Consider the following 225,999-nt stretch of genomic DNA (forward strand, 5'->3'; position numbering starts at 1 on the left):
GTATGATCTGCATCCCTGGAAAATACCATTATATACCAAGGAAATTTCTTCTCATAGTATGAATTCCATGTGAAATACTGCAGTGGTGAAATTCATTTTCACCGTGTTTTACTGTTCACTGGTGTTTTATTCACTCTTCCAGCCTCACTGTAGTCAAGTTAATGATGGTGAGTGCTTCTATATCATTTGCACCTTGAACAGCAAAAAAAATTAAGTCCACTAGATACTAGAAACAGTGGATCTTAATAGCAGACTTGGTCAAAATATGTTAGGTTTTGCTATCTATCATCCAACCCATTTTTAGCACTAGAGTACAAAGAACTGCAAAAATAATAAGGAAATAAATGTATATACTCAAACCCCCAGACAAGCAAAAAAACACAGTCAGGGAAATGGGGTTTAAAACAGAAACACTGTACAGTATGGTCCTAGATTTCGAGTAACAGCAGGGTTTAAATATTAGAAGGTCCTCCAATTTTATTTTTCAGAGTGGTTAACAGCCTTTAATTTTCAAAGGTTAGGAAATTAGAACTGAATTGAATTTATGTTCACAGTGTTTTTCCATATGATTCTTTATAATCCTGGACTTGTGCAAACCATTTGGCACTGTCCTACATGATTTTCTTGTCTCTAAACTGGAGAGACGTGGATTTGATTGGTGGACCACTCAGTGGACGGTTTCACTGACACAGCTCTCAAGAGTCGCAGTCAACGGCTCTATGTCCAAGGTGAAACCGGTGATGAGCGGAGTTTCTTAAGGGGTGGGTTTGAGACTGGCATTTTTAACGTCTCTGACATGGACAGTGGGATGGATTGACGTTTGCTGATGAGACAAAGCTGTGTGGTGCAGTCGGCATGCTGGAGAGAAGGGATGTCATTCAGAGGGATCTGGACAAGACAGAGAAGAGGGCTCGTGTGAAATTCATGAGGTTCAACAAGGACAAGCGCAAGGTGGACTTAATGGTATACAGCCAATTGGTTCACAGACAGTAAGAAGTTGAATGAGATAAAGCTTCCAGTGGTTCAGGAAAGACACATTAGAGATTGGAAAACCTGAAAGCAGAGCTCTGACTTCCTACATGAATTCCAGGGATGCCCTGGAAAGCTCTTCATTTGATTCCATAGCCTAGATGTCACTCCACTTCAAAAATTTTTTTACTTTATCATAAAATCTAAGGCAAGAGACAAACCCACTTTCAAAGCAATTCCCAGTTCAGTTCTTCTTTTAGAGGTGGTGCCACTAGGCAAACAGGAGCTATGGATAAAGCCAAAGTAAACAATAAATAAGCCCTACAAAGAGAAAAACAACTCCTTCCTCAAAAAAAAAAAGGAACATATCACTTGACAATGTTAATTATTTGCAAATTACAGACCACTGAGATATGTATATCCAGACTGAAATTCTCTAAATAAAATATAAAGACACCAGACATTCAATGACTTACATCTAGAGAGCTACTGAGACAACTTAAAATACCCTTAAATGAGTTGAGCTGTTAAATTGCAGGATCTGTATTTGGCACACAAATCTAAGCATCCAGTCTAGCCCACATGGATACTTATTGCAAAATCCTGTCTAATAACTTTGTCCTTTTTTTTTCTGCATTGGAAAATAAGAGTCTGAGAGATTAGACATTGGTTCTGTGTATTAAGATGCTCTAGACTAGTTTTATAAGGACTGGAAAATTTAGTTTCCTTTTTCTGTGGAATTACCTACGGATACCAGAGAAGTATTCGTGTTCTACAACCTTGCTACAGAATGAATGGATCTGCCCAAAGATAATGTACATCAGCTATTTTAATCCATGTCTTAAGTCATGTAGAGAAGGTTGGTTTAAACAATAAAGAAGATCAAGTCTGGCAGGGATACACAAGAATGTTAGAGTTGACAAAAAATCATACAGACTGAAATGGCTTCTCTACAACTGTAACTATAAACATACCGTGAGGCACTCTAAGAAGATAGTATTGTTAATCAGAGAAATCCATCAATCATTTGCGACATGTTCCTAAAACAATGCAGCATTTGAAAAATAGAATATTAGGAATTATTATAGAAATAATTGAGAAGAAAAGAAAAAGTCTAGTAAATTCGTGCTGAACACTGCATATAGTTTTGGTCACTTCATCTTGAAAATAACAGGAAAGGGTAGAGGAAAGAATGACAGAGATGATGGAAGATAGGAAATGATTTCCTAAGAGCTTTGGAATAGGTTCCTGACAAGGAAATACTGAATAAATCACGATACTTTGGTTGAAAGGATACAACTGAGAGAGGATAAAAATTACTCTACCCAACAGATTGGCAATAGAAAATGGAAACACCATTTAAGATCACAAAAGTTTGGCCCTGCCTTTGCTCATTCCTTTCCTTGTGCCTTTATTGTGCTGGAGGAAAGCCTTGATTTGTCCTTGAGGGTCATATGTGTCCAGGCAAGGAATCCATTGAGCAGGTTCTCCTTATAAGAACCTTACAACAACAGTCAATGCCTTTGACAACAGGCTGAACCTTTAACAGGAGGGACATTGAGTTAAAACCAGGTGCCAGGCTGTGCACCAATGGGTAAGGCTTTATAGGGGCTTGGCCAGGCTCACCACATCCCCAGATCATAGCTGCGTTTCTTCCACCATGGTCTCACCAGAATGACCCTTGGCTTTAGACCATGCTCATTTTATAAGTCCTGAAAGAGTTTTTCCAGAGTAATGGTATTTGTTCTGCCTCACCATTGTCTTCCTGATGTAGAAATAAAATCCAAGTGCAGTTCCTTAGCTCTGGTTAGTATCAGTTTCCATTCTGAAGACCAGTATTACAAAAAAAAGCTGCAAAATCTTAGTTTTGGAGAAAAGCAAGGTGGCACTGTTCCTTCTGATTCCCTAAAGTTTGCTCGGTTATTCTGGGACTTAAAGAGCTTTTGCAATCCTGCTGCAGAAGCAAAACACAAACACACAGGATAAATAGAACAAATCTAGCCAGCTTTATTCAACTCCTTCAGGTGTTAAAATTTCAAGTATTTATAAAACATGTAAGAGAAGTTTATACAATTTCCATATGTACAATAAAAGCGTGTAAGATATGTATGCAGATATCATTAAAATTGCCTCTTTGACTAAATAGTGACAGTAAGACCAAGAGCTATTTAATGAGGATTTGCTGCATGCAAACTGGACATAGGAATGCATAAACAAATGTCAGATGCATCATTAATGCCATGGTAATTTTTTTCCTCTTTCTTAAGTTCCTGAATATATGAAGCCCATTTAAGTCTTAAGAAACTTCCTATATTATTGTCAGTCACAAACTTGACATCTTGCTCAGAATAAACCCATCAAACTAGCATGTTTCTCTTTGTTGGAAAGATTCTCTGTATTAGCAGGAGATTTATACTACCAGATGACATTTATACCTTCCCTGCTTCTCTATCCTAATTTGAAACATTACTTTTGAAGGTTGAACAGAGGTAATAGATTGAGAGCAGCTTATTAACTGGCATAACACAAAAGAACCAAGATTAGAAATGAGATAAAAATGTTGCAAGAACACAAAAATAGTATACATGAAGTCATTGACTTCCTGAGGCTCCTTACACCTTGATGTCACTCCCTTTTAACTGTCTTGGTTTGTCTGCAACCACCACTATATCCCATAAAAATATACTTGTACATTTAATAGAAAAAAACTGTGCTACATTCTGAGGGCTTTATGTAAAAAAATCCATCCAAATCTCATCTTGAAACTCTGCAAAGAATCACTTCTCCTGGATGAGGTATCTGAATTATGACTATAAGATTACAAGGTTCTCCAATATGTACAATTATATTCTGCCTTCCTCTAGGCATGTTTGGTATTCAAAGTTACCTCATTGCTTTGTTATCTTGTGAGAAAGCAAGAAAAACTGATTATAAATTTATACACATACATATACCCACACACAAACTTATCATTGGTGTGTATATATATATATATATATATATATATATACCTCCATGTTATTATCTGGTGTTCACTCATTTGTAGTACAGCTGTCATACTTCATTATTTCTTAAATTCAAAACAGAGTAAATTATTATTCTTTTGTTCTGATCTGCATATTTCTTTGCATTTATTCTATATGAATGTATTACACTGCACTGTTGTTATTATTTATTATTTTATTTAAATTTCCCAATTATTTTGGATCTGTGAATTTACTTAAGAGATAAAAATGGGCGGGGGGTGTTCTAAATACACTATTGCCTTGTTCCCAGCATATGCAGTAATTTCTTGTGTTTTTAAATGCCTCACTTGATTTCCTTTGTCCACTTCAGAAAAGCCACTCTTATATACAGCAGGCTCACGTGTGGATTCCTCACAGTTATTTTTAGGATTCGTTTGTACTAAAACTTATACCATTCTCTGGAGGTGTCTGTCTTTCTACACTGATTAAATTGCAAGGCTGTGTGATTAAGCTTCTAATTTAGGCATCTCAATGCTGGGTTTAGGCACAGGCTGTTCTCTAGGGTCCTGGCTACATCACCTGCATATCTGGCATCATGAAGAAAAGCATTTCCCTTCTTACAAAAAATCCTCACCACACAGTGAGAAAGTGACAATTTGTTAAGTCCTTAGCCAGGAGAATAGCAAAATTCAGCAATGCCTGCACTTCATGAGAAGACTTTGGCCACTTTGAGTGGATATCTCAAATCAGTTGCCAGTGATTTTCTAAGTCCCAGATCAGCATCTCAACACAACTTGAGTTCAGCTGGTAAAACTCTACACATGTGAAGAGTGAACATGTACAAAGCCCACCACGTAACGCAAGGTTCACCTTCAGGATTTATGAGTCAAGAGGATGCTGTTGTCAGTACTGCGAGGAGTTAGTCTCTGTTCCTGTTCACTTCTTTCATCCTAGATCTTGATATAAGAGCCACCCATCATTTTTTTCTCAGTTTATTGTTTATAATTGAAATTTGTCATGTATTTTCATACTGAGGTTCATACCTGACTGTCAACTATCACAGAACTTTGTAATTCAGATAGGGATGGAGAACTTTAAATCTTTTCCTGTTTCAAACATGAAAATTAAAACGTTTCTGTCCCCTTGACTCTTAACCATTCATTCATCAAATCATAGATTTTTTTAGGTTGGAAAAGACCTCTTAGATTATTGAGTCTAACCATTAACCCAGCACTGCCAAGTCGTCCACTAAACAATGTCCTTAAGTGTCACATCTACAATCTTTTAAACATCTCCAAGGATGGTGACTCAATCATTTCCTTGGGCAGACTGTTCCAGTGCTTGACAACACGCTTCTATGAAGACATTTTTCCTAATATCCAATCTGAAGTGCCCCTGTAGCAACTTGAGGCTGTTCCCTCTTGTTCTATTGCTTGTTACCTGAACAATAAGGTCTCTCCTGAGCCTCCTTTTTTCTCCTCAGATGCTTCTCATAAGATTTGTGCTCTAGACCCTTCACCAGCTTCGTTGCCTTTCTCTGGACACGCTCCAGCACTTCAATGTCTTTCTTGTAGTGAGGGGCCCAGAACTGAACACAGAATTCAAGGTGCAGTCTCCCAGCTCAGGGGGTGGCTGGGTACTGAGAGAACAACTGGGTTAACTGTTAAAGACTGAGGGAAAGAAGACCTTAAGTAACTCAGCCTTTTCATCATCTTTGACACTATGTTTCCCCCCACATCTGAAAAAGGATGGAGGGTCTCCTTAACCATCAATTTGTTGCTAATGTATTTTTAGAAACATTTCTTACTGTGTTTTACAGCAGTAGCCAGATTAAGTTCTAGTTTCGCTTTTCTCCCTGCGTAACTTCACAACATCCTTGAAGACCTCATGAGTTGTTACCCCTTCTTCCAGGGGTCATAAACTCACCTTTTTTCTCTGAGTTCCAGACAAAGCTCTCTGGTGAGCCAGGTCAATCTTCTTCCCTGCTGGCTCATCTTTCAGCACATGTGTATGTCCTGCTCCTGTGCTTTTAAGATTTCATTCCTGAAGAATGTCTGATTTTCCTGGATTCCTTTTCTTTCAGGACTGCCTCCTGACTCTGTCAAACAGACTCCTAAGCTGGCCATGCCTGCCCTTCAGAAGTCCAAAGTGTCATTTCTGCTGGTGCCTCTCCTTACTTCCCTGAGAACTGAAAATTATCATTTTGATGACCTCCAACATCACCCACCAGTCCTTCTCTGTTCACAAACAGCAGGTCCATCAGAGTGTCTTCCCTAGTTGACTTCCTCACTAGTTGTGTCAGGAAGTTATCTTTCACACACTCCAGGAACCTCCTAGACTGCTTTCTCTCTGCTGTGTCGTATTTCCAGCAGACATTGGTAAGTTGAAGTTCCCCACAAGAACAAGGGCTAGCAATGGTGAGACTTCTCCCAGCTGCATATGGAATATTTTCTCTACCTCTACATCCTGGTTGGGTGGTCTCTAACAGACTCCCACCATGGTATCTGCCCTGTTGGCCCTCTCCCTGGTTCTTGCCCATAAACACACAACCCTATCATCACTGTCACAGTGGACTCCCATGGAATCCCTTCCTGGAGGTGCATCTCATCAGGTCCCACAGACTAGGTTCCTTTGATGATCTCAAACTTGATCTTCTCCTACAATGGGAGGTTCTTCATTCTCCCACTCCCTGAGTTTGTCTTCTGTGACTCAGGTGGTGTGGCTGGAGCATTTGCTGGTGAAGACTGAGGCAAAAATATTGACTAACTCAGCCTTCTCTATGTCCCAGGTAACCAGTTCTCCTGTTTCCTTACGGAGAGGGCTCAAATTTTCCCTAGTCATCTTTTTATCATTGATGTACCTATAGAAGCTCTTCTTTTTGTCTTTAACATCCCCAGCCAGAATTAATTCTATCACAGTTTTAGCTTTCCCAACCTGATCCCTGGCTGCCCAGACAATATCTCTGTATTCCTCCCAGGCAGCCTGTCCTTGCTTCCATCCTCTGTAGACTTCCTTTTAGTGTTTGAGTCTGTCCAGGAGCTTCTTGTTCATCCATGCAAATCTCCTAGTGCTTTTGTCTGAATTTCTCTTTTTTGGGATGCATCACTCCTGAGTTTGGAGGAGGTGATCCTTGAATACTAACCAGATTTCTTGGACCCCTCTTCCCTCCAGGGCTTTATCCCATGCTCTACCAACCAGATGCCTGAAGAGGCCAAAGTCTGCATGTAAGTGAAAATGTGGCCAATATATGGTTCTGCTCTGATTTCTATTTTTAAGAATATGAATCCAGGAGATAAGATGTCCTTTGGAGAGGAAGGCAATATTTTTCTTTCAAGTGGTTTTCTTTAATATATCTTTGGTGTGTGGGATGGGGTTGTGCTGTAACTATTACACAGTAAGAAACGAATAGAGAAAGTGCATGAAATAAGCAGAGAAAATAAACATCAGTCATATCAGTCTGATCTACTTCAGTATTAGAGGTCCACAGAAATGAGGGCCTTGGGAAAGTAAATATGTGGATTTCTCTGACAGAAAGAACAGTTGCAAACTGTAACAAATACTATAAGAAAAAAATGCTACACATGGTGAATTCGAATGAATCACACAACAGTACATGGACAGCATTTTCATAGCCATGAAAGGCATTTTTCTTAATACAGTACCTTGCTGACTCCTTTAAACACTGTTATTATTTCTGCAACTCAAAGCTACAAAAACCTAGCACAAACTGAAAATAGCTGTATCATTCTCCTCCCTCACCAAAGCTTAAAGTTATCTAAATTTGGATAATCTTTAGATTTACACTGTGTTAGATTACAGAATATTTTGAAAACCAAAGCCTTAGGAGAAAACAATGGCTGTGAAGCTAAAAAAGGCTTGAAATAATAAACCCAGCTCCTGCTGGAACACAGAGATTCAGCACTGCAACAGTGTGAAAGCAAATCAAATAATCAGTTTGGAGTACCAGCAGATCAGGACTCCCCAGCAGCTGTCTTTTCAGTTTCTCAATGGAGACCAACAGATGGAAAAAAGCTGAAGAGAGCAGGCTTGCTTTCTCTGCCCACTGAATTATTTCATTCTTGTGCCTTTTTGTCTATCTATAGCTTATAGCTCTATTTACCCAAAATGATTTCAGCTTTCTGTGAAACAGAAGCTTGGAGGAAGAACAGAAGGTCATATATTCATGCTGATACAGCCACTTCTTGTCTTGCCACATACTCCATTTATTTACTACTGACTAGCTCAACCTTCCTCCCCAAGCCCAGCGAAGCCAAATGGGACCTAGATTTCTTCTTTTCAATTTTACCCTGTAGCAGGGTAACAAAATTATAAAAACTGCCCAATTTTGTAACCTTTCTGTAGTGAAATCTGCCCTATCTTAACCAAAAATTGTCATGGTCTTTCACTCACTCAACCATATGAAGGAGGTGATGATGGCACAGGTTTCTAGACATACGAAATAATTTTCAGTCAAGTGCACAGTCAGAAAGGCATGAGAGGGGGAGCAAGGCAGGCTATTTATAATTACAGAAGAAGCTTCACAATAGCAAATCAGCTAAGCCCTGGTTTATTTTCCAAAGCAACTTGGCTCTGTTAGAGATTAATTTTCTCAGCAGGACTTTTGGCAATGTTGTTATAGCCTGCTGAGACACTCTAGACTGCCAAAATCCACACTAGCAAGGATCTCCAGTATAGCGCCATTTCTAGGTCAAGTTGGTTCTGAGATAAGATTTTTATAGAAAATATCACAAGGCATTTCAAAAAATGAAACACCTACATTTTTTTAGATGCCCTTCTCTGTAAAATAGACATTGTCCAATTATGTGAAAAGTTTCTCAGAAAAAAATGTAGATCTAGCTACAGCTCCACTCTACCTGCCAACTTTATATGGAACATACTTTAAAAAAAGAAAAAAAAAAGGGGGGGATAATCATTTGTTGATCAGATAGGGATGAAGCAGCCAGAATTAGACTTACAAAAGAAAGTAATTCATATTTTATCTTTGGACTTACTGTACAGCATCTGTAGTTTCAACTGCTCTCATTTTGCAGGAAGGCAAGGAGTAGAAAAATATGCAAAAGACTGGGCTGGAGATAAGGTGAAGAAGGCCATGGACACATGTCTCTGACTTTCTGGAGCACCCAGGGGAAATGCAGATAACTAGTTTGGTGGCCTTTTGCCACAGTCAGTGTCCTCTGCTTCTCAGAGTGGCTGGATGAACTAAGGCACATATTTAAGATATTTTCCCAATTGCTTTCAAACTGTAATTGACCTTTAGACAGGTCATCTCTCTTACTGACTTCTTCCACAAAGAAGCAGTGTCTATTTTTATTTCCAATCACAATGGTTTAGTGTTTTTAAATGGTTTTGAGAGGATACAGTCTTTAAGTTGGCAATCTGCTTTTGTTATTGTGATCTTTTTGTTTCTAATGAAACCCGTTAGCTGTCTGGACTGAAAGAACAACTGAGTTTGGGGTAAACCTTGTTAACAATACTTGCGCTGGGAAATATTAGGCTGCTTTAGTCAGCATCAGCATTTTATTTCAGAAATTCTGTTACACAATCTGTCAGATTATATTCATTGTTTGAGGTTTTTCAGGAAGAAGCACTCAAATTAGACTTAGAAATATTGCAAAGCATTGAGATATGCTAGGGAGAAATCCAGAAAAAAAGACCCCACTTGAAAAGAGGGCTCAGAGACTTCAGGTGTGTTATATGGGCTGGTGGTAACCACCTGCCCAACCAGCACGTGAACAGGTCTAGCTTAGTCAGGGTCTGTTCTGGCTGCCATTTAGATCCAAGGGGGCTCTATGGGGAGGCTTTGGCACCCAAATAGCTTGAGTTGGCTCCAGTAGCTTCATGGTTTCACACATGCTGGGTCTCAGCTGCCTGATAACTGGGGAGACCCACAGAGTACCACTCATTTCTTTTCCAGTACTACACCCATTGCCAACAAGGAACCCATCAAGGACACATATATTTATTTTCAGCTCAGGGAGTGTCTGGAAAGAAGTATGAGGTTATATCTGGGATAAATGCAGGTAGGGCACATCAGGACACAGTGACAAAGGAAATTTAAATTGTGAAAAAACTCAATACCTCCTATCTCAAGGGCTAGGATTCAATTTCCCATGCACACCATACCTACTCCCCCAGTGAATTCACTCAAGAAGTCTCTGACTAGAAATCTGCTTCTCTAAGTTACAAGATTATAGAATCATAGAATCATAGAGACTGGAGGAGATCTTAAAGATAATCTAGTTCCAATCCCACTAGACCAAGTTGCTCAATGCCTTATCCAACCTGGCCTTGGATGGGGTATCCACAACCTTCCTGGGCAACCTGTTCCAGCACCTCACCATTCTCACAATAAAGAATTTCTTCCTAAAGCTCTTTCTGCTTGCATAATTGAGGTGTTCATCCACTGCAGGAGACTGGTCTGTGACTGGTCTGTCATCTACAGAAACTATGAACAGCTCTTTTCCTTACCCTGAAGGGATAGACACTGAGCTCCAGACGATGAGGGCAGGCTCCTCAAAGTTTGAACAGACGTCCCAAGTTTGGCCACAGCCTTTTTGTATTGTAGCTGGGTACCAGCTGCTTGAACAGTGTGTCAAAGATGAGAAAATTCTGCAACCCTTGAACTCTTGCCAGTAAGAGGGGGCAGAGTTGATATAAGTGATGCTGGAGAGGGGATGCAGACAAGCTGGGGGAGAAGTGTGGGTAGAGAAACCAATGTTGGTGAGACATGAAAAGTCCATGAAACACCAAGATGGAATTTTTTTCTGCAAAGCTTTGCACTCAGCTGAAGCAAGCTGGAGATGAATGGCTGTGTCTAAAGAAGTGGAGACCAGAGCAAAAACCAGGAAACTTGTAGTGTTCCCTTCAAGGAAAGAAGGCTTTTTAAGGTTTATGCCTAATTCCACTGCTAGAATAGCATTCAGGCTTCCCAGAAGGAAGAGAAAGGAAATTGAAGAATTCAAGCTGTAGTGTAATGAAATGCGCTTTCCACCCACTTAGATTTAAGATTGTGATTCAGTACTGCATTTATGTAGTTTCTGGAATGGAAGGGCATTTTGATGCATCTAAATCAGATTTCTGAGCCAGCGGTAGCAGATGGACCTCAAGAAAAAAAACACACAGTCAGAGAGCTAAAATAAGGAGATATTTTTTCCCACCTCTATTTCAGTGATGGTCACCCTCTGTCATTGCCAATTCTAACTAAACTATTAATCTCTTTAAAAAATGCAACACATGGGAGATAAAAATATCAAGAGCAGCAGTTAACTAATTTTTTAACTTCGATCTCTTTTGCACAATTTGCAGCATCTATATCATCTATCTGACACTTTGACACACAGATATTTTACTGGCAATACAGGAAACCAACCATTAAAGGCTATTTCATGAACATTATTATAAAAGATTACATTAAGAGTCATAATTAGAAACTGATGGCAGCCATACTTGATAATGAATTCAATTTTAAGGAAAAACCGTAACAGACTGTGAATTTGTATAGTTTTATTTTATCATTAATTGGCTTTATGAAAATACAGTTCTAAAATAAAATATGCCTATGAGGCATTGGAAAATCTTTTATACATAACAACCTTAATAGACAAAAGTTTCTTCCACCTTAGAAGTTGCACAGCCATCCTGCAAATTTTGCTTAATGTTTCCCTATCAAAGCAGCATTTGCTTTTCTCATTCCTGCATTGAGGAGTTCTGTACTCTCCCTTGCTATTTAGGAAAAAGCAACAAACAAACACATAAAAAAACAACCAACAAACCAAACAAAAAAAGCCACAAAACCCCCACTAAGTTCCAGGACAGCATGACTTATTTGATTTGGACAATCCAGTGCTCACCCAAAGTATTCAGTTTAATGTGATGGAGATAAATCATCCCAACATAATGCCAAACACTGCCTGTGGTTCCAAGCAGAGGAATAACTATTCCTTTCCAAGTCTAGCCTAGGTGGTGATATTAATAACAAGTAAATTTAGACCAGCATGTAAAGCAGAAAAGTTCAGTCATCAAGAGGCAAACCAGAATATCTTATAAATTAGGAAGAGATATGCACTGACTTAACATTTTTTGTTTCTGAGACTTCCAGTTACAGAAATTGTCGTAGTTAAATACGTCATTACCATTTCATTCAGTGCTTAAGATAAAATGTGGCCAAAAGCATCCATCTGTTCATCTTTAGCACCCACCCAGACAGAATCTATAGTGCCAGTTTCTGCTCAGAAGTACACTGAGGTAAACCAATAAGAACTACTTTGACAGTAATGTATTCACTTCAGGTTTAATATAGCATAAAATTTGTTTGGCAGCTCTCAGAAAGACTAGAAAATCTCCTGGAGCCCTACCTAATATTTCTTCTGAAAAAATCTCCCTAAAGACCCACCTAACACTTCTGGAAAAAATAACATGCCTCATCTAGAGCAGTGTTTAGGTCACTGTTTCACAGATCAGTGTAAATACTCTGTCCACTGTTTAACAGCTGGGCAATCTGCTTTAAGGCATCATAAGTTAGAAAAGCATCATACAATGCCACAGCCTATTGAATATGTAGAAAAAAAACCCCAAAGAACAGACTTTCTTTAATATCAGGTTCTCTAATTAGAAAATAAGATATCTGTGGGATACTGTAGGAAGTTTTGAATGTTTTTCTTCAAACACCCAGTCTCACCCTGCATGAAGCAAGGATACAGAGGGTTAAAGTCACATCAGTCTTGAAATCAATCCACCTTGTGACTCAACCAGCATCATAAGCACACTGAAACCCCACATCAGACTTGCACTACACATCAGATTTCATCAAGAAGAAATGCTTAAGAAAACCTGTTTTCACCCATCTTCAGAGAATATCTGCTACATTCCTCCATATTGGCAGATAATGCTTCACTAAACTTGCCTGGACAATTTGAAAGAATGGAGTATTTTCCTGCGCAAATGCTAAGGACAATATTTTGCCTGCCCATCTCCACCTTTTTTTCCCAAAATTCTGTAAAGCCCCTTTAGTCTCATTTCAAAGATGGTCCAGCCTGTACCCAGTAATGTAACATGCAGTTCTGTTGTTAATTTGAACAGAAAGGTAAGGAATGATATTACAACACAGTGAAAAAAAAAATAATCCAAACTTGTCCCTCCCTAATTTACAATTTTCTACAAGAACACAAAAGCAAGACATCAAAAGATGATGTGCTGTCTATGTGGCAGGGTGTGGAAAGCTCTATACCTCTTATGTTCAGTGGAGACCACAAGTGAAATAATGTCTAGAGACAAGTGATCATGTGATCTGTGATCATTTGCACTCTCCAGAAAAGTGAAGGTCTACAGAACTCCACAGAAGCTATACATGAAATGAATATCAAAAATTGATTGATATTAAGTTTGGAAGAACCACCTGTTACTTGATAGCTTCAGAAATCTACTTTGAAACCCACTCCAATTGATTCAAATTTTATTAAACTCTCTTCAGCTTGAATATTAGAAGCACGCTCACCATTTACTAATGAAACTATGACCAATGGAAATGTACGTCATGATCCAGTGTAATAAGTTAGGTTAAAATGGCACTGGAATTGGCTAACAAGGTACTTTGATTCTTCATACCTAGAGGCAAAATGGAAGACATCTTCTTTATCCTTACGTTTCCAGCTCCAGTTATTTAGGCTAGTTAGGATAATGAAATAGCTGCTAAAAAAGTTTGAAAATAAGCCATTGACACTACTCTATAAAAAACAGAAAGGTGGCCTTATAGAGAAGTGGAATGGATGGAAAGGGAGCTGGGAGCACTTTCTCCTTTGCTTCCTCTTTTACTGTTTCTGGGGCAAGCTATGTACCTGCCCAGAGCCAAGCAGCCAGTGCGCTTCCAGGACCTGCCACGGGCAATGACTACTTCACAGACTCAGTTTAACTGCTGCCTTACTTCAGATGCCCTTCTTTATTCCTCTCCCTTTGGATGTACAGCAGACCTGGGATGTGGTGCTGGTGAGAATTTCATTCAGATGTAACAGCCTGCTTAGGAATTGAGCATAATGTTCCTCACCGCATTCCTTGAAGTGGGGGTATGAATTTAGCTGTATGACTTTGTTGGCACTAGTGGAGTCATGCAGCAATATCTGGCACAAATGAGTTTGTCTACACATTCCCATGGCTGACATTCACTAATAAGATTGTGTCCAGAGAAATACGGATTATCCTGTTCTATTATGATTCTCCCATATAGTGGGTAACATAATATTTGTCTAGATTTCTGTCCATTTTCACCTTTGTCTTTGCTCAGACAGTAAAGCTACATTGACAGATCAAAAACTGCATCCTCATGCACAAATAGTTTTCAAAAAAATTTATGTTTTGCAGTTCCATCTGTTTTCAAACAAATTTACCAGTTCTTGCGAGGGCTAAAATCAGTTAGCCATTTAGCATTTACAGCAAGGAAGAAGTTCCTTTCTTGCCTGGTTACCAACTCCCATTTTGACCTGTAATCAATAGATGAAGAACTATTTGGTGCCCTGGACAGACCTTGCAGAAAACCCTCCTGATGCATCTGCAAACTCAGTATGCCAAAGAGCACCAGTGTTGATGGTAGCTTGTTAAAGTTTAGAAAGAGTTCTTAGAAACTCATCTTGCTTACCCCACAGACTTGCTGGGAATAACACCATATGCCATGACATGAGACACTATTTCTTCTGCCTATTTAACCCAGCACTAGGTTAAAGCAACCTGGGCTATGTACCGCAGTCCCATAGTACATTACAGTAACTATTACAGTACTCACATACCACAGTACATTACAAGATGTGTTGTGGCTATATTTAGGTCCCAGATTGTGAGGACAATTCTCTGTAGGTGGAATTGAAAGACTGATTTGCTGAAGGTATTAAAAATATCATCGGAGAGGTTGGATGAAAAAAAGAAATGCTGTTGGATGCAGCTTGGAGCTAAGTGAAAAACCTTTAGGCAAGCTTTTCTCTGTGCTGTATTTTATATTATTTTTTTTTTAAATAGCCAAAACAATATAATATACCCAAACCATAACAGGGACTGCTATAAAGCAGTCTAATAGTACCTAAATATAACTAGCAATATAAATATTAGATTGAGAATGTGATGGTAGCAACATCATCATTAATACTAATACTAATGATGGAATATCTACCTTAGCAAAAGCTTTGACCTATTTAACATTAAAAGTCAAAATCTCATGGCAATGATGCAAACATACAGTAAGTTAGCTACAGGCAAAATTAATGGATCAAGTTACTGGAAGAAAGTAAAATCTGATGAGTCCTGTAAAAAGGGTGAGGGTGAGTGCCTGCAAGGCCTGTCATAAGAATAACACTGGAGAGTCTGAGAACTGTCACCTAAAAGCTCAAGGGGTCATTTGCAAGCTTTAAGTAATGTCAGACAGGAGAAAAACAAGCTGCTCATTATTTCTGCTGCTCACACAGAGGCAAAAAAGACCCCAAGATGAGACAACCCTGGTCGGTCAAAATTTGAACTAAAACAATCCACTGCTTCTTTTTACATCTGAGTAGAGAGGACTGTTGTACATATTCAGAACACAGTGGGAATGCCATATGAGGTATCTCACTTCCCTGTCCACAGAGGATTTGATTCAGTAAAATTATTGAACAAGTACCACGGGATAACCATGGTGTAAATCTGTTCTTCTCTGTTTGAAACAAACATGACCATGGTAATAAATAAGTCACAGCTGAAGAGAGGGAGAAAAAATGAACCTTGTCTTACCACACTTGAGAAATTCAGAAGTTAGTGTGTGTGTGTGTGTGTGTGTGTCCCCCGTTTAAGCTTACCCTCCTCGAGAGTCCCTGGAAGCAGGTGGGCATTTCTGAAGAATGATTCATTCTTCTAAAATAATTTTCTTGGATAGAAAAGATGATTCACCACCTGAAGATAGCTAGAGAGCACATGGAAGTAGTTTAGATTAGATCCCTCATCTATTAGTGCTGAAAGTTAGGTAAAATGAATCTCTAATACAGTAACTACCTGATATTTCTCAGAATCCAGAAATACAAAAATAAAGAAAAAAAATTACAAAAGAAGATGCATGAATTTGCCTCATTCTGCTAGAATTACATTGCCTTTGAAAAGCTGACAAATAGTTACAGCTTATTCTTGACAGAATTCAAAGCAAATGCCATTAAAAGACATGTACCAAACTGGTAAATGCAGTAACAAAGTAACATGTTACTGTTTCTGTTATTTCTCACTTTGCTATTACAGAAGGAAGACACAAAGTGATGTTCAGGAAACCATAATGAATCCCATTGTTACTTTCCAAATACAAACCTGTTAAAGCAATGTGCATTTCACTGTAAGACATAAAAAACCCACACAAAATCATGCTGATCCAAGACATTCACACCAAAAACATTAAGAGACATCCAGCCTGTTTCCTGTAAAGCCCATCAGCCTATAATAACAAGAAAAAAAGTACAAATTCAATTCACTGCTTTGTCAAACTAATGTTTCAGAGTGGTAGAACTGGATATACTTCCTGCAGGTTGCACAATGGTGGATGCTTCCCAGCTCCTAATCCCTACTGGAGATAGAGTGCCTTTTTTTATAAAATATCTGAGGGTATAATATACAGTAACTGGGAGTAATAGTCCATTATTCTCAAAAGGAACCATCCTCTGTATTAGTTTCACATGAGGATAGCAATATATGCCTCCAGTGTCTTCAGCTGGAAGAGGTTTCAGTCCACATGGCCATGCAACTCTTTTTGTGGGACAGGTGTGAACGAACTGCCAGCAAGAGACTTCCGCAGTCCTTGTGCTATACTAGTCCTGTGGCAAGGAAAGATCAGAGAAGTGAAAAAGTCATGCATGTGTTATTTTTAATACTCCCTTGGAACAGAATAATCCCAATTTCTGGTAAACACTTTTAAGATAATTCCTCAGGTGCAGGAGCATATTAGGAAACAGTAAGAAACTCTGGGCAATAGCGTGTTCTGACAGGCACATTTAGGAAAAGGCTTCTTTTTCCAGAGGTGTAAGCACATTACTGCCTAAGCCATACTTGCACCTCCTCTACATTTTTTATGAATGATTGCATTACTAGTATTGAATGAAAGGGTCAGGAAAGCAATAAAACCCTAGAGTTTATGCACATGCACACACTTGCTTTGAGTCAAGTAAACCAAAGTTTTCTATTGTGCTCTGAGCTCAGCAGGGTATCTTATCATTTGAGGCACAGTTCACACAGAAGGCTATGATTAAATATCCCTGACTGGAAACAAGTTAAATTAAAATACCACTGGCTTGGATAAGTTAATTGGAAAATATGTCAAAATGTGATTTCTCAAGATTTGCTTGCTAAGAAATTTTTATGAGGTCTGGATAAGAAAAGCAACATATAGGTCATCAGTGCATTACAAACACAAGGGTTTGTTGTTCTACAGGAGACATTATACTTCCATGTCTGAAATATTTACCCAGGTTTACATTTTCAGTATGCTTGGTTTTTCTCCCTCTGTCCAGGGTAGCCCTCAATTAGAAAACTGGCTCTAGGGGCTCAAAGAGCAGTGCCTGTATCATGATATTATATGATAGTGATTGATATTATATAATGATTAAGACTCTTCACCATCCACCCCAAAATAACTTGAGTTTTGCAAGCAAGATCATTTAAAAATGGTTCCTCGGGCAAGATGTAAATTTTCCAGCACCACGAATGACAGCTTTGTTGTTTTCCACTCCAACAGGGAAGAAGGCCAGTACAAAGGACTATAGTCATCTCATTATTTTTACACACTGAAAGGCAGTAAGAAATGCATAGCAGCAGAGCCTTCCCTTTTCTGCTGTTGTTGTATATATCTTTGAAGACCAATTATATGGATGCAAAACAATAACAAATGCATGACTTTTTCATATGATATAGAGATTTGTGGGGGTAGGTCTGTAAGCATAAATGACAGCGATGACAACAACATGTAAGCACACATACACACATCTCAAATCCCTCCCAAAAGTACACTCATCCAAAAAAATACTTAGTTCGGGAGAGTGTCATACCTTTAATACTGGTGTCTGCATAAGTCCAGAAAAGTAAGACCTACTGCAGAAACATAACCTGGAATTTTTCATCCCAAATTATTATTTAGAATAATATTAATTACTCCACCAGTATCAGAACTAAGGAATCTTGGTTTCCTAGTTTACAGATTAAACATATATATGCACCTTCTCCCACAACAGCCACATATTTCTCTTCATTCAACTTATCTTTGTTCCTTATATTTTGGGATATAACAAAGTGTTCTGAAGCCACTACAAACAATAACTGCTCTAACATCAAATTTTAAAGTAGTGCTGGTATTAAAATTTTTAAAAACCAGTAATTTTCTGAAGATTTATGACTCAAATCCCTAAAATAAGAGTTCCAGATATGCAATTGACCTATGGCAACACTGTAAAATCCCAACTGCTGCAAGACTGAAAACAATACTTACTGTAATCAATTACCCAGACTTCCTGCAACTTATTTATTCCAAACCCTTACTTAAATGATTTACAGCTTACAACATAAAATGAAGATATAGTTAAAGAAGAGAACATATTTCTAACTGCACATTCATTTTTAAGAAGCCTTTCAGTCACTTGATACATGTAATAGGAGCAGATCCAACAGAGATGGGTGATGTTTAAACTGAGCTGTGAAGTTCTTACATAGCTCTGGGTGGGAGAGATATGAGGGGTTCAGATTCCTAGGCATGATGTCCCTGACTGTTTTTACTTCATTTACTCTCAGAGAAGTCCTAAGGAAACTGATTATTAAAAAAAATGGGCCCCATCTAAAAGCTAAATCCCTTTAAACTGGGTAAGCTTTAACACTCAGAATCAGTCATCTAGAAAAAAAATCCATCATACAAAATGTATCTACAAGATACAGAATGCTCTGGAAAAGGTATGAACCATTTTAGTTCTGAACCGAGCATAGACCTGAAGTTGAACATAACCCTTATCTGCAGTTCCAGATCAGTCCAATTCTATTTTCAATTTATTTATCTGTTTGAGTATTGAGATAGTGCTTCACGGTGGCGTCATCATTCTCACCTGATAGGGCATCCTCCAGAACAATCAGCAAAACAGGAGCAGCAGATTATTCCTGGGGACAGCACTAGACTGTTTTAAGGTGCTCACTACATAGCACTACGGTACTCGTAAGTCCAAAACCAGTTACTAGGTGCAATTGCTACAGGTGCTTTGTCTACAAGAGGAGAGAAGTGAATTCAAGTCCTTGTTTAATGAACAAATTGTTTTATTAAAGTCCGGGGTTCTTGAGGAAAAGAGAGGGCATTACTGTAGTAGCTCTGTAGGCAAGAGTTGCATCAAATGCTTGGAAAACTGGCAGGGCTTTGGTGTGACTCAAGTACCTACATTGTAGCAAGATGAGGACATGGCTGCTCCCAGGCATGCCCAAAGAACTGACCTCATGTAGCTTCTAAGTGTAGACACCTGCTGACCCTCCAGGGACAGGGAAGCATCTAAACAGATTATGTTTACTTCTTCATTTCTTTAAAAATCAGTGTCTCTTGTGCCTCACTTCTCATTTTATAAAACTTTGGATAATAATTAATATTTCTTTTATAGTGATAAAAACAAACCCAACCATGTTAAAAAGAAACTGTGAACATAATGATCAGAGCTAAAAAATATCTGGATTTCTGTGCTAAAATTATTTTGGACATTCTATTCTTATCTTTGGGAATTTGACATACATGACAAGAATTTTTTTAACTCAAATATTTAGAAGCTTTTATTTATTTCCAGATGGTATGTATCCTACCTATCCTACACATACCATGATTTAGTGAGTTATATGACATCAAGTTGTATGACATCAATATTGATATAATACTGATATCCTACACATACCATGATTTAGTGAGTTATATGACATCAAGTTGTATGACATCAATATTGATATAATACTGATATTTTTATTATTGTAAAGTTTATGAAATCCATTGAAAAAATATTGAAACTCATGTCATGCAAATTCTATGCTAGAAAACCACACCACTCAAACAGTTACCCAAACCAAACACAAAAAAGAATGGACAAGACCAAAGGAGCTTACTCAAACACTTAAAAGATTATTGGAAGTACTTGTGGGGTTTTGCTTTTTCCCACTTTATCCTCTATCATTTGTATCTTGCATTTAGCAAAGCTGGTGGATAAAGACAAAGAGGACAGAATTAAATCTCTGTCCTCAAAAAGTTGAATATACAGATGACGATTTTACTTAAGCAAAGCACAAATATTTATTTCTACTCCAACAAAAGCTGCATAAAAGGTGACATCATCTTTTGTTACTCAAGAAAGCACTCCTGTATTTCATTTCACTCTCTCCTCACAACTGGAATAACTATTCTTCTTTTAATATGGCTAAGATATATTTCAGATGATTGCTTTTCTCAGAAGAATTGTGTATGCTGAAACATATTTGGGACTGGTTTTTTCCCCCTTGGCCATGCTCTGCTCTATCTCTATGTTTGAGTAGAGGCTGAACCTTGCTTTACTTTCACTGTAGATGGTTCATGTTGATCTTTTGCTCCCAAGGGAGTTTTCCCATTGGTCGAACAACAGCTTTCGAGGAAGGAGACTCCAAAACAGGCCCTGGACATGGTAATATTTGTGGCCCCTGTGTCTGGGGATAATATTTCATCATTCTTTGCACGGTGTTTTGTTTTACTTTTTGACCATACTGCAGTTTCAGCCCCTCAGGAGACACTCTGCAGAATCTGTTGCTTAGTAATAGTAACCTTCATGGAAATTAGCTTGAACTTCAAAAGAACAAAACATCTTTCATTAGTCACAGGTTTTCAGATAATGAATTCCTCTGAGAAAGTTTATTAGAAAAGCAAGCTTTCCAGAATCAAGTGCCTCCAATGTTGACCCAAGATGAATGTCCCTCTTGAAAGGGCCATTTCTTTGTGCCCCTTAAATTATGTTTGAGATTGTTTCTATCAATAGTTAGGCTCACCTTGACAGTGGCACTAATGAAGTGAAGTTTTATGTAAGAGGAATCAGCCTCTCAAACAGAATAAAGCCAGAAAAAATTACTGCAGTCATATAGTCTGGCCTCCTGTGTAATACAAAACACATGAATTAATTACTGTGCTAACAAAAGCACTTCTTAAAAAAATTATCTCAAATATAAAATGCTTTTAGAAATTTTATTTTTCCTTGAAGACCTGCTTTAGTTAAAAGTACTCCTGTTGTGTGATAAAGAGGAGGTGATAAGGACCAGAGGGGTACCAGAATTGCTGTAGATTCCTATTGGGAGGGTCAGAGGCAAAGACCTGCATCTGGTGCCCTCTGAGTGGAGAAAGCCAGCCACTGCTGTGGGCTGTCTCAGGTCATCCAGGCAACAGAAAAGCAGCTGCTCAGTAGAAATGCTTAACAGGACTGAGACCTTCCTGCTAAAGTTCTGGCTTCCATCCCCCACTGCACCTACCTGAAATCCTACATTTCCATTTCATGTGGAGAAAGGCAAGGATCCAACTACAAAGAACTCATCTCCTTTAAAACACAGTCACATGGAGGACTATTCTCAGAATAATGGCTAGCATGTGCTGCTAAGGAGGCAAAGGGAGGTCTGATTGCCTCTCCCACCACTTACCTAGGAGGCACAGTACATTGCAAGAAGCAGTAAAAGCTTTGTGGAGACAGAATGCATGGCACAGGAATGAATGAGATACTGGTGTCTGGAGACCAGGACACATAAAGCCTCAGCTTCCACCTACATTTATAAGATTGCGACTGCATTTCACATCAGGTAATCCCTGAAGAAAAACTGAAATCAGCTGGGCAGTTTGGGCTGTCTTCAAGCATTCTGACTTGCCCAAATTAGTAGGCACCAAAGTCAGGACCCCTCAAGTGTGTTCCTAGGCTTCCTTCTTACTTTAAATTTAGTCTTATAAATTTTGCATTGCTCCCTCTATCTAGTCTAACAAAACAGATAGGAGAGCAGCTCAGCCTTGATGCCTTCTGCATTTCTAAATTTGACATAACAGAAATGGAATAATTACCAGAACTTAAAAATCATGCTAGAAGGCTGGGTGATTTTAGAACAGACTCTATACAGTCTTTTCTACACTGGAACATGAAAAATCAAAGACCAAGTAATTAAAGGTACAAGGTACAATACATTCTAGTTTAACAATGCCAAATCTCAGTGTAAGTTTTCTCACATAGAGGCAAAGTGCTCTAATTCCTTCAGACAATTTGGAGACCAAACTGAGCCCAATATAATTTTGCAGGAGAAAATCCACACCATGGTCAAAAGAGCAGGAATTTCACACCTCATCTACAAAGAAGCACTGAAGGAAGTGAATCAAGTTTTAAGATGCACAGTCTTCTGTCCAGCACAGTTATCATCAGAAATCAAAAAAAGTGTCTAGGGCTTTTTGGGGCTATTTCTCTCACTCCTTTCGGAAGGTAACCTGCCAGAAGAGCTCCTAAAAACCTGAAAACATCCACTCATCTCCACTGACTGCAAAGGAGCCTCAAGTGATTGGTGGAGCTGTCTATGCTATAGATAGCTGAAATATCCACAGATGTATCTCATCATGGATGTCTCCTGCATATATGCAGACGTGTTGCAGCACTGATGGCAAGGAACAGTGCCATGCCCATCTCAAACTAGAATTTACAAAACAGGCTTTACATTATCTATGCCACATGCCATAAGCATTTTCAGAGCTCAGTCAATAGCTAAGGCTGCAAAAACCCCCATAAATGAACCCAGACGTCCTGGTAGACCACTCCCCTAACCTCATAACTCAGTAGTGAAAATATTTAGGAAGGAGATATGATTTCAGTTGTTCTCAGGATCCCAGAGGATTTTAAACAGTCTCTCCTCAATGCTTTAATCAGTGGATTGTTACCTAATCTGAGGTAAGAACAGAAAGAGGACCCTCTCCCACCCTGTAAAAGTTGTTTCGCCTTCAACAGAATAATTAAATATTCAGCAGAAGTGAGACATGCGTGTCTGGGGTAGTTACTGCACGTAACCAGGGGAGAACCTGGCTTCCCCTGCTGCTCTCCTGACAGCCTAACTGCAAAACTCTACACCACCTTGCATCAAACGGCGGCTGATGTACAGCCTCTCACCTTCTTCCCATCTCCTCTGGAACAGCACACAGGCTGATAAATGACAGCTTCAAATCTTCTCCAGTGAGGAAGGGAAGGAAATCCAAGTTTAGGGAATCAAATCCAGAATTACTATTCTCATACTTAAAGTGTCAATTAAGAAGCAGATGATAGAAGAGATGTCATTTCATCTCTCTTCCTTTAAAAGGAATTACTTTTACAGGAAAAGGCAGCACTGACACTCCAAAGAACAGCAGGGCTTAAACTACAGCCCTGAGATTTTCACGTAAGCTCCAGTGGCTCCCTCTTGCCATCTGGGGTGTTCAGGCAGTACCCTCAGCCACCAAACTCTCCCCTCTGTCTTTGACACAGAGCCCAGACCCAGTAAATTAAAAGAAGCTATTGTTAAACTTATATCAGCTGTGATTACATCCCCTCTGGAGATCAGACAAACTGACTTTTGGAGGAATTGTCATTTATTTCACTAGACCTTCTCCTTCAACAGACAGGGCAGTGTTGGTGGAATTCCTACTCATGTTGGTGAACAGGCTTAATTTTATTTCAGGTCTACCACAGAGATTTGGATTGCAGTAATCTATTTAAGGCAGAGCACCAATTATACAAGGAGTATGTCTCATTATTGCTGTGTTCTGTGCCCACACACCAGCAAAGATGGTTATCTAGACAGGATAATAATATAAACCAGGAACATGCTCTTCTTTGGTATTTATGAATACTATGTTACTTATCAGCAGTACTGTTAGTGATTCGGTATCAAGCTGCATTCACTGTAGGTAGAACACAACCCAACAGTTTGCGCATAAATATCCATAAATAAATTTTAAAAACTCTCTCTGTAAGGGGCACTTAAGAAGTCCCATTACAACTCACATTTTCATCTACCCTGCAGTGCAGTCACTGACTTAATGCTGTTTTCCCCCTCATATCTGAGCAGAGTTGTGGTTGTCTCCATGAATGCCATTTTTCTTTGAGAGCAAGCTATAGGACCTTTTGTTATGGTGGAGGGTCACTAGCAGATTCTGTGCCCAGAGCCACAGAGACAGAGAAACAAGTCAGCTAAGGGATTCTTATTCAGTCATGAATTGGCTATAGAGAGATGTAGCTTGGGCTCCAAAAGATGAGTGTGGAATAAAACCTGTAACACTACGGGGGACAAAACAAGAATCCTGCACTGGCAGGATTGCTATATATTGCACATATATTTGCACTAGAGGCAAATATATGTGCTCCTGTTCAGTCCAACCTGAACTCAAGGCAGGGGAGAGTGGAGAGGAGAGAGGTTTGCTGGCTGCACAGCTTCTCCAGGCACCTCCACCTCCTCCTGCCGCCACCGTACCTGTTGCAACACAGCAGTGCAGAAGGCGCTACCTCAGGGAGGTCGGGGGGACCAGAAAAGGACAAGAGAGAAAAAAGTGGTTGTTGCAGAGGTACAGTTCTCACCATCAGGCATGTGGGCAGCTGAGAAAGGCCATTTCCAAGCAACCAGAAATACCCATTCCCTCTCAGGAATTCTTTAGTGACATGTCTTTGACTTTAGCATTTAGAGAAATTGCTCCAGCAGAATTTCTGTTAAATCATTAGCAAGCTGAAAGATTTTCCCAAAACAGCCAAGAGCCTGAACATTTTTCACTCTACTAATATGGAGAATAATCTGTCACATACAAACATGCAGCACTTGAATCATAAAGGTCATTATCTTGTGTTGATATGAATCATGCCATGCAGTACCGCTGCCTGGTTTATTTATTGTAGAATAAGATGATCTTAATTACTCAGTCCAAACTAAAAGGTAGTACACCCAGTTCAGGCAGTATTTTAGGAAAATTATATTCTTTTTAGGTATTCTCTCTCTTGCTGGATACTATTTCAGTTGGTTTAGGTACTATTTTCAATTGTTTTGACATGTCTCTACCCCCGTGCCTTAGAAAAGAGCACTCTAAATGCTTTACATGAGAAACATTTTGGCTTAAACAAAACCACTTAAATCAGGCAATCTTTGTTATTTAATATACAGATAAAATAAATTGTTTGAGACTATGAAGTTGGGCATTAAATCCAAGAAACCTGTGAATGTACAAACATAGAGTCAATTCTGAAGATTTTTGCTACCTTTTTGGAGAATGTTTATTTTCTCTCTTTTTTTTTTTGTTTATTTTCTCAAGTGTTTTCACAGGTGTAATATGCACAGAAAAGACAATGCCACTTCTTTTAAAACAGTAATTCAAGGTTTCTCCACATCAGAAAAGGACTACTTCTCAAAAAAACCCAAAAAGATCAAGCCAGTTCATACTGGCTCCTGGAAAATTGGACTTAAGATATTCCTCACCATTCTAACCACAACAAACTTGTGCTCTGAATTTTTAGTTTTCACACAAAAATAAATTAAAATCTCTTTCAAGGAGGGCATTGTTGAATGATTTGAGAATTAGAAATCTCAAAAGGTCGCAGAAAAATCATTGAAATCTTACAGTTTTTTATGCATATGCTCAAAATAAAATATGAAAGCATTAAGCATACAAGTGAAAAAAAATAGTAACAGAAAGCAATAAGAGGCAAAACAATTTTCTCTATATACAGAAATATTTTACACAAATAACACGAAATGACAAAAATACACAACTTTGAGTACAAAAGAATCATTTCATCAATAGATTTATACAATTGAGAACTCTGTAAGCAGCATGCTTTGACAGAATGAATTAAACTGCAACATAATTCAAAATACATTCATTTAAATCCTCCATACTAAAGATGTCTGAAAATGTAACATGAGGGAATACAGATTAGCAATGACTCATTTCTGGAGAGGAAGAAAATTATAATTCCCACATAGAGTCAACAAGGATCTATTTGAGTTTTTAAAATCCTTGGTCTTGGTCAAGCCCACTAAAATGCCTCAATAGCCCAAATTCTGCCAACATGTTTACGTTTTGACATTACAAATGTTAGCATGGTTATGCAGGATCCTTGGCAGGATCACAGGCAGCAAGACTGAGCAGTTTAGAGGTCTTCAACTTGGTTCTAGGACTTCAGCTGCAATTATCAAGGCACTGCTCTACAGATGTATATTAGACACAATAGCTCAAATAGACCTGTAAACACATAATTACCCTGGGGATACTTCTAAACCACCTTGATTCTTGAACACCCTTTTGTTCAGGTATGCTCTCATCACCTCAGAAAACCTAGTGTGAATACTGTATCACTGTGTAAATTACCTCTGAATACGGCCAGCAATTTGGGTTTCTTTTCTCTAAGGATCAGCAGATGCAGCTCTGAGAAGAAACCTTGTTACAGTCAGTGTAAGCAAACACTTAATTATCAAAACAAATTAACTGTCTTTGATGTTTGCAATTTCCACTTCACAGTCAGTACTTATCGCAAATTGAGAAATCCCCACAAAATGTTTTCCCCTCCTCCTTCAAGAAAGTAATTTCACTAACTTTCCTGTATTACTCATCTTCTTCTCTTCTTGAATTATTATGTTTTACAACACTCATTCAAATCTCTTACGTTGTAATGCTGGAAGACAGCAAAAATACCTATTCCTGCCATTTAGACAGTGTATGCTCTCTATTACTTTAAGCACAGTTTTGCTGCTTTCAGAGAAAAACAGGCATGACAGCTCTGAAATGGAAAATCCATACTAACCAGGTCATAAACTTCTGCTATCAATGTAAATGTAATTGAAAAATAAAAGCTTTACTGCAAAGACACACTAAAACACTCTCTTTTATAGTGGAAGTCTTTTACTGTCTGTCATTTCAATCAGAAAAATCCATACCATCATCAGTGAAGTTGACAAGGAAAGGAAAGCATGGACATCAATAACCTCACCGCTGCTGGGCAACACGTAACTTTACATGTAACCCACAACCTCACAGCCTCAGCTAGCAGCTTTTTTCAAAAAATGAAATTACTAAATTCAAAATTGTTCCTTTTATACTTTTAAAATTTAAATACTGCCAACACTTTTAGCAATAGCTGTCAATGAGAAGAACAGCGATAACTTAAATTAGTTCTTCATTGAAGAAGAATTCACATTGGGGTGTGAATGTTTTGTTATCCTCAGGAAGCAAGCAGTCTCTGGACATCCACACAGAACAAGGCATTTTCTTCATGCAAACATGTACTGGGTAGATAGACAGAAGTAGAAAGAGAGATGGAAGCAAGAGAAGCCCAAATTCTAGCTCTGGTTGTTAGGTTTGTTGTACATCAGTGCCCCTGTTCTCAGTCATGGGCTCAAAAAGCTCACTGCAAGGACACACAAATTTTACAGGCATTTTTCCCCAGCCTCAGAGCAAAAACCTCTGAGCTTCAAAGCCCAAATCTAAATCTTAATTTTGCTTATCTCACAATATTTATTTAGCTGATTGAAAAAAAAAATAATCTGAGTCTGGTTTGCCATCATTAAGGAAAATCTTTGCCATTCTGCTTTCCAGGCAGGTATCAAGACAGCCTGACATTAATCAGAAAGGTAGTTTGGCATTTCAGGGAGAGAAGCTGATGCCTAATAGATGAGAACAGCAGAATAAACCCTTGAGGCAGCAGCGACTACAGAGACAAAGAGGCAATGAAAAAAAATCAATGTAAAGTAGTATCAGAGGGAAAAGGGGAATTTAACTTACATTCCCAGCAAATTCTGCTGGCTGACTGTTATAAAGGGTAATGGCTGAAAGAGGGTAGATTTAGATAAGATACAGGAATAACTTCTTCCCTGTGAGGGAGGTGAGGCACTGGAACAGGTTGCCCAAAGAAGCTGTGGATGCTCCATCCCTGGAAGTGTTCAAGGTCAGGAAGGATGGGGTTTTGAGCAAGCTGATTAGTGGAAGGCGTCTGTACTCATGGCAGTGGAGTTGGAGCTAGATGATCTTTATGATCCCTTCAAAACCAAGCCATTCTATGATTCTGTGATTGTCTATTTATGGTTTTGGTCCAATACTTAAATTGTAAAACAAGCAAGTTGAGGATTTTTTCTTCCCCTGTAATTACTATGTAGACTAAATCCTAACCTCAGCTATGGGTTATTTGCCATCTCTTTTCTGGATTACCCTACTATTTCTAATTCTATCCCAACAAATGCCTGACAGCATGATTTCAATAGTGTAGAGCATACCCAGCCTTATATGAGCTCTGAGCAGAAACATCATTACAAAAACACAGTATAAATTGCAGGCCCAAAAATCACTATTTCAGATAGGTTTTCAGGCATATCATCAGGTTTGAGTAGCTTGTAACAGCCTCAAGTAATAACTACAGTCACCCTTTACCTCATAATAATTTTCACATGAACACTATTTTATTAAATCTTGTGTTAGCCTAAACCTCAGGTCATGGAATTTTTGTTGCTCTCTTTCCCTTCCATTCCTTTGTTTTCTCCTTTTAACTCCTCTGATAACTGAGCAGTTAGTTACTTTTGACCAATTGTTAAAAAACCAGCAAATTTATGACTGTACATGTAGCTATACCAACATAAATTGCCCTCCTACAACTTACATGGGTCTTTCATTGAAATTCACCAACATAACAAATTATAACAGCAATAATAATACACCTTCAATACAGAATAAAATATTCCAATGAACAAATTATATAGTAAATTTTTTAAAGTGCACAAAAATATTAATGGAAATATTAAAAAAAAGTTTTCTAATGTTATAATGAAAACTTCTGAAATATTGTTAAATTAAATAGAAGTAATCTAATGAGACTTTTTGGATCTATTATATTGGCAGACAGCAGCAACATTTTTCAGAAAAATTACACCAACTAAATACACCATATCTTAGCAGCATAAAAAGTCCCTACAATTAGATTGCAGGCCTAGTAAGCATAAACCTGACAAAATGTTACAAATGTAGTTTTCATTTAAAAGAATGGATTTCCATGGAATCCCAGAGGTAACATTTGTTATTTTGTTTACATTGTATTCTGGTAGTAAACCTAACAATAACCAATCACTTTCCCTCCCTCTATCTTCCCAAAATTGCACGGAGTAGTGGAAAACTAAATCAAGTTACGGCCATACTGAAAAAACCATATGAAACAAAACAAAATTCGACCTAAAGCCGGAAAACAATCCCAAAATACAACAATCATTGTCAAAGAGCCACAGTTTCAAACCACCGACCGGTGCTCCCCACACACATAGATGGCACTGGGTCGAATGCGCCGCCTTGTATGGCCAGGTAGCTGTGGCAGAAACTTGAAGAATTTGGGCATCAAGTCCAAGCATGCATCATGAAACTTCTTAATCCTCCAGTAGTAAATCAGTGGGTTCAGTGCAGACTTGAGGTAGCAGAGCCAAAGGAGCCAAGTGCTTATCTCAAAAAAGTTGTGCTTGTAGTAGAAGTGGCTGTTGAACGTGGCAATAAGGCTGTAAGTGGTGAATGGTGCCCAACAGACTATGAAGACAAGGAATAAAATCAAGATGGTTGTGAAGGCACGAGTTTTAAAGCTCATATCAATATTCATCTGAAAAGGTCTCTGTAAGCTCATGAGACCAAGTTTGCTGGCCTGGCTGAGACATATGCTATCAGGGTGGCTATGGATACGAACTGCATTGTGGCGGACGGTGTTGAGTATGCCCATAAAAGAATACAGCATTACCAGGAAGGGAATAAAAAAAGAAATTAGCAAGATAACTATCACATAGGCTCGGTAACCTGGGCTCGTAGAGTAGCCAAAAACACACTGAGGTGCTCTCGAGGGTATCTGCAGGTTAGGATTCCCTACTGATAACGGAAAAGCAACAACAAAGGATGCTGCCCAGGAAATCACAATGAGAATCTTTGCACGGTAAGGGTTCAGTTTATCTTGCCTCTGAACTATGATAAGAAATCGGTCAATACTAATAATGAGAAGAATGGCTACCCCCTCTATGACAAAAAGCCAAAAGAACATGGCAGAAACTCTGCAAAATATATCCCCAAAAATCCACTGAGTGGTAATGATTGTTATAAGAGCAAACGGCATATTCAGCACTGCCAGCAGCAGGTCTGCAAAAGCCAGGCTTGCTAAGAGGATGTTAATTGCAGATCGCATAGCTGCCTTCTGGTAGACCATGAGGCAGACAACAAAGTTTCCAAGGAAAGAAACCAATAGGATAAATATCATAGCAGCAGAAAGAATGATCTGGAGTGGCAAACTCAAGCTCCTGAAAACTTCTTGCGATGGCAGGATAGCTGTAGTGTTTACCAGAAAAGTACTTCTCTCAGTGGTGAGCACAACACCTGAACTATATCTCAACGGCTGTGTTGTGCCACTGTGAAGCAAGAACTGGGGAGTGGTAAAATTCGTATAGGCATTTTCATAGACAATAAAAGTAGCATTTGAGGTCCCAGAGTGGGCCAGTGTCAACATTGCTGAGAAAACCATTGCTTCAGGAGAAATGAAAGCAGAAACAAAAGTCTTCAAGGCATTTCATCTTGTTCAGGCAGTATTTTTAACTGATCGTTTAACAATCAAAGTTCAATGTCTGAAAGCATCAAAGTTCTTAAGTTCATGTCAGTATTTCCATCTGAAAAATAAGAAAGAAACGTAAAGAAACAAAGTAAAACTCTGAAACCAATGGGAACCAAATGATTGTTCACCTTTCCTTAATGAAAAAAGCACCTTTAATATATGTTTACACTTCAGGTTGACACAATTTACTTAAGCACCAGACACAGAAGTCTCCTACTATTTGGCCTTTCTCTCCTGTTCCTGTAGTGCTGCTGATACCATGCAATACTCGCAACTCACCAAGTTTTTTTCCCTACTTATCATAACCAAGGTTGGAAAACTTTTGTGTTTGAAAACAAACTTTACTGATTAAGAGTGAATAAATCAAGTAAGTATCTTTACTTAAATCTCATAATTTTTAAACTAACTTCATTATTTTGGTTTGGAATTGCCTACAGATGGAAACTTTAATGACATTTTTAAATAGCTTAAATAGTCTCAGTATCGCCTATCTGCCTCTTTGGGAAGCACTAAAAAGCCTACCTATCCAAGTTACTGTACATAATACAGAATTCTTGGTTCTGTGTCAGTCATCCACATTAGATGTCTCAGGAAAAACATGCAAAACATTCTAACCTATTACTAATTATCAAGTAACTTATCCACAGGATAAAAGTATTTCTCAATTTGTTGCATTTAGAGACTGACTCATATCAAGATGTAGGAAACTATCTCTTCTTTGCTCACTACAACTCTTCCCATGGCAGCAAGTTTTCCTGCTTTTGCTGGTCTAGGCATGTCTTTGTTAATTCGACTTGGTATCCCAAATAATTTAACTGTGTACACCCTCTTTTTCTCTGTAGATCTAATCCTTAGACTTCTCAACTCTCTCCCTTGCCATTATACAGTCATGGAATAGTTTGGGTTGGAAGGGACTGTAAAGGTCATACAGTTCCAACCCCACTGCCACCTTTCACTAGGTTTTACCAGGTTGCTCAGAGCCCTGTCCAACATGGCCTTAAACACTGCTAAGGATGGGGCATCCACAACTTCTCTGGGCAACATGTTCCAGTCCCTCACCACCCTCACAGTAAAGAATTTCTTTCTAGTATCTAGCCTAATTCTCCCTCACTTCAGCTCAATGCCACTGCCCCTTGCCCTATCACTACATACCCTTGGAAAAAATCCCTCTCCAGCCTTCTTGCAGGTCCCTTTTAGGTACTGACACAATGCAACATTTCTTTTTATAGTTTACATGTGTTGTCTCATATTTACTATCTTTACATGTATTGTATTAGTATTGTATTATTACATGTACTTACATGTACACATTCTCATAAATAAAATACAAAGATTTGAGAGTTATCTCCCCTTTTCAGTGCTAGCTCCTCCCCTCTATCTTGGACTATTAAAGACTATTAAAGACTCTCAGAGCACATTGGCATCTGATCAAGCTGGAAACCAGATGGATTCTATGCCCTTTTAAAAAACAGATCACTACAGACAGAAACAGAAAGTGGGATTCACCTCATTCATTCGGGATGACTGCAACAGTCCCTTCTGGCTGTTTTCATGTTTATAATCAGAAAAGGGATAGAGCCATCTTCAGAGGGCATCTCCTCCATCTCTGCACACAGTGACAAGCTTGTGCTGCTAACACAAACAGCTTATGTTTGGTAGCACAAATCCTGCCCGCGGTATTTAAGCAGGTTCTGCTTGGTATCAACGTTGGGCAAAAGTGAAGGGAGGAAGGAATTTTTTTATGAATTTACACAAGGACCACATGCTTCGTGTTGGATCAAAAGTTTACCTTTCACTGGATAATACTTCACTGGCAAAAAAAATAATGGTTAGCTTAATTTATTAACAATTAAAGTAGAGTAATGAGAAAATAAAACTAAGTCTTAAAAACACCTTCACCCCACTCCTCCCTTCTTCCTGGGCTTAACGTTGTGCCTAATTTGCTCTATCTCCTCCCCACCAGCAACGCAGAGAGACAGGGAATAGGGGTTGCAGTCAGTTCATCACATGTTTACTCTGCTGCTCCTTCCTCCACAAGGGGAAGACTCCTCACATTCTTCCCTTGCCCCAGTATGGGGTCCCTCCCACGGGAGACAGTCCTCCATGGACTTCTCCAACATGAGTCTTTCCTACAGGCTGCAGTTTTTCTTTGAACCACTCCAGCATGGGTCCCTTCCACAGGGTGCAGTCCTTCAGGAACAGGCTGCTCCAGCATGGGTCACCCCCAGGGTCACAAGTCCTGCCAGTAAACCTCCTCCAGCATAGGTTCCTCCCTCCAAAGGGTCACAGGTCCTTCCAGGAGCCTGCTCTAGGCTTCCCATGGGGTCACAGCCTCCACCTTCGCTGGCCCGCGGTCCTCCTGGAGCTGAAGGTGGAAATCTGCTCCACTGTGGACCTCCATGGGCTGCAGGGGCACAGCTGCCTCACCATGGCCTTCATCACGGGCTGTAGGGGAATCTCTGCTCTGGTGCCTGGGGTACATCCTCCCTTCTGCAGAGCTCTCTTACATATTCTCACTCCTCTCTCCAGCTGTAATTTGCTTCTGCACAGTAACTTTTTCTCCATTCTTAAATCTGTTACCCCAGAGGCACTTCCACCATCACTGATGGGCTTGGCCTTGGCCACTGGTGGGTCCGTCTTCGCACCAACTGACGTTGGTTCTACTGGTCACAGAGGAAGCTTCTCACAGAAGCCAACCCTGTAGCCCCACTGCTACCAAAAGCTTGTCACACAATAGAGAGTCATACAAATTCCACTTCCTAGAGGTTTGACTGCTTGAATGGGAGGGAATGACATAATTTTCTATTTTATCCTATTATATTTCAAAGACTGTAAAACTCAGCAAAAGTATACTAGCTATGTATATTGACATTTTTGCAAAAATGAAAAATTCCATTAACTTTATTCTAGATTTTTTCCCCCATTATTTCTCTTTAATTTTATTTTTACACTAACTCTTTTAGAGAAAGCCTCAATACTAATTACAAGCTAAAGCATCTATATTAGCCGAAATTATTCTTTCTTTGGTCTTTATAAACTTTTCCTTTACTAGTCTTCTTTAATATATTTTTTAGAATAAAGTATGGAACCAACAGTGAAAAGGTTAACAGAACTTTCCAGAATAAGTAAGAAATATTTTAGCAATGAACAAGAAAATCTCACCCAAAGTTCCACTGAGGTTTATGACTCCACAAGACAAGAACACTGAAGAGGAAAGGAAGCTGTAGCATTCTGCAGGGACTGCAAAAGAGAATAAATTCAACAAATCATTTTGGATTTAAAATCTTGGAGCAAGAAAATTAGATCCCCTGGGCAGTATCTTTTAAAGCTCTGTAAGTAATAAGCCAGCAAAGGTAACTTTTGCATTTCTGATTGGCTTTGACAAGGTCTCTCCAACAGGGCTCTAAAAGAAACTAATCTGCCATTAGATACATGTAAAACCCTCCTATAGACAATAATCAGTTTCAAACAGGAAACAAAAGAAGGAGCAGTTAGTTTTGCAGAGAAAAAAGGTCACCAGAATGATCCTACAAAGAAAATCTATACTAGGGTCCAAGCTCATCAACCTGCAGAAGAGAAGAGCGAAATGCAAAACTATGACATTTGCTGATGATGAACATGAACTGTTTTTCAGGGCAATATAATAAAAACTAAGATCAACTATAAAAAGGCATACAGGATTTCTTGAGGAGTAGTGGCAAGCTACTAGTCTGCCCAATAAAATTCAGTGCTAGAGATAAAGCTATGCCTGGACTGCAAAAAAGTTATCTGCACAGTAACAGGTGCTAAACCAATAATTACTACCCAGAAGAAAAACAATCTTCAAATTTTCATAGTCTGGCCTATGAAAACATCAGCCAAGTGCTCAGAATTGTTAGCAAAGACACTGAGAAGAAAACCGGGAGGTAGCTATATATATAGTGTATTCAGATATGGTACCTGCTACAGTACATATCCATGGCACCTTCTTATCTTCAGTACTATGTTCAATTCTGCACCACCCGATCTCTATTCAAAGGTGACTAGAAAAAGGTATCATAAGAGGTCTACAGAGTTATTAGTGGCACAGGGAAAGTGAATGATTGCTGTCTTTCATAACATAAGAATACGAAAAGTCAAAGGAATCACAAAAACACAGATTAGTTGAGGTTGGAAGGTACCTCTGGAGGTCATCTTGTCCAACCTCTCTGCTCAAGCAGGACCACCTAGAGTCAGTCATCCAGGACCATGTCTAGGTGGCTTTTGAGTATCTCCAAGGATAGACTCCACAACCTCTCTGAGGGATCTGTCCCAGTGCTCACTCACTCTGAGAGTGGAAAAAAAATTGCTTCCTGATGTTTCAGCTTCTGCCCATTGCCTCTGGCCCTGTCACTAGGCATGACTGAAAAGAGCCTGGCACTGTCCTCTTTGCACTTTCCCTTCAGGTATATATATATATATATATATATATACACACATTGATAAGATCCCCCTGAGCCTTCTCTGCTCCAGGCTGAACAGTCCCAGCTCTCTCAGCCTTTCCTCACAGAAGGGATGCTCCAGTCTCTTCATCATCTTTGTAGCCCTTCACTCTATTCTCTCCAGTATGTCCGTGTCTCTGAGGAGCCCAGATCTGGAAATTATTATTTCACAATTAATTGTGAAAACATTTGCCACAGGATGTTGTGGATGCCATAGAGCTTCTGTGGATTAAGAAGGCAATTTAGGACATATTTCACATGATCTTTATATAGATGTCCATGTCAGGAAGAAGTGAATCACCCATCTCCCTCTGCTGACAGCAAAGGGTACATGGCCATCTGATTTGAATACAGACTTTTGAGCACATACATATGCAGTTACTGGACTAACTTTAAATATACACAACAGAATTTGCTTACTTAGGTTAAGTTTACATCCTTTATGCCACATAACTTTATACTCTGAAGTATGAAGTTCAGCAGAGGCTTAGATGGTAACACGTATCATAAAAGCTTTAAAGAGGAAAAAAATCAAACAAAAACCAACCAAACAATTCTAATATTCCACAGTAAAGGACCAAAGTTTTAGAAAATACTGCTTTATCATAAATTTTCCTTCTAAACAGAAGGAACCAGACAAGGGGAGCAGGAGCAAAGATGTTCTGCACCCTTAATTCAGTCAGAAAGATTGCGCTACTCCACATTTCTCAAGACAAGGAGCATCCAGATTATAGGACAAAGGACTCACAGACATCTATAGCCTATTCCTAACAAACCCAGGAAAAGTGTCTAAGAAAAGTAATCTCACATATGCTCTCTCACCATCCCAGCTCACTGTGCAAATAGCTACCTCCTATTTTGTGCTTCCTCCCCTCAGTGTGATGTTTGTATGTTTTCCTGTGTGGCATTAACAGAAGGAGAATGACCTCATGCAAGCTGCTGCCTGGACCAGCCAACTGCTTAAAGTAGAAATGAGTGGAGGCCATTTGGCTGTTGCATAAGTCATCAGCCGTATCTTTTCAAGGACGAAAGAGTGAGCACTGATCAACTCTTGCAAAGAAGACACCTAACCTAGTAAGAGGACTGCAGGCTTTGGATCCAACATAAAAAGTAACTGTTGAGTGTTGCTCCTGTGCTCACTGCTTCCTGATGATTTCCAGGCAACACTCTTCTCTGTACTCTGTTTAATCACTCTGAGGTATGAAATCTTTCTGTGCAGTGCATACTGAGTCCGCATGTTCAGATGTGATTTGGATTTACACTTATCTAACCTGCAGGCAATGCTCTTTCTCAGCTATCATCCTTCATAAAAGTGACTGACAATTTAGCCAGTAATTTCAAGAGGATCCCTTCTATTGCAGTCATAAGTCCTTTTTCTTTTCCTCTACTTAAAGGGCTTCTACCATGAGCATCTACATGATTATTAAACGTGTTCCCCCATCCTTCTTCCTACCCTTCCAACTTCCCCAAAATTATGTAAAGATAGAAATATAAGATGAAAGGAACCACTAAGATAACTTCACAGCAATTCTATATCAGTTCTCTCTCGCTCTTTGAGAAAGACAGATCCTGCCATTTCAAAGCCACAGTCATTCCTGAATGGTAATCACATAGCTTGTAAAAGACAACCATGCTTTGATAGTTTAAATGGGTAAGGCTATTGATGGTCAAGTGCTCAAGCAAGAGGCAGAGAGATACCCTTTTGTCACAGCATTCTCACTTTTGGAACATGTGCTCTCACAGGTTCTTTTCAGATGCAAAAGAGGTTCATACAATCACTGTTTTCAATTTCAGTGCTAAAATTTACTGTGTATGCACATATTCTCTCAAGCAAGGTTCTCGTTCATATGCAACTTTCTTTTTATGGAACATAATAGACACAATTATTTCAATAAAGTACATACTTAAAGCTAAATAACACACAAATTCCATTCATCAAATATAATTATTGCTAGAACTATGGCATCTGTTTTTAACAGCTTTAGAAGCTAAAAGGTTTCTGTTCAAAATTCGGATAGCATGCTCAACTGGAAATAAAACATTATATCTTATATGCAAAGGCAACATCAGTCAAAATCAGTAGCAGGAAACCTAACAGTGCCATAACAGGTTTAATGCAGATCAGAACACAGCTGCCAAAATGTTCAATGATTTAATATATTTGTCTGCTAAAAGCATATTTTCAATACTGATCAGCATCAAGATTTGGTCTAGCACACAAAAACACCATTCTTATTCAGAAACTTGAAGCTAGCAATGCCTGGTACAGTGATCCTATTTCTTGGGGATGTTTTAAGATTACAAATGGGAAGCTTCTGCATGTTTTATAGCTACTATTAATGGTTTTATTTTAAAGGCAAACTTTGGCAAAAATTATTTTTGTAACATAAAATCAATTTAAAAAGCAAAGTATTTCTAGGGGGAAAACAATAACAACAAGCATGAAGGCCATGGGCTTATTTTGTTTTCAAAACAATTTATATGCCAACAGAAAATACTCGAGTATGTGCTCTCTGACACCCTGTTATTACACAAAGCAGCCCAGGACATACACCCCTCTCAATATGAAACAAGCATTGTTTCCTGTGCAATTAAGTAGAGGCAGGAACACATTGCAATGGAATCCTTTCTGCTAAAGCCAGTGCAAAGAATGAGTCAGAGCACAAATCAGCAGGGACAATGTTCTTACCTAAAAGGAACCAGCAGTTTTCAGTTTTAATACATATTTACATATCCTAAATTGAAACTAATCAACTCCACTGCATGAGTAGGTGACCCATAAAACTATTCACAAGAGGCATTACTTTAATTTAGGAAATTGTCCTTTTTTCCACTCTATAAACACTACTGTAGCAATTGTGGGAAAACAGTCACCTCTGCTTTGGGTCATTTAGTACAACTAATTGCCCTCTTGAGGGTATTTCCTTCTGTCCTTAATTCAGAGAGCCATTAACTGTCAAGAAATGTCAGCCATGGGAATCATTATTACTATTGCAAACCACAAATATGCAAAATGTAAAGAATAATCCTATTTTCTTAGCTCTCAGGAAAACTCATGTTCTCAAGTTGTAGATCATGTGAAAGGACTTACGCAGTTCTAGGTTCATTTCTTGTACTGTCATATCTCCCCGCCTTCTAACTTTCCCACTAGCTCAACGGTCATATAACTAATATTCATGATGAAGAGCTAATTAAATACTGTAGTACCTAGAACAACAGTAAACATTGAAAACATTACTGAAAATATACTATTTTAATTCATAGTCTCCTTCTAGTTATTAACACACAGCTAACAAACTGGAAGTTTCTTAAATGCTTGGCTTCCTAAATTTTAAGTGGACTATACATACAATCACTATATGTCAGTGTAGCAAAAAAAAACCAAACCAAACCAAAAACCAATGAACAAAACAAAATGCATACCAATCCAGACAGGCTCCCACGAAGAGCAGGAATCATAAGTCATCTTGTGCTGTTGTGTTCAACAAAGTATTCCCTTCCCAAATAACCTGCCAAAAAAATAAAGTAAGTAAAATGTGACATATTTACTCTCAAGGCAGGACAAGATCAGGATAGCAAAATTTTCCCTGTAAAAAAACTTTATTTTTATTGGGAAAAGTAGAATACACTGTGTCTCCTAACAAAAGACAGATCATAAGAATCTCACCATTTAATACTAACATTTGCCAGGACTGGAGTAACATGTTGTTTTAGGTCTCATTCAGACACATTTATTTCATTTGTAGACAAGCACACAGCTGTTAGCTGTTGTAAGTCTTATTGGATCTATGAAAATACATGCTTGGCCTTAACCATCAGGGCTCTGATCTCGATATCCCCAAAGACTCTCAAAAAAATGACATTTAAATCTACGAGGTATTACTGAGCATCATAGAGATGATGAATAAATTTTGCCCAAATGGCAAAGATATTAGCATAACAGTATCAGAAAAACAATGAGCAAGAAAACAGGTCTAGAGGGGAAGAATAAGCCATGAAAGTTTCAGTGCAGGATCTCAGCACTTCCTTTACATGCACTTGTACCAATCATCATCACACCTTAGGTAGTTAAAATTATTTCTGTAAACTGGGCCTAACACAGCTAAAAAGTTGCACATTCTATCATGGCATACCTGTTCTTAACTAAGAAAGTCGATTTTCAATGTAGCTTTTACTGATATTCTTAGAAGGAAGCCATAAAATTTCAGTGAGCCTTGAAAGCTGAGTTTATGTCACACTAATAGACTTGGGTGATCTAATTAGTTTATAAATATTATTTATATATAAAAATCAAGAGAACAAAGATATGGGCCACACACACTTTCACACGCTATTTTTTAAAAGGCTACATAAGTTTTAAATTCTGTCAGAATAAGCTTTAGGAACATCTCTTAAGTCACCTCCACACTGGAGCAAAAGATGTCAGGATCCTTCAAGAACAAGTTTCTAAATAAAAGCTGTACACAGAGCTTGAAGGACAAACCAACGAATGAGTTCACATGGCAATAAGAACAAACCGTACTTGAAGACCACCCAGAACGTACTGGCGCCTACAGTCACTCAAGCGCTGAGTTTCTGTATCTGCAACCAGCTTAACACGGACTTTAAACACCCAAAACATAAGACCTGATTTACCAGATTTATGTCTGCTGAGAAATCTGCCTTCTGCAAAAAAACCACATTATCTAGCCACAAGGGAAGTCAGTGTCTGAAAGGTTTTTATGATAATCTATTAATACAAGTTGTTTTCCATTAGCATACAAATTTAATCTTTACATTTATTCTACAGAACAAAGAAGGAAGGAAAAATACAAGTCTCAGATTTAGCTATGTATAAAAGAGATAAAATGTAGCCATTGGATTATTATAGACTTTCACCATTTGGTTTGTTCCCTCTTTAGTGAGATAAGTAATATGAACTGCTAACCTTCCCTCTTTCTGAAGTGTCAAAGAAGCGAACAGGTTTGCAAGCAGGCAGAAAACTGCCAGGAGCCTGGACAGATTAAATACAGCAACAACCTGTAAGATCTTCCCACCATACAAGCATATTCTCTGACATAAGAGCCATTTCTTTTCTCAAGTGATCATAGAAAGTACCACAGAAAATATTCCCAACTCTCATTAAAATGAAAGTATCTTTAAAATCAATTTAGAAAAGCATCCAAAACATCGCTATAAACTACAAAGTTCTTCCACTTCGAGCCTCCAAGAAGGAAAAAAATAAAAGTACTTTTTCAAAGTAAATCTGGAAAATTTTACTAAATTTGAGTACCTTGCAGAGATTGCTCTTAACTGGACAGGATTGCTTTAGGTAGTTTTCTGTTGGCAATAGGTTAACACTGTTTCATAACAGCATTCCTTTTTTCCCCTCCATTATAAATGATTAGTCATGTCTTTTTTGTAAGAACAGAGGGGAAAAGCTCTGTAACCCTTCATGAAATTGGAATGTGAGGATTCCTGTTTCTGCAAAGAGCTCTACTTGTGGAATTACAGCCTTGATGATATCAGCATTTAGACCTGGCAGAGCTTCTGTAAGGGTAGTCCTGACCTTTTCCTCATTCATTCACTCATCCCTGAACCCAGCTCCCCACTCCCAAAGCTTGACTAAAATAGACTCTGACAAGCAAATTTAAAAGTTTCACTTTTCTGTCCTGAAGCTGTGAGATGCTGGGGTACACAGATTAAGGCATAAATTGTAGATTTAGCTTCTGCATAGTAAGAGGTATTTTAATTCAAGACAGTGCTGTACCATAAGCAAGAAGGGTGCAAAACTTGTTCTTACTGATGAACACAGAGAAATTTAGATCTTGTTAGATCTATTTCGATTCCCCAAACCACAAGCTGTCATTTCCAAAGAACTGAAATAGCAGAAGTCACAGGGATCTTAAACACCACTAAATTTAAAAATGTTTCCCACAAGCATTCAGATTATATTATAGACTTAGCGACAGGCTAGAGAAGGTCTTAAAAATATTATGAAATTGCTTTTCAAATGAGTAATAACTTTTGTTACGTACTTTACTGGCAGCTCTCTACATCTATTTGCACCTTGTCTATGGTTATATTTTATCAAGTTTCCCTAACATTTTCTTGGGATATTAAAATAAAATCATGAGCAAAAATGAAGTGAAATAAAGAAAGCTGTCTTTATTCATAACAACAGTCAATCTATCGGAAGATAATAGGCAAGTTAAAAAATCTGCTTCAAGTTAGAAAGCTTTACCAGAGTTGTCCTATGACTATTTCGGCTTTTCCACTACAGAAACTTCTCCAGTATGCTCTCTCAATGAAAGACTGAACTCTATGAAAACGTTTCACCTTCATATAACATAAGGTAAAGAGGTTATCCATAAAGGTTCCTTGAATTACATCATTCTTACTTCCTCTGTAGTGCCCCAGTGTACGCAACATACACTATTGCACTGCTTTCTGCTAAAAACAGGAAAAGATGAATTTTCTTATTTTTCAGTGGTTTTGACAACAGCTGTTAACACACAGTCTTCTTTTGTAAGCCAGGGCTTACAAAATTTACCTTACAAAAATGGCAACACCATCATCAACAGAATTTTACTTTGATGGAATTTAAGCTCTCTCCCATAAAAATGTACCTGTTTCTTGAAACAAGATTATTTTAACAAAAAGGAATGTTAATGGAAAAGTGATTAGAATGACCACATTTGTACTTTCTTCACACAGTGTGCTGCACACAAGTTCCTGGGATTTTGTTTAGTTCCAGAGCAAAGCAATCAGCCTTGCTTCTAGTTTTCCCACAGGGATTCCGCTCATGCTACAGCTAAATCTGTGCCTGCCCAAGAGTCTTGCTGCTGCAATACAGATGTTATGGATCTTACTTCTTGTCACTTGGCTCACAGAGAGGAGGTGTTGGTATAAAGTTAAATGAGGTGACTGTATTTCAGCAACAGGAACACTGCTGATCGGAGCATCCTGTTCTGAGGGTACTAAAAGGCTGCAACCATAAGATTTAGCTGAGAACTAAACAAATATTTACTTTATATGCATATTTATGTATTTATATTACACACTTTTCTTCTTATACATATACATACACGCGATTCTTTTCAATACTTATTACCATCTCTATTCAGCCAAACACAAACATAAAATGCTTAATGCAACAAAATAATATAAGTTATTTGTGTTCCTTTGATTTTTTCCCCCCAGAATTAGCCTACACTTTGCTGTTAGTCTAAATGAGTCTGCTAAAAATCAGTACATGTTACAATAGTAACTTATTTTTCATATCATAGAAACAGAGAATAAATAAACTATCTAATTCTTAATAGTTCTCCATATAATTTTTTTTTTAAAAGCTTCAGAATTATTTTTGGTTCATGTCAGCCAACTGGAATAACACTTTCAAGATAGCAACTATTTTGGAGAAACAATCCTAGTTATAAATCTATTCACACTAGATATTAAAAGACAGTTAGATTAAGAGTTCCCATCTGGACAACTCTCAGTGTGAGACAACATATTACAAACATTGTTTTAAGGATTCTGTATCAGGATTCTACTGAAGGTGTCAAGACTTAAAATACAAATATAGTTTTCCTGCCTTTCTCTGGGATTAATTTAAAGTTAAGCATTTTTGTCTAATCTTCTGATTATTTTCTCTCTATTTCAATCAATCCCACTTTCCTTCTTCAGATGTAATAATAGTCAAGTTTCTAGTAGCAGCTGCTTTAAACTCGTAGAGCGGTTAAAAATAAGTTATATAGATTTTTTTCCTATCAAATCACTATTATCTTTTCCATTGACAATCCAGTTGAATTTAACATATATCTACAAAATCTCTCCAACAAAAGTCAAAACTGTTTATATATGATTATTTTGTTTACACAAAAAGAGTCACTCTAACAAGACCTGTTCCACATCTGGCTACAGTACAGTTCATTTACATTAGTTCCCTCAAAATATTTTTCATTCAGGTTCAACCAATATTCCACCAATAGCCACAATTAATTTTTAAGAACATTTTCATCTGGCTCACTATCTTCTTCCTACCATCCCTCTCTATGGGCACTTTGCAGCAATAGTTAACCTGATCCACAGCATGTTCTTTATTGCCAGCTCTCTTATGGGTCCAAGAGCTCCTTCCACCACACAACGAACACACTGTTTGTCACAAGAGAGAGACTTTCAGGAAAGATTCAAGGCATCCTTGGGGAACAAACAGTCACCATGACAAACTTGCTCAATCCCAAAGTCCCTCAGCAAAGGGACAATGAAAGAGAAAAAGTCATCCTTCACATACTATGAAGTTATAGTCTGTTCCTGGCTACTGTTCCAGTGAAAAAACAGTGGCAGATTCAGATCCATATGTATACTCACATAAATACAGTAACTCCAGTCATTTGACAAACATGAAGGGAAAAGTTATAGTGCACTTAAAGCCATCTCCACAATGACCTCTGTTGGCTACCTGGCTGAAAAGACCAGAAGCAGTTCTCTCAAATGTACTCCAAATAACGGTTTAAACACATTGAGGAGGTTTAACACTGATGGAAAAATGACTTATTTTCCAGAATGTGTTTTACTGAAAACAGTTTCATTTCAATTCAGAAACCATAGAAGGGAAATTCTACTGACCACCTGCACACACTTGAAAACCTTCCTTAGCCTTCGATTTCATATTTAGCTCACAGACTATCTTTGCTTGGCAAGTTCTTACCACTTTCAATCTTACCAAGAGCTTTCTACATGTCCTTTTTCTTACAGAAGAAGCTAAGGTAAGTTTCTGAAGCTCTACAGACTCAACCATCACCTGTTCTCCTCCCAGCTCACTATTCCTTTTCTTCTTAAGCAAACTCAGACTGTGAAACGCTCAGTCCATGTCAGTCTTGTTTTGAGTAGTTATGCCTCACAAATAATAAAAAATCTGAAAAAAGCTATAACCACTTGCCCATATGCTTGAATTTACACCCTTGTATGCATGGCATACAACTTCAGAACAGCAGAGCAGACTCTTGTGTTAGGTTTTTGTGTTGCCCTTCACTATCTATCTATCTGCTATCACCAGGGTTTTTTTGGAAGTGGGTGCAACTCTAAGTATATTGCATTTAGATAGTCTAGTCATTCCTTTTCTCTTAAAACCACAACTCACACCATGCTGAGAACATGGGTACCACTACCTTCTCTAGCATTTCAGTTTCCAAGTCCATCAACCTGCAAAGGGATTTTAACTGCATGAACATAAGGCACTTGAAGTAGAGCAGCAATGCCAAATAAGCACTTTACTTCTCACATTGCAGACACTGGTAAGTGGAGGATTCACATCTTATTTATATGCTTTTTAAGGTCTGAGGTCTGCAGGTATTTCAGGTTATGTAGAACTTTTCCTGCCTTCTCCTTGTCCAGTCAGTCCATCTTATCAACTGGAACAGTTGCTGTCTGTCCTGTGGGCTCAGTGTACTTAAGTCTTTATCCCTATTAGCCACATGCTTAGTTAGAATGGCTCAGATATGCCCGTCTCAATGGTAAGAAGAAGAAAAACCTCTGCTGTATCAGTCAATAACCCTGGTTTGGAAACCTGACACATTTTCAGCAAAAGCACTAGGAAAAAAGAGCCAAGGTCTCTTCTTGGGCAAACCAAGTATTGAAACCACAATTCAGTTCCCTAGCTCTGAGCAACTTCGTATATGTATATCCAATAGGTATAACACAGATGTTAAACACTTTATACATGAAGTTAAAAATCTGTAACTCCACCAGATCCATAGTAGTCCTATCCTTTCTAAAGAACTTTGAAGAATTTCAGTTCACTTCCTCATCCCAGTTTTTCAGCAGGACCATATTGCTGCCAGGTCTTTGTTATGTTGTCATCTATCCACTGGTCAGTCGTCTAAATGATTATTTTTGGATCTGTTTTACTGTACAGCTTTTGTCCATTTCCTAATTTCAATAGCAAATTTTTGTTCAGTGACCCACACACTAGGTGGTCTGAGTGGGAAGTTAAGGTACCTTTTGTAAATACTAACAAAACAATAAAAAATTAATGAACTGTAAAATACAGGAAATTAACTTCTCATCACATCATCTATCTACCCACCTAAATGAGTTTAAAATACCAGCTTCAAGCAGTCTGATGTTCTAGGGACATTCAGTTGCCATTTCATTTATAGTCTGTTTCCTTAGCAACACTATAATCCATCTGGTTGCAGAAAGCTAAATTCCCAAACCATATCCTCTCATACACCGGAAATAGGCTCAAAAACATTTATATTTTAAACAGCATACAGTCATCATGATTAGTGAGCGTATAAATGAATCTGGAAAGGCAATAATGTTCTTAAAACACACACACAAACTTCCCTGCTCTAGTTTGAATAAGAGGTTCCTGTACTGAGAATATCTTCCACCAAGAATTTCAGAAATATTTCTCTCATCTTTGTTTCACTGTGCCCAGCTGAAGGAGCCTTCAGAACTGCACATGGTCAATCAGTTCTCTTAAGGTTTTTCTAAGAGAAGCAATTTAAAAGACCTGGGATGCAATGCTACTAACAGCAGCCAAAGAAAGCCTGATGAGAGCTAATAACGTTACAAAGTAGAGCCACTTGTCTTAAAAATACTTACTCCTCAACTTTTTGCATCTAAACTATAAATAACATCTATACAAACTAAACTAAAAATCCAATCCCAAACAGCAACATTTAAACATCAAGAGTGTAAAAATCCCCAAATCAAAATATTCAGGAAAGCTAGCTCAAGACCTGGAGGATAACTGAGCCATTTTAGTGACAAACCTGCATAGCTTTACCTGACTCTACTGTACAGTAGTGGCCCACAAGTCCATATTGCTCTGACCTGCTGACAGCAACTGAAGACAGATTTGAGCAGGCTGAACTGGGTAGGCCTTTGGGCAACGTCTGGCAACTTTAGTTAAAGTGCTCATAAATACGAAGCCCCAGCCTCAGGTCTTAGGTAAGTCTGTTTCCTTATCAGCATCTGTTTTTACACACACCATACCCCTCCCTATTTTCTTCCTACTAGGGCTGAGACTGATCTCACCTAATTTCAACACAGCTTTGAAGTAACCACATAAGCTTACTCAGTAGTCAGACAGAATATGCATTTCTGGAAAGCAAATTCAACTAAACCATTTCATGTATTTATTTTATTTTTCTTGTTTCTTAACAGTACTATACATTAATACCCTTATGTATCTACATTTGCCTCATAATCTGACTCAGACGTATGTCTCTACATTTCACAGTTCTGTAGTTTCAGAAAACAGAAATTGCCCTGTCAACAGCTGACACCAGCCTACCCCAGGAGTGATTCACCAGTGCCCCCCTCTTTGGAGTTAAGATGTTGGGATCCTCAGTGTGCTCTGGAGCTTGCCAAGCTTGTCAGGAGCCCACAACAAAACACCACAACGGTATCAAGATCACCCATCTGTCTCATCATTTCAGAAGTGTGAAATTTTGGAAGACCACCAAAGCAACTGGTCAGCCTCTGATTCGATGCCTAACTCACACTCATTTATACTGGCATCAAGAAACGAAGAACCTGACTATTTATTGAAATAGCTGCATATTCAAGAACAGAGACAAACTTTCAAAACAGCGCAGAAAACAGAGAGAATATTCCAGGGCTGTTACATTTTCAGCCTTGTCGATAATATATCGAAGTATATCTCTCTATTGGCAGTGTACAGTGGAGATGCTTTTTCAAGTCTATTATTTGCAGTGGACTTGAAAATACACATTTAATCCAGTTTATTTGGATCTAGCAGTTCAACAGTTGAAGTGCTATTACTTGAGATTTCATGCTTTGATTTGATATCTCAAGAAAAGATGAATGTAGTTGGAAATTGCCTTCTTATCAAAATGAAGGGAATGGGGAGGCAAAACAACTTCAGTCAGCAAATGCACTCAACCCCATCCATATTCCTGTAATAAATGCAAGGGAAATTTCTTATAGTAGCTGCAGATGTCCCAATATCAGTAATGCATAATTCAACTTCTCCCTGTTATAAATATTCTCAACATGTCTTTATGAGTCATTATTAAATATTGCCAAATTTCTTTTAAATGTCACCTCCTTATCATAAATGATACAGTTGGAGCTTCAGCAGACATGCTGAATGAATTCAGTAGTCTGACGGATGGAATCAGCTTTTCTCCACTCTACCAACTCATGAACCCTTCACACCAGAAATAAGACAAGTGGTGGGAGACCCCACTGTGATTCAGTTGATTTTGCTTCAAAAAGAAACAGGTAGTTCCTCTCCAGGTCACAAATTCTACCCAGAGAACTCAATATAAGCATATGAAGGTCTGGGGTACTAGTGTGCATGAGCGCACTGTTGAGAGAATGGAAATGCAAATACAGCACACATATTCCTTCAATGTTTCATAACATGTCTTTGGTTAAATGTGGGAAGTTTGGATTTTTATTTGGACATTTACTTTGGTTCTTAAAATCACTTTGGTAATAAGATGAAGCACAGGTAATTTGTATATAAATGCAATTTGAAAACATTATCTGCACTTTGGAGTTTAGATGTGCAAAAGCATCTACACATATAGCTAGTGACATCAAAATATCATGTGTATATTACATTCAATACTCCTAAACATATCCACAAGTCTCATGTAAGTCTCAAGAAAAAGGTCTAGAGAAATTGAGAAGTGACAACTGACAGAAGAGCGGAAATCAAAATGATCAAGTAATAAAAGACTTGTTGGAGTATTATCTACTGAAGAACTTAATCAACATATAATGTGTTTTCAAATTACTTTTCAAGTCTGACAAAAAAAAGTCACCTTTATTTTTCACAAGATATCAGTCTCTTTTCTATCATTATACACAATGAACCTTGTACAATCCTTTGAAAGGGATAATTGTGTGAATTATGCTACTGATGCAGAAGATTTGTAGCAGTAACCACTTCCAAGCAGTGTCAGGTTTTGAAGTTCTAAAACATCTTTAGAAAGACAGGATTATTATTTTGCAATTTGCATTAAAAATACATGCTTTTTCTTCTGCTTTGTTGCAAAGGTTTCCCCTGTTGCTCAAAGCAACCCAAACTGAACACCTCTTGTTCGTGAACATTTTTCTATCACTTTTTTCCCTTTTTCTGTTTTTAAAATGAGAATATAACTTGCACAAGACAATAAGGTAATGAAGATAATTTAAATGTTCCTTAAGAACTGAGATATAATAGATATGAACACCACCACAGAAGAAACATACATGGAAGTTTAATTATTAAGCATTCAGAATAGGTTGTAAATAAGACATGTGATCATATATTGAACAATGACAAGAAAAAAAAAGGACTGAAAAGGTGCTCATTAAGGATTAACCTTGCCTAAACGTGGCTGTCCTAAAAGCTGGATAGCAAGGCTAAAAGAGCCATTGAGACTCTCATGATACAAAGCAGAAAGACACTGAGCAAGTAATACAGCCACATGTATCATAAACCACCTTATGGACAGGCTTATTTTCTCCACTGACTGTGCCTGAAAGGCTAGTTGAGACCATCTCAGTGCCACCACAGTACTCTGCAGATCATTTCTAACAGAGCCCTGAAAGTAGCCTATAGTCAGGGGGTTTAAATTTGCTATGCAGGGGTCCATACACCTAACAAGGCTGAAAAAAAAATCACAATCACAGGACAAGATAGCTGGCTTTCAGAAGCTCAGCTTGAAGACTTAGATTTACCTCCTAAACCAACAGCATCCCTTCACTGCACGTAATGAGGCAGTCACCTGATGGAAGATACAATGCATGATCATCTGGGAGAAAGAAAGGAGAAATTTCAAATATCACACCTGTTTCAAAAAGCAAGGCTAGCAAAAGATTTTCATTTTGCCCACAGAAACAAAAAAGTAATTAAACTGATTTGATCAGCCTGCTATTGAATAAGGTGTGCAAACCTGACTGGAAGAGGATAGGTTTTTACATGCTTGGCAAAAGCTATCTATATTCATGACAGAGAGTGTGTTATTAAGCATCTGAAAAATATTTTTTGCTTTTCATGAGCACAAGGATCTGACTCTTCTTGGAGGTTCACAACAAAGGACAAGAGAAAACACACACAGGCTACGGTATGGGTCACTTCAGTTCGGCCTTAGGAAAAAAGCTTCATAGTGACAGTGGTCAAACACCAGAATAGGTTACTCACAGAGGCTGTGGAATCTCCATCTTCTGTGATATTCAAAACCCAAGTGGACATGATCCTGAGCAACCTCATCTAACTTTCAATCAGGCTCAGCAATGAGCCAAGTGGTGGCCTACACAACCTCCTGAGGCCTCTTCCACTCTCAATTATTCTGTAGTTCTATGCTCCAGCCTCAGTCCACTTAGGCTATAACAGTGATTATTTCCTCAAGAAAGCCTGTAAAATCTAAGCATAGGATCTGAAAGCCTGTTTCCCCTTTGCTTTCTTGACCTGATCTGCTTGGTCAGCTGACCTGACCCATGCAACTAGAGGGTTGCACGCTAGATTAGGATAAAATATTCTAACAGGCCAACAGAAGTGACTAGCAACTACAAATTATATATTACATCAACAAAAAAAAGGATCTGGCAGAAAAATGTAGGCAGCAGCTGGGCAACAAGATGGCCCAGAAGAAACAGGTCAGTAAAATATTGCAGGGAAAACAACAGTAAAGTCACCAGACAGCATTGCCCTGTGGACAACAGAATGGAAACAAAGCATTAAAGCTTCACCATCCTCCTTAAGTCAGTGACATCATATTACATAAAAATTATGAGGTAATGTGGGTTATTTCATAATCCATGTTTAAAGTATACTATTTCCCTTTGTTGTCAATCCACCTATTGATCACGATCTACTGCTACAGCTTGCACAGTTACAGCCTGAGTTGGCATTTCGAGAGTTCTAAATCTGCTAAAGACATAAGAAGTGATCAAAGATACCCCAGAAAAAAATACACCTTTTGCTTCTATCTGTTTTAGGGGTTAGAAAAAAAGCACTGAGGAAATTATATACATAAAAACTATGTTAAAAAATTAATGCTATCATGGTTCAAAAGTCAAGTTCTGAAGCCTTGAGAAGTAGCAGTTATAGAACTGAAATTAAACACTAAGATATAGCCTTTAACTATGTGACTAAATACTACTTATCCACACAGAATCCAGCTTCCTTTAGAAAGTGTATTAGTCATCAAGATAAGCAAGTGTCCAAAACCTTGCTTTCTCAACAATTGTTCTCTGTCACTATGTCATACCTAATCAACACAATTCAAGCCTTGCTTTAGTAACTCCCAGGAGGAGAAAAAATCAAGGAAGAGATGCAAAAATCATAACCATTCTTTAATTTTGGTTGCCTGATTTGAGATGCAAAGTGCTCTGAAAAAAACCTGGTCCCAGACAGTATAAAGCACAGTTCCCAAAGGCCACATCATCATCACTTCAAAGCTTTAAATTTCCAAACACTTCTGGGCTTACGTGGTCTTAATAGTATTCTTTTAAACACGGTTTGTGTATAATAAACATCTAGATTGATGTAAATTAGGTTACAGTTATGCAAGAGATTTCTCAAAGTGCCATTCAGACCAGTGGAACTCCTCAGACACTGACAATGTGTCACCTTGCTGAATCAGTGCTTTTACACATGAAAAAAAAACGGATAGCTCAACTTTCTCCTAAAGCACGCACTGAAATGTCTCAATATTAAGAACTGTATTTTACAAGGTTTCATTCATATGAAATCAACTGGAATTTCACTGAGCCAGCTGCCAGTTTGGGAAAGCACTTTAGAACATTTACCCAATCCCATTACGTATGTAAGGTTTACATAAGTATCTAAGTGTTATTCTCAACTGGAAATGAGATGGTTAAACAATTACCCTATTTAAGTTCAAACTGTACTACTAGCTAGGTTAGCAAAATAAAGGCTGCCAGCAAATAACAGAGATAAGAAGTACACCATTCTATTGAAGTACTTTATATGTCTATGAGAAGCACTGCAACCTGATAGAACAATTTGCAATCTGAGACTCTACTTCTGGATCCTACAACTATGCTTCCTCAGATAATAGTTACACTTCCTCTTGCCTCACTTTCCTCATTTGTAACAATGAAGTCTGACACCCTTTAGAGCATTGAAAAAATCCTCAACATTTGCTCTGCCTAACTTGCTCCTTGTAACACATTAGGAAAGTAGCAAACCACCATGTGACTGCATTCACATCTAGCCATCACGATTGCTTATGGACACGCAATGCCCTGGGAACACATTTCCAGACAAGCAGAACAAGTCACATAAGCCTTTCCCTGATCTTGTTTACCTCTCCTTTACTGAGAAGTGGGAAAGCCACCACGCGTTCACCTACTCCCTCTTCACCCACGTGTACAAGTGGAGATGAAAGGAAGAAAGCTCTGCCAGTTCTAAGCAGCTGACCATGAAAAGCAGCATTTTATAGTGTCAGAGATCCTCAATGAATGGAAATTAAATCACTATGATTGAGTACAGAGTTAAGGAAGGCTACCTGCAGATAGACTATGTTACAGATAGACTATGTCCACACTAGTAAATCAAGCAGTGCCAGGAATTATTCCCAGGAAACAGAATTCCCTCAGTCACAGACTGCTGAACTGTCAGACTGGCACAGCATTCTTCTAACGCAGGGCAGCTACAGGTCTCCCATGCAATTTTGAGGTATGGTTTTGGATTTAACACAGGCCAGGTGCCAGTCACAATCACTAGCTTGTACTCAGCTATCCCATTCTGGAAGGCAGGAGAGTTTAGCAGCATTGACAAGGGCCAATCCACAAGAGTTGGCTTCAGAACCAGAAAACAGCCTTGGGTGCATTTAATTAGCTGCAGAGAAGTGGTCATAGCCTCTCCAGGCTTCATCTCCTATTATTCCTAGAGGAATATTTTAAAAGTGGCAAATGCAACGATGAAGCATATAAGCATTGCCTGATCAGCACCACCTGACAAAAGTCACCTACGCACTGTAGCACAGAAGAAGAAAATTAGAAATTAGTAGAGCTCATCTTAGCTTCTTCCTGTTTCCTCTGAGTAGGCAGACTTCGCATATGATCTACTAATTTCCACAGTCTCATTTATTTTCTCAGTTTAAAAAAAGACAAAATTTACACATTTAGAATACATTCTGACACTAAGGCTACCCTCTACATGAATAATGTAGAATAGCGTAAGAGGCTGTGCTTCTGAGAGCTGATCATTTGGCAGTAAATATTTCAAATTACGGTTATTTAGAAATTATTTTTCTTCTAATTATTAGTCATTACCAAATTTGCTTCTGTAGACCAAAAATGTAATTACTGGTGAGTCTATTATGTTATCCTGGAGCTACAGCAATTTTGGTAAATATGTTTTCACAATAGAGAACTGTGCAAAAAAACAATAGTAAAAACACATTTGACAACTGACAATACACAGCTATTCCATGTTATTAATCTTGAAACAAATCTTAAGTTTTTTTACATTTTCATCTATCTAGAAACGGTCTAGTTAAAACTGCCCTTTTTATAATCTGATGCCTCTGACACCTTTGCTCTAATGTTAGAATGTGTAAGATGTCCCACAGAAAATGCATTACGCAAAACCCTTTTGCCACTGCTTAAGCATTCATGGTTTCAGTAAGGACAAACAATTTCATTTAACAGCCCTCTTGGGCATGGATCTAACTTGCTCTGACCATTTAAAATATGTATGTTACCTGTAAATCTTTACGTAAATCAACCGTTTTCTTGGAAAAGTGTTTTTATTGATTTACAAGGAAAACTTCATTATATGCTTTGGGTTTTATATATACATACATATATATATACATACATACATACATATATATATATATATATAGTAGGCTGCACTGTATTATCTGACTTTTACAAAGCAAGTATGAGGAAAACCATGCAGCATACCCAAATAAAAATGACATACTCGTCTAAGTAGATGAAAAATCATCAAAACCAAGCGAGGCACTTCTATTTTTTTCCAGGAGCCACACGCACACCGTACTGACACCGGCAGGTTCAGGAGTTGTGCACAAGCAGGAGCCTAAAGAAGCAGGTGACAGCAAGAAGCCAGCCCCACCCCGTGCCCCTGACCAGCGGCCCGGAGGGCCGGTCCAGGAGAGCCGAGGGGAGCCAGGCCACCTCCCGGGGACGGAACCCCGGCGGAAGCGCGGCCCCCGCACGCCGCCTCCGCGCCGGCACCACCGCCGACGGCGGAGCGGGAGGAGAAGGAAACCCCCCACGGGCGGCCCGACGGGCCACGGGACGCGGCCGAGAGCGCCCACCTGGGGCTGGCAGCGCTCCCGTCCTCGCTGCCCGCCCGCGGCTCCGGCGGCTCCACTGGGAGAGGGGGCGCCCGGCTCCGCGGTGCCCACGCAGCCTCCTCGGGGCGCCGGCCCCCGAACCGTCCTAGCCCACGGATACGGATCCTCGGGGCTGGAGCGGCTTCCTGGCCGCGGGATCCCGGCTGGGGCGAACCGGCATAACCGTGCGGCGCTCCCGGCGCAACTCTCTCCCCACTCCTGCCGCCCGTCCCGCCGGCCCCGCGGAGCTGCTCCCGCTGCTGCCCGGCAGCGCTCCTCGCCCCGGCTCGGCTCACCTCACGGCGCGGCCGATGCCCTGCGGAGCCCGGCGCAGCACAAGCGCGGCCTGAACCCATCCCTCCGGGAAGTTTCCTGCCATCGCAGCAGCTGGGGAAAACAAAAGCTTCAGAGCCGGGAGCGGGAGAAGGAGGAGGAAAGGAAGCGCCAGCGGAGAAGTGAGAGGCATTGCTCGCCCGCCGCGCCGCTGCCCTCGGCTGCCGACTCCCGCGGAGGGCAGCCCGCTCAGCGCCGCCTCCCCATTGGCTTCGGCGGCGCCTCTGCTGCCCGAGCAGCGCCGCGGAAACGCCGGACTGAGGAGCAGGCAGGCGAGCCAGCGCCTCTCTCCCCTGCCTGCCTCCGCCCGTCCCTGCCCGGCGCCAGCAGCTCTCCCCGCACCGCCCGTCCCGCCGCCGCAGCGCCGCCGAGCCCCGCCCGCGCCGCGGCTCCGCCTCCCGGGGGCGCGCGCACGCTCGGGCCGAGCGGGTCCCACCGCCCCCGGTGCCCGTGGGCGCTCCCGGTGGAGCGGCCCCGCCGACCCTCCGCTCCGCACCAGCGGGCAGCTCGGGCTGGGCTGAGCCGCTCCGCAAGGCCGCCCCTTCCAATGCTCACCGCCCAGCGCCAGCACGCTGTTCCTGTAAAGTTGGAGGCGTGTCTTTAAAAACTGAGGTAAAAGATGCTGAAAAGCAGGATTAACAAATGCAGAGGAGCTCCAAGCTTCCTGCCGGGCAGGGACATAAATATGTTATGTGCTTGGTGGTACTGCAGTCCTTGTGTACATAAAGGGAAAATCAGTATATCTCTAAGAGTCACTTTATCACAGAGAGTTGTGCTAGATGATTTTTAAGGACTAGCTTTCACAAGCCTTTATGTCACAGCTAACTTGGTAAGGAGGAAGGTTTGCCAGACAGGATATAGTTAGCAACGTTAAGGTCGCACAGTATGTGGCATTGGCAGCCCTATCGCTTCCGAACTGGGATAGAGTGACTGCTGATGCTGAGAAGTGCAAGGCCATAAATTGTAGTTTCAAGCCAAAGTCTGCATGGTTCTGGGAAGCTTTTGGTGGTTTTCAGTAGTTCTTTCAGTAATTATGTATTATTGACAAGACTCACTATATCATAACAAATAGCTGTACAAGGATGTAAACTGATATGAAAACTCTGTATTGTATTACAAAACTTGATGTCTAAAACAAGGAAGAGTCTTTCAGAATCCCTTTTCCTATTCAAAGTGCATTTGCCTGATTGCCAGCTAACAAGTCTCTACATCAGATCACAACTGCTCACAGTGAACTCAGACCATGAAAGAAGAGAATGAGGAAGCTTCTCATTGTCCCAAATGGATCTCTTAAGCATGCAGCTGATGGGATGCCAGCAGAATGCTAGCAGCTACATCCAATCAAAGCACTGATACTGCTTTGATTTTTGAGAAGTTCAGGTCTTGATTGAGTTCAGCAGCCACAAGGCTGAGAACTGCAAAGCCAATACAGAGAAAAAGCAATTCTTTATGACAGCTTTAAAAAATTCTTTACTGAGTAAAATTATTTCTTTATTCCTACATCTTGTGTAACAAGTGAGTGTGAGCACTTTTTTGCTTGTAAGTTCCCATCAGAGAAAAATTGCTGTTAAGTTCTGCTGCTCATTTGGAATGCATAAGGAAAAGAACCTGTGGACCTTATTTGTTTTGTGGGACACACTCTGAACTCCTCCCATCTGAAACAGGCATAACTAACCAGTGAGAACCTGCTCCACTGGAGCTTCTGACTTGTTTTGCTGTGGTTGGATAAAGTTTTTCAAGGCTTTTTCTAGCATAGGGGAGGCATGATATATTGATTCAATTTGAAAATTCTCAGATATTATCACTGCACTCCATCTTGTGGAAGAGGCAACAATGTGTTTTTAAATGATCCTGTTGTGGTTTGTTTGAGTAATTAAACCTAACAATGTTTGGTTCTTACTGCCAAAGCAAGCAACTACATATAGCAGTGGTTACAAGAAGTTGTTTAATTCTCAGTCTGCCTAATTGTACCCAATGGATTTGTGTAAATGTCCCTTGGTTTAGGTATGAGCTTCACATCTCCTCTTCCTTTGTTTTTGGAAGGAGCTTTAGGAAAGCATTTGGAGAGTCTAATTTGAAAAGAGAAACTAAAGCAGAAAAGAATCTGCTTTCTAGGTGACGTTGCCGAGGAGCACCCAGATTTGTGAGAGATTTGGGGATGATGATCTGTGGGGATGTGTGGCTGGGGTGAAGACTCTGCCAAGCAGGACTGCGTAGGGAGCTGACTGGTTAGGCTTTTGGTTTGTGTGGGTTTGCTGGGTTTTTGTTACCCCTATATGACTCACAATAATCTAGTTGTATCTGGACACTATTGAGGATTACTATCTGTCTTACCAATAAAAAAGAAACAAATGATGAGGTTCTCTCTGTCCTTCTGAAACTGCCTTTCATGGTTTGTGACCTTTTTCTCCTTGATGTTCAGTGCTGCTTTGGGAAATCAAAATAGATGTTGAGGCAACAGCTATGAACCATAGCAAGGGCATAGTCATATGTGTTTGTGTCTGGACAGGTTCAGAGAAAATTGAGAAACTTATCTGGATTCACTGCTATGGAAGGGTTAACCTTATAATAGTTACCCAGGACAAGCTTGAAGATAAAGCCATTTAACCTTAACGAATAACTTAAAATACAAAGGGCTACTTATTCCAGCTGTTCCTTGCATGGGAAAAAAAAGATTTTCTCCAGAAAAGACTGTAGAAAAGCTTAGTCATTCAGACCCAAAGAAACAGGGAAAAACAGGAAGAAGTTAGGAAGAAATTCTTTTGTGCAAATGAGGATCTTCCGAATTACCTCACCCCAGAAGTAGATTTCACAGGGAGACTAAATTTAATTAGCAGCCATAAACTGTGATTTTCTTTTTCTCTTTTTTTTCCCAGAATTCTCCTCTCTCTTGCAGTAGCAGAAAAGTATGCACCTCTATCTGTTGTGGTGTGGAACAGCAGTGCTGAATGAAGCACTGGCCTTTTCTGTTTCATTTACCAGGGAGAGCCCTGGACAACTTGCTGATTGCTGGTATGTCTTACTGCTCCAAACTGTGCTAAGTCTGGTAAAGTAGAAATTATCTAAGTAATGCCTCAGTGCAAACAAGGCCTTGAAGGTGGAATGTCTCTTTCTGTCTACTATTCTAACATTGGTCTCATTAGTTCCTGATGTAATAGTAAAGGCAGGGAATCATCACTGACTACTGTATTTGTTAGCCTTTTCCAGATTCTTTGGTCATCTTCCTAGAGCAATGAGTCATCACTTCATCACTGCACTGATTACATTAAATTGTTATTATTATTACAGTATAAGTAACATAATGCTTATGTTAATTCACTTTGTGTGGAACTGTCAGAATTCCTGAAACAGTCCTCAATTGAAAGCATCCTACATGAACATTTTGGCATTACTTACACTCTTCCTAATTATTCTATTCATATTTATTATATTTAATTCTGTTCAGTGATGGTTTTTGACATAGTATGCGAAAACTCAGAGCAAATGGTCAGACCGTTTTGTGAAACCATTAGTCTCATTTGAAGGGAAATCAGGACATAACATGACTGCTCTTTCTCTTAAAGAGGCCAAAGAGTAATGTTGGGGCAGACTTGAAATGGAAGAAAAATGAAGAGTCTGCTTTTTAAAACCATTAAACACAGATGATAAAATGACGCAGTTAGGGTTTTGGTGGGGTTTTTTTCTAACAGTAGCAAGAAAATATGCAGATGAACAGAACAAATGTCAGATGTTGAAAGATTTTATATTTGCACTTATTTTATTAAGCAGTTAGTTATATACAATCCCAATAGAGTCTTGAGTTTCAAGGCTGGCTCTGAACTCTGTGCCCTGGAGAAAAGAAAGATTTTAAAATGTAGTTTCTGGTATATCCGACATAAAAAAACACCCTTATCATCTTTTTTGCTTGTTTTTGATTTGTAATAGAGTGAATTTGAAGATATGAAAAACCACAGCATAGTGTAACAATGAAGGAACAGTACCAAGATCTGACCTTGGTGCATTTATTCAGGTGCTTGAAGTTACACAAGTCTTTTGCTCTGTTTACCACAGTAACTAGTGTGAGGTAAGAAAGACTGGGTGAGTTAAGGACCAGAGTGAAAAAACAGGCTGCTATTTTGAAACAGAAATTTATGACACTGATCTGAACATTTGTACAGAAGGCTGGTGAATTGGAGCTGAGTTTGAAATGTAGCATGAAAATGCTTTCACACCTTTCTCTAGAAAAATAAAATCCTCTAGAGCCATGTTTGCAGTGCAGCAAATATCAACTAGTCATTTGGTCACAGCTTCAGTTCTTTGTTTTCTATCCTGTTTTCATTCTGAGGGTAAGAGAGAAAAAGAAATCATGTCAGCAAAATTTGTGCCATTGCCAAACAAATATGAGATAATTTAATATATAATTTCAGGTATTGGCGCGCGTTCAGTCTCTCTTATCCTCTTTTGGCCATCTGACTGCTATTGAAGTAATATGTCTTTTATTTCTCATAGCAAAGATGAAAAGATGGTCAACAAACCTCATAAATTCACCTGCCTCTCAAAGGCCATTTGCTGCTTCAGTTGCTACTGTTTGCCTTTGAAGCAAGATAAACGAGCTCTACTGCATCTCTGCACCATTCACATCAATACGAAAAAAATGTTTGGGGAAAATTCAGCATTCAGTTTCCAGTCTATAAGACCCTGAAGTGTCTGGGTCTTCAGGAATTATAATCATTTAGGAAGCTTGTGGAAGTGGAGGACATGGCACAGAGTTGTCTCCAATGTGATATTTTGCTCCTAAAGCTCAGTTCTGAGAACCATGTATCTTCAACCCATGTCCCAGTTTTATGAAATGGAGGAGACTTCTAACACTTGTCTTCATTTGGACTCTCACGTAATAGAACCAACCAACCTCCCCTTGTAGTTAACATGCTGGACATTTCCTGGTATTTCTGATCTTGGCAGGGAGACTATGTCCAGTATTACTGAAATTGATACACTCTTTTTAATATGACATTTGTTTCATTTTGTTCTGTAATCCGGGAACCAGGGGCAAAAAAATCTTGATGCATAGGTTTCCTAGAGAGGAACAATAAACTTCTTCCCCCACTCTCTGCCCTTCCCTCCTCCCAGTTTAATGTTTCTTGTGCTTCCATGCAGAGACGGTAATAAAAGAAGTGTAGTCTTGCCCCTTCCCAATCCCAGCTGTGCCTGGTTTTGGAATTTCGCTATTCTGTCACATTCAGCTTCACATCTACTCCAGTTACTTGATACAATTTTCAGTAGAATCTTTGTGGTACATATTGGTATCTTTGTTTTCAAAATTATTTTTACTGATAACATAGAAATTAAAATTAAGTCTTTATTTTTCAGCAAATGCTTTGGGATCCTTACATTATAGTCTAGTGAAACTAGCCAGAATGGCTTTTCAATGTCTTAATGCAGGAAATTATCTACAGTGCATCATCTGAACATATCCAGTGTTTTGTGCAACTACACTCTCTAAGAAGAGGATAACACAACAGGACTTCTGCCACAAGCACCTTTCTTTTGTGATGTCACAAATTTGGTAAGGCAAAATCTAATTCTGTGCATCATGTTAGAACTGTAGCCATTCATTAATCAGCAAATATGACTTCTAATAGATGCTGTAAATCAAGATGGACAACATAGATGGTATTTATTAGAAAATTACAAAGAGTCCCTAAAATAATACAGGTTTCTGAACTGCTAACCAATGACAAATGCTTCACAGATCCTCCAATTAAATAAAAACAATGGTGAAAAACTCATCATTAAAAGAGAGCATTACCTTAGGTAAGGTAAACCATTTACCTTACCGAGATATATCTGTGTTGGAATCCCCTTCTATGAATGAACAATTAACTTCAGCAAAGAATGCACATGAAATAATGAGTTTAAAACAAAATTTTCTGTTCAGTCAATTTAATAAGAATATAAAAATTTTAGTGGTGTTGCACATAATTTTCAGTTCTCTCTTTAAAAAGGTTACTACCCTATTTTAACTACACCTGAGATTAGGTAAGTTTTTGAATTCTTTTTAAGTACCCTTTGTCCTAAATATTCCTTACTATTTTTAGAACAGCACTAGTAACTTAACAGTGACTTTCACCTGTGGAGGCCTTTACAATTCACACTCCTCAGAGAGAATGAAGATGTCTAAGAACATTCATGAACATGGGAAATGCCCCACTGGGTTGGACTGTGGATCTTTTTTTTGTCTCAGGCAGGGGTAAGAGACCCTGGTGCACATCAGGTATTTTGTGTGTACATCAAATGAGGAGGGTGCCATCTCTCCTCCAGAAATGCTCATTGAACTTCTAGCTGCACTTTTTCCTCTGAACTTTTTATTTATACACTCCCTAACCAAGGCCCTTTCCAGTTGCAGGGTCTCCTCATCAACGGCTTCCAGGCCCTGCCCGTGTTGGTTGTTAACATCACCAAAAGAAGTAAGCTTGATGGGGGGATCCTGGTGACAGTGGGACCTGTGTCCTTTCATTCCATCATCCTTCCACACCTCCAGGCAGAGCATCACTGGGCAGCATCCCCCTGCTCCTTGGTTAACCTTCGAGAAGCGACGGGTGATGTCAGGGCTTCTCTGCTTCATGCCCTCCTCCAGTTCCCTATCTGTGTATTTCCAGTTCTGTAACTCTTCCTTTTCTATCATTTGTTGTTCATTGCTGTTCAATTTTTTCTCCTTGTTTTCATTACCTATAGCCCTCTCCCTCCCTAGGGGGCCTTCAAGGTTTTGCTAATACATACCTAAACAGAAAAACAAATAGAAACAGCAGCAGTAGGAGAAACTATTCATAGAGTGCACACAAGCTTGGCCACCTTCTTCAAACCATGTTCTTTGTACTCCCGTAGCTTCCATGGCTCTTATGAAGATAAATCGTTGCTTAGTCCTTTCACTATCCATTTTTTGGATTTTTTGTATGTGAACTTATCCAATTCTTGTCTGAACCTACTGTTGGGATCTGCTGCCACAACCTCTTTCAGCAGCAAGTCTAAAAATACACTAGCCACTGTTTAAATTAATGTGTTATTTTTATCTGTTTTAATTTAATTCCACCAAATAAGCCAAAATTGTAATGTGGTGAAAAATGGTTCTATATTCATCTTTTCAGCCACCTCTGTGATTTCATAAACAAGTCTTGCCACAGCGCTCTCCTAGTTGATAATTTTTTAGTCTGATCTCGTAAGACAGCCGCTACCTTTAATCCCTTTAATAATTGCAATTGTTTGCTATGTATCTTCCCTAACTTTTATCAGGTCCTATTCCAGATACTAAGACCAAAACTGTAGAGCATTCAAAATGTGGATACAATAGAGTTGCATTAGAGTTAAGGCAAAATGATGCTTTCTCACTACCATTTCAGATTATGCCAAACACTGGGTTTTGCCTCTTGTTTGACAAACTCATGCAGGGATTTCAGAGAATTTCAGTCTCAAGAACTTTAACATTTCTGAGCTGTGTCTGGTCATTAGATCTGGAAGTGCTTTGTGACAATTTGTGTGCTTCAGAGAAAGCTAATTAAATACTGTTGTAATATTTTAGAAGCAATGTTAACCAGAATTTCATTCTGAATCCCATAAACGATTACTTTTTACCATTTTTCATATCATCCATGAATATGTCTATTGGTCCCAGTGCTGTAGGTCTTCCAAAGGAACAGCTCTACTTGGAGTGAAGTGGAATTCTAGTTTAAATAAGCTCAAATGTATCTTTGGTATAAGGCAGACAAGGTGAAAACACTGTAGATCTTAGCTAGGAAGACAGCAGAGAGAGCAAATTGGAATTATTTTTGGATCAGTACCTGAGTCCTATGATAGAAAAGCCAGCTGCTTCTTCTGTGGTTGGTGATCTCCATGCTGAGCGTAGAAGAAGGAGGGGAATGAGTGCTCCTTAAACATCATTGAAATTTTCATAGGTTTTTGGTTTTTTTCTTGATTTCTAAATTTTCAATGCCCGAATACCAAAAGTGAACAATTAAAGGTTTTTATCAGAGACTTTATGACTTTGAGCTGTTTGTGTGTGTGTATGTGTGCAGACATCCCGTATATGATGCACTCTTTGACTTGAAGGCCTTGCACTCAAACAAGCAGGTACTGGGTGAGGAAAGAAATTTGGTCTTATCCATTTTACATAGAGGCGTAATGGCTATCTAGCAATCAGACATTTTGCATATTACATTTTGCTTAGCACATTAGTTCTTACCTATTCAATATCCACATGAAACAGTAATGTATGACACCTGTAAAGGCAATTGCAGAAACAGACAGCAGGCTATTCTTTTATAAGGTTCTTTGCTGGTTTAGTTTTGTATTTTAAAAATCCAGATATTTTAAATTCATTTTATAGCAAATAAAAGAAGGTGCTACCTGTTGTTTTTTTTTAGGGGGGAATGTTGTAAAATATCCAAAGAATAAGTAAAATGTCCATTTAAAAATGAAGAATTTCACACCATTCTATTCTTACGAATGCTGATTACTGGGGAGGAAAGGGTTGTTAATGTGAAATCTCTGTGTCCTTTTAGAGCAACTCTGTTATTAAAAGGAGACATGTTTGAAGAGTGAACCTTTTGCTAATGATGAGCATCCCCTTTCCATTTTGCCTTCAAACGGAAGATGTTTTGTTTTGTTTTGTTTTTTTTTTTTAAGGAAGGAGGTGGTTACAGCAAAGTTGTGCTTTAACTGAAAAATTTGATAAAGTCATCCTTTTTTTCAATTTCAGATCATGTTTACTGAAGCATGTTTCTCCTGATTGCTCTATATAAAGTCCTTTCTAATGTTATGATTGATGCCTCTAAATACACAGGCAGTGAGATGGCAATCACCAAGAAGGGAGAAAAGACATGAATAAATTTAGAGTTGAAATTCAGAATGTTTCTAATCATCAGAAGAATCGGGTTCTGGAACAGTTTTTCAACAGAAATCATGGTGGGATTAACTCTTTTCTGTACAAGATGACATCTGTGATTTCCAACTCTGCCAATTTAATCAGAAGACTGTAACACAGCCTGGAGTCTTTATTTCTTGTGCAGAACAAAGAAAAAAGAAAAAAGTCTGAATTGCCCAGTCTGGGCATCCTACTGTCTATGTGGGGACATAGCTACAGCTCTGTTCTAGGGATTAAAAGGAGAAAAAACACATTCTGCTCTGCTGCACCTTGCCTGTGCAGGCAGTGAGCTGTTACTGAGCTGTGGAGTTATGTTAAATAACTTTCGTGAAAGCATCTGTGGAAGTTTTAGACATGACTGCTTTTCTGCTGCAGGGCACTGTCATCAGAGCTGAGCTGGTAGAAATGCTCATACAAGTGTTTCTTATTTTCTTCAGCAAAAGGTCAGCCAAGATTAGCTCCAGATATGTTAAACAATAGGTTAAATGACGCCAGCTGACTTTGTGCAGAAGCAGATTAGGAGTGCCCACAAAGGCCATTCCCCAACTGAGCTCTAGAGGCAAATGAACTCAGGAAGCAAAACCAACAGCTTCTGCCATTTCTTTGGTGACTGACACAGCTCAGGGGCTGTATCTATGCAACCGGTTATTTCTGCTGCAGTCTGAATTATAGTCTCCATACAGTGAGGACCTTTGAAGTATCAGGCTTGTAACATTTCTGGACAAGTTGAAAACACTTTGTTTCCAGATTTATGCATTCTCAGATGTTTTCCTGTGGTGCACTAGGAAATGCCTGATGGAAGGAAAAATCAATGGACAAGACGGACTTGTGCTTGCTTTCATGCTGCCTTGATGCCCCTTTCTTCTTGGCCTGTTTGGATGGCTCTGTTCCACACCGCTGGGCCTTGCAAGTGCTGAAATGCTGGTGAGTGGGTGTTTGACACCTTGACTAATGAACATCTCATTTGAGTCACTCACAAAGCTACCACAGAGCTTTAGCATGGCACTCACACTGGCACATTTTAGACCAGTGTCTTCTTTCTAAGGGTGATCAGTAGGTGCTTACAGGAGCAGTGTAAAAAACATGTACCAAATCCCATGTACTCTGCTTTCCAGCCGTGAGTGACTTATGGACTTCCTAAATCACTTGTTCTTCCTAGGTGTTACATCCCAAATGCTGTGTTTGACAACTACACATTAACTTGTACTTCAGCATTGCTTTTTGGGGTGGCTTTTTTACTTCTTTTTTAATCTACTTATATTTCTAACCTCCATAACATCTCAATGAGTTCCACAATTTAATTATACATTAAAAAAAGAACTGACTGGCTTGCAGGACCTAAAGTGCACTGTAGCTACACATTCCTCAAAGCCTATTTGCCATTTTAGTGCCCTTGTTGCAAAGTTCCAGCCTACAGGGACACATACAGAAGCTAGAAATGGAAAAGATCTATTATATCATAGTGTTAGCTCCAGCCTTAATAGAAAATGTTTCAGTCACAGCTTGACATGATAACATCAGTGTACTTTAAAGATACAGCAGGTCTCCGAACAGTCTGCAGGGTTTGAAAACAAAATGACTTCTACAGCCCCCAGGGTGTTTTTCCTCGACAGAATGAGCAGGACAGGATTCATGCTAGAGCTACTGTGAACATCTCTTATGGAATAGGTGCTATTTTGAGTAGGCTTGTCGTTTTCCTGGGAATTTTAGTTCTAGAGGTATTTCCTATCCTTCAACAATTGCTAGACTAAAACTGTGTGCATTTCCTTTTATTTGTAATACAGAGATGACCTCGTTGTATTAATAAGGCACGGTTTGTAAGTATCTTCATGGGGAATACAGTTGGTTTTCCATATCGTAAACACTGTTTAAAGAAGAGGCATCAAATGGTTGAAAATTTACCATAAACAGTCAGTCCAAAAGTAGAGCTCAGTCTTAAACATGAAGGTCATCTTCTAAGGATTATACAGGATTGTCTCTCACTTGAAATTTTTTGATCAATAGTGAGTTTGTTCTTTTTTCCCCAAAACTTCTTCTCTATTTCAAAGAAATAGGAAATTAAGGAAGCATTTACATCACTTTATTTTAGATCACATTAAAGCATCACAGTGGTCATGTCTAAGATTATATAAAGTGTGAAATAAGAAAAAAGGAAGAACTCGGAATAAGCATAAACTGTTGAAAAACACAATTTGGAATAATTCAAAAGAAATAAAGATCAGTTAGTTTAAACAAAAACCCTTTTGGTTATCTACCAAGGGCTTTTCCTAACAAACAACACCACCACCACCACCACTGCAGATTTATGTAATTCTTTTTATTTAGTGGCAATTGAAAGTGGTGTACAGATGATATAAGGGAATATTTCATGCATCTTTAAAAAGCAATCTCTTCCTGAGTAGAAAAATTCTAACTATTCTCTGTAAACAGTAGTATAGTGTATGTTGGAGTAGCAGGATTGGTTTCTCAATATCTCTGTAGTTCTGTCTATAGGCAAAATATATGAGCTACTGTCTGTTTTCCTCTTTTCAAAAAATGATAACAAACAAATGCTGAAGAAAATGCCTAACTGTATGCTAGAAAACCTTCCTCTAAACCAGTCCTTAATATCTGATTAAGATAGCATGGATTTTACATTAAACTAGCTTTTTTTTTGTTCTGAAAGAGAAAAAACATATTACCTTTTTTTTTTACTCAAGAAGTTTTAAATCCTCCAGCCCTGCTAGTAGATGCAAAGTTTTATTTCTGTCTTTTATAAATGGAAATGTCTAAACCTTATGATTGTAGAAAAAAATATTATAAATCTGCATCAAAGGATCAGTAATTGTAAATCAAATAAACCCTAAAAACCCCATACTTCTTTTAAAATTCCTTGATGCTTGAGGGCAGTAATATGATTCTTGGCAACTGGGACAAAAGACTTTTCTGTGCTTGGGACTGATAATATTGTAATTCCTACCTCTTTGTAGCCATTTGTTGTAATGATATATAACTTAGATTGTGTTTTAGCCTCACTCTGCATTCCAACAAACTCATACAGATTAGGTGACTCCAAAGTGAAGATATTATTTATTTTCAAAGGTATGTCCTTTTTCCCAAAGTGCCCTCAATGCATAGGAACATTCAGTGGTATGCTGAACAAGGACACCAAGCTCTTATAACAGATGAAATTTTGTAAAATTCAGTAATTCATCACATCACCTGCCTGAGTCTATTTTACCTAAATAGAGTTGAAATGTCATACACATTTTAATTAGCACACTATATACTATTGGTAGGTTTTAAATCAGGTACAGGTTTATAATAGCTGAGAGTATATGTAGCAAGAACAAATTGCCAGTTTGTACTTGGCTGAACACAAAATTAGCAAAATTTGGTGCAGGGCAGTTACGTAAAAGACTTCAGTTCTATTGACCCAGATCTCAAAGCTCACCTTAGGCTTTTTATAGGAGTTTTAACCATTATAAGTGGCTATGATTTATATACATTTCTAACTGAAGCAGGCTTTCCAGACTGCACATCCATGGAGTCCACCTATGAGGCATATGGGGACTGTGGAACGAATAAGATGCAAGCAGCATTGGCTTTGGGGAACAAATGGATTCTTAGTGAACCACTAGCATCACCTCAGTAAGTTTTGGAAGTCTGTTCAAAGCTGCCCTTCTCTGTCCCCACTGAGAATTCGCACAATTAAAAGTAGCAGAGCGGTTTTATTCAATATTCCTTTTCCTTTTTTTTTTATATGATACTCAACATTAATTTTCACTGTAATTCTGTTCCAGGTGTTTGTGCTCTACAAAAGGTTTTTGTTTCCAAGTACATGTTCTGCTACAGTAATTATCCATCCTGCACTGTAATTTGAGCCTGAAAGTTGATTTATTCTCCATGTGCTCTTTGTAGAATTAAATGTGTCACCTTTGTAACTGACTTACATCTGACAACGCTGATCTAAACAGTTGCAGAAATGTCTCATTGCCTTCACAGTTACGAGCCCAATTAACTTGTCAACATTTTCCAGTAGTTATTTACTACAGATTTACCACATTTCTAATCAGCTACAGAAGTGGGAGAAAGAAAGACAATTAGTGTAGGGAGTGTCTTTCCTTGCAGTTTTCTAGTAACAAGTGTAACTGGACCCTCATTTCACAAGTATTTTAGGATATGTAGGAGTTGGAAACGGTGATGCGTCATAAAATCACAGAGAGGGTTGTTCGCTGAATGTGATCTGACTCCAAAGCATACTGAAATTAGTTTTTGTACTAATAATTTTTTCATCTACAGACACATTTAAAAATGAGATTACCCCATCTGTCTTAGCATACTTCATATGCCATTTCATATGCAGTTTGCTTCCTAAAGACCAGCTTCTGCTGTCTCTGTTCCTCATATGCTGAGAACACCACAGCTGCATGGAGAAGGTGAAAATTCAGAACAAAATGAGAACATTGGCCATTTGTTCTGATAGCATTAATCCCTTTCATAATTTGCTTCTTTGTGTGTATGCGGTATCACCCAAACTAAATTTCTCCTAGGGAAGTATCACAGTGAAAGTTGTGTGATTTAAATATAGCCAGAGACAGCAAGGTGCCTTGGTAAGGGCAGGTCACTGTGCATTGCACTTTCTGGAGTTGCTGAAAGGTGCAAAGATTAGAAGCTGACACCTTCACAATAAACACTGTCTTCAAAACACCTTAATTCTTTTATGAGACTACAAGCAACTACTCTCTTTGAGAGGGCACTGCCCTCACACTTTTTCTTCAGCATGGCCTTCTGGCAGTGTGGCAGGAGGCAGTGGCTTTGGTGGTGGCTGCTGGAGGTTCCCAGCAGCCTTTTCCAGGCCTTCATGCCCATCATCACCTGCTAGTGACATGACAGTACCATGGTGGTGGTGGTGCTGGGTGGAATTGTACAATCCATTCTCTGTCAGGGTACATCATAACCTGCCATGTTTAAAAGGTTCAGCACTCTTTGACAAAAGGTTTCCCTGTGAATGTGTTTAGTATCAAACCTTGCTGGGGTGAGAGGAGATGCTTTTAGGTCTGGGAAAATACGTATTGTGTTCAAAAATGAAATCATGATGATCTGTCCTTAGTTCAAGTTGTAATTCTGGTTTTAAGATACCCAAAGGATATAGGTAATGAATATAAAACTTAAGTTGTTTCTTTTCCAAGAGGGTGCTCTGGCTGAATGGAAACCATGGTAAGTAGGGTGGCATATGCTGGTACCTTGCTCTTGAGTGATAAAAATGCACACAGAGTAGGTTTTGTTCTTAGTAACAAGGCCTAATCAACTGAGTTTTCAAATAGCTCCCTCCAGCCCTCCATTGCAACTGCCATGCTTGTCCCATGCAGTATGTATGCCCAGGCTTCATGCTTTCATGTTCACTAATCCTTCAGGCATGCAGTAAGCAGCACAAAATACATTTCACACAAAAGAAAACAATTTGTTCTTGTTTGTCATTGCTTTAATAGAATATACAACTAAGATCCCCCTCCCTGCAGAGCTGTCGTGAAGTATGACTCATCCTTGCCCAACATGTTGGATGTTCACTTTAATTAGAATATGTGCATCTAAAGATTTTTGTAAACACTTACTGTTAATAGCAGATTACTCCCTGGTATACAATGGGAAGTATAAGCAATTTTAATACATTTAATATAAGCTGTATATTTTAAGTCATGTTAGGGCAGCGCACTGACAGAAATTAATTAGGGAAATTCTCTCATTAGCGTACACTGGCTGCTATACAAATCACGCTGGCATGAAAAATTGGAATAATGCAAATTGTACTCCACAGTGATGATAAAATATTTTCTAAACACTAAATATTATTATACAAATCTTTGATATCTATCCTTTGTGGCAAATCTGGATGAAGATCCAGTTTATTTATAATAATGAGTGAAAACATTGCTACTTTCTAGTTGCTAATGGTACGTGTGAAATAGGCTAACCTTCATAGAATCATAGAATAGTTTGGGTTGGAAGGGACCTTTAAAGGTAGTTTTTTCCAACCCCTTTGCAATGAGCAGGGACATCTTGAACTGGATCAAGTTGCTCAGAGCCCCACCCAAGCTGACTTTCAATGTTTCCAGGGATGAGGCATCTGACACCTCTCTGGGCAACCTGTTCCAGGGTTTCACCACTCCTGTCATACAAAAATTATTCCTTATATCTAGTCTTTATCAAACCTCTTTAAAGTCATTTCCTTTTGTCTTATCACCATCTGCCTGTGTAAAAAAATCTGTCCCCCTCTTTCTTACAGGCCCTCTGACTGTATTGATAGGCACCTATAAGGTCTTCCTAGAGCCTTCTCTTCTCCAGGCTGAACAACTCAATTCTCTCATTAAGTAATGAGGCTCCAGCACTCTGATCTTTGTGGCCCTTCTCTGGACCCACTCTAACAGGTCAATGTCTTTCCTGTCCCGTGGACACCAGAGCTGGATTCAGTACTCCAGGTGGGGTCTCACCAGATTGGAGTAGAGGGGCAGAATCTCCTTCCTTGACCTGCTGAACACATTTCCTTCTCATTTCACATACAAATGTTTTCCTCAGTGCAGGCAGGTGAAACACCTTTATACTTACTGGGATCTAACCAACCCATGTAACAGTGCCAGCATCTGACAAAGCACAAATTGATGATCCAGAGATTTTACAATCTCTCTCTGGGGAGATTGTAAAAAAGATTGTCTTTCCAAACGTAGCTTAGCACACTTGAGTAAGCTTAGACTGTTCTCAAAATCTAATAAGAGAATGATAATACTGTGTGTTTGTGTGTACATGTCTTTCTCCGTTGTGCAGTAATAAATCATATTTGTCTGTAAGCAACTTATCCTTTTTCTGTTTTAAATTTCAGTGTCATTCACTGACTCAGGATGTCAGAGATTTCATTATGTACCATAATGCTGTATTGCTATGTGTTAAAAAGAAGGCTCTAGGGTATGAGACTAATTGACTATTAAAATAATCTATACTTTGTGTTCTCACATCATCAGATCAATAGCACATGATTTGAGCATTATCAGGCCTTTTATGTCTCAGAAGTCTTCACAGGGTGCCACTTCACACTTTCACAGAAGAGTATATTTCAATATTTTTATCTGTCAGCCAAAAAAATCCCTGAACACCAGAATCTTAACTGAACTAGTCTTATTTCTGAGAAATTCATAGACACCTTAGAGTTAATCTTATTGTGGATATTTTTGATCACATGCATCATTTCTGTTGGTGGAAACCTGACCATTTATGTAAATAGGTATTCACATATCTAAGCTGCAGGATCAGGAACTTGAAGGTCTAGCTCATTCCATTTACTTGATGTGGATAACAGTGTACCCCTGCACTGACACAGGCTGGACTTCACCAGTTCTCCCACAGTCCTCTTGTGGCAGGTCAGAATTTTTTGGCTTTCTTTTGTCATTGATTTGAACTTAAGATGAACATCTACCAGAAAGAAAATGTGCATATGTCACAGGACTATCAGAGAGTCTTCCTGGAGTGATTTAAGTGATATAATGACAACAATTTGGTGTATGCTCCTAAGGCAATGATTGAAAAAATAGAGATTTCTTCATATGTCTGATGTAGACTTGAGGCATCCAGAAACTGGATTATTTTTTGTGGCATCATTGAGTAAATGTGAGAGAACTTGAAAGTAAAATGTCACCTTGCTTGTATCAATGTATCAATACTATTAAAACATAGAATCAAGGCATCATAACAATCTATAATAGACTTGTTTCCAACTATTTCACAGAGTTTGGTGCCTTAGAAAATGAGTAACAACTGTGGATCTTTAAAGTATGCAATAAATGGAAACAATTCCTTCCATAAAATGCTCAGACTGTAATGTGGATCCTGTAACCTTATTACCAGAAAATGTTACAACAGAGGAGTTGCTAAGGGAAGAGGAGCAGTTGTGAGCTTACATATAATTCTTCTACATTACTGTTCATTAAATAAAATAAGGCAATATTATTTCCAGTGGTAAACCACAGAGAAAAAACAAGGATAAATTTTGTTTGGATTTTTGCTCTTATTTCCTTGTTCACCCACCCACAGCCCTGGCTGCTGCTTTCCAGAGACAAATGTATTGCCTGGTACTAAGTATTTACAGAGAAAACATGCAAGCCAGCAGGAAGAATGATGGTGTTACTATTGCAGGATTAATCCTTAAATTGTATATTTGTATTCTGTTGAATGATTTCTTTGTCTTTTAAGCTATATTACAGTACCTTTTCTCTCTACTTACATTTTATAGATGAGGCAGTAGAGTTAGTTCCTAGTAGAAACAGGAACTGGAAGAATAAAATTCCAAGCAAAGGAGTAAAGAACAGATGGATGGAACCAGGTTTCTTTCCCCATAATTTTGAATATTCTGGTGATGCTGAGAGATGTTTGGCTAGGCATAAGCAATATGGAGTCACTCTTCCAGCAGAACAACGATGGGCAATAGTCAGAAGTTGCAACAGGAAATTTTGCCTAGCCATAAAGAAATTACTTTTCCCTTGAAGACAGTTAAGCACTGAAACAGGTTGCCCCCATTGTGGAATCTCCAGCCTTGGAAGTATTCAAAGTTTGACCACGTAAGATACGTTATTCCCTTACAATCTAAATTATTCTCTGGTCCTATGAATTAAAAAATGTTTACAACGTTGTGCTTAATGTTTTGAGGTAGCAAGTGGTCTTCCTCTTTCCCAAATGAAATGCTCAGTTCTTCTTCCGAAATCATTCCTTGTCCCATTAGATCCCAGATGTCTAGATGGCTAACTGCAGTTGACTTGGAGGCTGCCCAGCCATTGTTAAAATTGTCATTTATGTCCTGCAGGTCAGTAAGACTCCAGTACTCATCATTCCAATGTGATTGTCTTTGTATAGCCTTGATGGAATAAGGACAAGCTCTGAAAATATTGCAGACATTATAGATGCTGCTAATAATCCGCAATTTCATAAGTAAAATTAAAAAGCGAAATAGAAATATTATTGTAGCATGGCAAGAGATGCATATGGAAAAAAGCATGCCTAGGAAAAGTCAAGATTAATTTCTCATAACTATAATTTTTTTATTCCAACTCTGCTGCTAGCAAACCTCAGGAAAAAAATAAGATAATATTATTCCTAATGGCAAACCAGAGAAAAACAAAGCGGTAAATTAAGTAATGTTTTGTACGATGACTTATCTAAGAGCTATGAGGTGAAGTGTCCTTGCAGAACACAGACAAAACAAATATTATTCTCATAGTTTACATTTAGGTGCATCCTGGTAAGTCACCTTCCCAAATGATGCAAACAGGTCCCTTGAGATGTCCCCTGCATAAATTTAATGATATTCTTATAAATCTCTGAGGACAGTTAAAAGCTGTGCTAATTAACAACATTAAACAAAAATAGGGCCACCTGCAGCATTGCCAGGGCTTTTGGGAACAGCTGTTTTTGCAGAGAGGGGTTATTTGCAAGGATTCAGCAACAAAACCATCTGCCAGTATCTCCTCCACAGCCTGGAACTTCATTTTTGTCTAGTGTATCTAGTGAAGGGATGCAACAGATAAGCTGTTTTCTCATCTTTAAGCCATGTTTTTTCAGCTGAATCTTTAGATAACCACTCTGCAACCATAGAAACGGTTTGACCAATTGAAATGCACACTGGATTTTTATCACTTAAGTAATCGTTTTTCCTTATCGTGAAAATAACTTGAAAACCAGCAGCGTGTGAAGTTAGTTCAGATTCAAGTTGTCTTCCACTGGAAAGAAACCTTTGATCAAGACTCCACAAATGCAACGTATCCATGTCTAATGCCTAGTGTAGAAAGGACATAGCATTTGAAAATCCTTCATGACACATTCTTCAGCCTGACATTTGAATCTATTTATCTACCATTTCCTCCCTCATTCAGGAAGCTGAGATGATCTGTGCAGGGAAAGGCAAAGGAGGTGCTATCATTTCATTAAGGATAAAAGATTATTTTAGCAAAGGTATTTCATATTGTTAAAAACTAAAACCAAGGGAAATTGTCACAGAGTCTGGGATAAATTCAAGACAGAAAGGATTAATAGCATATCAAGAACCCTATGTAACTTGTATTAATATATTCAGCATTTTGACTTTAACTTCATTTACATTTTCATCTTTCATTTCCAGAAGTATAGCAGCTAAGGCAGAGGAAGCAGTTCATATTTCTCAAAGTATTGTTTGAGGTTGCAGCAGACTCAAGAGGATTTGAGTAGGCATGGTTTACAGTGAGTTCAGCCTTTTTTCATAGCTGAGAACTAATTACACTTTTTTTGCAAAATAAAACATATTGTGCTACAGCGTGATGTAGCAAGGGGTGAATTCTGTAACTAGTTCCACAGCAGCAGAATGACAGAAAACACAAAATTTTGAGGCTAAAAATCTAACAAGGGTTTCCCATAGTGCTCTGTCAGTAAAACTATGGTTTTTCCTTAGGGTATCTCCAAAACATTGCAGTTTCATTGCTTTCTGAAGGCTAGAGAGTTATGTATGTCCCGTACCCTACGCATCACAAGCAGGTATTTATGCTGTTTGTTGAAAGAACAGACTTGGTTTTAGTAGCAGCTTCTCAGTTTTTAATTTTAGCTATGTGACCATGGTAAAATTCAAATATTTTTTATTCCAAATGTACACAACAGTACATTTATTTTAAAAGGGTTAAGAAACCATGATTAAATGTCAACCTATTAAGAGAGTCACAAGAAAAATGGCTCTTTCTCAAATTGCTACATTAATGAAAACTTTGGAATATAAAAAGGGTTTAATATTGAAGTATTGGATGTGCAGAAGTGAGCTGATAGCATTTATCTTTGTTAAGTGACAACAACTGTGAATTCATTCCCACAAAGGAAATCTTTAACTGGTGACAGCTAATTGAGAAAGGCAGAACACAGTATGAAATTTATTCCCACTTTCCTCTGTGGAGAAGCAAAGCTAAGAGTGTGGTATTATTTCTTCCTGAAGACATCTTCAGTAGCCTCTTTTACATTGATTCATTGCTATTCAATGCACTTGCTTTCTATTTATTCCAGTTTCACTGTAGCTTTGGTAGACAGTAAATCAGCCTCACTCATTGTACACAATTAATTGCCTATCTATGAAACAGGACTAGAAACCTGACAGATGATAATTGTCAACAAAGTAGCAGGGGGAGTGGGAGGACTGGATTTAGGTGAGGGTGGGAATGGTAATAACTAGTATGGGGCAAACTTTTGTTTAACAAAAGTCTTAGCATTTCTTTTTGAGATTGACTAAAGTAAAAAAAAAAAAATCTTCATTATTTGGTAAAGCGAGGAGTATCTTTGGTGTATTGTTTGGTGAACAAAATACTTTGCATGCAGTTTGAACTGTTCTTAGAAATGAATGTCATCTCATACCACCAAACCAAAATATGTTTTTACAAATAAAAAAAAGGTTTTACAATATGCTTTTCCAATCCCAAATCAAATAATTTGGAGATGATGCATTTCAAAAATTTCACAGAAGCATTTTGGTACTTCTGCATATTCAGCTTTTTGCCCCTAAATTTTGCGCAAGAAAAACATACCCAATTTTAATAACTTCTTTCTCCCAGTAGACATGGTTGATAATACAAGTAAGCTGAATATGTGCTGGCTGCAGCCAAAGGGTAGCCACTGATACTGACGATGGTAAAGACTGTTTCTCCTTCTCAGTTTTAAATATACGTGTTTTGGTTTGTTTTCTGCCATGCTGATGAATTAAAGTGGTTCATAAAGTGGTCTGAAAATTGCCTTAGCTAGCATAAAGAGAGGAGGTGGGCTGTAGCGGGCTGCAGCACTGGGAACGGGGTGATAAGGAGTGATAAGGAACAAGCAAGGCTTCCCTCCCTGAGCAGCAGTGAGCCCCCTGCCTGTTACAGCAGCCCTTGGCAGGACTGAATCTAGCTTTCACCAGCACCATGTGCAGCTCATCATCACTGGGATCCCTCAGTCCCTACATGATCCCAGCTCGCAGGTGTGGGTGCTGCTGAATGACTATTTCAAAAGTAGAAATTCATTCAGCCACACCATCACTTCCCTCAGCTTACTAAAAATAGTGGCCTCACTCCTACAAGACACCATGCATTTTCCATTCCAATGCAAGGAGTCCTTAAAGGAGATGATTATGTGTCGGGGTTGACAGAGAACCTGTCAGCAGCCTGGCAATTAATGACGAGAAATGTAAACAACTTTTAGGAAATATTTACTGTAATGCTGGACGGAACAAACGTAATGCAGCCCAGACCAAAGGTCACCAATCAAAATGTGTATAGTGTCACCAATAGCATGTCACAGCATGCACAGTGTCTTCAGTGTCACCAATAAGAGTGTGTGCAGTGTCTACAGTTTTTTATGCTTGAGACTTTTGACCAATTGTGTTGTGGCACGATAGTGTACAAAGAGTATAAAAGAAACACTTGAGAGCAATAAACAGCTTCCTGTTCACCTTACACCTGGACTACGTCTGATATCTGTGTCGCTTTGGCCCTTCCGACATTATCAGCGACAATTATGGGGTCTATCCTGCCAGTTGCTTCCCTCCAGGGTAATGCAGTATTAGTCCAGTCAGGAGGCCAAAACATCTCATCCAAAGACAGAACTTCAGCAGTTGAAGTAACCCACACCCAAAGGGGATTTTGCACCACTGTCACAGAAGAACCACCTTGGTAGACTTATTTTTTAAATTCTTTGTCTGGCAGTAGACACATCAAACCCTACTCCACACTGCAAAGCCACAGGAGCACCAAGGTGCTCTCCCTCCAGGAGATAAAGTACTGTTACTGGACACTGCTGCTGTGTAAATCTCAGCCTCTGTTTCAGACCAAGAAAACTAATGTTAAGTTTCCAAGAGAATTTAATCCATGGGATTTATCAGTCTTTTTCAGCAGAAAACACTTAGCTCTGATAACAACTCAACAGTACGTAAACTGTGAAAGGTTACAGAATTCATTAGACTTGCAGATTGCTAGAAACAGATTTAATAACAGCACTGGCAGGCTGTTTTGATTGCTAATACCATATTGGTGTACAACTGCCACAGTCTCAAATGCCAAAACCTGTTTGCACCTGAAGCTCACTTCCTCTGGTCAGGCCTCCCCTGTCAGCTCAACACCAGCACCACTTAATTAAGAACCAGAAAAGTCCTGTTTAAAAAGGGGCTGCAGAACAGAGCTGTGAAACATGAAGCTTCATGCAATCTCAAACGTGATGCTCACATGGAACAAGGTGAGACAGCCACCTTTTTTATCTTTTGCATTTTGATCCTGTTTTATGACTACTTGAGCTTTGACTCCATTTTTCAATACAGAAGTAAGAAATTCCATTTTGTAAGTTCAATACACACCTCTCACATATAAACATGATTTTCTTTTCTCCCTGAGTAAAAAGAGGCAGCTTAAAAGACAAGTTCCCTGTGCTGAAAGGCTACAGAAAGATCAATTTTTGTACTGAAGATCCCTCTGACTAACCTGCATGGAAAGCAGAGTTAAAACACTTTCCTGCCTCACAGTTCCAATCTTGCTATCTTGCCATCAGACTGCAAGAACCAAGCTATGATTAATACATATACAGTGAGACAGAAAAAGATGACTTAGGTTCACATATCCCAAAAGAGCAGCTTTTGAAGATGTAAAAGCTACGTTCCTTTTGAAAACCTGTCCTATTCATAAATTCTGCAGAGCAAAACATGTGCTCAGTCCTCTCATCTTTACCTCAGCAGGTGTGCTACTCCTAGAAGGCAAGAGAGCTCTGCAGAAATAAAATAGGTTGTTGATACTGAAAGGGCAGGATACAACCAACATTTGCATGTGAGCTAGTACAGAGCAAGAGAGCAACTATATGAAGTTTTCATAGCAGAAAAGACTGGCTGGAAAAGGCTAGGAATAGACTTTGTGATAGAACAAAGCTGGAGAAATGGGACTATGTCCAAGAAAATACGGGTAAGTGAGCTACTAGACTCCCCCTAAAGAATCTTTTTAAAAAAGAAAAAAAATCAAGCCAGGAATTCCAGTATACCTGCTGGAACTCCCCTGAAGAAAATAAATTTTATTTCTCACCAGGAATGTAACCCTCATTTTCCAATAAGGCTCAGCCTGCCCCTGTGTGTTCACTCTGTATCAGTGCCCAAGGCAGCCTGGAATTTATTCAGTGACATTTGGAGAACTGGTATAATAATGCCACATATAAGAAGTTCGTCAACCGTGTGCCATTTACACAAGAAATGAAACAAATCCCTTACAGGCTCACAAAGCTCATACTTAATATACATTTCACATTAATTCCACAAGAAAAAAGCAGCTTAAGTGAGACAGGTTGTTCCTTACCAAATGTAATGATCCTATATGGTGGCCAAAAAGACCTAAGCTACATTTCAATCCACTGCATGCATGGCAACAAGACATGAAAAATTCTTCAGATATGAGTACCAGAAAACTGAATTGTGAGTTCCCACAAATTCCTCATAATTGCCTCTTCAAAACAGTTGCTTGAAGAATACCTTCTCCTTAAGCTGACAGCCAAACAGCTATAGGAAAGGGATATAGACAGAAAGGAACACAGACAAAATCAAGTCTGAAGGGTAAAGAAAATACCATTATTCTTCCAATTAGAAACTAGTAAGCAGGCAAGAGAACTGATGGGTAAAGAGTCCCCTGAAACCAGAAAAAAGGAACTAAGTAGTTCCAGAAAAGACGGAACAGTAAGAGTAGTCTTATCCCAGACATCAACTCTAAAGACAGCATTATCTTCAAACACATACTCACTGGAACGCTGGTGTGTTAAGCACACACACCTGCTGTGGTCAATAAGCGGACACAGGACAAGATGGTAGCAGCGAGAGTGCTTGATCAGGGACAGGCTTTCCCACCAGGGTAAAGATCCATGCTTCTGGCTCTCCTTGTAAGCTTCAGACAACTAAAATGCTCCATGTCTGAAGACACAGTGAAAGCTAAACATTCAGACTGTACATAATTTGGATAGATAATGGTACAGATTTTACATGATCCTGTACAATCAGCAATACCTTTGAAGTGCTGGTTTGACGCTGCCCAGCAGGTGGGGCGGGTGACCAGCAGAAGAATCTGTGCTGACAAACTGCATTGCATCTAATTTTCCTGGAGTGAGCGCCCTTTGCCAAAGAAGCTCCCTGCTCCAGAGGAGCCTTCTGGGCTACCAGTTTACCTGCTTCCAGGGAGATGGATCCCTAGACCAACTCTGCTGTGACCTCTGCTTCCCACTGTGCATGACACATTCTGAGGAAGAGAGCCTGGCTCCAGAGAAACAGGGAACAGCTTTGCAATCATCACATTTGTGGACAGGATTTTGTCCTGAAGGTATGGCTGGAGCACTGAACATGATGAGCATCAAACGTCCCAAAGCATGTGCCTATTGAGGGTATAAGCAGTGCAGTAGTATAATGCCTCTGGGGACTTTCAACATGAAACAGGACACTGTCATGGTGCTGACACATTACAAGACTTTTCACAAAGGCAGACAGAAGATGCCAAAATACATATCAGTGGTCAGGGGGGCATGGTTAAACTGCTGTCTGCTGCCAGTTCTGGTGTGTTTTTAATTGACTCCAATCCATAATTAAAAGATTCATTTTTAAAGAAGGAAATCGCAGCATGTCCAATAATAACAGCAACAATATCTGCACCAAATGCATTCTGTAGCTGTTTTCCAAATATTACTTAAATATTACATTAAGATGAACGGGATTCAAACAATGAAGTATTTCTATTAAAACATTCTATAAAATAAGAGTGCAAAGCAAAGAAATCTTAGTGTTGTACATAACCCAGGTACATTAGTTTCAGAGTGCAGCTCTGTACCCCATTTTATATTACAGGACAGATGACAACCCTATCCCCACACATCCAAAGACTAACAATTTTGAATTCTTATACAATGCACTTGGTGTCATCTTCCACTATGGTACAGTGTTATGTACTTCAGAAGTGAATCAAGTAAAACCCTGAATACACTGTGGCAAACTGTACTGTAAATATTGTGTTCCAACTCCGAGAGAGAAGTGGAAACAGTCTTGCCATGAAATAATAAAGCTGATCATCATCTTGCTAAAGTATTTACCAGACTCTAAATCTAAGACCAGGCAGAAAAGTTCTTGAAAAGAAAGTTACGTTGTAGGCCTAGTACTGACTTACATCATTTTAATAAATTCACCTTCTTTGGTGATGGGCTCTAGAAATATTAGTGCCACATAAAATTAAGTTTTTGGGTTTTGAATGAAGGCAGCCATAATGCATTTTTAAATATCAGTTCTGATTATCTGCCCCAGCTTATCTGGAAAACATGAACCACTTTTCACTACAGTAAGTGCAAAACTTCTTACTGACACAGACCTAAACAGTCATAGCATCAAGAAGACTACAATCCACCGCTACCACCTCACAGTTTGTGTCATCCTTTACGAACAATTGGAAAGGATGCTGTTCATCCTCAGTCTGGTAGTATGTGGGCAACTTGCTGACAGTAGACATGACCTGACCTAGCCCACATTAGGTCAGTTAGACAATGCTTCCACAGGAAAAAAAAGGGTTGTTGTAACAGGATGGGCACATATTCACAAAAGACCTACTAGTGAATCCAATTAGTAGATCCAGTTGAATTGCACAGCTACCTATTAACATGAAGCAATATTTCTCATACAGCAGATGCCATGGACTGCTGAGACCATGGCAGGTGCTAGAAGATCATTGCTCTTTACAAATTCCCTGGCTGACAGCACCTAGGGAGGTGCAGGTATTTAAGCTAAATCAGAATAGAGTAGAAAAGGAGCTATATATCAGCCATTACTGTTCCAGCACCAGAAAGAGGCCTTATTGCTATTCATCTTTTTATTTTATAGTTGACACAGCTGAATTTCCCAAATCTTGTGGTTAACCTTCTTTACAAAGTATAACTACTATTCCATTCTTACACAAAGGAAAGACAGCTGTTTGCATATACACACACCTTGGCAACAAATCCTTGAAAGAACACAGCAACATGAAACTACAGAGCTAACACCTGCAGAGCACCTGTTTAGCTGCAAGCCAGGAGGTCTCTGCTAAGAAAGGCAATCTTTCAATGTTAAGGTAAAGTGCTTTAACTGAACTTGTAATGTTTGAATGGGATAATCAGAACTGTGTGACATGCTCTCATACCACTTACTGGTCATATTCTGGTTTACAAACTGTAATTGCTGCATTTCATGCAAGCCATCCAATACAGAACGGAATTGCTTGAATACATCTCACTGGTATAAGGAAGTGGCATTGTTGCGCAACATGTTACCGACTCTGAACTTTCAGACACTGAATATACTTAAGAGTAAAATTAAGACACAAGTGAGATCACACCAGGTTTTGGCAAGTATTTTTATGTTGACTTTATAGCTTTTTTGGTTTCTTTAGGAAATTCCTGCACGGTGAAAGGAATGAAGAATTCCAGAAGAGAGTTGACATCCTTCAGTTCCAGACTGTATTCTGCTGCTATTTTCTCTGCAGTCCATATTTGAGGATGAAGTTTATGATTATTAAGAAGTGTCAGAGCCTCCACAATGGAAATTTTGCCTTTGGAAACTTTTTTAACATCTAGAGCTCCCAAATGGCCTAGTTTTGTAAGTCTCTTTTCCTCCTGTTTACACGGAAGATGTTCTCCACCTCCATCTTTTACCTAATTGTGGGAAGGAAAACAAAAAGAACTTAACAGTTCTGTTTACTATACATATTGTAGCAAAGCTGTTTTCCTAAATATGGCAATTCCTGTAAGCTTTCTTCATTTTCACAAAAAAATTAATCTTAGTCAGCCTTGCTTCTTGTAATTTCTTTCACAGCCATTCTACATACAACTGCCTACATGTCAACTCCCAACCAAATGCTGAAAAGCATCCCATCCATTGCACTCTGTGTTGTACAGACTTGGCAGCCCTTCATACAAAGCAAACTACAGATTTTGGTAGCCAAATGTAAATGCAGATAACCTAATACTTGGTACTGATTCACTGCAAGGGACAAAAAAAATAAAATCATACAACAAATTGGTATCCTTCTGATACTACTGGAAAACTTTTTTATGTAGTCTCTCTCCCCTTCCTTTCATATTCAAATTTTAGTTTTGCTACTAAAAATATTCCTTCCTTTGCTCTGTCTAGAGAACAAGCTTTCCTGGACAAAAAGAAACTATTTTGCAGCACCATATAGAGTTTCACTGCCATGACTACTGAAGCATGAAGACACACAAAGTCTCTTCTCCAAGATCCCTTCATATTTTCAAGTAATTTCCAAACCAATTTTGGTTTCCTCATATTGCCTTTTATTAAGATTTTACTAGTGAATGACACGCACACAAACAAAAGGACACAATTAAATCTTTCTTAAATTTAAGAAAAAGTACTTTTAAAGTAATCAGAGTCCACAGCCACTGACTGGCGCACAAACACTCTGTATTAACTCACATGCTGAGAAAACTGATGTAGATGTAACATCTGTGTCTGTTTCTAAACTACAGAGAATGTCTGATCTGTCCTCCATGCATTCCTTCTACTTTGTGCTAAAACTGTGCCTGGATAATGAATGATTTTTCAAGTCTTGATTAAATGATCTCTCTCTGGGCATCTGCCTATTCAGGACTCCAGAGCTGTGCTTTTCCACCTACCACAGACAGACATACCAAACACTCATAGAGGTAGGTACACAAAATGTACACAATGCACAAAGTTGTCAGTGTGACATCAGGAACGGAAGGAAGCGTTTGGAGTAAGTTTTGCCCATAGATCTCTGTGCTTACACATCAATCATGTTCTTCCTAACAACTACGAGCAGACACAGACGAGCAAGTCTTATGTGGCAGCAACCTCAGAATTAAGGAAAGATTTGTTCCACTTTGGGCTTTTTTTCAAAGCTCTCTTGACAGGCTTATTGAAAGATACTGAAATTAGACCTTCAGCACTTGAATATTAAAGTACTATCTTCTATGATGAAAATTAAGGATAGAGATTAAATGGAAACTTCAGGGAGAGACTGAAGAAATTTGTTTGCATTTTAAATATTTTTAGACTTGAATACCATGTAAGTGGCAAATCAGAGAGACTTAGGAATTCTGTTGATTCTAAAAATTATTATAAAAATTTTATTATTGAATAAAGTAGCTGGAAGAAAGTGGTCCAATAATGCAACAAGTAAAATGCACAAGCCATAACATAACATGATGGAAAACAGGAGACTGAACCCCAGTCTGCATTTTACTGAATGAGAAGGAGTACATTTTGCCTTCCCAAGTCAAAGACTGCAGCCTGGCAATAAAGAAACTGATAACCATACAAGCCGTAAGGTTAAGCAGAAAAAACCTAAGGCACTTAATCAGCCAGATAAAAAAAAGTCTCTGCACTATATGACATGAACATCAGTACTTAAAGACTCCATTAAAATGTTAACATCTTTGTCCTCTATCACATCACTGCTGCCACAGCAGTCTTAATCTCTTCTTACAATGCCACAAGCGATCTCTGCAAATTCTTGTGTCTTTGCAAAAGGCTGGACAACTGCCCAAGTGAGAATTTAAGTAAAAAACAAAACAGGATCAACACAATGTTAAAAAGGAAGACTCTGTAAGCATTTAAAAACTTGTATAATCACAGTCCATCACATGTTCAAAACACAAGGTCAGATACAGTCAGTGCTACTGATGTATATAAGGGTAATAAAACCACCACTTTTATCCACTAAAATAAGGTAGTTTTTAGGCATTGACAGAGCATTTTTCTTGACACAAAATTTGCACTGACTTTGGTGACCCCAAAGCTGATGCTGGTATGGCTCCTACAAAGAGACATACTCACCTGTACTGGCGGATCTCTGGACTCGACATAAACATCTTTTAGCAATGTGAGAAGCCTATCGTCCTTTCTTAAAATTTCTTCTTTTATCTCTGGTTGATCTAAAGGCAGTGAGGAGAAGAAGGCAAGGGGGATTTAAAAAGGAGAAAAGACAGATTTGAGTCAAATTGTTTCCTTTTTGTTAGTTCTGCTAGCTCACTGCTTCCCCAGAAGGCATGGCATGGCTCCTCCAAAAGTACAGGCCTTCTTGGCAAGTTGTCATTCTCCCCACAGCTCTGGCTTTAACAATGCTGCTTCACAGTGCAGTGCCGCCTGGTCACCTGGCACAGCACAGTGGGAAGCACACGCTTGTGGGAAGCACACGCTTGTAGGAAGCACACGCTTGTGGGAAGCACACGCTTGTAGGAAGCACACGCTTGTGGGAAGCTTGTGGCACACTGGGTACAGATCTGCAGTACCACCCCAGCAACTGCCCCTAGCAACAGCCCTTATGAACTGCCTCAGCAACTGCCCCAGCAACCACCCCCATGTAACTGCCCCCAGCAACGGCCCTAGTCAACCGGCCTCAGCAACTGCCCCAGCAACCACCTCCATCAACCGGCCTCAGCAACTGCCCCAGCAACCACCTCCATCAATCAGCCTCAGCAACTGCCCCCAACAACCACCTCCAGGAACCGCTTCCCTCAGCTGTCCCCCATGCACTGCCCCACGAGCCACCCCCCGCACCCGCGGCCGCGGCTCCCGGCATGCCCTGCGCGCTCTCCGCTCAATGTCACCGGCCCCTCCGCGACGCCGCCGCCCCGCACCGCCCGATGTTCGCCCGCGCCCCCCGCACCCGGCACCCGCTCTCCCCTCCTCCGCCCGCGCCGCGGCACCGCGCCGGGCCCACAGACACCGCCCCCCGCCGGCAGCCCCCCCCCGCACGGCGAGGCCGGCACGCACCGGCCGTGGCGTCCGTGCGGGCGATGCGGTGCCGCGGCGCGGGCGTGGGCTTCTCCTTGCTGATCTCGCGGCGGGCCCGGTTCTCCACGTTGAAGGTCCGGAAAACGCGGGTCACCCGCCCGCCCATCGTCGCCGCCCGCGCCGCGCCTGCAGCGGCGAATGCACCGGAAGAAAATAATGCACCGGAAGGAAATAGCGGATTACCCCGGGCAAAGAGACAAACGAAAACTAGGGACAAGACGATTCGCTCTTTTATTTCATGGCGCTCCGGCGGACGCCGGCCCGGGGCCGCGTTGGTGCTGCCGTGGCTTTTCTGAAGGCATGTGTGCCCGGAGCCCCCGGGGAGCCGGGGTCGGGCGGGTCCCGTCGGGAATGCTCCCAAAGCCGCGGGCTGGCACACAGTTTCCTTCTCAGTCGCGGCGGCGGGCGCAGGAGTTGTCGGGTGGCGCGTGAGCTGTCGGCTACGTCATGTCGCGACTGTCGCCCTTTGTTAATGGGTGGAGATGCGCTCGGTGGGGCAGCGCAGTGCTGCGGCTCGGCTCGTAACCGCACCGAGGCATCTCGGCGTACATAACATGTCGCACCCGCTTTTTGAGTATTTTCAGGTTTTTACTTGGATAATGATAACGTGGAAATATTTAGGGATGTTCTGCCTTACACTCTCGTTAACGTGTGTAGCGTTTCCTTATAAGCATCTCACTGGTCTATTCAGTAACAGAAAATTAATTTTATAAGAAGATGTCATCTAGAAGACCTACTCCATATGGAAATCGGGACAATTCCCCCATACTGTTCAGAGTTTGTAGGCTACACAATGCCATCAGGGTGCAGACCCTCTTTTTCAGCCCAATCAACTAACCTTTCTTCTGACTTCTGCAAAAATAGCGAGAAAGACTGGAGAGGAAGTACTAAGAAACCTTGAGCCATGCCAGATAAGAAAAGTAAAATTGTAGGCAGAATCAAAATTGTTGAGATGGAATCAGCAGTTTATAGATTCAAGAAGCAAAGCATGGAAAGATACAGAATCCTCAGAGAAAGGAAAGCAGAAAGAGCAACACTAAGGACTTTTATCCTGATGCAAGAAACAGTAGAGCCTGATGGTCGACCACTTGTTTCAACCAGGACTCACAGGGTCTCTTACCAAAAGAGATTAGTGTCTTACTAATTCCAGCTGCTGTGTGATTTAGTCAACAAGTAATTCTTTTAAGTTGTGTATATGCTGTTTGCAGACTTAAGGCGTGGTAATAGTTGCCTGAGTGAAGTGATGAAGGGACTCAAGCACAAGTCCTGTGAGGAGAGGCTGAGGGAGCTGGGGCTGTTCATCCTGGAGAAGAGGAGGCTCAGGGGAGACCTCCTCACTCTCTACAACTCCCTGAAAGGAGGCTGTAGCCAGGTGGGGGTTGGTCTCTTTTCCCAGGCAACTATCAGCAAGACAAGAGGGCATGGTCTTAAGCTGTGCTAGGGGAGGTTTAGGTTAGATATTAGGAAGAATTTCTTTACAGAGAGGGAAATCAGACATTGGAATGGGCTGCCCAGGGAAGTGATGGATTCTCCGTCCCTGGAGGTTTTTAAGACAAGACTGGATGTGGCACTCAGTGCCATGGTCTAGCCACAGCGGTAGTGGATCAAGGGTTGGACTTAATGATCTTGGAGGTCCCTTCCAACCCAGCTGATTCTATGATTCTGTGATTTGGAGCGGGAGTGTCAGTGAAGGACAGAGAGGAGACGAGACTTCTCGCTATACTCTTTTTTTTTTTTAGGTGGAAATCACCTATTTTCTGCCCTTGCATCTATCTAGTTGTTCTTATTATTGTGGGCATGCAAAACTCATGTTTTCAGATTTTGGTCTTCTACTAGTAGCACTACTTAGTAATAACAGTTATGATGTGATATTTATTAAAGTTACAGCATGCTTGAATACTGGATTAATAAATGACAGTGTTTTCCTTGAAGGGAAGCCAAAAGACGAGTTGGTGGATGAGGAAAGCCAACTAGATCTAGAAAGACAGTGGAGATAAGATAGTATGAGCATGGTCTGTGCTGGATCCCTGCTCGCTTTGGGCATCATGAAGGTGCAGTTTCTCCACTTCTTTATTTTAAAGACTCTCACTGTCTGTAGGAGGACAGAAATATGTATTTGTTCTCTGGTAATAAACTTACTGACCCTATCTTATTTTGGACATCGCATGTGTAATGATACTAAGAAGACAAGTAATATAGTGATAAGAAGAACATGGAAGCTGTTAAAAGCTGCTGAAGTCAGACTGGTGATAAGTGTCCTTAAATATCAGTTACTTGCAGAATAAACCTGTGTTTTTGACTACAGGGTTTGATGCTTTTGTAAGTGTTGAGTCTGTCTGATGTGGCTACAGTGGAAGAATCCACATGGATGCCTTTGGAGGTTGTAGACCTTTGATGTGTACTTTAGCATTTCTCTGAGACATTCCTATTGATCTGTCTGCGGATAAGCCATTGTGCCAAATTTGGAAAAAAAGATTCTCCCTTCAAAAGCTAAGAACTGCCAGCTTCTGGGATCAAACTCAGCACAAGGCTTCTGTCTCCTTAAAGCCTGAATACGATTAACACTGCCATAATATTTACTGACTGCAAAATAAATTCACCAGAAGGCAGTCAGTTAAAAACAAAGAGTGATGTCATGCTCTGCCTGTCACTTCCTATCACTGAGGATGGCACAAGGCTGTTCTTTTCATGTATAAAGAAGAATAAAAAGTACAAGATTTTTATTTTGAAGAGTCTTTCTTAGACCATAACAAGCAGAAGAACTGAGATGGAAAACTTTTTTTTTTGCTAATTTGGTATTTTACCATTGTGACCTTGCTGATATTAAATATCAGTAATCACAAACTTGGATTCTTTTTCCATGTAAAGTATCTGTAAGTGTGATTATTAAAAAATGAATGTGTATATATTCAGTTTAGGTAGTGTTTCAGAAGAGATGCATTTTTCATGAGCTAGGAGTCTGAATTTTTTCAGGGAATTTAAAAATAACAAATACATTGGTTGTCAAGTAGCTCTTTAACAAAACAGCCCATTACAAGAACACAGACTATCCAGCTGAGCTCATGTACACTAGTAGCCTGTTCTCAACACTGGACAGCACCAAACACATCAGAGAAAAATACTGTAACTTGCACAATATACATGTGTCATAGGCTGCCACACTAGATCTCCTTTCAGTCCTTTCACGCCTCTTAAAAGAGAAATTTTTAAAGCTATTGTGCACCTGGAAAATAAAAAGTACATTTGTGACCATTGTTTGAATCTTTTCCATTTTTCATCCTGTTTTTGATTATATGCTGTGTTCTTTTTTCTTTCTCAGCTAGTTCTGTAGCTAAATGGAAAATCAGAAATTAATTTTGGTAGTTAACTAACATCAAAATTCTAATTGACCTACTGAAAATTCCCTTTAGAGAAGAGAGAATAGGAATGTCATTATCATCTTGTTATGCTATGTGGTACTTCTAAGGTTTCTTTGCTGTCTTTACTGTTCAGAAGATCAGGAATCAAAGTATGAGTCCAGATGGGCAGGTAATCTCAGTGAAATAAGAGTCTTTTTTTCATAGTGGGTGCCCAACTTGAGAATTTTTGAGAAGAGGCAGGTGAGGTTTGCTACATGATTTGTGGTCTGGAAATGACACAGCAGTCGACAGCAGAGGAAAATTAGAAGTGCCCTTATACAGCAGCAGCATAGGTTTATATTTGATCCTGTCCACGTTTTCTGCCACTGACACCTTCCTCTTCTCGTCTATTTGTTGCTGTTTGTTCATAATTTACGGCAGTCTAAATAGATACTTGAGCAAATTCATGTATAATTAGGATTCAGAGAATTGAGTCCTCTGTCCTGATTACTGGTTTCCCAGTAAACACAATGAGAGCATTGATCCTTTTGTTCCTTATCTCATCAGTGTTAGGCAGAACCAGAGAACATAGCATTAGCAAGCATTGATTATGAGCCAAGCAAAAATTACTGTCCTGCAGCTTTGTAAAGATGAACTCGAGAGACAGACTCACTGATGGATCACTGTTGCCTTTTAGTGACTTCTGGTTGTTCTGTTACTTAATTCAGTTTGTTACTCTTATTGGCTTCAACAGATCCACCTCTTACTGGCTTCTGAAGTATCTACAAGTACATGGAAGGATTTTGCTTAGTTCCAGTTTGTGATCAGAATGTTCCTGAACACTTGCATCTTTTCAAGGCTAGGTGGCTGCAGTGCTTTATTTAAAGGAGTTTTTGTCAAGTCCTTATGTGGATGAAGTTTATGGCGAATGGATCAAGCTCAGCCTTACAGGGTCACATACCAGTCCAGACAGGTCCTTGTCAGAAAACACTAATTTCAGATATTGCATATAAATTCTCCTGGTTGCCTGTGGCTTGATATATCTGACATCATCTTCCATATTTTTCCTATCTGATTGTTCTGTCTCAATTAGCAGGTTACTTTGACTTGGAAATGCACAGTAGGAGCCAGCATATTTGAGAGGGAACCAGCCTGGTACTGGAACGAATTAATTTTAGCAATTATGCACGCATTTTTCCTTCATTTTTACTCACAGGGTTTAGTTCCCCATGTTCTCTTCTTAGTGGCAATACTACTTGAGACAACTGACAGCCTCATTATTTCTTGTAACCCTGGCTTCAGTTCATCTCTGTTGCCAAAATGGGAGTGTAGGAATTGTTCAGAGCAAACAACATCACATAGCTAGTCTGATTTAATAAAGAAAGAAACTCACATAACTTTTCTAAGCTGTATCAATTACTGATGGTTTGACCGGTCCCACAGAAAGCTGCCAGAAACACAGAAGGAAAAGCAAAAGGCAGATGGCAGGAGGAGTATGAATACCTTGAACTTGTATTGCTGCCAGGTTGGTTGATTGGTTGGTTGGTTTGTGAGACTTTGCACTTTGCTCCCTGACCATTTCACTCCAGCAATGACAGAAATGATTGTACCAGCTCCAATGAGGAGGAGGTGAACCAATAGTGAGAAGAAACTGGGTGGAATGGAATGGTAGCAGGCTCACCTTGGGCTGGCTTTGCTGGTGCACCAACATCACCCAAGACAAACACCATCCTTTGTACTGACTTGAAGCATTAACAGTAGCCATGATTTTACTGCACTGCCACTGCAGTAGCTATCTGATGGTCCAGAAGATAGCTAATATTATGAATCCATTTATCAGCTATCTGCTGGAGTTTCTTTCATTAAATATAGCACATAACAAATATGTAACAAATATATAACCTATATGGGCTGGTACATATAATGTAATATATTTCTTCTAAAATAATGTAATATTTTTCCATAAAGGATATTTATATTTTCTCCATATGGTTATTAATTTGTGATGATGCATAAATATTTATACAGGTATGATGCATTTGGTATACAGAACTTTATAACTTAGTTCTATTATCTGTGACTTGATGTATCAAGGCATTTAATTTCCATGCTTCTATTAGTTGCAGAACCAGTTTTATTTATTTCATTTGCACTTTAATTGCATCCTTCTGCAATTTGCCAATTGTGTTTTTGCGGGTGTGCTTTACATAAAAATTTGAAATATGTTTTATTTACCTATGAAAAGCCAAATTTTGTGCAGAATGGAAAAGCCAAAATGACCTCAGCAAACACTTCTAAAACCATTTTATATATATCTCAGTCTTAAAGAAGGCTTATATATAGATCTTAAGAAGCTGGAGAAGTTACAGTGCGGTTTAATAGCTAAATGGCTTAATCAGTGTTATGCTGGGTAAGTAGCATTTGAATCCCTGTCCTGTACCTGTATTTTTCTAGACATACAGTAGCTAAAAATCTACCTGGCACACATGAAGCATACTTCCTGGCTGCTTCCACAAGCCATTGCCACGGATTCCAGCGTCTACACTAAAGTTGGAAGAGGCTTCTGTTAGGGGAAGGATTTGATCTACACTTAATGCAGTAAGTACCCATAAATATATGTCACAGAGGAAGACATAAATAAGACAAATAATGCTGTATTATTTTAGTTAGTTTTGCATTATTTCTAAATACTATACTTTATGTACAGTAATACAGAAAATTAATTACATTCTTCCTACAGGTTTTCTGAGCATTTTAATTTTCATTTGTATGTGTCACCATATACCTGAGTGATTACATATACAAATTGTGCTGGTAGAGAATGCAATAGAGAAACAAGAAAGGTTTCAACAATACCAACACATAACTACCGGTATTAGAGTTCAAGTGGAAATCATTACTGAAGCTAGAGAGCCCTTTAGTGTGCCTCTTCTTTCCACAGCATTAAAAAATCTGGGGGCAGCATGTGGGACACAGATGTATTTTGAACAGTTACATTTACTAATTATATAGAGAGATACAGTGGCTAAATATGTAATTGTCAGGTTGCTCTGGGGGCTACTAAAATAGACTATTAAAGTGGTCCACAAATATTTAAAGAAGTACTACCTCTATGTACTAAAAGTTCATTTTTAGATTATATAATAAGGACATAATTATGCTTCAAAGCTCCAGCGTTATTACTCAGACTTACTGAGACTCCTTGAAGGCAGAGTTCTTTCTTTATGTAAGATGTCTTTGGGATCATGATGAAACTACCACACTTTCATATATGCATAATGAAATGCGAAAAGAGCATTCTCAAGCATTAGTTCAGGAACTCTATATGGACTAGCATACTTTTTGGGGCTAGAAAATGCTGAAAATGGTCAAGTTTTCTTTAGTTGATAAACAGTTTGTCAGGATGACTCATGTTTTTCTAATACGAATTAAGGAATTTAATTCTGTGCAGAAAGCTATAATGATGAGTGGTTACAAATGATAAATTTCACATGCAGAAAATTGCTAGACCCTTTTCCAGTAAGTTGCTGACAGAAATCCCTCTGAGCACCTTTCTGTGGGACCAGGCCTCAGCATCTAACAGCTGCCTTGAGATGAGGTTCCCTGCTGTACCTACAAGTAGCAGGCCTCTCAGCCTGTGGATGATGGAGACTTTAAATAACTCCATACACTGAGTTAATCCAGAGGAAATGTCTTTTGATGGTCTGCCTGAATTATGGCAGCAAAGCTTCTCTTGCCAGAAGTACTGCCAGACCCTTCAATGGTTTGTGACAGGGGCCAGCTTTGTCCTGCTGTAAAATCTTGTAAGACTGTAGAAAGGACCCCTGCAGGGCATCTCTCTTTGCAGCATAGGGAAATTCACCCCAGTGACAACTGAGATTTTTAGATTTCTGCAAGCTGCTCCTGCATTCTTTCACCCTTTGTTCAGACATCAGAGGGAATGTGGTAACCTATTTGTTGTTTAACACCTTGATCTCTTTGTAAAATATGGGTCATCTTGTAATGGTTAAATGCTAAAACAATGTGGTGTTTTCTTTTTTTCTGACACCCCTATGGATGTACCATACTCTGTCTTTGGGCATGGGGCAGAAAAGCAGAACTATAGATGCTTATGTGGAGACAAAACAACATCTATCTCAGAATCTCTCTTCCAGTACTGAAAGGCACATGCCAGTGATCTCCTCTAGCAGACTGCAAGCATGCTCTTCATGGATATTCTCATAAAATGAACTCGTTACAGTTCAGACTGTTGCAGCTACCAGTAGGAAGGCAAAATACATTTTTCTCCTTTTCATGAATGCATGACGTTGACCACTGCCTTTTGTTCTTTCTATTCATCCACATGTATTTCAGGTTCTTCCATAATTTCCTAATATAGGTTAGAAAATGGGGTGGAAAGTAACACTACAATTTTTAAAACAGTAGTTATACTTTTTGCTAAAGTTAATTTTTTTTCAGAAGTTTTGTCTTTCTGAGGCATAAATAAGGTGCTTCTTTTTTTTTGTAGTTCAGTGTATAAATTGAAAATCGAGGGTAAAAGGCTAAAGTATAGTAAGCAAATGTATAAGTAAAAGCTATTATGAAAAAAATATGAAAAACTATGGAAGTGTATTCCTGTTTCCTAACTCTGAAAGGTTTAGATGTTGATACTTTTTACAACTTAGCATTTTATTAATGAATTATGTGTGTTTGCCAGAGGGTATCACACATGTATTTTCTTTATTGCCCCTGTAGACTGGGAGTTAAATGGCAACAATATTTATTTTTATGTTAGAATTTTAGGCAGTGTGTCTGATTTTCCAGGTTGTTTCCATTGGGCAAAACAGAAGATGGCTTCAATGACTCATCTGAAGGCATCTTGCTCATTTGAGTTCTGTTCCTTTCAAACTATACACAAAAGCTCCTTTTTTTTTTCATCCGAACACAGCAGGAAACAGGAGGTAGTTTTCACACTCAGTGTCAGACCCCCACCAGACAACATTCACACACACATGTACACAGACACACAATTGTATGCTTTTGTTGCTTTTATGGACATGAGGGTCTATTGCCATCTATAGCCCCTGCTGTCATAAGCCAAATGTTTCATTTAATAACTTCCATAATGACTCCCTTCCTGCAGCTTTTTGTCTCTTCATCTCAGCTGTACAGAGTGACCCCCCCAGACAACTCCTAACCCTCCTGGCTTCAGACCAGATTATTCAGTTTCCACTCCAGGCCTGTCATTCTAGTAAATGATTTGAGCAGCAACTTCTGTTGTTTTGGAAAAAATAAAATAAATTTAAAACAAAAGAGAAAGGTATTTGACTGTAGCTGTGATCGAAGTAACCTTAAATAGGATTTAGAGTTTTCCATAGATCAGAGGTATATCTCTTGAAAGTTAGTTGCGGTCTGCCTTTTAGGGTCTCCTGCACCATTACGACTTGCTATCTATCTGAGTAGGCAGGTGCCTGGTTCCCAGAGTGGAATCCATCATCCTGAAATTACTTTCAATTACCTTTTTTGTGTGCTTACCAGGAGCAGTTCAAGACTGCAGTCTAATAGTGCATTGTCTCTAAAGGAGAATCCTTCTGCTAGTAGCCACCTCTCAGTCCCCTTGCAAGAAGGGCATGGTAAGCCAGCTCAACCTATTGCCTGTGCAGAAAACCATTCACTTTCTTTTCTTTTTTCAATCAAAGTTTTCTATCTGAAAAAAAAAAAAAAGGGTTGAATAAACTACCAAACAAAATAGGTCAAGGAGCAGTCTTTGGCCCTCGGGTCAGTTACCACATGAAGTCCACATCAATATGTATAAATCTTTATTACCCCTTCTTGTCCATAGTGTCACATACTGTACCACAGCTCATACTTACTGCAGTCACATTCAGATGATATTAGTAACTTGTGTAAGCACTCCTCTGTTTCACTAAAAGTTTGGCCAGGTTAGCTGAACAGCTACTGAAGATAGAACAGAACAGCATAGCTATATGCTGTGATACTATCCTTGCCTGTTAGCAGTACTCAGCAAAAGTGTGCTGATAAAGTAGCTTTCTTTTTGCCTCAGGTAAATGCAACTTCAGTACTTTCTTTCTTTTTTTTTTTATTTTAAAACAGCTATGATAAATGTTTGTTATTGGTGGGTTTTTTTGTGTAATCCCAACCAAGATACCTATGTTAGCAAAAAGATTTTAAATATAAATGAGGACAAACTTGTCTGCATCTAAGTCAGGTCACATTTTTAATTCTTTTTTTTTTAAATAACATAAAGGGATCAACCTTAAAAAAAGCAGAATCACAAGAGTAGAAGCTATGTTTCCCACTTTGGGTTATTCAAAAGCCATACTGCCTTTCAGTTTCTCGGCACTTAGGCACTTAGATGGCTTTGTTAGTACAGTCCTTGCAGTTTCTGTGTGTTCAATTTTAGAGAACCCAGAGGTATAAGGGTACTTTTATACACTTTTTACATGGTGTCAAATGCAGACACAGCTGTGAAAGTCCAGAACCATCTCTTAACAGAGGATTTAGGGGCCTAAATGGGACTTATAGGGAATGTAGGTAAGTCCAAAATGGTGATCCTGAAAGCCACCACTCAACTGCTGCTTCATATTTCATTCTTTCTTTTCATATACCCCTTGTTTAAGAGGGTGAGTAAGAAGCATAGCACATATATCTTCCTCAAGTACAATCATAATCCTGAAAGCAGCTTAGGGGTTTCAAGACTTTGGTATCTAATGTAGGGATTTTATTTCTACTAATTTGTCAATGACAAGAAGAGGACTTCCAACCAATGCACCGAGGATCTTCCTCTTGCTCTTTATACAAAATGAGCTTAACATATTTAACTTAAACTTTAGATAAATGTTAACTGTCAGTCTGTGAATACATCAGATACTCCATTCAATGTTTGATTTGTTGGTGTTTGGGGTTTTTTTTGTTACATCATATCATTGATTTTTTGTAGCGATGAAAAGAGATATGTTGTGTTCTGGTCTAACATACCTGTTAAAAATCCTTGAGCTACAGAAATTCAGCTCCAAATACATACATACAAAAATACATATATACATAACTATTCCCATACCTACCAGATGGAGTGAAAATCAGTTTACCTAAATTTGATCTCTTCTCAAGACACAGCCAGTCTTGTGCCGCATGGAGTAAGCAGTCTGTCTAGTATTTGGTGTATGAAGCACTGTTTCTTGTCTTTCATCATGATCCTAGTGATGATACTACAGACCACCATGCATGCAGCCTAACCAGTCCAACAAACTGTTGAGGAAGCAAACATGGATCTTTTAGAAAACTGTGTCTGAATTTCTGATTTGTTAGACAACTATGCAGAGATGTGTTAGAGTGGCTTTTACATTATTCAGATACTCCCACGGCTAGTTAATGTGAAGAATGGAAAAAACCAAAACATATGTTCTGGCAAACATGGACAAAAAGATATATATTACAACAAGCATGTTCCTTATCCCTACTGGTATTTTCACAACATCCAAAATAAGCAAATTTGCATACATGTGGATCTTGCATTCACCTTCTATCCTCAATTAGTTGATTGATTAAAAATTTTATCCTATTAGAAAAAACAGATTTTTGTTAGGAAACTGTCTATTCCAGATTTCAACTGCCCCTTAACTACAGAGTTAAGCATTGTGAAATCAACCTGTGAGGGTTCAGTTACACTGTGTTGAGTGAATCTTTGGTCTGAACTGGTATGGCTACACTTCAGCAACCAGTATGACTAAGAGAGTTCTCCCTCCACTGATTTAAGAGCACCAATCATGCACATGAAAATAACAGGCTGTCGGAAACTAAGGTTTCCATATTGCATAAGTACTACTGTGAGTGGATTTATCTCTTCAGTGAGTGTGTGGACTAGAATATCTTCTGTTTCCAGTGCACAAATGCTGGTGAGGTGCAGGGGTCTCAGTTCAAACACTGAGGTGCTGGAGTAAGCCACAACCTTGTATCACTGGTATCTACAGAACATCATCATTTTGGAAATCTACATCCTGGCACTCTTTGTGGATTCATGCTCTGACAACATGAAGCCGTACAGGACCTTCAATAATGCTCTAAGAAACACAGGGAACTGTTAGAACACACACTGAGAAAGATGAGAGGCTGGTAGCATTTGCAGAAACAACTTAAAATGTAGTAAACCTCAAACTCTAAGTGCTAGGTGTAGCAGCCTACAATAACTGATATCTGCAGGTGCTTTTGCATGGGGAAAGACTGGAAGTCTTTAATCATATAAGGAATCAACTATTCTAAAAGTAGTACCTGGAAAATGAATAATCCCAGGTTGAAGAAGATTACACATGCTCATATTTCTGTCACATGCTGTGTTTCTAATGTGTACCTGCTAGCTCTTCTTATTCTGCTCATCTTCAGAGATTAGAAACTTACAAGGTGTTATGATTAAACAGTTAATTTTTTTTTTTTTACTGTGTGAGGAAGGAATTGCTGGTGTGCAGAGTTAGCACAATGAGGTCAGCTCTGTCAGCTGTAGTTGTGGAGGGGATGATAAAAAGTCCTTTGGTTCTGCAGACAGGTTAAATTACTTATAGGAGCTCTACCTTTCTCTACAGGTTTCTAACACCTGTATCCTCCCTCTTATGAGGAGGAAGACTGGTTGTCTAATTGTCCCAGGATTAAAAGTGCAGCAAACATTCCATCATTCAGATCTTCACTACTGTGCTACTTTCCATTGTAGAAAGGAACTGAATGTAAGAAAAAGCTGAAGAGTAATCTAAAGACACCATGGAACTTTAAGCTCAATGGTTTTGAAAACAAAGGCATATAAAGTGCTCTAAACAAAGGCCTACGCTTTTGTTAGCAGAGTGACAGTACCAAGGTTTGCTCCAGGCTCCATAAAGCATTATATATATATATACATGTATATATATATATGAGCTCATCTATCACAGTGGAAAAAGCACTGCAGGAGTGCATGGTTTCTTTCCCTCTTCCTGACCCCAGGCTCTGCTCTCGTTCTTTTGCCAGCCATGCCATGATCCCTTTTGTAAGTTGATGGAAGTTTTCATACATCAGAGCCTTCAGTCTGATGCTCTTGCAGCAGCCACATGCTAAATGGAGAAACTGCATTTTCAGAGTACTGGCAGTAAAAGATGTTTCCTTGATGTTAGAAATACACCTCCTACTTCACAGAAATAAAAGCTGTGGATTGTCACATCTAATGTGCCAGACTATTTTATTTCAATGGTTGAGAAGTGGAGAATGATTTTGTTTAAAGCAGCTTCAGGCTGAGCCACACTCAACTGTTCTTTTGGAGTAGGGGGGATCCAGGAAAGGGAAGTAGAGGAATCAGAAAACTGTTAATTTTCAGTGGCCAGCAATTTACTTACCAACAGTACTGTATGGGTTGCTTAGAGAACTGTTTTATTAGTTTCTTGTCTAACCTCTACTTCCTTTTTTCCTTTCTGTAAATGTTAAGCCTTGCATCTAGGGCTCTATTCAGAAAATACATAGCAGAGGAAGTATTGCAAGGTTCAAGCAGGACCTTATGCTCCCTCCTACCTGTCAGGAAACTTCTTTCCTCCAGTAGGAAATGTCAGCTCATGTGACTAAATCTGTTCCAAATGAAAGAACCGGGTCAAAGCAGTAACCTAGACAACTCCAATGTTACAGCTAGCACTACTATTTATATATCTTCTACTGAGAAGGGAATAGTTACTCCCTTACCTGTTTTAATTGGGTTTTTTTTTGCCCATTGGGCTTCTTTTAAGCAGGTGCTGTCATGCAGTTGGTGTTTGTCAGCTCCATCAGTCAGCAGAAAACTGGAAGCACTTAAGGGTTTTCTTCTAGCTCCAGTTGCAATGAAAATAGAGAATGGGATTGCAGCTATTATTTTTCTTCCTTTTTTAATGTTGGACCTTTATTCTGTTTGTTTCTTTTATATATTTGTGGTACTGACATGTAACCTAGAAAATGCTCAGCTGAGCAAACTGCTCAGAATATAGTGTAGTGTTTGATGTTTTTATGTTTTCAATCAAAATAGCGGTGCTGGGTATAATTTCAAATGTAACTAGGAATTGGCTGTATTTATCTGACTAATTTTCAGAACGGTGAGATAACATGGACCAGCACAGCAGGTTTACATTCAGCTTTGCAAATCAGGAAGAGCACCGCAAGAGGAAATGTTGGGTTAATTATGGATGAGTTGTAAAGAGCCTCTAAACAGAAGGTGTACAGAAACATTCATTGCACATGATCAGAGATTGCTGTAACTTGTGGTTATGTGGGAAACTCACCATAAAGCACTATAAAATCAAATCTTCCAAAACTATACAGGAATCTGAACTGAAAAAATTTTAGTATGGGTATCTGAATGATACATGATCCTGACACAGTGACTGTTAATCACTTCAGATGTTATTCAAAAACTAGAAGGAAAAAATACTTCCTAGTGTGGCTGGAACCATGAAGCACTGTAGTGTTCATAGAGGTTCCAGTAACAGGAATTTTGAATTTACTTTTCCTTCATGGTGTCGGAAGGAGTAACATAAAATTCTGTATTTATGTTTGAAAGCAGTCTCAGTTTTAAGTTCAAGCCAGCTGTACCCTGAAGCTGAAACATGGCTATATTTTGGCAGCAGGGAAGACTGCCATATGTTGCTGTGATAAAGAAATTACACTGATGCCAATCTCTAAAGTCAGTCTTCTAAAAAATATATAAGGCAACATTTGTGGCAATATAAGCTTTTATAGAGAGAGAGAGTAAAAGAGCTTGACAAGCCTTTATTTAAGGTAATTCTTCTGTCTCTTTAACAGTCGCACCCTTTGTAAATGCTGCAAGCCACAATTCACTATTGTTCTTGAGAGAAGTTGTATATAATACATAAATCCATTGCATTTCCCTGTTGCACAGAATTGCTTGCTCTCTAGCTCCCAGCTTTCAATAGCCATAGGACAATTCCGTTCTTCAAATAAGTTCTTATGTATTGACTGGCTTTTAGTGAGCACATACTGAAAATAGATAAGAAGATCTTTTTTTTTAGGAGTCATTCAGTCAGGCCTCTGAATGAGAGCGTGGTTCTGGAGACCCTGGACTTGGCTGGCAGCAACATGATGTACTCTTTCCTTTTTTAAGGTCAATATAGCCTGTTGGTCTGTAGCTCTCATGGGTGAGTTCCAGTGCTTTTAAAATTGGCAATCAGTTTGGTTAAGTGCCAGCAGTATGTCAAGGATCTTTGAACACAACTATTTGTATTCTTGATATGCATATAATAAAGTGCATTGTAGGATCTATTCTTACAATGAGGTGGTTCCAAACCACATCTACTGCAACTTAATGCAGAACAAGATATCCAATACAAAATATGGATCTCAATCACAAACTTTCTGTTTCCTATTATAAACACTGAAGCTGCTGTTTCTCATCACTGAAGAAGGACTTCTACTGATCCATAAAGCTGACTCTTGAGCAGTTACAAATTCTCTCCATTCACCAGTATCCTGAGATACGTTTGTTAGATTGCCAAGAAGTTACTGAGAACAGATTATGGATTCCACCAGCATCTTCTTTTATGTCCATAAAACATATGGAGTTTTACTGTAGTCTAGGTCAATAGTTTCCAGGTACACATTTTCTTGCTCAGCAGTGATGGTAGTCTTCGAACTTCCATTTTTTGACAGTATACAAGCTAAGTTCTTCTGTATCTCCTGTGCCAACAGGTTCAGCTGGCTTTGCACTGAGGACACCAATTCATTGTATTCTTTGTATATACACTTTGCCATTTCCACTTCTTCTGTTAAATCCTCATGGTATTTTGCAGCTGAGAAAAAACACTGGCTGTTTCTTTCTGTAATTTTTTCAGAGTGAGTTAGAGATCTCCTAAGAAGGTATTAATTGCTTTTTATGGTCCTTCATCTCATCAGCCACAGCGCAAAATTTCCTTGTGTTATTCTGAAATGAACACTTTAGTTCCAGGAAAATTCCTACCACTGGTGTCAAGATATTTAATGCTCCTCCTAAGCCATATATATGCTCCCCAGTCAACCTGAACGGCTCAGCTTTACTAGCAAATGGCACAGTCATATTTTGTAATATGTTTGCAGACAGTTAAGAAAGTTCAGTGATCAGCAATTTTTTAACAGAGGTAAAAGACCCTGGTACAACTAATGCAAATACATTATCTGCTGAACAATGGGTAGATATGAGGCCATCTATAAAATATGCATAAGTTGTCAACAACTGTTGCTGTTTCAGACAGTTCTCACTAACTGAATCGTGTATTTTATTGACCAGAATATTAATTTCTCCTGCAAATGTATTTGGATGATTGCATTTTGTCAATCACCAGTTTTCTTATGATACAGTTTTACATGGTACATCATTTGTATTAGCAGACCAAATGACTAGCTGCACCATGAAGTTTTTCTTTGGTGTATTCAAAACTGAAACCACATATTTTTTTCTCAACCAGAGAAATCTTGGTTTCTTGCAGATTTGTCTGTGATTTTTTTCAGTCATTTCTCCTTGATTTGCAGATCTGTTTTCATTGTTTCATTACATTTATTAACTGTGAATGGTTTAGTGATTGTTTTCACTTCTTTTTCCATGGTGCTCATTATGTCAATGTATTCTGCAACTTGTTCTTCCCAAAATGTCAGCTTTCCTTTAAGGGCTTCATGAATTTTCAATGAAAATGTAGGTTTCATTTTACTTTTGTGCAGCAGTGAGGTCTCCTTTTAACTGCTCAGTCTCTTCAGTATCTTCCTTAATAATAGCCCCTTTGGCAGCTGCTGGTTAACTTCAGGTTTCATTGTGTTCTTTGCTCTGTAAGCATACTCCACTGTGCTCAATTTTTCCTCAGGATTTATAGATGTGGGACAAACTGTGGCTGTTATTGATGTTCTTTGTTGTTCTCCAAGAGAGTCTTGAAGGGTTCTATTAAGATTCTCCATGTCTTCTTCCACAGGAGGAGTAATAACTCTTTCATGGGTCAGAACAGATTCCTTGGTGTTTCCAGCTTCACAAGCTCTTTTATCAGCTGCCCCAAACTGTAGTGGTTTTACTTCTTGCAAGTTTATATTCCCAATTCTAACAAGCTCTTGGTCATCTGCTCAGGTTACTTTCATATGGATGGTAATGGAAAACAGTAGGATCAACTGGAATATGATTCATGTTCTGAATCATATTCTGAAAAAGAACTGCAGCAGTTCTTTTTGCTGCATCTTTTTCCAAGATTTGGTAGGCTTAATTTTTGTTGTGTACAGCTATTTCTTCTAAACCTTTCCCATTTTACTTTATGGGTCTTGTTTATGGGATCATCAAAACATCTGCAGTGCTGGGAATAGGATTCAGAAGTTCAAAAAGCTCTTCATTATATATTTTCAGAAGAGAAAATTATACAAAGAAGAATAAAAATCAGTTTCAATCTGTGACTTTTTCTAATATTCAATACAATGTATTGCAAGACTCTTTTCAGTGGTGCCCAGTGACAGAATGAGGAGCAGTAGCCATAAATTAAAACACAAGAAGTTCCACCTCAACATGAGGCTTAACTGAAGGCCCACACACTGAAAAATGTCTTAGGGAATTGTCATATGAGACAATATGAGGTTTGAACTCCTCTGATGTAAAATTTAACATGGAGCTATGTTGGAGATGAAAGCAGAGATTTTTGGAATCTATTGTTTTCTAGATTAACTGCACAGATCAGAACACAGGAACTGACTCCTAAGAAAATCTAGTAGCGAGAGGCAGACTCTGCTCGAAACTAAAGCTGCTCCGTTCAATTCTCAAAATGATGTTTTCTCCTATATATTACAGCACTGTCCAGGTGCTCTGCCTTCAAACTTGGTTCTTTTTAAGGGCTCAACCAGGCCTTCTCCCTCCAGCCCTTCCGCAGGGCCGCGAACCCGGCGCTGGGAAGCTCGGCAGCCCTCTCCTCCCGCGGGCACGGCGGGCTGCAGTGGCGGCCCTCCAACACCTCGGAAGCGACCGACAGCCGACAGCGTGATCCCGCGGCCCAACCCGCCTCCTCCTCCTCCTCCTCCTCCGGCAGGTGCGGCCCTCCAGGGCCGCCGCTGCGCACTGGGCGGGGCGGGTAAGCTCCTCCTGCTCGGGCACCGGAGCGGCACAGCCGGGACGGCAGGTCTGCGGCGCGGGAGCTGCTTCCCCCAGGCTCATCCCGGCGCTGCCGTCGGAGCGGAGCGGAGCGGGGTGGAGAGGCGGCGCCGCCACTGCCGTGCGCGGCCCCAGCACCTGCCGCGAGGTGAGCGAGCGGCCGGGCCCGAGGCGGCGCTTTGCCGCCCGTGTTACCTAACCAGGACCGGGGCGAGGGCGGGGGGCGGCCGCCGGTCGCGCCCCGCCGACCCGGTCGCTCAGCACCGCTGCCGTGGGGAAGGGGGGCTGTGATGGGGCAGGGAGGGGGCGAGTGTCCCCGTTGCCAGGGAGACGGGTCAAGCGGCAGCTCCGGCCGCCGGGGCGCCCCGGGTACCGGCCGCGCTGCCGCCGGCCCTCGGCTCCGCGTGGGAAGCGGCGGGGAGCGGCGGGGGGAGGGAGGATGACCCGGAGCCCGGAGGTGGCTCCGGGGCGCCGTGAGTCCCGCTTCCCGCGGGGTTATGCGGGGACGTGCTCCGGGCGCTCGGGTTGTGACGGCTCCATGAAACATGGCTCTGCCGCCTCGAGACGGGCGCTGGAACGCGTCTCGGTACTTGGTGCGAGCTGCGCTCTTCGTGTATCCGGACTTAAAGCTACTCGCTCGAGCGACGGAAACAAGCCTTTGCTCCTCTCGGGTGCTTACATATGCGAGAGCTCCCAGCTGGGAATGATCTAGTCCCCTTGATAGCTGGAACGTTAAATCTGCAGCTCTCGGAATTCAAAGGTGCTGCTCAGGTGGTTGTAGCACAGGGTGGAGAAAGATTTGGTTCCCGGCACGAAATTCCCTGTTTGGTCAATATGGAGCATTTCTACCGAAAAGTCTCGGGTCCCTGCGATGCTGCAGGTTGCAAAGGGCTCGTTGCTGCCAGTCTCCCAGGCCATCGGTGGAGGGTGGATTCAGCCCGTGGAGCGAGCCCGGCTCGCCTGTGCGGGCTCCGGCAGAGTCGGGCTGGCAGCTGATCCATAACTGTAACACCAAACAGTGGGAAGCAGCGTGCTTGGCATCAGGCACTGCAATGAAATGTGAAAGAAATGGAGTTACAGTTTAGGTCTTTGTACGGTGAGATAAACTGCAGACGTTGGTCTCAGCAAAATAGCGTGACTACATTTTTTAAAGCTTGTTATAAATTTTTCCAGTTTTGTATGGCTAGGAGAATATCTTACAAATGTTTCAGAAGCAAGTCGAGGTAAGTCTTATTTGCGTAAATGTTCATGGCAGCATTTGTTCAGTCGTGAAAAGATCAGGAGCAGACCCAGAGGCCAGAATCCTGTTAACTGTAGCACATAGGGTAAAACATTACTGTAGCCTTGCCAATTCCTGTTGATTCTGGGATCTGCCTGCATGAAGGAGTTGGCAGGGGCAACTGAGGCGCATTCAATAGTTTAGAGTTTTTGTCCAATAACAGTGTTTTCTGTTTAAGCACATCCTACAAAAATCCAGTGATGTGCTGAATAAGTACAGATGCATAAAAATCCACCAATATACAGCTACTCAGTCACATCTCTTTGTGTTGTTCAAGTATACAGATGATCAAAGAAAAATTTTTACTGAATTTTGAAAGTATTCCCGAAAAACTCCTTTAATCTTTTGTCTGCTGTTCAGATTGTGAATAATTTGACAGCATCTGTAAAGCACTTTACAGTTATTATGTATGAAGTACTAAGCTACGTATGGGTATTCTGAGAAACTGTTAGAGGATAATAAGCTCTCACTTTAGTAGGACACTAAAAATAATGCAGTCATACCAATTAATGCCTCTTAAGCATAAGATTTTTTTTTAGATGCCTACAGTGTTTATAAATATATTGTGTTTTATTTAACAAAAGTCCTTGTCACTTCCTGTATAAGCACGCATGAAGAAATGTACATTTGGGCAGCTAATGAGTTGGCAGATGGGGGAAAATTGTACTCCTAATATTTCAAGGGGGTAAGAAGTTGCCTCAGGATTTCATCAGAAATGGTCCAGTTTGATTGGCAGGTGTACCTTGCATTCAATTCCAAGTGAGAGCAAGTGCTTTTAAGGAAGGGAATTTTAATATGGAAACTGAGATTTCACACTTTGTAGCTCAGCGTGTTGTACAAACCACATAGAATATGAGATTAAGCACTGTCTTTACTGTTAGAAAACAATGTAATATTCTAAAACTAAAGATGACTATGCAGAAATTAAATTTCTGGATATATTTTTATGAAAGCAAGTTTGAAAGTGACTGAACTTCAAATTGACCCTGAATAAATAGCGCAGAATATTGCCTCGGACAGGAAACTTGAGTTCCCTGGGATTTTCTAGTGGAATTTTAGTCTTTCTTCCATTCTTCTTCTCTGTACAAAGGACATGAGCAACTGTGATTGAGATGGAAACACCCGTTAAAAGTCTGTGCGTTGCTAAACGTGCAAGTGAATTTGACTCAGCATTTGTGCTTGAACATAAAAAGAAATTTGAGTAACATCAAGGAAAGTGGTTTATTTTTTTTCCTCTCTTTTTATTCAGAGGAGCAGTACATTTTGAGTTTACAGTAAGGAGAAGTATGGTTGGAAGATCAGTAGCAGATGGACATTTATGCTTGTATGGGTCATTTCTTCAGTGGGTACTTACATAGTAAAGTAAGCGTGATTTGACCAGAGAAAATGCTGTGTTCATTAAAAAAAAAAAAAAAAAGACTTTTTTGTTATCTCTATTTTTGATTCAGAAGGTGTTGCTTCTGCCTGAAAAGTCAGAAATTGATATAACGTAGCTTCTGACACTGATGATCAGCTTCTACAACGTAGCAAAAAGGAATGTATTCAATAAGAAATTCATGGCACTACTGTGGTGTTTTTGATCATCTCTGCTGATTGGAATATGATTAACTTAATGGCCAAGAATGACAGTAATTTAGTGCCACACTAGTATGGGGAAGTGATGATTATAAATTGAACTAGAAATGGGAATTGGATTAAATGAAAAATGAAATTAATTTAATCACTTGGGTGAGAACAGTTGACAGAGTTATCAGGAAAAACTGGCCAAACAAAAATGTCATCCACTGTAGTTACACTTTCCTACTGTAACCGCATAGTTGTCTCATTTTAATTCTTTTATTGTAAAGAAATTATCCTTCATATTTCTCATCCATCTAAGATTTTCATATGGTATTTGCCACTGTATTCTGTGCTCTGAGGACTTCAATTACTCAAGAATTGATTGCAGGGAGCATAGGGGAATCTTGTGTTCAAATTTTTGTATCTTTCTTCTTTGGAGACAGAGGAGAAGTGCCAAAAGGCTGAAAATCACAGAGATTTTTCTGAGCAATTAGTAAATTTTTAAAAACCCGATTTTTAATTTTTAACTGTTCCCCACAAAAAATTACTAAGTGGTAGTGGTGGTATATCCTCTCAATTTCTTGAATTATCTGACATTTATACTTGATAGTGAAAGACATAGGATCCTTGACGTAGTGTTTTCTAAATCTTCACTTCTTTCTGTTCTGACTTAATTGGCCTTTTGACCACTTACGAGATAAAATGAGGTCTGCTCTTCTGTCATTCTGTATGCATACTGTATTGCAGTAGTGTGTGCTTGTAAATGGGATGCTTTTATTTCCAAGAGATTTCTGAAATTTTACTGTCAAATTCTGATTACTAAAAATAAGTAATAAGTTGAAATTTTTCACAGGATCTTGTACACAATTTTTTAAATAAATTTTTGTTAAAACATTTTGGCTCATGTGTGGGTTTTACCCCTGACTGAGTTTTTGGCTTTGAACAGTTAGAACCTTCAATTTTAGAAGAAACACACTTAGGAGAGCATTTTTTGAGGGGCATTCCTGATAAGTCTGAAGAAATTCCAGGGACAAGAGGCAACTCTAGGAGGTAGTTTCAAGAGAAGAAAATGAAGTGATGATGTTGGCGTTTGGCAGCTTAAACTGGGATACCAGGAGATCTTTGAAACTCCTGGTTCTGGCTGCTCTGATGTGGACCAGCCATCCTGAATCTGCCTGATTTTTATAGAAAGGGAAATGTCTAATGTACGCCAGAAAGGAGCTGTAGCAGGTTCTGGCAGGTGTTAGTCTAGGTTCTAGGCCACAGTCTTTTGCCATTTCCATCTTTCATGGGCTATTGATCTTTGGGCTATTGACTACTGAGGAACCTGAGTGGGATTGCAAAAATGTTTTGTCAAGATTTTATCCGACTTGTGTTTTAGTTGCACTTTTAACTGTGGAAAAACTTGGAAATGGCTTAGATTTGACTCTGAAGTCCATTACCAGACTTGCTGTGGACCTGCAATGTTTGACTTCTTTTCTAGGGAAGAAGTTTTGCACAGACAAGGTACCTGAACTAGAATATGTTTTGTGTTTCATGCTGTCGGTGGCAACTAAGTCACTCAATGGGCAGACACCTTGTGGGAACTGGGGTAGTAGTAGGGGGTCTATACACCTACATGCATTTCTAAGCCTTCGAAATACGTTTCTCCTTTGTCTTGAGAAATGAAAGATGTAATTTCAAAAAGTGAAATTCCAGTAGTGAATGCCATGCAAATTCCAGTCACACTGATGCCTGTTTGAAGCTACTGACTTTGATATCAGCAGTTGGAGATTCCTCTGTGATGAGAAAGCAATAAAATATTTAAACAGTTATGAGTAAAATAAATCAGAGTCTTCAGAACATCGATAATACGTGGGAACACATGATTTTTCCCTAAGTTAGGTGACTACTCTGAACAGTTATGTAAATTGAGAATATTTTCTGCCAAAATTTCTGTAGCAATATGCTGCAGCAGTTTAGAAGAGCTGTAATTATAGGGAATGAGCTTTTTAGGGGGATAAATATTGTAAATATTTTGATTCATCAGTACTTGAAGGTTATGGTTGTTCTGAAGACTGGCTTTTGCTGCAACCATCTGTCTTTATTTTTCCTGACAGGAATGATATGTATAGTGGTGGGTTTTGACTGTATAGATGTTGTAATGCTACAGCCTAATTTATTGTTGGTTTTTCCTGAATGCTATGAATACATAGAATGCATCTTAAGATAATGTATTTTTCCCCTGATAGCCTGAACTTTTAACATCTTCAAATTTTCTAACCCCTTGTGCCTCCAGAATAGCCTCTCATTCTACCCTTCAGTAAGAAACTGCTTGAAAAAAATTCTTAGCATCACTAGTTTGGATGACAGGGGGCTTTTGTTTTGAAAGTGTCATATCCAAAAGTAATTTGAGGTCCATTTCTGCAATGTTGATAAGACTTGATTTCTGTCTCGTATGTTTGGGGTTTTTTTAAATGATTGCTTAAGTGAAAACAGCATGGCTTAGATGAATAAGAAATTTTGAAGAGGATGTGAGCAAGCTTATGGCCTTATTATGTCTGAAACATTTTCCATCAGGTTTCACTTCAGGTTAAGTAAAGTAAAAGGGCTACTGCCCTTTATAAGCTAAACTGTACCTCTACCTGGCTTATCAAGAGAGAAGAGAGAAAAACCTGTTGTTGAAGAAATGTCATCAGGTTATGCAGAATGTATTATTCCCAGGTTTATTTTTTAAATTCTCTGAAATTGGTATTAATATTTTTTTCCAACAGCTACATTTATAAGAAAAGCATGGCTTGAATAATATTTTTTTCCTGATCTAAGATAGATTTTTAAATTATGTCTTTAAAGCAGTAATAGACCATCATAAGTTTCTCCACTTGAAAGGATACATCTGTGGTTTTCCTCTCTTCTTTGTTATATTTCATTTTGAAAGCCCCCTTTCAGTCAGTGGCCTATATTTTAGTTGCATAAAACAACAAAAAAAGAAAAAACTGAGGTGATGTTTTTCAGAACAGAACTGGGACTTTGACTTTAGTGAACTGTGGAGATCAAAATAGTTGTCTGGAGCTAAAGGCTTAACTGAAGTACTAACTTCTTTAGTGGGGATAACAGTACCTGTTTTGTGGGTTTGGTGTATTCCTTAGCTGAACTTCCTTTTCTTCCTTTTTCTCTTTTGGTAGAAAACTGAGGCAAACAAACAGGAAGGAACAGAACTCCTTTCTGGCAGGGTCTTAGTGCATCAGCACTGCAGAATGCATTGGAGAGTGTGCCATACCCCTGCTGCGCTGAGCTTCCCATCCTCAGTGAGGTTACATTAAAGTACACTCAGGATCTCTTGGACTGTGGGGTGACTATTGCATACAAATGCAGCTGCTGTATTTGCTTGTTGAGAAAGTGCATAGGAAATGGAACGATGGTGATGCGACTGTGAAGTCTTGTCTGTTTATTTTCATGTATGTGCTCCATCTTCCAAACAGAATCGCGGAGGTGCAAAAACATAGGTTTTGCTGAGAGGTTAATAGGACGACTGGATGTGTTTTGCTTACTTACTTAGGGAAGATAACTATGAGTTGAGGTGGAACAGAAATAGGAAGTCAGCATTAGAGAGCAAGTCAGTTCCAAAAGGTTTCTGTAACCAGGGCTGGCCACGTAACACAGGAAGCTCTCCTGGACCAGTGTGACTGGACCCTGAAATACATATTCAGTTTGAAGCATACAATTTCATTTTTAAAATTTTTTTTTTCTTTTAAGACCTGTTCATTTTCTTTAAGACCTTTTAATCAGGTCCATCGTGTGTAATGGAGTCAGATTCCGTGCTTCACTTCTTCGGATGCAAACGACAGCAGATGAGAACAAGTCGTACACAAAACTGGCGTAGTTTATACTCCTTGCAACTGTTCACGTTTCCCCAGGATTCCAAATCTGGCATAGTGCAACTCTTACCTTAAAGGTGGAAAAGCTGCTAGACAGGCTGTTTGAATTTAATGAACTAATTAGAACTAATTTGTGCACTATGGACTTGGATTGATTTTTAGTGGTGTTGCAAGATAAGTGAAGAGAATTGAGGTTCCAGTAACTAAACCTTGTCAGTTGTGATTTGTGGCAGTTTAAGCTGTAAATACCTCCCTCTGCTCATATAACAGAGCTGGAAGAGTAGAACAAGTGCCTGCATTTTACATGATTGTAGACACTGTCATGGGATGTCAGTGTAGGTTTGTACCATCATGCCAATGGGATGGTGGTAACATGGGATGGTGGTCACTTGTCCTCTGGGGCAATAATTTGTGGCAGAGCATGGGGCATACAGAAGAAGGGGACTTGAAGCTTCTTCAATGGCATAGATTGCTTCAGTGAATTACACATTGTTTCTGCATTTTATCCTATCACTGGCCTGTGCACTGTGAATATTGAGAACTGTTGTTGGAAACCCAAGGAATGAATTTTCATATGCTGTGTCTTTAGTTCCTGACGTATTTATTCTTCACCCTGGGTAGTGAGGGAGATCGCCAAGATCATAGCAAACCAGAGCAAGCTTTGAACACCTGAAGGGAGAAGGAAAGAAAAAAGCGGTAGTATGACTATGGTGATCTAAAGATATAAGAGGGAAAGGTGGGGTTTCGTTGTTTGTTTGGGGGCGGTTGTCATTTGTTGGTGGTTTTCTGTTTTGTTTTCTCAGCTAGATGGTATAGTCTGGGAAGGAAGAAGAAATTGCAAGACTTCCAAACAGAAATGTTTCTTTTGCTTAGACCTGAAGAAGATGCAGAAGTCCAGACACTTATCTGTTCCTTTTCTAATTCAGTTTTTGCTCCTAATTAAAGGTCAGAGATTAAAAATTATTTAAAATCTTAATTTTAGGCATTTTTCCTTGAAACAACAGTTTTTCTCCAAATAAAAGTTGTGTCTCAGACTAAGGAGGATGGGGAAAGGTTGAAGAAAATCTTGAGCTGTAAATTCAGGATCTTCTACTTGAAGGGACAAAAGCACCCCTCTATCTCTTCTCAGAATTATTTCCACCTGTTCATCTCTGATACATTTGAAAACTGTCAGAAGAAACAGACTTTATCAGAGAGTTTCGTCTAATGGGTTTATGGCTCCTTGTGCACTTTGTCTGGATAGATAGTTTTCAACTAAGTGCAAGTTGTGGATCAGTCTCTCCTCACCTTTCTATCATGTTTTGACACAAGATGTTCTGCAGCAATAATGGCTTTAGGTACTCATAATCCATCTGCCCTCCTTCTGCAGCTTATAGCTCTTGTGTTTTGCTGGCATCACTGTTTGTGGAAGTGTACTGTGGATTGGATCACCAGCATGCCTCTTAAAGCTTTAAGTAAAAAAAAAACAACAAACCCATAAAATAAACCAACGCCCGCTAAAAATTAAAAAGACACCCCACAGGATTCTCTCTTATACCCTTAAACCAGGTCAGGCAAGAGAAGGAAGTGTAGAAACCAGCATTGCTGCTGAACTTGTACACATTCTGTCTTGAAAGAAGAGGAAGTTGCTTTGCCCTGTAGCAAATATATGTAGACTAGAGAAAGGCATGTTGACTATAAGTACTTACTTTTTTTCATATAATAGGAGGTAAAAGGTGTTAAATCAGTGGTTTTATTTACCAAATTCTTGCACTAAAATGTAGTAAGCAAATGTTTACACTGCAGCTTGCCATAAATAAACAGAAGGGTGTTTGGAAACCCTGATCAGCTTTTGTGTAGGAGAGAGCAGTCATAACAAACTGGTTCTGTGAGAAACTGAAAACAAATAAAAGATGGGCTGCTATTCATGGTTTACAAAGGCAGAAGAGACTGTGAACCAAAGAAGCAAGTAATTTTCAAATACTGAAAAACATTGTTTGTGAACCTGGGATAAATTTCAGTAGCATTTCATGTTTTCCTCTTTTCAGTCTTTAGAAGATCTCAGGAAAAGAAAGGCTATGATTTTAACCAAATCCAGCCTCAGACAAGGGAGAAAACCAACTACTGCATTCAGTGCTGCTGTGAGTCTTTTGTATCTCTCCAAGATATTTCCAAGAACATTTTCTATGTATCTCTGAGCATTAACAATCTTGCAGTCACTTGAAATGTTGTATTTAGCTAAAGGAAAGAATCCTTTCAAAAATTCTTTAACAAAACTTTTTCTACAAGGAAGGCTCTTCTTTTAGTACTTAATGAGAGTGTTGCCTACTACATGGAAGTAATTTTCCATATTACTTTGTGTTCTTAGCATTTGTTCAGTCTAGCATTACTGTATAAAGTGATAGGCAGGCAATACTCAGATAAGCAGAGCATTTCCAGTTGTGCAGCTGAAGGATGAATTTTGGTGTTTTTTTAAAGTAGTTATTGTTAAATGGCACCAAATCCCCAAATCGATGTTCTATTTTTACTTTATACTGACATGTAGTTTTTGTGATTGAGCGATGTCTGAGTGTCTGAGTATCTGATAACTCATACTGACTTCTTTGCAACTTTTTTGTGGTTTTAATGCAACCACAGCAGTGTCCCAAAGAAAGGCTCTAGCCTTAAAAGATAAAGGTAGACTCAGCCTAGAAATGGAGCTGATAAGGTGGTAATAAAAGTCATGGCTAAAGCTGAACCTTTTTCTTCGTTATTTCCTGCGTGGAGCGGAAACCTGTCTTCAGCACTCTTAGGGTCTTCATGGAGAATCTCTTGGTTACACGGTTCCCCTGGAACCAAGTAGGCTAGAAGATAGTATTAGTAGCTCAAATGTTTTCGTGACTGTGATGGTAGGAAGAAGAAATATAATATTTTACAGAAGGGATGAAACCTTCCATATAAACATATCGTTAGGTCATACAAGTTGACTGACTGTGTAGAGGTACCCACTTAGCTCTGAACAAAGTAGCAAAACACGTAGAAGCAGTATTGTTAGTGTAAAATTTTGTGTGAATAACATGTTGAGAAACTACTTGTATGTCTGCAAGTCTCTGCATTGGGCTGTGTTGAATGCAGGCCCGGTGGTGATCTTTTAGGAATTGCCAATTGATAAATTCCAATCCAGATTCAGAAATTTTATTCTCTCTCTGAGAAATAGACTTTGAAGACCACGTTTACATAATAGTAAATTGGGGAAATAATGGAGTCCTAATATTATTGCTGCATAGGATTTCAAGTCATCTGTGAGAAAGTTTGTATTGCCAGTGGCACTTGCTGAAGGAATTTCATAAATACCTTTTAGTTCTAGTTAGTCTGCAGTTTGTGCTCTTTCTTTTCTGGAAGTGGGTGGGAAGAGCCTTTCTTTAATTATCTTGGAATTGGTATAAATGTAGAGGTAAAAACTTACATTTGTTTTTCAAATATAGTCAAGAGTTGCCTGAGAGCAAGCTGCGAAACCAAGTCCTAGTGATGATGTAGCAGCTTCCCTCTGCTCACTGGCTGATAATGCTGTGAGATCTATGACTTGAAGCGCTGCAAGATGGGAAAGATCTTTCAGACCTATTCTTGCATTATTTATTTATTTATTGGAGAACAGTTGTCTCCTGATTAGGTAGAGGTGACTGTAGTGTAAATGAATAAACCTGGCCAAAGCAAGAAGTCAACTCTTTGCTTGGTTACAGTGACTCAGGTCATCTGGATGCAGTCCTACACTTCTTGGCTGCATTAGGTATGTTACTGTCCAAAGATGGAAAAGAATCAATGAGTCTGTGCTTAGGGTGATGGATCATGTACAATACAACTGCTTGATTTATTGGCAAGGTGAGGAGCAGTCTGTCCCTTGCAAATTCTCTGACTCAAATTCAACTTCTTGTATGTGCCATTTGGTAAAGAGAAAGCAGACACAATTTAATTATCCTCTTAGTCCTTGGATCTATCTGCAGTATTCTTACACTTGGTCATTGAAGGGAGATGGATGGGTGCTTCAGGCCATCTTTTTGCTGGTTAGCATTCTTTGGGTCACTGTGTCTCTGTTCCCAGCTCAATACTCAATTGATGAGTTTTTATACCACTGAGTGACTTTTAATTTGTCAGTCTCAAGCATTCAAACCCTAAAAGTCAATTCCCAGACATCGGTAATCACATAAATTCAGACACTTTCCATTAGAAGTCAAAAGCGTGGTGTTAGATTATGTTTTCAGTCTTCTCCTGGTAAACTTCAGACCTCTAAACTTTATTCCTTTTTTTTTTTTTTTTGTGAAGTGAGAGCTTCAGGTACAGTTTGATTCCAGGAGATACATTTGGTGACAGGGAAGGAAAGCACCATGACTGCTTTATTTTGGCTTTTTTGTACCTTAAAATGTGTTTATTTTTTGATCACTGCTTACCTGTGATTGCAACAAAACTATTCCCTATGTTAGAGACTGAATTAGCATTTTCCTTCCTAAATCAATCTGTGTCAAATTTTGATTTAGAAGGTTGGTTGATTTTAGTGGTGATGTTGTCCCATTGATTCTTCTAGACATGTATTAACAGGGATATTTTTAGATCGTATTATTTGCTGTGGTCCAAATATAGAAGCAACCTAGGTAGTTCCATGTGGGTTAGAAGCTAGGAATCTAAACTAATGAAAAAAATAACTGGAGTAAAGGAAAATGTGAAAGTGTTGTGATACAACTTATAAATCAGACTAATATAGTAAAATACAGCAATTCAGACTTTTCCTAAGCAAATTAACTTTATTAAATGTTATGAAGTGTCTAGTATAAAATAGTATTGTTTTGTTGGGCATACGCAGCTTAATTTGATCATCATTCCTTTACTAAGTGGATTGTCCCTTTTATGTCAGCAAATGTTGCTTTTGCTTGTTTGAAAGGTCATAGCAGCTGGAATCAAATGCTTTACCCTCAAACAAGAGTGATTATTAAGAAGTTAATCTCAGATCATGCTGGTACCAGCAATATTTAATGTGTTTTAAATAATTAAAAATGCTAATGTGAGATCTTGTAGGCAAAGTTCACAGTTAAGGCAATTAACAGCATAAGATCTAGTCAAATGACTTATTTGATGTAAACTCTTTTCCACTATCAAAAAATCCCAAACCAGCCAACATCTAAATGAAAGAAAAAAAGCCCTGTGTAATACAAGTCTTCTTACTCTGTGCTTTGAACTGCTAAAAAGATTGTGGATCTTTCAATTTTAGTTAGAGCTTTGACTTCTCCAAGTACTTCAATAACACTTTTAGGAGTGAAGGTACTATTTTGACCTTACGTGTGTCCATGAAGAAAAGATTTTGGAGAAAAAATCTCTTTAGAGCTCTCTTGTAGAGTTTTGTTGTTACCATACCCAGGAAAATCTTCATTGTTTTCTGGGAAATGGTAGTAATAGGCCACTGTTGTCCCTTTGGTAATTCATGGTTTTCTTTGGTTTTGATTTCCTTCTCTACCTGGCACTGTAGTTTTGATGATGTCTACCATGGCCTCTAGGAATCCTGTCTGAAAACATGCCCATTGGGAGGTGCAGTTGCTGTCCTAGTTGGCTTTACATTCATCACCATTGATTTGGTGCTGAGTGAAGTGCTTCTCTTCCAGGGATAGCACCTATCCCCAATTTGCTTAGCTATGACTTGTTTGTTGCTTGAGTGCCTTTTACAGCTCTTCCCATCCAAACTCAAAGCCCTGTACCAGAATCCTAGGTGTCTGGGCAAAGTTTGATAAGTTACCTCCCGTTGTGTAAGGAGCTCCTTTCTTTTATTGCAAGAAGATCATTAAAATACGAGTGGTTTGTTTTAAAGATTTAATTTCTTCTTTCTTCACTACTGGGAATGCTGTACAGTTGTGTACCCTTGGAGAACTGCTTGCCAATACCTAGGCATCTCTTATTTTGCCTAGCTGCATCTGTAGAAATGATCTAGCAATAATATGTCCCTAATTTTTTTTTTGAACATGCAGAGGCGTTTCTACTAGCAAGCTACGACAAAAAGATACACAGAAATGTAGGCTGTTAAACTATGAATTTAGTCTAATTCTCATTGAAGACCTTGATGAATTTGAAAATAGCAAGGTTTGACCTCAAATAAATAGTAGAATACTGTGAGAAAATTTTTGAAAATATCCTCACTGAAACTTAGTTACATAAAATATTTTTGCTCTTTATCAGGAGTCATTCATGGCTCAACTTATTCGCTGGAACATGGATGTCTAGTGCAATTTGAGATACTGATCCAGAAGAGACTGGATGTCCTGTGTGTTCCATGTCATCTCTCTCATCTCCCCAGGAAGATGTCTCAGATACTGTAGTGGGTCTGAAATGACAGTAAATTTCTGTATATTATCATCTGAATTTAAGTCTTAATTGAGTTTAATTGGAAAAATAAAAATCAGTACATGCATATATAGCTTACAAAGTATTACTTTTGTTTATCAAGTGAAATAATCATCAAACTTCATATAAATGGTAGTTGCACCAGAATTGCTACTGAGTTTTCCTACTCTTAAAAAAAAAGAAAGACTATTTGTTTATGATGAAATAAGTGTTTAGTGCTGCAGTACATTTGCTTTGGATTGGTATAATTCTAGACAGGAGTTAAAAGGATTCTTAGGTGGTTCCAATAAATGGAAAGACTGAAACTTATAAATATGCCCTAGTGGGACACCTAAGAGAGATGTGGAGCATGTGCATTTGCTCTGGTTTTGATAGAATTTTCCCTTTTTTGCCCCTTCTGTTTCCTTTTATAAGATAAAATATCTTCAAGAAGATTGGAATGTAGAATAAATAGGACATGTGGGACTAATATGCTCTTGCATGCATATACTACATTCATAGTCTTCTCAGCTGTACCACAGAGAATCACACAAAACACAGAATTGTCTAGGTTGGAAAGGACCTCTTGAGATAATTAAGTCAAACCTCCCTATTTAAGCAGACTCAGCATAGAGCAGGTTGTCCAGGAAAGTGTCCAGAGGTGTTCTGAATATTGCTAAGAAGGAAGACTCCACAACCTCTCTGGGCAATCTGTTCTGATGTTTAACCATTGTCAGAGTAAAAAGTATTTTCTGGTGTTTAGCAGGAATTTCACTTGTGTTAATTTGTGCCCATTAAGTTATAGAAGAAGCAATTTTTTAACTTGAATTATAAGTAGCTATTTGTAGCATTTAGTGACTTTTAACAAGGTAATTATTGCCCTTATAATTTTAAAAAATATAAAAGTTGTTTTAGAAACAAAGAAGTGCTCCTACAGCCTTTTTTTTTTTTCCTGCTTTGCACCATTTAGCTTTCTCAAATCACAAAATCAAAGGATATGCTGAGTTGGAAGAAACTCATAAGGATCATCAACTCCAGCCATTAGCCCTGCACAGGAACATCCCCAAGAGTCACACCATGTACCTGAGAGTGTTGTCCAAACGCTTCTTGAACTCTGGCAGGTTGGTGCTATAACCACTTCTCTGGAGAGCGTGTACCAGTGCCTGGATGAAGAACCTTTTTCTAATATTCAACTTAAACCTCCCCTGACACAATTTCGGGCCATTCCCTTAGGTCCTGTCAATGGTCACCACGGAGAAGAGATCAGTGCCTGTCCCTCCTCTTCCCCTTGTGAGGAAGTTGAAAACTGCAATGAGGTCTTCCCTCAGTCTTCTCTTCTGCAGACTGAACAGACCAAGTGACCTCAGCCACTCCTCATAGGGCTTCCCCTCAAGGCCCTTCACCATCTTTGTTGCCCTCCTTTATATGCTTTCTAATAGCTTAATATATTTCTTATATTGTGGTGCCCAAAACTGCACACAGTATTCCAGGTAAGGCCACAACAGTGCAGAGCAGAGCGGGACAATCCACTCCTCGACTGGCTGTTGATGCTTTGCCTGATGCCCCCCAGGACATGGTTGGCTCTGCTGGCTGCCAGGGCACTGCTGACTCATCTTCAACTTGCCATCACCCAGGACCCCCAGGTCCCTTTCCATGGCACTGCTTTCCAGCATCTCATTCCCCAGTCTGGATGTACATCCAGGGTTTCCCCATGCATTCCAGTGCAGAATCCGGCACTTTCCCTTGTTGAACTTCATATGGTTGGTGATTGCCCAGTCCCCTAATTTGTTGAGGTTTCTCTGCAGGGCCTCCCTTCCTTCGAGGTAGTCAACAGCTCCTCCCAGTTTTGTGTTATCTGCAAACTTGCTTAGTATCCCTTCCAGTCCTGCATCCAAGTAATTTTTGAAGATGTTGAAGAGTACGGGGCCCAAAATGGAGCCCTGTGGAACCCCACTAGTGACAGGTCATCAGTCTGATGTTACCCCATTCACTGTTACCCTCTGTACTTGAGCCAATTGTTCACCCACCCCATGGTGTGTTTATCCAGCTGTGTGCTGGACATTTTGTCCAGAAGGATCCTGTTGGAGACAATATCAAAAGCTGTACTGAACTCCAAAAAGATGACATCAACTGGCTTCCCTTGATCAACTAGGTGGGTTACTTTGTCGTAAAAGGAAATCAGGTTGGATAAGCAGGACTTCCCTCTCATGAGGCTGTACTGGCTGTGACTGATGACAGTGTTGTCTTTCAGATGTTTTTCAATACTTCCCAGAATAATTTTCTCCATAACTTTACCGAGTCCTGAAGTGAGACTGACAGGCCTGTAGTTTCTGGGGTCCTCCTTCTTGCCCTTCTTAAAAATCGGGGCAACATTTGTCAACTTCCAGTCAGTTGGGACCTTTCTGGATTGCCAAGACCACTCAAAAATCATCAATAGAAGTTTTGTGTTGACATCAGCTTTGAGGATACTTCAGTGAATCCTATGAGGTCCCATAGCATTGTAGGGATCCAGCTGAAGCAGCAGATCCAACACAATGTCTGGATTGACTGGAAGTTGATCATTCTCACCATTATGGTCCTCCAGCTCAGGGCACTGAGACACCCTTGGTCCATCATCCATGTTGAAGATAGAGGCAAAGAAAGCGTTAAACACCTCTGCCTTGTGTCTGTGCTTGTTTGTGAGGTGACCACCCTCGTCCTGTAACAGGCTTATGATATTTCTGTACTGCCTGTTGGCATTAATATATTTGAAAAAACTCTTTTCATTGTCCCCATGTTTCTGGCAGCCTCAACTCCAGTTGAGCTTTGGCTGCACAGATTTTCTCCCTACAGTGGCAAGCAGCATCTCTGTATTCTTCCCATCACTTGACCTTTCTTCCACTGGGCATACACCTTCCTTTTTTGCCTTATTTCCAAGAGAAGATCCCTGCTAAACCAAGCCAGCCTTCTGCTTCACTTGCTTGATTTCTGACATTTGGGAATTGCCAGCTCCTGGGTCCTTAGGAGATGATTTTAAAAAGTGACCAGCACCGATGGACCCCAGCACCTGCAAAAACATTTTTCCAGGGGACCTTAATTACTAATTCCCTGGGCAGCCTGAAATCTGCTCTCCTCATGTCCAGAGGTGAGGTTTTGCTGGCGCTTCTCCTTTCAACAGATTTTAAACTCGATCACCTCATGGTCGCTGTGGCCAAGACAGCCACCAGTCTCCACTTCGCCCACAAGATCTGCTCGTCAACAAGCAGGAGATCAAGGAGAGCATCTTTCTGAGTTGGCTTCCTTAGGACCTGTTCCATAAAGTTGTCATCCATGTTTTTTAGGAATCTTCTGGCTCGACTTGCACCAGCTGTGTGATGCTCCCAGTTAATTTCTGGCAAGCTAAAGTCCCCCATAAGGACAGTTGACTTGGAAGTGTCCCTTAGTTCTTCAAAGAAAATTCGTCAGCATCATTGTCTTGGCTGGGAAGTCTATAGTAGACTCCCATGACGACATCTGCATTATTTGTTTGCCCCTTGATTCTGACCCAGGGCCTCTCAACTGTGCCATTGCTGACTGTGAGCTCCCTATGTTCTAACCCTTCTATAACGTACAGTGCTACCTCTTCACTTTTTCTGCCCTGCCTGTCCTTCCTGAAGAACCTATAACTATCCAACGGGGAACTCCACTCACAGGACACATCCCACCAGGTTTCGCTTATGCCAGTGGTGTCAAATCTCTGGGACTGGACCAAAGCTTCAAGATCCTCTTGTTTGTTCCCCGTGCTGCCTGCATTGGTATATATATTTCGGGTGTGGTACATTGTAGCCAACACCTCATGAGACAGATTGATGGATCCCATGAGTGCTCATTTCTTCAAGCTTTGGAACACCACCCCTTGCTCGTCTAACCTAGTGGCGTTTTAGTGATTGGCGTGCAATTCATAAATTTCAGTTAGGCATTTAGGACTGTCTCCACAAATTATCTGATGTTTGGTTCTAGGAGCAGTATTCACAAACCCTAAATACTTGATGACATTAATGGTTTAATGTCTTGGTAGTGATAGATACTTAAGAACAAAGATTCTCAACAACCTGCAAGTCGTTTTCATGTATATGAAGAGAAGAACGATTTCACTGATAGAAAAATCAAAAGTACACAGGTTTAAAATCTGTATTTGTGCTTAATTAGACACTGCTACTTTTGGTCTCTGTTTGGCCCAGCCACCTGTGAGTGTCTATTCTTCTCCTGCCAAGTTATGAGAAAACGAGCACTGATAAACAAGAACTTCATCCTTGAAGGAAGCATCTTGTATAAACTGAAATTAATTGGTGACTAACTATTGGCTGACGGCCCTCCAAGGGCATTTGAAGGAGAAAGTGAAGAGGAGGAGGATGAAGTAAGCCCCCAGACTCATTTAGGAAAGACCCCTGAGGTGTAGCATGCAGGTGCGAGGAAATTCCAATGTACACACGCATACACAGAAGAGATACCACTTACATAACGGGGGGAGAGACCAAAGGCCTCTAGCTAAGTAGTACTGGCCACACCTGCCCAGGTAGAAGTCACAGGCTAATTGTATAAAAAAGCAGATAGCTCGTGCTGGGAGCGAACTCAAGCTTCACATGGAGGACAACGTTGCCTTTTGCAGGGACGCCTGCTATCTTGTGAGCCTGCTGATGCTCTGGGGATGCAGCTTCTGCTATGGGGAAGTCTAAGCATTCTGGGGTTGGTGAGACAACCTCGTAAGTAACAGCTGAGTAAGTGGGGGGTTTATACTGAGGGCTTATATCCCTCCTCTTTCCTCTCTCTCGGGTTCTCGTCTTGTTGGCCACTTCTTTGTGATAAATATTGTTTTGTTGAGCTTTCAACTGTGTACTGGTTTCAGTTTCAGCATTCTCCTGGCTACAAAATCCCTCACTCTTCTGTAAGCAAGCACTTAACTGTACTCTTACAAAGTCTTTCATAGGTGCCTACATTCATAGTGCCCTTGGGAATTTAAGCAGCAAGTTGTTTCACGCAAGAAAATAATGTGTTTTACTTTTCTTTTGAAATTTACCTTCTCTTGGTTTGTTTTGTTTGTTCATTTTTGTTATTTTGGGGTTTGTTTGTTTTTGTTATTCTGGGGTCTATTTGTTTGTTTAAATAATCTAAGAAGCATTGATGCAACATTTGCCTAAAAATGGATCTGAGTCTATCATTAAATCTGTATGTACCCAAAGGATTTAAAATATTCTTGGATTGTCTCTGAAAAAATATAGAGCACATTGGAAGCTGATGTTGGCAAACAAGAACTCAAATGTCTCTCTGGTAACCTTTTTGATAGTGCTTAATTAGACTGATATTTTACTTTAGTACAAGGTATTACCTTAATTGAGTTTCTTAAGAAGTGTTGTCAAAGTCACGACTCACACTGTGAAATGCATCGTACACATCTTCACAATGAGTTTTTTTAGACTGTATGTCTTGACACCTCCTCTCCCTACCTGATATGTTCCTTCTGCTCTGAGAGGAATTTTTATTTGCTGGATTGACACTGGGTATTAATGACAGTGGTCAATATCAGAACGTTTTCTAGGTCGCTGGTCTGGAACATCAAATAAAGTCTGGGTTAGGAATGGAACATATGTTGAGCAAAGGATGAGAGAAAAAAAAGAGATCTCCTGTTTCAGTAAAATATGCTAGTATAAAGTCTAGAAGTCTTGTGCAAAGCCTAAATAAAAGCTCTGGATGAATCCCTGGAGAAAAAGAATCCATTAACTCTCCATCAGCTTGGACATGGCATTCAGCAGCTTTCCTATGTAAGAGGTCAGGTGTCCTGATGTTTTCCTTGGTGTTCCCAGCAGATATGTGAACCACAGCTTCTTCCATCAGGGGATGGGAACTGTACTGTTCCCAACTGTCTTAATGCCTCAAAAACTCACAGTCTAGCAGGTTGTACTCACAGAGAGGAGGGAGAAAGCCACAGTTTCCCTAGTAAATCTGCCCCTTGATACCTGTCTTGAGGTGAGAGCATTTCTCCTGTTCATATGGTAAGAGTTTTCTTCCTTGACCCGTTTGTACACTCTCTTTCTCTCTCTCCCTCTCTCCTTCCCTCCTGCAGCTTGAACCATGTGAGTCGGTAACCATTTTTTGTCCTCCTCTCCTCTTCTCCTTCTCCAGCCAGCACCATGTGAATCATCGAATCTTGTCGGTAACTATTCGCCTCTCCTTCCTCTCTCTCCTTCTCTCTTTCTTCGCTCTTTCTTTATCCCTTTTAATCTGTTGCTTTCTTTTACTCTCTTCCTACTCTTGTGGGTAACTTAAAACCAATGAGTTGTGTTTTACTGAAACTGGTATATGGATTGTTTTTAGTGGGTGTTTCCTGTGGAATGGGTCTTTGTGCTGAATGTCTTAGTGAAATGCTTTTTTCCCGGTTATATTTTACTCCTGTAAAAACCTTTTGCCAAAATATCTTATTTTTTCTCACTAAATTAAAAAGAATTTCTCTTAGAGGAGAGTGTGTGACTCTTTCTCTGGATGCTAATTAGAGGTTATAACGAACCAGAAGGTTTTTAAAAAGTCTTAAATAAAAAATGCAACCACTCTGGGCAGTTTATAGCTTAATCCAGAGCGCAACAGGGGTGCAAAAAATTTCTCTGACTTCTTCAGTGCCACTTTCTTCATCCCAGATCAAGCTTATTTGTGGTTTTTATTAACTAGCCTAGTTAAGGTTATAGAGGTAGCAGTGACTGTGTAAACATGTTGCAGGCGTGTAAATGTAAGAAATAGTGATCTTACAGTAATAAAAGACTGTACGTACTTGAAATTCTATTTTTTCCCAAACAACAGGTGTGGTTTTTTTTGATCTGCAGAAGGCAATGCAAAACAGGGTGAAGGCCTGGAAGCAGATGACTATGCAGACTTCACTGCTTGTGGCTTTTGTGATTGCAGTGTGTAATAGAATTTGAAGATGGGCAACCCTCTCCATTTTCGCCCCCTACTTCTTGCCTGCAAACAATGGCCAGAAATACACTTGCCTGTAGGTCTTATTTATTCTGGTCATCTAATTAGTTTTAATTTTGCCTTTCAAAGTAGATTTCTTTAATGTTTAAATCAAATCTGTTGTTTCAGTATAGAAGTGTTTTAATCACTCTGAGTTTGTTGTGCGGAAAAGGTTTAGATTAGATGGATCTACTTCAGAGCTCTAGCTAACTTCAGCTCCCGTCACTCCTACTTAAACTTTTAAGTTTAAGGCTGCACATGAAAATTCTTTTTATACTTAAAGCAGCTTTCAGCCAAACAATAAATACAGGCATCACTCTAATTCAGGAGTTTATGCTAGAGTGGTATTAACCAGGCTTATAGAAGTTTTGACATAATTTAAGTGTGGAAAAAAAGGTCCTAAGGGAGTGTGTATGTCTCCCTAATGTTGTTATACCTCATCGACTTTAACACGAACATAAGTCATATGAGAAGAATTTCACTTTGCTGCTTTTTTTGAAAACTCAGATGTTCGTTAGGAAGTAATGGAATTAGGAACCCGTGCCTTTTATTGCAGTAAGATGACTGAAGGGAATTTCAGTTTTGGTATTGGAGCACTTAGCTTTTTGCCTTTTCTAGCATTCTTAGCTTCACGGGTGTGTAACCTCTTAACACTTTTTAAAAGGTAAACTAAAGAAAAAATCTGGAAGAGCTATACTGACTGCATGGAACAGCAGCATAATTGCAACCACTAGCACTAAGATCTGCTGCTCAAGAAAACTGTCAGGGATTATTTGCTATAATCCAGCACAGTCAACAGAAAGTGAAGGCAAATGTTCTGCAGATGTTTCTCCACAAAAAAGATGTGGAACTTTGTGATCTTGATTTCTATTATAAAATCTAGACAGAATGGCCTCTAACAGACATTGATTCTTTTAGTTGGTTTCTTCTAAATCTGATGGTTTTGTCACACGCAGGTTTTAGTCCAGGATTTTCCCTGCCCTTGGCTCTTTGTCTTTCTTTTTTCTGTGCCTTCCCCGTCTTCACTCATGAGCATTCAGTCTTCTTGTCCAGCAATTAGAATTATTCCCAGCTGACCTCTGACATCTCTTCCTGTGATTGTGCTGTAGAAAAGCCCATCCCTTCTCGTCTATTTTGCCCAGATACCTATTTGGTTTTAGTATTGTGTACTATTCCACTGCTTCCCTTTTGCAAAAGAAGAAAACCAAGAAACAACTGCAGCTGTCTCACCTGGTCTTCATCACCAGCTTCTTCCATGTAATTTTTGTTTCCTCTTCTGACTTCTTTCTCACTTGTCATGTTCTTCTTGGCCTCATCCAAATTTGTTTCATCATCAAAATGAAAGATACTGCCCAATTTGCTTAAAACTGCCAGAAATCTTTTGATGCCCTTTTTTCTTCACAGAAGGATGTTTGCAAAAATCTTTGTTGTCTTATACTGAAGAGTGGATGAATAGTCAATTAGCCAATTATGTCAGAACGGATTAAAAGGCATCTCCTGTTCCTTCAGAGTAAAATTCTATACTTTAGTTTTGACTTAAGTGATTTGATTTTTTCTGTTCAAAAAACATGAGAACCCAGAAACTCTGTAATAAAGAATGCTCTGTTCTGCCCTTGACTCTGCTCAAGGGAGTGAGATTGGAACTAGATGATCTTTAAGATCCCTTCCAACCCAAGCCATTCAATGAGTCTGTATGGGGTAAAATTGATGGTGATTTTAGTGATCAGTTACTTTATGAGTTGAATATTTTTTCAAAATAGAGACATGGATGTCAGTAACCTGTTGCAATGCTCTGATGTTTAGAGAAGTGCTGTGTGGTTGTACTGTTAGATACAGACTATTTTCTTTTTTCTTTTTTTTTCTTTTCTAATTCCTGGTATTGAAAGCACCCGCTGGACATGCAGCAAGTATTTTATATTATTGTAATTATTCTGGGGAGTGGTGGTGGAGGGGAAAAGACTTCTTGAAATATTCTGGTCACTGTCCTTGAGGTGTAGGTTATCTTGAAGTTTAGTTCTGCCACCCTGTGGCTGCTGAAAGCCATTCTTAGAAGGTATGTGTTTTCTTGGCTGCTGGCAGTCACAGCCTTTTACTTTTAACTTCATGAATGCTGTTTCATGGAGAAAGTTGAGGGCCTTGTGGGTCCCATAGAGATGTATAAACTCTCTTATATTTTTACTGAAATATATAAATACTTGTTCACTGGAAATGCCATGTAGTATTTAGACATATAACTGGTCACCTCAGTTATGCAAGGCTGTATACTATTGATCATCAGATAGTCTTTTATTTTCTTTTTGTTGAGGTCTAGGAAAAATCGTGAAAGCATACTCTGGCAAAGTAACTGAAGATTTTGGTTCATGCCAGCTGCCCAATGCCTTAAAAACTAAAATGCCCAAGAACTTTCATTCTGTCCCTTATAATGACTGTGAACTCAATCTAAGAATTAGATACTATACTTTGAGAGTTCTTTGCATATTTATTGCCTAGCTTTGAGAAAGATGAGAAAATAAGTTCACAGAACAATAGAATAGTTTGGCTTGGAAGAGACATTTGAAGATCATCTAGTCCAGTCCCCTGCCATGAGGTGGGATATCTTCAGGCCAGATCAGGATCCATTTGTAATATTGTTCTCCCAGCCATTCCCTAACAATGATAAATGGGTCAGCTGTAAGTAATGGCCTGCACCTTTCAGCAGGTAATTAGTATCATAGCTTAAGTGGTAGCAACAGTGGGTGGTTCTGAAAAGCTAAGCTGCTGGTGCACAATGGTACGCTATTACAGTTGTATAAAACTTCCTTTTTTCAAAGGAAAAACATGAAACAGTATACACACATCCTGGAAGCAAACGTGTTCTTGAAAGTCATCAAACTCCAACTGTGTGGTTTCCAGTTGAGTTACATGATTATATGTGGTTTTATCACTAGGATGCAACAACTTCTTGCTCAGGTGGTAGCTGAAGTAAAATATGCCTTAAGTTACACAGTTGACCATGGACCTGGAATTTATTTTATCTGAATGTCTCTTCAGAAAAAAATATTCAGAATGCTGATATATTGAGGTATGTAGAAGATATAAAGCCACAAAGAGGATGTAAAGGCATAAAATGTGTTTTTACTTGTACAGCCTGTGGCTTCATTTTATATTTCTGTGGTTAAAGATCTTAATGATTCTATGAAGTCAGATAGCAATTTGGTAGTAATAGAAAATAAACTTCATTATTCTAAATGTCTGTAGCTGATGGCCTGAAAATAATAATGACCTTTCCAGTCTCACAAGAAAATAGTTTGTTATGAATCAGAAGACTGTTTGATTTTATTTTATTGTTTTGCTGAATTTTTTTCCTGAGTGTATTGCAAACCTCTTAGACCCTTGCCTGTGAGAGATGTAAGATTTTTATAGCTGGATGTTATTCAGGGAAGTAAGTAAACACTAATACATACTTTTGACCTACTCTTCATTGAGGGATTTTTGGGACAGTTATTTCCCTCCTCACCTCTCTTCAGTTTTTTGAAATTATATGTGTTCCTGTGTTTGTGGGAAGCATACCTCAAGGGCAGTAGGTGCAGGACATTCAGATGGTATGGTGAGAATTTCTAGAGAAGACTAGAGGAAAGGCCACTTTCATTGGCCAGAATTGAATACAGTCTGAAAGTTGCTTTTGAATTACATATCCTGAAAGTATTGATCTTTAAGGCTGAGGCTGTGTATGCTTTGAATTTTAACTTTCCTCTCTGTTCTCTCTTTCTAGCTGGAATGTTTGCTGCTTTCCCTACAGGGTTATAAGCTTTGATATTCAGAAGACCAAACTGAAAGATGCCATCTGAGAGGTGCCTGAGGTATAGTATTTGGTAGTGTGTAGGAAGTATTAACATTTAGGATGATGTTTGCTAAAGCATCAGTTAAGAAAGTAGAAAAAAGTGAAACTAATACTTTTGTTCATTAGATAGGAATTCACTTTATTAAATACATATCCATGTTATAATCTGCAAAATATTACTCTCTTGTTGCCACTTATCTCTAGTAAAGAGAAGTGTGCCTGGGATTGACTGGGGACCCACGGCCTCTTCATATGTTATGTTGTTTATGCCTTAGTTTATACTTGGAGTTTTTGATTGTGGAATCAACTTGCATTTTACATTTATGCATCTGAATTGGTGGCTGGTGACAATTTTGGGGGTGTGTAGTGTTCCACTGTTCAGGATGTATATTGCTCTTCCAGTTGTTTAAAATATTTTCAAAGCATTCTCTCCAAACTTATTTTTCTGCCTTCCCTTCTGTCGCTTTCCCAGTGTAGCCGTTCTCATTTGTATTGCCCATTGTCACAACAGAGTATTTGTTATTTATAATTTAATTACTTTCTGGAAACACTTTCAGGCAGAACACTCTGCAGAACTTATTAACTTAATTGTTTTTCTGCAGAACTTTTTAGTGGTGTGATATGCTAGTGGTTCTGTTTTACAGAGTAGCTAACACTGATCTGGGACCTCAGAGAACTACCTGATGCTACTGGAACACCATATCATTTCAGTTCTATTCCCCTTCTCCATGCCATGCTTCTGCAGTTGAAGAGAAACAGGACTTGCTTGCATTTGTAGCTGTTGAATCTGTCAACTGATAATATCGCTACAAAGTCGTCATGTTGTGTTTAATGATTCTATGTATTTTCATTCATAAATTCCATTAAATTGCCTTGCATGCATATGCTTCATATTTTTTAACACAAGGATTACAGGCAATTGATTTTTCATTTTGGCATTGAATTGAAAAATGGATTATGATAGAGCTCAGTTTAAAACCACAGGTGTTTTCTATTGAGTGAAATAGTCCTCTTGATGATGGTGAAAAAAGCAAGAGGAACAAAGGTCTTGCTTCACAGCACTGGGAGAGAGGCTAATAAAAACAGAAATAAAAAGAAGCCATCTCTGGGTATAATTAGCATATTATACTTGCACTGGTTTGATTTAGTCACTTTGCTATAGAAATGACAGAAGAGAAATAACTGTTAGAAATAATTCCATTGTATTTTAGCAAGTTAGATTTCTTGATAACTGTCATTTAGAATATGAATTGGGTTCAACAAACAGAACAGCTGAACAAAAAAAGAATAATTTGAATGAGTAATTTTTAAATGTATTAAGGACATGTCCATACATGAAACCTAAACTATCAAAGAGAGGCTGAAGTTCAGGTACAGGCTATTCCACTTTGGCCAGCCTTCTTCTGGAAGTAATGTCTTAGTTGTCGTCTTTTTTAAAAAGTAGGTTGGATTAGAGCAAACAGTCTGCAAGGCAGGGCTGCAGTAGTTTAGAGATGCCCAAGGTGCAGGAGTGGGATGGGCAGAGAGTGTGTATGGATAACAAAGGAGAATATAGCAGCCACACAGCTGCTGCATAGCATATGTGTGCTGTGAATTACATGATTGTAGTGGAAAGTTGATAGGTTACTCACCCCTTAATAAAAAAAAATAATTTATATCTTCACTTTGATATACAACCAAATGACTCTTTGTAAATTCACCTTCTATAAACACATAAATTCTCTGGCAATATAAACTGGTAGTCTCACAGATTTCAAATCAATTGCATTGTTTGGTGCCAAAGAGGATTTGCCAATATGTTTGATTTGGTTCTATTTACATCAACAGTTACATTGTCTCTTCTGCTGCTGCAGAAAAGGAAGCTGCCATCAGACAGTCTTAGACTGGATTATGTGCAAATCTTTTATTCATACATGGAGATATTCAGAGGTGGAGAAAGCCTTAGCATTTTAAAACAAGCAGACGTCTTTCCCCTGCCCCCAACACAAACCAGGCAATCAAAAAACTCCCACAACACTTCATAAATATGAATAACTTGAAATGGTCTGAAAACATTCAGTGGCACAGTATTAGTCTTGAACAGGCCACCTGAGACCATGATCCTTTGTTCTTTTTAGTAGAACTGATTGCATCCATCCATCCATCCTCCTTTCCACTGATGCATCAGTTGGAACCACTTAAAGTTTTCTGCAGTCCCTTAACCTAGGACCTTTATTATTCTCATTTGATTCTGAAATGATTCTGAATTAATCATGTGAGTTCAACTGACTTCCAGTACAGCAAATGAAAATCAGAATCACTGAGGTTTTTAAATATGAGTATGTAATCAGGTTTCATAATACTTTGTTATACTGAGCTCTTCTTGTGATGTCTATGCTATATTAAGATTTTTTGCCTGACAGGGGTCATGACTTTTTTTTGTTTCCAAGAATTATCAAACAATCTTGCCTTAGAAAAAGTTGTTCTGTGTTTTTGACAGAATATACTTGTTTCCTACATTTTTTTGACAGACTCTTTTCCCTTTCCCCTCTCAGTGTTCAGGAAATGCTGACAGGTCAGAGGCTTTGTCAGTCCAGCTCCCATAATGATGCTGTCCTGGCAGCCCTGAACCAACAAAGAAGTGATGGCATACTTTGTGATATTACCCTTATTGCTGAAGAACAGAAATTTCATGCACATAAAGCAGTCCTGGCAGCCTGCAGTGACTACTTCCGAGTAAGTACAAAGACTTTTTTCTTCATATAATAATATTAAAAATTATTATTGTGGGGGACAGGAATGGTTATAGACGTCATATTGAACAAGCTTTAAATTTGAGCCTTTAGAAAATTCAGGATTATTACAATTTAGTAGAGTATATAACTTTAAATATCTGCACACATGTCGTAGGAAAGAAATGTTAAAACATTTTTTTTAATCATTATTTATGGTAAGTCTTCCACCCCTCTTCACCCCCAACAGAAGTAGGCAATTTCTATGAATTTTATGCCTCAGTAAAGTCAGAAAGTGGAAGACTTTTTAGTAGAATGAAGAAATGTGTGTAGAACATTGGAGGCAGTTGTGATCAGAGGATTGTGAAGAGGAAACTGAGGGGAGACCTTGTCACAGTCTTCAGCATCCTCATGAGGGAAAGCAGGGGGCAACTATTGATCTCTTTATTCTCGTGACCAGTGACAGCACTTAAGGAAATGGCATGAAGATGAGTCAGGGGAGATTTAGGTTGGATATCAGGAAAAAGTTTTTCATCCAGAGGGTGGTTGGGCACTAGAACAGGCTCCCCAGGGAAGTGTTCACACCACCAAGCCTGACAGAGTTCAAGAAGCCTTTGGACAATAGTCTCAGGCACATGCTGTGATTCTTGTGGCTGTCCTGTGTAGGGCCAGGAATTGGACTTGATGATCCTTGTGGGTCCCTTCCAACTCAGCATATTCTATGAGTAGAGCATGAAAGCATGGGGAGAGAGAATGTAAATTTAATCATTACTGTGAGGGTGGTAAGGCCCTGAATCAGGTTGCCCAGAGAAGTTGGGGCTGCCCCTGGAAGTGTTCAAGGCCAAGTTGGATGGGGCTTTGAGCAACCTGGTCTAGTGAAAGGTGCCCATGGCAGGGGGAATGGAACTAGGTGATCTTTAAGGTCCCTTCCAACCCAAATCATTCTGTGATTCTGTGATAAATGCAATTTAATTCAGCTTGAGAGTGGATTTTTGTAGGATGTAAATGGTTACTCTCAAAGAGGAGGCTATAGTAATTTTTTAAATGTGGTAAGACTTATTTTCAGAAACAAGTGTTTCCAAAATGTAAAGATTAAAATACTCCCTGGGAAATCTAATTCAGATACTCAGCATGGAAAATTGAACCCAGGTGCTAAAATTGGAGTAACTGAAAAATTGAGTTTGCTAATAAGAAAGAGTATTCTACATATGAAGCAATTCTTCTAACCTTCATTATAATGTACCCGCTCAAAATGTTGGACTGTCTATTGCTCTGTAGTTGACTGGTATTTTTAAGTGTGAGTCATCCTGTTGTTAATCAGCGACTAAAGCTGAAATTAATTTGAAGGTCTATTTTCTCTGACAAAATTTTATTTAATATTTTGTCTACACTGTAATTGTAGCATTATGAACTTCTTCAAGGTGACCTTTTTGTTTTGTTACAATAGTAATACAGCGTATGACAACATACACTGTTCTATATCCTTAATTACCTGAGCAGAATTTTTATCTTCCTGTCAACTGTCTCTCACTTTTGGTTAGAATTTAGATTTAACTTATTCTGTGTATTTAAGAAATATTATTAACCTTGACGTTACTTTTTCTGTGATGGTGTTAAGACAATTGATTGCTCATTTTTTGAGCTTATCTGCATGCTTATGGTTTCTGCTACAGCATACTTTGTACTGCCATAGTTACTTCATAATGGTGCCTGGGCCCTGCTGTTACAGGGACTGCTTTGTACTTTTTTCCTTTTACTCCAGTGCACAGAGAGGGATTCTGGAGCTCTCTAGCTCTAGCAGGTGCTATATATACTTGTCAGTGATAGATATACTACCATGTTTGACTGAAATATTTTAATAAGGGTGCCATATCATTACTCCACATGTGACATTCTTTCCAGAGTTCAGTGTACAGTGTGCATAGAAACATCATAGAGTGGGCATCTGTGCCCAGCATTCCAGCAGTGAGGTACAGCTTCTACTTTGGTCACTTATTGATTGACATTGAGATTTGGGGCACTGTGACTTACTGTGTTATTTCCAGTTGAGTTACTTGGTATTGGCTGGACAGTTACTACAAATTAAAATCTTAATGCCCTTAATTGCTACATAAATATTTTCTATTCAAAAAACATTAAGAGAATGATCTATGCAGCATTTAGTAATTTGATCTGCTTCTAAAGTGTTATGGTTTGGTAGGATGTATTCTTCAGACTTTATGTATCAGCTGTAAATGTGGAACCTGTGCTTCCTGAAAGCAGGCAAACAGTTTTTATTATTAACGGACAAAAATCTTTGTTAGAAAATTGTGAAATGAGTCCTATGTTCTGTAGGAGGATGGCAAAAAATTTACTATACACTGTGTTCCTGAGTCTAATAATTTGGAAAACACAAGAGTTGATTAAAAAGTAATAATGTTTTATATTTAACCTGAGATTATTGATCTTTTTATATCTAGGGGGATTTTGAGCTATTCAGGTATTAATTTTTTAAGATTTAGGAGAATGATGCCAAACTTCATTCAGAGTCAGTGAAAAGAAATGAGTGTTTCCAGAGTATGATAAAAGAGGATAGAAGATTTATTTAGAATGAAATTAAAGACCATCTGACCAGATCTCTCTCAAATGGTCATAAAGACTAGAATCACATGCTTCAAAGTTAGCTCTTAATATTACATTATTTTAACCTAATTTTTCCCTGGATTTTCCTGGAGGAATTCTTGGGTGAAACTTGCAGATTTTCTAACACTGAAGTCATTTATTAAAAACTCATTGTCATGTGAAACTTACCTTTCACTACTTTTTTTTGAGATATAAGCACAGAACAGCAGTGAACAGGATTCTAGGAACATCAGATGTTGGAGTTGCCTTGAATAAAACTGAGATGACACAACTATATATCAGTCTGACACAAAGAACTTCCCTACCATAGCTTCTGGTTTCTACAGCTCGTAGATTTGATTTTAATATCCCGGCCTACTTTCAGCTTTATCTGGAGAGGCTCTCATCTGATTCTTATGATCTCACAGGTGTATTGGGTTTGGGTGGCTGGGTTTTGGTAGCATGGGTGGCTCCTGTGAGAAGCTGCCAGAAGCTTCCCCCATGTCTGGCAGAGCCAATGTCAGGTAGTTCCAGGATGGATCTGCTGCAGGCCAAGGCTGAACCAATCAGAGCAGGTATCTGGGATAACATATTTAAGAAGGAAAAAAAAAGTTACTGCACAGATGCAATTGCAGCCAGAGAAGAGCAGAGTAAGAATGTGTGAGAGGAACAACTCTGCAGACACCAAGGTCAGTGGAGAAGGAGGGGGAGGAGTGCTCCAGACTCCAGAGCTGAGGTTCCCCTGCAGCCTGTGATGAAGACCATGGTGAAGCAGCTGTGCCCTTGTAGACCATGGAGGTCAATGGGGGTTTAGAGATTCACCTGCAGCCTCTAGAGGAGATCCATGCTGGAGCAGGTGAATGCCTGAAAGAGGGCTGTGAATCCATGGGAAATCCATACTGGGAGGATCAATCCTGGCAGGGACCTGCAAACCTGTGGAGAGGAGCCCACGCTGGAGCATGTTTTCCTAGTAGGACTTGTGGCCCTGTGGGGGACCCAGTGTGGAGCAGGCTGTGCCTGAAGGACTGCACCTCATGGAAGAGTGACCCATGTTGCAGCAGTTAGTGAAGAATGTTGCCTGTGGGGTGGACTTGCATTGGAGAAGTTTGTGGAGAACTGTCTTCTGTGGGAAGGACCCCACCTTGGAGCAGGGCAAGGACTCCTCTCCATGAGCAGCAGTAGAAACAACCTGTGACCTTATCAAATTTTCTTTGAGGTTATAGTCTGGAGTAAAATCTTTTGCTTTTCTAAAACAAGCTGGAGTCCTGAGCTTCAGCAAAATACTTAAGGGCCAGCCTGCCATCCATTCTTCCAGTTGTCTTGTAGTTCCAACTGTAAAGAAACACTGGAGTTTAAATTCTAAGCATATCTCCTGGTTTGGGAATTTGCCACATTTGTACACCAAAATGTTGTGGGTTTTTTCTTTAAAAAAAAACAACAGCAAAATCTTAGGAAATTGGATACAAAGACCACATTGAAAATACAGAGTTAAATTGCAAGATTAGACACTTGAAAATTGGGTGTTTTGTCTTCTGCTCCTACGTGACCTCTTCTTTCTAAATGTGCTAAGGAATATAGTAGTTATCTCCACACCCTAAGAGAGTACAATAAAGAATAGTAACATATGTATTTTTATGAGTTCTTGTTTAAGCAACAAACAGCATTCTAGGTAAACTTTTCTGTATTGACATACTCTAATTTGCCATTTGTCTCAATCTATTGCACTGAGACAAGGCAGTTGAGTTAGTATGAGTGCATTGTGATAACTCTAGCAAGCCAAGTCATTTCCCATTAAAACATTCTTCTGCTTTTTTCCCCTCTGGGACCAAAATGAAGTGTTATTTCATGACTTCATTGGTAGGATTTTACAGTGTTGGCAGGTGATTATATAACCTCAAGATTTTCTTGTACAAAATGGATTGTTTTTTCAGTCAGAACAACTCCTTTCTTCGTTACTTTTCATTTGAGTAGGTTTATAGTTGCAGGACTTTGATCTTTCTCAAAAAGATTCAGATTTTCCATCTAATATGGATGAACAAAATTATATCAACTATCTGGAATAGATTTTAAAGTATCAATAATATTCTGATTTTTTTCCACAGTAAGCATACTCAATTCTTAGAAGAATTTTTCTTATCTGAAATGAACTAGTAGATTATAATTTTGCATACAGACTTTGTACTACTGACTGTCTCAGTTGATTCTTAAACAGTTTCTTTTCCAGGGTTTTCTGTATTACCTTTCCTGCCTGTTGACAGATAGTTTCCTCCCTTGCACACAACATTGCTGATTGTTCATATTTTACAGTATATTGCATTGTTTCTTGATAACGTTAGAGAATTAATTTTTATGAACAAATGCCTGAGGTGTGAAAGACTGTATGATGCAAATGGCTTTCAAATCTTGTTATATTCATAAAGAGGAAAAGGCTCTCCCTAATATATCTTAGGGATAGATCTAAAGACATAGTTGAAAAATCAGAATTAGCTGCTGCTTTTGCAGTATAATGTGATTTTGTCTTTCAGTATTTTATCATTGATACATATCTACTAAACAAACAATATTTTCCATACTATTGTACCCTGAAAGTGATGCTACTTAGAAATTGTCTGTCCAGATAACCTTTAGAAATCTTAGCTCTTCCCATAGGACCAAAAGAGCTCTACTCTTCTAAACAAACATTAGTTCTACCTGAGGACCTTCCCTACACCCGAGCCACATATGGATAGGTACGGCTGTTTCTGAACTTCCTGAACAAGACAAGGAGCAATGGCCATAAACTAAAACACAAGAAGTTCCACCTCAGTATGAGGAAGAACTTCTTTACACTGAGGGTGGCAGAGCACTGGAACACGTTACCCAGGGAAGTTGTGGGGTCTCCATCTCTGGTGTCATTGAAAACCCACCTATACACATTCTCTTCTCGTGTTACCTACTCTAGGTGACCCTGTCTTGGCAGAGGGATTGGACTAGATGATCTCCAGAGGTCCCTTCCAACCCTAAGGATTCTGTGATTCTGTAACCAACAGACTAACTTTCTAGCTTGAGCACTAGAAGAAGAATTTTTTTACTAAGAGTCAGGCTCACCAATAGGCTTGCTTTTCCTTGGCCCTCTTGCTTGAATCCTTACAAGCAGTACACAGGTTTTTCCCAAACTAGTTGTTTGGAAATACGACAGTACAATTGTAGAGATGTCAGATGAACATTCTAGAGTTGGCAAACCATGCACCCTGCTATGATTCCTTGCATCTTTTGCTCTCACTGATAACTTATATGACAATTGAAACATTTTCCATGAAATACCAAGCTCCCTTTCTGCTACCGTCATGATTTATGCAAAACTAGTAATATCCCAGCTATGTGGCATCTCTCATTTACTTATGCATCCTTGCCATATTCTTACTCTTAACATTCTTGCCCACAATCTGAGAAGCCTTAAGACTTAACCAATTAATTTCATATTGTCCTATGCCATTCTCCATTGTCGAAGCCCTTAATTCAGAAGCAATTTCCAATTGCTCTACAAAACTTCAGAGTACCGTATTTGTAGAATATTCTCATTTACTGTCACACCAGCAGTATTCTTGTATAAGAACTTTGATAAAGATCTCTATTAAATATGCTTAGATGTCTCTATTAAATATGCTCAGTAAGATAAAAATTTCCTCCTTCTTAATTCTCTGTTTAATCTCTCTTGTGTTTTTTGTTTGTTTGTTAATGCATTCTTCCTATGTAAAAATGCTAACTGCAAACTTGGGAAGGAATAGTCTTAGTAGTGGTTTCAGGCTTGAGATTATTGAAATTGTAATGTTCACTACTATACAGTGATGCTGTAAGAAATCTGAGGGCTATTTTGGCATGCTGTCTAACTGTTTAGCATTGTTTTTAAACTCTCCTACACATGAAATCAGCCAAATGTGCCAACACATGCATCTGAGTGATGCCAACAATGCACAAGGTATTTGAAGATTCACAGTGGTGTCTAGTGCTGTGAACATGTTACTTATACACCACCTATTGAGAATGAGAACTCAATGCTGTTTGCTTCCCATTAGAAAAAAAAGAAACTTGCTTAAATTAAGAGGAGGCCTGGGGAAAAAAATATAAGTTATACTACTAGCATAACATAAATGTTTAAATACAAATTAGAGTTTTTCTACTTATTATTCAATAACCTAGTTACAGTTGAGTGTGAAGAAAGCTGCACATTTCTTTACTTCTTAAAATATTGTTTGATATAAGCACTTCAGTACTTTGACTAAATTTAATCAAAGCCTTGGAAGTAATATAGCATGGGTGGGTGTGAAGTGTCTTGTGTAATATTTATCTGAACAAACTGTTTTTTACTTCTGGAGTATATACAAAAATGGTTTGCAAATGTATTAAAGATTTTAAAATAAATAATATTCTTTCAAAATGAACAAAGTAAGGAAGTGGATCTGGTTAATTTTACTTTGTTCATCCTTATCTTTGCAATTAATTTATTCTATGAGGCTCTTAAGCATTTTTTGTTTGCTGCAGGCAGAATTCCCAGAGCTCAGGAGTGTGGGTGTTATCAAAAGCATTTAGAAGGATATTCTCTTTTCTGAATTCTGTGTTCAAATTCCCAAAAGTTGTTATGCTGTCCTAGTAAATATGTTTCTGTTGTAGTTCTTATAGTTCATAAATGAATTCATTGCAATTCTGCCAGTGTTGGGTGGTAGACAATGTGGTGTCATATCATCTTGATTTTTTTTTTTCCTTTTCATTTTTTGAAGTGCCTGTATGGTAATTAAGTGCATTGTGGTTAAGTATGGCAGAATCAATTCTGCAGTTAATGAAATAGGCCATTGGAGACTGTGGCTCACTGTCTCAAATTAGACTAGTGTGATAACAACATGTGGTGTTTGGCTACTGTTCAGTTGATGCGTTTTCTCAGTTTAATACCGAGACAGAAAGGAATCATTGCAGCTATGTTGTTGTAGTTGCCGATTTTCTTTACAATCTTCTTTGCTCACTCCAGGCTACCTCAGTTTAATTTTGCAGTGCTGCCATAGCAGCACATTCAGGTGTTCTGAAGTTGGGCTGGGCTCAGCTCTAGTTTCTGTGTTGCTAAGTGTTTGCCAATGGAAAGCCAGTTTATTGGGGCAGGCCTGTGGCAGAGAAGTGTTTCATACCTGTTTTCTTCGCAGTCCCTATAGTCTGTTGAAGAGGTCTGATGTTTCAGAACATTGTTGGACAGAGCAGACACTCTTCTATCTCTTGTAGTGTCTGACACTATCTTCCTACACAACCTCAGGAAAATTTAAAATTATTCTGTGGGTGTAGTGAAGCTAAAAACACCCAAGGGAATTGCTTGGGCAGCATATCACTTTTAGCTTCAGTGACTAGGACCCACATACCATTTTAATAACACGAGAAGTATCCAACAAAAGAGATGAGTGGTGAAGAGCTAAAACCACAATCCAGTGGTTTCACTGTACATATAGTTGGTGTTAGGAAGTTTTAAGGCTCTTAAAATATCATCTGTCATCTCTTCAGTTGTACGGTCAGAATCACAGAGAATCATCAAGTCCAATCCTTAGCCCTGCACAGGAACATCCCCAAGAGTCACACCCTGTGCCTGAGAGTATCATCCAAGCGCTTCTTCAACTCTGTCAGCTTGAAGCTGTGACCATTTCCCTGGGGAGCCTGTTCCAGCACCCAACCACCCTCTGGGCGAAGAACCATTTTTAATATCCAACCTAAACCTCCCCTGACACAATTTCAGGCCATTCCCTCAAGTTCTGTCACTGGTCACCACAGAGAAGAGATCAGTGTCTGTCCCTCTTCTTCCCCTCGTGAGGAAGTTGTAACTGCAGTGAGGTCTGCCCTCAGTCTTCTGCAGACTGAACAGACCAAGTGACCTCAGCCACTCCTCATAGGGCTTCCCCTCAAGGCCCTTCATCATTTTCATTGCCCTCCTGTGGACACTCTAATAGCTTAATATCTTTCTTATATTGTGGTGCCCAAAACTGCACACAGTATTCCAGGTAAGGCCACAGCAGTGCAGAGCAGAGCGGGACAATCCACTCCTCGACTGGCTGTTGATGCTTTGCCTGATGCCCTCCAGGACACAGTTGGCCCTCCTGGCTGCCAGGGCACTGCTGACTCATATTCAACTTGCCAACAACCAGGACCCCCAGGTCCCTTTTCATGGCACTGCTTTCCAGCATCTCATTCCCCAGTCTGGATGTACATCCAGGGTTTCCCCATGCATTCCAGTGCAGAATCTGGCACTTTTCCTTGTTGAACTTCGTCATTGGTGATTGCCCAGTCCTCTAATTTGTTGAGGTTTCTCTGCAGGGCCTCCCTTCCTTCGAGGTAGTCAACAGCTCCTCCCAGTTTTGTGTTATCTGCAGACTTGCTTAGTATCTCTTCCAGTCCTGCATCCAAGTAATTTATGAAGATGTTGAAGAGCACAGGGTCCAAGATGGAGCCCTGTGGAACCCCAGTAGTGACAGGTCACCAGTCTGATGTTACCCCATTCACTATTACCCTCTGTGCTTGACTCGTGAGCCAATTGTTCACCCACCCCATGATGTGTTTATCCAGCTGTGTGCTGGACATTTTGTCCAGAAGGATCCTGTTGGAGACAGTATCAAAAGCTTTACTGAACTCCAAAAAGATGGCATCAACTGGCTTCCCTTGATCAACTAGGTGGGTTATCTTGTCATAGAAGGAAATCAGACAATGTAGTCCTTCATGTGAAGCAAGCTCCCTCCAAAAATGAGCTATCTGCTTTTTATACAATTAACTGATTACGTCTACGTAGACAGGTGTGGCCAGCACCGCCCAGCTAGAGGCTCTCAGTCCCACCCCCTGGTTATGCAAGTGGCATTACTTCTGCGCATGTGTGGGTACTTTGGAATTCCCCACCCGCATACCCAGTATGCCTCAGGGGTCCTTCTTAATTGAGTCGGTGGGTTTACTTCATCCTCGTCAGTCTCTCCTTCAAGTAACCTTGAAAGGCGATTAGCCAATCGTAGAACACCAATTAAATATATTTATACAAGATTCTCCCTCCAAGGAAAAAGTTCCCATTTTATCAGTGCTTGGTGGGGAAAGGATACACTCTCACAGGTGGCTGGGCCAAACACAGACCAAAAGTATCAACATCCCTGATACAGCTGGTCAAATGGAAGCTGTGCAGGATGCTTGATAAAGCTCGTTGCTCTCCTCTGAAGCTTTTCCAGGTCTAGTATATGTTTTGTGAGGTGAGGGTAAAAGACTTTTATGCAGTAGGCAAAATGTAGATTTCTGCATGGGCATAGGGTTGATTTCTGTTTTGTTCTCTCTTCCCTAAGAATTTCTAAGTTTCGATTACCTTCTTGTTTTTTTTTTTTTTGTTACTATTGCTAAGCGCAGGGATGATTTTTTGTTAAACTTATATGCTAATTTTTATAGCCACCATTTTAGAAGCCAGCTGCTTATCTAATACAATCCTTGGTTTATCACAGTTTATCACTCTCTGCACAGGCCTTTACTACCATTGAGGCTTTGCCTCAATGGACTTTCTAGCTGCACTACTCTTGCCCTTTTCCAGTTCTTCTCTAGTATGTTAAAGAGTCCACACTGAGGTGCTCCACTGGGATCATGACTCCCTGTGAAAACTGTCCCGGTCTCTTCTTGCTCACCATTTTATGTATTCAGTCACTTATTCAGGCAAAGATCTCTCCTCTTTTCTCTCCTGCTTAGTTTGCCTTCCAGGCATTTAAAGGCCTCTGTCAAAAGCTTACTCTTCACCATTAGATTGCATTTATTCCTTTAATATGTATAAAAACAATTATGTTTTTGTGTGTGTGTATGCCAAAACCAAATTAGAAATTAGCATCTCCTTGGACATGTGCAACATTCTCAGCTACTGATGAAATAACTTGGCCTCCCAGGGCCACGGAGTACCAGCTATGTGAATAGGCAACAAATGTACACAAAGCCCATTTTATATAAAAATTACAGAATATTAGGACACCTTTGGAAATGTCCATCTGCATTTTCAGAAGCTCTCATACCTGGCACTTAATCATGTATCTTGTCAGGGTTAGATTTCAACCAAGGAGTAGGTCTATAGAATTTGAGGGAATAATTAAATGAATATCATCGTGGTCTGTTAGTTTGGAAGGGTTTTGTTTGTTAGAGCTGAAGGAAAAGGCAAAGGATAAATGAGCATGGTCAAATGCAGACTACTAAAAATAAAATGAAGAGATGGTTTTATAGAGGCATTTGTTCCAGAGGAGATAGCTGATGGAGGGTAGAGCACAGCTGCTGCTGAAAACTACTGTGACAGATGACTGCAACATTAACACAAGCTTGGTTAGTCAAGTCATTCTTTTATTTCGCAAATTGTTAGTGCTTGTTTACTTTTTAGGTTTTTATCAGTAGAGGATATGAACAAACCAAAGAAAAATAGCTGGTTTTATTACTTTGCCTTTGTATAAAACAGTTTAATAAATATGGGGATGGCAATTAAGGGCCATACTTCAGCAAAATTGTGCTGTATTCTTAATGGAAAGCAAGATTTATAATTATAATGGAAAATAGGATTGTTTTAAAGGATGCGAAGGTTGTATAGTTCAAACTCTCATAAAATTGGCCAGATATGAAAGGTATCTAGTGCAAACCTTCATAAAATGATCCATTTAAAATTTCAGCATCAGATTCCTCACATAATAAGTGTGCTTTCTAGTTATGATGCAGAATGGAAGTAATTGCCACAGTTTATTATTGCTTGGAACATTTGGATGTCAGTGTCTAATGACATTCACATCACATTATAAATGGCTTCTTAGGAAGCTAATTATAATAACTACTAAGATTGTTACTCAAGTTCTGGTAGATTAAGCCTTGCTGTACAGCTATTTGGTTAGAGTTCATATGAACTGAGCTGGGAACTTGTCTCGATGGTATTGTATGAAGTATGTTTTTAAAAATAAGTCCCTTACAGGTGTCCAAGCTTTGATGAAGGTTTTTCCTAGGGGAAAAAAAAATTGCAGGAAGCTCTGTCTCTGTGAGTGAAATGTATTGTGATAGTTAAAATGCTAGTTCAAGAGCTAAGTGACTTTTATTCCAATTTTATTTTGGGCTTGCTTTTGATATCACTTGCTAAAATCATCAAAGGACGTGAACAATAGGCTTATGCATTCATTGGGAAGCATTAAAGCAATTTAAGCCAAAATTTGCAAATGTGACTCATCCTTTTCTGTGCTTGACTGGAAATGCTGGGAAAAAAATCTAGTTTTAGTTATGCTGCTTCCTTTATTTTCCAAAAAGCAGGCCTGCTTATGAGTGACTGTTGTTAGGACAGACTGTACATTACTGGAGTGTTATGCAGTGCTTTGCATGGCACTGTTCTTACAATTCAGTTTTCTTGCTTCTGCCATAAAATAAAAAGTAATTTGATATTCAGGACCACCTGCAATGACTTGTTAATTTTAAAATATTGGAATTAATAAGGTTACTGTAGCTGTAGTAGTTCACAGTTATTTTTTTTTATTCCGATACAGGTTTGCACATGGAAATTGTAGAATTATTTTGTTTCTATAATACTACTTGAACAAATTTTGAATATAGGTCTTTTTAGTGATGACTCAGCAACTCATTAGCAGTAGCATGATACAGTCTTCCTTTTTCCACGTGTCTTAAATTATGTTCATGCATCTAAGCAGAGATTTGGGGAAGACACATTACACTATTAAAGTGACTGTGAAAACATGAATTACATTTAATGAAGGTTTAAACAAGGATATAAGTTATTAGCAACAAATGCTTTTTAAAAAAAATTTACTTTTAAGTTTTTATTTTGACTTGAAACGAAGACCCTGTGCCTTGTTACAGTAAAGAAAATTACTTTGTTTTTGGTGGAATACCCACTATACAATCAGGAAAAAATATTGCATCCTTAGGTTCTCTAAAGTGTAACATAGTTTTTATTTCAATTTTCATTACTTATTCGGGCTGTGTAATTATGTATCACTGTCTGACATTGACATACTAAAAGAAACACCAAAGGTTCAGTGAAATTTGTTTTGCTAACAGTAATATGTGACACTTAAGTACTGGGAATAAAATTGTATAATTTGCTGCTCAGTTTTTGCTTTAACTATATATTCTCTTAAACTGTGAATGATAGCTGACCTTTTCATTTTATAGGATTCGTTTTAGTTGCTTGGCATATGCTTAAAACCAATATTTAGGTAGATTTCATTGGGCAGATGAGTTACTGCAGGCTCAGTTATCAGTGACTGATGTTATGTGACATTTTCTCTGGGAATTTATATAGAACTTTTTCAGAAGAATCATGTAATGAGCCTCTTAATCATGCTTCACGCAATTGGTATTGATGGATATGTTTTTCAGTGTGCAAGAGACTCCAGAGGACGTGGCTGATGATTGATTTAGGATAGATAGGCTTAAATTGGGAGGGAAACAAAGCTAGTTATGAGAAGAACAAAGCACATTTTTACATGTTGTAAAGAAACATTCACATATTAAATTGGTTATTTGGATAAGTATACATTGCACATCTAGAACACAGTTGATATTTAACGTGGACATTGTTATCTGTCTAAGCAGTATTTTGACTCCTATTCATACATTCTGAATATTTTCTTTTTTGTTGCAATAGGTGAAAAAAAGAAAGAAAAAATTATATTGCTTACACAATGAAGGATTATATTTTCTTAACATGAAGTTAAGAAAACCTAAAGGTTAATTCAGGAGTAATGCAACAAAGTAGATTAAATAGATTATGTTTTATTTATTTAATACTACTGTTACACGAACAGGGAATTGCTATTTTTAATACAAACTGCAAAGTATAATGTTTTGTCATGAAAAAGTTTATAGTCCAAATAGATAATCTCAGGACTGGATACTTAGAAGTTTGAGTGACCTGTATACAGATAAGTTTAGGTCCCAAATCAGAAAGAGTGCATGACTGAGCTCTTCCATTGATGCCAGTAATATTTCTCACAGGCTGAAAATTACACATGAAATAAAAAAAAGCTTCATTTTAAAAAAATAAAATAATCTATTTTAATTTATGGTAAAAATTTTTTTTCCCCATAACATTTGACCAGGGTTCTTACAATATAGTTGATAATAAGAAGGAAAAGTAGGAGTGAGTTTTTAGTACAGAGCTCTGTAGTGACTTAGAGGTGAGAAAGCTCACGTGCACTGAACTTAACTTGCTCTTAGTTCCTCTTGACTTCCTGGGTGTTTGTCTCTTTGCCTGTGGTGCAATGAAAGGAACTACAAGAATGCTGGTTCACCCTGTGCCGACTTTCCACTCTCCTTATCTGGTAGTGATTGTGAGGAAGTGCAGAAAATGCTTGTGCACTTTACAGTAGAGAATGTGTTATATTCCTGGACAACCACCCAAGAACAACAGCTGAAGGTAAAGGCAGGCTCTTGCACATCAGTTGCGAAAGCTTTCCACTGCCAGTCAGTTGAGGATGAAAGATGACAGGCTAAGCCAAGGGGCGAGATGGACTGAGTTGAGGTATTTGCATTGTATTTTGTAAAACAAGCTTGGCCTTGCTGAAACTCTATGAACATCATGTGAATGCAGCTTTTAATGGAGGTGATTCTAAAGTATCCCAGACCTTTAATATTGTGCTTGCTGCCTGCTGTTAAGTCTGACGTTGAACAAGAGTTTATGAAGGTTAAAGCTATGCATTGTTGGGGAGTTCCAAATGTTCATTTTGTGTTGTGGTGGACTTGGATCTAGGGCTGTTGGTAATTACTAAAGTAATGTTTGAGAAAACAGAGGGAGGAAATTTGGAAATGTTGCTGTTTGGGTTACTGTATTGCTGTAGTAAGCTCAGCTTATTTGCTGGTTTTTGAAAGTTTAGATTCCTTTTGAAAGTTGCATTTAAAATTGAATCAAACAAAAATGGATAATGATGAATATCTGTTCACAATCTTGCTGAGGGAACTTTGAGATATTTTAGAGGTTATTGCTACGCACTGGAACCATGTACTTTAGTCCTGGAAGAGTCAGGGTATTTCTTGAAGGCAGTAATTTAAATGGTCATTTATTTGCTCATCTCCCATTTGGAACTGTCATGGTTTGAGATGGCCCCAAAATCCAATCCCCTAGCTCTATTCCCCCTCCCACATCTCAACCTAATGTGAGATGGGTTTTTCCAGACAAAACACACCAGACTCAAAGTGGGGGAAAGGGAATATATTACAATGACTGTACAAATAAATACCACATCACATTATACACATGATCACAACTATCTCTACCATGACATATGTATTTACAGTGGATCAGATCTCTTCTCCCCTCCAAATAAAAGTCCAGGAGGGAAAGAAGGACAGATCCCTTCCAGTCTTTGAACAGCAGCATCTTCTGAGGCAGCAGTCTGTCTGTCTTCTCCACATGCAGCAGCTGATAGCTGGCTTTCTGCCAGCATCCACGAGGGAGGTATTCAAGCCTCTCTCGGCCCCATCGCCTCACAACCGAGGGGTCTTCCGTGGGCTTCGTAACCCCAGACAAGGTCGTATCACCACGTCATATCACGAGCACAGGGGGGTCTTCGTGACGGTCTGGTATCTCCAGGAGACTCAGCTCCTTGCAGGGCCTCTGTGCCCTGCCTTCAGGCTGCCACCGTGGCAGCAGTGCAAGGGGGGGGAGCCAAGGTCAACTCCCCCCGCATTCCTCTGGCCGTCCCGGTCCAGCTCCGGGACGCTCTGAGCTTCTCAGCTCCTCTCTCTCTCTGGTGCTGCATGTCTAAAACTCTTCTCCTAAATAGGAGTCCATGTCCCTCTTCTCCAAGAGGGGTCTCAAGGGAGTTTTAGGGGATCTGGTACAGTCTTACCCCCAGAACTCTGTCTCTCAGGCTGCTGGCTCTCTTTCTCCCGGCTCTCCTTCCAGGAGTCCTTTCTCTGGTGTTGCATGTTGTTTCTGCTGCTCCTCCAGTTCAGGTGTTATCTGCTCTGGCTCTCTGCCACCGTTTCTCTGGTCAGAGCCGGCTGCTGCTCTGCGCCCATGGAGAAAACATCTCCCGGCATAACCACAGGCACCTAGCCCAGCTTTATGCTGTTCCAGGTCCCTGCAGCCCCCCAGCCAGGGGCTGGGAGGGCCCCAGAGGGCCCAAGGGGCTCAGAGCCCCTTCCTCGTGGCTCTACAACATGGCCACCTCTCCCAACAACCAAACCTACAACTCTTCTTTTCCGGTGAGATTGTGGGATGTTGACATTTTTTGCAGGAGCGCCCATTGGACAGAACTTCAAAACTTCCAGGGGTTTCCACCCCTTGGGGTCTACCACTTTTCTAGCCTCTGGGGGAAAACAAGATTCAAACCATGACAGGAACATATCAGAAAAGCTGACTAGTGGCTGATGTAGTTGAAGTAATGGATGAGCATAAGAAGATCAAGATAGGCAAACTGAAGGCATTTTGTGTGGATTCAGCCTCTCATCATTTGCAATCTATAATTTTTTTCTTTAAAGAGCCACTCACCTAAGGATTTTTAATCTGGAAATGACTTCATGTGAGTTGAGAAAAGTAAAAGAAAACTTCGCTTCCTGTGACAAATTACTATGTGCAAGAACCAAACTTACAGGTGCAAACATTTCTAAGATTATTATTGCTGTCATTGTAGCTTTCATTCAACATCTTCAGGAAGTTCTTCTGTTGTTGTAAAATGAATACACACAAAAGACACAGTTCACACATCTCTTCAACTTTAATTCCTCAGTTTGCTCAACCCTTTACTCTTAAGATTAAAGTTTTCACCTGTTTTAAGCATCTAGGCTAAGCTAAGTGTTTAGGCTTCTTTTACAGTCAGAGTAAAAAAGAATACCTTATCCCACTAATGTCTCTATCTTGGAGTCTAAACATGCCTATTTCTATCTATTGATCTGTCTATCTAGTGATATAAAACACTTTTACTTACTTTTGTTATACAGCTACCTAACTTCAGATACTGTTATTGCAGGCCCTGATGACAATTTCCTTTCATTTTCTCTCAAGTTTCCAGGTATTTTACCAATTTTCCTTCTACTTGGTACTTACCCAATGTATCATATTATTGGTCATTTAATGATTTTAATAATTCTCTTAAACATCTTTTAAGCGTTAAACAGGTTTTATGCAGATTTAAATTAGAATCCAGTGGTTACCTCAGTGTTCAAATATTAATTTTTTTCAAAACTTTCAGCAGAAAACTTATAGAAGTTCAATAATAAGAATTCCAGCTCATAGCAGTAAGTTACTTAGGATTTCAGTCGCCGCATTTTTTTGACAGCATAATCATTTGTTCTTTTTGTATCCATTTTCCTGTCTCCTGACACTGTGTATGTTTTGGTTCTGTTTCTTGCCTTTAAAAGGCCACTAGGCTGGGTGGAATTCACTGACAGTTTGCTTGTGTAAACTATCTTACAACTTGGTTTAAGTTGTTTTGTGATTTACTGTTTGCTGTGACTGACACGGCTGTAAGACTGATATGTTCAAATGAGGAAAAGCTCATTACTCTCATGGGTATGGAACATCTGAGTAAGTAAGAAAATAACTCAAAGGCAAGGATCAATTCTGGATCTCACCATTGTAACAGTGAGCAATTTGTATTTTGGGGATTTTGAATATCATCTTATGTGTCTGTTACTCTGGTGCCTGTTCTTCCAGTTATATGTTGTGAAGGAGTCTATATATATATATTGCTGCAGTGCTTCCTGACTGATAAAATCGATGTATCCAGACATTTGAACAGTAATACATTATTCTAATTTGATAGTATTTTACAGCTGTCTTGCATTTTGCTTTTGAAAGCTAAGCAACAGCATGTTGCCATGCTGAGCATGGGAAGTTAGACACAAAGACTGTGCTAAGCATCTTTTACTTGGGCTCTTCTGCCTGGTTACATCAGATCTCATCACATCTGGGCCTCTACACCCTGTGGTTTTCTGCCACTCAGTTCTGAGCTCTTGTCTTTTGTGTTCTTTGTTTGCAGAAGAAAACATTTTATAAAGGTACCTTTGGCTGCTGAGGGCAAAGTTGTGAAACTACAAGTGCGCTCTGTATTAAATGCCCATCAACTTACCACATTACTTTAAAGTCAAGTTTTCAGGAGTCTGAGAATTTTTTTTTGTTTGAATATTTTTATCCAAGAATTGTGTGTTTTGTTTTCTTTTTCCTTTGGGTATAGTTCTGTAGCTTTGTTTCTGATTTAGCCCAAGATGAGAAGAAGAATGGAGGGTTGATTCCTCCCTTCCTCCAAAAAGAGGAGCTAATAAAGTGTCAGTGAGCACCACGAAACTAAGGCCATCCAAATTTGTAGCATCTGAAAGAAGGGTGACCTCAGGTGGAATTCTACAAATGCAATATATCCATTTGTGACAGCATGTTAAGACTTGAATTTTGGAGCAGCTGCCACAGAATGGCAAGCGGATTGTATTTACTTTTCATTGAGGGATTTGCTTTACTTATGTCAAATCTTAACTGAAATAGCAGAATTTAAAGAATCAATTTATTTACCACAGCGTTGGCTAATTATATGATTGGATGGCAGAACAAGATCTGGATGTTTAAAGGAACTGGAAGAAAAGATAAGTCGTTACATCATTGGGTTTTATTATAAAAGGAATCTTTGGTTAACATTGGCAATTTGTACTGCCCGCTCTCATGAAGGTCTTGAAGGGGAAATGAGCCATTTTCAAAGAGATTTTATTTTGACCAAGTGGAAATGTTTTAAAATAAGGTATAATAGCATTGTCGAATGAAGTCAGTAACTAACATGATTAACATTTCATGCTTAACCAAATTTGGTAACTTTTCTGGTAAATTTGACTTATAATTGTGCACTTGTCCAGATATTTTGTATTTACTTTGTTTTTCCTGTCTTGTCACTTCTGCATCCACCTGAGACATTTATCTTATTGCCTTGTTTTTAACGTACCCAGGGGAAAAATAAAGTAGGCTACTAGCCTTGCATTAAAAGCATGACTAATGGATCTCTTTAAGCTCACAAAACCTCAGAGTATTTTCAGAGATGCATCTTAAATTAGAGTTTGACAGCCCAACCATAACTCATTCTCCAGGTATTGGTGAAGTCTCAAACTATGATTTAATGATTCACATTTTTTTGCAGTTAAAACTACAATATTCAAGTACCGTAGAGCAAATTAAAAACTGAGTTTGAATTCAATTTCTGCCTATGTTAGAACAGATTTTTTTCATGCTGGATTAAACCTTAAAACTACAAAGCTGAGAAGGAAATTTGCCTGCTGGTGAAGGCAGTATGGATCACTGAGCAGTACTAAGTTCATCTAAGTGGCGGACTACTTTCCTGAAGGCTAATCCAGTTCAGCTGAATGTGAACTGTCTGAGGACCATTGCAGACCTTATCTTTCAATCTGATTCTTTGGCCTTGCCTCCTGAAAATAGATGTAGTTCATATTTAGTATCAAAAACCTTCACAGAATACTGGAGGGTATTATTTGAGAAAATGAAGTCTGAATAGCAGATGGCATCACATCTACGATGGAACGACTACCTCAGTGGACAAGGGAAGGGCTACAGATGTCATCTATCTGAACTTCTGTAAAGTCTTTGACATGGTCCCCCACAACATCCTTCTCTCTAAAGTAGAAGGAGATGGATTCAGTGAGTGGACTGCTGGATGGATAAGACAGTGAGTCAATGGCTCAGAGTCCTGATGGACATCAGTGACAAACAGTGTCTCTTGGGGGTCCATATGGAGACCAGTGTTATTTAATATCTTCATCAATGACACAGATAGAGGGATCAAGTGCACCCTTGGGGAATTTGCAGATGACACCAAGCTGAGTGCTGGAGTTGACACACCTGAGTGATAGGATGCCATCCAGAGGGGCCTGGACAATCTTGAGGAGTGGGCCCCGGGGCATCTCATGGGGTTTAACTATAGCAAGTGCAAGATGATGCACCTGGTTTCAAGCCCTGGTTTCAATACAGGATGGGAGATGAACAGATGTAGAGCAGCCCTGCTGAGGTGGAAGAGCATCTGGACATGAGTCAGCAATGTGCACTTGCAGCCCGTAAAGGCCATTGTGTCCTGGTCTGCATCAAAAGCAGTGTGGCCAGCAAGATGAGGGAGGTGATTCTGCCCCTCTACTCTGCTCTGGTGAGACCCCACCTATAGTGCTGCATCCAGCTCTGGGCTCCCCAGCATGGGAAGGACACTGACCTGTTGGAGCAAGTCCAGAAGAGGACACCAGGTTGATCAGAGGGATGGAGCACCTCTCCTATGAAGAAAGGCGGAGAGAATTGGGTTTGCTCAGCCTGCAAATAAAAGGCTTTGGGGTGACCTAATTGTGGCCTTCCATTATGTAGACAGAGCCTACAAGAAAGCTGGAGAGGGACTTTTGACAAGGGCATGTAGTGATAGAACAAGAGGGAAGGCTTTCAGTTTAACTGAAAGAGGGTAGGTTTAGGTTAGACATTGAGAAGAAATTCTTTACTGTGAGGGTGGTGAGGCACTGGAACAGGTTGCTCAGAGAAGTGTTTAAGGCCAGGTTGGATGGGGCTTTCAGCTAGTCTAGTGGAAGGTGTCTCTGCCCACAGCAGGGAGTTGGAACTAAATGATCTTTACAATCCCTTTCAACCCATATGTACCAGGGTGAATTTATGCTGATACTTTTGGTCTGTGTTTGGCCCTGCCACCTGTGAAAGCTTTGCTCTTTCCCTTACCAAGTTATGGGAAAACAAGCACTGATAAACGGGAAAGTTGTCCTTGAAGAGAGCTTCTTGTATAAACAGTTTTAATTGGTATTCTGTGATTGGCTAGTTGTCCTCCAAGGTCGCTTGAAGGAGAGATTGAGGAGGAGGAGGATGAAGGATACCCCCAGACTCATTTGGAAAAGACCCCCTGAGTGCAGTACGCAGGCGCAGGGAAAGCCACGCGTGCACAGAAGAGATGCACTTACATAACCAAGAGGTGGGACTGAGTGCCTCTGGCTGGGCGGTGCTGGCCACACCTGGGAGGTTGTGGCCACTCAATTAATTGTATAAAAAGCAGATAGCGCTTTCTTGCGGGAGAGCTAACTTCACGCCAAGGATAATGTTGCCTTTTGGCAGGGATGCCTGCCAGTTTGTGAACTTACTGACTCTCCAAGGATGCAGCTTCTGCCATGGGTAATTATAGGCATGCTAGGTCGGTAAGATAACTTTATGGGCAACAGCTGGGTAACTGGGGAGGTCGTGCTGGGGGCTTATTTCTCTCCTTCTCCCTCCCTTTTGGGTTTGTTCGTTTTGTTGGCCACCTCTTGGTAATAAATATTGGTTTTTGTTAAGCTTTTAACGGTGTCTTGGTTTCAAATTTCAGTATGGTTTTGAACCCTCCCTACTACACCATACCATTCTATAATTCTGTGCAAAGCTGTAGTCTTGTTGCTTACTGGCAGTGCAGTTCTGATAGCCCATTGCACCCTATGTCTGTAGTGGAAAATAAGGTGAATGAGGGCTTGTTTTCTGGTCCTGAAAGGGACTGGCATAGCATGACTTGTGATAATATGGCTAAACATCTGCAAACGGGCTGGCTTTATCTAGGCTGCCTGTTTGGAACAGCTATGGCTTGAGTTATCCCCAGGACCGTAATCTGAGCATTGCCTGGGAGAATGCTAGTTGGCAAGGATCAGAGCTCTTCTGGAGGCTGTGTTTGTTAAACACTCTGGATGATTATGAACAGTGACTGAGCTAGTGGCCTGATCCTGCTGAGTTTGCTGTTAGGTGTAGTAATAAAGCTTGTGTAAAGACAGTGTTGGAACCTGCGTTAAAATAATCTCCTAAACATAAAGTTAGTAAGTCTACACAGAAGAGGTCATATAGAAATGATGCCTGATCTACAGATGAGATTCAGTTAAGTGTTTCTCTGTTTCTCTGTTAAACTTAACTCATAGTGTGGAACATCATCTCTTGATCAGAATTAAAACCTGTATTAGTAACCACACTGTCTTTTCATGGTTCCTATGTACAAGTTGATAGTGTACAGACTATTACTGTAGCATAGTTGGAGAATGCAGAGCATCTTGTATCACTGAGCATTTCCAGTGTTTCTGCAGGCAGTCTGTGATGGAATTGAGTGTACAGAAGGTATGCAAATCTACCCCTGTGAAGACAGGTGTTGCTTTGATATTTTATGCTCATTATTCAGAAATTCAGAAACCAATATTATCCAAAAAGTTTGTTTAGTAGTGAATTTCTAAGAGAAGCTTATCTCTTCAAGACACCAGCTGCAAGTCTGCTTTTACAAGTAATAGGTGGCTGATGGGTACTTCGCAGCTCCTGGCAAGCTCTGAAGCCTCACAGTACCTATTAGAGCTCATTTGATACATCTAAACAACAACAAAATATGTAACTATGATGACATTTTTAATGGATTAGAAAAGTGTCTGAACTCACTAGATTTTTTTTTTCTATCTACATTGTGTCTTCTACATTTGTTTGATAAACCTTTTAAACTATTTGTCACTTTTTTTCTGTTGAGTGAGTGTGTGATAAGTATCACTCTTGCTTATACTGGATGATTTCCAGGCAACAGATTTATGCCAAATTATGGTGTTTTAATGATGGAAGTATTGCAGGAAGCATTTGGTTTGTGAAGCTACCTGAGTGTAGGTGAATTATGGAATAATTTGGGTTGGAAGGGACCTTTATAGGTCATGTAGTCATTCATATGTGCTAAAGAGTTAGAGGGGGTAGAGCTTATTTTTTTTCCTTTAAATTCAGCGGTGCTTGTTGACTGTCTCAGCTTCTGCAGGTATCAGCCAGAGTATAGAGAGAAGGTTATGTTCATGAGAAGTGCTTTGTAACGCAAGTTCTCCAATGTGAAGTTTGGCAACCACGGCAGAGACATTAAGTTTGGCACAAAACCTATTGGGGATAAATTTAGACTTTCTTTAGCAATGACAGATGGTAGAACTATTCAGTTTACTTGTTCACAGTTTACTGTTTAAAGATTCGGAGTGGTGTATTTTGTTAAAAAAGTATGGGGGAGTGACAAAGAATGGAGAATGGGACTGATAAGGAGGGAAGAAGTGGTAAGTAGGGCTGCTGTAGCGGGAGTGCAGGCCGGGAGGAAAGAGTGACAGGCAAAGAAGTTTGACAGAGATGAGAAGAAAAAGATTCTCACAAGGATTCAGAGGCTGATTAGGGTTGCTTCAGTCCAGGGAGGCACTGAAGACAAATCATCTGGAAAATGAGGCTTGATAAAATGACAGTTGCTCTCCTCAGTGTTATTTTCAAGGTGCTCCATAGCACCTTGCCTATCTTCACTTTAGGTTTTATGATCTGAGAAACTGGGGCAATAGCAAGTAAGGGGAGGTTGTAAGTTTAGGTGATTGCATCTCCATCCTTCCTCTTCATTCAATAGCTAGAGTATTATATTGTTCAGATTCTGGTGTGAGATGCTTGTTTGGAAAGGATTGTTTATAAAAGATGGTATGTTAACTACCCCTTTTTCTCTAACAAGTAATTGTGTATGGTTTATTGCTCCTTCTTATATATAATGATATTATACATAAATATTATTTCTAGTGGTGCTTGTGTAGATTATTTTTTCCCAGAGTCCAGTTATCTTTTTTATTGAATTATACCTTATTGTGTGACTGTTCCCATTGATTTCACCAGAATTATTTAGTTAAGAAGTATATATACATGGACCAAAGGGATTTGTTTCAGTTTTTCCAGAATAAGTTTTTGTATTTCTTTATTGATAAAAGGACTCAGTTGAAGGATTGATTGCTGTAAGGTTAATATTGAAACCTTGGTATAGATCTCATTCTAGCTCTCAGGTGTGTTGCTATATAGATTTCTTATCCAAAATTGGTTAATAACGTTTCTCTTTTTTCAATAGGCAATGTTTAGTCTCTGCATGGTTGAAAGTGAAGCCGATGAGGTGAATTTACATGGTGTCACAAGCCTTGGTTTAAAACAAGCCCTGGACTTTGCATATACTGGACAGGTATTGTACAGTTCTTCAAAGTAAGAAACACAGTTGAAAGCAACTGCAATAAAAACTGAGTATGTCCTTTTCAGAAGTACTAGAAGTACTATTTTTCTTCTGCACTACCCAGTACAAAGTATTTTGATTCAACAGATCTTAATGTTTGTATACTGTGATGGATTTTTTTCTTTAGAAGGATTGTTTAATAAAAACACCACTTATGTGCATCATTGCCAGGTAGTGAACCATGTAGGATTTGTATTCCCTTTTTGTGTTTGCCTGACTGTTCATAAAATCTTAATATGAGTTGATTCTGCATGCTAAATTATATGTAAAGAAAGGTGTTTTCCTAGTAAAAAATATTTATAAACTCTGCTGTGTTTGAAAAATTATATAATTGAGGAGAAAAATAGTCTCTTACTCTCTGGACAGATGCAGTTCAAGTATCTTTGTAAATGCTTATAGGTACTATACATTTTCGTTGTGACACTATGACCACAGGTTAGATATCACATTATATCACTTCAGAAAATGCAGAGTGATGCTCCTTTTCCCTTTGCCCCTTGCCATATCTCTGCACTGCATGGTTTGAGAGCATTGCTGTGTGACTTCATCTCAATTCAGAGTTCATGAGTAGTGAGCTCAGAACACCTTGCTATGTGCTCTTTTGGATTCTAAAACTCCAGATAATCAAACTATTTTTGGAATATTGGTACAACAGTTGAGTCCACTGATGTATTAGTGATCTTTATTAGTTAATTTCAGAACTGAAAGCTTAAATCCATATTGCGTTATTCTGGAAGAGCTGTTGAGTTATATAAATTTAAGGCATCTGCTTCTATACTGTGGATTGAGTATATGGCCTTATATGGGTCTTTTCGTTGTTTGGTTTTGGTTTTGTTTTGTTTTGGTTTGGTTTTTTTACAAAGAAACTAAATAGGAATAAAGAAAAAAAAACCTACCTGTTTTAAAGGATCTATTTTTGTCACCAGCCCACACAACAGTTATAGTTTAGCACTTGAATTTCTGTGTTTCTGCTGTTATGGAAAACAGAACTTATTGAAAGATTTCTTTTATATAAGTGATAGATAGAGATGCCATACTATATTAGTGAATTAGCTGAAGATCTCAGTACATGACTTGTCATTGGTATGTTTTTCGTTGTTTCAGTTGAAAGCTTTGATAAAAATTGGAATGGTAGGCACCTGTATCACCTTTTTAGTAACTTTAAATTATAGGTTGATTATTCTGAAGGGAGAACTCTTGTTAGAAGTATCTTTTGAGAGGATGGGTTGTATTTGATTTCTGTCTGACCCATCCTGTCTGTTGGGATTAGATATATTCGCCATCTTTCAGCAAAACTCATAGTCTAATAAACCTGTGTAAAATACATTGAGAACCTTTGAAAGAATGGATATGGCTTTTATGTAACCCAACAAGCAACCGCACATTGCTTCCAGGATAATATTCCTAGCTCCCTAGCAAATAATATGCACCTTCTGTCCTTGGCTCTTTTAGAATCTTTTGAGTCTTTCATTTTCAGGCATAATCTACTTTGAATAAATGAATGGGGTTCTTAAGTTAAATATAGATGTGCATGAATGTGCAGTTGCTCATACATGTAAGTGATTATAAGGTGAAGTTTGCTCTGTCCTGTCTCTCAGGTACACCAAGCGCTACTTTGATGAACAGAGAAATGAGAAGTATTCTGCAGGACTTTTCTTATAAAGGTGCCTTTGAAGCATAACTTAAGTGATAATGTGGGTCTGAGAATTAGCAGTATTGCTTTTTTACTTTAGGCCTTGAAATTCTCTTCTGGCACTGGGTTTGTATGTCTTGAGCATTGCTTATGTACTGACTCAGGCTGACAAAATCTGGGTGAGCATTTCAAGGTACTGAGTGGGAGTAATCCACAAAGGCTATTAATAAACTGGATTACTGGATGCTTACATCAGAGAGAGAGTTCTGAAGACAGTCATCTTTGGTTTGGTTTGCAAACTGTTTCTGATTTAAAAAATAAAATATTGGTTAGTAGTCCAAAACTCAGTCATGCCAAATACGATCTTATATTGCTCTGAAAATGTAGGTATCAAGATATGATCTGAAATACCTCTTAAAAGTGAAACCCATGAACTCTATTTAGTTTCTTTTTTTTATTTGGCCAAAATGTTGGTCAAAAAATGGATGTTTCTCTAGGTAACGCTGTGGAATTCCTTAAGTGTCCATGTCTAAGAAGATAAGTAATTAGTTGCAGCTTTCTTCTGTTTATTTCTTTAATATGCTGAACTTACGTTTGAGATGCTACACATCAAACTGAATGCAGCTTTCTGTGAAAAATAATATATTGGAGACATCTGGTGGAAATATTTAATATTGCACAATGGCCTGCAGTTTTTGAAAGTTATCAAAATTAAGAAATTTAATTTTTAGGATAACACTGAAATCTGAAATTAAACTCTGTCATCCTTGCCTCTATTTTGTTAATTCTAAATGTGCCTGTGGACTTAAAATAAAAACTTGGTCTTCCTGTCTACTTAGGCAGACAGTGCCTTATAATAATTACTGTTGGAAATATTTTGTTTGTAAGGGAAACCTGATTGTTCAGAAGAAAAAAGTTTTAAAACTCAAATACAAATAATACCGTAATTCCAACTGAGTTAATCCATTACTATGGTCCTTAATCATCACAAAGAAAGAAATTTGGTGTTCAAATAGGTAAAACTAATGAAAGGAATGGCAGCAGAATTCTGTTTTGTTCTATGCATATAGGTTCTCAGTAATCCTCTAATAATGAAATCTTTGGTAAAAAAAAGTCTTAAATATATTTCATCTTGACCATAGGAATTTTACCATATAATTCCATAATCAAAATTGATTGATAGGCTACAACTTTCCTGTTATAGTTGCCATATCCTTTCCTCATAAAAGGGCTTTAAGGTCATTCTCTCTTCTGCTTCACAACTGGCAGCAATAAGACCAGGCCAGAGCCTCAGTGAGTAGATTACTTGCCCTGCCTTTTCCAAGTGTTAGATTTGCATTGGAAGGGAGATACATGAAGTACAATCCAATATAGGAACTATGTATTTTAGATTATTAATATAGAGAAGCAGTTCTTGGTGCAGAGTTTGGAGCTCACAATTCTTTCTGTCCAACTAAGAGTCTTAACCACTGTGTTAGAGAGTCATGGGCATTGTTCTTTTCTTTTTGACTATTTTTTTTTATTTTAACCCTTCTGTTAGCAAGAGACACAATCTTATTTGGAGGAATGGGATAGCCCCCAAATAGGCCAGTGTAGTTGGCTGGCAAGTCACAGGAGCACTGGCTTTAATTTACAGTGGATGATCTTAATTCAACAAAAATACAAACACACAGTTGGAGTCCTATGCATACTGAAATACTCCAGACTTGGATCTTTCTTCTTGGTAACTATGTTTTATCATATGTCTTTAATCTATGGTAATGGAAATATTTTGCATTTAGATAGAATTTTATTTAAGGACCTCAAAACACGTTATAAAAGCAAGTAATCACTGTCCTTACTTTGCTGCATCATAAACAGGAAATTATTTTGGGAGAAAATTACTTTCCAAAGACAACACAGCAAACTAGTAGCTTTATTAGGGCATAATGCCAAGTTTTGCTGTTTTCCTAACTGACTGGTCTCTTTTCTTTTTGGTTGTTTTGGGTTTTTTTCCTAAACTATGATATTTTGTTTCTGTATTAATAGAAATTAAATTGTTGTCATAATGTTATAGAATTATTCTGAATTGTCAAAGCTTACAGCTTCTTTGTGAAATTGTACTTTCATTAGTTATTTCTTTAACAAAAAAAACCAAAAAGACCAAAACATAAAAGAATGAAAGATCTTCTCAGATGGTAAACAAATAGTACAAATAAATGTTTTCAAGTACAACAATTTCTCCTGATAGTTGCTTTGATTCCTTTATAGAATCTTGGCTTTCATTTCTCATCAATTCCTCCCTTCATTTGATATTGACAGTTTTTCTAGTGATCAACAAGTATTTCACCTACCATTTTTAGTTAAGATCGGGGAAAATAGCTATCAATATCTTAGCACCTCTTATTGTGTTAATCCTCTCTATCTCTCTTGTGGATGGAGGTGTGTTGCAAAGGTGTATTGTGATGGTTGATTTTCTTGGGTAAGTGGCCTTCAGTGTCCTGTGCTTAGCAGTTCCACTGGCTGCCTTTTGAGTAAAATGAATCAGTTAAACCACCTGCTGTCCCTCGCAAAAGTGACTTAAACTATCCTTCTTTACTACTGGGGACAGAATGCCAAAGTCATGGATACCTGAATACAACAGGTCTGTGTCTTACTGTAAATACTTAACATCCTTTTTCAATGCAATTTCAAAGCCAAAGGTAAAAATTTGATACTTAGATAGGGGCATTTCCTTTTTCACTTATATCAGGAGGATAATCTCGTTTCTGTGCTTAGCACTAGGTTATAGCTGCTAGGCGTTAGGTTCACAGTTCAGCTACAGATTGCCCAGAAGGCTTAGAATAATACAAAGCTTAATTAACTCACTTTATGAAGTTTGTTTTACAGAAAGTTAAATGTTCCATGGTATTTGCTGTGGACAGAAATTAAGCTAGGGACAAGACAGCCTTTCTAGAGCTGAAAGTGATTAAAGTAAAGAAACACCTTCGCCAAAAAATAGTGAATTTGCTTGGAGTCTTGCTTATTCAAATCCTGTTTACTTCTAATAGTGGTATGAAGCTATGTCAGGGAAAGATTGGGCTGGACATTAGGAAAAGGTTCTTCACTGAAAGGGTGGTAGATCACTGGAACAGGCTCCCCAGGGAAGTGGTCATGGCCCCAAGCTTGTCAGAGTACAAGGAGTGCCACTCTTAGTCATGAGGTTTAGGAGAAACATGGAGCAGAGACATAGGACTAGATGATCTTCCAACTTGAAATATTCCTTGATTTTACGATGTATATGGTGTGCATTTAACACAAATTTTCATTTAGTTTTCTGGAAAAATATTATAACATATATCAGAGGATGCTGGTTGTGATTCCTTCTGGTATTGGCTAATGAGACATCTGGATTTTGTAACGAGTGCTACCAAACATTACATGCCAGGGCTTTGGACTGTTGCCTGCAGGGAACTAGAACATTCTTTCCCAACTCACTTTTTTGAAGCAGAATTTGTCAATGTGCAAGGAGCTTAGAATTCAACTGAAGCATGAATGAACAGGGAGACAGGCAAAAGTGCTGTCTGGTTGGAAGTGAAATGCAGTCTAAATTACTTTAAAAGAAAAGTTAAGGGTTTTGATTGCTCTCAAGCACACAGAAAGATCTCCATCAGGCAAAAACAAGTGATACTTTTGTTAGATGCCTGTCTCGTTTTAAATACTGATCACTGCAAGTGAAGTCAAGAAGGAATTTTCTTTTTCATCAAAGGGGCAGGAATCTTAGATATTTTTCTTGTTTTCTATGTTAAATTCCATATCGTTTACTTTCTAGAATTTTCTGACATGAAATTACATATTTCCTTACTGTGTGTACTTGTGGTGTGCATGTGGTGGTATTTAACTGCATTTATGTTAATATTCATTTATGTTAATATGGATGGCCCGAATAACATGTAAACAACTATGCTGGTAATTAATAAAAATCAAGTCATTTTATTAGTGTATAGAAGCTGAGAGGTGTGGAATAATTTTGAATCACCCCAGTTTCGGTAGAAGGAAGGTTTGCAATATCTTCTTCCTTTTTATTGTTTTCTGTTTCTTGTGGATTTCCCCAGCATGCAGTTTGCTTCTGGTGAATGTTTAGCATAGATGAACTAGTATTTTTGCATATCCCCAAGTGAGTATTGAATAAAAGTTGAGGTAGTTCCATTTATGGCAAAGTTTTTTGAAGGGATAAACTAGACTTTCCTCAATTACCTTGGGAAACTCAAAGATGAATATGTTTTCTCAGCACAATAAATCTTGCATGGCATAGGAAAGCTGTAAGAAATGGAAGAGCATGTAAGAAATACGTCTGCCATCTTGAAATACACTTTTGTTACTGAGTTTGTGCAAATCACCTCTAGACAGTAGCCAGTCACCCTCCTTGTCTCTTGTCCTACTTCTCATCTCAAAGTGCTACCAGTATTATTTATAAACGGATTGCTGTAGCTTTAAAATACATTAATACTATCAGAGTTAAATATAGTTTGTCTACACCTACAAGGTACTAATGTGCTTGGGGTTCTGATTCTCTTCATATTGTGTCTTTAACAATGCAAAACTGGTGGCTGGCACTTAGTAAGTAACGCACCATCAGATGGCAACTTTCTCAGTGTAGCTCATGTCTGAATAACATACACTGCAAGATCTGTACCAGCTTGTTTTGTCAGTCTGACCTTGAGTTCTCACTTGAACATACTTGACAGTGCTGCTTCTTTTTTTTTTTTCAATATCCATACCTGTTGGAGATATTTTTGTGGCTGAAATCTGTTCTGTTTTTCCATATTTTTCTCATCATGCTAAGCAACCTCAGTAGCACCAGCCAAAAACCTGGATGGTGCTGGGGCTGATTCTCATTTACATTAAGATCCTTACATGTCTTTCTGGCTTGATGAAGAACTTTTGTATAGTATGGAAATTACATATAATGTTCAATTAAAACCTAGTATTAATATATATATATGATGATTTGCACAAGCTTTAAGCATGTCATATACTCCCAGAACTCAGTATAAATGAGTTCTTGCTATAAACAAGGATTTTTTGGTATAAACAAGGATCACGCCCCTTCTCTCCTTATATATCCATTGTGTTGGAGATATTTTGTGGTTTTGCTTGAAGAAATGCATACACATTTTTCATTTTCCCTCAAAAATAGTTAAACTACAAAAGATGCAGATGAGTGTCTTTCCTTTTGTTTGCCTTCTTCCTTATTCTACTGTATTTGAGGTATACAGTTGATGCTGTGAGATAAAACTGAATCATGTGGGCAGAAGAAAAAGGATCTGAAAAAAAGCTTTACTTCCCTGTGGAGCAGTGAGACACTGACCTCATGTGGTGTGAAACCAAAGTTGCCAGAGGAAATACGAGGATAAAACTGAATAAACCGAGCATCTTTGAAAAATTAATTTTTCTTATGGATTTCTGATTTTTGTTGGATATTGCACTACTTAAATAATTTTAGTTTATATAGTTTATAGTGTGATTGCTGATAAGAAGTTAACCAGTGTCTGTATTCCCAAAGACTTTTTTGTTTCCCAGAAGGGATGCTCTAACAAGCTGACCCCAAGACAGCAGTCCAGCAGCTGTGGTCCAATTATCCTTACTGCTGCCTCTACATGATTTTAATTGAAATGAGTAGGAGATTCATGTGAGCAACTGACTGAATAATCAGTCTTGGTTTCTAAGCCCTTTCCGGCACTTCCCCAGCAGCATGCTCACTGTGCTTTCAGAGCCCTGCTCTGTAAAATGAAGACAGTGGTTAGGAAAATTATAAAGTGGTACCATGCAGAATAGGAAGGGTGTTCCTAGTCTGTATATTTTTAATACGCATGAATAATATTAATAGTGGAGACTTCTGAGTCAGTTCTGTTGGCCGGATTCATCAGTATATATGGATGCATCCAAGTATGTAGATAACAAAAGGAGGTTCTGTTATTTTGAAAAGTCTCCCTCTTAAATAAACAGCATGCATTTAGTTTCAAAATATTTAGAGGGTAATGTGGCTTATGGACTGTCACAGGAAAAAAAAAAAGCTTAGAAATCCTTTGGGCAATTCAGATGAACTTTAGACACTGTCTCCATCCTGCAAAGACTTCTCTATATGCTTAATTGTACTCTTTCTGTTCTTTATGTTGACTCAAATGTCTGAAATAACAAAAGCCCTTACTGTTTTCTACAAGTACTCTGAGTTCCAGATGACAAACCTTCCATTTTCTTCTTTACAGATCCTCTTGGAACCAGGGGTGATACAGGACGTCCTGGCAGCTGGGAGTCATTTGCAGCTGCTGGAGCTTCTCAGTTTATGTTCTCACTATCTCATTGAGGTGAGGCTTCTTGGCCTAAACAGCCATTTCTGTTTGGTACACTTTTGTTAAAAGTCTAATTTCATTAGGAGAGTATTAGTACAATGCCTGGTGTAACCTAAATGGCAAAAACTGGATTTTAGGATTTTTGAGTGTAATTTGGGTTTGAGTTTGTGGGAGATACTTTCTCCTTCATTTTGTCCGTTTCATTCCTGAAAGCAAGAATGCTTTCTTCTGCCTCAGTTTACCAAATGCTAGGTATTTCCCTTTTGGGATCATGAGTATTATGAAGAATTCAGATGCATAAGTGTTCACAACAGATTTTGATATGTATCCCAGGGCACTACTACCTCTGAAGGGATAGGGCTTATTATAATGGCCCCTTATTCTCAACTGGCCTCATGCCCATAATGCTGATATCTTTATGAAACAAAAAATTTGAGTGCAGTAAACTAATTTTCTGTGACGGCTTATAGCAAGAACACAGCTTTGATGTGTAACTATGAAAAACCTTATAAAAATAAAATAGCAATAGCAGTTCTACAGAACTGTTTACTTTTCTTGGTAATTTTTCAGTACGGTTTCTGAAATAGGTTGTGTTAGCTGCTTCTGGGCAACAGGTGGGCATGGAAATGCACATCAGCACAGTCCTCTTAGTATGAACTTGCCTTCCAACAGTGTAACTGCCTTTGAACAGTCTGAGTGTGCTTGGCAGCACGCTGAGCTACTGAGTACCAGGGGCAGGCAGGATCTCATGGTAAGAACTTCAGGAGGTACTTGAAGGCTCTGTGTCTTATGGAGAAGTGTTAGCCTTACAAAACCCTTCAAAATGTATGTTCAGATAATAAGACAGTATTAATTTGTACATTATAAATTGGTTAGAAAGTTAGAGGAGCTGGTAGACTTATGCAATTCATTTTTTTTTTTCAGGAATGTAAGGAGGGATTTAATTTTTCTGAGAAAATAGACACAAATTGTAGTGGGAAAGATGGTTGGTTTGAGAAATAAGAACTGTGAGATGCTAAATAAGCCACAAAACCATTTGGCCTACCAGTTGTCAGGCAGGCACAGGAAGGAGTTACTGTAATGAAAAAGAAGATACAAATCTAACATTATACCCTGTATTTAATGACCCCCTAACAAATCAGTCAGTGGCAGTATGCCTCTGCTGCTAATGTGGTTCTGTGTTTGTCAGAAATTGAACCAAAGAGAATATTGCAGCAAAGAATCTAGGGAAAATATTGAAAAGTAGGGAAGAAGCTGGGTATTGTGCTGGTGAGATTGGGACATGAGAGAACTGTAGGAGAAGAGCAGGTATATGCTTAGCATAAATCCTTGTGCTAACTACTAAGTTTCTGGTATTTGTAGCTCTTCCCTCAGCACCATCTTAATACTTTTAATCCTGAGGCCACTGCAGGGGAAAGGCGGACAACTGTACGATTAGCAGTGCTTTGGGTCTCATCCTTGATGTGCAAGCCATAGTCAGCTACTTAGGAAAAGGTTCATAATGAATTAAAAATCTCCCAAAACAAAACAAATCAATCCCAAAATTATACTACCTCCACAAGAAAACCACTCTGGAGTGAATAAACATTGCTTCTAAATTATTCTATAATTAACAGACCCGGAAAAATTCTCTGGAGATGACAATCGTAGAATCCTTTATGTTGAAAAAGACCTTTAAGATCAAGTCCAACCATAAAATGATAACTTGCAAAAGAAGCAGAAGTGTTTTAATTCCTCTCCTGCTAATACTTTTTCTGTTGCTCTTATGTCTTTAGATGCAGTTTGTCTCATGTGTATTTATTTGCATTTTTTTTCTCCTTCTATAATTTAGAAGAGAACCATGTCCTCCATGAGTCACAGAAACCACAACTCTGTTGTCTGCAGTTGCTGTAAGATGTGTAAAAGATGTGAAATAGCACTGTTGTACTCTGAGTAGTACGCCAGGGTAGGATAACTGGAGCTACACTGGTGTAAAAATTAGGAGGAAGTGGGGCTCAGTGTCTGGATTTTTAGTAATGGAGGTAGGGAATAAGGTAGGGGATGAGAGGCAGGAAAAAAGGAGGGGTATGTGTGTTGGAAGACAGAGAGCAGTGCTATTTCTGTAGACTATTTTTTAATCAGGATCTCATTGTAAGGTTTTGAAACTGCATGAGCATCTGTGGGATGGCTATAGCTTATATCACACTGGATTCTAGGCTGTATTTTACTCTTTTTCTGGTATTTTTTAACTTGGTTCACCTCAACAAGGCATATACGTAGACAGATTTCCAGTCTGATTAGATCATAGTTTGAATTTACCTGTCTTTTTTGTTCTGTAGTGTTGCAGTCCATACAAGTAATCAGCCCTGAGTGATTGTGTAAGCCTTTTTAACAGAGGCCAAGAAGGTACTGCACATTAAGACTGTGATATCTTTCAGGGTCCAAACTAATTATATCAAGTACTTGTTTTTTCTACGTATTATTGAGTGACTTTAAAAAATGTTTCTTGCTTTATTTTAGTACTATCTGAAAATAAAATCAAAGTAGTTAAGGAAGTCTTCTTTAAAGCCACTTACCCTTGCTGCAGTTGATAACTGGGGTGCTTGTCACCCCACATGCTGTGATACAGATGCTGGAAAGAGATTAGTGCTTGCCCTTTCTCTTCTTTCTGATGAATTTGAGTGTGCTAGAGTTCTTTATTTCCAATGCTAGTGATTTTCTTTCTTGCTGTTTGGAGTTGTTCAGATATCATGAACTTAGCTTAGTTTAGCATAAATTCAGGAAATACAGTATGTGGGATCTAGCTGTCATTTAATGTTGTGTAACGATGACACAGAGTTTTAACTTGTTAGGATTGTCTTTAAATGTTTGGATTAGACTAGGCTTTTCCCATATGAGTGCTGCTTTTATTGTTAACACTCGTTCCAGCTCTCATCTCTCTGTAGATGTTCCAGCTTGTCATTTTATTGGAACTGTCTTGAACAGTTTCATCTTTTCTGATACTTTTATCTGGGGCCTGTAATGGTTCCATGGATTTCAATAAGGAGGATTTTTTTGCTACAAATGCAATTGGCATCACCCATACACATATCTTTTTCAAGGCATTTTGGTAGTCTGTGAGGTTCCAAAGAAGACTGTTCTGATCTGATTTATCTAAGATGATTGTCAAAGTGTCTAATTGTCAAAAATTATTTGTAGTGCACTGGGCACACATTAATTTGCAGCCAACGCTGCATATTCACTGGTCTTTAAGGAATTTCCTCTCGGTTGTCTCAAAATAAACAAGATGTTATTTTGACTATAAGAGAGATCCTCTTTGTCATAGAGCAAACGGCTTAGAAGACTTTAATTTCTTGATGAATCCCAGAAAGGTTTCTGTTACAAATTGTTTGAATTGCATTTATGGCAATTTTTTTAAGAATTCTCAATCAAAGGAACAACAGAAAAAAGGAAAGGAACATTCTTTCTCCCCACCCTCAATTAGGTAATATCAATCTCTAAGACATTTATGATAGCGTGATGCAGTGGAGATTTCTGACAACACTTATAGTTTATTAAATGCATTTTATCATCTATAAACTTCTCATTATCAAATGTTCTGTAGCATCTAATGTTGATTCGATATTCTCATTTGAAACTCATGCTCATTTTGGATTGATAATTTACTAATTTTTATTTTAAAATAGCTACTGTTCATATTTTCTGTATTTGCAAACAAGAAAAATGCCCAAATATTCCCTACTTGAGGTCTTAATTCCAGCTTTGTGTTGTGCAGACTTCTCCCCCCCCCTCAGTCATATCTTGAATTATGATTACTCCACAACCTCTGCTGTTTGGGGGTTTTGTTTTTAGTTTCATTTGTAGAGAGGGGCTCTTTCAAAGCATGCTGATGTATTTTATTTGAGACACATGCATATTCATGAATCTTATGTCATCTGCATAATTCTCAGGTACATTAAACATTGAAACAAGGCTTGTAAGCTCACACATCTGTTTCAAGCTGAACAAACGGTAAGGCAATGTGATTTTTCTGAGCTGTGTTGGTGTTATGTAGGTGTGTGAAAACTAAGCTAAAGACTTGAACTTTGTGTACCTTGAATTGCACTAAGGTCTGTGATCAAGCACACAGCATTTGCTTGCAGAGAGCACATCCAACTCTCCAAGATTCTTATTTTCTGAGTTCCTCCTCCAGCTCAGGTTGATTGTCAGTTTTGGCTGAGATCTTTCAAAGGAGGCTAACGCAGAATGCTGCAGCCAACAGCCGGACTTGGAAACTTAATGGGAACAGGTTATCTGAATATCTTCTTTACCTTTTGAAAGTTTTAGTCTGTCGAGTTCCAGTGGACTGTATTTGTCCTATAATGTTGGAGAGGGCAAGAGAAAGCTTAGCTGAAGGCATTGAATATGTTGTACATCTGAGAGTGGACTTCTTAAATGGAGCTGTGGAGAACACGATATTAGGTGGAGTGTTGTTGATGACCTATTTTGCACTTTAAAGCTTGTAAATGTTTTTCTGAAGGATATATGACAACTTTATTCTTATACAAGAGAATAAACATGTTAAATCATTTATTCAGAACATAGAAGTGTTTGTTTCATAAATAAGTCTGAGTTATATAACTGATTGTAGATCTAAGAATTTTTGGCTTTTTCCTCAACTGTTTTGTGTATTCAGTACCAAAGAGAGCCACAAACTGCAAGTTATTTCAACAAGCAAAGAGTATTAACAAAGAGGGAATGCTATTGAGAATACAAGTTTTTAATGGAATTTCCTTCTACTGATCAACATCAACTCAGTATTGTGTGGGAAGTAATTGATTACCACTAGTATTCAGGGATCTGGGACATTGGACTGTCCGTATTTGAAATCTTAAAGCTAAGTGGTTTTTCTGTATTTTCCAAAGTCCAGCATTATTTTTTCAGTGGAGTTCGAGGTACTTCCTGAGTTACATTCAAGGTAATAAGATGATAGTTGTGAGGGGTTAAGAAGTTGCAGAACTATCCTAAGCAAAATACTCATTTCTGAGAGGTGGCACGTGTCATGATGTTAGTTGGCATTTATCCCATTAACTTTCTGCTGCCAGATCAGGCACCTTTTGTGAAGAACAAGTTATATTTATGTACTGGACAGAATCTGAGGTATCACTTATGTTGGGTTTATTGGTTGGACAGTTGCATAGTTTCAATAACACCTTATTAGATGTGGCATTAGCTGACTGTCCTTGTACTCAGTGTTGGAAAGGATCTCCTATTCCCACAATAGCTAGGAGCGCTGGGTATAGTAGACATGAGCTGTGATCCTGATTACTACTAGAACTGCTTTGACTGGTAAGAATTGTTATTGGGATCATAAATGTTTTTGTGTCAAGTGAACTTGAAAGTTTGATGCCAGTGTTCCCATTAGTTTTAAGTGCATTAATGCTCCCTGCTAAATGGTAAATGTTGTTGGTTACCTTTTAGAAACTTCATTATAGTAGACAGAACTCCGCTATAGGTATATCTGCTTGCTTGCTACTGATGTCAGTCACAGCATCTTTAAACAGAGCTAATTTAAACTGAAAAGAGCATTTTTGCTCTTTAGGTGAGTGATTAAAATGATCCTGAAGAAACACAGCACTGGACAACAGCAGTCAACTGGAATTTTCTTGGGTCTGTATTGTACTGCTCTGGATTCTTGCATACAAAAGCAGACAGTGGACAGGATCAGGCCTGGAATGCAAAACTTAGATTAATCAACACACAAATGATAGAAAAAGGCCTCCTGGAGTAATTCCTGGTAATATTTGAAGCAGACAAATTGTCTTGGGTAGGGGTATTTGATTTTTAACCTAGTACTGTAATGGTCGATTTGGGATTATAAAACAATTTTTTTTCATGGTTTATGGATGCCTAATGATCTTTTCTTCTTCTAATTTTAAACTATTTGAATGTGTTGTAGAGTGAAATATGTTACTGTTTTTACAAGGAAGAAGCTACAAATGAATCTGCCTGTGGAATTAAAAGGAGGAGTGTGCGTGGTTTATGTGTGTGGTGAGGCCAGAGCTTCAAAGTTACTTATTTTTCTTAAACACAATTTCTCCATTTGGAACAGTGCCAATGACACAGTCCCAACTTTCACTAAGATACACTCCTTTGGAGATTAATTAATTTGTACACCAGAGATTGAGAGCATCACCTTTGTATTGCTAGAAACCCCAGCTCAGTTGGGATTTTAGCTTCTGGGTTTTTCATATAGAGCAAATTAAACTGCTGGAAAAAAAAATCTAAAGGTCATCTAGCAACCAGGCTTGCCTTTTTTTAACTTAATACAGAGTTTTTAATCTAAGTACATGCATGCACACTCTGCACACCCGACAATCCCCCAGAATTAGTCACTACCATTAAGCTTGAGTCTACCAACTTTATCCTATGGTGGAGTGACCTTCCAGTGCTAAGAATACAAAGTAGACAGAAATAACATTGCCTTGCATTTTCCTGGTTTTAAGTGCTGTGCAACCATTTGTTGCTGTGCTAGCCTGCTGTTTTTTGAAGGAGCATGTTTTGTCAGCTGTTGTCATTGAGCTATTGACAGTCATTAGGAAAGTTCTTGTGAAAAGCTCAAAAATAACTTCGGTAATTTTTCTCTGCACTCTCTTTAACATACTGTTACATTACAGAGATACAGATGTATGAAATGTGAATGCACTAAGATTCCAGTCTCATGAATGGGACTGAATAAAAAAATGGCAGTAGTTTTCTCCATTTTTCAGTTGGTGTTAGTGAGGAAAGTAAAAATATACCAAAGTGACTATACCTAGTCACTTTGAATCCTGTTCTTACTGTAACCCACTTGCTGCTATTTAGCTACAATGTGAATTGAAGCTGCTGATGGATGTGTAAAAAAATTATGCTGGAATGTCTAGGTTAACTATTGTTGGCAAGATTAAAGCTCCTGAGCTGGCTGGCGAGTTGTATGGATATACATTGCCAGTCCTCTGCAGCAAACTTGCAGGAGGGGTCACAAGTTGGGAAGAGGCTGTTACTGCTATATGTGCCTTCTCTTTGCAGATTCCGTCAGGAAGGGAGAGCAGCTTTGGTGTGTATTTTAAATAGGAACACAGAAACTGTTTGGCTTCAGAGTTTCCCTCCCTGCCCTTCTCATGTTGTCTTTCTAGCCAGTGTGGCCTCCCTACCTGACCTTTCTGTCCAACAACCCCTGAAAGACTTCTGCTTCTGGAATCTTTCCAGTATTTTTATATAGCTGTAAACAGAGGCTGATGAATCCCAGAATGCTTAGTGTACAAAATTCTTCTTTGGTTTTATTGCCATCTGATCGATACTAATGTTTTATGTTCTCCTTGTGCCTCCTGGTCTCCAATGTCTTTAGCTTTAAATTCTCCTAATTAATTGAGGCAGTTCAGATACATGAACCCCAAAAATGGAAGTATTTGTAAATGGGTAGTGCAGCTACCCTTATCTGCTGCTATTCTCGATGACATGCCCAGTTAGCAGTCTGGGAGGAAAATTTTGTTGATTGCAAGAGACGGCACCCAGAAGACAGAATGGCTGAACTGACTTGAAATGAGACAGTCAGGGCCCCTTCCCCGGGACTGGACAGCAGGTGGCAGTGTGAGTCCATAACAGTTTGAGCAGATAAATTCAAGCTAAAATCAGAAAAAAATGAAAAGAAAAATTATTTATTTTTACTCCATATTAGTCTTCTGACCTAATCAGTAAAAAAGTCATTATTCACACAACACTGGGCAATATGCATTGTAATTTTTAACAAATAATAGGAAACTGTTAATGTTTTCACAGGAAATACAGTTCTGTCTTGTGCAGCAATGGTCATTTATCACTGCACTTTGTGAAATCACTCATTTGTTCTAATTTGAATGTAAATGACTCTAAGGTTTTACAAATAAGGTGACAGACTCACATAAATGTAATTGCAGGGTTCATCTCTCTCTTTTTATATATCACTCATTAAGTTATGAATTAAATACATCGTATTAAACCAGGGGCATGTCCAATGATGATATTGTAATGGCAAATTACTCTATGCTATTAGAGGTGTATTTTTTATTCATGGACATTAATTTGTCATTAAGCGGCATTAGTTTAGCACTTTTATGTGGAAGACGTGACCTGAAAGAGGAGACTTAACAGCTCTAATGTGAAAGAACAGAAATACAGGCACCAGATATACAGTTTTTTGTTGATTTTTTTTTTCTCCTTTCCTCCTGTAAAGAGGCAGAGGGACATTTTATTTGAATTTGCTTTGATCTAAAGCACTTTGAGTTATGTTTAGCTGTTTTAGCAAAGGTATTTCTGAAACATGAACATGCTTTGGTTATAAAGTATTTACCAATATGGGAAAAGCCAGAATGCTAAGTACAAAATGGTGACTATAAATCATGTGTAACCTATGAACATGAAGAGAACACTGGGCTTGAAGTGAGTTACAGTTTGATTTTATCTCAGAAGTGTCACTGTGGTAGAGAGTTAATTGTCTATCTTTTCTTTCCTCTGTACTGGCTTAGCCAAAATAGAACTGTTTTGGGTTTATTTTCATTCATAATTATGAAGTAAGTCTATTTTAACTCCTCTCTACTTTGTATTTTTAGGTAGACTACTATTATATTCTCAAAGGTAAATTTCAAGTTTGAAAGGCAGAGCAGAATCTTTCTTGAGAAAATGAGTAAGAAAATGTATTATTTGATGAAATTTCAGAGGCAACTTAGCCCCTGAAGTATTAAACTAAGGAAAATAGTGAATGACACAGTCTGCTCCATCTTTAAAAGACTTTAAAAAGATCTTGTAAATTTTATTTTAACTTTACAGTCAATTTAATAATTTAATTTCAAAACTTTATTTTTTAATAGTGAAGATGGATTGAAGTCATAAGGATCCAAGTTGATACATTCTCCAGTTACACAGTATTTGCATTTTAGTCTTTTTTGTAGACCATCTCTAATTAAAGACAAAAGAAGTCTGGACTTGATGTGAACCTGTGTATTTGGCAGTTGATTCCTTGCCCATCCACTATGTGTTATATTTTTCTGATGGCTTAGTCATTGCTGTTTTGATCCATCTGTGTGAACTGCTCACAACATATTCAGCTAGTATTGTGGTAGTCATGAAAATTACCTAAGCCCAAATTATTTTAAACCCAAATTTAACACTTTTAGCTACTGTTAAGTATTATTTTGGTACTTAATAGAGAAGCATTTTTCAATGAACCATTTAAGTTTGTAGGGCAGCACAACAAAGGAAAGAAGTTCTGTGTCAGGTTGTTGATGTTTTCCAGTAGATCTCTTAGCAGCAGTAAATCAAAAAGCATTCTAGCACATTCCATCATTTATGATGTGTTGCTTGCATGACTGCATGAGTAGAATTTGCCAGGAAACCAGCATTTTGCATCAGAATGGTAATGTAGACTAACTCTATTTAGAACAAAAACTCCATTTTTGTCCAAGGTATTGAATAGGCCTTGAATCCAGAATGAATATAAACATATATATGCTGTAATGACTTACTGAATCTTCAGGCAATATGTCATCAGAGCTTTGAAGGTTATAAATTGTCCTCATTCATCTCACTAATTCTAAAAATTAAAGATCCAAACCTAGGGATTAGTGGTATCAACAACTTTTTAACCATCAGTTCTCCTGCAAGTGTGTTATTTCAAACTGAGAAATGTCTGTAACTTCATTCACCTATGTTACTGTGTAATCTAGTCTAAACATCTGTTTATTAATTTGGAGGAAGTTGTTACTAAATTTGCCATCTGTTAAAGAGAGTTTTACAGAGTCTGTGATTTCTACCATAGAGTGTGTCTAGCTGCACAGGTATAGCACTGGATCCTAACTGACTTAAATCAGGAAATTTATTTGTGGTTCAGTGGGAACTGAACCAGTAACGTGGTATTGTCTCTATGGTAATTTTTATGGGAGCTATTGTATCCTCTGGATTAGAGGGGTAGTAATATATTGACTGGACTTGTAAACACTTTGACCTTTGTTGTGAAAGCTATACAGTGGAATTTTTTTCTAAATTCCACTTCAGTGTTTTCTCCTTGTTTACAGTAAGCCACATCTGTTCTAATTATATATGTAAAGGGCCTTGAATTTACATAACATCTCAGCACACCTGTTTATCATGGGGAAAGTATTGTAGTAACCTCAGGTTTGTTCAGTCCCCAACACTCATTGAGATTGGAATTCCCGCTGACTTGAGATGGCACGTTTTGGACATACAGAAAGCTAGGGGGACAGGCCTAATGTATGCCAGGCCCCAAATCAGTGTTCTTATGTGCTTGTGTTTTGGTTTTGCCTGCCTCTCAATATTTTTACTCATATTTGCAGCATTACCATCTTCATGGGGGACTGAAGTATGCAGGGAGTATTTGTATGCAATGGTGATGTCAAGGGCCCCCAGAAACTGATATTGAAGGTTTACTGTAACTAAATACTTGAAATTATTTCATAGCCTAGATACGGTTGTGACTCTTAACTTGCATGTGTATTATACACCATTGGTAGAAAGTCCTAATCAAATTCTGAACTCATATAGCGCCATTCAGCCCTGGACCAAAACTTGAACAGAGAAAGTAACTTCTTGAAAAGGAGTAAAACGAGTAGCAAAAATGATCAGTGTGTGTGTGTGTGGAATATCTTGGGGTGGGGGAAACCAAACAACATTAGGTATATGTAACCTTTCATAAGCTGTTGATAGGGTTTTGCTTTTAGGTGTGGTTGAAATCTTTGAAATTTGAATGTTTTAGCAATGTTTCTTATTAAAATCTGTATTTGAAAAGGACTGATTTTTCTAACATTGCATAGAATAATTGTTGACTAAAAACTTCTTCAGTAAGCTGTAGTTAATTTTTAAAAGCAGACACTTTTGATAGATTAACTGCAGAAATACAGTATTTTGAAGTAACTGAGCTATGTCCCATCTTTAAATGCCCTTCAACTGTTAGAGTGTCACAGAATCCCAGAATGGGTCAGGCTGGAAGGGACCACAGTGGGCCATGTGGTGTAATGTCCTTGCTCAAGCAGGGTCATCCTAGAGCACATGGCACGGGATTGCATCCAGACAGTTCATGAATATCTGCAGTGAGGGAGACTCCACAACCTCTCTGGGCAACCTCTTCCAGTGCACAGTCACCTGCACAGTAAAGCTCTTCCTCATATTCAGGTGGAACTTCCTGTGCATCAGTTTCTACCCAGTGTCTCTTGTCTTATTGCTTGTGACCACTGAGAAGAGCCTGGCTCCATCCATCTTTAGATACAATGTTGAGGAGCCCTCTCAGTCATCTCTTCTTGAGGCTGAACAGGCCCAACTCTCTCAGTCTGTTCTCCTAAGAGAGATGCTCAGGTCCCCTAATCACCTTTGTAGCCCTGCACTGGACTTGCTCCTGTAGCTCCACATCTCCCTTGTACTGAGAAGCCTAGAACTGGACACAGCACTCCAGATGTGGCCTCACCAGGGCTGAGTAGAGGGGCAGGATCACTTCCCTTGACCTGCTGGCAATGCTTTTCTTAATGCACCCTGGGATACCATTGGCCTTCTTGGTCAAAAGGGCACACTGCTGGCTCATGGACATCTTGTTGTCCACCAGGAACCCCAGGTCCTTCTCCTCAGAGAGTGTCACTTCGCTTGATTCTGTTGTTTTTAAAGGGGAATAAAGGAGAGAGGCCCTTCAAACCCTTCAGGATTTTGAGAACCTGGCAAGTATCTGTAGTTGTGAACACTTAGAAACTGGGCCTACAATGATCTCTTCTGCATTTAAAGATGATGTCTTCAAGGTGAAATCTTGAAGTCAGTGAGAAATGTCTTAAATATATGGTGCATTTATTGCATATTTTTCTCTCCTATTTCTGTGGGAAAAAAAAAGGCTTGAGGGTAAAGCAAGGAATTCTGATGGTTAGCTGTTTGGGATTTGGGAGTGGGAGGTTGAATTATTTTTTATTCTTGGTAAGAGCTGCTAGAAACTAAATGAACAAAATTCATCATGATCTTTGAAGGCTCATGCACTGCTGGTGCTTGTCATCTTCAGCTTCAGCAGTGTGAACATTCATATATATTAGTTTTGGGAGGACTTGTGACTTGTTTGGCACTACTGAAGATCAGATATAGGAAATGTCAAACTGGACATTGAGTCAAGGCCCATTTTTTATGTTTGGCCTTTGCCCTTTCTAGGTTTTTGGATGTTGAAAGTCAGATTTATAATAATTTCTGACCAAGGGAATGATAGGTGAATCCCTAGTCAGTAATGCTTAAAATACGACCCAGCTCCCCATGATCCTGACATATAGCGATTTTTTTCTTTTTTAATTCGGTTGTTCTTCCAGATTTTTTTTCGTTCTTTTACTTTTCTACCCATTTATGGCCTACTACTATCCCTTTTTTTGCTGTTTACCTCCTGAAATCAGTTCTGATTATTACATTGTAAACCTACTAATCACACAGTTCCTACTTACGGGAAAGAGAGATGTTCTTTTCACTGCAAAAATTTAGGAACAGGGTAATGTACAGTATTTTACTGGGAAAAATGCCTATACAAAACATGTTGCAGAGATTTTGCTGATATATTGAGTTGTACCCATAACTTTAAATTCTGTTAAAGTTGGTGAAGACAGGAATTATCTAACTACTAGAGCACTGGAGTGGGTTCCAGGCATTTGAGGTTCTGTTCTTTGTATATTCTGCATCATGGGAAATCTTTTAAGTTATTCCTCTGCTCCTCCTTTTTTCTTCTCTAAAATGAGAATTTTCCTTGATTTTAGTGCTGTGAGCTAAAAAAAAATTCTTAGTGATTTTTGAGTTGAGGTCAGATATTGCAGGAGCATAGAGATACCTGAACAAATAACAGGTTTTCCAAATAAAATGGAAATGTTGCCTTTTTATCATTCACATACTTATAATCAGGTTCTTTTAACTGCTGAGTACATTCATATCTTCCTGCAACGGCAACGAGTCTTGCTTTTGAGAGAAATGAGAAACCATTATAACCTCAGAGGTCAAATTGCGCAAATATTTCCTTCTTTACCTGTACAGTTACCAAAAACCTTTTTTTATTGCAGTCATTTTTTTTAATGCAGAGCTGCAAAAAGTTCATAATCCCATGATAACAACGCAGATAGACCTATACTTCCTAGTTCTTTGGCCAGAGTAACTCTGATCCTACATTCATGTGCTAGAAACTATTTTCTGAAAATTCAGTTAAAGCTTTTTTTGCTTTCGTATATTCTCTCCATTTTATAAATGTCTTTGCTCAAGATCAAATCCTCCAGCAGTCTTTCTTTAAAAATCTAAGCTAAGCACCTTAAATCTTGTAAGGTTGTTTTTCCAGCCTATAGTATTTCCATATCCTTAAAATGTGGACTTCAGAACTGGGACCAATAATTGAAAAATAGCTAAAAATTGCAATGTGGAAGCAGCAAGAGGGTTTGTTTCTTTTATTGGACAGTACTTGGTGTGCGTTTTATGACAAGCTTTTTTTTTTTTTTTTTGCCACAGCACTGTTCTAAGAACTGATGTTGCTATTTATGTCTGCTTTTCGATGCCTCCTGATGGCTTGTCAGTATTGTACCAAATAGAGCCTGGTATATTTTCTATATCTATGTAGCTGTTTTACTGGTTCTCAGACAGATACAGATATACACAGGTTTTTTTTTTTTTTCTTAATGTGATTACTTTAAAAGGAAAGCCTGACCATACTCATCCTGTCATTCTCATAATTTCATAATTTCTTACCCAACTGCTCTTGCAGAATCTTCCGCAAACCCTGTGGACAAAACTTACCATTCTCTACTTCAATTAAACTGTTAGCAGTATTGGATCAAGAATTGTTTCCTTGAGGGCCTTGCTGAAAGAAGTTGCACTGTTTTATAAGTTACCATTAATAAATTCATTTTAAGATTGTCATTGAACAATTTTTTGATCCATCTAACATGCATCCTACTGTAAGTATGTGCTGTATGAAATTTATGAAATATTATAGCACACAACTTTCCCTAATTCTCCATGTGTTAAATTTGTCCCATTTTATGCTGCCAGTATTTCTTGTAAACTTGGAAAACTGAGCTCTTCCGAAGTTTCAAAAAAATATGTTCCTCTGCTGATGCCTTACTCCTGTCGTGCAAGTCACATGTTAGTATATAGCTCAAGTGATGCAATTTTATACTGCATTAGGAACTACTGATTTTTAATAGGTGACTGATTCTGCTTTGTCTATCAAAGTTATACTCATTGTTGAGTTATCCTACACTGGATTCAGCCTTTCTGTAGATAGAGTATCACATACTGCTTTAAAATTCTAACAAAGTTTTGTTGTTTTGGGTTGTATAGCAAATATTTCTGAGATTTGAATTTCTCTGTATTAGCTAACTCATCATTCCACATATTGTAGACAATTTGTTTCATTCTCTGATGTTATTAGATGGTCAGCTTACTACAGTTACTCTTTTCCAATTCTCAATTTTTAGCTGTTTATTAGCTTTGTTAGCCTTAAGCTTTTGGTAACAGGCTGTTGCCTGAGAGAGGTCTTCAAGAAAAGTGGCCACTTGCTGGGCTTATTACAGGGCACATGTATACATCAGTGAAGTGTTCCAGAAATAAAATGTCAAAAAAATATTGTGAAACAGTTGTTTGTATCACATTATATATTCTTTGCATATGAATACCATTATTCTTATTTATACCTACAGTGTTAACATCAGTATATTGATAATCTTTAATATACTTCCTGTTCTTTAGTGTAACATCACGAGTGTTGACTTAGTTAGTGACTATGATGCTATTTATCAGTCTTCATCATTTTTCATTTACATATATGCAGAGCAGTTGGGGGAACTATCACCCAGCCTCACTAAGAAGCCACATCTTCTCTGAATTGTGATTCTAATTCTCCTGCTATATTCCAGTACCGTTTTCCCCTTGTAATCTCTGTGCTTCTTGTCGGGATCTGCTCTCCTGTTCTTTGGCCTAGTTTTTTTTCATGCTTCTGTATCCAAAAGCGATAGTGTCTTTCTAAGACCTGCTCGGACTCCAAAGTGAATCCCAAGCAGCACAATAGAAACAGACTTTCAGCCTTCAGGTTTTGTCATTGTGATTAGGCCCACAGTGGACAATGATGCAGACATAATCTTGTTTAGCTGTGGAATAGATGGTTCAACTAGAATGGGATGAGATTTTAGACTGAAAAGTTTAAAGAAGTCATTACTGAGCATATCCAAATTATTTTTCTAGAGGCTGATGAAGGGTGTCAGTGGAAGTTTTTCACAGTGTTGGCAATTCCTATGAGCTATTTCCATTCTGAATATTTTTAATATGGAAGAGTAATGATCTTTACCTGTCAGTCTCGTTCTTAGTAAAGTGTAATACGCTTTTAGAGATGTTTTCAAGAGATTCTAAGGTAATATATCTTGAAGCTGGAAACAGCTCGATGTATTAATTGGTGGCAAAACAGTAAGTTACTTTAAAAAAGGCATTGGAAAGGGAAACTGCTAGGTACACTAATACCTCTATTAATAGATATATCAGTAATGCTGATTTTTAATTTGGTTTTTTTTTTTACTCTCCCTCTCCATTCCATGCTAGTAATGGGGATGAAAATTAAGAATAAAAATCACACTTTAATAAACTCTGAATCAGAAATAATTTTTGTATTTGTATTTTCACCATGTCTGAAATTTTTCTACTTATTATGGATTTAAAACTTACTTTGATTTTCAGTATATTAATGGTGGTTTACTTGCCTACTTTTCACATAATAGAATCTTTAAGGTTGGGAATGACTCTCATGTCATTGAGTCCAACCTTTGATTGAACACCACCGTGTCAACTAGACCACAGCACTAAGTACCACGTCCAGTTGTTTCTTGAACACCTTCAGGAATGGTGACTCCACCACTTCCCTGGGCAGCCTGTTTTAGTGCTTAACCACTCTTTCAATGAAGAAATTCTTGCTGATGTCCAATCTGAACCTCCTCTGCACATCTTGAGGCCATTTCCTTTTGTCCTGTCACTAGTTGCTTGGCTACAACCTCCTTTCAGGCAGTTGTAGAGAGTGATAAGATGACTCCTGAACCTCCTTTATTCCAGGCTAAACAACCCCAGCTCTCCCTCAGCTGCTCCTCACAGGACATGTGCTCCGGACCCTTCACCAGCTCTGTTACCCTTCTCTGGATACACTCCAGCACCTCCATGTCCTTCTTGTAGTGAGGAGCCCAGAACTTGACACAGGACTCTAGGTGTGGCCTCACCAGGGCCACGTACAGAGGGACAATCACTTCCCTGGTCTTGCTGGCCACGCTACTTTTGATACGAGCCAGGATACCATTGGCCTTCTTGGCCACCTGGGCACACTGCTGGCTCATATTCAGCTGACTATCAATCAGCACCCCAAGTCCTTTCCCACTGGGCTGCTTTCCAGCCACTCCACCTCCAGTCTCTAGCGCTGCATGGGGTTGTTGTGACCAAGTGCAGGACCCGGCATTTTACCTTATTAAACCTCATACCGTTGGCCTTGGCCCATTGATCCAGCCTGTCCCGGTCTAATTTGAAACAAATCTTAAGAAAATTATTGAAATAATTTTTCCCCTTAGTAAGTAACTGGTATGGAGCAGGACAATTACAAGATTTGTTGCTCAAATATAGAAAGAAATTAAATAAGTAATTGGAAAATAGTTTCTGAGCATCCTCAGTAGAATCTATTGCATCATATTTAATTTGTAACATATCATATTATTTCTGTCCTGCCTAACAGATGGAAAGGCTGTTACTGTGTCTCACTTCAGGACCAAATTTGTAGAGAATTTTCATGTATTAAATCATATGATGGCTTTGAGCTACTAGTGTGATACCATCAAGAAAAAGGCAGTTTGAGTCCATTTCATGCAAAGTAATTTATAAAGCTAAAGAAGTATTAATGCTAGTTTACAAGGTACTGCTGAAAAATCATGAATACTGTGAAGAGTTTGCCCATGCAGAAGAATAAATGAAATCTTACTGTGAGAGATAGAGAAGAGGGCAGCTAAGATGATCAGGAAGGCCTGTTTTATGTGAGGAGATCAGAAGAGTTTGGCTTGCTTAGTCTAGCAAAATGAGGGCTGAGGAGGAATATGATTGCTTTCTGTAAATATATCAAGGGAGTAAATACTGGGGGAAGAGGGAGCAGGGAGAGAGACATAGTGCTGTTAAATCTAAAAGATAATGTTGGCACAGAAGCAAATGCATATAAACTGTTTAAGTAAATTAAGATGGAAATTAGGAGATGGAGTCTCAAAATCAGGTGAGCCTTCTTGTAATACTAGTTGAGAACAATATGGATCTTTCTTAATTTATGCTGAAGATGCTTTGATGAGCTTGTATGGTATGATAGAGGAATAGGCTTAAAATAAGTAAAGGCCTCAAACTGCTCTTAGAGCCTGTAAAATATATATACATAAAAGGAAGTAACACTACAGTCCTATTTTTATCTTTTTTTATTTGTAATTATTTATTTTAGTTGCTACTCCTATGAGCTTTGGGTTTCTAAAGGACAACACTTGCTCTTTCTGGATTTGTCAGTATTAGCAACAAAAACAAAAAAAAAGAGAATGTTTACCATAAAAAATTGATGGTTGTTGATAGATACACTAACTCTGAAGAGCTAGCAAAAATATAAAATAATACAACATCTGTAAAGACTATGTACCAATATTTTGTGATTTCTACTGGAGTAAAGAGTACAGGAATATGTATGGAATATGGCATTCCTTGCAACATATTTGAAGACAAAGGAAAGCTCCCATAATTGGCAAAACCAGTAAACACTGATAAATCTTATCAAATCTTCCTTTTCTGTTTCTGCTCTCTGAAATAGTATAAAAGGGACAGGTGAAGGGTTAGCAGATCCTCAGTTTCGACTTTATCCCTGTATTTTTAATTTGTTAAATAGTATTGAGTGCTACAGTTATCTGGCCAGGAGTACCTGGTGAGATGTGAAGCTTTTCATTTGGGGAGTTTCTGTGCCAGGTACAGCTAAGAAAATTCTAAAAATTCCTACAGCAACATCTGTTAGCCAAGGGAAAGCAGCTATTGAAACCTCTGCAGAACCTTACCCATGGTTGTTCCACTGGTCCCCTGAAACTTTAACTGTGTAGTCGTAATGTTTCATTATTATATTTCTTTCCAAGATACACATAATTGTGTGTACAGTATGTAAGAGGTATGTATAACCAGAGTCACTTAAAATATTTGACTGGATTGCCAATTGAAAATATTTGTACTATTTAATAATGTAGATTAATCTGGCTGAGATTCTAGAAAATGTTTGCTTTTTTGGTTTTACTTTAGAGGATCTGCATATGGCATGTTTCACTTTCTTTTTTGAAGACCACACATTTGTGTCATCACATGAGCAATCTGAGAATGTCATGTCTTTCTGCTGTTCGTGTGAAGCTCACAGGCCTCCTTTGTGCCTTCAAAGAGGATTCTCACTAGCATCAGCCAGCAGGGTTGAACCAGAAAATCAAGCAGACAGAGAGAAACACTAAGTGAGAAGGGAAATGAATTCTCGTAGAGTAGAGGAAAAATAATAGGACTGACATATTTTGATATTGTTGGTCTTTTACTTACCTCTAGACCTACTTTGAAATAGCAGCAAGGATGCAAATAAATTTTTCATGCTTAAAGAAGAAAACAAATAATTACAGAAAGTGTAATTACCAGAAAAATTATTTTATAAAATGAATCTGTTAGAAAGTCATCCTTTCCAGTGCCTATAAAAACATCTGCAGTCTGCACTTATAATAAATGTAATCAGTTTTATACATTGAAAAATTCTGACCCAGCTGTTCCACTGTGACCAGGCTTCAGCAAAATGCCCTTCATGGCTCAACTGGATGGCTTTAGTGTTTGAAGGAGGGAAATTTCAAATAAGATCTAAAATACACTTTTTGTGCTTCTGCTTATTATGAAACATGCCTGTCCATTGCTGTGCTGTTGAGGGTGTTCATGTTCTGTTAGTTCTTTGATCAGTGTGGGAGGTTTTGCAAAATTAAAAGCTTTTACATAGAAAGGGAGACCTAGAACCAACAGAACGGTGTTTCTTTTCTCTTAAAATTGTGTTGATTGCTTTTGTTGTCAGGCAAGTGTATTTTTGTCACTACAGTTTTTCATTTTGTTACTATGCCTTATCTATTTAGAGTCCATCTTTGCTATGATTTTTGTCAAGGTTCTATTCTGAATGGTGGAGCTGGTTCACAGTATTTAATGTAGCAGAGAACCTGGAGGGCGTAGGGTCAAGACCTGTTGTGCTAGGTGCTGCTTAAGGATTTTGAATAACCACGTCCCTTCTCCCATAGACCTCACATTTGGGGTCTTTTTGCTGTAAAGAGGCTGAACTCCTTTTAGGAAAAGGGGAAGTAGTGTCGCCATGCAACTCTTCTCTGCTACAGCAGCCGGGCTAGTCATTTAATACCTTGATTTATAACAGTGTTGTAATCTAAATAGGAAGCAGGTGGAGTTACAACTGGGTACGATACTTTGGATATTAATGGCTTGGCTTGGCAGTGGAATTCTAAAGCTGTATATACTTTTTCTGTCTTAATTATGCATTCATTAAAAGCTTTTATACCCAACAGAATAAAGTAAATATTGTTTGATCTCCATAGTGTGCTCCCAGACTGTAGATTTGCACAGCAGGGTCTTGATAATCTGAATAAATTGTATTTCCCCAAGGAGTTTATCTTTCAAATAAGGTCATAAAGAAATGCATTCTTTCCCCTTAGTTCTCCTTGTGCTTTTTCTGCTATTTATAACATGGAGCAGAGGAATAGAGGTATATTGTAGTCTGCTGTGTACTTGGTTATGATTAACTCTAATTTATCAATCTCTTGCATCCTTTTCTTTGGCTTGTGCAAGGCAATTATTCTTTAAAATACAAATGAATAAAGATGGATTTGGAAGTAATTTAAACATAATGTTTATATCTATTTTTCCTGTTTGGCAGTTTATCATATCTCTATATTAAAATACACCTCTGCATTAAAATATGGACAATGTCACATAATTTATTTTGAATATTTAATATTGTCATCTTTCAGATTACGTTTGTTTGGAAAATAGATTTTCTTTTATGAGGGTTTTAAATGTCAGCTCATTGTTAAATTGGTTTGGCGTCTAAAGGTTAATAATACTGAATCAGAAGACCAGTAGTGTGGAACAGTGGATTCCCTTACTTCAGTGGAGGGATGTGCACTAAGTAGGATGCATAGGATCAAAGGTAGTTCTTATTTTAGCAGTACACACTGATAAATAATTTGACCAATTTACTAAATTTGTTTGAGTTTACTGTGATATTTCAGAACAATTTCAACTTCAGTTGTAAGTGCTGTGTATAATTTTATACATGTTTTCTTAGTCTGAGTGTGTTCCAGCAGTGTAACGTACATCATATTAGAAGAGAGAGGATCTCTACCTTTCCTTAATTCTCTTCAACTCTTAGTGACAGTTCTGCTTGTGTTCATATTTCGTCCTTCGGCTCAGGAAAGATAAGTGGCATATACTTAAAAGTTTATAAAAAGAGAGATTAAGAGGTTCAAGAATTGATATAAGCCTGTTTTGTATTGCATGTTTTTAAAGAACATACTGTAATACAGTACCAGAAGAAAGCTACACACTACTTTAAAATTTTAAGGTTGCTCTTTTAACACAATATAATAAAATCTGTGGAAAACAGAGACTGCCAGTACTCTTACTCATGACCACACCTAAATTTCCTGTTTAGTAACTTATTTAATCATTTATCAAAGTTTTTAATTCAATTAAGTGTTTAATGTGAAAAGTCTATTCAAATCAGACTCAGCTGGCAATAATTGCTTTGATCCTTCCTGTGGGATTTTATTAAAGCTAGAAAGTAAGGTGCATTTTTCTTGCAACTAACTTACCTACTGCATTTTAGCCTATTTCTGAAAGTCTTACTTCTTATAAAGGACAAAGTTATCTGATCTGGGTTGTACACCGAGCAATCTCAGTGTGACATTTTTGCCCTCTAGTATCATCACAGAGACAGTAATGTACAGTACTGTATAATCTTGATTTGAATATTGTTATGACAATCTGATAATTATCATTTGTAAAAGCTAAAGCACTATTTGACTCTTTGTCTGTGAAGTACAAACCTGTAGATCAACTCTAACCTTACAAAACCAAAAATGAAATGTTTCTGATTCCAGGCCAAGACCAGTTTTAACAAAACATACTTACAGTATTCATCAAGCAGTAAACTGTAAGTCCAGCAGGTCACTAGTGTATTATGTTAAGTGAAGCATCAAAAATCATCTCAAACTTCACAATAAAAATAAGTAAACAGATAACCTGCATAATAAATAAATAAACACACATACATAAATAAGCATCTGAAATAAGTTATAACATATAGTATAGTAAATAAATAACTGGTGAGATTATATTTATCCATCCATAAGTATCTTCAACTCTAAGGCAGCCTTCATAAAAACAACTTCAACTGGTGTTGATCTGAGGGCATAGGGGAGTTTGGATGACCATGAAAAATAGCCAAACCAAAAATGAAGGCTTACCAGTGTCATTCAGATTTCATTGAAAATGTGAAGGCTTTTCAGGGGAAGACTGCATTTGTGTGTCTCATTGCTGTTTCTCTCTAATGAGGAAAGATCTTATTATGTTATCCACAGTATTATCCTCTTCTGAAGCCCTCTAAAAGCCACGTCTCCTTCTCCACTGACACTTTTTGGGGTTTGATCAGGCATTTGTTTTAGTTGGGCTGTTGATCCTCAGGTCACCGTGCTTGATTATTTATTCATTCATTCATTCATTCATTTATTTATTCGTCTATTTATTTATTTATTTTTATGCTCCCCAGATACAACCATTGACTACAAAAAAGCTCAATAAATACACACTGAGCTCTTCTAAATTTCTTTCTGGCATTTGGCATTAATTCAATCAGTGAGTTCTTTGAAAAGAAAGTTTTCCAAACCCGGGACAATGAACTATGGTTGTTGCTTGTCAAATACTGTGATGTTTACTTTGATTAGACTCTTATGTGTTGTTGCCACCACTGCATAACCGTAACAGAAGTGGTGTTGTGAGGTACCGTCTGTGATCTGAGGATATTAAGTCACCGAGCAAGCATACAGACCAGATACTTCTCATGTAAAATTCATTCCTTTCTCTTTCTTTCTGCAACTGCAGATTTATCCCTACCTCCTCTGTTAGTGTGAAGAGGAGCCGACACTAGAATATCTGTGGCTTTTGGGATGATGGCTGTTAGTGCTTGTTCTGACAACGTAAAGAACTTTTCTTTGTTCTTCCAAGAAAGCAATGTGAAACTCCTATGCAGCTGTTTAAGTAGATAATGAACAGGATTTATCTTTAGTGTAGGACTCTGCTAGAGAAGTGCACTGTTCAGACTGGGAGGTTATGTAACAAGCAGGAACCTGCAGAGGAATTTGATTTCATTTCCTCCAGTACAGACTCCTCTAACCAGGTAAAAAAAATTCTTTCTCCACTCTCCATTGCATATGCATAAACAGCTCCACAGTCATTGGGACAGGCACCCAATTCACACGTTCAAGATGTAGTCCGTAAAACATTCCAAAAAACCCCTCTTCGCACTTTCCCATCTTCCCTGTTGCTCTGCTCTATCTGCCAGCCGTGCAGCTCATTTGACATTTACAAGATTTCTTGTCAGTTTCATTTGGTGCTGCCATTCCATCCAGCAGAGCAGTGAAAGTGAAATTGACTTAATTTAGTCTGTTTCTCTTCCTTGCTCTAGTCCCTATGTTAACTAACCAGCAAAGTGAAACTGACGAGACTTCTTGTCATTTTCACACATGGGGCTGGTCAAAGAGAAGGCAGCTGATAGGGAGCAATGCAGGAAATTGAAAGATGAGAACCAGGATTGCGGAGGAGAGAGGAAGAGAGGTGTGAGCGTACAGCAAGAACAGAGAAGATGAGTAAACATGCTTATTTCCCAGATGCACTGCATACTTTTGTATAATACAAGTGACTTCTTGGCCTCTCTCCTGAAGAGAGCAGTATGGTCTAGAACAGCAGTAGTTAGTTGTCCAGATTTATGTCCAATTTATGAGCGATGCCAAGTTAAAAGTGTTAGCCCGTAAATATAGGTCATCTGCTAGCAGGATGGAAAAAGCTTACTGCCTTGAGTTACTGTAGCTTTTGTGTCTTCAAATTTTCAGCTGCTAGAAGGAGGGGGAAAAAAAGCAGGAGGCCAACACGTACTACAGGTTGATGTCAGTGGTTGGAGGAAAAAAAAGGGTTAATTTTTTCACTGAAGAAAAATTCATACGTAATAAGATGTAGCTAAGCATCTTGTATTTTGTGAGGTTTCATGGAACTAAAATTGTACTACACAGGTGCTCTAGCTCAATCAAAACAATAAATAATGAACAAACAACTGCTTTGTAACAAATCATAGTAGTTAACAAATACATTTTTTAAATGCACTTGTTAGGTCCTGTGAGCTCTTGTCATACAGTGTAAATCATGCTGGTTTATTACAGTATGTGCTAATCCATATTTCTTATAGATGCTTTATGCACATATAACCTTAGAAGTTGCAATATAAATTAGTAATATCATATGTACATGTGTGCTACAAGTGCATATGTATAAGCATATGTATAAGCATATGCACTGGTAGCATTTACACATACATTTTGAATGAGGCTGTGTTAACTAATTTCAGGTTATATTGCTTTCTTTCTCCACAGCTCCAAAAGAATGACCTTTTATCATTATCTGAGACCTGTGGGGGTTTTTATTGTCTGTTTTGTGTCTGTTTATTTTTCTGAGATGTGTTTTGTTTGCTTTGTCCATTTAGGAATTAAATAGTTTTAATTACTTGGACCTGTATAAGCTTGCGGACCTCTTCAACCTGACTTTGTTGGAGAATGCAGTCATTGGCTTCCTAGTAAAACATCTCTCTGAGCTACTGAAGAGTCATCCTGAAGAAGTTCTGGCACTCCCATACTGTCTTCTTCGAGAGGTTTTTAAAAGCGATAGACTCACTTCACTCAGTGAAGAACAGATCTGGCAGGTAAGGAGATTGGTGAACAACCAGAATGTGTGATACTCTATAAACCATAGCAGTAATCTGTTGTTTTGAAACCCTGGAGCAATCTCGAGGGAGAATAAGCACTTGAGCAAAAACTGTGAATAACAACTGAGGGAAATTTTTAAATGAAGCTCCAAAAATGTTGTGTTGTGTTAATGCAATTACTTTGTTTGAAAGAGAAATTTGTCATACTGCTTAACTTGTGCTACTTAAATATAGCCCGAGATTTCCTTCCAGATCGGATTTCGTTGGTGGGAAGACATGGCTGATGCATGCAACTCAATTATCATTGCCTCTGATGAGGCTAGTGCTACAAGTCTGGTGGCAAACCTGCTTCTGCAGTCTGTCCCATTCACATCAGTCACATTTAGCTGTGTAACTTCAGTAGTCATTTAAATTGTTTGGGCCACCACAGCTGACTTTGCCTGAAGCAAATTAGAGAATCATCACACAGGCAGCTCTGCTAAGAGATGAGTGGAAGCTTCAGTGAAAGGTTTGTGGCAAAAAGCTGGAGGTGGCAATCACTTCCTTTAAAAAAGCTGGATCTAGAAAATAGCCAGATTGCTACCCATAGAGTATTAACAAGATAAAAGCCTTATGTTGTGACCTTAAGTGTGTGTCTTGGGAGGAAACCTAATAGAAAAAAACCACCTCTTCAGAGAAAAACAAAAACTAAACCAAAATCTATCCTTGGAAACATTCCTATAATATGTCTTTAAAAATTGTAATTCATGATATAGTGGAAGGCAATCTCTATAATATTGGCTACCCAAAGACTTCTCTCTGTTTCCTTTTTATTGTCATGTTTTATAGAGGAAAGTATTCCTTTGTATTTCAAGGTAGAATATAACTTGCTTGAAAGAAACCTGTGCATTCTTTTTAGGAAACAGGTTATATTGATCCAACAGAGAAGACTGTGAGTCAGAAAACTGATTTATATTTCAATGCCTATTATTTATCTACTTATATTTTGGATTATTCTAAGGAAATAATTACATTTGTATGCCATCATTTTCTCTAAGTGTAAAATGTGTTTTTATCTGTGGGTCAGTTCATGTTCTGTGGATTAATAATGTCACACAGGAACAAAATATTTATTCTTAAAAGAATAAAATTTTCAAGTTAAGCTCTTCAAACCACAAAACCGGTATGTAGATGTAACTTAACCCTTCAGGCTAATAACTGGCATATTTGTTTCCAAAACTTTGCGCCTTTAGATTATGTAGTATTTTACAAAGATGATATTTTCTGCAAATACTAATATGAAGTTAGACTTTTTCCTGTCTTAATCCTTGGAGGATACCTGTACAACAGAACCTGCAGCACACTACAATGATGATGGGTTGGGATTGGTTGAGGTTTTTTAGGCACAGTACAGTACTCTGCAGTCCTAGCCCACATTCCCTTATTCATGGAGATGTCTGATTGGCTGATAGGGTTTCATCATCATTTCTCTGCAGGGTCAGTGAAATCCCCCAACTACATGCTTGGGTATACTTTTGCTGGAAAAGTTGCTGCAGAAAGCCATGCAAGTACAACTTCATGCTAGCTCAGTAGTGAGCAACCGCATCCAGAGTAATATGCTGTCTGGAACCTGCTGTAATGACATTTGGGAAGTGGCAGCGATGCTTTTTTCTTCCATTTTAGGCATCAGGAGTTTTTAAATCTTGTGTCACTGTCCTGTCCTGTCCTGCAGAAAGACTCAGAAATAATTTTCTTAATTGTGTGCACTCCAGTCAATGAGCACTTTGCGAGGCAAATATGACAAACGCTCTGTTTCTGTTGCAGGGTCATACTGGGGAGAGATACTTATAGGTAATATGCTGCTTTCTGAGTGACAACAAACTCCACACTGTCCATTTAAGTGTTATCGTAATTGCCTCTCTAAAGGTTACTAATGCTGTTCTGAAGAATTTTTTTAAACTAGTTTTCCGCCGCAGGCAAAACGTGCATGAGTGTCTTTAATTCAGTCTGTGCAACCAGGAAAAAAATATATATTTATAAATATTCCAGGTCTCCAGAATGAATTAAAAGACACATATAAATATTTACCAATTTGGGCATTCAGAAGGAAATAATAAACTGGTTTTTTGCTTTATCTTAGTAAATAAGTAATTCCCTCATAGGCAACCCAATAGAAGAAAATCAAATCAGACCAGCTATATTGCCTCAAGTGTAGTTAAGTTCATCATTTTTGCTAAGGTTATAGTGGTAATGCAATATACCATGGAAGAATCTAATATTCAGCCCAGGGTGAAGATTGGGCATGCCAGAGGATTAGTGTCAGGGTGCTTTATAGAAGTGAAACTTGATGGACAGGCTGGAGACAGATCTACAGAATCTCATTAAATTGCTGAATTGTTCATTACTGAGCACTCTCACTGTAATAAAGTGCTCATTGACTTTGACAAATCCCCATCCCATGTCTTAAGGAAGAACAGCAAAGCAAGAGGTGTTGGGGAAGCTGGAGGAAATTGGCACAAAGTGGGGGAGATAATAGAAAAGCTGATGGGGGGATGCTACCATTTGATTTGTCTTACCTGTGACTAGTGTGGCCTCCTGCACACACATGCCTGCACGTTATGGTGATATTAATTCAGCATGTGCCCAAGGCACCTTTGCTAGTAGGCTGCCACGGAGCCCTAGGCACAAATTAAAATTTCCCTCAGAGAACCTTTGAAAAGGGTGCCACTGTCTGCAGAGCACAGTTATTTACACTAGTTGGAATTCCCAATGTCCACTGGGCGATTTGATCCTAATGCACATAAAGATTAAGGCAGTTATTTTAATGTATCAAAATGTGTACACAGAGTGATGCTTGAATGTGATTTAAACTGAAGTGACTTCAGTTCTTATCTGTCAAATTTTGGGTTTTTGTTAGACTACCAGTTTACAATTGGACGATTTTAGTGAATATGGTGAAATACAACTGTGAACAGATCAAGTTTCAGAAAGCTAAACAGTAATAGTAATGGCAGTGTGCTAGGATATGGATTAATGTAGAATACTACAGTAATTCCTGTTGATTTTTCAGACTCTTTGGCTTCATGTAAATGTCTTATTTTAAGTGGAGACAATAGACAAGGACTATAATGATGTATTTCTTAAAACAAATAAACAACAAAAAGCCCACCAGAAAGCCTGCATAGGCTGTGAAATTGGAGAAATTTACTAGCCTCCATCATTAGGGGTTTTTTAGGTAGGCTAAGCTAGTAATAAGGATTATTATTGACATAAGATTTGGTTTCATATTGAGTTTTTACATTTTTACTAGCATGTGAGATTTGAAATATTATTTTGTATACAGGAAATTTATTATTTGTCAGCTGCATTAAAATGTGTAAACTTAAAACATGTAAGAAAGAATTAAATAAAAAAAACATGAAAGAGACCAAGGAAGAATCCTGAAGAAGTTGGAGGAAAAAAACCTAATTTTTAGTATTTTTCTTCTTCATCATGATCTGTGCAGCACTTCTTTTTTCCACAGGAAGCAGTCCTGACAAGGACATAAATGTGTAGTTTATCTTGAAGTGAAAAGTGAGTCTTTTCATAATTAGCCATTATAAGATAGGCTCATTGGCTCTACTTTAAGGAAGCAGGTGAATTCTTTCTCTTGATAATTGAAAAAGTAACCAACCCTGTAAGATGGAACATGTTGGAGAAATGTAGCAGTAGAGGGCTTGTTCTTGGAACCTTAGCAAATAGAAAGCAAGCCCAAGATTTATGAAAAAAAATAATGTCAGCCTTAGTTATAATACAGTTATGCCTTATGTTTTTTATTAGAAAATTCAGTGTCACAAGGCTTAAATATTTGTATTTCAAAGATCATACTAATAGTTACATATAGAAATATCTACTGGATCATTCTGTCTCCCCACAGCACATTGGTCAAGTATTAAATACTGCCTTTCATCCAAGGTCAACTCCCAAATCACATTTGGAAATAAGTCTTAATGTGAGATCAGTATAGATTAGTTTCTTCCATCTCTGCTACTGTTTAAGTAGGTGGTTAAAGGATATATATTTTTTCAACAGCTTACATTAAAAGCAGACCAATTTTAATATTTTTCAGTGCTTTTGAAACCAAGGTTAGAAGTTTTTTCTTGGTTTTGGTTTTGTTTTTTTTTTTTACTTTGCCATGCATCTTGGTTTCTTGGTAATCAACTGATAAGCAAGGAATCTAGGAAAAATTGGTAAATAAAGCTACATGAGTGGTTTATTCAACTAGAAAACATGCAACTTTGTTGTGTCTTTTCCAGGGCTAGTCTCCTAAGACATTCTAGCCCTGTTAACTTCTTTGCATGTAAATTCTGAACTTGAGTTCATGAAGTACATGTTCCACATATGAAAGTGTAGCACTAGTTATTCTTTTTATTCCTTCAGATGTGATGTCCAAAACCGGTGTTTGGTCTCTATATTAGAGAATTGTCTTTGCTTGAATAAATAGAAAAATAAATGACAGGAAGGCTATAGTGTTATAGGTCAATATGAGTTACTAACATCTCTTTTATAAAAATAAAAAAATGTACAAATCCAGTTTTCTTCTTACAGTCATGTTTATCCTCTTCTAATGGAGAGTAAAGTGCCCTATTTTCAGCTACCTTTTTTTATACTTGAGCTCCATTTTGAATTTCCTGGTGACATTTATGGAGGGCCAAAAATATTCAGCAGAAATCCTGCTGTAGGATATTTTGCAGTGTACAGATTGTGGCAGAAAGGCCCAAAGACATCTTCTATTCATCCCCAGTGATGCACACATTTACCTATGCAGAACAGCAGTTTCTAAAGTGGGTTGTCATGTTCCAGTAAAAGCTTGCCACTACTTCAGTACAGTACTTGATTTTTTTTCTGTCAATCTTTTGGTATTGCAGAGCAATTTTTAATATGGAGAGAGCAAAAATAATTTTTCTCAGGGATATATGTATGTTTTGATGAAATGTGACCTAATTGCCTTGCTAAATGTGAACTAAAATTTTAGTGCAAAATAAGTAATGACATAAAATAGTAAGTGAAGGAAAGCATCTCAGTAGTCAATGTTATGTTTAAGCAGTATATTAGCCTTTCACTGTGCAAGAAATAAGCTTAAGTGCTCTCTTGGGCAATAAGTGAAATAATGTCTGGTCTAATGCTCGTTCCTAGTGAGTATTTACCCTAAGCAGAAAACCACCACACTAAAATGTAGGTGTCAGCCTCTCATCAAGTGAGACGTAGGAGAGAAAAAAGGAGTTTGATGCATATCAAGACTGAGGTGAATTGGTGAGGCTACATGGGAAAATTAACATATTGCCCATGCATGTTTTGCAGTGCTTTCACCTCCTTTTTTGTACCCTTTTCACGAGTAGTCTACATAAAAGCACCAGAGGGCCACCTGTGAATCCCAGTATCCGCTGTTGCACTGACTAGCTGCAAGCAAGACCACATAGACCCTCAAAGTAGTGGGAAAACATAACCTATGATAGGATGTATATTTCCTTTTCCTAAGGCTAATCCTCATAAACATAGGTATCTTCCCTGATTCCTTGCAGTATCTCCAGACTGTGTAGGATTAATGTTGCATATGCAATATTTTTGGTAGGACATCTATTATATATAGGCCAAGCTGGTAGTTGTGGCCTAAGGGCTTCAAGGAGGTCAGTGTCCACTGGAACTGTGGACTAAACAGGGTTCATGCAGGATATGTGGATCAAGCAGTGGAACCTCACACTGTCCTGCTGATGTGCTCAGGGCATGCACTATTTTCCTGATACAATTTCTGCATCATTTGTAATATGCCAAAATGGCATTTTGGCTTACAGGGAAAATAAATGCTGCCCCTGTCGGTGCTGTCCCCTTATTTTATGAAACACCTTACCCCTTTGTCTGCCTTAGCTTAATTCTAATGGACTCTTAATCTTGTCCTTGACAGTAAAGTTTTGTGAACTTTACATATGCTTTTGTTCTGAACTTTTAAAAGTTTCTACCTCCTATTTTTCCAATGTTAGCTAATATTGTTATTGTTATTTATCAAGTATAGCAGTATAGAAAGGGATTTTCTCTACTAAAACTGGGTTTATGTTAGGAACAATTGTGTGTTCTTCTAATTTTCTTTTTGATGCATGTTGATTCCAATCAGAAAACTTGATTATTTTGCTGCTATTGCTGTGAACAGTAGAGAATTACTGAAGAGCATTACTTTTGTTTCACTGTCCTACAGTAATATTGCCTCACCTTATTTATCCCAGATTACCTTCAGAAGTGCACAGAATATCACACCAGTATTTAGAAAGGCTGCTGTGCCCATAGCTCTTGAATTTAGGTCACTTCTTCAGCTAAGCAGTGGATGTGCATTTTGATTTAGAAAGCCAAAGAAGAACACCAAGGTGCACATGCAGCAAGACTTCATGTTATTACATTCTGTGTTTGAATTTGTCTGTTATGGTGGGGTTTGTGTTGACTGCTATGCTCTTTGTGGCTCTAATCTATTGGAGATTAGCTGAAGTATAATTGTATTAGTATATACGTATATGGTTATATAAAAAAAGGTTGCTGAGGCTATTATGAAAGCCAGGTGTGACTGGAAATATAAATTACTTTAATTTTTAAGTTAAAGAAAATAACATGAAGTCTGCAACCCACGGATACCACAGATGATCAAATGAGGCAGTCTGTTGTTTCTACCTTAATTAATGTCTTCCATTCAGAGATATAAATTTTAGTAATCTCTACTCTTTCAAACTCCCAGTAAAGCTATTTAACACTGTTACCAGTCGACTTAAGCTTGTGGAAAATGAGAGAAAATTAGAAGCTCTTGTGAGAATTCCAAGCTCCATATTTTCAACAAGTTTTCCTTTGGGAGCTGGTAGAAGCATTACTTCTATTTGTAACTACAAAGCCAAAGAAGAGAAAAGAAAGAAAGAAAGTTGAATTCTAGGTTTTCTGAAATCATACAAATTGTCATCAATATGTTAAGATATTTAGAATCTAGTTTTGGGGTTGAGCACCTAAAATAATTGTACCAAGGCAGATGTAGTAAAGTTGCACTCATAAGTCTAGACCTGCTAATAAGTGGATTAGTTCAGCATGACTGCTGAGATCTGATTAGCTGTTGTCCTGTGCTGTCACTTCTGCTCCAGGACCAGGACACTAGTGGCTCCAGGAGGTTGAGGAGGCAAGGAGATAGAAAAGCAGTGACACTCCTGCACATCTTTGCTTACACCAACTGTGCCACCCTTGGCAGCTTCCAGATGTGCAAGTGATCTGCATGGCTGGGGGTTTCATTGCCTTAGGACAAAGGGTTCCTTATACTCCTTTGATCACCTTGGACTCCCTCGTGTCAGGGAGAAATGGAAGAAATTACAACAAATACATTTGTCAAAAAGATCTTAAGAAGCCTTACTGTGAAGTGGCTTCCAAGCTATAGGTCTATGTGGGATAGTAATGATAGATCTAAAGATCACAGTCTCTGAAGTGAAAATCTATGCTGAAAAGCTTTCAAAGTGCTCCTTTAGGGTGGAGCCTATTTTAATGTTTATGTAGAGGTGTGAATTTTATGAGGTTCAGCTTTTGGCAGTTGCAGGTGTTTGTTTGCTTCAGATATTATTTAGTCAGTTTAAATAATAAATTTATGTTTGTGTTAATCTTGTAGCGGGGAAGCTCTGATGTTCCTAATTCATTAGATACATTTGGAATCTTAAATCGTTTACAAATGTGGTTCTAAGTGTGTGACTTATTTTTTAAAAGAAATAGCTTTTATGAGAAAGATAAGTTGATTTTGAAAAATTAAACTCATCGCTTAAAAATGATACCTCCATTAATCTGAAGCCCGTCATGTGGGGATTAAATGAAAGTCAATAAATTGATGGAGAGAGTGGGGTTTGTTCAGGCTGGAGAAGAGAAGGCTTCAGAAAGACCTTGTGGCAGCCTTTCAGTACCTAAAGGGGGCCTACAAGAGAGCTAGAGAGGGACTTTTTACAGGGGCACATAGGACAGGAGGCTATGGTTTTAAACTGAAAGAGAGTGGGTTTGGATTAGATATTTGGAAAAAATTCTTTACTGTGAGAGTGGTGAAGAACTGGAACAGGTTGCCCAGAGAAATTGTGGATGCCCCATCCCTTGAAGTGTTCAAGGCCAGATTGGATGAGGCTTTGAGCAACCTGGTGTAATGGACTCTGCCCACAGCGGGGGGTTGGAACTAATGACTTTTGAGGTCCCTTCGAACCCAAACCATTCTGGGATTTCAGTTGGAAAATTTGACCTCGGTGGTTTTGTAGTAACAGTGTGTTGAAAGCCTGCATATTTATAAACCAACTAAGAAGAGCATATACTTTGGAGTACGTTTTTGTGTGTGACCAAAGATATTAATGACATACAAGTCCTATATAGCTGTTGTAAAGATTATTATAGAAAATGATACATTTTTATGTGATTTGTTGGATTTGTCTATTAAATCCCTAGAAAATTATACCCTAACAATAGGGAAGAAAGGAATAGGAATCTTTTTACATTCAAGAACTATTTAGACTAATTTTCACAGAGCTGAATTGCATTTTTATAGAATTTTGTTGATTTTGTGCCTATTTCATTTTCTAACAACTTTTACTGATGAAAGCTTGTAGATTCCTGTCTCCATAGTGAGCCACTACACTTCTAAAATACATTTCAGAGGTAAAAGTAACAAGAGAGGAATAGCAATAAAAACAATGTGCATCAGATGGTGAAAAATTGTCATTTCCACTTATAATTATGTACCAGCAACTTATTTTAATGCTAAATGTGGCTATGTAAAGTTTCAATGCATTTGATGTCAGCCTGAATGTTTCCTCTAAAAATAAAAAAGAGTGAGTCTAGATTTTGAAATGATGGCTCCTGGGAGGAAGATCCTTTTCCACCTCCCATGTGCTCTGTCCTTACCCTGTTCCAGAAAAGATAAAAGCTATCATAAACCCTGATCTCCTTAAACTGAAATAAAATCACGGTTAAGAGCCCTAGTTAGACAGATGTGTTTATGAAGAGATAAGCTTCTGTTCTTTGCAGCTTAAGAAAAACTTACCAGATATAAAGCACCTAGCAATGTTGGTTCTACCATCATAACAAATGATGGAGGGTCCAAACTTGTGCATTTTCTGATGAATTAGAAAATGGATGGCAATAAGTTTTTACCTCAGAGCTTCTTGCCATTTGATCCAATTATTAAAGGAGAGTCAGGTTTTAAGGACCTATGAATCTACATTTTAGGAATGTTTATGATGGGGAGACTTCCTTTTAGTTTCTAACTATCTATGGCTGGACTTATTTCAAAGGAAAAAGTGAAATTGTGTCTCTGGAAAAAGCAAGATTGTGTTTCTGGAGGCCATATTTTGAATTTGGTTTTATTGCTTTGCTTTGCTCTTGTTTTATTTGCTTTGCTTTGTCATCTTCCACAAATTCCTTTTTTGATGATCTTGTTAAAACAAAATTTACCTTGATTGCAGGAGTAAGTCGAGCCTTTCCAGTGTGATCAATCCCAGCTCGCTCATTTTATTTTTGTACGCTCCCAGCTGTGACAGTCATTGCAATGCACAGGAAAATAGAGTGGTTGTGAGTAGTGGGGTAGCTGTAAATTCTGTTGCAATAGGAGCTACACACAAGCTCATACATTAAACACACACCTCTAAGTATGGAGTGTCATTGCTAGGAGTTACACTGGGCCTTGCTTGCTCCTTCTATCATAGTGAAACAACAAGTTAGGTGCAAGAAGCGCATTTGTAGGTCTGCCTTTGTAGAGAAGCTCCAAATGACTCGAGAGGAAACTCCTTCATGGCTTGAGGACCGGGTTGCACAAGAGTAAGAGTGGACTTGAAGCACACTATGGGATAGTTTTGTCTTTGCTGCTCCAAAGTTAAGAAAAAAATGCAGTTTTATTGCTTGTATGGAGATGTACTTTAGAGCTGAAAAAATGCCTCAAGTACTTTTGACAGATGATATTTAGGGAACTGTTTTATCCTCAGTTTCCGATACCTGCATCTCACCAGACTTTGCTCTGTGGCATGGAGCACCAAAATCTCCACAGGATTTTTGTAGTGGAGTAAAGAGACTCAGTTGGACATCTTGAGGGGACAGAAGATTTTGATTAAACCACTTAATTTTTCTCTCTCTTAGTTCCCGCTTTGTGAAAGTGGTTGAAATGTACACTTCTCTCAGAGAAGCTTGAGTTTTACTGCTTATAAATTGCTTTGAGATACTTGGAAGGAAAATGCTATATAATTTTGAAGTTCAGATTCCCCAGAAGGTGTAAAATGGCAAGCTTCCATGAGCTGTGATAATTTACAACAGCTGAGAGTTTACCTTCTGTCTGTACCTTACTTCACTGTGAGCTCCAGTAGATGAGAAGTTCAGTTTTTCTTTTATAGCAACTCTTCCTTACCATATATCATTTTATATATTAATGTAGTTTGACTAGCCTTTTGTAAAGCTGATTTTTTTCATCATGGTTGTTTTATTGTAAGTTTAAAAAGTGGAAATATCTTTATTGAGCTTAGTCAATATCTTCCAGGTGGACTTCTTCCTAGTCTCATTGCCAGTAAATGTAAGAAACAGAGAAAATGTGAAAAGAAGTGAATACAACGTTGAAAGCATACATTCTATTCTTAACTGTTATTATTAAACTGGCAGTTTTTTCTGTGTGTTTCATAAGAAACACATACATAAAAAATTGAACTAACACTGTCTCTCTCACAAACCTTTTTGATAAAATAATGTCCCTTTTGAGAAGGCCATTATAATTATATAGCACCAGGGAAGAAGGAAACTTGCAGTAAATCACTGGACTGAGAATGCAAGGGACTCTACTTGGTTGGTGGAGATTTTGTCTTTGGATGAAGAATTCCTCTCTTCCTCACAAGGATGTTGTGCATAAATATTTAATGAAAGTTTCTGAGATGGAAGTACAGGTATTAAAATTGTTACCAGTGGATCTGTTTAATTATTACTAAGAAATCTGCCAAAAATGTGTAGGTTGTGTACCCTCCTTGCACCAACTGAAAGACTGTACAGGACAATATTTTTGTCTGGCAGCCTTGTGAGGAAATCGGGCAACTGCTGATGATTGCTTTTCAGCTTAAATGCTTTAAAAAGATGGATCTTGTCAGCACTTGAGAAAAACTGAGAAGTATTTTTAATACATTGTGATTCACTTTAATGCCATTTATTTTTATAATTTTTTTTATTAATACAGCTGCATTATGTACCTCTCCTTTAATCACAGTATAATATCATGAAATAAATCTAGACACTTCAGCCAATAACTCTGTTTGGTGCAGTGTTTTTCAGCCAAAAGATCGAAATCAAATTTCTGCCTCTTGTAAAGTGGCTTACAGACAGCAGAGCTCATGTTCTGAAAGTTGCAGGTTGTCTTGACATCACACAGATCTCAAACCAGCAAACTCCAACCAAGAGATATAGTAATTCTTATTTAGCAGACCAAGAGCTTCCCTAAGTAGTATTCTGGACAAATCCCATGCAGCTTTTGCAGAGGCTGATCACAGGTCAGGAGGACATACACTAAAAAGTGCTTTCACCCTCCAGATATAATGAACCTTGGTCTTCTCTGATCTTCCTTTGGGGCCATATATTTCCTGGAGTCATAACTCATTTATATTTGGCTTCCCTCCTTATTGCCTGAGCCAATCCCTCGGTCCTCCAAACCCTGTCCATCTGTGAAGCTAAGAGTCTGACTGCATGGCAGTGATTATGTTTGAGTCTGGAAGGATGCATATTTTGTCTTTCCTGCCAGCTGGGATCTCAGTCTTCAGTTTGGGAGGACACTTTAGGGGCCTTCCTGTACACAATGCCAGTGCCACTGCTGAAGCAAGGATCTAGAACTAGTGTGGGATTGTCTGGGTAGGAGTTGGGGACAAATAGCAGAATAACAGGATCTTTGAATATGTGCTGTGATCCCTTGTGATGGGGAAATCTGAATGTGAGACATTGCTATTTATGTAAAGAAACATGTTTGCTTCTGAGTCTTCTTTCTGCTGCATCCAAGAAAGCATGTGTTGGCAGCTTCCCAAACTGTTACTTCCCTTCCTCACTGGTGTGTTAGGAATGTTTTGGGTTCATTTCCAAGAGTTCACTAAATATATAGATATATACATAGATATATATATATATTTCATAAACAGTGTCTTTATATTTGGAAAATATTTAATATTTGAAATGGAAGGAAAGTGAAACTCAGCTGTCAGCCAAGTGGAAGCACTGAGGGGGAAGTACTTGCCAAATCACTGGAAGACTGAGCAACTTTGGTTGTGCTTCTTTTACCTAGGACTTGGAGCTAATAAATCTTAATTGGGCTGGCTTGAAGCCTTCGTGCTCTCTGAGGTTAGCAAGACTTCTCTAATATAGAAATAATAAGGACCAGAAAGCCTTTCAATTTACTTACATTAACAATAGACTTCAGTAATTCTAAATGGCATCCTCTGTGTCAGCAAGGATGTGCAAGTCTGCTCACAGCTTCTTCCACTGAGGGCACTTGTGTGTCTTCCACTTAGATGAATGTTCTGCTTATGACCCCAAACTTTTAATGAACTAAAAGTTGCATTCTGTCATATGAGAAGAGGTATACAACATAAAATTTGTTAAGAACCATTAGTGTTTGGATCAAACTTCTCTATCCACTCCCCCTTCAGGCAAATCTTAATCTTGGCTTCTAAGCTGTTTTTTTGTTTTAGTAGGCTGACCTGAACATTGGCAAGCATTTTGTGATGCTTGACAAACTAGAGAACATCTGATGATGACCAGGATCACAGAACAAAAGATTTACCACTCACCACTTGAAATACTTGCTTCTTTGAGAGGTACTATTCAGTTTGATTCTTTTTGACCTCACTTTCATTACAGCAGAATTGTGAGGATGGGATACCATGTGGCTGGAGCAGTGTGAGTCTGGGAGAGGAAATGAACTAGCTGAGGAGGTGCAGGAAACTTGAATCTTTCATTCTTTCCAAATTTTGCCTTTTCATTTATGAGACACTGAATCTGTGCTGATAGTAAGGTAAGAAACACCTGGTGGGATTGATTAATTTTCCATCCTTTCGAATGTGGGAATGAACAACCCAACCCACCAGAAAACTAAATATTGATGCTGTCACTGGCATGATAATTGGTCTCTGCTTTCATCTCCAAACAAACCTTTGCTTGGATTCTATTATTCATTCAAAGAGGAAAAGTGTTATTAATGCAGTGTTCTTTAATTTTTTTTCTTTTGTGTGTGTGAGAGAGAGAACAGGAGAGCAATAATGCAATAAATATATCAGGTAAGAGAAAACATTTGCAAGAGATCTTTACCCATTTTTTTTAATCTTCTCTTATCATGAAGAATGTGAGCTGTGATAAATTGTTCTGCTAATCAAACAGCACTGAAAGGTTAGGTCACTGGAAGTCTTTAGTCATTTTGTGCTTTTCAAGAGTGAATTTGTTAAAATTATGCTGAATACCCACTTAAAGCCTGGGCTGAAAACCATACCTGTGTTTTATAACTCTGCACTGTCAGAACCCATAATAAGTCAAACATTCTTTCAGAGGTACTCATAAGGGAGAAAAAACCCTGTAAATTTAAGAGTAATTTCAGATTGTAAATGAAAAAGAGAGGCACGACTGTTCATTTGCACCAATCATGCCTTCCTTTCATCTGCTCTGATTAGGCCTGGTGCGGTTTCATCAAACTACTCCATCACTGAGCTGTCACTCCAGTCGTCTGTTGATTGAAAACAATCAGGGCTCTGATGGCACAATTATTCTGACCCTTTAACTAGAGGCTGCTGTGATAATGAAAGGTTGATTATGATAGTTTGTGCCTCTTTCAGTTTGCCAAGAAGGTTAATTTGGGCATCAGACGGATGTTTAATGGGCGCTTGCTGGCTACACTGAGGTAAATGAGAACGTGCAGTCTTCGATATTGCACGGATATAGTTTGGCTGTCAATCATTGTCATTTTGAGTTTGTGCCTCACACTCTGGAAATCACATTTTATTTTTTCCTTGGGATTTAATTTATTCTGTGCCCTGAGGAAGTTCTTTCACTCTGTGACCTTCACAGTAGCTTTCTCTGTCTTTTTTCCCTTCCCTCACATGAAGCCCAAAGGCATAATACATCTAGAGGAACCTTTTTCTTTCATTTTTCACATTAAAAAAAAAAAAAAGGAAATTTTAAAATCCCTGTTTATCAGCTTACCCTGAACAGAGCAAATGTTTTAATTCTAATTGTAAAATCAGAACGAGCAAATGGAAGCACGCCTACTTGCTAATGCAGCGCCACACTGGGGGCTGCTTACGTAGACACACATTTGTAAAACTGACAAACAGGTAATTTTAAAATGTCTCTATGTAAAGAGGGTGGGGGATGGCACAGCTTTGTTTTCACAGGCTACACGCACATGCCTCAGCTCAGTGCCTTGTAAATGTGGTCTCAGTCACTGTACTACAACTTTTTGAGTTGGAAAGTCTCTTCAGGGTTCGGGGCAAAAGGCATTTCACTGCTGATTCAGAGATTATTAATATTTACTGTGTTCAGATTGAGAGAATCATATGCATAATTTTGTAGTTGTTTGGCTCAAGGTGCACAAGAAATGCAAATACCTCATAATTTTGATTGTTCCACATGCAGCTCATTACAGTCTTATTTTTATGCACATTTTAAATTCAAAATAAAAAGAAGAAAAAGATTTTTATCTTTAAGGCTTTCCTGCATCTAGGCTTGAGACATTCATTTTCCATGCTGCCCACTGAAAGATAGTACCTGATTGATAAAATTGCAGAGAGTCTGAAGGCTGTGCTGTGTGGTTACTACCTTCTAAAAATATTCATGTGTAACTCAAGGCTTTGAAAAATTGTGTGTATGTGTTTTGTTGTGTCGTGGGTTTTTTTTGTCAGCACTTCTTACATTTTTCTTCTTAAATGGGTGATACAGACCAATTTCATTCACCTTACTTAAATAAAATGCTTAAATGAATATCCTAAGGTTTTTGTCCTTTGTAGTCTCTAGAGAGAGAGGAGGACTTAGGACCCTTTTAGAGGTCCAGATTTAGACCCTTTGGAAATCCCTGTTCGTTGTCAATAGAGATGTGGTTATGAGACAGGAAATTCCAGTCTGGAACACCTGAGGCTTGCTGAGTTAGATAAAATCCAAAAAAAAAAGCAAAATTATGTGTGAGTTTAGAGCTAAAATATATATTTCCAGGGTTTTCAAAGACCTAACTAGTGAAGTCCAAGTTTTATTTTTTGAAGTTCCCTTGGTGGTGCTTAAGGTGATTGCTGTAATAACTGTGTTGCTTTCATGACTCTTTTTGGCTTATCAGTCAATAGGATCAGATTTATAGTGCTGTCCAATATGCTAAGGATACAAAGATATTGACTTTTTTTTCTGGCCAAAATGTTTTGCTTATTTTAAGAAACAGGTGAGATTTGTTTTGAAAGAAGAGATTTGTGGTTCTTCGCAGTATATCATCAACAGATTGTCACATACAAATCAGATAATTTGTGTTGCATATATCTGATCTCAGTCCAGGAAAATACATCTCTCCACTTTTGTTTCCATATTTAAAATTTTCTTTTCTCCTAAAATGGGAATGTTCACAAAGTTGTTATAATTAAGATTTCCATTTGTTTTAATGAGACAATGTGAATTCATTGTTTTAAAACTTTAGAAAATTTGTTTCCTTGTATTTGCTGTTGCTAAAAAAAAACAAACAAACCAACTCCCAAAAAGACAACACTCCGACGTCCTCATTTTTTCCACTACTGTCACTTTTTGGCTTCATTTCAGTTATTAGACACCTTAGATGATATAAAGTACCACATTTCCTTTGCAGTCCATTGGGCTACAATATGAATACATCAGCTAAAGAGCAGACCAAGATGACTTTAATAGAGTTCCTGTGGCCCCTGTCAGAGCCCAGACTTAGAAAACTGTTTGATTTCTTGGCGCTCTGTGAACAGCAACTTTCCCTGACACTGACTTTGTGACTTAAAGTAGTTTCCAGGTGAACCTGAGCCTAATAAGTATGAGTATGTCAAGTTTTTTGCACTCATAAAGTAGCTTGGCTTTTCTGATTAGAAAACTTGCTGTGATGTCAAGTGAAGGTCTGGCACGTTCCCTCGCAGAGTGATGGGAGAAGGATTGCAGGGGGATGCTGAGCGGGCAAGGCAGAGGCGTGATGGGCTCTCTTGCTTTCTGGGATAACTGGTAGCCCAAAAGACTAGGTAACTACTTCCTGCAGGGTTATCTTCAAAAGCAGTGGAATTCCTTATTCAACTTTAACCTCCACTGCCTCTGTGCCCTCTCCAGCTGTGGGATGTGTGTGGTATGTCCACCATTAACAGTTGGGAGGGAAGGACTGAGCTCTGAGGCTGTGTGACTTGGACTGGAAGGAGAAGCAGGTGTTGGAAGAGCAATGAATCACTATCTGACATGCAAGTATACTTCTATGTACGATCCAACTGTGCCACAGCATATTTTTCCATCTCTTTTCTGCTGTTTTGAGGATGCACTCTATTGCTAAATCGTGTAATGTAACCTTGAAAAAGAAGAATCCTGTGGGTTAAGGCATTAGAATAAGAGAATTAATCTGGTTTGAAAATCCTGTCCTTCTGAGGGTCTACATTTGTCATTTACTTAGTTTAGAAGATGAATATGGCAAAATATATTATTTATTAAAGTTGATATAGGCACTAGGCTGTAGCTTCCTTTTCTCACACATTCTTACATTAAAATTAATAGAAAAGAAGCTTCTAGCAGTTTAAACAGAATTTGCCTATATGGCAGAAGGAGTAGGAGCCTTTCCTTGTTTTTGTAAATTATTTAGCAGCGATACAAATATTTTAAAGCTCAAAATTGTGGATGGTCTCTTTTTTTTCTTTTTTTTTTTTGCTTGCTCACTTGTTAGCATGTTAAACACAGTTGTAATTTCAAGTGCTATTGGTATCTCCATAGAGAAGCTGGAACGTCTTTCCTTACAGCATCATAAAGTCTGTAATGGCTTTGACTTTATTTTGCCAATACTGATTATAGTTGCTAATTGTTACTGCCAGTGCAGCTAAAACATAGGCACTATAATTAGTGTATAGACATGGTGAATTTTGGAGTTTCTATGTAGGCACCAGGTTTCTAAGCCTGGATTAAACAAAACCTGAGTAAAGGTGTTATAAATTGTGTTGATAAATATACAGATGTTTGCTGGTATTGTACATGGAAGTTTCCATCTCTGCCATATGTTGATGAGAGGTATATTTGGCTCCTTTGCACTGAAGGAAATTTAGAACTGTGTTACAGCCCATCAGTGGCTATTTCTACTACAAGTGGTTTTGTTTTGTCATCTTCCCTCTCTTCCAGAATACAGAAGCAGTAACTTAATACATCATATATGAAAGCCATGAGTAACAGAAACATTTATTTTCAGCTCCTTAATGTGACATTCCCATGATCAATACAGGGCAGTAAGTTTTAGCCAAAACTTTTTTTATCACGCAGCTAGTTAGAAACACCTGCTATACAAGTTCTGTGTCAATGATTTGAAGTATCAAGTAGAGGAGTCTGTCCTTACACAGAACTAATCGATGTCTTTGATAATGACTTGGATGAAAGAATAATATGGGGTTTATGTTTTCAGAAAATGAGAAGGTGGAATGGTCATCAAGCGCTTTTGAAAATGCAATTAGGATTGAGAATGATCTTGACAAACTGGAGCAGTGGCCTGAAGTAAATAGTAGAGAGTTCAGTTACGACAAAGAAAGCATGACACTTGTGGAAGTTCTGGAGAAAAAAAAAGAGAAAAAAAAAAGAACAGTACTCAGTCATAAGCTTAAACATGAATCAGCAATATCATAGTGCACCAACAATCTTGCATTATGATGTACAAGCAAGAATGGCATAGATTGTTATAATCAAAGAGATTCTTCCAACTGCTTCACTACTACTATGGCCTTAAGAGGAAGATTATGTCCAGTTTTCAACAGCAAACATTAAGAAAGAGGGCTGTTTCCTTTCAATAACAGAGAACTGTGAGCCAAGCAACAGTGAAGAGGAAACTGCAACATACATACTAAAATGCATCTGAGGTGGAGGGGAAAATGAAGGTAGCAAACTGTTTTTCATCCTGTATGAATGAATCAATTTCAAGAGTTGCTCTAGGGATTCCAGAGCTCTGGAATATGAACCCAAATGCAAAAATGAGTGCAAAAATGTGGAAAATGGGGGCAATTGATTGAAGGGTTTAGAGCTCTTGCAGAGGTAAGAGGAAAATCTGTCTGAGAGGATATTAGAGCATGGGAATGGTTTTCCTGAGGAAGTTTAGCTATCTTCATTACTGGAGGTTTTGCAGAATAACCTATACAACAGTTCTTGAAATGTTTTAGGGCTTTCCTAGTCTCTTTTTAGGCCCAGTTGGATTCAGTACACTTTATGTGATTTAAAGGGTATGTCTAATTTTGGCTGTTGATACAAGCTGCAATTCCTGAGACGTTTTAGAGTTTTCCCTGCTGCTTTCTGTCAGCCACAAACTAGCAGAGCCTCTTCTGTGTTTCTCTCTTCTCTGGTTTAATTTTTGGTCCCCTTACACCTTTCTCTACTTTATGAATAAAATAAATGAAGAAGAAAAAACTATTTGAGGATTCAGCACGTATTGTGTTATATTCCTTTAGTATTTTGTCATAAATAGACTGAAAGATGGAGGGGAGAAAAGGTTTTTCTTTCTAATCCTCTAATATTAGTCTTCTTTCTGGTGCACCTATGGTATCCAGTGATCTCATAGTCCCTATGTTTATATTATCACTCCAGCAGCTTGATTCAGGGATAGTATGGTCTCCTACAGCATCACAGATTGCATGATGAGAGTTTTGCATAGCAGTAGTGCCAGCTGATAATGCTGTGGAAATTCTTTAGGGGGGCTGGTGCAATAAAATGCTTTTGTATATACACTGTATATACTACTATAGGTAGCTTTTTAGTAGGTATCTTTTTGTGTTGACCAATAGGCTTTCATAACTGCTTTTTAGATTAATAGATACCACTACATAGGCAAATACATAGCTGCTCTTGCAATGCAAGCAGTTTTCAAAAGACCAAATTTTTACAGAATCGTACACAAATAATTGGTGCTTTGTTTTTCCTTTCCTTCCCCGCACTTTTAGCTGGCTGTAAGGTGGTTGGAACACAACTGCCGCTACCAGTACCTGGATGAGCTTCTCCAGTACGTCCGCTTTGGCCTTATGGATGTGGATACATTGCATACTGTAGCTCTTACTCATCCTCTTGTCCAAGCAAGTGAAACTGCGACAGCACTCATTAACGAGGCCTTGGCTTACCACCAGAGCGTCTATGCACAGCCAGTTTGGCAAACCGCGAGGACAAAACCCCGCTTCCAGTCAGACACTCTCTACATTATCGGTGGGAAAAAACGTGAAGTCTGTAAAGTGAAGGAGTTGCGATACTTCAATCCAGTAGATCAGGAGAACGTTCATATCGCAGGGATTGCTAACTGGAGTGAGCTGGCGCCTATGCCTGTAGGGAGAAGCCACCACTGTGTTGCTGTCATGGGAGACTTTCTTTTTGTAGCTGGTGGAGAGGCAGAGCACTCCACGGGGCGCACGTGTGCGGTGAGAACAGTCTGTCGATATGACCCTCGCACTAACTCTTGGGCTGAGATAGCTCCGATGAAGAACTGTCGGGAACACTTTGTGCTGGGAGCCGTGGATGAGTACCTGTATGCCGTAGGGGGCAGAAATGAATTGCGTCAAGTGTTACCTACAGTGGAACGCTATTGCCCCAAGAAGAACAAGTGGACCTTTGTTCAGTCCTTTGATCGATCGCTCTCATGCCATGCGGGATATGTGGTGGATGGTCTTCTTTGGATATCAGGTAGAAAACGTTTCACACAGTTTGAGGTACTAACAAAATACCAAAATACTGTCTTGAATTAAAGTAATAAATCTTCTATGGTTTATATGTCATGATAACTTTTATCTTAGGAGATGACTATTTCAAAGAATTGAAACCTGATTAGAAGTATAGGAGCATAACGTACCTATACAATATTTTATGTCTCCTAAGTGTCTCTCTGTGTTTCAAAGCTGCATGTCATTCGTGCTATCTCATGGCTGCCATTCATAAATCACAGTGAATTGAAACGATAATGCACTTTTGGACAAATTTCAGATGATAAATTCTGTGTGCTTCCTAAAAACAACCAACCAAAAGACAGTTTCTGTAGTATGATCTGGTACTTCTGACAGTGACAGGTCCCGAGGGAATTGCCTGAAGTTGTGTCAGGGGAGGTTTAGGTTAGATATTAGGAAAAGGTTCTTCACCCAGAGGCTGATTGGGCACTGGAACAGGCTCCCCAGGGAAGTGGTCACAGCACCAAGCCTGACAGAGTTCAGGAAGAGTTTGGACAACTCTCTCAGGGACATGTTGTGATTTTTGAGCTGGTCCAGGGCTGTGCAGGGCCAGACCATGATCCTTATGGTTTCCTTCCAACTCAGAATATTCTATGATTCTACGATTCATTCAGTCCTGATATTGAAATGGAAAATTAGGTGCTTGTTGGCTTGTACTGGTCCAGGGCTGGAAGGCAGATGTATGAATTGCACCCAGTTGCTCATCAGTATACTGTAACAGACCAGAATGACCTTTGTTAGAAATCATCCATGGCGCTATCTATAATGAGTGCACAGAACTGTCTGGATGTAATCTTAGCTTTATGGCACAGATAGATGAATGTATAGGCCTTATAATCCTAAACTAATGTATCATTTGCAACTGAGTCTGATGTAGTTTTTATGTTATGTGTTACATTATTACGTTGCATTGATGGGGGTTGAGGACATTGTTTACTCAGTCTTTGTAATGACTTCTGGGATTAGTTATTTTGGAATACGGTCGATAGTGTCTACAGAAGATTTCTTAGAAAAATATTCCCCTTTTACTAAGAAGTGTTCCATGGAAGATTATATAGTTACAATATTTATTAAGAAAGCTAACAAGTAAATGGGGCCAACCTTTGAGGTAAACGTTCAGTGATTGGCATCTTCACTGTAGATACCCTGTGGTATCCCCTCTGGGGATTTTAATATGGTCTGGAATGCCTCTGGTGAAAAGATGGTGTATGAATGGAAGATTAAGTTAGCTACTTAGGCCTTCACCGTGCTTCTCAAAGTATGTTGTTTAGGTTAGCAGATGTACCTTTTTGTCCATATGGATTAAGTGCCTCATGGGAATGGATTCCTAAGCATTGGCAGGGGACTTAGCAGGTATCTGTTTTTACTAATATACACTAAACTCATGAACGATGACTTTGGAATTAACAGCAGGACAAAACGCAGAAAATCAATGAGATCCCTGGCAGGTATTTGCATTGCTTCCTTCAGTAACCATCATTTAAGGAATCTTGTAGAGTTTGTGCTGTGTATTAATCCTGAAGTGAGATCCAGGTACAGTACAGGAACAGGGTTTCTGTTTTACGGTACCAGCTGGGTGTGTTCAGTGCATTATCCTCTTTATTGACTACCTTTCCTATTTTGTTAGTGAAGAGGGATGTATGTCTGTGGTGGGCACTTCAAAGGCATGGAGGTTACTTGCTTACTGGGTTTTTTTTCCATCTTATGGTTTACATTTGTCAGTCTCCATTTATGAAGAACAGGGCTTTTCAGGAAACTGTGGTAAGCATATTCATATAAAATTATTGAATGTGCACTAGAAATCCATCAGTGTGGTCTTTCCTCCAGTAAATGAAAAAAGTAATAATTTTTGTTTTAATTTAATTGAAAAAAAACTGAAAACAAACAAAACAACAAAAAACAAACCAACCCCAAAACTCCAAAATATCCAAAACACAAGATAGCATTTGATAGGATTTTTAAGTCAAATGTGGGACTGATTGAAGATTAAATTTAATCTTTCCAGATATGCTAGGAAAGGGGAAATTATGCTGAGGATTAATTCATGTGCTTAGTTATGTAGGTGAAATGCATGCCTGCCTGTTTGTTATACCTGCATTTATATAATGATGCAGTGTGATATTGTGTTCAAGGATATGCCTCTAACAGAGCTTAGAATCAGGGGAAGAGGTAAGTGGAAGCCTGTTATATCAGCTCTTTAAAATTGGGTAAAACATATTTTGTCAGTATTGTTCCGTTTATATTTGTAAATGCCATGAACATAACTTCTGTTGTAAAACCACAGTCAAGAACAATGTTTTGGCAATGTAATAAGATAGATAGGGCTTTTCAGTTGTATTTGGGTAGTTTTTGAGAAAATGCTTAGAAGTTTTGAGTTGCTAGATTCCGACAGGTTATTATGAAGTACGAGAGCATACCATGCTACAGTTCAGTAGTGTATTGATCTGAATTATGTACTCACAGATTGAAAACTGGTTTCTATGTATTGAATAGAGTTATTTTAAAATGAAAGGGAGAAGAAGATATAATAACTGTAGCTAGCTTTCTATTATTAATTAATTGCTTAGGACTAAAATGTAGCTTGTGGTACATTTAGGGCTGATCATAGTCACTGCTGAAAATGTTCACTGTTCGTCATTGAATATAAGATGTTAGCATAAAAGTAATCAGTAATGCAGGAGGGAACCTAATTTTGAAGTATGTGGCCTAAAATTAAGTAATTAAAAAATTAGTCTGAGTTAGAGATGTTTCTGAGCTGTATCCCTGCTGCCTTTTCTGGGAAATATGGGTCATCAGCAAAGAGCTCTCAAAGTCAGTCTGCTACTACCAGCTGGCAAGGGAACCCTGAAAATGTGCCCAGTTTTTTAGTGAGTGAATAAATTAAACAGTGATAATATAAGTTTCTAGCCCTTGTATTTGTGGAGAGAGTCATCAAAGCATGACCTGCATGATGACCATTTACTTAGTGCCGCTGCTACAGCTGCTTGCCCTCTTCAAGGCTTTGCTGGTCAAAAGCTGACTAGACTTAAGGGGTTTCTGCTATTATTGGGAGTCATTTTCAGCTTTACTTTGCTGCTCCTTTGGGACAAATATGACAAGGATTCAAAAATAACAGAGGATAAAATCATGACAAAGGCAGCAGGGAAGGGAAGTGAGCTAATCAAAATGCTATAGAAGTGAGGAAATGGGTGGCTGGTGTTTCAGGTGACAGAGGGGCTTCTAGGCTGCTACCACCTCTTTGGGGTTTTTAACCTGACCGAAGCATGTTAAAAGAGGGAGCCTTGGAGCCTTTTGCACTCTAGAACTAGTAGACCCTCTGGTCAGCACAAGTGGATTCAGCTCTTGAGTTTTCTGGGCTCCATATTGTTATATAATTACTTTTTCTTGGGTGTTTTGGGTTTTGGGTTTTTTTTTTCGTTTGTTTGGAGTTTTTTAGGTTTTTTTTTCACAGCCATAATTTTATTTTCTTGTTAAAAAAATACATGGGAATTCGTCAAAATAACGTGCTTGTTTTAACTTCAATAGAGTTAATTTTCCTCATAGCAGCCAATATGGGCTGTGTTTGTATTTGTGCTGGAAACAGTCATGATGATATACAGGGATGTTTTTGTTACTGCTGAGCAGTGCTTGCACAGTCAAGGCTTCTCACCCCACCACACCAGCAAGAATGCTGGGGTGGGCAAGAGGTTGGGAGGGGACATAGCTGGGACCCCCACTGACCAAAGGCACGTTCCATACCATATGGCATCATGCTCAGCATGTGAAGCTGGAGGAAGAAGAAGAAAGTGGGAGGACATTTGTAGTGAGTAGCTTTTGTCTTCCCAACTCACCATTACGCTTGATAGATCCATGCTTTCTTGAGGATGGCTGAATTAATTCCTTGTTTTGCTTGCTTGTGTTTGTGTGTGGCTTTTGCTTTACCTGTAAACTGCCTTTATCACGAGTTTTATCACTTTTACTCTTCCAATTCTCTCCCCACCCCACCCCGGGAGAGTGAATGAGCAGCTGAGTCACTGACTGGGGTTAAACCACAAAAGATAAGTTCTCTGTACTGACATTGCAGCAACAGGCAGATGGTTTGGAACTTTTATAGAAGGATGAATCTTACAGGCCCAAGTTAACATCTGATGCCATGACCAATTTCACAAATGAATTGCATGCCATGTGCTTGAAAAGTGAAGTATTTCAGTGAAAGAGAAACAAAATTCACCAAGCACTTTGGAGTTCAACATTACTAACAATCATTAACTATAAAAGCGGGGAAGTGTTTTCCATAAGAGCGAGAACTTGAACTATGCCCGTCTCCCTGCATCCTCCATGGCGTGCACATGCAAATCTGGAGATCTGCTTTTCCAGACACGTTAACCTTCCTCCACCCCATAGGTGTAGTGCCCCTGGGGACAGCAAGGGGCAGGGAACCTCTGCCAGGCACTCCAGCTCTGGGCCATTCCTGTGCCTACATCTTGGAATAATGATGCTTCCCCTGCCTCAGGTGCTCAAGAGATTAGCACATGAAAAGTCTTGTTTAAAGCAAAGTGTTATGCTGTTGTTTTGCAGAGGCCCGAGTTGTCTGACCTTAAGTGTGTCAGCTAAAATCACATCTTGACATACACATAAAAACTCAACTTGGGGGAAGGAGTAAACAAGCCAACCCTGTACAGTTGCTTTGTATTTAGTATAAGGTATAAATATTTATCTTCAAAATTAAATATTCTTTTTGGGGTTTAACTGTTATTTTCTCCCTAATGGTGGTGATTTTGACCGAGGAAATGATGGTGATAACATATCTTGGAGAATTATTCTGAGTTTGCAAATGATTCGGAATGAAAAGTATTACCTTACTGTCAGTATGCTGTTGTGAAGAGAAAAATATTTTCTCAGTAATGCCTAGAAAATTCTTTTATGAAAAATAGATCTGGAATAATAAGAATTTACAGAATCTAACAAAATCAAGTTTTACAGTGTGGCTGGCACAGGGTTTACCAGGAGCAGGAGGTTAACAAGTACATAAAAATTGCCTCAGTGGCCCAGTCTTAGTCTGTATATGGAACATGTACAGACCTCATTATTACTGTATTTGAATAAAAGTAATAAATCTCATACCTTTCAATCATGGACATTATAAGTTTGATGCCACTGATTCTTCTTAGATTGAATGTAAACATCCAGTTTTAATGATTTAAAAAAAAAGAAAAAAGCGGTCTGCTAACAAATGTAGGGCTTGTGCCCCTCTTGCTTGCAGCTGGATTACATCTGGAGTGGCACAGCATTAATTAGAGCTGCTGTTGGCATCTTCCAGGGGACTTCTTAGGGTGGGAGAATATGCTCCAGCTCAGCTGCCCTCAATGCACCTGGGCTGGCTGAAGTACGAGGCAATGGGTTTGCATGTTGAGGAAGGATTATCTTGTGTTTAACACACAGACACCTAAGAGAGGAGAGATTTCTATTCTAAAATAGAAGAACACCTTGGGGTGTTATGTCATGTCAATTTCTATATATTCCCTGGATTTACTGGAAGGAACACACATGGGGGCTCTTTGCCAATATGTAGTTTTACACATCTTCCAGTGAACTCAGATTCATGCAGCAACTGGGGACTTCAGAGAGAGTTGTGAGATTTTCTGGGGGATTTGGATTGGATTAGATTTCTCAAGTCATATGGGGGTCTTGCTAGGACATGTTATAAAGATGGATTATAAATTGTCATTTGGGAAAATGGTGTTGAATCTACTACCTCCCACCCTTCTCTCTTTTTGGAAGTGTGTGTCTTGAAGGTGTTTTTAGTGGAGTTTGTGGACAGATTGGGTGGACTGTAACAACCCAAAATGTTTACCGTGTGTGGAAAAGGGCTGGACAAGGTGTGTCTTGGAATCCTCCGGCAAATTCCTCATATAGACGGACACTGTTGCATGAGCTGGGAAGTTACAGGTCCTGAAGGGCTTAAAAACATTTACAGCCTGCAAGGGAGTGAGCAACAGTGACTGTGGCAGTGTAAAAACATTGCAAGCCCACAGGTTGGATGATGGGTTTTCCGTGAGGGTGTGCTCATGTCTGTAAGAGCAAGACACAGACTTGTCCTGAGGGTGCTTCAGGCCTCCCAGGAGCTGGAGTCCTCAAAGCCAGCTGTTCATGTCAAAGTGGTATAACCATCGCTCTATTTATAAAACCCAGCAAGCACTGACCAAATTGTAAATTTTCTGTCATTTACTCAGCCAGACTTTTTCTTCTCTTTCGTTAACTTTTGGGTTACTACTACATTAGCTGCTATTGCTTGACATCAAATTTAGTAGCATGGTTTGTATTTTTAAATACTTTGTGTTGTTATGATGTCTCTCTTTCTATCCTCTCCTCATAGAAAAAACAGCAGAGAAGTTTAAGGAATTCTCTCAGAATTACACAATTTTTTTCCCGAGAAAGTATGTATTATTTTTAGTATCATTTAAACTTTTTTTTCCCCTCCTTTGCCTATGTTTTGAGACACATATTGCTGTTCTTTTGCCCTTTCCCAGCTGCCTGGAGTATTTTTAAAAAAATAGTTCAAGAGGGCATTGCAGACTTGTTAAATCTGAATTTTGGCAGAAAATTTTAAACTTTCGCTATAGCACTTCAAAGTTAGGAGGAACTAGAGTTTGAAAATTGATGCAGATATAAGATGGCATATTTAATGACAGATGTATCTATAGAAACCTGTTAAGATGCAGATTATCCCCCTGAGGAGGGGAGATCAAAACTGCCAATCTATAAAATATACTTGTTAGGGGAAGGCATGGAATCTATCTCTGTGAGCACTTTGATTGCAGGGGACAGTGTAGCAGCATGTGGCATCATAACCTAAGAGCAGACAAATCAGCTTGATGACTTTCAAAGCCAAGAATACTGCTGGAGGCAAGGGTACTCCAGTCTAGAAGAAATTAAAACATATAGAGACTGTTATTAATTCCAGATCTATTTTTGTGTAGTCAAATCTGTATGCAAATCCTTAGCATCTCATTTTGGCAGATTAATCTAAAAGTGAAGAGCGATATGTGAAGGGAATGTAATGACAAAACACCAGAGAGGAGCAATATTGCAGGGGAAAAGATGTAAGCTGTGTACTTGATGTGAGGGGCTCTTTGTGAAGAGAAGCAAATAATTTTACTTATTTGATTATTTTATTATTTTACGAGGAAGCAACACCCTTCTTTCTCTTCTTCCTTCATATCTTTCGCCCCAAATTAAGTTGTCCTTTTGGAATGGAAATACATGACCCAGCATTGTGTTTCTGATGTGTCTCCTGTAGTTTAACGTTCTGGAGGTAATCATCCAAATAACTATGATTTTTATTTTTCAAAATGCTAATCTGACATCTCATTTTAAACATTGTGCTGGGAGTGAAAATAACTGTATGCAAAAGAAAATCAAATTACAAAACAGATATTAGAAAAGATGGGTTTGTGCGTGTGGCTGATGGCCACTAGGACTGTGGAGGCTGCACAACAGTGTAGAGACAAATAACAGATTGTGAGATTAGACACAGGAGCAGTCATTGGTTTCCAATGCCTGTTCTCGTGTGTGCACATCACAGGTTCTGTGTTGAGCAGGGTGCAGCACAGTGTGATGGAAATGGTTTGCAAAGGCTGCATCTCATCCCAGCTCTCTCTGAACCTGTAAGTGTCTCTGAGCTGGGAGTTTGTGCCATTGTCCATGTCAGGCCCAGCACAGGTTGGTGCTTGCTGAGATGCACCCAAGTAACAGCGTTATTTCTCCCTGCTACTGCAGGTGAAGAGGACTCTAAAATAGATACATCTATAGTTTCTGCTATCCATTGATCAAATTCTCAGCCTCACTAAAATTATTTGGAGTAATCAGAGGATACTTCTATGTTAGCAAGTAGCTCAACCCAGTAGGAGCAGATCAGCACTAAACTTTGGTTCCGAGTTCTTTATATTTATTCCATGTACATGTTCACATCTTTTGCTTTGGACTAGATTTGTTCTGGTCCTTTGACCCAAATGTTCCCAGTACTAAGATGGAACAAAGCTATTCAAAAGACCAGTTATTATTTCACACTCTTATGCCACCATTAAGAAGTGAAGCACAGCTGGTGCAAATCTGGAACAGAGCTTCTGGTTTAACTTCAATGCACACCCGTCCAAATGTACAGCCTAAAAGAACATGTGAGAGGTGGGGAAGTTGCTTCAAAATCACGATATGGCTCTGAACCAAAATGCTGCCCTAGCTGCAGCTGGACACTGGCAAAATGAGGATTCCCCAGCATGGAGCTTGGAGATAAAAGAAAAAAAAAACCAGCAACCTTAGTGGGAGTAGCTATAGCTCATCCAGCAGGAATGAGTAGTAGGAATTAGTAGCTGCATAATAACTTATTGTATGATTACTGTTGTAGGTGTCAGTCATCTTACTGGTATAATGTTAAGTATAGGTGGTAAAGGTTAGACAAGATGGAGTTCTTGTCATACCTCTAAAAGGGGGACTGATGTCTATGGATTTCTTTTATTTTTAGCTTTTTGTAGATTTTAGAAGTAGCTGTAATTAGTTCACCCTTTAGCACAGTAGTTTACACATTTACCCATCCCTATTACCCCATTTCATATCTAACTATCTAAATTCCTGTAGCTTGTTTAGATTTCCCTCAAGGTAGACCTTCTTTCTGTTTAAGAACATTTGCACCCTGGCTTGAACAACAAGATACATCATAGTCAAAGCATCCTTCAAAACCCAGAGTTTTGGAGGAGCTCCAAGGACTGGATGTGCTGTGATGAAGAGGAAGATAAGGAAGAGGGGGTCCCAGAACCCCCTAACTCAATTGCCGAAGAGGTGTGCCGAGGGCAGAACTGGGAGGAACTGGGGAGCAGATAAATCTGGGATTGGTTGGGATAATACCTTAAACTCCCTGGACACGAGGTGCATCGTGTGTATTTCCCTGGGCCTAAGAGCCTAATTAAAGGACCTGCTCATCTTATCTTATATACTAAATTGGCCTGGAGTTTTTTTCTCTGGGATCTTTTGAGGCGTCAGTTTGGCCATAGCTCAGCCAGCAGGAATGAAAATCACTGTGCTGCTGACCTGGCTGAAACAGAAGAGAAGCATCAACAAATGCAATGACAGATGAAATTCATTCTTCTCATTGCTGTGGATTTTGTCCACTATTGGCACGTGCCATTAAAACTCTAATATAAAACATTTGTCAGTATGAGTCGCACTGGTGTGTGGACAGTGGCATGCCCTAGTTCTGCCCAGACCTCTTGGTAGGATGAAGGTGAGGTGCAACTTGCAGGTGTTACGTCTGGTCCCACCTTCCCATGGGCCCAAGGTGGTGAGAGAGGGGGACTGGGACTTGTGGCAGTGCTGCAGTGACACAGTTTTCCCAGGAGGTTTGAGCACACTCAAGAACATGTTTGCACAGGTAAGATTACAGACTTGACACTGAAGTTTTCCATGTTTACTCAATGAGATTTGCCTTTTAAAAATAATGGAGAACAGGATGATTGGGCATTAAACATCTGTTTACTGTGTTGAGGTAAATGGTTTGCAGCAACTACTTGGGTCAGACTCTATTCTGAACTTTTCTGAGGTGCTTTATACTTTGCTTTCTGACTGTTATTGGAAAGTAAGTGGTAGACCAGTTTCTGTCACTATGGAGGAACCTTCCAACCTAAGTCTACAACTAAACCAGGAGATACTCTCTCTACAAACTAAATATAGGATTTCTTTCAAATATGTAGGTGAGCTCAGCTGCACTCATTTCCTCCATGCTGTCCAGCTGGCATTGGTATCCCACATCATGCTCCTGGTTAGGCAGAGCTTCTCTCTGACCTCTTTCTTCTGTTTGATGCAAGCCCACCTCCTCCTCCTTTTTAAACTGTCACACTCTGCACACTCCTTGGAATAGGGATGGGTTTTATCTTGGTGTCTTGACTAAGGCTGAATGCACAGTCATTTAAAAACAGATCAGTTTTTATCTCGTTTTTAGCCCATAGAATTAGCTTTACAAAGGAAGTGTGTGTAGGGTGTTAATTGTTGCTATTCTGTGTTTCTATATGTTTGACAAATAGGGCCACTTATTACCTTGTAACCAGATTAAAAAGTGCAGTGGAATGTAAGCAGAAGTTGTGGTACTTAATGTAATTATGTCAGCAAATGAACTCTAGAATTGGTTGTTTTGCTGTATCTGATCTCGGTCCTGGTTTTGCTTATATGAAAAAATATAACTTGTATAAACTCTTTTGTAGGAGGAGTAACAAATACTGCACAGTATCAAAACAGGCTCATGGTCTATGATCCTAAGCAGGTGGGTATCTGTGTTGTATGTTTTTTCTCAAATGTTTTGCTTTAAACAGGTCTCCTGGCAAATACATACAATGATTTGTAAGGTGCTAAAAGCGCTGACCATTTGAATTAGTGGTATTTAAATTCACTGGGTACTGATGTGTGAATTTAACAGAGTAATGGAGACCCTGATGACTTATTATGGTTTTTAAGCCTGTAGGCATTAGAACCATCTTAGATTAAACACAGAAATGTGCTTTAAATCCCCTGTATTTGTCATTATTTATTTTGCTTGTTCATTTTTTTTTGTAATCCAGCAGCCATGGGCGACATATACTCAAAGTCAGTGTCCCAAAACCGCTACGTGTCATTGGCATTTCTGCTTTGAATTGCATATATGAGCCTTTTTGTTTCCCGTATATTTTGAGAACTGTACTACCTGGCTGTGACTTCTCTACTGCCTGCAAGGGTGCCTATCATTTCATTACCCAAGCACCTAAAATATCTTTTAGGGATTATTTCATACATTATGTATGTGTTTTGATTAGGTCAGCATGGCTCAGTAACCATTTCAGAGGGTTAGGGCATGGTTATGCCCTCTTGCTTGTATTAGGAATTAAAAGTCCTAAGCTTGCAATCAGAGTTGCGTAGCCTGATTTACACCCATATGGAAGATTTTGACTTTGCTGATTGTAGGATAGGGGCTTTGATTGCTGTATTTGGAACCAAATTGTGCCAGGAGATGCTTCTATGTGGTTCCCACTGACTTTTTAAAGCATAGCATGACTTTTTAAAGCATAGCCTGAAGCAGAAAGCAGGCGATGGCACACGTGCCTCTTTCTTTTTGAGGTGCAGTTTTATGCATTGATTGTACAAATGCTGATTGTCCTAAATCCAAGTAGTAATTACAGGCAGCAATCTTATTTTGCTTATGAGGGGGACACATACTTAGATACTGTGTCTCTATTGTGTATCTGACACTTAGATTCTTTACTTACTGATGTGAAAGTTGCACCCCAAAATACCAGTGGCAGGGTTACTTCAGCGTGCTGTGTTGACAGTGAGAAAACCGGCCTGGCATGTAAAGAGTTACAGAGGAATTGTGTGCCTGCATTCTTCAAATGAGGTCCGCTTCATGTTTGTACACACAAGCTCTTTTTAAAAATTCAGCTGGCATATTGTTTACGGTGGGTACTGGAAACCATCACATCTGCTTGCATCTCGCACAGAATCTCAATAACTCTATCATTCAGCACCAGCGTTTGCTTCTGCGCGAGGCCTTTGTGGCGAGTCGATAATGCCTGCCATCTGCCACAGAGCACACAGCTACCTGCCAACAAGCCGGCTGGGGTGACCTCTGCTTCCCCACCACTGATTAGTATTCACACATCGGCTTATTAGAAATGACCCCACCAGGCCCCCTCTGTTTCTTTGCCTTTGCAGTGCTTTGCGGCTCACCTGGCAGGCACTGCAGTGGAGGAAGCTAAAGATATAATCAGGGGATGCAGGCAGGCTTTCCAAAGCAGATGGTGTCTATAGTCTGGTGTTAAGAGACTGGACTACTAATGCAATCATTAATGCCTAATATTCAACTACTACTACACATTGAAATGTGTAGCTATATATTGTGGAGGTTAAAAGGCAGAAGTTTTAGAGGCTCTTGAGTTACCACAAGTGGTAGCACATGTATCACAAAGAATTTCCTCACAGATTTTAACTTCCTCCACTTAAATTAATCTCATCTGTTGCCAGGTTTTTTGAGGAGCAGGAGCAATTTTTTTCTTAGGTTTAAATACTGTGCTTTAATCCCTTATCTTCCATGTCTTCTCGCCTCTCCCCATAGCAGGTAGAATTCTTGAATATTGTTAATGAGTAAGAAAAATATGCAAAAGGATGTTACTTTGTAAGTTTCCAGAAGTAAAGGGTTAACATTAAACCAAATACATTAATCATTTGAGAAGATTCTTAGGAAATTATTTTTCCGTGTTGCTTCATTCTCCAAGGATAAGATCAAATAAGCTTCTGAATAAAGAAACGTAGAAGAATCTCTCGTCTCATAACAGAGCTCATTGGTACAGATAATTGTAGCGCTGTATACAAAGCAGGCATCTAATAGTCTGGCTTACGTAGCATTTGCTACTGAGTTATAAAGGAAAAAAAATACTTTTGAAACTTGATGATCTAGACAGAAATAATACAGAGCAAGAAATACTATTAAATTAATGAATTAAATTTGTGAGAACTGTTAACCACATGTTGAAAGTCCAGTACATCTAGTCAGTGTTATAACCAACACACATGTCTAACATGTGAACAACACAAATATATTCCTGACCAAGGGTAAGAAGAACATCAGTAATGTGCTACTGTTTATTATACTACTAATACAACTGTGTCTTTGAGCAGTGCTGAGACAAGTTCTCTCTTTCTCTTTCCAGAATAAGTGGTTAAGCCGTAGCCCAATGTTGCAGAGGAGAGTGTATCACTCCATGGCAGCTGTCCAAAGGAAACTTTATGTGTTAGGTGGGAATGATCTTGACTACAACAATGATCGGATCCTGGTCCGGCACATAGACTCCTACAGCATAGATGCTGACCAGTGGACGCGTTGCAACTTCAACATGTTGACAGGTGAGTATTGCACACCAAAAGGGGAACTTGCTACTGCTGAAGAGAAACATCAGTTATTTTCTCTTTAGACGCCTGTAGAATTTGGAACTACATGACTTTGCTACAATTGCTTCTGATTTATGGACCATCGTCAGCCAACAAGACATTTTGGATTACAGTTCTGGCACTGAGTGGTCTACAAAACCTTTGTGTTAGCACATTGTACACTAAATTTTTAAGAAAGTGCACATAAATTTAATTTAATGAAGCAGTAAAAAATAATTTGTCATAATATTACCACTACTGTTTTTTGATTCTCCAGAAGCTTGCCTGCAGTCATAGATTTAGCTCCCTGAATGTACAAGAGACTGATGCATCTCTACCATAATAACGTAATTTTGTAGTACTTTCTGCTGGAATTATAGGGTAAAGATTTCACTCAAATTCATTAACCCTCACTTACTTCTAAACAGTATCTTCTTAATCAAATACCCAAAAGGAGGTGTCCTTGTTTGAATTCTGTCGTCAGGAATGAGTTAGTTAGCTGGAGTATCTGTAAAGTTCCTCTTGTCTTTCACTAGGAAGAACTGTTACAGTCAGAACTTGCAAAGCACTGCAACTCACTGTTCATGCCATCCAGTCCACCAAAGTTCACCTCCACCTGATACAATTCCCAGATGTACTATCCCCTTGAATCCCTGGGGATTCACAAAGTCATACAATTCATTCATAGAGTCATAAAATGGTTTGGGTTGGAAGGGACCTTACAGATCGTTTATTTCCAACTCTCCTGCCATGGGCAGGGACACCACCCACTAGACCAAGTTGCTCAGACCCCATCCAACCTGGTCTTGAACACTGCCAGGGATGGGGCATCAACCTACTCTCTTTCAGTTTGAATCTATTCCTCTTGTCCTGTCACTACATGCCCTTGTAAAAAGCCCTCTCCAGCTTTCTTGTAGGCTCCCTTCAGGTACTGGAAGGCCACAAATAGGTCACCCTGAAGCCTTCTCTTTTCCAGGCTGAGCAGCCTTACCTTGTAGGAGAGATGTTCCATCCCTCTGATCATCTTTATGGCCATCTCCGGACTCACTCCAACAGTGAGTTGTCCTTCCTGTGCTGAGGTCTTCAGAGCTGGATGCAGCACTCCAGGTGGAGTCTCACCAGAGTGGAGTAAAGGGGCAGAATCACCTCCCTCGACCTGCTGGCCAGGCTACAAGACAGGCACGTGACACATTCTTAGAGTAGCACCAACAGTAGCTTTGCACAAAAGGTTGGATTTCCAGGATAGCACAGCGTTAATGTTGTGGCCATTCTCTTGTGCAGCAAACTTGAAGCTCAATTAGTAACTACTGGCTGCCAAGAAGTTTCAGCTCAGACTGCTGTAGGAGTCCTACAACTGAGCCTACCTCACTTTTCAAACTTTTTTATTTGGCATTGCGATGATTTCTGAGATCTACCACTGAAAAGGATACAAAGGCTGTAGGAACCTAACTTAGAAGCTCAAGGTAACTAGAAACACTGTGTCAGAGAGGAATGTCTGACAAATAAAGCAGTCGCCTTAAGCCATTTTCTGCCTGGTGGGTTTAAAACTGCTCTAGTGGCAACTTTGTTCTTTTAAGATATTGCACAGGGTTTCTTAATTTCTGAGATCTGGAAAAGGGTTGCTTGGTTTCCAAGTCAGGCCATTACAGAGTTCTTGATGAACACTGAGAGGCACAGATTAAAAAGGAGTTACACACTGTCAAATAGAACCAGTTTTTCATCTCTCTTTTGCTCACTAGTTAATTATTTTATTATCTGGAGGAACTGACAGCCTTTGAGAAGGATGTCATCTGATTTGCAAGTGCAAAACCCTGGCACCACAGGTACCCTTAATTCCGGAGCTGAGCCCTGTCCTACTACAGATAGCTGCCCCTCCTTAGCCTGCAAGGTTGTTTCCACAACCTGCACCTTGAGAAGGCATCTAAGCCTTTCTTTCTGTCTGTGCAACTGGCAGTAAATGTGCCTGTTGCACTGTGTAGTGCAGATTTTTCTAAGGCTGTGTTTATCTGTCAAAACTCCCAAACTTGTTCAGGAGACCGTTGCTATGGGGATGAACTTGAGCAGCAGCTTCTGCCATTTTCACCGTACTTGTACCTGGAGGAACGGTGGGGGTGAACAGCTGTGGGCAGCACATGAGGGGCCCTCGTCACTCTCAGCCTCTGTGTCTGTTTGGATGTTCATGTCTGATGGTAGCTGCGAGGCAGGTAAGCACGTGTATGCAAACCAGTGCCATTGAGAAAGGAGTAGATGGTCCCTGCACTGCCACATTGTTGCTCATCTGGGACATCTCTGGGCAGCACTGTACGGGGCTCCTGTGTAGAGCAAGGAACAGCCCTCATGCTTCACCTTCGCTCCAACATGTTGTGAATTCTGAAACAGTCAAGTTACTGCCAGGTGCATTTGCATCCTACTACAGAACTCCAACATTTTGTGTTCAAAGGGTTAATTAAACACTGAAAGTGGTTTCTATTTCCTTCCTTGCTTTAGGTCAAAATGAATCTGGAGTTGCTGTCCACAATGGTAGAATATATTTAGTTGGTGGCTATTCGATTTGGACAAATGAGCCTTTGGCATGTATCCAGGTGAGTGATTTATGCTTCTTTTTAAAGTCTTTTCCAATAATGTCACAAGGATAAGTTTTGCACAGAGGTTATTAAAAAAGGAAAATATATGTGAAGTGGAGAGATTAAGGATATTTCTTATGCAGCCACTGAACCTGCACAAACATGGAGAGGAAATACTGTGGATATTAAAAATACTTCCAGATGAGCCAAAGATGCAGTTCCTCTGAGATATTCCAGTAAACCAGGGTTGAGTTGTCTTTCCTTTGGCAAGGTTTGGATAAAATAACGTGTATATAGTCACAGCTTACACAATCAGGTTCAAAAGAAAAAGGGTTGCAGAAATGGATGACAGGGCATGGGCTGAGAATTTTTCAGCCCGTCTTGTGATTTATTTTTTTTCTTTCCAAGTCGTGTTTCTGAAGGGCAGCCAGAGTTAACGAGTTGTTCATTGACCACGTTCAGTCAGCCTGCAACCTGCCCTAGGACTGACTGCTTTAAAGGTTCAGTGGAAGGTTTTTGATCCCTGCTGTAGGCAACAGGCTGTCCAACAAACTCTTCTGCTCTCTCATCTTGTATAAGAGCAGCTCACCTACAGATCCATGACTTTCTGGTATTCCTGTACAGAAGTTAGGAATTCTTATCTTTCTGCATGTTCCTGAGTGAAGCAGTTCTGCATCACAGCCATCGCTTTGTGACCAGCTGGGCAGTTACAGACAGAAACTCTTGTTTTAAAACTCAGTCTCTGCCCTTTTGCTGATAAAGAACATTTTCATTAGCTTCCAACTTTTGGGGGTTTAGGATTTCCCCTCCAAACTGTCCCCATAAGACTACAAGTAAGGCTTAGCATAAGAAAGGAATACTTTAGGATGCCGAGCTGCTGGTCTTCTAATGAGTTCGTAAAGGGTAGATCATGCAAGATAAACAGTTAAAAACATGTTCTGGTCATAGTATAATTGTGTTTTACTAAGTTGTTGGATACTATACCTAACAATTTGTTGGAAAAAGTCATTCAGACTGGCTTTGCTAACACTAGCTGACGTACAGTGCTTTAGGTGGAGTAATAGCGCAGTACGGGGTGGTGGCTGTACTCCACCTACGGGCTCATTTATAATCAACAGGTACTTTACAGCATTGCACCTGGGTTTAAATGCGGCTTAGTGACAAGTAAAAATGATCCTGGGATCTTGCTGTCTTAAATGGACATTTGTCCACATCCCCAAACTAGTTGTGAACTGGCAGCCTGCCTGACAATTCCCACATCAAAGGGAAAAGCCGTATAATGAGTGATTTGGCAGAGTTGTGTGTGCTGCCCCTTCTCAGCTGCTGGCAGAGTGCCTGGCTTTAACCAGCATAACTAGCCCTTTTATGTTCAAATTGAGGAAAACTGAGGTTGTTTTCTCCTTTGGAAGAAAAAAAATCCGCTTTTCCCATATACCTTTACTTTCTTTAAGTCAGTCATTTATTTGGCATTTCTATCTTCTATAGAACTGCCGTGGTCCTTATATACCACCAAAGCTGACAAATCATTTCTGCTCTGTGCCAGCAGGAGCCCTTCTGTGCAGAGTAACCCACTTGCATGGCTGCACGTTCTGCTGCCAGAAAGCAGGATCCAGTGTCACTGTTTGCTGCTGAGTGCCTGAGCACTCAGGTTTTGGTTTGGTTGATAAAGACAGCCAGTGGATCACTAGAGCACCAATACAATCTAAAACTTATCTGAAACTACCTTTCTGTTGGGATTAATAGTGCATACATGTGGTGTGTGCCAGCACATTTGTTTCAGCCTTCTTTTGTGATCCTGAAAATATTTTGCATGCTTTGACCTGCAGGTGCTGGATGTTAGCAAGGAGGGGAAGGAAGAGGTCTTCTATGGGCCTACACTCCCCTTTGCTTCCAATGGAATAGCTGCATGCTTTCTTCCAGCTCCATATTTCACGTGCCCCAACCTTCAGACTTTGCAAGTGCCTCACCATAGGATTGGCACAATGTGAGACTCTCCTTGCGCTTCACAAAATCAGAAGTGGAGGGGGAAAGCATCAAACCCTGTGTATAGAAGGGTTTCTCTGGGTCAGTGGGAAGAATCAATCTACACGGACTGCTGCTTTACCATCACACATTTGTCTTAAGGTCAGATCACAACAAGAAGGAAGGACGCTACAAAAACTGTCTGCAGTTTCTCTCCTCTGCCTCAGATGTAGAAGCACATACATGAGAGTGTTTTTGGCATTTTTGCTGGTGACTACTTGCTATGTGTCTACTTCATTTCCTTATGCAACTTTGTAGGGCATTGTGGATGCTCTCAGCTCCTTCTGGGATGCTCTTTTTTGGGGTCTTTATGTTCAGTTGTTCACCAACGGCACTTTCAAAGATGATAGAAAGCTCTGTTTATGTTGATAAAGATGATATCATACTCTGGCAATTATGCAACTTACTCAATACCTTTGGCAAAAAGAATAACAAATGTGTTGACTTCCAATTCTGAACTCTGTCGTTTACAATTTCTCATGTAATAATACTTCATTTTAAATTTAAAACAGATTAAAACAAAGCAAAAAAAGCAAACAAGCCCTATAGGATATGGGGAACAGATAAAAATTGTCTCAGCTGAAAGAGAAAGAAACTGGTGCCTCATGGTTAAACTCAAGTCTGAACTGAATTTGTTTGTCTGAGAATCTAAATATCGTTTGGGATGTCATTTACCAAGGTCTGCTATCAAATAAATGTTACCTTCTGTCATATGATCAATTCTTCCTGACAGCTGCAGTCTTTTAATGGTGGAGATCAGCCTCTTTACTGTATAATTAAAATGTGCCATTTACTTAATATTTTTAATATCCAGTTTGCAAGGGGTCACCACATTTACAATTATCAATGAACAGTCTCATTTTGTCCAACATATGGTCCCACAAATCACTGGTCTCCAGAGGCTAAACAGGTGTAGAATAATGTCAATATTTATTTATTTATTCTTTCCATTTATATAGTGTGTCTCCATTCCATTCTCCAGACATATGCCAGCTCACAACAAATACTCTAACCTGGTATATTTTGGCTTTGCTGGGCTACTGCAGCCCCTGTCTCTTATTTCTGTGTTTTATTTACATAGCTAACAAAATTTTCAATGTTTGTAAATATTAACCAAGCATGTTATTAAATCTTCCTCTATTTCTGATTTATGGGTAGTCTGCACTTCTCTGCTTTACCTACTGATCGGCTCCCTGCCACTGCGGTCTAAGCAGACCTGTCAAATTCCTACTGATGCTCCTGCAAATGCCACCTGCAGAATATGCTGTGGCAGTAGCCCACGTGTGCTGGACAGGAAGAGGTTTGACTTTGTCCAGGGAGCAGTGTTTTCAAATCAAATGCATCTTTTCACTTCTAAGGGTCTGGTTACAGGGAAGTAACTTTATCACCATTTCTGTCTCCTGCTGGGCAGTGTACTCACGGAACATCACCTTTCCTTTTCCAGTACTTATCAGGTTAGAATGTTTTATGGGGTTTTTTTGCTAAGCTTTCTCACTCTCATTGCCTAGAGAAGAGGTGCAGCTGCACTGTCTTTGCCTGTTGCGCTGACTTGAGTTGCTAACATTGTCTCCCTCTGTGCACCAAGCAAGCCGACATCCAGGCAGTACTTTTCTCTATACTGCATGAAAGCTGTATAGGCTGTACATCAAGATATGTTTTAGTTTCTTGGTTTAATTTGTTTGATCTCCTGAAAATCTGCATGCAAGGGACAGCTCTCCTAACAGGCCATTTACAATTTAGAAATTGTTTTCCTGTGTGGGCTGCAGGGCCCAAAGCCTGCAAGTATTCGAACTTTGACTTATGTGTAGTTTTCAGGGATACAAACATATTACGTCTCATTCTCAAGAGGAGGGCGGCTAAAATAATCAAAACGTGTGTGCAGGGGCTTTGAGCCTCATCCTGGAGGTATCACACCAGGTAGGTGATCAGCTTTTGCTCTGGGGGCAGAACTGACCTATACTTCCCATTTTGTAGGTGGTGGGAGGATTAATTTCTCAGCCTTTGTAAAGCCCAATGCACTTCTGGCAATAGTGCAAAGTATGAATTTGTATGCCTCAACTTAGTTTGGAGGCCTTTATTTCTAGGCCTCATAGCTTACCACAGCTCCAGCTATGGAATAATTTCTAAACTGCTGCTCCTGGAGAACAAGGGGAGAGATTACGATGGATCTGGCCAACTGAGCGGTGACAGAAAGCAGCAACAGTGACCTGCATTTGAGAAGCAGGGGGGGGCAGCTTCCTTATGCAAAGCAGCATGTGCCTCTTGGTTCGAGGTCTGAAAGGCAAGAAAGTTATTTATCATGTTTGTTCTGCCCTTTAGACGCTTTTACTGCTCCACTTGTTATCACCAATTGTCTGTACTGTGAATAGCAGTTTTAAACAGCTGTGCAATCGCATTATATTAGTCAGGGGTACCTCTGCCACAGAGCCTCAGGACAACACATATGCTCTTATTAGTGTCAGGATTCTGCTCTGGCTCTTAATCATCCGGCTCCACTGATTACTGACAAGTCCCTCTTAGCCTCTAGTTTTTGTGCCATACTTTCCTATCTGTGTCCTTTTGCTTTTGTTGCAGGACCTACAGGACAGAGGGGGATGCTTTACTGCATCTTAAATCAGAAAATGCCACATAGCCCTTGGCAGTTGAGCAAAACCTGGTTAGTTATTGCCAGGTAAGAAAAGGACGGTGTGGATGCAAGAGCAAACAGAGAGCATCCTGCTGTGGCTGAGGGGTCTCAGCTGGGGTGGGAGAACAAGGATGGCTTCACCTGCCACCTGCCGCTGTGCAGGACTCCAGGTGGCAAAGGCTGCCCAGTGAGCTGAAGGTTCTCAATCACCATGTCCTCATTTTGCCATCTTTCCACTGAGTGTCTCAGGCTTCTGAAACTGCCACAGTTGCAGGTTCCTGTGTGTGAGCTCCAGATTTGCCTCTAAATTTTGTGCCATTTTTGGCAAATGTACAACTCTGAACCCAACCTTCGTCCCTACCCAGCCTAGTGTTTTGGTACATACCTCTGACATGCAGTTTAGTTCAGTTTTTCCACAAAGCCTTAAAGCTGTCCAGAATAAGAATAAGAAACAGAACCATGCTTGCTGGTTCTGTTACCAGAGAGTCTGATCAGCACAGTGTGAGAGCTGATGCCAACACAAGTCTTTCATCCAGCTGGGAGTGTGCAAGGCAATGGGGCAGTTTGCAACCAGGGGGAACTCACAGTGCTTCAGGGAAGGTGTCCTTACAAGTCAGTAATGTAGCAGCAGTTACTGAATGCCGAGTTTGGAAAACAGTGTAATTCCGTGCCCCGAAGTCCTTAGATTTACACATTACAGCTAGTTAAATTTGCAGCTAACACTTTTGGGCCACAAGGTCCTGAGAGCTGTACTAAAGAGCTGTTCCCTGATCTCCTCTTTTGGGCCACTCCCATAATTAGTAATATTCAATCCTTTATATAGCATACTTAACTTTTGAGTCCTAAAATGTGTTAACAGCTCTTCTTAGCTATAAATAACCACAAAGACATCAGCTGCTTTGTGCTTTTCATCTAAAAAATAACCAGTTTGCACAAGCAGCAGCACCAACAGCGTCTTCTGCCCCTTTAGTGTCTCTTGAGCATTTCACACCCAAGTGCTGACAAAAGATAGACTCGCATGCTATGAGCCAGTGTGCAACAATTCCGTTTCTGTGCACTAATGGTTTTGTAATTCTTGCATTTCTAATTGTGGCTTATGACTTTCTTCTTAATTTAGCAGCTTTTGGGCAAAGTACCTGACTCTCAGAATAGCTGAAACTTCTCTAACTCTTTTTCCTTTAAGTTTTGCCTTCCCCAGTTACCCTCCCCCAGACCTGTACAGACACTTAGTACATCAGTTGCAGAATCAGGGAGAAAGAGATAATTGAATATTCACACATGCAGAAACAACACAGGCAGAATGTGGAACAATGTGGAAACAAGCGCGAAAAGAGGCGGCATCTGTTTATTGAAAATTAGAATGTAGAATAAATTAAGAGGGCAAGGTTAAAACACTTCATCTGCAGGCAGAGTTTGTAGGGGAGGGAAACTTTGCAGGAAGTTTAGCACATAGACCATATAAAGGGCTTATGTAGTTTTATTTTTGCAAAATGGATTTCCCTTACCCCCCCAAGGACATGTTACAGAGGGATAAAGTGTCCACATAAAGAATAGTTTTCCAATAGAGATGATTATATATAGCTGTTTCACAGTAATGCCAGAATTAAAATGCTTAAAATGTTAACGTTGCAATGCTTCAAGTACTGAAGAACAGAGTAAGTATTTTTAGCAATACCCTCAATTCATGTAAGTGAATGCTGTGCTAATTTTTCCACCAGTGCCTATGCAGGTCATGCTGGGCCTTTCTAAAACAAATAAGAAATTTAAGCTTGCATTTTTAATGCCTGTTTTGGTGTCATTCTACAAGGAGGAGGGTAGATTCAAGATGGTGTTTGATGGACAGGAAGATGCAGTGAAGTTGTTTGTGACATGGAATTACTCTGCTGACATTTCCAAAGGCCTGTAAAAATACCACATCTATGAATACAGGGTCTGAGTTTTTACAATTTTTTTTGTTGTTCTATACATACCTTCACACTTTATATATTAAGCCTGCAAAAGATTTACCATTTTAAAGCTGCTCAAATAGGCAAAAGCCATATCCTAGTCATTCATCATAAAACAAGCTTAATTATGCTAGGACATATTGACACTGCATCAGATTTTTAATCTTCAACATAATTTTATAACCATTGCTAACAGATGGGCTGATTACACTGAATTTGAGTTTTAAATAATAGTTAGAAATTCTAAAATATGATTAAACTGAAAATACCCATTGCATACATAATTTTCAAAAGCTACTGAAAGAAGGAAAACCAGAGCACAATAAAACCTCTTTTCTGTTTCCCGAGGGAAATACGTTGCATTTAAGTGGACAGTTATCAGAGTTCCTTAAATGGCCAAGCAGTGCATGCTATTGGCAGCTCCTCTTCTGTGCAATTACAACAGATATGCAGAACCTTATTCTTTCTATAGGCCTGCTGCTCTTATTCCAGCATAAAAGGTGTGAATTTTTCTATTTCAGAAGCTATTTTATTGAAACAAGTGCCTTCTCCATCTCTGTTTTTTTTGTCATTGAAAATGAAAGCAAGGAGTAACTTAAATTACCGTGTTTCTGCTCTTTAATAACAATAACACATGAGGAATTCTTATAAAATAGAGGTACAACTTTGTGGGACTAATGGAAGTTGCATGTGAATTCTGAACAGAAGGTGTCTTTTTTTATGTTCTCATTTTAAGGTTACTAAAGGGAAGATAAGCCAGACTTCTCTCTGTCTGCCATTGTTCATAATATGCTGGACATCTGTTTCATAGCACAAGGATGATAATGGGTCAGAGGTGATTGGTATCCTGAATTCTGGAATAGGAAAAATATAAAAATGAAATACTGTCTATTCAGATCTCAGTTTTATATATTGCAGAAAGAAAAGGGTATAGTAGTCCTCTTTTATCTGGAACAGTGCTCTGGCCAATGAGATCAGCAAAGAAAATGCTCACAAGGCTCATGTCCACTGTCCTTCAGACAGGTCTCCTGTCAGCAGAGAGACACTGGTCACAGACCATGCACCAGGCTTGGGGAAAAAAAGCTTACTGAAATTAAATATTTTGTTAAAACTCCACTGA

At 38.9% G+C, this 225,999-nt stretch overlaps 3 protein-coding genes, 1 long non-coding RNA gene and 1 pseudogene across 9 annotated transcripts; 2 read left to right on the plus strand and 3 right to left on the minus strand.

The window, feature by feature from the left end:
- Positions 1-24,693: 24,693 nt before the first annotated feature.
- GPR63 (G protein-coupled receptor 63) lies at positions 24,694-53,748 on the minus strand. The gene is made up of 4 exons (XM_051778206.1): positions 53,600-53,748; positions 38,443-38,528; positions 33,722-33,799; positions 24,694-30,614 (listed from the first exon to the last, which is right to left on the minus strand). The coding sequence occupies exon 4, from the start codon at positions 30,470-30,472 to the stop codon at positions 29,213-29,215; it is 1,260 nt and encodes a 419-aa protein (XP_051634166.1). The 5' UTR covers positions 30,473-30,614; positions 33,722-33,799; positions 38,443-38,528; positions 53,600-53,748; the 3' UTR covers positions 24,694-29,212.
- A 2,668-nt stretch (positions 53,749-56,416) lies between these two features.
- Positions 56,417-64,444, plus strand: LOC127466873 (uncharacterized). Its single transcript, XR_007902893.1, has 4 exons — positions 56,417-56,648; positions 57,561-57,699; positions 59,058-59,181; positions 60,016-64,444. It is a non-coding gene; the product is annotated as an uncharacterized LOC127466873 (long non-coding RNA).
- A 15,458-nt stretch (positions 64,445-79,902) lies between these two features.
- NDUFAF4 (NADH:ubiquinone oxidoreductase complex assembly factor 4) lies at positions 79,903-83,480 on the minus strand. Its single transcript, XM_051778220.1, has 3 exons — positions 83,321-83,480; positions 82,382-82,479; positions 79,903-80,217 (listed from the first exon to the last, which is right to left on the minus strand). The coding sequence occupies exons 1-3, from the start codon at positions 83,445-83,447 to the stop codon at positions 79,921-79,923; spliced, it is 522 nt and encodes a 173-aa protein (XP_051634180.1). The 5' UTR covers positions 83,448-83,480; the 3' UTR covers positions 79,903-79,920.
- A 14,731-nt stretch (positions 83,481-98,211) lies between these two features.
- Positions 98,212-104,762, minus strand: LOC127466892 (kinesin-like protein KIF11-A; annotated as a pseudogene).
- Positions 100,763-221,458, plus strand: KLHL32 (kelch like family member 32). 6 transcript variants are annotated; one of them, XM_051778190.1, is made up of 15 exons: positions 108,149-108,400; positions 113,630-113,785; positions 114,744-114,894; positions 119,596-119,781; positions 124,485-124,572; positions 127,088-127,268; positions 150,724-150,831; positions 158,740-158,838; positions 181,196-181,306; positions 182,663-182,878; positions 202,036-202,762; positions 213,030-213,088; positions 215,505-215,697; positions 218,209-218,303; positions 220,112-221,458. In XM_051778190.1, exons 5-15 carry the CDS (start codon positions 124,550-124,552, stop codon positions 220,271-220,273), a joined length of 1,974 nt encoding a protein of 657 aa, XP_051634150.1. In that variant the 5' UTR covers positions 108,149-108,400; positions 113,630-113,785; positions 114,744-114,894; positions 119,596-119,781; positions 124,485-124,549; the 3' UTR covers positions 220,274-221,458. The 6 variants fall into 6 exon arrangements, with proteins under 6 accessions (XP_051634148.1, XP_051634149.1, XP_051634150.1 ...); XM_051778188.1 differs by lacking the exons at positions 108,149-108,400; positions 113,630-113,785; positions 114,744-114,894; positions 119,596-119,781 and adding an exon at positions 100,763-100,907; XM_051778189.1 differs by lacking the exons at positions 108,149-108,400; positions 113,630-113,785; positions 114,744-114,894; positions 119,596-119,781 and adding an exon at positions 101,918-101,982.
- The last annotated feature ends 4,541 nt before the right edge of the window (positions 221,459-225,999 follow it).

Source organism: Manacus candei, unplaced genomic scaffold (genome assembly GCF_025592945.1).
Source record: "Manacus candei isolate 608988 ecotype Guabito, Panama unplaced genomic scaffold, ASM2559294v1 h1tg000011l, whole genome shotgun sequence".
In the NCBI taxonomy this organism is placed as follows: Eukaryota; Metazoa; Chordata; class Aves; order Passeriformes; family Pipridae; genus Manacus; species Manacus candei.

Bases quoted from the DNA above. Each gene is read 5' to 3' on its own strand.
- GPR63 (XM_051778206.1), bottom strand. From the start codon at position 30,472: ATGGTTTTCTCAGCAATGTTGACACTGGCCCACTCTGGGACCTCAAAT.
- NDUFAF4 (XM_051778220.1), bottom strand. From the start codon at position 83,447: ATGGGCGGGCGGGTGACCCGCGTTTTCCGGACCTTCAACGTGGAGAAC. The intron at 82,480-83,320 runs GTGCGTGCCGGC...CACTGCCTTTAG, and splicing joins CCGCACGGACGCCACGGCCG to ATCAACCAGAGATAAAAGAA. The intron at 80,218-82,381 runs GTGAGTATGTCT...TCCCACAATTAG, and splicing joins CCAGAGATCCGCCAGTACAG to GTAAAAGATGGAGGTGGAGA.
- KLHL32 (XM_051778188.1), top strand. From the start codon at position 124,550: ATGCCATCTGAGAGGTGCCTGAG. The intron at 124,573-127,087 runs GTATAGTATTTG...TTCCCCTCTCAG, and splicing joins CCATCTGAGAGGTGCCTGAG to TGTTCAGGAAATGCTGACAG. The intron at 213,089-215,504 runs GTGGGTATCTGT...TTCTCTTTCCAG, and splicing joins TGGTCTATGATCCTAAGCAG to AATAAGTGGTTAAGCCGTAG.